Genomic DNA, 288,358 nt, shown 5'->3' with positions numbered 1-288,358 from the left:
AGATCGGTTGTATAATCACAAAGCACATATCTTTGCTGCTCATGATCATCTGAGGTGCAGTCTCCACTGTTCTTGAAATACGTTACCTAAAACCATTTAATTTGTTGTAAGCACGTAGAAGACAGTCCTCTGATGTGACTAATGGAAAAATTACAATGAGTCTGATTCGAGACATAAATGCTGTCTAGTCACAAAGGAGATAAATGGCACCTTTCATTCAAGGAAAGCTGGATATCTTTTGTAGCTGTTCCCAGTAGATGTTGTGAAAGTGAATCCTCAGCTGCAGTTCCCTCAGGCCAGATCAGTCTCCTGCTTCAGCAGCTGATTTGAGTACCAGTTATGTAAACAACTGGACTGGAGACATGACTATAGCAATGATGCTAACATACATTAGCACACTGGATACCATAATCATGGAAGGGTATGTAATAACTTTCCAAGATTTTATTTACTTTGCTAGTATTAGTTTTTAAACATGCCAAAGAATGGACCCCTTTTAGTCATCTGGCAAATCCAGTGGGTGGGATGGCTGAACACTTCAAATGCCAAATGCTCTGTAAGAAGATTTGCAAAATATGAATTATGCATTAAAATGAAGTGAGTGCTAATGACTGCAGAAGGTGAGAATTTAGTCACTGTTTAAAGCAATCTTTTGGAAGGTCAGAGTTAGTATGTGCACTCTGCTGTTTTGTAAGCAAAGAAGCATCTTTGCAAAGGAGAAAGAACCTATGCACAAATGACAATGAAGAGATCAAATAATAAATGAGAAATAAGTGTGAAAAACAGCCCCCATTTCAGCATGTGACAAATTTCAATTTGAATTTACACTTTTCAGAAGGTCACAGTATGGGAGATGACAGCATGGTATTGTGTTTACAATTGGCCTCGAGATCTTATATAGGAACATTCATCTTTCTTGATGAAGGCCATTGTTTTCCCCTGCTATGTAATTTCCTGATGAAATTTCCATTTCCTCTAATCATTAAAAATGTCTTTGTATTTTGGTTCTATCAAACAATCCATTTTTGCCTGTACCTGAGTCAGTAGTGAGTTATTTTAACAGTTGTGTTCAATGTTGTTGCAGTGGTATTATTCCCAGAATATTGGAGATACAAGGTGGGTGAAGTAATAAGTTTTATTTGATTAACTGCTGCTGGTGAGAAAGAAAACTTGTGAGCTATCCAGACCTCTTCTTCAGGGCTGGGAAAGGTACCCATAGGTATGTCTACACTAGTGAGTTTTTTTTTTTTGGAAAAGCTGGAAGTTTTTCAAAAAATCCCTCAGAGTGTCTACACACAAAATACATTCTTTTGATATTAAATTGGAAGAATGCAGCACTTTTCCTGGAGGACCTCTTCCTTTTCCAAATGAGGAATTGCACCTTTTTCCAAAAGATTCTTTTGGAAAAAAATGTATGTATATGCCCCAGAGACACGGCACTGGATTTTTCAATCCCTAGCCTGTTCTTTTGGAAGAGCAGGGGCTGTGTGGATGCTCTCTATTGAAAGAGTGGGTCAATTTTTGATCCACTTTTTTGTTTGTGGAGGTGTCCTTTCAAGAGAAGTTTTTTTCAGGAGAGATTTTCCTGAAGACTTTGTTTTGAAGGATTGCTGTACCATAGACATAGCTAGAGTGGCACAAATAAACATAAGGTTGAATAGATAGAATATGTGCGACTACTAATGCTGAACTAGGGGACCCTTCAAAATAAAGATGCCTGTTAATGCCCCTGTAGTCATAGGATAAAAAGGAGGTTAGTGGGTTAAAGATTGTTGTAGTAAGCCATAAATCCAGTGTCTTTATTAAGTATCTGCTAGCAAATTTACAGATACAAGCTCTCAGGCTTGTCATTTGAAGGTGTTGTGCATATTTACTTTGAGGTTGGGGACTGATAGGTCAGATATGGAATGATCTCTCTGGCTGTGTCTAGACTGTGGGGAACTGTCTGCAAAAGATATGCAAATTGTGTACTGCAATTCATGTATCTTTTGCCAACAGTTTTGACAGGAGAGGCTTTTCCGATATTTGGCCCATCCATATGGAGCTAAATGTCAAAAAAAACAAAAACAAAAACCCTCTGTCGAAACATCCCTTCCTCCTCATGGAACGAGGCGTGCAGGAATGTCAGTAGAATGCTCCTGACCAGCAGAGCTCTTCCAAGAGATCTGCATCTGGATGTGTACTCTGTTGAAGTTTTGTTGACAGAAGCCTGCAGGCTAGACATAGCTTTTGTGTGAAAGCATACAACCCTCAACTGACGTGGTGGGTTTTTTTTTCTTTTTTGTCTTGTATCTATTTCCTCTGTGGGTTTCATTTGAGAGTGTGACAATTATCTGATTTAACCCCATGCAACTGATTGGAAACCTATACTAATTTTAATTTCGCTAGCTACCATTAGGCTGGATAGTCTTCTTCTGTGAAAAAAAACAAACAAACAAACAAAAAAAACAAGAATGGAGTGAAAATCCCCTGAATAGCACATGAAAAAAAATGTGCTCTCACATTCTCTTTGATCCTCCAGAAACAAGTGTCTCTGATATAAGTGGTGGCATGTTAACTATTAATGGAAAGACTTTGGAATGGAGGGAAGTCTCAAGTGGGTGTAATGAGGTATGACTCACTGCTGTGGCACCTCCTGCTGGTTACTCATGAATTAGCTCTTCCTGCCTCCAGAGCACCCTCTTGCAGCCAGTGTTTTGCCCAGTTACCTGTCAGTTCATTCTCCACCACTTCTGTCAGCACCTGTATCCCTCCAAGATCATGGTGCCCTCTCCCAGTTTACTACCCTGGTGCAGTGCCCCACTTCCTCTCTCTGAGGTCATCCCCTCCTAGGGAACCCCATATACCTATACCCACCTTCCCTCTGCGACCCACTTGCAGTCCTCATCTAGCCCTTTGCCTGAGGGACAAACTGAAGTCTGAAATGGCCTCTCGTGATTGGCAAGGGGTTGGACCTGCTGCCTTCTGCTTTCCTGGCTGCCTCCCTGCAGCTTTAATACCCTCAGGCCTCTGCAGATTGGGAACTTGCCTGACCAGAGCTCCCCCATCTCTGCCTGCCTGTCCCCCAGCCCTGTTCTGTGTTAGGAAGTCCCTATAGCTTCCTTTTGCAACTAGGTCCCTCCTGCTCTACTGCTAGAGCAAAAGCCCTCTCTTTTCCTCTTTTCAAGCTCTCTTATGCAGCCCCAGCTGGGCCCTAATTAACTGCAACTCTAATTGGCAGCCAGTTGCCCCAGCTGCTGGCTCCTTCAGCCTCAGCTCTCTCCCTGGTCTGAGTTTAACCCTTTGCCTGCAAGAGTGGGACAATTGCCAAACTACTGCCAAAAGCCCCAGTGGGGTTTTACAAGGATGGGCTCTGTGTTCAGTGTTGTTTAACATCCTTATTAATGACTTGGATGTAGGATAAGAAAGTATACTTATTAGACTTGCAGATGAGGCAGAAGTAGTGGGGTTGCCATTATTTTTGGAGGATGGAGCTAAAATTTGTCAGGATCTTGCTAAATTGGAGAACTGGGCTTTTGGCTACAAAATGAAATTCAATAAAGACGACTATGAGCTGTGTCTACACGTGCACGCTGCTTCAAAGTAGCGGCACTAACTTCGAAATAGCGCCCGTCGCGGCTACACGCATTGGGCGCTATTTTGAAGTTAACTTCGATGTTAGGCGGCGAGACGTCGAAGTCGCTAACCTCATGAGGGGATCGGAATAGCGCCCTACTTCGAAGTTGAACGTCAAAGTAGGGCACGTGTAGACGATCCTCGTCCCGCAATGTCGAAATTGCCGGGTCCTCCATGGCGGCCATCAGCTGGGTGGTTGAGAGATGCTCTGTCTCCAGCCCCTGCGGGGCTCTATGGTCACCGTGGGCAGCAGCCCTTAGCCCAGGGCTTCTGGCTGCTGCTGCTGCAGCTGGGGATCCATGCTGCAGGCACAGGGTCTGCAACCAGTTGTCGGCTCTGTGTATCTTGTGTTGTTTAGTGCAACTGTGTCTGGGAGGGGCCCTTTAAGGGAGCGGCTTGCTGTTGAGTCCGCCCTGTGACCCTGTCTGCAGCTGTGCCTGGCACCCTTATTTCGATGTGTGCTACTTTGGCGTGTAGACGTACCCTCGCAGCGCCTATTTCGATGTGGTGCCGCGCAACGTCGAAGTTGAACATCGACGTTGCCAGCCCTGGAGGACGTGTAGACGTTATTCATCGACATAGCCTATTTCGATGTTGGCTTCACGTGTAGACGTAGCCATAAGGTGCTACCCTTAGGAAAAGAAACCCCAAGTGCACAAATTCAGAATGGGGGAAAATTGGCTTGGCATCACTGCTGAGAAGGATTTGAGAGCTATGGTGGGTTGCAGCCATCATGTAACATGCCTTCAGGCATAAAGGCTTTAAAGAGCAGCCTGCAGGCCTCATGGATCAAGAGTGGAAACTTCCATTCCTGTAGTACAACCAAATTCTTATTCCTGCGTTACAGCCTGTTACAGCTAAATAAACACCTGTTACACCTCTTACAGCTAAGTAAACACCAAATAGCTATATGAGCTCTGGCACCTGCATTTGAGCTGGGAACCAGCAGACAGGGCGATCTTGGCTTCAGCCTCTTGAGAATGCTAAAAGTGGCACTGAGCCAGTATGCGCGTGCCCAGTAAACAGCTAAGGGATAAAAACTTGGGAAACCCCATCCCTAGCTGTGTTTCACTGGGGACTTTCAGTTTCAGGGGTGCCTCAGGCCTGTTCCAGCTGGAGCCATGCCTGCCATGGCCCTGATGTGAGACACTTTGGGACCAGGACTCCGTGCGGCAGACAGAATGTAACCATTCCAAAACACCTGTTATCCATTTGAGTACATTGTCCTGTTGTGCTTTTTGCTTGCTAATATGTATCTTGTGAACCTGTGGTAACTTGAAATAGCTAATTTTAATAAAGTACATTATCCCTAATCTGCTCTGGGTTGAAGCAAATCCCATAATCCTGTCTGTCCTTGGGTTTTTGAGCTGGCATTTGGCATCCTGAGCAGAATTCATGGAATCACAGTGCCTGAGTGTGGCAAGAGGGATAACAGGCAAAGTGGAGTAAAAAGGAAGCAGGGATTGTTTTGCAGATAGGATTCCAGAGTGGCTGGCCACCTCCCAGTGGAGTCCTGAGATTAGGGCATTGTGCTGGGTGGCTCCCCAGTGGAATGGGGGCAGCTCCCACAGCCAGCGCAAGAAATTGCAGAATGCGTGGAGGCTGAAATAAGTCGGCTAATAGGTGCTCTAGGGACTGGGACTGGGGATGGCTGTTCCTCAGCCTCTTGGAAGCAATTACAGAGAAGGCAGAGGCTGTTAGGTTCTGGCAGTTATCTAGTAAGGATTGGGTCCCAGAGACATGGGATGTGAACATCTGGGCTGCCTCCCCATCCGAGGGGCATAGCAACCAGGAGGAGCAGGCTGAATTGCAACCTCTGGCCACAAATAAAGCAAAAGAGCTGCTTTGACTCAAATCTGCAGGGACACCATAAGCAGAGGAGTGGGGAATCCGTTCGCAGTTGGCTTCTACAGCTATGGGATGATGGAGCCAATGTTGTAAAGCAGAGGACGTGGACAAAACCTGTAATGCCTGTAAAACCTGTAAAAGATGACATGAAGGCACTTCATTAGGACCCTGAGTTTATCTCAGCAACACCACTCTGTGAGGGATCTTTGGGTGGATGGAAGCAGAATCTGATCCCATCTAACTCCCTGCCTGTCTGATCAGTGGGTGGAGGCAAGTGACAGGCTGGTAAAAACTTAACAGCAACTGACAGAACTGTGTGTATGTGTGGGTGGTTTGTTTGTTTTACAAAATATGTGTTAGCTGCTTTTACACTGTATTCTCAATAAATGCCTTTCCCTCCTGACAAGATCTCTTGCCTCCGCAGTGAGGGGCGAGTTGGAAAACTATTTTGTCTTAAAGGTACATACTCATCAGTCATTGTATGGCTGAGTGAGGAGAGAGGAGAGTGTCCAACCATCTGACTTATTGGCTGAGAAAAACTTTAAGGTTATGTGTATACACTTGGGCAGAGCAAGGGTGGGGCTTAGAGTCTATGTCTTACTCTGGTACTTGGTATAGGATTTAGAGAGACTCAGAGAGAGAACAGGGAAACTTGTTTGTTAAATTGTGAGCGTATTTTGGGGAATATGTGTAAGCATAGAAATTCTTGCAAGGAGGCTCCCCAAAAGGAGTTTTGATAAATTGGCTTTCCAGCCCCTAACTTCAGCAAAGGAAGGAAATACTGCTGAAGTCTGGCTCTGTAACAAGGCATTTTGCACATTTAGCTCACTGCAGGAATAAATTTGAGTCTTGCTCAAGAAAAGGTATCCAGAGGTGTGTGGGGCTAGTTATGGTTTTTGGGTTCCTAGTTCCTTGCTCTACTGGCAGTGAGATAACCGTGTGTCCATAGGAAAGAAACATTTCAGCTATGAAAGCAGGATTTGGGCTGCACAAGCAGGCAAGCGACATATAAAAAAGCTGTAGTCTGATGCTGCATCTACACTATGAGATAAATTAGAATTTTTTTAATATCAATTTCGTAATGCTGGAATGTATAAGTTCAAATTTTGACTATCCTCATCTCCCCACCTGCTCCTCACAAAGTCAGCTTATTGCTGCCACACTCAAATTGGCAAACATCAACTGTTGCAGCAGTGCATTGTGGGAACCTGTCCTACAGTTCCTTCACCCCCATAGTATTCTGGGTATATTCACTGGTATTTAACATCATCTTCCCACATTGCATTGCTCTCATTCCCCTTCTGTGGTAAGCAAAAGTCCATTTTTCCAGCTGGAAGGAAGGAAAAGTAGGGTATCAGAAAAGATTGCAAAGTTAACAGAAATCTCTTTGTTCTGTAACTGAATTGTCAAGGACTTTATAAAAATCAGCAGGTGTGTCTTCTCAGCTGGCCATCCATTGACTGTCCCCGCTTTCCCATGATTTCATCTGAACACTGAAAATAATATAGGCACAATGAAAACCCTGAATAAAGAATTGGCAATAAAGATTTGGGGCAAAAAAGAGTTGCTGAGGGTAGGATTTTTGGGTTCCTGGTTCATTACACAGCTTTGGTGCACAATCTGTGTTTTCAACTAGTCCTCCACCAACTCTTCCCTGTGTGAAGGGGTTCAGAGTTAGAAGAAAGAGGATAGAAAAGGCTAGGAAAACAGATTTTTGTCTTCCCTCTTCACAACACAGAAATTGCCAATATGGGGGATGGCAGCAAGCCCCTGAAAATATTAGCTTCCAGGGGAGACTTCGCCCTGGTGGCAGCAGGCCCCTGAATGCATATTTATGGCTGGGAAGGTCTGGGATCTATGGCTGCACAGCAAGTTGAAGAGGTCCCCTGGGTGATAGCAAGCACCCGAATGTATATTAAGGGCAGGGGGACAGTTGAATTATTTCCTCCATGCAGCAGAAAGGCTCAAAAATCTTACCCACACAGTAGACTTTTCCCCAGTGGCAGAAAGGCCCTGAAAATGTTTTTGGTGGGGGGCCAGCTGAAGTAGTACCCCTGTGCAGCAGAAAGGCCCTGAAAATCATGGCACCTGTCGGGGAGGGAGGGGGATTCACACACAAATGTAAACTGCTGAGAAGAAGTTTCTTGGCCTTTTATCCAAGCACGACTCCCGCAACAGCTTTGCTGGCACTTGGTACAGGGGGGCAGCAGCCGGCACCAGGCCGTGCGGAAAAATATGCCAAGTGGAGAGACAGAACCGCCAATTCCATGTTGGGACTATTTATAATGGGTAGATGCTCTCACAGTGCTGATAGCAAAGAAAGAAAGACATTTCTCAGGCTCTCATACAATCATGAGCCCACAGCCACAGGCTTCCTGGTCCCAATTTGAAATTCAAGGTCTTCCTGTTACCTATTTCATGTACCTCTGGAGAGCAGTGGCCAGAGTGGAGCACTGAGGGACATTGTGAGTTACATGCAGGACATCTCTGGAGGCTAATAAATTTGATTTTAAGATGTGGTACTTTCACACTGGCCTTTATTTGAACATGTAAATTTGAACTTGATCATACACCCATCTGGTTCTAATGATATTATACCCATATTAGTGGTGCCTAAATTGAGCTAATGGTATTCACAGTGAAGACAGTCAGGTAGTAATATTGAGCTAACTGCTTTAAATTTGAATTTATCTCATAGTGTAGACATAGCCTGTGAGCTCTGAGGGCGTATCAGCAGGAATAAGGGAAGTAATAAGTGTAGGCTTGGGAATGTCAGATCCCTGCAATAATACTTAAAATGGTCAGATTTGAACTAATGGAGTTTGCAATTTTGAGGGAACAAACAAGTGATTAGAGAGAGAGTAAAATGTTAACTCTGAAACATCTGAAGAAAATTCAGAGCGAGTAGCTTGTGGAGTCTGGAGAGAACTGAACATGCTTAAAAAAAGAAAAAAAAAGAAAAGGAGTATTCGAGCAATAATCTGTCCGCACCCCACCCTCCCTCAAGGGGTATAAAAGTGTTCTTTTTGTCTTTCAGATACTTCATAAAAACTGGTATTTACTGAAGAAAAACTTAATACATAATGGGTCCACTGTCACGATGAAGAGTGTGGTTTTTTTAATTTTAAGTTTGTGTTTATCTTGTTATTGGCATTGTTAAGTTGCATATACTGCTAAGTGAAAATGAATATACACATGGGTTCACAATACTTCAGGGTAAGTAAGACCAAAAAGAAGAGGCAAAAAACTGCTGGAATACAATTTTGCCAGAAGTGCTTTGAAGCCATGGCTTCAGCTCTCTGCTCTTCTGTCAAGACCACGTGTTGTCTGGTCGGTTGCTAGTAAAAATGCATTATCAGCTACTCCCCTGCGAAACAGATATTAGTAGCCTACAAAAACTGGCAAGGACAGCACTAAATTTTAGCTCCTGCAAATCCAAATGCCTAGCAGCTGCCTGAACTAATAAGTGTGATGCCTATTAACAGTACTCTTCCTCAAGTGTACTTTGTCAGGCAAATTCAAGGCAGAGGTATGGAAGATACAGTAAATCCTCGATTCTACAGAACTTGATTTAGAAGAGTCTGGGAACAATGGACATCTCCCCCTCCCACCCCGCATTGTTCCCAAAGGCTACTGGGGTCCATAAAATCATCCCCCTCCCAAAAAACCAAAAGTTAAGAGACTTAACTACTGCGGCAACCTGGAGGAGAAACAACCTCCTCCAATGGAGCTGCCGTGTGCTTCTCCCACTGGGGTGGTGCATGTACATGGACAGACTGGCACTTGCATATATGCCCCACCCCTGGTAGGAGGAGAACATGGCAACTGTGGTGGCAGCTTCTCCAGGCCACATGGTGGCCTCTCCAGGCGTGCACAGCAGGGCAGCTCCCGCCGTGCGGTGGGGTGCCTCCAGCTGCGTGTGGTGCCTTGGCTCCAGCCATGCAGTGGGGTGCCTCCAGCTATGTGTGGTGAGGCAGCTCCAGCCACACATGTTGAGGTCCCTCCAGCTGTGCAGTGGGAATCCTGTAGCTGTACCAACAGGGTCCCAGCCATATGGTGGGGTCCAGCAACTCCTCCAGCAGTGGCAGCTCTGATGAGTGGCAGGATTTTTTGGGGGGTGGGGAACTGTGACTGGGGGAGCCTGGCAGGGGAGGGTAGGCAGTAAAATCTTCACATTTAATGGACTTTTGGGAATAGCAGACACCCCTCTCCCCCACTAGTCCATTAAATCAAGGATTTACTGTACAGCTAAAACCTGGCAAAGCAATTGCATTTGGCTGTCCATGTACGTGCCCAAAATAAAGCACACCCTGCACACAGCAACCTGTAGTACTTCAAAGACAGCTTGGTCCAAGGCACCAGGTTCAAACTGATTTAATAAACAAATTACCTAAAAGTAAAAAGAGTTGTCAGTTCTGGCTAACAGTAGTTGACTCTTTTCCAGGATGGTGCATTAAAATGGACACATATTTCCCAAATTAACTTGTTTACATAACTAATGGTGTTGTAATGCTTGGATTCTTTGCAAGAAAACAGTTCTCCAAGCCATGCCATTAACAAATACACCTGTGACAGTGGCCACAGCTCTCCAGCTGGAACTGTAACCCTGCATGATGCCATAAAAGGCCCATCACCGTAAGCCAGTATCCTGTACACGTACACCCACAAGCAAAATGTCACCTTTCATGTTACAGTAAACAGCGCTGCAAATTGGTGTGAAAATAAGAGTGCATCTAGTATACCTTATGCTAATCAAATCTGTTTTTTCTTGCTGGTTAATAATACTTGTTTCCTCCCAGGTCCTAAGATTACTTTGTCTATTTACCATCCTCTTTATTTGTATAACAATAATGGAATACAAGGGTCTGGCTGTGGCAATGGTTAGCATATGTTTGCCCTATCCCTCTTCAATACCCAGTTAATACTGCTACCCCTATGACACTACTACTGCCTGATACCTGTACCCCAGTCCCATTTGGGCCTTGTATGCATAAAACTCTTTGTGCAATGGCAACAACCAACACTGTAAGGTACTCATCACAGTGTGATTGCTGCCATGTAGAGAGGGGTGGGGATAGGGACAGGTATCCTGCATTTTTTTAGTACTGAAACCCTAGGGAATAAGCTGTAAAAGCTTGGTAGACCTAATGCTGTAGCACTTGCATTACCAGGCTGAATGTTAGAGGCCACCTTTCTAGGCACCCTACCTTTACAGAAGTGGGTAAATGCCTTTTATGGAGCACTTATGTGGGGCTCACCTCCAACATGAGCCTGGCATTGACATTCATGGTCAATCAGCTTCCAGCACCAAAATTTGTCCATGCTGTTAAGCATGGCTGCCTCCACTCAGCTTAAAACAGTGTTGCCACTACTCCATAGCATACTATTCCTGGGTCTTGAGGTGGCTGTACCTCAGCCATGTCAGCCCTCAGGGACATGGTGTGACTTTGTGTCCCTACCAAGATGTTTTGTTTTTGTCTCATGTGGGCACCAAAGACATTGAGGACAAAGATTCTGGTAGCCTAGAAAAGTTACTTATCTTCAACAGCAGGGTCAATGGTGGGGCAAAACATTGGCTTGCCATCTCCTACCCATGGCACTGAACCTTGCAGCCTAAAGCATAGTATGGTAACGTGTATATGGCACCCTATTGAGAGTAACACTGTCTGGGTGTACAACAGTGATCAAGGCTGCCTATGCACACCCCCTGTGAACACTGTGCAGTGGGAAGATGAAACTTTCCACACTTCCCCAGTGCAAGTATGCTGATGCATTGTAGTTTTGTGGTAGACTATGCTACAGAAAGCATATATTGAGCCACCACCCATGAGCAACATTTTTCGAACCCTTTCGAGCCCACAGGTTTCCTGTCTGCTGGGACTAGCATTTCCCTCAATTGCACAGTTTTTTGCAAAAACACCTGCAATCACCCAGTTTTTGGCTGCACAGGGCAGAGATTAGGGAATAAACAATATGCCCCAGGCAATTTGTTACACTTGGCAAAGTCTGATCTACCCATGCATCCTTAGTGGGATATTTTCAAGGGCCAGCCACCTAATGCCTAAGGTCTTCTCAACCTCGACCTTCCTGCCCCCCACCCTGAGTCATTATCCTCTGCATATTCATTATAATTTGCTATATTAAAATATTTTAGCTCTGTTGGCATCTTTGCACTATATATACGCATGTGATACAACCTATATATTCTATGTATGGTACACGGGGTCTGGTGTACCAGGTGGTTGCAACCTGGCCAACACCGATGGGTGGACTATCATGTAACATGCCAGCAGGCCTGTCTGCACGCCTAAAGACCATAAAGAGCAGCCTGCAAGCCTCAGAGAGCAAAAGTGGAAATGTCCATTTCTGTAGTACAACCAAGTTTCCATCCCTATATTACAGCCTGTTACAGCCTTAAACCCTGCAAACATAAGTACCAGATAACCATATCAGCCATGACACTTGCATTCTATCTGCAACCAGCAGACAGGGCAATCTTGGCTTCAGCCTCATGCAAATGCGAAAAGTGGCATTGAGCCAGTATGCGCACACCCAGTAAACAGCTAAGGGATAAAATCTTAGGAAACCCCATCCCTAGCAGCTGTGTTTTGCCAGGGACTTGCAGCCTCAGGGCTGACTTGGGGCTCCCCCAGCTGGAGCCATGTTTGCGGCAGCCCTGATGTGAGGTGTTTTGGAACCGGATTCCCCACTGTAGAAGAGATGTAAGCATTCCAAAACACCTCTTACTCAGTTCAGTACATTGTCCTGTTGTGCTTTTTGCTTGCTAAAGTGTATCTTATGAACCTGTAGTAACTTGAAGTAGCTAACCTTTATAAAGTACCTTATCCCTAATCTGCTCTGTGTTGAAGTGAATCCCATAATCCTGTTCATCCTTGGTTTAGTGAGTTCACAGCAACTTCAGCATGATTCAGTAATGTGATTCTGTTCCAAAAACAACAATCAAGTGCAATTTTGGGTTATATCAACAGTCAAGGGAGGTGATAGTACACTTCTCCTTAGTTGTTAGCCTCAGCTGGAGCAGTGTGTCCAATGCTGGTTACCGATTTATAGAAAGGATGGAAAGAAACCGGAAAGGATCCAGCAGAGAGCAACAAAGATGATCAAGGGAATGGAACACAAGTCATTTGAGCAAAGACCGAAGGAACTGGGTATGTTTAGTTTGGAAAAGAGGAGATTGAAGTGGGGACATGGTGGCCATCTTCAGACACTTTAACGGTTACCATAAACATGATGGAGAATAGATATTTTCTCTAGCACAGAGGGCAGGACAAGAGAGCATAGGTTCAAATAACAATATAGCAGATTGAGATTAAATTTCAGAAAAATTTCCTAACTGTCCGAATAGTAAGTACGACAATGGAACACAGTGGTTAGGGACACTGTGGAAGCTCCTTCACTAGAGGTTTGAAAAATGTGGCTGGATCACCATCTGTCTCGTCGTTGGTTTAGATGCAACAAATCCTGCATCTTGGGAGGCGCTTAGCCTAGATGAACCATGACTTTTCTTCTAACTCTATGGTTCTATGGCTTCAAAATACAACAGCTGAGAGGAATAAACCATGGATGTCATGTTAAGAAGTGGTAGAGCTCATACAGATGCCACTTGTGCAACAGATAGTGGGTAGTGATACATGATCTTATTGATAACAGTATTTAAAGCAGCTGAATACACAGATGTCACCCCACACCTTTGAGGTACAGATTATATCAGGCCCCTGGGTCATCCTACAGTCATTACTAATGTCTCAGTGTTAAAAAAAATGTGTGTAAGAGGTTGGCAAAGAGGTGCAGAATCCCCTCTCTCTCTGCATCAGCCTATTGATAGGCTGTTGTTGTAGGTTACAAGGCCTGGTGATTAAAGCATGCAATACAAGTTACTGTCTTCCTGCTTTTTGCCCCTTCAGCTCACCAATTTTCATTGCATTCTGGAACCTGGAACCATTTTCATCTGATGCAGCATAATTGGCTCTTAAGCATATGCGCCAGGACTTCCACTGTCTAGCTTCACTGTGTGCCACACATGCATAGGTTTCAGGCCAAGATATTCCAAACAGCCAAGTGAGGATGTGTGTCTCAGTTGTTGAATTCCCAACTTAAAATGGCCTAATTTTCAGTGTGGGGTATGATGAAAAAGTAGATTTTTTTTAAGGTTTCAAGATGGACACCAAAAATAGAGGCATCCAAGATCGCTGGTCACTTTTATTGGATGTCTTGGCCAAAATAGTTACGTACCACATTGAGCTTTGAAGAACCTCTGTTATATTTGGCTATGGGTGTTGATGCAAACCTATCTGAAAGAGCTGATGACTGTTCAGTAGTAGCCTCTAGCCTTTCCTCCCTGTTCATCTGTCATTTCCTAACACTATTTATAGTCTGATCCCAACAATTATGAAAAGTGCTGCATATTTATTTAAATACTAGCCACTAAAAGGTGCTGCAATAATAAAGAGTTTAATAAGGAGCTTCATTAAATGCTCTATTGAGAACTTGCTCACTGATCTTGGCAAAAAAGAATGTGTCCATCATCGGTATCTTTCTGACTCAGATGAGCTTTAATGTAAAAATAACACAAACCTGGACCTGAATGGCAGGTTATATTAGATGCAATTATATTACCTTTTTTCCTAGTCTTATTTTTAGAAAGCACTGAGCATTCTTTAATGTAAGTGGCAGTACAGGGACGGCAAAGGACTGAATTCTTCCAAACAAGATATACATAAGGACTAGCCCTTAGGGAAACAAAAAATGCCTTGTGAAGGGTAAAGTTCTGAAATGCCAATTGGGATTCAACTAGTATGGTGCAGACGATTTGAGTTTATTTGCTGTAGAAATCAGTTCAGTTTGTATGTAGCTAAAGTTTTAAAAATAATGCCTCATGAACAAGCCCTAATTCCAAATAGTGATATAACGTGGTATTTATGCAGATCACTATGGCTGTTTCTACACATGCCACTTTCTCCAAAAGTTGCATGCTAATAAATGGTCCGAAATATGTTAATGAGGCATGGCTGTAAATGCCCAGTGCCCCATTAGTGTAGGGTCACATGAGTTGGAGTCTGGAAGAAGCTCTTCCAGACTTTAAAACAGCCTGTAGAGACGCGACCCTTGGGGGATCTTCTGGAAGTAAGTGCTGAAAATTTTCAGGAAGAAGGAGCCTGTGGAAGGAGGACTTCCTTCCAGAAGATCCCCCCAAGGGCCATGCCTCTACATGCTGTTTTGGAGTCTGGAACAGCTTCTTCTGGACTCCAAACCATGTGACCCTGTGCTAATGAGGCACAGGGAATTTACATCTGTGCCTCATTAGCATATTTTGGGCTGTTTATTAGCATGTGTGTAGAAACAGCATATCAGTCACTTTAGTGTTAGCTACTGGCACATTGCTAAGCAGAGGTTCTGGACAGTTGTGCAATGGTGGCTGAGAAGCTGCAGGTTTTTGTATGGGTGATGCAGAAGAAAGAGAGTGTTGTCTGAGAGTTGCTTTCTTTCTTCAGATCCTATATCCTATTTAAACTCTTTGCAAATCTTTATGCTGAGTGTCATGATTTGGCAAGACAATGTGCTACTCTTCAACAACTGCAGTGAAGTTCCAAAGAAGTCAGGCCTGCTCAGAGCCAACCTGGCCAGCAGGTGGGATCAAGGCATCCTGCTGACAGCAAGGCCTGTCTGACAGGTGGTGGATGCTATTGTCGGTTGGAGCACGGGGGCATGAAGGCATGGGGCCCATGGCAACTGCCTTGCTTGCCTTTCCCTAAGTCCAGGCCGGGGTCTGCTGCTAGCAAGTCATCTGGGGAGCAATCCTTCTCCTGCAGTAGACCTCGAGATCTTGGCAGCATGCCGGTAAGGCATCACATCATGAGAGAAGGAAGGAAGGAAAGAAAGAAGTAAGGAAGGCATTTCTCTAGTTCAGCCAAGGACAACAAGATATGGCTGTAGCCGTTAATTGATCATGTCATAGTGAATAGCTTGTTCTGGCTGGAACGCGTCTTGGAAGACACCACAAACTTATTGAGCATTGGCACAGCCTCCAGGCAGGAGAAGCAAATGAAAACTCTGCTATAAAATAGTTTTTTTCTGGTCATCAAATTTCTAATTTAGGACACAGGGATTCTGCAGCTTTAAAGACCAAGTATTCCAGCAAGATTCCTATTATTCTGTAGCACTGAGGACAGATTCTGCAGCAGGTTATGAACGGCAAATTGAAACCCTCAGCACCCCAACCCCTATTCATTTTTGCCCTCAAAAACAACACAATGTGCTTGTGCAGTAATACATTCACAAGTCAACTAGATGAGTATACAATACAAGATAACGGTCAGCTGTAGACACAGTTCACCTATTAAAAAGACCCATATCTTATTTTGCATAGCCCGCCCATTATGTAAATCTTTAAAACTTCTTTACTTTTTACCTTCTTTTAATCAAAAAAACATGATAGTTACACTTAGGAAAGTTGTGACTTCCTAGAATACAGGAGTAAATTCTTTGTTTGTTTGAGAAGTTTGGACAACATTTTCAAAACATGGGTAACTAGTGTACACCTCCTAAAAGCCATATGTTGGCACCTCCGTAAACTTGCTTGATTTGTTTAGAAGAGCTGGGCTCATGCAAAGCCAAGTGATGTGGCCGTTTGTGGATGCTCAGCTCTTCTGAAAAATTAGGCAACTCTTATTTAAGGGCTTATAGCTAGATTAAGGAGCTTCCATACAGATCAGGTTGCAAGTGCTATTATCTCTTGAAAATTTGGAGGCCCCTCAATCACTACATCTACATTGAAGTTCGGAAGTGTGATTCTCAGTGTGGTAGAGACTCCTGCTAATAACATTAGCCCAGATGCCGCAGCATGGTATGGTCACCAGTGTCCTAGCCGTTTAACTCTGGTCCAAACTCCAGCTGCTAGCCTACTTCCCGCAGGACCATAACTTCCATATTGATGCCTTCCGTGTGCCAGCTCAGGCTATGCTACTGCAAGTCTGACTTTCATCCTGAGGAAACCTCATCTCCTAGCCACATTGAAGAAATCCCCTTCTCCATGTTTGAAAACATTCCCCTGAAAGGGTGTATAGAGCCCCTTAGGGATAAGATGAGAGCTTAGTATTTGTGAAGTGTGGGCATCTATAAATAACAAAACAGATTTTGTTTTAAAAAAGTGTCAAAATCTGGGTTTTCATGTGATGCCTCAAAACTGAATAAATTACTGAAGTGTACTTCAAGGTAATATGGTTAGCATTTCACAAGTGCCATGGAGTTGTCATAGTTCTTATAAATATGCCCTTTGTGCTATGGTATAACAAGTATTTTCTGGAAATCTTGTCAGCAAAACTGTTTTCATTTTTTAATTATTTTCATTTATTTGTATTGCAGTGGCATCTAAAGTTCGCAATGCAGACTGGAGTCCTACTGTGCTTGATGCTGTGTACGTATACAGAGTCCTAGCCTGAAGGGATCACATTCTAAATAAACCAGGAAAACAAAAGATAGGGGAAAGAAGCATTAACAACCTCATTTTGCTGGCATAAAGCATCTTGCCCAAGGAGTTCTGTCTTAGAACCAAACCCAGATCTCATGAGACCCAAACCAGTGCCTTAAGTACAGGGCACTCTTTCATCTAGAGGGCTAGCTCTTCTTTCTCATCTAAGGTCCCTCCCTACTCCCACACCCACTGTGCAATTTTCTCCTGCCCAAGAAATCATGAGATGAAAAGAAACACGCTCCATCTGCATTCAGCAGCAGTTTTCTGGAAATGCTGATTTCAAGGAGTAGGTAAACTCTTGACATTTCTCATATCTTTCCTTGATAAGGAGTGTTTTAAACTGGTTGTTCAACATCAGCATTGATGTCAACATTAGCATGCATATGATATTCACTCTGTTCATTCTTCTGAAGGATGTCATCATGAATGGCATTGTTCCTATTCACAAACGAATAAATCCATATGACGATGGCTTTCACTGTACCATGCAGAACTATGGCTGTTGACTTTAATGCTGACATTAACAAAGAATGAAGTTAATAGTGATATTTACATGAGTTAATTTCAGAGTATTTGATAGCCATCATTTTCTTTGACATCAGTGATGGAATAGCAAAAGACCCAGCCATACATTAGAGAAGAAAAGAGATTGCATTTAAATAACATTAATGCCACCTCCCTCCAGCAGAGCAAACTGCATCGTTGTATAATCAGCTTATAAAGATACAGCAGTCTTTTTAATCACACCAAGTGTCAGTGCTGGCATTTGACTTGATCATGTAGATCACCAAAAGATTAGAGTTTGTGTTGTTCCATTGCAGAATTTCAGCAAGCAGAGCATGCTATAAATACTCCCCCAAAGCTAGACTGTCTAAACCAATTGGTCTGTGCTTTCAGGTGGTTCAGCATGAAGTCATGGTACTTACACAGGATGCCAAGACTAGGGCTTGCAAGGGAGAAAAAACCTGAATAATTTCAGACAAAAATTCATGGCAGCAGTTTCTAAAGCAAGGTATCTTTAGGTAAACAAGAGAGGAGAGAGAAAGAGAAGGTTATCTTTTCAAAAGGATAGGAGTGAATGAGCCCAAGGGAATGTCATCTTGAGAGAGTTAATTACCATCTACTCTGCTACTTTGAGCCAAATTACGAGGTTTGTGTGCAGTTTTTGCAAATTCCTTACTCAGGGAAATTCAGTAAGAGTTTTGTTTGGAGGAAAAACTGAGTGAACATTTGGGAAAGTTTTGTCCCATGTGAAAGAACACAGAATTATGTGGATGAAAAGAAACCATACCAATGTGTGTAAATAATAGAAACAAACCACAACAACAGACTTCTCTTCATATAAACACTAATTTGTCTATTCCTATAAGCCATGTTAGAGCCAGGTTTTGTAACTGGGAGTGGGAAAACAGTGGGTCATGGCTGCAGAGCAAGCCAGCCCTACACGCATCTCCCAGTGGTGGCTCTTGTCCCATGGGATTATGCTCATCTTCTTTGGTTGAGTGTTATGACCTGGAACACTGGATCAGAGTGCCATTCAGGCCTGGCCCAGCCACTCCGCCACACTGCGATCCTGGAGTGGGGAACTGGGCCTAGCTACATAGTACCAGAGCTGCTGTTGCTGGGCTGGACAGTCCTTAGGATTTATATGGCCTTACACAATAGTGTTTAACTGGTGCCCCTGTGCCCGATTTGCTCTTAGCAACACAAACAGAAGCTTATGGTTCCATGCAGAGACACCTGTGCCTCTCCCTCACATAGAATATATGGCACTGGCGCATTTGGTTCTGTGAACAGGCCCCTGCCTACGGAGACTGCAGCACACAAATGAGCGTGTGGGAGCCTACCTGTCCTAATCTGCTGTCCTGGTGACCAGCGACAGATTAACTCTCCTATGGGCCCAGGACTATTCGAGTGATTGGGTCTCTTTTTTTCCTGATTTAAAACAAAATGATTTTGTGGGAGCGGAGGCTTGGGGCTTGCCTAGGCTCCAGGGTGCAGCCAAAAATAAGGAGTTCAGAGTCCAAGAGGGGGCTCCAGGCTGTATCAGAAGCTTGGGATGTGGGAGGGAGGAAGGGAGGGAGGGTTCCTAGTGGAGATGGGTTTGGGATGAGCAGTGTGGGTGCAAGAGGAGGCTCAGGGCAGGAGGTTGGGTAGTGGTGCAGGGAATGGGGAGGAGTTTGGGTGCTGGAGGGAGCTCAGGTCGGGGAAAGGCAGTTGGGGTGTGAGATCTGGGGGGAGGTGTTAGGGTGTGAGGGAGGCTCATGGCTGGGGCAGAAATTTGCTGTGCAGGGCACTCACCTCAGGCAGCTCCAGTTTGGTTGTGACCTGGGCTGAGGCAGATGCCTACCCTGCCCTGGCCCCATGACCCTCCCAGAAGCTGATGCATGTCCCTGTGGCTCTGGTTTTGGGGCGGGACAGATGTCTCTGCATGCTGCCCTCACCTGCAGACACCACCCCTGCAGTGCTCATTGGCTGTGGCTCCCTGATTGCCACAAGCCAGTGCTTGCGGCTCAAGCCCAGCAAGAAGGGAATCAAGGCTCAGGACTTGCAGCACACCAAATGAAATTAAGCAGGGGACTGGATTCAGCCCATGGACTGGAGGCTTTCCACCGTGCTCCTGTGCTAATCCAGCCCTGTAAATGGTGCCCCGTATTTTCAAGTATCCTAATCATCTATAAATATTCTGCATAAGCATGAGGACAGCTCTGCTTCTGGGTGAGTCTGGGGCAGCCTTTTTATGGCAATTGTAAAATTAGAGCCCTGCATGAATACAAAATTGGTATCCACATCCACATCTGCAAAAATGATTCAGGGATATCCCGAGCCAGAGATGCAGATACCTGTGGATATAAAGTGGATATATGCAAATTTGCAGGGTTCTAGATTAAAAAAAATGTATATCCACATTCATATTCACAAAAATGAGCTGCAGATTTGTATCTAATAGATAAGGCACCACATAGGGGTATAAATGCTGTCGAGAGGTTCCCTCCCCTCCTCTTCTCCCTCTGCCCTGCTGCCTCGTTAGCTCCGTAACTTACTGTAGAGATTTTTTCCAACTTCCTGCCAGAATTCTGTAACTCTTTTAGGACAGAAGTGTATTAGATGAGAAAGGTTGCAATGCAAATGAGCTGCCTTAATTCTGGTCATATGAATTCCACCATCATTTGAATGACACCGAAAATACGGTGAAAAGGAGATGGTGGATGACAAAAGGCTTGCATTTTCTATAGATTTCTCTAGATTCCAGTTGTTGATGAAATCCATATTTCACTAACCATTGTCCATCTATCCTTCTGAACTATTTTTTTCTGAAGAAACAAAAGCCTTAATGTACAAAGTTTACATACATATTTAAATATCATCTGTGAAATATGGATTGAACCTCTCTAATCCAGCACTCTGTCATCTGACAACATCCATAGTCCAGCATAATTTTAGTTAGCCAGATATCCATTTATCATGGGTGTGGCCAAGTTTTCTGTGGTCCCTGAAGTTTGTTTAGAGCCACCGGTCCTGGTTTTCAGTGTACTCTGCTGTTATTTAGCTCTAATTTATCCCTAAATGTCTTTTAAGAGCCCAGTAAGCAGTGGAAGTGTTGATAACACTGCTAAGCATATTGGTCTCCCATGGTTTGGCAAATTCTGTTGTTTGGCATCAGTCAAGTCCCAAGGGTGCCAGACCGAGACGTTCAATCTGGTACAAGTATACAAATGCAGACAGGTAATCATACCTGCCACATATACGTATGCATGTGCAATTGCCACTTTCTATGGTCAATCTGTGACATGCACATCAACTGTGTGAGCATCAGAGCCTCCTGTCTGAGAATTTGTCTTCACGTTGTTCTTCCATTTCTATTTTTTCTTAAGTCTCAGCAAAGCCTGCTCTTGAGTTAATACAGAGACTGAGATTAAACGACTTTGGAGATAAAAACCGCCTCAGCTTGTAAGAAAGGTAAAGAAGTAGAAATAGCAGCAGCTGAAAATACCAATGGGAACTACGTCTTGGAGTCAAGTGATTTTTGTTTATTAATAATATGTTGTTACTAATGACAACTCTTCATTTTTCAAACGTTCATAAGGCCCGCGTGGCAGTTTAGATCTGAAAGACACTCGAATGAACAAGATGCAAGTTTCATAAAGATGCCAGTGAGGGACAGTTGTACCACGCAGTTACACTGAAGCTGTAGTCTGAGACTTAAGATTAATGTTGCCTGTGGGGGAGACGTACAATGACACTCTTTACAGCAAACTGCACATGCCTATCCTGCTATTTGTTGTCTTATCAATGTTCTTGTTAATTTCTCCTCGGTTGCTTCCACTTCAATCTTGCCCTGAACTACGTGATTCTTCAGTTTAACAGTGGCCATTGTCTCGAAGGAAAAAAATGTATAGCATGGGAACAGAAAATCTTTATATGGCTCAGGGAAAGCAGAAATTTTATATAAGCAATATATCCTTTTTTAAAGCATGCTTAGGAGAATTCTTTTATTTGGATAAACACAATAAATATTGGCATGAAAGGCTGCTAAGAGACCTCTTGAAGTCCCAAATCTTTTTTGTCTTTGTTCTGTTTCTCCTCTGCTTTTCTCATCCTTCTTTACGTGGTGAGGGTATATTGATATTTCTGTCTTCACAAGAGGAGGTTGCATGGCTACTGCAGGGAGCACAGCTGGAGCGGCTTCAGACTTTTGCATGAATAAGAAAGAATAAGACAGTCTTACTTTGGGGTTTATTAATTTTACTTAGAGAAATCTTATATCCAAGAAGGAATGATTCCATCGAGGTGTCTGAAACATAACAGGGTCACGTAGGACCTCTGGAATGGCACCCATGGATTTAGTTTAGTTCAAGTGCCCCAAGAAAGATCAAACATACAAACAACTCTCTAGCTTTTTTCATCTTCTAGCACACCAGAGCCCCTGGCTTCCCACTGAACTTTATAGATAAAGTGCCTTTGTCTTGGCTCGTTCTGACCAGTGGATCAATAGCTGTTTGAATCTGTAAGATTGATGCTGCTTTTTCATTCCCACTCGAGTCTACTTTTTCCTGAGCATGCAGCAAGAACAATCTTGCCTGTTCAGATCCTAGTTCTTGGAAATATCTCAGGTTATTTGCTTTACCTTTGTTTCAATTGAGGAAGAAAAGTGAGGCCAACGGGCCTGATCCTACAGCAGTTTAACATCAATGTAGCATTACTGGCATCAGTAGAGTTATTCTACACTTACACCAGGATAAGAGAGGTGAGAATCATTAAACATGCTTTCAAGGCACAGTCTTTTTCTGGTGGTGGTGAAGAGGCCTTGCACTGCGACACTGCAAAGCTGCCATCAGCGCGCATGAGTAGTATGACCATTGTGCTGCCCTTTCCAAGGGTTCAGTCTTTACCTCCTTCTTGCCTGGCCCATGACAGAGGGAGCAGGGGTCCTGAGTTCCTTTCTTCACCCTCAGTCCTGTAACTCTCCATCATCCCATAGGCACAGACCTCACAGAGACCTCACATGGTCCTTGTACTCAGGTTTGCTAAAAAATTGCATTGTGACTTCTGTGCAGGAGAAAGGAAAGTTACCTTTGCCTTCTGCGCTTATGATGCACGCCTGATACAATCTTCACCTATTCATTTGACACTATGACAAAAGTTTGCAGGATGGATGAAGTAAAGCATATAACTGACATGTTCCACTTCTTCCATCAGTTGATTTAAGTCTATGTTACAAAAGAAACATGAGATCCCCACTATCGCTGAGCAGAATTTAATAGGGATGGGTAAACCTGGTGAGTTCCCAGACTGTTCAGCACCTGTCGGTTTCTGCTGCATTAGTAGCTCAACTCCAATTTTACAAGTGAGGCAGGACTTAAAGAACTCTGATGGGCTGCGTCTACACGTGCACGCTACTTCGAAGTAGCGGCAGTAACTTCGAAATAGCGCCCGTCACGTCTACACGTGTTGGGCGCTATTTCGAAGTTGAAATCGACGTTAGGCGGCGAGACGTCGAAGTCGCTAACCCCATGAGCGGATGGGAATAGCGCCCTACTTCGACGTTCAACATCGAAGTAGGGACGTGTAGACGATCCGCGTCCCGCAACATCGAAATAGCGGGGTCCTCCATGGCGGCCATCAGCTGGGGGGTTGAGAGATACTCTCTCTCCAGCCCTTGCGGGGCTCTGTGGTCACCGTGGGCAGCAGCCCTTAGCCCAGGGCTTCTGGCTGCTGCTGCTGCAGCTGGGGGTCCGTGCTGCATATACAGGGTCTGCAACTAGTTGTTGGCTCTGTGTATCTTGCACTGTTTAATGAAAGTGTGTCTGGGAGGGGCCCTTTAAGGGAGCGACTTGCTGTTGAGTCCGCCCCGTGACCCTGTCTGCAGCTGTGCCTGGCTCCCTTATTTCGATGTGTGCTACTTTGGCGTGTAGACGTTCCCTCGCTGTGCCTATTTCGATGTTGGGCTGAGCAACGTCGAAGTTGAACATCGACGTTGCCAGCCCTGGAGGACGTGTAGACGTTATTCATCGAAATAGCCTATTTCGATGTCGCAACATCGAAATAAGCTATTTCGAAGTTGGGTGCACGTGTAGACGTAGCCATGGTGAACATATGACATGGGTTCTGTCTTAGGTGGTCAGCCTATTTTTAAAATCCCTCTAAATATAAGTTAATTAGTATTCCTCACTTTCTGCATGAAAATCTGAATAGTGTTGCTACTGCCATTTTGCAAGATGTGGCTGCATTTTATTAGGAGGTGAAGTTTCCTCTCTGCATACACCATGTAATTTGAATAGTAACAGAGAGGTAGCTGTGTTAGTCTGTATTCTATCAAAACAAAAAAGCAGCTGTGTAGCACTTTAAAGACGAACAAAATAATTTATTAGGTGATGAGCTTTCAGAAAACTGGCTTTCTGATTTACTGTTTTTTGCTATAACTGACTGATGCTTTGTCTTTCATCCAAAGTTCTTCAGGCTCTTTATCAATTTTTCTAATTATATAAAAACAAAAAAGCAGTCATGTAGTACTTTACAGACTAACAAAATAATTTATTAAGTGATGAGCTTTCGTGGGACAGACACACTTCTTCAAATCTACAGACGTACCAGAACAGACTCAATATATAAAGCATAGAGGTCCAAAAATTGTTATCAAGGTTGGCAGATCAGAAGAGCACAATGCTTCTATCTGATTTGCCAACCTTGATAACAATTTTTGGACTTCTGTGCTCTATATATTGAGTCTGTAGATTTGAAGAAGTGGGTCTGTCCCGCAAAAGCTCATCATGTAATAAATGATTTTGTTAGTCTGTAAGGTGCTACATGACTGCTTTTTTGTTTTTATATAATTTGAAAAATTGATAAAAAGCATGACGAGCATTGGATGAAAGACAAGGTATCAGTCAGTTGTTATAGCAAAAAAAGAGTAAATCAAAAAGCCAATTTTCTGAAAACTGCTGTATATTCACAATATGTTTTTTGTTTTTTTTGTTTTTGTTTTTGTTTTTTTTAGAAAAGTGGGATTATTTGTTTTTTTGTGGGTTAACGTTCCCTACTGACTTCGTAATGTATCATGCAGAGCTGTGTCTTTCCCTAAATTATGTCACACGGTAGGACTTCTGCAACATGGTGTTATGCATCATAACTTGACATATGATCCAGCAGCCTTTGCTCTTTCTTACGAGCACATGCATTCAGGCTACCTGAAAGCACTTTGAAGTCTGCAAGCATTTTGTATAATTTATGGCTATCAGTGTATGGATGGGTATGAGCTTGCATTGCTTTGACAGTGATGTTATTTCACAACACAAAGAAGAAATAACTCTTTTAAAACATTATTTATGTAAGATATTATGTAATTCCTTGGCCAGATTCACAATTGGTATAAAGTGATATTAATTTCAATGGAGCACCATCCAAGTACCAGCTAAGTATTATATCATCTAAGTATCTGGCCCGGAGTCTAAGTTTGAGTGTTATAAGCCAAAACTAGCAGTATACTGTGTAGTGTGCATGAAAAGGATGACTGGAATTTTAAGAACCAATCATTTTGTTTATGCATATATGCAAATAGTAGCACATTATTCTGATTTCTAGGTAAAAGTCTAAATTCTTTCATCAGAATATTGCTCTAAATCCTTGACATCAAAAACCTTATGCTGTCTTGCAATATAAATATTTTTTTTGAGGAAGCCCTCTGAGGTAGGTATAAAATATAATAGAGAGTAGGCCTAGCTACTCTAGGAAAACAGCCTTTTGTGTCACAATAATTGTCAACAACAGTTCATCTCATGATGAAGTCTGGTGTTTAAAAATGATACAGGCGGGCCCATTGCTGAGAACCAGTATCAACAATAGTCACTTTCCTAGTGCAACAGATCCTACGGAGCCCAACAATTTTCATATTAATAGAACTAAAATCTTGAAAAAATACCGTAATCCAAAACTTTATATAGATTTACCAATAGTTACAATCTTTTAATTAAGCTTAAGTTGAAAAACCTGTCTGGTGAAGTGGAGCAATAAACTAGGTAAATAATGACTCCCAATCAAAAGACAAGTTAGCAGTATAACAAGTGTTGCACCCAACTACCCACAATCTCTGACACACCACCAGTCTGCAGTGCTTTGGTCAGTCACATTCTTCACTTTGGTAACTACAAGAAGCCTTGAACAAACAGTTCCAAAAGAGTTGGTCCTTTCCAACCTCTGCTGAATTGTGTGTTCCGATCATGTTCTGCCTTTTTAAATCAAACACCTACTCTTAACTCTTTGTGAGGGGAAAAAATACACAGAAAAAATTATGCTGTATGAGTCCACTGGTAGATTATTTGAGCAATGAGGAAATGTGTATGTTCTGGTACACCATGGCAACCCACACTGACTTGTTCCGTTTGTCTTTGTCCCACTCAAGACTCCAAACTGTCAAGAGAGATCCTCTCAGAACCTCCTGCTGAATACCTGAAGATCAGCCAGTAGCACTGACAGACTGCATCAGAGCACAAAAACTTAAAAAGAGGTAAGTAACCAGGATCATCATAATACTGTTTTTTCTGAGTAGCAGCCAAAATGTGGTCTCCATAAATCCTGCATGATTCAGCTTCTTTCATTAGTGTGGCAAGACCCTTGTTAGCCCCCGAGGGACTCTGTGCTTCTTGGCGGATTTTATTGGATGCCTCAGACGCTCACATTGGCCCTTCAACTGCCTCAGGTTTTTCCAGAGGCAAGGGTCTCCATTTAATGGGCCATTCACAACATAGGCAAATCACTAGGATGGGGCAAGACCCTTGAAATGGTCCTTGTGCCCCCTTCTTCTGCTAGGACAGCTCTCCAGGGGAAGCGGGGGAGGAACCCAAGCCTGCCCACTACTCTGGGCTCTGGACTAGGGACCCTAGATTGCAGGAGCTGATGGGGCTTTACTTCTGCTCCAAACACAGCAGCCTTTCCCTGGGCCACTTCTCCCACCATGTCCCTCTAGCACCAGAAGCCTGACTGGGTTGGGAGAGGGTAAGGTATGGCAGGGAGGCTCGTGCTATGTCTCTTGTGGCTCTTGCAGTCACCACATGGTCTCCCGCCACCAGCTGGGACAGTGAAGCCTGGGAAAGGGAGAGGATGGGTCATGGTGGGTGTGGCTTGTGCTATCATAGCTTAATGCCCTTAAGTTACATATACCTTCCCCTGCTTCCTGTAGGTTGCAATGTCAGATATTAGCCTCCCTAGAATAGCACACATTGATAAGGAATGGATGATGCACTGGTCCGTGCTTCAGTGATGCCAGATCGCTTACTGATGGCCTGGTATGCAAAGGTGTCCTATTTTGGAGGTCAGAATAAGGAAGGCCTCTCCAGAAACCTCATGATTATGATTAAAGCAGGGGTCAACAATCCCAGCATGCTTGCCAAGAATTGCACACCACTTGATTATTTTTGGCACATAGTGGGAGCTCAGCCCTGCCACTCTTTCCTGCATTCAGTGCACCATAACGAGTCCCTCCAGGCCGGACAAGGCTCCTTGCCCTGGCCAACGGGGTGCCACACTAGGGGCCTGCAGCACCTCTGGGCCCTGGGTGACTGGTAGATCCCAGCCCGGATCAGTGGGACTCCACGTCTGGAACCTGCAGCACTCCACCTCCTGTTCAGAGTGGCTGGGACTCTGCAACCCACCAGCAGCTCCCCACCCAGGCTGGCTGGGGCTCTGTACCTGGGGCCAGGAGGGCTCTGAACCTGAGGTGGCTGCTCCCCTTTTATAAGATCCTTCAGCTGCCCAATGACAAGAGAAATAATAAATGCAAAAACGGGAGTGAAACAACAAAAGACTGGGTCACAGTTAAGGTTTGTATCGTAACTAAGCAGACAGGTTTTCTTGATATGTTTATTTTTATCATTGTTCATTACAAGATTTATGAGATGCTCTACTATTACCTTCCTCTCTTTTAATTTATGGTTCTTCGAAAATGTTCTGCTAGGTAATAAGCCAGTTCCATGACCCTGGCTGCCTCTGTGCCTCTGGCTGCCAGGGCTCCCAACCACACTGGATTACCTGGGCTCCCTCCCCAGAGCCAAAGCTAGATCCACTCCCAGCCAGTGGGGCTACCTGTCAACCTGGCTGAGTCCCTACCCTCCTCAACCTGTGTGGCTGGGGCTCCCTGCCATGACATGGACATTGCCAGACCAGAGAATCTGGGATAAAAGAAGTTCAACCTGTATTAAAATCCAGAAAGCTTGTTGACCCCTGGACTAAAGAGCACGGTAAAACCCTCAATTTAACGGACCCCCATATAATGGACTTTGGAAATAATGGATGTTGTTTGCCAGCCCCCCTCCTCCCCAGATAAATGCCAGAGAATCACCAAAGCCACCGCTGGGGCTGGAGGAGCTGCTGGTGTGGCTGGGGCCACCGGGGCCAGAGGAGCTGAGGTGCTGCTGCCTGTGATGGCACCGAGCAGTAGCCATGGTGTCAGTGGCTGCAGCCCACGGTCAGGCTGGGGGTGGCCACACTCTACCTTTGTGCGGGCGGCTCAGAGCTGGGGCTGGAGGAGGCGCAGCGCTGAGAGCTGCAGGAGGTGGAAGGAGCCAGGCCAGCATTCTGCTCCTCTCCTGGTAACTGGGAGAGGGAGATGGAGGTGTGAGGGCAAGAATGGGGCAGGAAGGGGGAGGGGAAGGAGGGGCGGAGAACAGGAGTGAGTGATGGGCTGGGAAGGTCAGTGCACCATCATATAGTAAAACCATTTGGCTATAACGGGATTTCAGCATTAACGGACACCCCTTCCCCCGTTAGTCCATTAAATCGAGGGTTTACTGGACTTGTTTGAGAGGTTTATGGAGATGTGCAGGGAGGATTCCCACTTCTTCCCTAGACACGTTAGTAAGTTGTTCTGGGGGGTCCCTGGCTGTGTAGGTACAGCGCCTCGCACAGAGCACACCCAATTGATTTAACCCACTGGTAGCATGATTAAAAATGAGAACTCACCAGAGGTGCCCTCCCCGCCAACAGTGTCTGGCAGCAAAATGTTCTGGGAGGAGGGGACAGGATCCAAACTTATAAAAGGTCCTGGCTGTCAGTGACATCAGCTGCTCCATTCACCTGACCACCATTGTCCTCCTCCTCCAGTTCCTCAGCCACCATGTCCTCCTTGCTGTTGCCAGAGGCTTCCTGAGGAATCTCCTTAGAGGTATCCAGAGAGCGTTTGGGGACAGTGGTTGGGTCCCCCACCCCCTAGAATTCCATGCAGCTGTTCATAAAAGTGGCATGTTTGTGGCCAGGATGCAGAACATCTGTTTGCTTCCTTTGTCTTCTGGTATGCCCGCCTGAGCTCCTTCATTTTCATGCAGCATTGCTGGGCGTCTCTGGGGTATCCTTTTTCCACCATGCCCTGTGAGATTTTGGTATTGGTACCTGTGTTTCTTCTGCTGCTTCTTAGTTCTGCAGAGCTTCATCTCCTCACACAGCAATAATGTCCTGGATCTCCTGCTTCCTCCATGCTGGAGCTTGTCTATGACCCTGGGAATTCAGGGCCAGACGTGCTGCTGAAGCATACTGCCTGCTCCACTTGTCATGCTGACCAAACAGGAAACGAAACTCAAATTTTCCTGGGCTGTTTCCGGCACACCTGGAAAGCAGCGGACCTGAAAGCGGTGGCCAAAGTGGTCACACTGGGACATTGTGAGACATCTCCAGGAGGCCAAGAATGTCGAATTTCACAATGCTCCATCTACACTATGCTAAAGTCACTGATGCAAGGTTGATTTTCGTGTTACTTCTCATGAAAAGCAGTAGTGCCAAAATCAACTTTAGGAAACCTTAAGGTTGATGAAATGGACCCAGAAGGGTGGACTAATTGCTTAGAAAATTGACCTAAGTCAGCTACGTTCACCATAACATCCAAATGTAGACCACAACTAAGTTTTCGCCAACTTCACAAAAGACAGGAATATAGAGATCTCCTTGCTAAAATAGGTGTCAATAGCTGTCAGCTCTGCAGAACACACCCTTTCAAATGGAGCAGCTTGAATAGGTCCTTTTACACATGCAAAAGACAAAGTGGTATAGGAAAATGTGATAACGTCAAAGAAGTTCTTCCGCTTTGTAGTTTATGGCAATTTTGAAAAGAAGGTAATATGCCATTGCAAATGGACTTGTTATGCTATAACCAGTTACAGCTGTGGACACTGTGACAGCTAAAGTAAATCTCTCTCTTGAGAAAAGTTGCATAGCCTTCTCTACAGGGCTTGTGTTTCTGCTTTTAAGGAGCTTTTTTATTAATTTGGCTTGTCTCGTGGTAACTTACACATCTCGTTATTTCAAAAGTTATTATGGTGGCCTGCGTTCTGCAGGAGAATTCTTTAGATCAAATCGATGTACAGGTGCACACTGCAGATACAAAAGTGACTATTAGAAATGTAGGTCACAGACTGTACTTGCAATGCAGAAGATGATGCATGTCAATATCACCTCTAACTGGTATTTGCTGATTCCTGCAGAGAACAGTGATCAAAACGTGAAGTGAACCATGGAGTAACAATGCTCAAATGAGAAGTAGCAATGGGTTACATTCATGCTATTCTCCATGCTTGTCACAGGCATTGTCATAAAAAGAGTTAGACTATTATTTTCTGTTACAGGATTTGTCATGAAAATGAAGCATCAAGATTTTCATTTTAATTGGTAAAGTTTGTGTAAGGTCATAGTTGGTTAGCTCAGAAACTTGAGCTTTGTCAGTGTTTTTGATGGGTGTTGCTGTTAAATGGAACTGTAGAGAAGCACACATTAATTTTTTATTAAAACCCTATTTTAAATATTAAAAATATTTTATTATTGTTAATATTAAAATAATCTCCCACTATTGCAAGTATTTAAGGAATATGTATAAAGAATGCCCATATTTGAAGGCTTAAATAAAAAACAAAGTAGGATTTTCAAATGCCTCAGTCACTTATGCTCCTAAATCAGTTATGTGCATCTGAAAATTCTTCTGAAGATTGTATTGCACAAAGAAAAAAGGGGCTTAAGCTCTTTGCAAGTGCCTTGAAAATCACTGGACTCACACACTCAGGGTTAGGCACCTCGACTCTGTACACATTGTATGGTGAGGAGAGAGACAGACGAAAATGGAATCCACAAAGCCAGCATGAAAGTGAGGAACCTCTTAAACTAACCAATGGGAAATGCTGATGAAAGGGCATGTCCTAAGACAAACCAGGTCATATAAGCCGTGTCTACACATGCATGCTACTTCAAAGTAGCGGCACTAACTTCGAAATAGCGCCCGTCACGGCTACACGTATTGGGCGCTATTTCGATGTTAACATCGACGTTAGGTGGCGAGATGTCGAAGCCGCTAACCCCATGAGGGGATGGGAATAGCGCCCTACTTCGACGTTCAACGTCGAAGTAGGGACCATGTAGTCGTTGCGTGTCCCGCAACTTCGAATTAGCGGGGTCCGCCATGGCGGCCATCAGCTGAGGGGTTGAGAGACGCTCTCTCTCCAGCCCCTGCGGGGCTCTATGCTCACTGTGTGCAGCAGCCCTTAGCCCAGGGCTTCTGGCTGCTGCTGCTGCAGCTGGGGATCCATGCTGCATGCACAGGGTCTGCAACCAGTTGTCGGCTCTGTGGATCTTCGGTTGTTTAGTGCAACTGTGTCTGGGAGGGGCCCTTTAAGGGAGCGGCTTGCTGTTGAGTCCGCCCTGTGACTTTGTCTGCAGCTGTGCCTGGCACCCTTATTTTGATGTGTGCTACTTTGGCGTGTAGATGTTCCCTCGCAGCGCCTATTTCGATGTGGTGCTGCGCAACGTTGATGTTGAACATCGACGTTGCCAGCCCTGGAGGACGTGTAGACGTTATTTCGATGTCGCCACATCGAAATAGGCTACTTCGATGTAGGCTTCACGTGTAGACGTAGCCATAGTGAGGTGTCTAAATCCTGATTGAAAAGAGATGATTATCTCTGCTCGGGCTTCTTGATCCATAAACTGCATAGGGTTTTAAGAGCAATAAGAGGAAAAACACTGGGGAAATCTGATCAATAGCTTAGATGTCTATAGAGAAATACAAGAAATGTAGAGCACGAACAGGAAGAAACTGGAAATATTAGTCCATAAGCTAAATTATTGTTTAACTGGCACCAGAGAAACTTGATGGAATAAGTCTCAGGACTGGAATATTAGCATGCAGGGAGTGAGAGTATCTTTTGTTCAAGACAGACAGATAGGGTAGAAAGGGAAAAGGTGTTGCAATATTTATCAAAACTATATTCACTTGTTTGGAGGTCAAGAAGTAGCTGAGGTGCAGATGAGCTCCAAGTTAGTGGGTAAAGATAAAAGGAGTACAATTAAGGGTGAGGTCATGGTACATATAGGCCATCAAATCAGGAAGGGATGGATGACACATTTCCAGAACAGAAAACAGAAATATCCCAAACACAAGACAAGGCAGTAATGAGGGCTTTTACTATCCAGACAGCTGTTAAAAAGAGAAACACGACAAAACACAAAAAAAATTCCACAAGTTCTTGGAGCAACTTTGTGTTTCAGAAAGTGGCAAAGAGATAACCAGGAGGGCAGCCATTTTGGACTTGATTCTGACCCAACAAGAAAGAATTGGTAGCAAATATTTAGTTGATAGCACCATGGGTGGAAATGTTAAAAAATAGTCAGGATTCGTTATTCTTAAAGAAAGGAAAGTGTGAGAACAGCAGAATAAAGACAATGGGCTTGCAAAAAAGTAGACTTTACCTGTGAGTTCTCTGAATTATAAGGTCCCATGGGAAGAAAATCTAAGGCGATACAGAAGTTAGGAGAGCTAGCATTTTCCCAGGAAGATGTTATTAAAGGGTATGGAGATATACACCCATCTCATAGAACTGGAAGGGACCTTCAGAGTTCATAGACTCCAGTCCTCTGCACTCACAGCAGCATCTATCACCAGCCCTAACAGATTTTTTTTTTAATCTCTTTGCCCAAGACCCCTAAATGACCCCCCTCAAGGGTTGAGCTCATAACTCTGGGTTTAGCAAGCCAATGCGCAAACCTCTAACCTATCCCTCTCTGAAATGGCAAACTCTGTTGATATGAAGGAAAGGTAGGAAGAAAATAAGAGGCCAACATGGATGCATAAGGAACTCTTTAATGACCAGAAAACCAAAAAGGAATCCTTCAAAAAATGTGGAAACATGGGTAAATTGCTTAAGAAGTACACAGAAAAAGCACAGCCATTGTAGGAACAAAATCAGAAAGACTAAGCCTCAAAATGAGTTACACTTAGCAGAGATCATTAAAAACAATAAGAAGGGTTCCTTAAATATATTAGGAACAAGAGAAAGCCGACAGAAAGGGTATGTCATCAACACAGTGAGGAAGGAAAATGGATAACATCAATAAGGCTGAAGTATTTAATGCCTATTGTGCTCTAGTCTTCAATTGAAGGGTTGATGATAACCAGATACTCAATGCAGTTAATATGAACAATGATACGGAATGAACAGAAACCCAAATACGGAAAGAACCAGTTAAAGAAATGTTTAGATAAGTGAAGTTTACTCAGATTGGTAGGTATTGATAAAATTTATTCCAAGATATTTAAGGTTCTGCCTAAAGCAATCTTAGAACCATTAACCTCATGGAGTGTGGTTGAGGCCCACTAAACTGGAGAAGAGCAAACATAGTACCTATATTTAAAAAGGAGAAAAAATAGAAGGCCTAGCTAATTTTATACCTGCAACAAATTATTACGCAACCTATTTGGAAGCAACTAGAGGATCTTAGGGATATAAGGAATAGGCTGCATAGATTCATCAAGAACAAAGCATACCAAAACACAATTTCCTTTGTTGACAAAGTTGCTGGCCTAATGCAGGGGTTCTCAGACTTCGTTGCACCACAACCTCCTTCTGACAACCAAAATTATTTTATGCCCTCAGGAGAGGCCAACCAAAACCTGACCCTGCCTGATCTCTGCTACCTTGAGTGGGAAGGGGAAGACGCCTGAGCCCTATGACTTCAGAAAGATGAGTCAGAGCTGAAGCTCAAGGGCTTCGGTGCCGGGCAGGGGACCTGCAACCTGAGTCCTGCTGCCCAGGACTAAAGGTGCCAGGCTTTGGTTTGGGCCCTGGGCTGTGGGGCTCAGGCTTCCATTTTGAGCATGAGCATATGTAAGCCCCTGTAAACCATAGTCAAAAGGATTTATGTCCCAATACGTGGTTCCAACCCACAGTTTGAGAACCTCTGGCCTAGAGGATGGAGGAAGCTGTGGACTGCTAGGTCTTGATTTTAGTAAGGCTTTTGTCACAGTCCCACATGAAATTCTCACAAGCAAACTAGAAGAATGGAGGCTAGATAGAAGAATATAAGGTGACTGTGTGATTACTTTACAAATTATACTCAAACAGTGGTTATTAGTAGTTTGCTGTCTAACTGGGAGGACATGTCTAGTGGGTGCAGGGAGCACCCTGGATCTGCTACTGTTCAGTATTTTAATCTGTAACTTGGATAATAGAGACAGTGACAGAGAGAGATCCATGTTAGTCTGTATTCTATCAAAACAAAAAAGCAATCATGTAGCACTTTAAAGACTAACAAAATAATTTTTTAGGTGATGAGCTTTCGTGGGGATCATAAGAAGTGGGTCTGTCCCACGAAAGCTCATCACCTAATAAATTGTTTTGCTTTTCTTTATGTACTACGTGTACTATGTGCTACATGACTGCTTTTTTGTTTTGATAATGGAGCGAGCAATAGACATGAAATTTGCAGAGGACACCTAACAGAGCTGAATCGAAGGAATTTACGACAACAGCCTTAGAACTAAAAATGACCTTGACAAATTGGAAAATTGGTTTGTAACCAACAAGTTGAGATTCAATAAAGGTAAGTATAAAGCACTTCACTTAGGAGGGAAAAACCAAATGCACAACTATCAAATAGGGAATAATTGGCTAGACTGTAGTAAAGTAGAAAAGAAAGTGGGGAGTTATAGTACATCACATATAGAGTATGAGCTAACAGTGTGACGCAATTGTAAAAGTGGTTAAAATCATTCTGGATGTATTAACAGGTGTGTCCTATGTAAATCAAGGGAGGTAACTGTCACATTCCATTCAGCACTGGGGAGGCCCCAGCTGAAGTAGTGTGTCCAGTTCAAGGCACCACACGTTAGCTAAAATGTGGAAAATTGGAGAGAGTCCGGAGGAAAACCATGAAAATTGGGAAAAAAATGAAGGTTTAATGGGCATGATTTGTGAGGAAAGATTAAAAACTGAACATACGTAGCTGCCTAGCTAGCACTGTGCAGATGATCAAGGTGCCCATGCAAGGAGCCGGGGAGAACTGTACAACCCACAAGCTTAGCCTCCAACTTGGTGGATGGAGGAGGTTGACCTGTACCAGGCATCTCTCCCAGCCCAAAGACAGCTGTGGCCTGGCCCCAGCCGAGCCGTGGAGCTCCCTTGATTGCTATACTTAACTGTACACGTCCAGCTTTCATCCACAACACATCCCGCGATCCACTGTCTACACCCAAGTGCTAAGATACAACCACATTTGCTCAAGTCCATCATACAGAGGCAAACTCCTAGTGGATCTCTATTAAGCATTCTTAAAACAACAGTACCCACGTGAAGAAGCGAAGGAACAGCTTGGCAGAGCCAAGTGGGTGCCCAGAAGTTACCTACTACAGGAAAGACCTAACAAAGAAAGCAACAGAACACCACTGTCCATTGCCAACAGCCCCAGTTAAACCTGTCTAACACATCATCAGGGCTCTACAACCTATCCTAGATGATGATCCCTCACTCTCACAGACGTTGAGAAGCTGGCCAGTCCTGTTCACAGACAGCCCTCCCCTGTCCCACCTAAACAAATACTCACCATCAACCACACACCCCACAACAGAAATACAACAGAAACTTAGGAACCAGAGGCAGAAAAAGTACAGAAAAAGTTAGTTGAATAAAAGTACAGCTGCTTTGGGTGGGGGAGAGAATCTCCTTAAGTACAAGTTGCCAGAGTCCCTCTGAAAAACTACTTGAGTAAAAGTGCACACCTTTATTGTACGCAAGCATCCAGAAGTGAAAGCAGCTGCACTTTTATTCAAGTAACTTTTTGTGTACGTCTTCTACCTCTGCCAGGATCCAATCCTTGTAACAAACCCTGCTGCCAACTCTGTCAAACATCTACCGTTGAGATACCATCACAGGACCTAACCATACTAGTCATTCCCTCAAAGGCTCAATCACCGGCACACCTACTCATGTTATATGTGCCATCAAGTGCCGGCAATGCCCCTCTGCCACATTCATTGAACAAACTGGACTATTTCTAAACTAAAGAATAGATGGTACACATATCAGACGCTACGAAGATAACTTCCAAAAGCTTATGCCTTAATAATGTGTTAGGCTTTAAGGTGACACCAGACTGCTGGCTGTTTTTGCTGAAACAGGCTAACACAGCTACCTCTCTGTAACTGCAGTAAGAACCCCAAGACATTAAGGAGACAATTCCGTACTCTCTGATGCTGAGGGAAGAAAATATTTTCCAGAAATCTGTCAAACTGTTACAAGCTAGGCCACAGTCGGGAAGCTATGGATCTAAAACACAAAGCCCTGCTGCATTTTGTAATCTATATTTTACCATTCAGAGTCAACTTTGATTTCACAAAGCTGGCAGGGTCTCAGCACAGCGGCTGAAGGTTTTGCGTTTTAAGAGATATGAAAGTAATACTGCCAAGATTTCGAGGGAAAAGCGCTTCTTATAAATATGCACTTTTACTGGGGAGTATGCTCATTTTGGCCAAATCTCTCCTGAATGGTACTTCATTTTAACTACAGCAGCAGTCAGCCCAACTCAAATGATTCCAACAAGGTCTGTAAATCTTACAAAATGCTTGGTTCTTGTAGGAAAAAAAAGGTTCTATTTATTTTCTTGTGTATAGGTAGAAAACAGGCTGAAAAGAGGCAAAACGTGGGCTACTGGCAGTTTCAAACTATACCTTTCACTCATGTAAAAAGCTACTCTCTATGATTCTCTGCAAGTCGTGCTTTGGCTGTGATTCCCTGGAATTCAGTGGTGTGGAGAAAACCCAGGAAAAGTCAAATTACTGCCTCAGTTATGCAAGCCTGGGACATTTTATTTTAAAATGTAAACCAGGCTGTGTTGACAATACACACAATTCCCGAAAGGGGGAATGTTGAAAATCGAAATCGAAGGAAGGGATTTCGAAATAATGTGGCCACACGTACAAAGCGGATTGCCGTACCAGTCCGCTGTTTCGAAAGAGGCCCCAGGTCTTTCGAAAGGGAGCGTCCACACAGCAATGTGAGCCCTTTCAAAAGAACAAGCGAGGAAACATTACGCACGGGGTCACACGGCTGACAAGCCCTTATGGGTCCCACAGCCAGAGGCTCCCTTAAGGGGCCCCTCCCAAACACACACTCCCTGCCCACACAGAGCGCCGCAGAGCAGCAGACAGCACTGTGGGGACTGTGCTCTGGGAAAGTTGCTGCAAATGCAGCACTAGCAGCTGCCTGAGGCTGATGCCTCCACCGACACCAGGGCCCAGATGGCTGTCATCCTCCTGGCCACGGTGGAAGCCCTGCAGCCCATGAACCCCACTTCTCCCCCACCGGGGTCCTGCAGACCCTGGCCACAGGACAACTGCCACAAACTGTTCCCCATCCCCTACAGAGCCTCCGCAGCAGCGGACACTGGTGGGAGAGGCTGGTACTTGGCCAGTGGGAAAAGGAAACGTGGCTCCAGAACTCCCGAATGTCGAGGCAGATGTTCATGGAACTGTGCCGGTGGCTCACACCTGTCCTGCAGCATGTGGTCTCCCGCATGAGGCCTGCACTCCCAGTCAAGAAACGTGGGGCTCAAGCTGCAGAATCTGGCCCACCCCGGACAGCCACCGTTTGGTGGGACACCATTTTGAGGTGGGCCAGGCCATTGTTGGAGACATGCTCCTGGAGGTAAGCTAGGCCGGGCCCCACACCCACTCCAGGAAGTGGGGAAGCAGGCCCCTAGTTAGGGGGCGGGGCGTGGATAACCACGGGGCTCCCTGCCATGCAGGACCACATGTCAACGCCCCCCATCACACTTGTGGCCCAGGTGATCAGCTGCATGATCCTGCAGAGGGCCATCTGCCTTGGGGACCTGGATGATGTCATGGCGGGATTTGTGGCCATTGGGTTTCCCAGCTGCTTTGGCACCCTCAATGGCAACCACATAATGACCTGCTCCCCAGACCACAGCACCGGCCGCTACATAAACCACCCGGGGTACCACTCAGTGGCTCTGCAAACCCTTGTTGATACCCGGGTCCTGTTCAGCGACATCTGGGCGTGCTGGTTCGGGCAAGCTCATGACGCCTGGGTACTGAGGAACTCCTGGCTGGGGCACTGCAAGGAGGAAAGCAAGTATGTCCCTGTCCAACAGCTCCCTGTGGGGGCCACCACGATGCCACCACGCATAGTGGCCGATGGGGCATACCCATGGCAGCTATGGCTGACGCTCCCCTACACAGAGCATAGTGCCGCCAACCAGGAGGCTTTTAATCACTGCCACAACCACAGCCACAATACCATCGAGTGGGCCTTCTGGTGCCTAAAGGGGCATTTCTGATGTCTGAACTTGTGTCTGGACATCGGCCTGACCAACTACCCTGAGTTGGTCATGGCCTGTTGTGCTCGGCACAACATGACGGTGGGCGAGCATGAGCGTTTCATGCAGGGGTGGGCTGCAGACAGCAGCCCTGGGTAAGAGCAGCCACCTGTGGCTCTGTGCTGCCAGGCATACAGGGACAGGGTTAGGGTCCAGGAGGCCCTCTGGGAGGTCTTCAACCGGGAGCCTCACTGACCCTCTCCCTGGCACACTGCAGCCCACATCCACTCCCCATCACAGCCCCCCATGCACAGGGGACACCGGGGTGCACAACACAACCGTTTACTTAATATCAGTCACCCAACAAACCACATGTAAATAAAGAGCACGTGCACAAAAAGTGATGTGGTGTTGTCATAACTGAGAGACAGACACAGGACAAATGGGGAGAACTATGTACAAGGGGTGGGAGCACACTTCTGTAGATGGGGCCAAGGGCACAGGTGAGCCTAGTTGTGCATGGCAGTGAAGGAGTGAGACGCTCAGCAGGTGTGGGGGCCCTGTTGGTGTTGGGACAGGGCTAGGATGATGGGAAGGTAGGCTTGGGAAAAAGCTGGGACAATACCCCATCATGGGGCCCTGGGGTGCTGGGAGGGGTGGGGGGGCAGGCTCACCTGGCCCACACTGGTGATGAACCAGTGGCCCAGTGAGACCCGGGTGGCTGGGGACAGGGTGGTTGGGATAAGGGCAGTGAGTTTGGGGACAGCGGGGAGGGGACGGGATGGTTGGGGGGCAGCAGCGGGGCAGTGGGTGGTGCAGCAGTGAGAGCTGAGCAGGGGGCAAGGTGCTGGAGGACCGCAGCCACCTCACCCCAAACCTACTGCCACCAGGCCCTGTCTTCCCACTTCATGAGGAGTCACTCCCAGAGGACAGCCATCTTCTCCCAGGTGGCAACAGCATGGGCCACTGCAGTCTCCTCCAGGTCGAAGGGGCAGTGATGGCAGGCCCTCTGGGCCTGGGCAGGCAGTGGCCTGGGCGGCAGGGAACAGGGGTTCCCCAGCCCTGTTGGATGGTGGGGCTGGTGTGCTGGCACCTGGAATGGGACTGGTGCAGCCCTTGGCGGATGATGCTGTGGAGACACAAGGGGGAGAGGGGCCATCCATCAGTGCTGCTGTCTGGTCCCAGGGGCTCCACGTGCTCCCACCACCATCCTCCTGACCATCCCTGATGCAGCATCCACTCACCCCACCCCCTGGGGGCCATCCAATGTGGCTTCTGGGGCCACTTCTGGGGGCATCAGCCAGCTGCGGTCTGACCCCTGCATCCCTTCCTGTTCAGGAGTGTTGGGGCACCATCCATGGGTTTCGATGCTGCATGCCACCTCGCCTGGATCTGGGACATGGCTGGGGGATGCAGGACAGGGCACTTTCCCCCCTCCCCCACCCGGGCTGCCTGATCCACCCATTACCTATCTGGGGCTCCGGAGAACAGATCCAGCGACACCTGTCTTGAGGGGCCTGGCTGGAGGTGCCGGAGCTAACAGCTATGATGACAACAAGAAGTCTTGTGGCACCTTATAGACTAACAGGTATTTTGCAGCATAAGCTTTCGTGAGCAAAGACCCACTTCATCAGATGCATGAGTGCCGGGGGGTGTGGTTTCAGAGGGGTATTTAAAGAGTGGAGTCCCAGTAAGAGGGAGGTCCAGAGTTGACAAGGTCTATTCAGCAAGATGGAAATGGCCCAGTATCAACAGCACTTATCAAAAGAGGAAAAAACAAATCAGATCAGACAGGGGGATGTGAGCCTTTGTCTGAGTCTAAAGGGGAGCTGTTAGCACCCACGCTATGATGAGGGGGCCTTCGTCCTCTAAGCTGCTCCCTGGCTGCACCGCCCCGGTCTGGTCTGATAGTCCTGGCCGGTTGTGCAGGTCTGCATCGGGGTCTAAGTCGGGGCTAGCCATGTCGACCATGGCTACTGGCTCAGGGGCGTCCTTTGGGCCAAGGAGCCAGTCCAGCTCACTGTAGCTCAGGCACCTCAGGGCAGCCCCTGCCCCTGATCGTCTGCAGGTGTCCCTGTCCCTGTCATTGGCTGTGCACTGAAGGTGGCCTTGCTTCCGCAGCCCCAGCAACAGCCGCTCAAAGGGTGAAGCATTTCAGGGCTGCCTGCTGATGTGCAATAGCAGATCTTCACCTGCTCAGAGGCCGAGGAGGTTGCTAATCTCCACCTCTATCCAGGAGTGGGGCCCTCCTCTTCTGACACTGGCTTGCCTCTGGCGACCCCTCAGGCTGGGAGGAGGGAGTCTCCTGGGGGTCTCTGGGGTGTAGGGAGCTTGCCATCCTGCCGGTGGGCTGTGTGGCTGCAGGCTCTGGGTTGCTGGAGCATGTGCCAGCCAGAGCTCATGCTCCTGAGGCTCTGGACACGCTCTCAGCTTCCTGCACAGGGTTTCTGGGGCTGTGCAGCTTTAAGAGGCTGGCCCCGGAGATCACGGAGCCCCGCTGGGGCTTGGAAGAGCAGCTGCCACTGTGGAGGACCTGCTGTTGTGAAATAGCAGCCCCAGAGCATCCTTGCATGCCCTATTTTGAAATTCAGTTTGGAAAGGGGCTGCTCTTCCTGTTTTTGGATGGGAAGAACGACTTTGAAATGTGCCCCCCTTTTTGCCAAAAACAATTTGGAAAGAGGCCGTTATGTGTGTGGATACTCCACGGCCTCTTTCGAAAATGGGCCCCCTCTCGAAATTGATTGTGAAACAGGGGGCTAGTGTAGGCGCCCCCACAGTCTCTTTGTAATATCCACCCCGTAACTGTGTACTTTCAAGTTAGGTCTCCCCAACTCTTGACCATATTCCCATGGGATAGAAAGGAAATAATTTTAGATTATTGCACTCCATCCATTTTTTTTTCAAATGACTAAAACTATTTGGAGAAACAAGAACTGCTGGGCAACGCTTACCAATTGTTTCTCTTACTACCAATGGAAAGGTGTGACTCTGACTACCTCAGTCAGAGGGGTTCTTTTACACGCAGTAGGAGATAACCGTAATCAAGACCAAGCAATATCACCACAATCAACAAGTGTGCATATTTCATAACCACAGAGATAAACTGAACAGCACAAAAGACTGGAAACAAACGCTAAGCTGGTTACGTCTGTTACACTCTTTTCTGTATGCCTCATGGGCTATGTCTACACTTGGAGCTACAGGTATGATTCCCAGCACAGTTAGGCATGTTTGTACTGGTTCTCCTCAAGCTACCATTCTAAAACAAGATTAACCAAGGTAGCAGGGGCAGTGACCAGTGGCATCATGTGATAGCCATCCTGAGTATAAATCTATCCAGGCCCCATTGAAATGTGCTTGGGGTGGCTAGTCCATGCCACTGCTGCAGCCTTTCCTGCTGTTGCGGTTAGGTTACTATTCTTAGTATGCTAGTCCTAAGAAAGCTGGTGTGAGTATGTGTACTTGAGGTGGTAATCATGGACAGTGGGTGACCCCATGGCATAGGGAGGCAAGTACCCCAAGCTCCATCCCTTCCACGTTAGGTCCCACCTTAGGCCCCACCTCCCATGATGGCTACTGTCCTCGGTCCAGCCTCCCCCGCCCCAACCCTGAAACACATGCGTAATAGGGCTGCTGGCCCTCAGCCTGGGATAGCACGGTCCCAGAGCCCCAGGGAGCCAGCAAGCAGCATGGCTTCAACCTACTTGGGACTCAGGGCTCTGGGGAGCTGGACAGCAGCAAAACTGCAGCCCCTCTTCCTCAGCCTAGCCACCACTCCTCACGCTGGGAGGAGAAGCAAAGTGGTACAGGCCCCAGCCTGCCTGCCCCAGCCTCTGCCAGGCTGGGGGGAGGAACCTGGGGTATGGGTGGCACCAGCAAAGGCAGTTTGGGAAGGCCCTGCCTACTCCCGCCTACAATACCCACTGCCCATGATGGAAATCGTAACCCTGATTCCAAGTGCAGACATACCTCCTGTGCAGAATTTTTAGTAGAGAGTTACGTGCTCAAGAGTGAATCACCTTTGACTGGTAAGTGAAGGACAAAGCTTATTGGTTCCCCAAATTATTGTGAAATTTATTATAAATTTATTTATTTACTTGTTTGTTTGTTATTTATTATTCTTTAGTCTATTATTAGACAACTAAGATTTTTTATAGATACACAAAATTCTTTTCATGTGGGCAGGTGGTCTTGCTGGTTATTAATAAGCAGCCAGTTCATAGCTGAACGATGTGAGTAATCGTAACTAAATCCATTGAATGAAATATTCAAGATGGTTACTTGGAAGAAGCAACTTGAGAAGCTGGTTTAAAACAGAATTTTTACGACTCTTAAATCCAATTAAAACTCACTATTTCTTTTTTCACCTAAGTTTAGCCCATTTCTTCTCCAAAAGTATATGATTTAACCACTCAGTGATTAACAGGAGAAACCATTAGAAATCACTTTAAGGTACAACAGCAAATCTCAGGGAGATTTGTCTTGAGTTTATTCTCTTGAATCTTCTCCATTTTTCTTATCTGTCTGTTATAGCTTGCTTGTAGAGCTGGACATGCTGAATCATGGACTATTTGCTGTCTAGGCAAGATAGCTGGGTTGTGGGGAGGATGTCCTTGTCAGAGTTCAAGGCAACTGCGCTGTTGTTCCACCTTTAGGGTCCAGCAAGGGCACCCATTCTAGGCTGGCAGCACCTTGACAAGCTATCTTGAGTGGAGGTATGTGTCTCACTTCCTGATGACTAGGCTATTTCCAGACTGCACAGCTCCATGCCTACACTATGATCTCTAGGGCAAAGTCAGGCTGCCTGAGCAGGCATGCTTTGCTTTTCTCCTCCCAGATAGTACACTCTGTAATTGGCACTGCTAAGTTATCACACAGCTCTTTCTAAGCAAGCATATTTGTTCTTATGCTAAACACATTAGAGAGAAAGCATATTAGTACAATAAAAGAATGCACATGTATGCTAATAAGCTTACAAAAGATCACCCCATCACTTGGCCAAGGGCCCCATAGGGTATTTTCTTATGGTCACAAATTCATCAAATCTTCAGCTGAGAATAAAGCACCCTGTCCTTATGGGGCCTCAGCAGGCCAACATCCTTCCAACCATTCCCTAGGGATTGGGATCCACTTTGGACCAGAGGTTTCTCCGTTCGATGAATCAGAAAGAAGGAGCTGAATCAATGTAAACTCATTCTATTTATCCAAAAATGACTATTTTTGTCTATTGGTCTCTGGGGAATCCAGTTTGAACCAGTTCTCCATATACACTCCTATTTCTAGCTCCTGGTAGCCCTCAGGAGGTTTTGCAACTTGAATGAGTTTGCTTGATCACCTGTCACTGTACTTAATTCTTGGGGGGCTGTGGTCTTCAACCCTCATGCAATTGTCCACAATCCCTGGACCACAAGGATGAACAAATGTATTTCAGTAAAATGTGTCCAAGACACTGAGGAAATTACAGTATCTGTCACACTTACTTCAGAGTTCTTTATGCTCTTTTCCTTCCTACTTCCATGAATTACAAAAACTCACCCCTTTCAGGCTTGTCCAGTTTCAAAGTTGGTTGGTTTCACTCTTTCATAGGCTCCGTGCCTTCAGGGCTAGCCCTCTAAGGAGCCTCTTGATCCTATGAATATGCAGTTCAGTAATACATACATGCATTAGGGTTGTAGCTCTTTCTTGAGAGTTCTATTTTTTTTTTTTTGTCTTTGTGGTGGGTGAATCTCAGAACCTATTTAGATTTAGAGTTTTTTTAACTTTTCCTTTTGTTCAGTCGGCTTCCTGAGATATCCCTTTAGTTCCATCAGGGTATAATAGGAGCTGAAATTATTTTTTCAAATCGAGGCCAAACACTTCTGTTCCCTCGATGAAAGTGAGCTGCCAAAAGAGTCTTTTTAAATTATTCTTAAAGAGACTCTTTAAGCTTAAGTAGTCATCAAAGACAGTACTGCCGTTTCTTCTTTATCAGTCTTTGGAGAGGTGACTTTTGTCTTCCTAAGGGGTGAGGGGTTGCTTAAACATTGCCAGATAATGAATTTCCCAATTCATATGAACTTTTCTGTACTCAAATGGCTTCTTAAATAAATAACCAGTAGAGATGGTCTTTGGGGTGGGTGGTGAGGGCCCCTCTCAGGGCAGGTCAGCAAATGGGCTGTCATGAGCAGGGTGAAAGATAGCCAGTGCACCCCCGTGCAGCCAGCTGGCTGAGGCACCCAGGTGTAGGAGTAGGGGGCATGTTCCCAGTCCAGTTCCTGGTGCTTCCTGCAGGCAGCTGCATTAAGCAGCAGGCATGTGGGAAAGGATGGTTGGGGTACAAACCCCTCCCCATCAGTCTGGGACTGACCCAGCCCCAAGTTCCCCCAGGGGCCCTTGGGGGGGGACTGCTCCCCATTTATATGGGTTGCTCGACAAGGCTTTCCTTTTCTCTTTCCCATCAGGCAGGGAGGGGAAAGTGCACAGCTCGCTGCTGTGGTCATCTTGTTCAGGCTGGTGAGGGAGAGAGGGTGGAAGAGCTGTGCACTTTGGTGTCATGCTGTCACAGGGACAGGAAGGGGAATAACTAGCAGCCCAGGTATGCTTCAGCCCTCCCTCATCCCCGTGCATACCAACCCCCTGCTTTGAGTCCCCCACAACCTAAGCTCCCCGCCCTGACTCTTGCACACGCCACACACCAATCCCATGCCCTGAGTTCCCTGTACCCCTATCCTGACTGCAGCACCCCCAAATTCCCAGCCCTGTGCCCTGAATCCTACACTCAATGACCCTAGCCTCTGCCTTGAGGCTGCCCACACCCGGCCCTGGCTGCTGAACCTCCCCACACTAACCATGCCCCTGCCCTCACCCCTGTACCCTCCACATCCCAACCTGCCACCCTGTGCCCCTCCTCATCCCCATCCCTGCCACCCCACATCCACAGCTCCCTTGGAGCAGGGAGGAGCAGGAGTAGGAGTGAATGGGGCATTGTGCAGGGGTTAGGGGCACTGGAGGGAGGTGCAGAGAGTAGGAATGTAGGGCCACAGTACAGGGGTTGGGGCACAGGAGGGAGGCACAAGTATTAGGGGCAAAGAGGGCATAGTAAAGGAGTTATGGGTACAGAAGGGAAGTGCAGGGGTTGGGTGGAGGGGAGCGTAGGGAGTCCCTGGGAGATTAGGGGTGATAAAGGACACCACGACCATATGGGTTAGGGGCACCAAAATGAAAATTCATCCAGGACCCTGCTTTCCTAAAGGCCAGCCCTGGTAACCAGTTATAGCATCACCTAACCTTGCTGCACTTAAAATATCTTAACCTTTGTGTAACAATGATGTCAGGCAGTTATTATAGGACAACTTGCTGCTTGATACAAAACATTTGTAAATATGTATCTAAAAGAAGCTTACGCCAGTTTAAGCATTTGAGAAAGAACAAAAGATTAAAATATTTCCAGCTAGGTATTTCCTAGATGTTTTTCTGGATGAAATTTTTAGAGTAACACTTACATTCATTTTATGTGGGATATTTCTAGAAAACTTTGCATGAATTTACTTACATTTATTACTCTCTTAACACTGCAGGTTCTTTTTACAACCAGGTGGCTTCCTAAAGCATGAATATTTCACAAAAAGAACATATTTATACCAAACTGATATCTTGTACCATAGGGATTTGTCCTATTCTTTGATAAGACTCTGCAATTGGTTTGTTTCTTATTTTTAATTAAATAGTCTCTAGATTTACAACCTGCCATTTGCAGAGTATTTGCAAGTTGTAATTGCAGACTCTTATCCCTATATTCTATACAAAGCATAAATCACAACAGTTAAGACTTCTATATGTTTTCCAAACCTAGTAAAAGAGAAAATAATTTTGATTAGAATTTTACAGTGAAATAGATGTTCTATAACTGTATCCCAGAGTCAGTGTAAACACTCTTGGTAGTAATAAACATTTTATGGCATTAAAGCCACGTTTATCTTCTGATATTTGCTTGTCCTTGAGTGAAAAGGTACAAGTATCCTAAAATTCCATTCGTTACCAATAGTTCACATAATTAAATATATATATATATATATATATATATACACATGAGATGTACTTTTCTGGAAGCACCCTATGCGTGAAAGTACTAAGTATAGTGTGAGTTTTTAGGCACAGGCAAGTTGAATGACCTAATACTAAAAGTAATAATTGTACTAACAAATTTTGCATCAATATTGCACTCTCTACCCTACATCCCCTTGCATTATTCTTGTTGTGGATGTAACACTGGGCTGAGGTTAAGGTATTCTGGGTTCTGTTCCTGGCTCTGTCACTGGCCCACTGGGTTACCTTGGGCAAGTGACTTCACCTCTCTGTGTCTCAGTTTCCCACTCCGTAAAAGAGGGATCCTTTGTAAAGTGTTTTGAGAGACAGAGATAAAAAGCAGTAGATGAGAGTTAGATTGTAGTGTTTAGCATCATCATCAGATTAGCTGCATGTCTAGGACACACATTGCCCCATCTGCCACTGCTCTATTGTCTTGTGTATGCAGTCAGTCAGAATACAAGCAGCATAAAAGAGGGAAAGGGAACTCTCATAACTAATTTGACTAACCACGGTGAGTCCGAGAGCTATTTGTGGGAGAAGAGGCATGATGGGGCAATAGAAAGTTGGCAGAACCATTACGGGGTCAGAACACCAACAGATAAGGTGGCATGCACAACTGGAAGCCCCAAAAAGCCTGCATGTGGCTTGGACTGCCAATACCTGTGCACAGATGAGAGCCTTTAAGATCTGGTAGTAATTTTTTAAAAGATATACATGGCCTGGGGCCAAGTTATTAAAGATCTGCCACACTCCTATTTCTTTTCATGGCATGTGAATGTCTCTCTCATCACAAACGTAATCAAACCCTTCACCTCCAGCATCTTAGTCAGTCCTCCTTGCTAAAGCACTATCTCATTTTTGCTAGTCTGATACGATCCCTCTTTTTCTCCTTCCTTATCATTATGTCTTTTTTTTTTGCCCAGTTGTTCTGAGTTCTACAGACATACTTAATAAGGATTGTACAATTCAAGAGTAATTGACTTATACTATGCATGTGCATTTCCAAGAAAGCCAAGAAACTCACCTCACTGCTCGTAGGTACCAGCTGTTGTTCTTTGTCATGCAGCCTGAGGTTGAATATAGCTAGTGGACCTTAAGCAAGTGTTTGGTGGTTTGATAAATAATAACTGAACAGAGAAATCAAAACAAAAAAAGCAGTCAAGTAGCACTTTAAAGACAAACAAAATTATTTATTAGCTGAACTTTTGTGGGACAGACCCACTTCTTCAAACCATAGCCATACCAGAACAGGCTCAATATTTAAGGCATAGAGAACCAAAAACAGGAATCAAAGTTGACAAATAAGAAAAAAATTATCAAGGTGAGCAAATCAGAGAGTGGGGAGAGGAGGAGTCAAGAATTAGATTAAGCCAAGTATGCCAAAAAGCCCCAATAATGTCCCAGAAAATTTGCATCCTGGTTCAAACCATGTGTTAATATGTCGAATTTGAATATGAAAGAGAGTTCAGCAGCTTCTTTGATTACTGTTTTTGGTTCTCTATGCCTTAAATATTGAGTCTGTTCTGGTATGGCTATGATCTGAAGAAGTGGGTCTGTCCCATGAAAGCTCATCACCTAATAAATTATTTTGTTCGTTTTTAAAGTGCTACTGGACTGCTTTTTTGTTTTGATAATATATAGACTACCATGGCTCCCTCTCTGTTACTATTGAACAGAGAAATGTTTCACAAGGCGGAATTCCTGAATGGAGAACAAAACTCTGTGCATGTATATGGCTGTACTGCAGAGGGATACAAATTGACACTGGGAAGAGATTTGTGTAATGGCAGGACTTTTTTGGTGTCAAATGCTCCTCTGGTGTGAATGAGGGCATCTCAACTGACTTTAGTTAAGCTACACCAACTCAGACCAGCTGTAGAGCAGGACCTGACATTCTCATCTGTGTATTCACAAGAGCCACTTGGGTCCAGAACTAAAGGAAGTGGATCAGAAAGTGGAATGTCGGGCACTTGGTTACCAGCAGCTGGAGCACATTTCTAGCCATCTGCGGTGGAGAAAAACCTGAAGGAGAAAGCTGTCTCTCCAGGACTTTGTTATCATGAGAACTGCAATTATAAGGGTTAAATACATTCATACCAGAACTCTTTATACACCGTGGAACTTTAAGTATCGTCTTCCCCCTAAGTGTTTTCAGTACAACGAGCTGATAGGCAGCACAGTCAGCAGTGCTCTGACTTGCCTCCGGTGCTCTGTGAGCTGTCAGGGAGTCTGAGTCTGGCCGCAGAGAGAGGTGTAAGCAATGGGAACAGGGAAGTGCTCTGGTGTGTCAGCTGTTGCCACTTTGCCAAAAGCCCGGTTTTGCCAGGTGATATTTCATGGCTTATTCACTTCTAATGGTTTTGGCTCATGCCAGCAAATCTGTAAGAGCTGGTGCCTGCTAGGTAGACCTGTGAGCAGGTGGATGATGGTGCACTAGCTACAGCTGTGTTTTCCGCAGCTCTCGTTTGATTTTTGAATTTATAAAAAGCACTAGCAACGATTTAGTCATTGGAAAATGGTGTACCCAATAAATGTGTAGTTAATTTTCCTCCTGCACTTTAGTCTGGCTGAACAGTCACTAGCTAAAGCACAGAAAATGTCGAGCACACAGGTCAGAGTAGGGTTATGTTTGTGCCCGATGCCACTGAAGGAATAATATGGTTCTGAACGAACTGTTCTATGAAAACACTGAGGGAATTTCCCATTTAATTGAAAGTGGCAAAGCAGTATAGGACATCCACAAATTCCTTGAGCGGCACCACTACCGCGTGTCCTAGTTTTGGTACAAAATATATCTAAATGGTTACCAAGAAAAAAATGTATTGACAGAAATAGGATCTATTGTACTTGCCCAGAATCCATTCAGAGATTCCAATCTTCCAATCCCTTGAGAATACCTGCCGCTCAGACCCAGCAGGTCTGAGCCAGCTCTGCCAATACAAGGCTGAAACCCCCACTCTCGCTCAGTGTACAGTCCCTTATACTGCAGTCATCCCACGTGGGAGTAAGCATGGAGCAGCTCTGAACCTACTTGTGTTTTGCGTTTCTGCATCTTTATACCAGGGACAACAAGTAGGCAGTAAAGTTTCAATTAGCTAACATTTGAGTGGTGCAATGAATACATAAAATGCTAAGTACTATTACAATTATTACCACAGTTGAGCACATTTTGCAGGAACCCACATCATGCCTTTGAATGTACAGACTAAAGTGGCAGGGTAGAGCCTTACAACTTCCAGGGGAGCAGTAAGAGACATTCTGCTTGACATGCAAGTGCGGGGGAGGAAAGAGCAGACCTGATATTTCATTCACCCTGGGTATGGCCTTCTCTCTCCTGCACTTCAGAACAGCTGAGAGGCTAGCATATTGGGATGCAGTCCTGGCTTCATTAATTCCTCACGCTCTTTAGAGCACTGTGAGGTAGGGTGGAGCAGTCACTTTAAACCTCATTGCAGGGATTTACCTGTGGCTTAACTGAGCCATAGAAGGGTGATGGAGGGGAAGAGAGGGAAAACTTCCTTTCTCACACATTTACCTGTGCTCACCCCACAGTGCTGTCTTTTGAGGCTCAGGCACAATCTGCCTCAATACATACAGAAACTGAAACACCTTTTATTGCCATTATTACTTGCTGGAGCCATTTGCATTACTTGACACACAGAAAAATCTTGGCTTTTGCCATTTCCATTCTCCATTCTGCTGTCATGCAGGCACTCCCACTGCAAGCCCTAGAGGGGAATCTGTGAAAGCGGCATACAGCATTGCTATCATAGATAAAATATGGGCTTGAAGTCCCTGTCACACTCTTCTCTGCAGAAAGCGTCTCATTCCAGATCCAGAATTAGCAAAGAGATACACTCTGATTGCGGCTTATCAGCCTTTCCCAAAGGAGTGTGAGGAGGATGGGGACAAGAAAGACTAAAAGTAATCCAAGGACACCTACTGAGCACAAACAACACAGCTGCCAAATGAACAAATTTTTCTTCCCAACCTCTGGGACTGTCAGTGCATCAGTGTTACAATTCAGCTGGGGTGTGTGAACCATTCTGTTCACATCAGGAATGGCTTTAGCAGAGAATCCTGGTGCAACAAAGAACTGAAAAATGAACTAAGAGTAACAGCTGATACTGTCGGGGGGAGTGGCAGGAGAACGGGATACATAGTCTGCCTTCTCTTGGCAGGAAGTAGGGAGACTGGAGACCTTGAAGGGACAGGGATGGCGGGTGAATCAAGAGAAGGGGAAAGACAAGCAATTTAAGCAGCTCTTTGGGACACTTGAGAAGAGGAAGAAGCAAGGTAGAAGCAATCCACCAGGCAGGCACTTTGGGTTGGACTGTGGGCTGGGATCACTTCACATGTTTTGGGTTTCAGATATGCTTCTGAGCTTTTAGATGTTGACTCAAAACATGCTGAGCTTCCAGATTTTTAGGGATTCCCTTGCTCCTTTTCCTGCATCAGAGCCCCCTTCCTCCCTCCCTATCTAGAGTCTGTGTCAACACTACAAAATAACTTGGAAGCTGTTTACTTCAAAGGATAACTTTGAAGTAAGCAACTTCAAAGTAGAGCGTCCACACACAAAGTGCACCCTCCCTTACTTCGAAGCAGGCTTTCCCCTACTTCGAAGTTAAACGTTTACACACAACTACTCCCTACTTTGAAGTAAGGGGCCAGGAAACGACACAGGCATGGGGGGGTCGCATGGCCGACAAGCTCTTCCGGGATCCCAGCCAGCCAACCCCTTAAAGGGCCCCGCCCAGCACCCACAGCCCATACGTGCTCAAGGCTGACAGACTGAAGACAGCAGCAGCACATACACAGGGGAACAGCTGGAGACCAGGCCAGCTCCCTCCCTCAGCGAGGACGATGCCATCACGATCCTGCTCAGCCTACTGGCTGTGCTGCTGGCCATGCAGCACCAGCAGCACAGGTGGCTCACTCATCTGGGACCCAGCCTTGAGGCCCTTACCACCCTCATGCTGCCCCTCCCCCACCCACCCAATCCAGAGCCGGCAGGCCTATGCCACCAGCACCAAATGGTGGGACCAGCTGGTGCTGGAGGACTGGGACAATGAGTGGTGGCTCAGGAATTTCAGGATGACCCGGCAGATATTTGAGGACCTTTGCTATTGGCTTGCCCCAGTCCAGCCACCCTGACAGCCACAGATCCATCAGCCACCAATTTGGCATAGGCAAGGCCACCGTCAGAGCAATGCTGAAGGAGGTATGGCCAGCCCTCACCATGGACCCATCCTGGGGAGGGGGAAACCAGGCAGGGGCCAGGGGGCTCCTGGTGTGGGGCGGGGACTCCCAGTGGGGGGCAGGGGGCTCCCAGTTGGGGGGGCATGGGGCCCCCAGTCCAGTAGTTGGACATCCCCACCTTCCACCTACAGGTCGTCCAAGCCATCAACACAGTGCTCCTGTGATGTGTTGTGACACTGGGGGACCTGGACTCCACCCTTGCTGAGTTCGTGGACCTGGGCTTCCCCAACTGTTTAGGAGCCCTGGAAGGGACGTATATTGCAATCTGGGCTCCAGACCACAGCGGGGGCGCCTACATAAACAGGAAGGGGTACCACTCAGTGGTACTCCAGGCCCTGGAGGACGTGAGGGGGCATTTCCTGGATGTGTGTGTGGGGTGGCCAGGCAGGGTCCAGGACACCCGGGTGTTCCAGAATTCGTGGCTGGGATGCCGGATGCAGGAGGGTACATATGTCCCCCCGTGGAAGCTCCCACTCGGGGACATCACGATGCCCCCCCCCCCCCCCCGCATCGTGGCTGATGCCGCGTACCTGCTACACCTGTGGCTCATGAGGCCCTATACCAGTCATACCATGCCGGCCCAGGTATCTTTAACGGTCGCCTCAACCACACTAGGGACACAGTTGAGCAGGCATTTGGGAGGCTGAAGGGGAGGTTTCAGTGCCTGCTCACCAGGCTGGATGTCAGCCTTCTGAATGCCCCCACAGTCATTGCCACCTGCTGTGCCCTCCACAACTTTGTGGAGGGCCGCCAGGAGCCCTTCATGCAGGGCTGGGCCATGGATCAAGGGGCCAGCTATGAGCAGCTGCCCACTGCCCTGTGCCGTGAGGCACAACGGGATGGGGTCAGGGTCCGGGATGCCCTGTGCCAGGCCTTCACACAGGGCCAGACCTGACCCCCCACCAGCCACACACCACACCACACACCACACCACCCTGCACCCCTCCCCCCATCCCCCCAGGAAGCACCACGGACACGGGTTAGGGTGGGAACGGGAAGCTTTAATGGGGGAAATAAACTAACATACAATACTGAATGGAATGTGGAAACCTTCGTGTGCACGGGGGGACTGGTTGGCAGTGGGGAGGCGGGGGCTCGGGTGGGGGACTGGACTGGAAAGGGGGGCCAAAATGGAGGTTGGGTCAGTTGGTTTGAGGTGCGGGGGGGTCGGGAGACACATCAGCCACGGCCACCCCTTCAACCCGTGACCGGGGTCCGCTGCGGGGCTGTGACGGGGCCAGGACCACGGGGAGGTAGGGCAGGGGTGGAGTGCCACAGGCTCTGCCCCCACGGGGTAGACAGGAGGGGACACTGGGGCTGGACCAGAAGCGCCTGCCTTCATCAGCAGCCACAGAGCCAGCTCAAGCCACTCAGCTGGCAACAGGTCCGCCACGTCAGGCTGTGGCTGGAGGGGCAGCCGCAGGACGGGCTGGTGAGGGGGTGGGAGGCTGGGTGAGGAGGCCACCCAAGGCCTGGAGCATGACATGTATGCTGTTGGCCAGCCTCACCCCCACATCCCGCTCCACCTCCAGCCATTCCCGCAGCACACCGGTCAGCTCCTGCACAACTGCCCGGTTGGCAGCCACCTCCTCATTCCTCCACCACTGTGTTGAGGGGCCTGTCCACAGCCATGGGGGGATGTAGGCTGGGGCAATGGGGTGGCCTCCCAGCCTTCCACAACCGCGGCCCACTCAGGACTGCAGGGATGGCTGGCTGGTAAGGGACCTGTGGAGACAGGAGGGGACAGGGGGCTGGATCGTGAGTGCTGGCTCTCAACTTGTGGGGCGGGGGGGGGGGCTGGATCTCCTGTTCTCTTGCCCCCTGCCCCACCTCCCTGCCACCTGATGGCGTGTGGGATCCCGGATGCCTAGGTGTTCCTGCTTTGCAAAGATCAGCCCGTGCTCCCCACTCCCTGATCCTCAGGTTTGTGTACTGTGGGGCTATTCTGGAAGGGGCCCCGTCCCCATCTCTTGTGATGTCCCACTCGCCCTGAACACACTGGCTGTGACCTCCTGGGGCTCAGGTGAGGCCTGGCTTGATGATGCCTGGCTTGGTGTTTCAGAGGGGAGGGTGATGATGAGGGTCCCGTCGCTGGAGCCCCTGCCATTGCCCTCGGTCTTAGCGGGCCAGTTTCCGTGTGGGGGACTGGTGGTGCCAGAGGGGCCCACCTCCTCTCCACTGTCTGTGGGTGGGGGGAATGGAGGTGTCCACCACGTGCTGCGGGCTGGACACCTCCCTTGGTCCCAGGAGCCTGTGCAGCTCCTGGTAGTGGGGGCAGTGGACGGGCTGTGCCCCCAACCGGCTGGCAGCATCATGGGCCTTGATATATGCCTGATGCAGCTCCTTTACTTTCATTCAGATGCTGCTACCAGGCCGGTTGGGTTGTCCACGGGTGGCGAGACCACTGGCCAGCTGGTCAAATGCTTTGGTGTTGCACTGGCGGGTTCTGACTTATGAAGAAAGGTTGAAGGAATTGGGTCTGTTTAGTCTGCAGAACAGAAGACTGAGGGGGGACTTGATAACAGCCTTCAACTTACTGAAAGGAGGTTGCAAAGAGGCTTGAGAGAGGCTGTTCACAGTGGTCACGGATGGCAAAACATGGAACAATGGCCTCAAGTTGAGGATGGGAAGGTCCAGGCTGAACATTAGGAAAAACTTTTTCACTAGGAGGGTGGTGAAACACTGGAATGGTCTACCTAGGGAAATACTGGAGTCTCCATCCCAACTTGATAAAGCCCTGGCTGGGCTGATCTAATGGGTCTGGTCCTGCTTAGAGCAGGGGGCTGGACTCGATGGCTTTTTTAGGTCTCTTCCAGCTCTATTGTTCTATGATTCTATGACCTGCAGCAGGACCTCCTCCTCCCCCCACAAAGTGAGAAGGTCCTTAAGCTCTGCCTCTGTCCAGTGGGGTCCCCTCCTGGAGCCACCCTTGCCTATGCCCTGTGATTCCTGGGACCCCTCCTCTGGAGCCCTTGGAGGGAGAGGGGGGTCCTATTGTGAAGCCATGATGGGTAGGGGCTGCGGAGGCTGGTGGGTGCTTCCAGCAGGGGAAGTTTGGGGCAGAGCTCATGCTGCCCCTGCTTGTGGCACTCTCAGCTTCCTGCCTGGGGTTGCCAGGGAGCTGCTTCCTTTAAGGTAGCCAGAAGGGACCATAGAGCCCTGCCTGGGTGGGCCAGACTGTCTCCATCCTCCGGGGGGGGGGCCCTCCTTGGAGGACTCATTACTTCGAAGTAAGGAGTTCATTGCATCTACACACATTAAATTGAAAGTTACAGGTCGAAGTAAGCCACTACTCTATTCCCGGGAATGGAGTAGTGACTTCGAAGTTAGTCTGCCTCACTTCAATGTTAACTTCGAAGTAAGGAAAAGCATGTGTAGACGCTCTGCATGCTTCTTCGAAGTAGCCCCTTACTTTGAAGTTAACTTCAAAGTTAATTTGTAGTGTACACACAGCCGAAGTGACAGAACACCCTCTTCTTTATCCTTCTTCGTTGGCTCCTTTTGCCTCCCCAGGCATCAGGGAGCTCTTCGCTATTGTGGTGGCAGTGCAGTCACCCCCATCCCAGTAATCTCCTAAATTTGTGAATGTCACTGGAGGCTAGAACCAAGAAACTGGGAGGAGACAGGCCTGTGTGTGGGGCATTTGGCCTCAGTGACAACAGAGCAACCCCATCTGAAAGGTGACGTAGCACAGGAGCGGTGGGAAGCATCTGACTTTTGCACATTACAGAGCAGGAAGGGGGCCCATTAGGCATTTGTCAGTCTTGCTAGAGCCACCTGTGCCTGCAAATCTGTTATGGTTTAGATGGATTAGCAAAGGCACATAGCCAGTCACCCACCCAGCCATGCACTGTGAGGCTCTTGGATCCTGCTGTGAGGAGCCTTACTGAAATGCATATACGAATAAAACGCATCTGGTGCATCTGGTACACAGGGTTAGTAGACTGGTATGAAGACTGGTGAGGGCTAAGACAGATATTCTAGCTGCACAGCTGCAAGATCAAAGACATAAGCAAAAAAAAAAAAAAAACAAAAACAAAAAACCCCTGATTTGTTCATTCTTTTCAGAGTCTTTTGATTCTGATGCGTGTAGCCAGGCCTGGCAACTGGGGTGTGGCTGTGTGGCAAAGGGCCAGTGATACAAAAGGGCCCAGAGGTCCCAGGCATTCCCAGTGCTACTGCAGCAGTGTAGTGGCTGGAGCCCTGAGCCGTTAAATCACTGCCAGAACACTAAGCACCACCCTTCCGCAGCGCTAGGAGCTGGGGCGTGGGGGTGGAGAGCACCATGGTCCAGGCAGTTCTGAGGACTGGCTGCCCCAGCCCCTCCCCTTTTTCCTGAGGCTGTACCCCTTCACAAGCTCTGCAGCAGGGTTCCCCACCTTGCAGCAAGGTAATCAGGGTGGGGTAGGCAAGGTGCTTGCCCAAGGTGCAGCAGAATCAAGGGCACAGCTCCGGTAAGTTGCAAGGCCCCTCATCTTCTCTCTCTGGATTGTCTGTGCTGGCCCCTTCCCTGGCTTGGGTGGGCAGCTCTGGGAGCTAAGAGGTAAACCCCCTCTCCCATGCTGCAGGGCTCTGCCAAGTGATCTGCATATATAGGGCTGGGCTTCCCAGTCCCATGCTGCATTGCACGTGTTCCATGCCTTTGGTAGTTTGGTCTCTGCTCTGACAGGGGAAATAAGATCTCTGTAGTTTTTTAAATGCTCATTATTTTATCATGAGTTTGCTGTGCTAAATTTATAATCAGCATTGGAATTATTCTGTCATCTATTATATGTTCTTTTATTTATACTGTTGTTTGTTAAGAATACATTTTAGTTGCTGATTGTTATTTTTAGTTGTCTCTGTAAAATATATTCCTAATATTATTGAAAATATATTTTGCTATTGTACTGTATTAATTCACAATTTTTGTGGATTTTTCTTCAAGTAAATGTAAATAAAAATTATTAAACTAGAGACATATTTTAATTTAAAAGAAAAGGGGCTCATAAGTAATATTTTGCTCTGGATGCACAGAAACCTAATCATAGCTCTGCTGCCTTGCCCGGAGCCTGGCAAGGCTGTTAGCCCTTGATGCATGTTGATATTGCAGTTAATCTAGAGAGCAGATACATAGACCCTACTTCTAGTCTAAGTTGTATTACTGTAAATCATAGAATCATAGAACACTAGAACTGGAAGGGATCTGAAGAGGTCATTAGGTCCAGTCCCCTGCCCTCATGGCAGGACTAAGCACCATCTGTATCATCCCTGTTAGATATTTATGCAGCCTGTTCTTAAACATCTCCAATGTTGGAGATTCAGCAACCGTCCTAGGCAATTTATTCCAGTACTTAACTACTCTCACAGGGCATTTTTCCTAATGTCCAACCTAAGTCTCCCTTGCTGCAGTTTAAGCCCACTGCTTCTCGTCCAATCATTAAAGGCTAAGGAGAATAATTTTTCTCACCCCCCCCTCCTGTAACACCCATTTAGGTACTTGAAAGCTGCTTTCATGTCCCCTCTCAGCCTTTTCTTTTGCAAATGAAACAAACCCAATTATTTTAATCTTCTCTCATCAGTCATATTTTCTAGACCTTTAATCATTTTAGTTGCTCTTCTCTGGACCTTTTCCAATTTCTCCACATCTTTTCTAAAATGTGGTGTCCAGAACTGGACACAGTGTTCCAGTTGAGGTCTAATTAACACAGATTGGTTATACTCATGTGAAACCTGTGTAAATGAGAGGAAAATCACAGCCACAGACTGAGAAACTTGGTTGTTCAGTCTCCTAGAGGTGGGCTCTGACTGCTGGGCAACATGGGATGGGGATAAGCCAGTGCCACTCCAACATGAAGTTCCTGCTAGAAGAGCTTATTGAAATTCCTCACTTGAACTGACTTTGGGTAACCTGTCCCCCAACTTTCCCATCCCTTGCACCCTGCAATTGGGTCCAGTTTCCTTAGGCTGTTGTTGGGACACTGGAGCCTTCCACTGTGCAGGTTTTATATGCATCTATCCCCTTGCATGTTTTCAGAATTCAATGGCTCGAGCAAGAAGTCTAATCTGATTCGTTCAGCTGGATGCAAAGCAGAGAGGATGGCAGCAGCCAATTCCAGTACACATTCTGGTAAGCCTTTCAAAGCCTTTGCATTCACAATATGATTACATTAATTGTATGTCACTTTTGTATGTGTCTGTATATAATCACTGGGCATTAACAGATTTATTAATTTGCCTCTAGCACCTGATGCAGTAGTCTGGATCCATCAAGGAGATGAGCATGTTTAGAAATGGATTTAGAGCACAATGTTTAATCCAGAAACAAAGGTTTTTTTAATCTCCTACTATAAGCATATCGAGCAAACAATCTTATTGTGCTCCTGTTGCTTAGAATCGCCTAGGGTAACTGGTAGGAGAAAGTCACTTGCACCCCCTTTTTTCCTGTAGCAAGTCACAATTAGTTTCCTCTGGAGGTGTATTTCTATAATAGGCTGGATTTGTTTTTTAGAAAGGGCAGCTTTGGAGTTATCTGTAAGCGACTTAGACTGCAGCTTTAATCCATCACGCTACAGGAAACTATTTCTTGTGCTTAATAAAACTTCATTGGGAAAATCAACTGGGTGCTTTCCTATTCTTCAATAGGCATCATTTTAACAAATAACAGGCATGTCTATTTTCATAGTGTGAATGCAGATTAATAATTAGCAGTAGTTAATTGAATCACTTATTTTACCTACTTTTATATTAATACACAAGTAGTAGAAAGTTAATTGTGCTGCAGCTTTTTGAGATCTCTGAGATATAACATTGATAAGAGACAGCTATTGAAGCTCAGTTGTATCTTGCCACTTAAAATCCACTTAAGGTGCTATAGATCAAATTGAAAGTAGAAAAGACTTTTACTGCTGAGTTACAAATCAAACAAATAACCATTTCAGCACTGAAAGCTAGCATGGCCCAATGTGTTTTTAACACTAGTATCACAACAAACGTTGCAATCAATATACCATTTCCTCCCCCTACCTATTCAATTTTGTGAATCTTGATGTGAGTGGAAAGAGGTTAATGACAGTGAGAAAGAAAGTCAGACTTTTTTTCATATACTCATAGCTCAGGTATAATGTGTGCGTCACAGCAGAGGAAGAAGAAAACAAGAGTTCAGCATCTTGCAGTTATTTGATCTTGAACTGAATCCCACACGGTTGATCATCAGCACTCACTGACATAGTAGAAGAAGATAGGCCGGGAAGGAGAAGCAAGATGGCTGTCAGAAGGGAAAATAACCTGAAAAATGTCATAAGCAAATGTAAAATAAATGAAGACTATTCTTCTTGATGCCTTGCCGCTGTTCTGGTTTGAACTGTGCAGTCCATCACTAAGCAGTGTGAACAGCAAATTAACCACCCACACGCTACCACACGCACAGCCTGATCACAGGGTAGAGAATAAAGTAGTGACTGGGAGATTAATGGTTTTGAATGAATTTCCCATGGTAAGAGAAAATTGACAAGGGACCGTGGAAAAGCTCTCCCTGGCAAAGAGCGCAGGTTTATATTTTAAAAATGGAAGGGTAAATGTGGCTGTAGTACTGTCACCCTCTTCTTCCAGCTGTGAAGATCATTAACGAAACTGTCTGACAATGACATAGACATCAAAATCTGCACTGTGCCATGCCACAGGCTGGTGAAAAGAAGTGGCAACAACGAAAGTAGCAGGTGGAATACAGCGAGACTCTGATGGCAGGTAAAGTCCCATGGGAACAAAATCTGAGGGAAAAAAGACATCTGGGAGATCCAGCAGTTTCTCAGAAAGGCAATTTTAAAGCACAGCAGCAAACTATCCTGATGTGAAGACAAGATAGGAAGAAGAGTAAGAGGCCAATATAGCTCCATCAGGAACTCCTTAATGACTTGAAAAATCAAAATGGCACCAAAGAAAAAATGGAGACACGGGCAGATTGCTAAGGATGAGTAAAAAAAAAATCACAAATGTTCAGCAGAAATGTCAGACAGGATAACGTACAGAGTGAGTTGTACCTAACAAGGCACTTTAAATGCAATAAGAAGAGGTTTTATAAACAGAACTGAATCAAGAGCAAGGCAAAGGAAAGTGTAGATTGGGATAAGGAAGCTCTGGCCTGTGGGATGGATCTGAGTCCCTACTTAATTTTATCTGACTTGCAACAAATCTCTGCACTGCAGAAGGGAACCCCTGAGCCTCAGTGCCCCTCAGAGAGGGCTGGAACCACGAACACCTCCTCACTCCACTGCAGGTGGAACTAGTGTGCCAGGCTGGGTGGGATGGCCATGTGGCTCTAGGCACAGGGGAGGATGATCAGGAAAGCTCCGAATCTGCCCCAGAGCTCCCATTTGTGGAGAACCACAGCCAATAGGAGTTCTTGGGACAGTGCCTGCAAGTGTGGGTGGTGCACACCATACAGAGCTGCCTGATGACATTGTGGCAGCTTGTGGGAGTAGTGCAGGGTCAGGATGTGGGGGAGCTAACTTTACCCCCACTTCCAGGAGTCATCTGAGGTAAGCAGAGGCCAGAGGCAGCCTGCATTCCTCACTCCCTCTTTTAGTTCCACTCCCTCCAGAGCCTGGACCCTCACCCAAACTCCCTCTCCCAACTCTTAGCCCCCTCCTATACCCCAACTCCCTGCCGAAGCCCTGAGCCAGCTCCCAAAAGCAAATTTCCTCCAAGAGCCCAAACCTCAGTGCTCCATGTCTGAACTCCCTTCTGTACTCCCAAGTCCCTGCCAGAGCTGGCACCCCAACAGCCAGCCCTTCAAGCCCCTCAGCCCCAGTCTGGAGCTCCATCCTTCACCATGAACCCCTCATTTCTGGCTCTACCACTGACCCTAGGGAAAGCCCCAAGCCTCTTCATCCCCCACAGGGCTGCATGTGGCCCACAACTGATTTTTTCTCTGTGGGTCAATGTTCCCTGACAGAAAAACAGTTCCCAATGCCTGGTATAGATTCTCTGCTTACCAGGGAAGGAGAACTAATAATGGGTATCAAAACGGCTGAGATGTGTCATGTCTCTTCTGCTTCAGTCTTCATCTTAAAAGGTAAATTGTGGCCATGTACTTAACATAATTAATATTAACGACAGGAGAGAAAGAATGCAAATAAAAATAGGGACAAAACAGGTTAAAAGCACTCGGAGGAGAGGAAAGTGATTAGGAATAGTTAACATGGATTCACCAAGGGCAAGTCATGCCTGACCAACCTGATTGCCTTCTGTGGTGAGGTAACTGGCTCTGTGGATTTGGGTAAGGTGGTGGCTGTACAATACCTTCACTTTAGCAAACCCTGTGATATGGTGTCCCACACTATCTTTGCCAGCCAGCTAAAGAAGTATGACTTAGATAAATGGACTGTAAGGTGGATAGAAAGCTGGCTCGATCGTCGTGCTCAGTGGGTGGTGATCAATGGCTCTATGTCTGGTTGTTGGCTGGTATCAAGCAGCGTACCCCAAGGGTTGGCTCTGGTAATGGTTTTGTTCAACTTCTTTATTAATTACCTGGATGAGGAGATGGATTATACCCTTAGCAAATTTGTGGATGACACTAAACTAGGGGGAGAGGTTGTTATGATGGAGGGTAGGAAGAGGGTCAAGGGAGAACTAGTCAAATTGGAGCATTGAGCCAAAAGAAATTGATGAGGTTCAACAAAGACAAATGCAGTCCCCCACTTAGTATGGAGGAATTCCAAGCACTGCTAAAGGCTGGGAACTGATTGGCTAAGCAATAGTTCTGCAGAAATGAACTTGAGGATAACAGTGAATGAGGAGCTGGATATGAGCCAACAGTGTGCCCTTGTAGCTAAAAAGGCTAACGGCTTACTGGAATGCATTAGTAGGAGCATTGCCAGCAGATCTAGGGAAATGATTATTCCCCTTTATTCAGCACTGGGGTGGCCACATCTGAAGTATTATATTCAATTCTGGGTGCTCCATTACAGAAAGGATATGGACACATTAGAGAGAGTCCAGCGGAGGGCAACCAAAAATTATTAAGGATTTGGAGCACATGACTTATTTGGAGATCCTGAGAGATTTAAGCTTATTTAGTCTATAGAAGAGAAGAGTGAGGGGGGATTTGACAGCAGCCTGAAGGGGGTTCCAAAGAAGATGGAAAGAAGCTGTTTTCAGTGGTGACTGATAACAGAATGAAGAGCAATGGTCTCAAGTTGTGGTGGGGGAGGTCTAGGTTGAATATTAGGAAAAACTATTTCACTAGGGCTAAGTCTACACGTGCACGCTACATCGAAATAGCTTATTTCGATGTAACAACATCAAAATAGGCTATTTCGATGAATAACGTCTACACGTCCTCCAGGGCTGGTGCCGTTGACGTTCAATGTCGACGTTGGGCAGCACCACATCAAAATAGGCGCTGTGAGGGAACGTCTACATGCCAAAGTAGCACACGTCGAAATAGGGATGCCAGGCACAGCTGCAGACAGGGTCACAGGGCGGACTAGCGCTTCTGGGGCAACAGCTAGCCGCTCCCTTAAAAGGCCCCTCCCAAACACACACAGCCTGCACAGCACGCAGTCTGAAGAGCCATAGGCACGCAGACCTTGAGCGACGCAGTCATGGACCCCCAGCAGCAGCAGCAGCAGCAGCAGCAGCAGCTAGAGGTCCACCCAGCCGCCCCTGTAGGAGCAGTGCTCTCCTTGCTCCATGCCATGCAGGAGGCAGCTGAGCACATCCTTGCCACAGAGGAGGAGCTGCCCGCAGGGGAGGAGGACTCAACCCCCAACCCTGCAGCACCCCGCCCTCCCCCCGCCGCACACGCCGCCGGCTGTGGAGCTACCCCACCAGCACTGACTGGTGGGAGTGGCTGGTGCTCAGAGAGTGGGACGATGACCGCTGGCTCCAGAACTTTCGCATGAGCCAGCAGACATTTCTGGAGCTCTGCCAGTGGCTCACCCCCGCACTGAGGCACCAGGACACCTTCATGCGGCGTGCCCTCACGGTGGAGAAACGGATCGACATCGCTGTCTGGAAGCTGGCCACTCCAGACAGCTACCAATCCGTGGGCCAGCAGTTTGGCATCGGCAAGGCCACCGTTGAGGCTGTCCTCATGGAGGTAAGAGGACCCACGGGGGGAGAGGGAGGCAGCCCTGGCAGGGGATGGGAGGGGGGCCTGTCAGGGGAGGGCCACACACACCCTGCACACCCCTCATTGGTGCTCTCCCATGTGCTTCCCCTGCAGGTCGTCTGCGCCATCAACGCCCTGCTCCTCCACAGGCTCATGAGGCTTGGGGACCCGGATGCTGCCATTGTGGGGTTTGCCACCCTGGGCTTCCCCAGTTGCTTTGGGGCTCTGGATGGGACCCACATCCCCATCCGTGCCCCAGAGCACAGTGGAGGACGCTACTTAAACAGGAAGGGCTACCACTCAGTTGTCCTCCAGGCCTTGGTGGACAGCCGGGGCCGCTTCCTGGACATATACATGGGCTGGCCTGGCAGCACCCACGAAGCCCGGGTATTCCAGAACTCAGGCCTGTGCTGCCGGCTGGAGGCGGGGACCTACATCCCCCAGCGGGAGATCCCTGTGGGGGACACCACCATGCCCCTCTGCATCATCGTAGATGCGGCATACCCCCTCCGGCCCTGGCTCATGCTCCCTTACACGGGCCACCTGTCGGCCAGCCAGGAGCGCTTCAACCTGCACCTGAACTACGCATGCCAGGTGGTGGAGTGCACATTTGGGCGCCTCAAAGGGCGCTGGAGGTGTCTCCTCACCCACCTGGATGCGGGCCTCACCAACATCCCCCAGGTTGTGGGCACGTGCAGCGCCCTCCACAACCTTGTCGAGAGCAAGGGGGAGGCCTTCTTTCAGGGCTGGGCTGTGGGGGCTGGCAGGGCCATTGAGCAGCCACCCACTGCCCCCAGTCGCCAGGTGGACCCCGAAGGGACCCGGGTCCGGGAGGCCCTGAGGGCCCATTTCGATGAGGCCGTGGGGTGAACACTGGTAGGCCCCCCACTGCACCCACCCCCATCCTCCACAACACTCCCTGCCCCTACACCCACACCACAGAGCACTCAAGAGCACACCCCCCCACCTTTCTCGAAAATAAATAAAAACAGACATTTGTTTGTAAAACCAGATCTCTGTTGAACTCTCCTTATTATTAATCTCTTAACTAACTATTTACAGGCTGAATAAATATTACACATACGCACACACACACACATATATATATATATTATAATTCCAATAAGATGAAAGAAAAAAAGGGGAAGACAAGGAAGGGAAGATCTATGTACATGGGGGGGCAGGTATCAGCATCCATAACAACAACAATATAACAACAAGGGTCTAATAGAGACTATTTACAAACAAACATAAAACTGAGGGGAATATATACAAAGGGGGAGGAGGGGGCCACGTCCTGGGCCCCACACCCCCTACTGTCCAGCGCTGGGGGTGGGCGGCCGCAATCTGTGCCTCTGCCTCAGCCCTGGCCGGGGCTGGCTGGGGGCCAGGTGGACCGGGAGATAAGGCCGACGGGTGTCAGCTGGCCCCAGGTCCCCCTCGGCGGAAGGGCCCTTGGTGGCGGGTGGTGGTGTGATGGTGGGTGGAGCAGTGGGTGGAGCAGCGGGTGGAGTGGCGGGTGGAGCGGGCAGGGCAGGCAGAGCTGTGGCTGGCACGGCATGGGGGGCCAGGTAGTCCGCAATGAGCTCGAATGTCCACATAAAGGCCCCCCATGCCTCCTGGCGCCAGGCCAGCACCCGCTTCTGCAGCTGAAGGCGCCGCTCCTCCACCCGCAGACACTGCTCGATGACCTCCACCTGCTGACGATGGATGGCCAGCAGCTGGGGGTCCGTCGCCGTCCGGTGGTGGTGCTGGGTCCGCCGTCGTCCCCGCCATGGGGCTGGTCGGTCCTCCGCTGAAGGGCTGGCCTGGAGTGATGGCCCTGGTGGGCTCTCCAGGACCACTGACACCTTTCCGGCGCTCTCCGGTCCTTCTGATGGTGCAGCTGCGGAACATGGGGGGGAAGAAGAGTGGAGACAGCTGTTAGTGTGGGCCCCGAGCCGTGGCCCTTGTCCCCCCTCCCCTCTGCTGCAGGTTCCCCATCCACATCCCCAGGAGATGCTGCTGCTGATGATGATGGGTGTCCCATCCCCTCCCCACGGGGGACCCCAGAGGTTCTGCTCCCCCCAGCCCCGGGGATGAGGCATGGCACTGTCGTGCTGGGGGGGCAGGGGCTGATGCACTCCTGTGAGGGACATGCCACTGCTGTCCTTGGGGCCATGGTCATCTGGGCATGTGGAGGGCCCTGGTCATATCTGTTCCCCCCACCCCTCAACCCCGGGGGTGCGCACCAGGGGGGGTACATACCTGATGGTCCGCTCCCATGGTCGGGGGACACCCGGTGGGTGGACGCCAGGCTGGAGCTCCTCAACGGCACGACGATGTGCAGCCCCCCGTCACTCGAGGAGGACTCCCCCTCCTCCTCCTCCGGTGCCCCGGGGGTGGGCTCCTTGGGGGGGGGGCCCGGGGTGCGGGGCTTACCTCCAGGGCGGACTCCGCCTCTGGGGCCTGCTGGGGCTCGTCAGCTGATGTATCAAGCATGGCTGGAGGGGAGGAGGTGTGCCAGGGGCCCAGGATGTCTCTGAGCTCCCTGTAAAAGGGGCAAGTGACGGGGGAGGCCCCAGATTGGCCGGCCGCATCCCGGGCCCGGGCGTTACCCTGCCGCAGCTCCTTCACTTTACTGTGTACATGATCCTGAGTGCGGGCAGGGTGACCCCGGGCAGCCAGGCCCTCGGCCAGCCGAGCAAACACATCCATGTTCCACCTCTTGCTCCCCATTACCTGGAGCACTTCCTCCTCACTCCAGAGCCCCAGCAGGTCCTGAAGCTCAGCCTTCGTCCAGGAGGGGCCCCACTGCTGCTTCCTGGCCTGGCTGCCAGCCTGGGAGCCCTGGCTCCCCTTGGGGGGGGTGCCTGGGGGTGCTTAGGGTGCTGGGGGGGCGGCCATCACAGCCCTGGGGGGTTGTTGTGGCTGCAGAGGAGCGTGCAGGCTGGCTGCGTGGCTGGGCTGCCGCCTGCACGCTCTCTGAGCTTCCTGCACAGGAAGGCAGGGGGCGGGGAGCTTTAAGGGGCCGCTGAACGTGGCGACCATTGAGCTCAGGGGCTGGGAAGAGCATCTCTCAACCCCTCAGCTGATGGCCGCCACGGTGGACCCCGCTATTTCGATGTTGCGGGATGTGCAACGACTACATTTTCCCTACTTCAATGTTGAACATCGAAGTAGGGCGCTATTCCCATCTCCTGATGGGGGTAGCGACTTCGACGTCTCGCCGCCTTACATCGATGTCAACTTCGAAATAGCGCCCAACATGTGTAGCCGTGACGGGCACTATTTCGAAGTTGGCGCCGCTACTTCGAAGTAGCCGGGACGTGTAGACGCGGCCTAGGAGAGTAGTGAAGCTCTGGAATGGGTTACCTAGGGAGGTGGTAGAATCTCCTTCCCTATAGGTCTTTAAGTTGTAGCTTCACAAAGCCCTGGCTGGGATGGCTTAGTTGGCATTGGTCCAGATTTCAGCAGGAAGTTGGAGTTGATGACCTGGAGAGGTCTGTCTTACAACCCTATGATTCTATGACATAACAGCTTTCAATTATCTAAAAGGGCATTACAAGTAGGAAGGAAAAATTATTCTTAACTTCATACAATAGGACAAGAAGCAATGGGCTTAAACTGCAGCAAGGGAGGTTCAGGTTGGATGCTAGGAAAAACTGTTTAACCGTCAGGATGGTTACGCGCCAGAATAAATTGCCTAGGTATGTTGTGGGATCTGCATCATTGGAGATAGTTCAGAGCTGGTTAGATAAACATCTGTCAGGTGAGACTAGATGGTGCTTGGAGATGCTGCAAGTGCAGGGGACTGGACTTCACAACCTCTCAAGGTCCCTTCCAGCTCTAGTAATCTATGATCCTATGTTTCACATGGCTTGTGGCAAATCAATAATCTAACTATATAAACGATATGCAAAGGACAGAAAAAGAGGATAGGGAGCAATACAGAAGAAGAAAATTTGTTCTTTATGTTTTATCTTCAAACTTTTTTTGGTAGGGGCTGTCATATGTTTGAAAAACTATAAAACTGCATATGGTTTGAAATAGCTCTTTTCATGCCCCCAAGAATCCCAAAGCAAAATGTTACACACTGCTAAAGGCAAAGCCAGTTTTTTTCATTTGCATTCTGTAGGATCTCGTTCTGTTAATAAACAGCTTGCAGACTAATCTACATCAGGAGGCCACAGTTACAATGGGCGATATCCCAGTTCTGTTGAAGTCCACAGCAAAATTCCCATTGACTTCAGCTTTACTGATTTCCCGGATGGGTTATCCAGTACAGTAGCTGGTCAGGTTGCTTCATTATCTCACGTGAGGAATCTAGTGTGGTTTTGTGGGTTTTTCTGTTTGTTGAATAAAGGAATGTTTATCAGGACAAATGTTCCCTGAGGAGCAAGCAGAATAGACCTTGATAGTGACATCTGAAAGGCTAGATTGTGACTTTGCAAAAATGCAGGGAAGGAATTGTGCTCCGAAGTCTGTATCTACACTTGGAGTGAGGAGTGATCCCGAGCTTATGAGAACATATGCCAGTTCCCACCAACCTATCGTGCTAAAAATAGCAGGATAGTCTCAGTAGCACAGGCAGCTGTGACTGGCAGGAGGTATTAGTTGTGCCAAGTATTAGCCTATGGGGTTCAGGTGTGTTTGTACAAAGCTGCAGCTATGCTACTATTTTAGTGTGCTATTTAGGTGAGGGCTAGAACAACAGGTGATGTGCGTGGGGTGCAGCAGGGGCCAGATGCACCCGCAACACCCAACCCCCCCCACACTCTCTGTCAGTGCCGTGACACTTCCTGCCCCTCCCCCAGAGTTGTATGGCATGAGAGCAGTGCCAGCTTCCTAGTTCATGCTACTCTCAGGCTGCACCACTCCAGGGGTGGGGGGAGGGGAGCTGCCCCCTGCATCCACTTGAAGTGGCGCAGCGCTTCTGTAGGAGGAGGCAGAGCAGGGGCAGGAAGGGAAAAGCCATAGTCAGGAAAGAGGTGGGGACGAGGTGGGGAATGGGTGGGCTTGGGCAGAGCAGGGCTCTCCTCTTAGGGGACGGGGTGGGGCAGGGGCAAGAATGGGCAGGTGAGCTTGGAATCACACTGGAAGCTTCAAGGTTAGGCAAAGTCTAAAACAGACACTGCCTTCTCCTCTGCTACAGAGGAGGTAAATACCAGCAGAAAATTAGGGCACTCCCACATTAGCCCAACTTTGCCAGCCAGTGCATTGAGGGACGGTGTGGAGTCAAGACTCCTCTCATTCCCAACCCCATGCTCTAAAAAAAATACCTTAACTTTAATAATGACTTATTAAATGTATTGATTTTTTTGTTTTATTTTCCTCAAGGAATATTCATCATGACTGACAGGCTAATTAATAAACAGTAAATACCACAACTGCCATTTCCTTTCCATCGTTGATTTTCCTGCTTGGCAATTTTTGAAAGTGAAGCAAGTGGTCTTGTACATTGTGTCCCTGTTCCCCAGATTGGTGTCTGTGTGCCAAGTGATAACCGCTTTGTACGTTTTCCCACTCCAGCATTTGTATTTTCTTTTACCCTGGTATGGTGGCCTTGTTTTCCTTGTGCTTGTTCTTTAGGTGGATGTGAATTGGTAAAAGAACAAGTAGGAAAAACAGCTTGTGAAAGTGAGGTAAGCTTCCTGCTACCTTTGTGGTATAATAAATTCCTCACTACTTTGTGAAATGTATTTAAAAAAAAGAAGAATACAATGTGAAATTTTATTTTATGGCTGGCGACTTTAAATTTTGAGTAAGCATATGGGGAACAGAAGAAAAAAATCTGCCGATGTGCTCCAGAAAATGCATTAACCTTTAATACTGTATTCAAGGCAGTATTGCTTTGAGTATGGAGAGCTCTGCACACAAAGAAGAGGCACATGATCTAACTCTGAACCCACTTTGATTTCTCATATTCAGTCTGCAGAATGGCCTTGTACTGCGCATAGAAAACAGATAAGGTTTGCTGTCTTTCATGCAGTATGTCATGCAGTACTGAAAACTCATAGTAGAGCAATTTGAAAGAGATGCACAGATTTCTGCCTTTTTTATCTTAATACTTTGCTTTGTGGTTGTTAGTGAACAATAACAGATTGAATTCTACAGGAGTGAATGCTTCTGTTTTCAAGTTTTTCTCTGTTACTAATCTATACTTTGGTGCAGGGCAAGGGGAAATGTAATCTTACAAAGGTAATTTAAAATATTATCCTGGACAATTTGGTGGATAAAATTAAAACATCCCTTCCTTGTACAAGTGCTGAAGGAATCAGCCAGGGGCCGTGCACAGCTTGACCTGCACAGCTTGACCTGCTGCTCACAAACAGGAAAGATCTAGTAAGAGGAATAAAAGTGGGTGGCAACCTGGGCTGCAGCGACCATGAGATGGTACAGGTCAGGATTCTGACAAAAGGAAGAAAGGTGAGTAGTAAAATACACAATCTTGATTTCAGAAGAGCAGACTTGGACTCCCTGAGAGAACTGATAGGCAGGATCCCCTGGGAAGCTAATGGGAAGGGGAAAAGAGTTCAGGAGAATAATAATAATAATAATAATAATAATAATAATAATAAAGTCCTACTGAAGGCACAAGAATAAACCATCCCAACGTGCAGTAAGAAAAGCATATATGGTAGGCAACCAGCTAGGCTAACTAGGGAAATCCTTGGTGAGCTTAAACTCAAAAAGGATTTGCATAAGAAGTGGGAACTTGAACAGATGACTCAGGACGAGTATAAATATATGGCTGGAGAATGCTGAGGAGTAATTGGGAAAGTTAAAGCACAATTGGAACTGCAGCTAGCAAAGAATGTGAAGAGTAACCAGGAGGGTTTCTACAGGCATGTTAACAATAAGAGGGTGATCAGGGAGGATGTGGGTCCATTACTGGATGAGGGAGGTAACCTGGTGACAGATAATATAGGAAAGCCTGAAGTACTCAATACTTTTTTTTACTTCAGTCTTCACGGACAAGGTCAGCTCCCAGACTACGGCACTAGGCAATGCAGTATGGGAAGGAGGTGGGCGGCCCTGGGTAGGGAAAGAATAGGGTAAGAGCTGTTTAGAAAAGCTAGATGCACACAAAGCCATAGAACAAAATTTAATGCATCCAAGGGTACTGAGGGAATTGAAAATGGAACTGGCCTTTGGCTGTTACGCTTGAAAACTTGTGGAGATCAGGATAGGTCCTGGATGATTGGAAAAAGGCAAATATAGTGCCCATCTTTAAAAAAGCAAAGGAGGATGATCCAGGAAACTATAGACCAGTCAGCCTTACATCAGTCCTTGGAAAAATCATGAAGGGATCCTCATTCTGAAGCACTTGGAAGAGGGGAAAGTGATCAAGAGTAGTCAACATGGATTCACCAAGGGCAAGTTATGCCTAATCAATCTGATTAGCTTCTATGAAGAGGTAACTGGCTCTGTGGGCATGGGAAAGTAAATGGATATGATATACCTTGACTTTAGCAAAGCTTTTGATATAGTCTTCTACAATATTCTTGCCCATAAGTTAAGGAATTATTGGTTGGATACATGGACTGTAAAATGAGTAGAAAGCTGGCTAGACAGTCGAGCCCACAGGTGGTGATCAATGGCTCAATGTTTGGTTGGTGGTTGGTTTCAAGTGGAGTGGCCCAAGGATTGGTTCTAGGGCCGATATTGTTCAACATCTGTATTAATGACCAGGATGAGGGGATGAATTTCAAATTCAGCAAATTTGCAGATGACATTAAGCTAGGGGGAGAGGTAAATTTATTGGAGGGTAGGGAAAGGGTCCAGAGCAACCTAAATAAATTGGAGGATTAGGCCAGAAGAAATCTGATGAAGTTCAACAAGGGCAAGTGCAAAGTCCTGCATTTGGGATGAAAGAATTTCAAGCACTATTACAGGCTGGGGACCGGGAGCAGCGGAGCAAAATAGGAGCTGTGGATTAGAGTGGATGAGAGGCTGAATATGAGTCAACAGTGTGCCCTTGTAGCCAAGAAGGCTAATAGTATATTGGGGTGCATTAGGTGAAGCATTTCCAGCAGATTTAGGGAAGTTATTACTCCCTTCTATTCTGCACTGTTCAGGCCACATCTAGAGTATTGCATCCAGTTCTGGGCCCCCTCATTATAGAAAGGATGTGGATGCACTGTAGTAGGCTCAGCGTAGGGCAATGAAAATGGTTAGGGGGCTAGAGCACATGATCTGTATGGAGAGGCTGAGGGATTTGGGCTTATTTATTTGTAGAAGAGAACAGTGAGGGGCAATTTGATGGCAGCCTTCAACTTCCTGAAGGGAGCCTCTAAAGAGGATAGACAGAGGCTGTTCTCAGTAGTGGTGGAAGGCAGAAGAAGGAGCAATGGTCTGAAGCTACAGAGGGAGAGGTGTAGGTTGTATATTAGGAAAAACTATTTCACCGGGAGGGTGGTGGAGCACTCAAATGCTTTACCTAGAGAGGTGATGGAATCTCCATCCCTAGAGGTTTTTAAGTCCTGGCTTGAAAAAGTCCTGGCTGGGATGATTTAGTTAGGGTTGATCCTTCTTTAAATAGGGGGCTGGACTAGATGACCTGCTCAGGTCCCTTCCAGCCCTAGGATTCTATTATTCTAATATATAAACTTACCATTCTCTGCTACGTGTAACTCAAGAGAAACACAGGATTTTTCAAAAAGTTACTAAAATTGAGCATATAAATACAAAAAAGGGAATTTTCTTCTAGCCACTGCACCAATTGTATAAACTTTTAAACTTCTATTTAGACTGTACACGAAGTATATATCCTTACAGTCTTCAAGAGGCTCATCTTTGATTGGTGAAAATAGACCTAGCTCCACTGAAGTCAATGAAAATTTACACCAGAGGAGGATCTACTCCTTGTTGTTTGGAGACCATCCATTTCCAGCACTTTCTGAATCAAGTTTTCCTCTGTCTTGCTCCTTGAGGAATTCCTTAGAGACTCTGTACATGAGAAAAAAAGACAAACTGTTCATAAGGAATGTAAGAAAAGTGGCCCACTGACATGCGGTAGATCCTCATGAAAGTTATCCTTAAATGGTGTGTGCTTAAAGGGACTCCAGCAGTGTGAGCACAACTGTGAGGAAAGAAGTTGAAATATCAAGAGAATGTACAGGGCTATTCACAATTATAATTATTTAACTTCTCTGTTCTAGCTGAAATAGGCATATGTGACACAGAGGCTCCTTAGCAAAGGGTCCTCTGTTCTTTACAAACAAATTTCTCCCATGACCTGAACAAAATCACTACACCAAATATGTCTTATCGTATATTTATCCTTAAAGAGTAATAGGTAGCATGCCTACAGAAAGCTCAGAACTTGTCAAGGCTCAGAATCACTGAGAGGCATGTAGGCATAATATTGAAAATACAATTTATGCACTTGAAGAAAACATTAGTCACTGGAGTAATATGTTTCTACGAGGAACCATTTAAAGGAAGAGGGTATTGTCTCCTCTTCCTTGTCAAACTGCAGGGTAATGCAAGGTTCAGTTTTCTGTGACTGCCATATTCTTGAACTGTCAATGGAGAACAAAGACAATTACAAATGATTAAAACCACTTGGAGGTGAAAAGAAGTGTTGTAGCAAGCAGGAGGTCACCCTGCCTGTGAATAAAGACAAAAGGTCTCTTTAATCTAACAGACTCAGAGGGGTACCCACCTTAGTCCGCTCACAAACAAGTAGTCCTGTGATACCTTAGAGACTGCCAAATTTATTAGGTCATGAGCTTTCATGGGTAAGACTCATTTCCTCAGATGAATTAATTACGTTTTACCCACAAAAGTTCATAAATTTGTTAATTTCTCAGGTACAACAGGAGTGTTTGTTGTTTGTTGGTCTAAAAGAGTATAGGGAAAGACCCTCTAGAGCCATTCTTTGGGGATGTACCTTTAGGACTGGGGGGACTTTCATAAACATTTGGATCCTGGTTCGTATGACACCAGCTAGTTCTAGGACAGAATGACTTTAAAGGGGAAAAGCCTGCTTTACTAGATAGGACAGGTAACCATTGTTAAGTGTAGACTCAAGTTTGTGTTTTATGATTTTGTTCTGTCTTGTAACCAGTTGTTTCCCATCTCTGTCTCTGATTCTTAGTTAAATCCTTATTCTTTCTTAAATAGAACTACTTTTTTTTTATTATAAGTCCTCACAAAACTGTGTGGTTTACAGAAACAGAGGTTTATGGTTAACCTGGAATGTTGAGCACACTGCTCTCTCAGGGGCAGAAGATTTGGGATTTCTGAGTTGCCAGTGTCAAGGATTGAACATTATGTGGGAATTATTCCAAGGGATTGGAGGACAAAGGGAGGTTAGATCTGGCTTGGTCTTGAGGAGAGTGCATGCATGACTGGCAAGGTGGTAGTTTATGCCTGGTTACCACACAAGGCTCCCTGTCACTGAAGTCAGGGCTAACAAGGTGATTCACAATCCTGCATGCCAGGATAACTCTCACAGCATGTTTGTCTATGATACCTTCACTCTGAGAAGTATAACTGAGTTAAGTTTTGCCATGTATGAACAATGCATAGCCATCATCTCCTGAGGAAATATGGCTGTGATCCATGATTTTTTCCCAGTTGTAGAAGAGAAGGCAAGTGCAGGCAGCAAGAGAGGCTGTGGGTTATTGCTCACTAGGGAAAGAGGGAAAGAGGTTAGCAGCAGTAACATTTCAAGCAATAGCAACTTTTACGGCTAAGGTTGAAAATCTAAGGGCAGAAGGAAATTTGTTTGAAAGTGATTATGAAATGATAGATTTCATAAGTCTAAGGAAAGGCAAGAAGCAGCAGAACAACGATAATGGCCTTCAAATTCCCCTCACCCCCAGACTTTAACAAACTCAGAGAAGGTAAGGTCTACCACTGTAGGTAGACCAAGAAGTAATGGACTTAATTGAGAGCAAGAAACCCCCATTACCAGTGGAAACCTCCATTTTTCAGTGGGGATAGTTGAATGGGTTCTTGTTGCTTTTCTTTCATTTCTGTGCAGTCATTCTGGTACCAAGCAGCCCTGCTCAACCACCCAGGATATTCATGAAATACTGGTAGGTTGCTACTTCCCATTCTGAGAGGGTTTTTTAGGAGGCCACCTACTCTAGGGAGCTGCACTCCTCTAACCAGAATTGGCAGACACTCTTATTTCCGTATACCAGCCATGTATACACATGGAAGCCCTATAAGCTGAGAAGTCTGCAGCTCTCCACTGGAAAAGAAATGAGTAACATCTCTCATGGTAAAAGCTCCCTGTGAAAAATTATCTTACAGCTTAAGGGCACTGAAGACAAATTTGAGACAATACAGAAGCCATTATAGATACATTATGACTCTTAGGCTTTTTCCTTGGTTCTTTTTCCTACTTTTCTTTTTTACTTTATCCATTTTTATTTGGCTTTCTTCTCTTCCACTTAGATAAAATAGATAAGATTGTAAAATGAACTAATTGTTATTTTCAAAATAGCTCATTTTATTGTGTTATATTTTATTCATATGTTGCATTATCCTTGGTGTAAATTATTCAGCTGTTGCTTTTCAGTAAGTAAAAAAAGGGTCAAAATGTGTGTGTCAGGGGGGTATTTGATATCTGATAAAAAGCTTTGTTCATTAATTCTTATTAATTATTTATATTACAGTAGGCGTAGAAGGCCTATTCAGGCATTTGACTCCAGAAAGGAATACATTCTACATGACCATAATATCATGAAAGAACTGTAAGGGCCCTTGAGAGGTCTTCCAGTCCAGCCCATAGCATGGAGGGCAGGACCAAGTAAACCCAGACTGTCTCAAAGAGGTGTTTGTTTGTCCAATCTGTTCTATAAAAAAATTCCAAAGACAGGGATTCCACAACCTCTCTTCGAAGCCTGTTCCAGAAGTTTCTTACCTTCATAAAGAAGTATGTTTCCTAATATCTTACCTAAATCTTTCTTGCTGTCGATTAAGTCCATTACTTCTTGCTCTACCTCTAGTGGTAGACCTTAGCTTCTCTGAGTTTGTTAAAGTCTGGGGGGTGGGTGTAGTTTGAAGGCCATTATCCTTGTTCTGCTGCTTCCTTCCTTCCCTTAGACTCATGAAATCTATCATTTCATAATCACTTTCAAACAAATTTCCTTCAGCCCTTAGATTTTCAACCTATTCTTCCTTTCAGTCATAATCAATTTGAATAATGTCTTTGCTATTATCAATAATAACCTTGCACTACAGTGTTGGGGCACATCCTCAGGGTGATGGATTGAGGAAGCCCTCTGTGGAGTGATCTTGAGGGGTTCCACTGACTAATACAGAGTAAGTGGACATGGACATTCAAATATGCCTTAGTTGTACACATATACAAGGGAAAAGGTGACCATGCATGTTGTGATGACCATTGGGGCATCTCTCTGCTCTCCATAGCTGGTAAGATTCTGGCCTGCATCCTTTACAACTGGCTTTCACTACATGTGTTCAAAAAAGGCATCATTCCTGAAAGCCAGTGAGGATTTCATGCTGGTCAAGGCACTGTTGATATGATGTTTGCACCCAGACAAATACAAGAGAAATGAAGAGAGCACCATCAGGACCTCTATGTGATTTCCATGAACTTGACCAAGGTGTTCAACATGATCAACAGTAATGGGCTCTGGAAAATATTTGAGCAAATTGGCTATCCTGAAAAATTTATCAACATTGTTCAGTCTTTTCACGATGGCATGCTTGGTTGTGTCCTAAACACTGGGGAGACATCAGTACCTTTTGAAATATCAAATGGTACAAAGCAAGGATGTGCCTTTGCTCCTCCCCTGTTCAACATCTACTTTTCAATTATGCTGTTAGTTGCTTTGAAGGACTGGCCATTCGGCATAACTATTCAGTTCTGAACAGATGGTAGTATTTTCAATTTCTGGAGACTTCAGGCTTGCTCTAAAGTGGTTACTACAACTATCCATGACCTTCCCTTCACTGATGGCTGTGCATTGTTGGCTCATTCAGTGAAGGATGCACTGGAGCGATTTGATCGCTTTGTTACTTCTGCTCATTGCTTTGGACTCACGGTGAGCCTCAAAAAGACAGAAGTTATGCCTTAGCCTGTTTGGAAAGGGTCCAGCACTCCAGTGATTACTTCTCTGGTACAGTCCTTAAGTTCTGCTACCTCAGAAGTGTAGTGTCCTCCAGTACAAATGTGGACATTGACATAGCTACTCGATTAGCCAAAATCAGTGCTGCCTTTGGAAAATAGACAAAATGCCTATGGAAAGACCATGATATTAAACTCCATATCAAGGTAGCAGTTTATCAGGCAGTTGTCCTGGATATCCTGATGTATGGCTTGGCGTCAAGGATAATATATCACTGCCATATTTTGAAACTCGATCAATTTCCTAAGTGCTGTTTGAGGAAGACCACCTGAATTGGTGGGACAAAACTCCTAACTCATAGGTTCTTAAGCTGTGCAGTGTCATGGGCATGGAATCAGTGCTTACAAAGAGACAGTTTCGCTGGACTGGTCATTTTATGAGGATGGATGATACACAGATACCAAAGATGGTCTTCTATGGCCACCTTCCTCATGGAAAGTGCCCTGTTGATGGGCAGTATAAGCTCTATAAAGACACTTTAAAGGCCAACATGAAATCATCAGGCATATCTCCCAATGATATGGAAACTCTAGTCCAAGACAGATTGTCCTGTTGGCAAACTACTGTAGAGGATCTTAATTGCTTTGAGAATCAATGTAGCCAGACACTACAGGAAAAAACATAGGATACAAAAAGAACATACAACATTTGCAGTGGTGACTTTTTATGTGACATCTGTAATTGTCTCTGCCTATCAAGGATTGGTTTATTCACTCACCAACGGTGTCATGGAAGATGAGATCCATCAGTTGGCAGTTCAGTCCAAGAAGAAGCAGATGAATAATAATGAAGTTAATCATGGTAGTGCCTAAGACCACTCTGTGGCATACAGTAGTAGATTGTCCCTTTCATGAAGCATTTAGAGCTGGATCCACAGATGGAGTTAGGAACAGAACTGCCATTGTAGGGACCTAAGTCCGATATTAAATCATCATTGAGGTCTTCAAAATTAAGAGGATAAGAATGGTCATACCAGGTAACAACAATGGGCCATCTAACCCAGTATCTTGTCTTCCAACAGTGGCCAGTGCCAGATATTTTAGAGACAATGCACAGAACAGGGCAATTATCCGGTGATCCATCATCTGTTGGTCAGTCTCATCTTCTGGCAATCAGAGGTTTAGGGACATTTAGAGCATGGCATTATGCTCCAGACCATCCTGGCTAACAGCCATTGACATACCTGTCCTCCATTAACTTATCTAATTCTTTTTGGAGCCCGGTTATGATTTCGGTCTTCACAACATCCCCAACAGTAAGTTATCAGGTTAATTATGTATTATATGAATAAGTGCTTCCTTATGTTTGTTTTAAACCTGCTGTCTCGTTTCCCTGGTAATCTTTGGTTCCTGTGTTATGTGAAGGAGTAAATAATACTTCCATAGTCACTTTCTTTGCACCATACGTGATTTTATAGACCAGGGGTTCTCAGTCTTTTTCTTTCTGAGGGCCTTCTAACATGCTGTTAAAAACTCCAAGGCCAAGGACTTGGGTCCCTGAGCCAAGGGCATTGGGCCTAGGTGAAGTTTGACTTCTATTTTCGGTCAGCCCCTGAGAACCATCATTGCTGACAGTGGATACTGATGCCAGGCCTACACTGAGAAGGAAGGTCAAATTCAGATATGTGACTCCAGCTATGTTAATTATGTAGCTAGAGTTGATGTACCTTAATTTGAGTTTCTGTATCATCTCCACCGTGTGAGGTCAACAGGAGCGAACACTACCGTCGACTTCTCTTATTTCTCTGAAGAGTAGGAGTACCGGTGCTGACAGTGGCACCCTGTGACTTTGGTTTGTGGCAGCATCAATCTTCTCCAGAGTGAAGATGTGCCCTGAACTGGCATCTGACAAGGGCAGCACTGAACACTTTTCACTCTGACCCAAGTCTGGTGACTAGGGCCAAAACTAAATTTCTCAACATTCTTCTTTGTCCAATTTTAACGCATGGATATAACATAAAAGTTTCCAAGCAAAAAGCACTTGCTGCAAATCATTAGTATGGGCAGCAGTGCGTCCTGTCTCCCACTGAAAAGCAACATCATTTCTTGTTTTGTCTGGTGAAACAGTTTCCCTTGCAATCTAATTAGAAGTGAAATACAGCCTCCTTGTTTTGCTTTTTGGGAGGATTTTAATGATAAATGATAGGTAGTGTACGTCTGTTAATTTCACCGTGCAGACCAAGAAAGGATCAGCTCTGACAGACATAACAACTTGGCATTATAATTTATGATCTGGGGCTCATGACTCAGCTGCTGCTTTTACAGGGGCCAAATTTATGTCAGTCAACAAAACTCAGCGAGGTATTGGTGAGGAATCAGTGTGTACTATTGTGTAGGTTTAATGTCAACACCACATAGCACTCTAGCTTTTCAAAGTGTTTGTAAGCTGGCATTAGGCTTAAAGTTCACAGGGAATCAGTATGATGCTGATGTAGTTCTGTATTTTCTATTTTCTATTCAAACTGTAACAGTCTGGGGCTTGGATGGTAGTAAGTCGTCATGATGATGACCATGCTAACTACAGTGATATTAAGTTATTTAGATGTAAATAATTAATCTATACAGAGGCTTCAGGCACTCTGACATTAATTAAAGTTACAGCACAATAATACCTTCAGCATCATTAAAAACAAAGGCTGTCTACACAGGCACAAATCTTCGAAACAGCTGTATTTCGTAGATTACTAATGAGGCGCTGAACAGAATATTCAGCGCCTCATTAGCATTAGGACGCTTCCGGCTGCGATGCTTCGAAAGCGCCACTTTTGAAAGTTCACGGCTCTGCTTGGCTACATGGGGGTCCTTTTTGAAAAGACCCCACACCTTTCGCAATCCCCTTATTCCAATCAGAGATCAGAGATCGGGATAAGGGGATTTTGAAAGGTGCGGGTCCTATCAAAAAGGAGCCCATGTAGCCGTGCTGAGCCGCGCACTTTCAAAAGCGGCGTTTTCGAAGCATCGCAGCCGGAAGCGTCCTAATGCTAATGAGGCGCTGAATATTCTGTTCAGCGCCTCATTAGTAATCTACGAAATACAGCTATTTCGAAGATTTGTGCCTGTGTAGACACAGCAAAAATGTTCTATCAGGAACAAATAACTCAACCAGTTAGCTACAAAACACTTCTTTCCTGATCATAATGTTATAGGAACATACCTTTGGCCCTTTTCAGAAAAAAAAAGCTATTGAATTAATGGCTTTTTCAACCTGTCTAGAAAGTCACAAATTCAAACTAGTTTGGACTAAGGTTGGGAGCAGGCTGCAAAGTCCCAAGATGTAATGACTGCAAACAGTTCCTTCTTTTGTATAGCAAGCACAGTCCAGCTGTGGTGAGAGTATGCAATGGAAAGAGAAGTGGTCCTTCAGGAAAGCAGGTCCCAGGCTCATAATATAGATTTATTGGCTAAAAGATAATAAGCATATTCAATATGCTTTGTTCCTTTTCATTTCATTTACTATTGTAATGGAAGACCTTCCCTTTGACACAAAACCATATGCAGTAGGGGTCAGGTCCTTTAAACATTCCAGGAATTGAATTCACGCTGAAGGAAAGGAGGCTCCAGGACTGAACTCTTTAAATGTATACAAAAATCATTTACACATCTTGCTGATCATCAGTATTCCAGTTCAGGGTTTTAATTGTTTCCTCTTGATTATTAGAGGCAGAGATTTTCTAATGTCTGATTTCCAACTCTATGAAGTAGTGGATGGCTGTGGCTATTTCTGGCTTTTTTATCTTGGGAAGGAAAAGGCATATGAATGGAATGCCTGCTGATGAGGCTGGAGCCTCTGCTGTTTTGCTGTTGTTCTTGCAGCTTGAGAGCAGAGGGCATGCCTAGTATTCTGTAGCAGCAAACTGAGCGCAACACTGATTTTACAGGAGAACAAATATTCTAGCCTGAAACCTTGGAATATTCATACGCACTGAGCTGTTCTCATCAACCATACTGACACTTCCTCATTTGGTGAGAAAACATGATGGGGAGAGTATGTGCCAACATATTATTTTATTAGTTGGGGGGGGGCAGTTATGAGTGTCTCTGTGAGAGAAACTGAGCTTTGACATCAAATGATGCTAAGACAAGAACAGTTAATAGATACAAAGTTGTGACAAGCTGAGGTTGCAGTCTCTTGCTCTCCAGATAGGAGGTCTGGCAATAGTCACTGAGACATAAGGATAGAGAAAGCACTTGAAAGACACCAAGGCTGTGTCTACACTACCACCTTCCTTCGAAGGAAGGATGGTAATTAGGGTGTTGGGAGTTTACTAATAAAGTGCTGCAGTGCATAGGCAGCACTTCATTAAGCAAATCCCCCCCCCACCCCCCGGCGGCAACTTCAAAGTTTTAAAATTCAAAGTACTGGCACACGTCTAGCCACGGCTCACCCGAAGTTTAAAACTTCAAAGTTGCCGCGGGGGAGAATTTGCTTAATGAAGTGCTGCCTATGCACGGCAGCACTTTATTAGTAAACTCCCAACGCCCTAATTACTATCCTTCCTTTGAAGGAAGGTGGTAGTGTAGACAAGCCCCAAGAGTAGTTTTAAATCCAGTTTTTCTTCTTTAGCAATTCTTTTATCTGTGATTGAAGTGAGCAATGAGCCTATCAAAACATGGAACACTGAAGAGTTGAGATTTAAGACAGTAACCCCTCCCCATGTTACACAACATTTTACATTCTTGAAATTCTAAGAAACAATGCTAAAACATGTAGCAGGTCTGGAAACAAAAAAGGCCTTAATCCTGTAGTAGTGACAGTGTAAACTTAAGCAGCTAACCTTAAGTCAAGCAGATGAACTAAGTTAATTCAACTCTGCCCAGTACTTGTGCAAGTGCACAGTTTAAGATGGTGCTAGTAAGTTGGAAGGAAAGCTAATTCATGGCTCCTTTGTGTTTAATATATGCATCCTTGACACTAGCACAATGAGACAGGGTGGCCCTGCTGATTCTTTTCTTTTTCCCAGGGTAACACGTCTCATTCAGCAAAGCACAGATATTAATGCAGCACTGCAATGGCTACCTTACCCTGATAATTAGAAAGGAAAACACTGCATTTTGGAAAGCGGTATTAGACCATTAAAATGGCAGCTCGGGACATGTTGTGAGCAAAAGGATAATGTTTTAGATGTCTTAGGCTGTGGCCTTGCATGCAGCTGGTGCTTTTGATCAATGTTTACTAATGCTAAACATCTCTGCACCCTACTCAATGCTCCGTAGGATTCAAGCCAGAGCTACTAAAATATTAAACAGCACAGTCAGTGCAAAGGGCAGAGGAGGCTCTTTTCTTTAACTTCCCTTTAGGATCTCAGCATCATCAGCTTGGTTCTTCATCCATTTTAGAGAAGGCAGGTCTGATTCTTCACTCATTGACATTGGTTTTACAGCATTGTCATTCCATTTGTTTTTGTGCTATTATTTGTGATTTGCATTAGTGTAGTGAGAGAAAAATGAGGTCAACAGTCTTCCATCAGCCAGCTAGTCAAGGGTGCCATATCAGGAGGGCAGGGCAGCTCTGCATACCAGGGCTCTGGTTGCTCTTCCTCCCCTTCCCCTGACTATCAGGGAGCAAGGTGAAAGTACACAGATATCCTGAATTATCCTTCTGGCTCCTTCCCTCCCCAGCCAGGAGTGAGAGGCATGCATGCATGCTGCGTACTGTTCCCTCCCTCCCTCCCTGACAGTCCAAGGAACAGAAAGAAGAGCAAACAGGATCCTGCTATGAATGACTGCTGCTCTCCCTTTCTTTCCAAAACGATGCCCTTGGAGCTGGTCTTGTTTAGCATTTTGGTGTGAGAGTACAGTGACATTCAGAGATTTCAGGTGAATTGTTTTGGGTATTCAAAGGCATACACGTGTTATGGTCAGTGTGTCATATCTAACATGCTTATTCACTGAAACTGTGGAAGTTTCACTGCAACCAGCTTGTTTAGTGTGGCAGTAATTTCTACTGAAATGTTAGAGAAGAGTTTGCTTGTTGTCTTGCTGGTTTTTTTGCATACAAACAGAGAAAGACCCTAGGAAATTTAGGAAAAGGACAACAAACAAGACTCAGGAATACTGTGAGGCCTGAGAAGTATAACCCACACTCCTCTCCAGGCAATCCATTCTCACAACAAAGAATGTAATGTAAGTAGGAAATGGCCTGAGTTTAACCTATTCTCATTGCGACCTTTCAGTTGTAGTCATGTGTGAACTTTAATTGGTGGAAATATATCTGCTACTTGAAGAGCCTTCAGAAAAGGATCATTCAAGCACTATATGCAAAAAAGATGATTTTCTATTATCATTAAAGCAGCAATATTGTATCATTGCAGTTAATTTCAGTAAGGATTCCTTCAGCTTATCCTATATCAAAAGCAAATCAAACTATTGTTGTTTTCCATTAGATTTCCCTTTAAAGCCCAACTCCCTAAACTCTGAAATCCATTTTATAATGCTAGCAGGGGCATGGTGCTTCATGTCCCTGCTCTAATAACACACAGCCAGATCAATTTAGGTACTCAGCGTTATCTTGTGCCCTCCCTTATCCCTGCCGTGTGCTATTATTATGCCAGGAATTTGCAGCTTCATTATCACTTCAGTACAGTGTTAGAATCCTGCACATTATACAGCCACACACAATGGCTTTATGTCTCTAGGTTTAAAACATTTTTTTAAAAAAGCTTTGTAGCCTTTTGTAGTTGTTGTATGCATATAGACTATATTTAATACATCATTTTTGATTGTTCAGGAGTGGTTGCCCTAAATATCCAAGCATCCAAGGTTAAAAATACCCTTTAGGATCTAATTTCTGACAGGCATCCAATCCTGGATTAAATGGCAAAAAATGATTGATTATGGTGTAATACCCTTGAAGGTGGGGATCTTTTATGTGTATTAAAACCAATATGTATCATTTACATAAATGCAATAGAGACTTTGTTGCTTTTCTATTGCCCACCATGGTTTGTGTTTGAATGCATATTGAAAAGGATAGATTTTTCTTATACAATTAATTTAGTTTCTCCCCAGCCCCTGACAATTAGATGAGTTACATGGTGTCTGTTCAAGCTGTCACCCACTTCACTTGGAAAAATCAGGTGATACTAATGAATTTGTTAAGTGCAAGGGAGCTGAACAGTCTTATAGCAAGCTGATGAAGCATCCAAGGAAAGGTTAACTAGGAAGCCAGTCTGTCTGCAAGCTAAAAGAGAAAAAGCTGCCTCTAGCGTTAAAACTAAGCTGTTTCAATGCATTTAAATGTTTAATTTGGTGCATGTCCATTTTGTAAAAAAAAAAAAAAAAAAAAAAAAGCCATACCAAACGTTCTCTAGTTCCGTTCTTCTGCAGCTATGAAAGAGTTGCCCTTGTCAGTGGATGAAGATTAGTGTTGTATATGTATTATGGAGTAAAAAGTGCATAAGACAAGTGAGGACATGAACTAGGAGAACTCTCAGATCTCAAAACAATAATATTGTGATTCTCTGTAGAACTATGGGGGCAAATTCTCTGTGTGAGTATGAGACTCTGATGTGCTCATGCCAGGCATCTGAGTCAGAATGCATTATATATTCTTGCTGACACTCCTTTCCTTTCTAACCAAAGCCGGTAATCACTTCTTCAGCACTCTAAATTGAGGGGCAGCTAACCTTATCAAGTTCCCGTAACCTATAGCGTGCACTGCTAAGAATGAAACGTTGGACTAGCATTGGCAAAACTGTCTGTAGTTAATCCAGGCACTGCTAGCAATGCACTGCATAACATATGCTCTCTATGTAGTACACAGTTTCCATTTTAGATAAGTTTGTCCTGGCTTGTCTGATAGAAACACAGCCTGTTGAATGAACTGTGGGTGGTTTAATTGTAGTTTGAGGATATGCAAGGTGTACATATTGCTAATTGTGCTTATTATATGGTTATTAATATCTGGTGTATAAAACCAGAGGCTAGAGATGGGATATGTGTGGGTTAATTGTTGGCTTTATCCTGAAAATGAAACTATCCCAGACCATCTGAACGCTAGCAAATAGTAAAGATCTTGATGCAGAATGATTTCATTCACTTAGTAATTTGAGTGTAAGCAAGTGATACATGTTTTAATACAGCCAAATGTAAAGGTGTACATTTAGGGACAAAGCAAGCAGACCATACCTCTAGAACGGGGAACTCTGTCCTGGGAAGCATTTACTCTGCCAAAGTCTTAGGGCCCTGGCCATGATGACTAATCTGTTGAACATGAGCTGAGATGCCATTTTTGAGGATGTACTATGTACCTTTTCCTGTTCAGGGCCTACTCTGATATCTGGTATAGAAAGAAAGATCATGGCTACAGCTCCATGCTTCCTTCTCTTCTGTGACACAGAGGCCTATTCATACCAGCTGGCAAAGGGTTCACTATTTTGTAACAGAGAAACCTAACTCATTTTTACTTAGCATACTGCTTTCATGTGTTTTTTTCTATGAACAGTATCATAGACATCTCTAATAAAAGCTTATGCCCTATTGATCCTCATAATTGAAACAAGATGTACATAAAGATGATATTTAAAGAATTGTGTATGTGTACTAAAAATTGGAGTTAAAATCTGTGTCCAAAGCAGAGGTAACAAAGAGCTTTTGGGTCAGATAAAAGATGTTGATTCTCATGTCTCTTTGTTAGCCATGCAGTTTGAACATTGCAGGCCAAACAATGGAAGCCCCATACACACATGGAGTTGACAGAAAAGGATTGAACAGAATTAAAAACCAACAAAAAGCCAAGCCATGAGAGTTGGCGTGGCTGCGTGCAAAAACAATGAACTTTGGGGACAGAAGTGGAAGGATAGGAGACATTCCTGTCTTGCCCCAAGCAAGTTAATGGATTTACACTCATGAAAATTATCTGAGAGGTAGCCAAGTTAGTCTGTATCTTTAAAAACAATAAGAAGTCCTGTGGCACCTTATAGACTAACAGATATTTTGGAGCATAAGCTTTCGTGGGCAAAGACCCGGGTCACATACACAAATGGCACAGAATATGTGCCCAGGAGAAGAAAGCTTTGTTCCACATGACAAGACTATAAAGATGACCCTATCTGTGGCCATCTTTGTCTTTCAGTCCCCATGAAAACTTATGCTTCAAAATATCTGTTAGTCTATAAGGTGCCACAGGACTTCTTGTTATTCATGAAAATGGAAACATAGTCAGCTTTGGTTGAAAACACTTCAAAAGGACATTTGGGATGAGATAAGCTTTCTTTAACAGCTGATAGATAACCTGTAAAAGTTAAGTTTCATCTCTAGGAATCATGTAGGGTGTGTCTACACTAGCTGGCTACTTCGAAGTAGCACGTACAACTTCGAAATAGCACGTGTCACGTCTACACGCACCGTATGCTATTTCAACGTTGAAATTGACGTTAGGTGGTGAGACATCGAAATTGCTATTCCCATCCGAAGATGGGAATATAGCGCCCTACTTCGACGTTGAATGAAGGCCTGCTGATGGGCTGGACAATGGGGGCAATAGTACTGGGCCCGTATGGCTCTCTGGGCTGACTGTCCTTGGTCCTGCCCCTTCCACCTGAAGCCCTGCCTATTCCAAGGAAGGGGAGCCAGCCCCCATCACACCTTGTCCTCAAGCCCTCGGTGGCTCTTGGCCCTGATGGCTATGTAGCAACTATGTGGGACATCCCACTACTAGTTGTCTCTGAAGAGAAAGTTAGCAGACCTGCTTAGGCAGAATCTTTTGCTGTGAAGTCACTGCATAGTCAGGGGACTGTGCAGCCTGGAGATATCCAGGTCAGGATCGAGTGAGAGTCTCCACACAGGAAAGACAACATCTGGGGAATGGGACGGTTAAAGGTGGGAGTCCTCACTGAATCACGGAGGGGAGTTAGAAATGCAGTTGCCCTGAACTGTCGCATTTGGTGCTGTTTTAGAGACCTAAATAAGTTAACAGAACATAGAAAATACTCAAATAGATGCCTTTTTATGGAAAAAAATGTACAGGACCAACAAAACATAATAAAGTTCACCTACCTATTTTTTTTGTTCAAGCACCAAACCACATAGTAAATTTTATTTGATTTTTGTGACATTTTCAAAGTATGTACTGTATATTTTTACATGAATGGGTGAACACATTTAGATTGAGCTCTTTCTTTTTTTTTCCTTTGTTTTTATTAATTTGTCCACAATTTCCATCATTTTATGGTTTCAATAGGGAACAATGGGGGAGACCTCTGGTGGTCACTAATTTGCAGAATCTCATTTATATTAATAATAGGATACTTGTTATTGAAGTTCACAAAAGATCAAGTAAATAAGCAAGTACAATTCTAATGAGCCAGGATAATCCATCACATTATGTGCTTTTAATTTCTTTGACTAGCTTAGTTTCCATCATGCGTGGTAATTCTTACCATATTGGTAAATATCCCGTACAGTAGGAGATCTTGTAAAAGGAACATAATAATGTGAAATCTTCAGACTGTACTCTGCTGCAAAATCTTTGCTGTAAAGGGGACCACTAAAAGTTAATTTGTATGTAGATTATTCTGTGTACACATTGGAAATGTGTGAATTAGAAGAGTTCTACATAATAGGATAATAGTTCCTATAAAGCAAATCCCAGTCATTGTTAACCTAAGACTGGACCTGTGTGGATAAAGTAAGATAATCTCGTGCTGAAGGGACTGGCCTAGATTCAGCGCCCAGCTAAGCACAAACTTCCTGTTTCTCACCAGGAAAGTCAATACATTTTCCTGGGTATTTTTTCATCATCTGTAAATAGGAGTACTTATGATGCTTCCATGCCTTATGAGTTGCCCTGAAAATAAAATTATTAATGTTTGTGATGTATTTGGATACTACATGGATGGGGTTCATATAAGTAGAAAGTGTTTGACTTATTTAAATATATTAATGTAAAATACAGCCAAAATAAGATTTCTTTTGTTGTATATTATCTTAGGTGGGTGTATTCATTGTGCTTGCTAACTTGCTTACCAATTTGTAAATTTTAAGTACTCTTTAATGTATGCATCTTCAGTATAAAACAGAGAGATTATGTGATGGACTCATCACTACATTTCTCACAGGTTGTAGTATAAATACTATAGAAATATATCAGAAATGTGCATAGTACCATAACCCTACTCCTGAGCCTTTGAGGTTTGGAAAAGTTAGCATCCAAATCAAGCTCCACACTTTACAAGTCAGATTCATCTGTGATATAATCTCAAAAATGCTTTACAGATTTTTGTAAAGAAGCCAGAGTAGTAGAATGGAGCCTTATAACAATAAGACAGATATTGTATAAAGACAGTTATGTTAGAAATATATTGATCATTTTAAATGCTTGAACTAAGAGTGACATTTATAGACATTTATTTTTCCAGCTCAGACCTTCCTCTTGTGCATCTATTTATTTGGGTTTGTCAAATACACCTAGGATCATCTCTCTTTTTTTTTTTAAACCAACACATATAAACCATTCAACTGCATAAAAAAAGCACACCAAAATTTTCCAGATTATCAACAAGAACATTGTTTTCCTCAACTCACTCTTACCCACTCAACCCGTACTGGGAAAGCACAAGAAAACAGCTAGTTGTCACAGCACGTCCTGAAGATCACCAGATACAGTTTTGGCGAGGATGAGAAGAGTAGCAGAGACGAAGACATTTCTCATCTCTGGGAAGTGGCAGCCCAGATCCCAAATAATCAAAATGACTGTAAAGTAAAGAGGTACCTAAGCAAGCCAGAGTCCATACCATTTAGAACTTCATGCCTCAGAAACCAACATTTGAATCTTCACCTTTAGATATACTCAAACCCAACGCAGATTACAGTGCAAAAGTCAAATCCAGGACTCACTGAAGTCAAGGGGACCCTGATTTATTTTCAGTGAGGAGATATTTCTGATTTGCAGTTACAGTATGTGCAAAGATATTATATGTGCGATCTCTGTGTTGATTTCTTTAGAACTACTTCAATTTATAGTAAAGGTTTTGGCCCCCATTTATTTTTATAATGGGAAATTTCAAAATCCCAGAACACAGTGTATACTTTTTCTTCACATGCCTCACATTTCAAAGGAAAATGCACAGGGAATTGCTTATATAGAAGTAGAAACTCTCTAGTTTGGCATCTTTGGGACCTGACTGGTGCTGAACAAGAGAATTTGGTGGACCATAGGAGGTCATTGTTCTCTAGCAGCATTATCAACAATTCCACTGCTTATTGGGTTCTTCAATGATATTTAGGGATAAATTACAGCTAAACAACAGCACTGAACACTGAGAGACAGGACTGGTGGCTGGAAAAAAACGGGCTCTGAGGCTGTGAATTTGAAACCCTTGTAATTCAGAGAGGTTTTGGTTTCAAGGTTGTAGTTTTAACCCTTCTCTAAGGGAAACATCAGTGGGCCTTACTGTGCAATTTGACATAGCAGTACAATTAGCTACTTTTTTAAACACTCCAGTGATTTTTCATCTATCAAATTGTGCTATGGAATGGGGTGTACAAACACCATACCAAACACAGTAGTTCAGCCAGCCCTGCCCTACTGCACCTGTGAGGCACCTTAGAGAGGGGGAAGTTCAGTTCAGAAGGGCCCATTTTCGTCTGCCTGTGAGTACAGAGCAGTAGGGCAGAGAGCTGGAGGATCCTGATAGGACAAAGAAGCTGGTGCTGCTCTTAATTTCTGTCGCTCTCATTCCATTTTCTTGGCAGCCTTAAGACCTGGGACTAGATGTTAGAATTCCCCCCTCCCTCTGCCACTGAAAATGTAAGCCCTTCTCAACAAGAGTAGGATGATATCAGGGGTAACTCAGGGACGAAGCAAGATATCTGAGAAGACAGAACTCAACTACTCCCTGCAGCTGGAACCAAGGGTAGAGGGTCTGGGTTCCTTACAGCACCTCCAGGAAAACTCCAAGCACAAGAAGCCAAAAGCCTGGATTCAACCCACCTATCTGTTGTGAGATCACGGGACTAGTGGGTGAAGACTCTGGTTTACGCTGGCAGGGGTGAGACCAACAGGTGACCTGGGGGCTGAAGTCACAAGGTAAATGGGGATCACTAGTGGACCTGGGCTGCTGGGCTACAGAGAAAAAAACCTGGAAATGCCTCATCTAACCGGAAGGCAATACATTAGCTGCTGAGCTTCTTTGCCACATGTTCTTATTAATATTTGTGAAAATAAAGGCCAAACCAGAGCTCTTACGCTTGGTCTTCTGATTCCACTTAAATGCCTAAATATGGATTTAAGAGCTTAACTTCATGTCCCCTAAGTTTGAAAATTTAGGCCCATGCTATTTTCATTCCCTCAGTGAGCACCACAATAGCTGGCCAACAGGCACCTCCCCAGCATGTGATCTCTTCCCAGATCAGAGGCACAAGGTTTGTATTTGAATTACAGATATAACCTTTCCTAAAGCTTGAGGGTGTGTTTGTGATCCAGAATTTTAGCTTGAGTTCCTTCTTGTAGCTAGAGTATATCACATGAAAGATAAGTCACAATATCAAGTAAATATCTAGTCTTTGCCCAGGTAAGGAAAATAGAAATATGACTGCAGAAAAAATGTAAATTTGCAGATCAGGTGATATGATTATTTCCCCAAAGCTAGTGAGTTTCTGTAGGTGTCTTGATTTCTGCTGAGCTCCAATGTGGAGATTTATGAGGCTGTCTAATAAAAACAGTGCATCGGTATATCAATATCACACCTTTTGTTTTCTTTCTGCATATGACTCACAGAGATTTCATTAGTAATTTACCAATTTCATACTATTTTTGTATTAGAATGGGAAAGGAAAATGTACCTCAAGCACTTGGCATTGGTTGGATGTTAGGAAAACTTTTTCACTAGGAGGGTAATGAAGGACTGGCATGTATTACTTACAGAGGTGGTGGAATCTCTATCCCTAGAAGTTTTTAAGTCCTGGCTTGACAAAGTCCTGCCTGGGATGATTTAGTTAGGGTTGATCCTGCTTTTTGCAGCTGGCTGGATTCGATGAACTCCTGAAGTCTTTTCCAGCCCTATGATTCTATGATCTACCTAACATTCATCAGCCAGACTCACAAGATCATGAGACTTTCTTATGACCTATATTGATGGAAAAGGTTCAAGGGTACTGAAGAATTTATAACATGCTCCACGTCATTGTTAATATTACTGACCCCAGAATGCCTGAAACTCCAGTGCCAGGAGCTTCTAGACAGCCAAAGTAATTAGCCTTATCACAAATGGGAGAGGATATTAGATTTCAAACAGAAACTCTTGGCAACCTGATAAGGGAAAGCCTATGCCGCTCTATAGAATATTCATATCTATGCCCATTGGGGTCAGTACCATAGGAGGAAGCTAAAATCCCTACAGAAAACAAAGGAGTACATTGGCAGGCTGTTTCTTCAGGACAGCCAGAATACTACTAATTGGATATACTCAAGCCCAAACAGTTAAAACTCCTAACTTTGCCCCCTCCAAATCACATGATTGGCTTAAAAATCATGAGATTTTTATAATAATAAATGCTGTGTTTGAGCTTTTGGAGTGCATGTGATTCATGTTTTCAAGGATGAGGCAGCTTATTTTTTCCAAGGAAGAGGGAGATTTTCATCAAAGTTCATGATTTGTCAGGTGGGCCTCTAATGAAAATACTGAAAATCTTTGCTGACTCTTCTCCTCAGCCAAGGAACTATCAGTCACACAACCAGTCATTCACAATGAAAAATACTAGAGACAGCAAACACAGGTTCCAGGAAGGGCACCCACCTCAGTGGCCAAATAGGAATTATTGATTCTGAGAACAAGCAGAAGAAAGGTGTGTTTTGAGAATGATTAGTGGCCTTGAGAAGAGAAAGACACTACAGAGAAGCTAGTTATTAACAGATGTCCCATACCCTGATCGTCCTCTCTCCACTACCAGATTTTATTAATTAGCTATATTAGGTAGTGATGTTTTGTATATTTTATTTGCACCTTATTTTTCAACAAAAGCATAGATACTATTCACTGTCATGCGAGAAGCATCTTTTGCAATCATTTATCATATCGTGTGCTTGGACCAGGAAATAATAATCTAGTGTCAATTTATCAGTACTCCCTGTGTTACAGCCTTCTTAGAGTTGCTGTCTGTGAAATCTTGAGGCCCCAAACTGCTGCTACAGCTTTGGCTGGGAAAGAGTGATTGGAAAAAGGATGTGAAAGTCGATGAAGTCAGTTCTGCTGACTGAGCAGAAGAAACTGGTGTTGCTCTGCTGTCCTTGCTGAAAGCTCCCTAGGTGTTCTTTCACACTGTCTGTCTTGTCCCAAATCACATGCACATTGTGAAGCCTTGAACTTTGGATCCAAGAAGGTTGCAAGGACATAAGCAGACTTCAGCATTCGCTGTATAATTTCATCTCCCAGTCAGTCATATTTTGAGCCATGCTGTTGGCAGATTCCTAAGCAGCGGGCTTTCATTTTTGTGTAGTGCCAGAGACTTCCCTATGGTAAAGAAAGAGTTAAAAAAGTTGTCCTAACCAGCTTTACAGCACTTCCCTGCACTCCACCTGCCAATCACATATGGAACATTAGGACAAGTCTGTGGAAAAGGGAATGGGTGGTCTACTGCTGCATCCTAGTGATCCCAAGCTGATTGCCCTTATTCCAAGGGCCACTTCACAGCCATTTAATCCTCTGGTGGGATTGGGACCTTGATGTACCCTTAGCACTCTGTTGATACTACACTTATAATAATAGTGGTTTTCCATATGTTTCTGGTGCCTTGGTAGCTCTTTGCTCATTTCTGGGCAATATATAGCTATGAATATATTGGCCAAATAGAAGGAATTCAGAGAAGAGTGATTTAAATTACATAGGGACAAAGGGAATTTATTGAGTAGGCTTAAAAGAACAAAACTGGGAAAGGGATGGTGAAGGTGTGGGGCAGAGCACGCTTATAATGAGCAGATTCTTGAAGCTTGCTACCACCACCAAGGAAGGAATTTTTTAGTGTGGCACCAGGTGATATAACTAAGAGTAATAGGATGGAATTTAGAGCAGAACATTTAGGTTGTTTTTTTCAGGGAAAAAAAAGCTTACTGAAACTGAATTCTGTTCTGTTGTGAAATAGTCTCCCAAGGCAATTGGCAGACACAAGGAGATAACTATGAAGAGTGGTGACCAGTGTTTGCGGCCTGCAGGATACAATGCTATGTGTGAGGTTTGTTGTGTCAAGGGAAGTTTGCATGGAAGCCAGAGCATTAACTATAACAGCATCAGACTTGTAGAGTTGTCGCTTCCAGGGCACTTATGAATGGGCAACAGTTATAATAGGCCATGTACGGCTGAGCTTTTCTTGGCGCAGTTGCCACTGACATGCCACCAGATACTTGGTTTCAAAAGCCAAAACATTTGTGTAGATGGGGCTCATTCAAAAGAAAACCCTGCTTTTGAAAGCATTCTTGCTAATTTTTTTCAGGAAGAAGGGTGCTTTCGAAAGTGGGGTTCCCTTTCAAATGAACCCTGTCTACATGTCTGTTTAGCTTTTCAAAATCAGCTCTTCCGGAAGTGAGATCCCACGTGAGTAGGCAAGTGAGGTGCAAGATATTTAAATCTGTGCTTCATTTGCATTTCCAATTGGCCTCATTTACATGCCTCTTGCAAAAGGAAGGGACAGTGTAGCCACACCCGTTGAGAGAGAATCGTTCCCCTCTATTTCCTATTATCTCATTTACTTGTGTAAATTCCCTATGCTTTCTGTGTAAGGACTATTCTGGGAGGGGAGAAGTTTTAAAATCAGCTGACTGGGGGCCCAAGTTTTGGGAAGAGGCAGGTTTCTGTGGAGCTGACGCAATCTTTGCGAGAAGTACCTTCTCCTTCACAAGGTGGTACTAGAAGTGAGCAACCCCTTCAAAAAGACAAAGGCATGTTTCATGAGTAGCAACCTAGATTTGGATAGGTCTTTTTAGTACTAGGCCTAATATGGATGCCATTAGAAACTAATTAAGGACCTGATCCAGCTCCCTTTCTTATCAGTGCAAATTTTCACTTTGGCTTGAGTGATAGTTGCATCAGGTTGCACCTGATCATATCCAACCCAAATCTGACATTGCAACAGTTTTCCAAGACATTCTCTCTAAAGGCTCTCTCAACTCTGGAAGGTTAAAAATTTGTAATCTTTGATCACAACCCCCAGACCTGAGTAAAATATCTTGCTTCCCAACAGTTGCACTGAAAAAGTCTGTGTCCTTTTGTCCTGTTTGATGGTGCCTTCTTGGTGTGACAGGTGTTAGAGAGAAATATTGATATTGGGTTTCCTGATGGGTTGTAAAAATAAAGGAATAAAAAAGTTTATATTTGACCATCCTGGCTTTGTCAAATATCTGAGTATTAAGTTCCCTGCTTCTTTCTGTTCAGTGTTGACTTGGTATGTTATCATTTATATTCAGTAGACTGGTGTGGAAACATGAGAAAAGAGCTTTGTAGATAAAGATAGAAATACGAACTTGTTCAGTTTCACTTTATGCATTTTTGGTATAATAAAAGAAATGCCTGAGTTGGGTTTACTTTCAGCTGCTCTATAGAAATGATTGTATACCTGTCACCAGACATAACAGGATGATAACTCACCATAGATGCCAGCTACTTGTCACATGACTTATTTTCTAAGTAGACAAAATTCCAGGATAGGTGGAAGGCAAAGATGAGTAAGTATAAATTGTTTTAACATATTTCTTCTAGGTTTCCAGTGTAGAGAGAATTTTAATTTTCTTTGAGGAAAAAAAGGCTCTGATTTAAGGACACATTAGTTAGCCTTAAAAGAATAAGAGAGTTAATTTCAGTTTCAGTCCAAATGCATGAATTCAATTTATTCCATTGAACTGGGCAGCAAAATAAGTTTACAATGTGTTTTCGATGGTGTTTATCAATAACTGTTTTCTAACTCATAGGCTATGTCTAGACTACAATGATCTTTTGAATTAAGTCCTTCCGGAAGATCCCTTCTGAAAGAACATCTTTTGAAAGAGTGTGTGCACACATGAAAATCAGATCAAAAGATTGATCTGCTCTTTTGAAAGAGAGCATCCACACAGCCCCATTCTATCAAAAGAATGGGCCAGGGATCAAAAAATCTGGTGCCGCAATGACTGCTCTTTCAAGGAAAAGGGCCCACAGAGCATCTACAGATGTTTTCTTTTGAAAGAAGCCTTTGAAATGGGAGTGGGGGAGTGCTTTCAAAAGGAGCCTTGCATTCTTTGAATTTAACTTCGAAAGAACACTTTTTGTGTGTAGATGTTCCACTGGATATTTTGAAAGCACCCCTTCTTTCAAAAAATATTTCAAAAGAACTTGCTAGGGTAGAGGCAGCCATAGTCTTTTCCTAACACAAATTAATGGTGATTCTTTGCACAATCAAAACATGAAATAATCATAGAATATGAATTAGGAGAACACTTAAGGCAAAACAACAACCTCAGGAGAATATTCACTTAATAGTCAGTAGTTCTAACCTAGACAAAATATAGAGCAAGGGCTATAGTCATTTAGCTTCTCCAGTATCAATCATGATTTCAAAATTTATTTTATAGAGATGATCTCATTTTGGGATATTTTAATTCCAAGCATAATATAGGTTTTAATCTACTAAATATAGTTTGTCATCAACTAAATTGTTGCTAAGCGCTCCTACTTTTAAGTGGACTGGTGAAAATAAAGGAACTGGGATTTTGACTTATTTATTTTAAAATCAGAAAGAATACCTATTTCTTCAAACTAATAGTGTATTAGACTATTTTTTCTAACTTTGATTGGTTTATTCATTGATTCTGCCATACTGCATTTAGCATCATTATAGTTATGGAACAGCTGTGCAAGACATTCCATTGAAAATGTGAGATGTAATAGAGACCATAGCCAGCTGCAGTAAATGCCTCAAGATAAAGTAAAATTGGAAGACATTGTGCCATTAGTGCTTATAGGAGTCTTGGATTCACTGTTTGTTGTTCAGATTCATTGAAATGAGCTCCCTTAATTCCCATTTTTTGAAATATATGTGAACGGCCACCGTTCGAGTGTGAATTTCTATGAAAAGATTTTCTCATTTTTATCCCCCACATTTCTAACTATTTCCACATCTCCCCTATCAGACTCCTATTATAGTCAGGCTACAGGTTAAGGCTGATCCTGCTTTAGGTAGGGGACTAGACTCGATGACCTCCTGAGGTCCCTTCCAGTCCTTGGATTCTAAGATTCTGTGATACCAGACTCATGCTCCCCACAAGGCAGTCTGTAGGGCCAACAGCCAGGCAACTAGGCTGGACTTCACAGCTACTAGTTTGGAGTTTGATTGACAGATAGGTGTATTAAAATAATGTTCTACTGCTGTGTTACTATATCTTTCTTCAGTTACTGGTTGTGCAAACTGTGTGTATGTGGGGAGAGGGGAAGGGTTATGTACAAGAAAGCAACACTTCTTCACTTGCCTATATTTCGCACTCTGTTTTTCCAGGCAGTTTCACTGATAACTTTAAAAGTTGGCTTTCCATCCTTTTGCATTTGTATGATACTGTACTATTACCGTTCCAGCTCAACATGTGGGTTTCTCACCCCACAACCAGGGCACTGTCACTTCACATTTCACACTAGGGCTTGGCCACATGCCCACCACTGACACTGCAGAGTAATATTAGCTGCGATGTTGTTAGAGGTCAGGCTTGAATGTATATACACCATTGCATGGCAAATCCTGCCCCTGACTCTGCAGGCATGGAATCTTCTCAAGAGGAAAACCAATGTACTTCTGGTGCATCATGACAGGAAGCAGGATTCTGAAAGGGTCAAATGAGAGGAGAGGGTGACTCATAAGTTTGGTTCAGGTCAACTGAAATGTGGAAGTTTTGATTTTGCCCTTTTTAAATATAAATAAAGTTACATTTCAAAACCCAGTCTGAAAACAAAAAAAGAACAAAACTTTTTTCAACTCTTTTTGTCAGGAAATGTGTTGGAATGGATTTAGACATGAATGGGTTTTTTTTGCTTTGACAAATCGACAAATTTTGTGGAAAAAATGCCCAGCCAACTCTACGCATTAGCCACTTCACGCACTTCATTCCTCACAAGCAGAGATGTGTGAAGTCTAGTATTCATTACTCTGCTGTCCCACGTTTGAGCCTATGGGCTGAATTCAACTGCTAGTTACTCTGGTGCCACACTCTCAATTTCAGCAGAGTTCTATCAGGAAGACTGAAAAGAGAATTTAGTCCTACGTTATGAAACACACTAATGAGGTTATTGCTTACAATCAACAGTCCTTTATGTGGCTCAGTAATGCAATTAAACTGAGGTAGAGGACAGATGCCTCCCGTAGATGAGAAGAGGTCCTACCGGTCTCTGTTGTGACTCAGATCTCCCATGGAACCTTTTAAAAATTGGGTATACCTCCCTCAATAAACAATTTCCCATTAAAAGGGCCATTGTGTTCAAGGCTCTGCACTGTATATAGCATAAGCAGCACTGGTGCCTCAGTTGAAGTATCCAGACACACAAATTTAGACTGGAAAAGAGGTATTTTTTCAGCAGTATGGCTGTGGCCACACTAGTCCCCTTCGTTTGGAGGGGGCATGGTAATGGGGGATTTTGGCAGATGCTAATGAGGCACTTCTATGAGTATGCAGCACCTCATTAGCATAATGGCAGCTGCACGTGATTCGAAACTGCTGCTTTCAAAACACATGCCACCCATGTAGCCGGAGCCCTTTCAAAAGGACCCCCTGATTTCAGAAGCCCTTTCTTTCCAAACCCAAATGCGAAGAAGGGGCTTTCAAAGTCAGGTGGTCCTTTTGAAAGGCCCCTGGCTACACAAGTGGCATGCGTTTTGAAAGGAACACTTTCAAATTCAACTTGGCTGCCATTATGCTAATGAAGTCCTGCATATACATGGCAGCGCCTCATTAGCATCTTTCGAAATCCCTCATTGCCATGCGCCCTCTGAAAGGAGGGGGCTAATGTGGCCATGGCCAAAGAGTAATTAATAATTTTACCAAAGATGCTGGTGCTTTATCTATTACTGACATTTTTTAAAACCATGACCAGATGCTTTTCTAAAAGAGTTGTTCTAGGGATTACTTTGAGGTAGTTGCACAGCCTGTCACACACAGGAGATCAGACTAGATGAGGTTTTCCCAAAATGTGCTATGCGTACCACTGGTGGTATGCGGAAGTATTTCAGGGGGTAGACTGCAGAAAATAATTCCTAAAAATCCAGAGATAAGCACTGGGACAGCATTGGGAGAAGGGGTACACTGATAAGGCTGAATTCCCAGAAGGGTTACGTGAATGTTATAAGCTTGGGAAGCACTGGACTAGATGATCACATTAGTCTTCTGGCCTTGTAGTCTACAAACGTATGAACACCCTGTAAAAAGTGTTAGGATGCCCCAGACTTGAAAGATGCCTGACTTTAAAAAAGTCTGCTTTAAATTTCTAGCTACAGCTACTTTCAGAAATAATGCTTTACTCTCCTTTACTTCCCTCTTAGGTCAATATCCCACCCAAAACCTGCTTCGCTTGCTGCCGCACTGACGTGTCTAAGATAAACTCCTGTAGGAGAAAGCAGTGACTGACAGTTACTGCTGAGAATATGTGTTGGGGATGTAGATACTCTTCTTGACTTTTTCAGTGGCCCTCCATGTAAGTAATTAGCCAAAATACCCACTCTTCTTGAAAATAGTATGCTAGCAATTCTCTTCCTGTTTTCTCATGCTCCTTGTCAATGCCGTGTACTTTTCTATGTACAGCATGGTTTCAGGTGCATTAAACCCAAAAGCTACTTTCTTGTTTCTCTCATTTTGCGTGCTGGGCTACTCTAATGGCTTCAGTACTTTGCAACAAAGAGAGTTTGGCAGTGATCCAGGTCTTCGTTTCCACTACTCCAAGGCTGTCACTTGAGCAGACAACTGGCTGTCAATTTGGCAGAAGAGGTGAATAGATCATACTGCTGTATCTACACAAGCATGTTCTTCTGAAACATTTTTCAAAAGAAGGGGGCTCTTTTGAAAGATCCCCTAGAATGTCTGCACAAAAAAAAGTGTTCTTTCAAAAGTAAATCGAAAGAACATGGTGCTCATTTCAAAGGTGCTCTTTCACTCCTGTTTCAGGAAGAGCACCTCAGGGCCCTTCTTTCGAAAGAGCAGTCCTCAGGGCACCTGATTTTTTGATACCTGGTCCTTTCTTTCAAAAGGGTGGGGACTGTGTGGATGCACTCTTTCGAAAGATGTTTTTTGGAAGAGGTCTCCCAGAAGGGCTTCTTTTGACAGACATAACCATTTTGGTTTTTGGCAGGGACAGTTTGGATTTTTGCACTTCCATAGTGCCATTCATCTGAGCCCATGAAAGAATTTTGCAAACTTTAATGACACTTCATAACACCCGTAGCGGTTAACTGTATCCCAAATGTGGGTAAACTGAGGCCAGAGATCCGGGGGAGGGGGTGGGGTCTGGCCCAAAATCACATAGGTTGTCAGTGATAAGTAGGGCTGAAACAGACCTCAGTACTCCTTATGCACAGCACTTTGTGCTCATTTCCGTAGTCCCTCTTCCCTTCAGTCCAGATAAAAGGAGGCAAATAGGACTGCATGGTCTGTGATTTCACCACACTTTACAAACATAAGATCCATTGCACTTAAGCCTTTTAAACCAAATACACGTGTTCTGGTTACCTCATGCTTCCAGAAGTACTAACAAAGAGGGTTAGGGTTGCTGCAGTCTCATATGAATGTCAATATGAGCAGCTTGAACATTGCATCTCATTTAGCTCATTCAGTATCTTAAGAGTTCATTAACATGCCTCCATAAAGCTTTTTTAAAATCTCTTTGTCATGTAAATCCAAAATAGGTCTCCTTCTTTTCTTTAATAGCTCTAATTTTTCTAAATATCAGAATAGATTACCCAGCAGCCTCTTCCTACGTCAAGTTTTCAGGAGAGGGGACTAGCAGAGATTTAAAACCACCTTTCTATTTTTGTACCTAATAACAGGGAGAGGCAGGCAATCTTCTGGTACACAGATTCACCTTTTCTCACTGCTTTCATGTGACTCATTCACTGTTCCCTGCAAATTAAGGTTCTTTTTATTAAACAGCAGAATGCACTGTTTTTCTTTCTTCAGTTTTCTTAGAATCCAAACTGAATATCTGTAGTTAAGTGGAATGAGTGGCCTTTAAACCAGAGAAAATGACCATGCTTAGAGTTGGAACTCATTTCTATGGCAACAGGATAAAGTACAGAAGAAAAAAAGCGTGAACAACACCACCACCAAAATCACACATCAAATCCACTTAGTACTTGCAGTACGGACATTTCATTTCTGTGAGTGCCTTGTGGATTTCAGCTTTTTACCAAATGCAGGTATTTCAGTGTACCATAGTTTTAGCACCAACAAACAGAATTTGACATTTACAAAGCTCTTAAAACTGAAAGAAAATGGCAAACAATTTGTTAAAAATGCTGTAGGCTCATGTTGAAAATAATACAACTTTCCTCTAATTAGATGCACGCACGTTTTAAATATTTGGATTCTTCATTTAAAGAGAGATTGTGCCTATTGGCTAAAAGATAATTTCCAAATGTAGCTGCTATGATAAGTTTCAGTGCTTGCTGGTGATGGCTTTCTAAGGAAAAAAATTTGAATTTCCACTGCCTGTTTCTATGCAAAGCAGTTCTATGATTTGCTGAACAAGACCTGAACCACTGCTACTCCATTCTTGGTGTTGCAGTGACTGAGAATGGAGCTGCATAATTAGCTATGCCCTTGCTATGTCTGCAACAAGACAGTCTTACTTAGGGCTCAGCTGAACTCCCACTGGAGTCAGTAGAAAGATATTAATGGCAGGATGAACTGAGGCCCTGGCATGGAAGCATTAGATTGGGTCACAATTTGGTTCTGTACTTGTGCAGTGCATTTACACAAGCTCACTGAGCTGAATTTCTACAAATGTGGAAGGAATGAGGGGAAATCTGGGGTATTAAGAAACACTGAAAATCAGGTCTTATAAAATGTATATCTTAGATGATGGTGTTAACTGGAAATACCTTTTTAAAAGCAGTGTCTGGCATTCATCCACTTTCTATAAACACAAGCTAATACAAAAAATCAATATTCATACAGATCATGCCACGGACAGCAGGCCTAAATTGTTACACTTAGATGACATATATTTTGAGCTACAGTGCTAGTTATTAGTAAGGCTAAAGTTTTGTTTTCCATGTTTTTAATAAAAATTATGGACAGGTCACTGGCAATAAAAAAGAGTCCACAGAACCCAATGAACTGTTTGTGACTTTTACTAAAAAGATTCATGACAAAATGGGGATCTGAGAGGTACACTCAACTGCTTTGGGGTGCCAGCTTGAAGCTGTAGGTCTGAGCTCAGGGCACTCCAGCTGACAGTGGTGGCCAAGAGCTCCTGAGGGACTCTGCTGCCTGTGATACTTAGGAGCTCCAGGTCACCTCTTCCCCCCAAAACAGCTGAAAGCTGTGAGGGACCTGTGTGGCTGGGAACTAGGGGCTTCTGCAGTTTCAGACACCACAGGCTGTGGAGGCACTGAGCTGCTCTCAGCCACTGCAAAGTCAAATCACAGAGGTCTCTGGAAGTCACATACTGAGTGCAAGAAAATAAATCTCACAAGCTTCATTTCTTGGCATTCATATGTCGTGCCTTGGAGGAGCATGGCACTGATTACAAGGTATAAGAGCCCCCTGGCCCCTGCATTAGGTGTTGTATATGTGCTTGTAAGAGACTATGCCCACTCTCAAGAACTTACATACCAACCATGCAAAACAGTAAGGCATGGGAGGCTAAAAACATTTTTAGCCCCATTTTACAGACACACAAGACCAATCAGGATATCTGTTGCTTAAACTCTTATCTCCTGAGGGTCAGTTCAGGGCATTAATAACAAGATCATCTTTCCCCTAATGTAAAGGCATGACTTCTTCATTGAAGTTAATCAAAATAAAAATCCCTTTCTTTCTTCACTTTCATGAACACATGATAAAACTATGTCACATTTATTTATTTATTTATTTGTTTATTTAACTAATAGATTTTTAATGCCCTGTTGATAATACTGTGTACCCCAGATAAACACATCGCTTGTGTGATTATGACCATTATAAGGAAAAGTGAAAGAAAAAGCACTCAAAATAAAATAGGAATTTTCACTATATAAATGTGAGAGGGATAAGAAAAAACTACAAAGATAAGTTATATTAATAAACATAATTTGCTGCATCACTCAAATGATCTTTAAATGAATGTCATGTTTGGGAGCATGCAGAAGTATATTACAAACTTGTGCACGGATTTCAGTTCTGACTTATCCCAAAACAAGTACTGTAAATTTGAAGCACTGAGTTGAATTTATGCTGATTATCTCCCATAAGTGTCTCTGTTCATTGTAGGAAACCTACATCAGAGTTACCTGTGCTTGTGAAGACTGATAAGAACTTTGCTGTATCCTTAGTGATTGAATCTTTAATGTTTATCGGGACTGTCTGAAGGACTTAAAAATTTTTCTTTCCCGATTCTAACAGTACTTAGAAGCTATACATGTGACACATTTCTGAAAATCAGTCCATTTATTTTGGTGCATCCTTGCAGATTTCACTGCTTAACTTTAGGGACCCAGGTTTGAAATGTTTGATCATAACCATTCTGTGCAAAGTAGTGAAAGTAGCTATTGTTTTTTTATAAACAAAGGAGATGTCCACCCAGTAGCAATTCAATATAAAAACTGGGTACATAAAAGCGTCACTAGCTTGCTTTGGGCAAGCTCACAGCTAATCTTACCAGTGCCAGGTGGATTCAGGTGAGCACAGCTTGGTCAACCCTGCCATACCGCAGCCTTTGGTCATACCCTGGCCACCTCTGGGAGTGGTGTTGAAAGACACTAATCTAGTGGGAGTTGCAGGAGGCATTTTGCCATCCCAGCCTTCCCCCCAGGGGAGAGGGCAGACTGCCTGTTGTACTATAGCCCTTCAGAGGGGACAGAATGTTCCCATTCTGTGCCAGTCCCAGTCTGCAAGCAGGTACCAAAGTATGGGGCAGGAGGCAGGGTTTAAGGTGATATGACTGAGCTGACCAAATTCATACACCACAAATAAGAGGTAAAAATATCCTAGTAGGTGTATAATATCAATGCAAACACATTTAAAAATGATGAGGTGGATTCTCTTTCTCCTCCTCCCACCACTTAAAGTACGCAAACGCTACACACTGCAGGTGGCAGTGGGTAGAATAGGTATATAGAAGACAGAGGTGGCAGTGAAAAGTTGACTGTGTCCATGCTGCAGTGGCCATAGGAACATCAGACTAGCTGTACTGAGTTAAAACAATCGTCCAGCTAGCCCAGTATCCTGTGTTCTGACTTTGGCAAATGTCAGGTGCTTCATAGTATCAGAGGGGTAGCTGAGTCAGTCTGTATCTTCAGGAATAACAAGAAGTCCTGTGGCAACTGATAGAATAACAGATAGTCTATAAGATGCCACATGACTTCTTGACGTTTTTGAAGGTGCTTCATAGGGGAAGAACAGCATAGGCAGTGAAAGGCTGTGTTGGGGAAGCAGCAGAAAAAGGCCCAGGCTGTGGAGAAATGCTGGTGAATTTCTCTGCCACCATTGCTTTTCCTATCTCCTCTCTGCAACTATACATTTCCCTGTGGTGGGGAAAGGCTCCTGTAGCGGGGAGGCAATGGGACACTGCACAGTTAAAAGACTAAGATTGTAGAGCAGGGTAGCAATTGCTGGGTGTTTCGAGAGCTGTGTAAGGGGAGCTGTATCCCAAGGATTCAGACTTATCTTTACTCACCCAAGGAGCACCTCACCATCTACACTGCTATATCTGCCCATGCTAGTGGGGAGTGCAGTGCATATACTCTACATGGCCTGTTTAGAGGCTCTGAAGTGTCAGAATTGGGGTGGGGAAAACTTAAAGGGATTATATACCCTGCAGCTAGAAATGCTGGATTCATTTTTTCTGGTCTAGGTTTTATGACTAATTGACTCAACTTATAGAAAACATACAGATGTCCTTAGCAGAGAGTGCAACTGTAGTAATACAAGGATTTCTACCATAGAACTTGGGAAGATTTCATGTTTGTTTGTCTTTTTTAAACTATGTAAGCCTGATGAGCTGATGTGGAAAAGGGATTTAAAAAGAGGTTTCTTGCCTCTTAGGTCACTCCACTAACCCCGGACTCTGGAATACTGTGATCTGCGGGTCTCTCAGCCTGTCCTGTAGGACCTTTTACCACTGTGGATAAATACATATGCACTGGGACAGAGAGAGGAGGAGAAAAACTTAATGGTGCAATGATTAGGGCACTCCCTGTGACATAGGAAACCCGTATTCTGAGTCTTCTCCTCGTCAGGCAGAAGTGGGCATTGTCTGAGGGTTACGACAATGAAGATGCGCTGCCGTCATTCTTGGAATCAACAGTTTAGGCACCTGACTCCTGGAGAGCATTCACAGCTGTGTTTCCTAGGTGGAGATATGCATCCCACATGGGCAGTGTAGTCTTGCCTAAAACCAGTTTAATTGGAGGCAAGGGGATCACCCCAGTATATGAATCAATCTCCAATAGCACAAAGCCAGCGTAAGGTTTCTAAAGTAGTTCTCCTTTCTGCTGCTTGTGTAATAAGGAACAGAGGGCAGGGTAGAAGAAAGAGAGCACAGCCAGTTGCCCTGAGCTATAACTCCTCAACTGCATTGCCAGACCCCTTGTGGTTACTGTAGTTAGTATAGATTGGAGCAGTCCTCTTGCTTCTGTAGCACTGAGCAAGGAGACTGGCCTATGGAAACTACAGTAGGATCAGAGGAGTGCCAAACTGGGCTTGAATCATTCTTTGTGCATCAGGCTCCAGTGATGTACAGCTGCACTTCACCTCCAATATTCTTAATAGGCTCATCTGAAGCCATTGATCTCAGCAGTACAAAGGCAGCAGGTCAGAAGTCTGAATACAATGTTTAGTATGTGAAAACAATGATGCATCTTTTTTGCTTGATTGCTTGGCTGTGACAGGCCTTGGAGTGGGCTGGGGACTCCAAATGAACTGCCAGGGCAAGCCCACTATTTCTTATCTAGCTCAAAACACATACACACACACACAAAAAGACCAGTTATTAGGAGCCTTCGTTACAAAACACTGCAACCAGAGGCTCAACCTGACAAAATGCATTAAAACAGTCTGGATGTTAAAGGTCAGTTTTATTTTTGTTATTATCAGTCCATAAAATAAAACCATTTTATAACAAAAATAAATTGCACAATTCTCTGTTCTTACAGGCAGGTAACAAAAACATTTCTGTCTCTGTACTGGGTACCTGAGCTGAGTGCATCAGACTACCAAGCAGATCGGGGGGTGTGTGAGAGAGAGAGAAAGAGAGGAAAATATCCTCTTCTTCCCAATTACTGATAGCCAGATCTTAACTTATCCTGCTCATGGGATGGTCAGCAATCATGTCTCCTAATTCAAATCCATCCTGAAGACCAGCCTTGGCCCCAGGGCACCTATAAATGATTATTGTAGGGTGACTTGGAATGTCTGCATCTTTTATGGATATTTAATGCAACAGCTGTATCTGTAATTATTATTGTCAATTTCATTCTAAACCTGTGATTTTTATACCACCTGACACTCAGATTGGTCTCTTGCACAAACATTGCTTGCATAAAGAGAGAGAGAGAGAGATTGTTATAACAAAGGTGGACTTGATCATTTCAGCTTCATAAATGTTTTATTTTGTGAGTATTTAATAAAGTCTATAATTGGGTATCATACAACAAGCAAAACAAACTTGTTGGAACCAAACTCCAAACCCAAGTTTGCAGTAAAAACATACTAAATAAAGCAATTAAAAATGTATGCTGTCCTAAGCTCCTATCCAAATGCCACAGCACTCATGAACTTCTAATTACCTAAATATAAAATAAATCTTTAAATAATACACATTTTGTAATGCTTCAGATGTAAGCAACTCTAGCTATAAATATACACTTTAATTTGGAGAGCACCACTCTATAAACAATTGGAGCTAAAATGTGACAGGTGACTGTTGAAAAATCCTCCCCTGAGGTGATTGATATGTCCCTGGCCATGGGCTGTGGTGTTTGTGTGACAGTCCTGCATCCTTACCAAATGAGCCTCAACAACTAAGCATCTAAACTAAAAATCTGCTTTGTTAGCAGTGATGACTTTCTTCCCTATCTAACCGCATTAAAATTAAGCAAAAAAACAAAAAGAATTTACTTCAGAAAACATGTTTAATCCAATGTATAATTTAAGTCTATATAGGTATATAGGAGTGGCCGTTAGTCAAAGACGGTTGTTATTAATATTCATTAGGTTATAAATATTCATAAGGTTTTAATTCAAAATTCTGTAAGGTGATAGGCTAGTTTTGGATGCCTAATTAATATGTATGAGGGAGCGTGTCCTGGTTTCCGGGGCAACGAAGATGTGGACCTGACAACCTGGGGTGTTCAACCAGGTCCACCCTGGCTCCATAAATTCAGGAGCGCACCCCGCAGCCAGGCAGTCCGTCGCAGATCACTGGAGGAGTCGGACCAAGAAAGAAGAACTGGACTGTGTTAAGAGCTGGACATTGCCTATAGCTGAAAATCACTGAAGGGGCGCAAGATTGCCAGAAGTAGACCCGCGTGTCAATCGACGCACCCCAGCTGTCGCGGGCCGTAGAAGACCAGAAGAGCTCCAGTCCACCGCAATCCATCAAAGGCTCCGGCATTTTATCCGGAGGGCCTCTCTGGTAGAATTCGCCGCCGCCACAAGTGGTGCTGTGCACAGAGAGGTCGCAGCAGCGGTCCTGCCCTTTCCGCTATCAACCACTGCCTTTGGCCAGTGGCGGAAACAAAGGCCGTCACTCTCAGGAGGCTTTTTGTAGTACCACTTTGGCTTTTTCCCTCCTGCTCCTTTTATCTCCTCTTTCTGTCTGGCCCGCCGCGGCAGCTGTAAAAGCGCGCCTGTGAGGGCCGTCTTTTCACAGCTCCAGTTAAGACCTGTGGCCCCGGTGGCCGGATACAGATCAGGAACAAAGAGGTACCAAAAGCCAGTTAGGCCCAAATCTAGTATTAGATTTAGAATGAGTAACTGGATGTGTGTGTTTTACTGTTTATGCTGTGTGTTCACCTGTTGCTATTTATGTTAAATAGTTGTTAAATGGATATAGGCTTTATATTCTTTTTACTTTGCTTACTATTTTTACTAGCTGTGTTAAAGTTTATACTATTCTATTGTTATTTTATTGTTAGAAGATCCAAGGTTACAGTAGATGTTTAGGGAAGACTGGGACTGCCCCAGATCTTATGTGCGCACTTATATTTTGTAACCCTATGTTCCTTCTAGATTTATGTAAAGCACAGGAGGCTAGTCTTACAGCCTCGCCTAAGAACAATACATGCCAAATAGAAGATTAGTGTGAGGACTTATCATTAATTTATTGTAGACAGAGCTATTAGCTCCCACCTGTAAACAGGGAGGTAGAGCAACTAGGGAAAACCCTTCACTGGGAAAACCCTAGTAAATTTAAGGGAAAACCCTGCATTGGGAAAATCCTAATATACTGGATTTTGTTGGGGAAAACCCGTAAACAGTATAACCCACTTATTAAATAAGGGCTCTCCCCTGTATGGCCAGCAGGGCAACCCATTAATTTAGATAAATATTAATGAATAAAATAGCCTAGATAGGCAAAATATAAGTAAGCAATAAGTAATATCTGCTCCCCTTGGTAACTCGGCCTCGGGTAAGAGCGACTGGTGGAACCCACTGGGAAGAAGCCAGAATATTATAAAAAATAATTGTTAGCTCTGTGTTAATCATATTCCTCTTTGCAGCAAGCAAGAAGAGAGCAACATGTCCGCTCCCAGAACCACAGTAAGTAGTTAGGGGGGTTAGACAAAGCTGCTCATTTTTTCCAAAACTCACACAAGTCCTAGGCTAAGTGTCTTGTACACTATAAATCCTGTGCTAAGGTCTAGAAAGGCAAGGGGTCATTTAGTTTTGTAAGTGTTAGGTTAATTTTAGGAAACACCTTCTTCTCTAAAGTCATTCTCCTTCAATAAATTTCTCGTTCTTGTTTAAGTTAAACCAGCTTGTCTGTCATTCTTCCTTGGGCAAACACATTGTTCGCAGCACTAGTCATACACCCTGAAAGCCCCGTTGCTATTAGACCCACTGTGTACACCTAGCAGGGTCGCGGGGTAAAATCCTGGGAGCATCCAAGATTTTATTGTGCTTTGGCTTGGTGCTCTGGTGTGAGTGAATTGATTTCGTCGTCTCTTAAATTTATTCATACGTCATTCACATCCTTGATAGTGACAAGGCATTATGTTACCTCTCTCGCTAAAGTATTTATCTCTCAAGACCATGGATAAGTTGCAGACAACAAAGGAACAGCTGATGAACTAGCAGGTGAGTTGTAGGTTACGTTTGCAGCATGGAGGTCTGAAAGCTTTTGTTCTGTAGTGTTTGACCTATATTTGAACTACTTTCTGCTTTTGTGGCAAAGAGGGAGAGACTGAACCTGAACACTTCAACACTCCTAATGCAAATTGTAAGTGACTGTTTCTTCGTCCTCATAATACACAATACGAAAGAAAAAGCCAGGAGTCCTGCTTGTTTAGGAGAAGTGCTGCCAGTAGGTGAAAATTTGTTCAGATTGCTTTCTTTCTTTTACGACGCTGCTGCCAGCAAGCAAGGCCAATTCTTAATAGCTGTTGATCCCTCTGGCCACAGTTGACGCATACATCATGCTGTCCTAGAGGTAAGGAAAGTTGAAAGGGAGTAGCAGCTAAAAATATAGTAAGATTCCTGAGCCACGTAAATGAAGACCCTGGATTATAAAATATGATGCAGTACACAATCTGTTCAGATATGAAGGAAGCTCCACAGTAGTCAAAAAAGTCAAATAGCATAAGTTTGGAAAAAATATATTTATGGCTGGGGAGGGATGGGGATAGGAGAAGGGCTAGCTGGGGGGCATCTTAGCAGTCTTTTAACCTTTCATCACTTACACTGACTTAGGCTTAGTGAGTTCCAGCTGTGGGCTTTGATCAATATTTGTCTGTAATGGCAAACTCACATGATGGCTTGTGCATAGTCAGACCATGGTAAATGTGAGGGTGTTGCAAGTCAACTGAACAGTGAATGCAAGTTGCAGCAGATCCAGTGTTGGATTTCCAAAGTTCAGCACATTTGCACACATTTTGAAAACGTGAAATCCATGACAGTGTCTCTTGGTTTCCTTACAAATAATCCAGAATCTGTCTAATTTTTTCATTGCTACAGTAAGTTAATGAACAATCTGCATTTTCAGGTAGGTAACAGTTGATAGATACATAGCCTGTGTCTACACTACCTCCCTACTTCAAAGGGAGGATGATAAGTAAGGTGTCCGGAAATTACTAATGAAATGCTGTGGTGCATATGCAGCACTTTATTAAGCTCATTCTCCCCCGCGGCAACTTCGAAGTGTTAAACTCAGAAGCGTCGGCTCGCATCTAGCCACGGCTCACCTTCCGGTACTTTGAAGTGCCTGGGCAACTTCGAAGTCCCCTTACTCCTCAAAATTTTAAATGTGACTCCTCAAAGTGTTACTCCTCAAGTCCCTTTGCTCCTCAAAATGTTAAACTTCGAAGTGCTGGTCACGTGTAGCCGTGGCTAACTCGCCAGTACTTCGAAGTGCCCAGGCACTTTGAAATCCCTTCACTCCTCAAAATTTTGAGGAGTAAAGGGACTTCGAATTTGCCCAGGCACTTAAAAGTACTGCCGGGTTAGCCGCAGCTACATGCGAGCCAGGACTTCGAAGTTTAACACTTGGAAATTGCCATGGGGGAGAATAAGCTTAATGAAGCGCTGCATATGCAGCACAGCACTTCATTAACAATCTCCCGACACCCAGCTTACCATCCTCCCTTCAAAGGAGGGAGCTAGTGTAGACACAGCCATTGTGTTATTCTGCCCATTATGCCTGTAGACCCAAGATTTTTCTCACTATACATAAATGAGCAATATAAATAATATAGAAATGAGTTTCTATTGGTGTCTTATTTTGGACAGCTGTATGAGTTTCCAATCCTCAAGCCTATAAAATCTAAATAGAAATATTTATCAGCGCCCACATAGGCAGGCAAGGTGTGGAGCCAACATCACAATTTTCTATAAAAGATATGAAATAAGTTAGACAAGGAATTTCTGAGTTATGACATACTGAAAACAGGGCTGTAAATTGGAATTCAGAAAGATGTCATTTTTTCTTACAGTTGTGAAAACAAATTATCCATCACCAGCATTTTATTGATGAAAGTCCAATTGCAGAATTTATTATGCTGTTTTCAATCAGGAAACATTACAATGGACTGCTGGAGACCTAAATGTCCATAAAACAAAAATGGTGATTCAGTCTCCACTGAATTCAGTGGCAATGTTCTCATTGATTTCAGTGGGGCCAGGAATTCACACAAACCCTTGAGCCGTTTTCCTTTCAGAGTCAGATGCTAAATTGTACTTCAGTTGTTAGAAAGATATTTTACTATAAAAAGAATACAAACATCATAAGAACAGAATTCAGGTCTTACAACTCTCAATTCTAGTTCCTAATTTGGTAGACCATGTGAAAATATGCCAACTACAGAAAATAATGGTATGAGCCAGTCAGGACAGGTTTTAACTAGTGAGTAACATTCCCTTGATAAACAACAAAAAGGCACCTTATAGACTAACAGATATTTTGGAGCATAAGCTTTCGTGGGCAAACACCTGCTTTGTCTCATGCATATGATGAGGTCTTTGCCCACAAAAGATTATGCTCCAAAATATCTGTTAGTCTATAAGGTGCCACTTGACTTTTTGTTGTTTTTGAAGATACAGACTAACAGGGCTACCTCTCTGATGCCATTGCCTTGATAGAAGGATATGAGTGATCCAAGCCAAGAGAAACTTGCTGGAAACTGAAAGAGGAGGAAGATTGTAAGAGCAATAAAAATGTTTAAAGAAAATGGAGCCAAAGAACAGACAGACCTAAAGGAACTGCAGCAATGGAGAACCAAGTCAGGATAGCTTTTTGATACCCTGTGGGCTATGTCTACATGAGAAGCATCTGTCAAGAGAAGTTATGGTCAGAAGAGATCTTCTGGCAAAACTTCTGTTGACAGATCATGTCCACACACAAAAGTGGATCACAAGAGCAATCTGCTCTGTTGACAGAGAGCAGCCCGACTGCCTGATGGCACTCTTGACAGAATGGCCAAGCCCTATCTGTTGACAAAAGGACCCCTGGAGCATCTACACAGCTTTTTTATTGACGGAAAACTGTCTACAAAGGTGTTATACCTGAATGTGGAGAAGCACAATGCTGCTGGTGGAAGTGCCGAGTTTTGTCAACAGTCTGTTGACAAAATGCATTTTGCATGTAGACATATCCTGGCTTTTTCTGACAAAAGCCTGTTTTGTTGGAAAAACCGTCTCGTGTAGACGTAGCCCATGACAGCAGACTTATTCTCTGGTCAACCTAGAGACAGACTATATGGGTAAAAGTTAAAATCTATATTGTTCTTAAATGCCACGAATATGTGTCCTAACCGTGTACTTCTGCCTCCCCAGTCCGTTTCACAGTTGAGCTGATTCTATATAGTTCTTTATTTTTTATAAGATGTCAGGTAAGATATGTGTGCATTCATAGCTCCAGAGCAGCAGTTCCCAACCTTTTTGAGATGGCAACCCCCTTTTACAGTTTTCAGTAAGACTTTGTGATCCAAGGCAATTCAAAACAGGAGTTCCAGGTATTTCATTAATTTAACAAGAAACTGGCTTGGACTAAATGAGGCTCCATGGAAGAGAGGAGACAAAATCAGCAGGAACTTTCTGAGGATGAGAATGGGACAGAGGAGAGGCGTTGGAATAAATTCAGAGGACAGCAGGCCGAGCTGGAGACTAAGGGTGACTCAGAGATATTAGAGAAAAAATGATATTGGCAGAGAAAGTCTTGTAGAGATTAAATAACAGGGAAGAGTTGTAGAACAGGAAGGGTATTAAAATCTCATAGCAAAAGGGATATTTGACTTTGCTATTTCAAACTGAGGAGGAGACAGAAATTCCGTATGCTAATAATGATTTAGACTAGGACAAAGTGTTTTAACACCAGCTGCTGTGGCAGCATCGAGGGCACAGTGGAACAATTTGGCATATGAGCCACAAGGTCACATCTAGGCCAAATTCATTATAAACTGAGGCTGGGGCTAAAATGATCACTAAAATGCCTGGTCTGTACTATCACCACCATCTAGAATTCTAGAAACATAAAGATAAAAAAGACCTGGCCATTTAATTAACCTTCCATTTTGCTTCTCTTTCAGTTAGTGTGCCATCTGCTCATGCTGTCCCTCATTCAGTGATGAACTTCAGCATATGCTCAAATTTAAGCATTTGCCTTGTGCTTCCAGGGGGCAATTTACAGGATTTTAGTGTGGTGTGCTTAAACCTCTTGCTGAATCAGGGTCTATAAACTTGATGGTTAGGTGCCAAAGTACTTGGGGAATGAAAACAGGTTTCAGAGGGGTACCCGTGCTCGTCAGCAAACACAACAAGGAGTCTGGTGGCATTTTAAAGACGAATACATTTGATAGAGTGTTAGGGCATAAGCTTTTGTGCCCTACAACTGACTTCCTCAGATGCTGAAGAGAAAAGAAAAAAGGAGGAGGTACAACAAAATTCTCTGTCACTCCCACACAGTGGGGGCACACTTCTTTACCCAGTGCCTAAGCTTCAAGGGGTAACCCTGTTAATTTAAATACCCAACCTTACCCAATTCTTAGGGCTAAGGGTTTGCAGGATCTTTTACAAATGAAATAACCTTATACGGCGGGCTTCTGCCCTTTCTCTCTACTTATTGGCAATTACCAAGCAGGCAGAATACATATGCTAAGCATATAGTGCCATGCTCACCATGATTAAAGCAGGTGACCTTCACCTGTTGGCCAGGCAAGGTCAGTCTCATCTTAATTCTGGTTGCTGTGCTTCATGGTCATGCAGAGGATTCTTAGCAGCTTTGGTCTTAGGCTATGTCTTTAAGGTGTGGTCTTCTAGGTAGCTCCTCCTTTTTATTCCTTCTGCTCCTTCTTTTCCTTTCTTCCTTTCTTTTCTTTCTTCTGGGCTCCTCTGGGAACTCTAATTTATAGAGTCAAACTTGAGACTTGCTTAGCTATATCTTAAACAATCGTTTTACTAACCAATCCTAACATAATGCAACAGAATTACCTAAGCAATCATATCCCACCACCTTAATGTCACACTCCCATCTCAGTATCCCTTCCTTTTTTCTCTTCTTTTCTCTTCAGCACCTGAGGAAGTGAGCTGTATCTCACCAGAGCTTGTGCCCTAATACCCTAATAAATGTGTTAGTCTTTTCAGTCTCATTGGTCTCTTGGTGTTGAGCAATGAAGTTACTCTGGATTTACCGCACTATATTGGAAGCAGAATATGGCCCTTTATTACCAGTTGGTTCTAGGCCCAGCTCCTATGTCTACTCTTTTTCAATCATCTTGACAAAGGGTAATGCAGAAGTATATGAATGTGCACTTACTAGAAGAATTCACACTCAGCTACTACCCTTTGAAATATCCATTTTGGAGAGCAGTGGTGGACCCTTGTTCTACCATAAAGGAGAAAGTTATTCATGAGGCTATTGTAAGTCCTGAGTCAAAAGTAACATTGATGATGTACAAACTTCATGTTGACATTGATGCTAGCAAGGCTGCTGCTGTCAAAGATACCAAGCAAGCCCACCTGTTCATAGAACCTCATTTGTCAGTTATGTAAATAAGGCTGATGGGTCAGATAGCTTGACAACATTTCTTTTGTTTAGATTTTTTGCTGTGCTTATTCCAAAGTGTCTTCCAGTGTTAAAGCAAACAAAATCATAGATCATAGATCATAGAATGCTAGGACTGGAAGGGACCTTGAGAGGTCATCATGTCCAGCCCCCTGCCCTCATGGCAGGACCAACTACTGCCTAGACCATCCCTGAAAGACATCTATCTAACCTGTTCTTAAATATCTCCAGAGGTGGAGATTCCACAACCTCCCTAGGCAATTTATTCCAGTGTTTGACCACCCTGACAGTGAGGAACTTTTTCCTAATGTGGAACCCAAACCTCCCTTGCTGCAGTTTAATCCCATTGCTTCTTGTTCTATCCTCAGAGGCCAAGAACAAGTTTTCTCGCTCCTCCTTATGACACCCTTTTAGATACCTGAAAACCGCTACCATGTCCCCCTCTCAATCTTCTCTTTTCCAAACCTAACAAGCCCAAGAACAAGAACTTAATGATCTGATAGCATCTCAGGGCACATTTGTCGGGGAGTGAAATGTGGCTAGAGTCTCTTAAAAACTGTATATGATTTTCAATTTTTATTCCAATTATGATTAATCCTTTGACCTCCTGCTCCTCAGTAGAGAAATCTCTTTGCTATCTGGCATCCATGGGACTAAGAGGTTGCTGGATAATCAAATACTCTGGATAATCGAGAGTACTCACACGGGGTAGAAGAGCAGAGGATCCTGCCGGCTGCATGCAGGCGCAGCACGGACGCATGCAGGGCAGCACTGAGAGGGCTGGCCCCCTTTCCCTCGGAGGCAGGGAGTTGCTCTCCCTCTCTGTGCGCAGACCCCAGCCCTGATGACATTTCCCTATGTTCGGGTGTGGTGTCCACTGCCCAGGTCTGCCTGGATGTGAGCCATGCTGGTTATTCGAGTTTGCCAATTAATCAAATAGTGGTTAAACAAGAGCTGACTGTATTCTCCTGTTCACCTGGCTCACATCAGTCCTTTTGGCCCCAAGTTTGAAGTGAAAGTTCACGTCCAGTTTTTACGCACCACGACTTGTAAGGCCCTTTCAGAGTCCCTGCTTTCCTGAGTACAAGTTTCCATTCTTTAACTATGACCTGCATTAAATATCTGCCCTTGCACTTCGCTGTATGTTGCGTATTGTTTGGTTGCTTGCGCCCAGCTCTGTAGAAATTATCTGATTTCATCATTATTCCACCAATACACTTGCACATTTTACCAGCAATGATTTTATAATTTTGTCTAGATTGTACAAGTAATAAACAAATTTTCACTGAATCAAATAAGAAGTGAGGGCAGAAAATTTTGTTAACAAATTAATTAATTCATAATTGTGTTAATGTTTAATTTTTGCTCTTTGTAGTAATCAGTCAAGAAGAATGAACCCAGATGAAGAAATTTATAGTGCTTTGAGTGCCATAATGTGTATGATATGCAGGAGATAGAAATTTTCAATATGTTTGATCTAGTCATTGTTTCTTTTTAACACTGTCCCTCTTCTTACATGAAGTACTTGGAGTACTTTTAAAGATAAGTGGCACATAGCATTTCAAAATTCCGTCTACTTCAGCTACTTGTATTCATTAAATATCCCTTAACAAGGGTAGCAAAGGACAACAGTTAGGCCAATATCCAGCAAAGCAGTTATGCAAATACTTAATTTTTAAGCGCCTGAGTACTCCAATGATTCCATGTTAATAGGCTTTGCTGGACTGGGCCCATTTTGGAATATAGAATTGATAGACAATTTATTTCCTCATCTGTTCCTAATAGCACAGTTCAGCTTGATCGTCTTCAGTTATGCAGTTTTTCACTTTCTGTGCTTTTAATAGGGTATCAAATAATAATAAAAAAGCTCACTGGCACACTGAAATGTGTTATCAAAACAGGATTTATCTGAGCCCTGCTGGACTAGATCCGTTATCCAGGTTCCAGTGCATTTGCAGTGCCATGGCTTGGGGCATGTTCAAGTTTCACAGCACAGCTGGAGCCACAGACTGTATCTTCAGAGATCCAGGAGGAAAAAAAATAGGTGTGTGTGTGGTGGGGGTGGGGGTCAGTCTTGTAGGTGGTGAAATACTACCTAATGCCTCCGGTAACAGTCCTGGTTAAAGGAAGCTTTTTGCACATATTGCGGTGGTATCATAGATGTGATGTTCAGATTTATTTAGGGGCTTCCACATTTGTCAAAGGCCATATTTGTCCTTAAATATGTTTTTTAAAGAAAAACAAGCATTTCTGAGAATAATCAGATATAATGATTTAAAAGATGTGGCGGGGGCTGAACACGGTGGTTGTGATTTACTTCTCAGATCAGGTTTCACGCTTGTTTTCTGAGTCTGAATTGCCATCTGTATGTAATTAAATTTGTGCCTACGCCTCTTGGAGTGACAGGCTCCAAGCCTCAGCCTGATTTGCTGAAATAGCTGCATATAATGTTTCCACATAGTTCCACAAAAGGCTCAGGGTCTTGCAAAGAGATGACAAAATCACAATACGCTCATTTATTTCTCTTTACTGTTTACTTTCCATTTTAAACAGCTCAGTCCAATGAAGATTCACTTTTGCAGCTGCTGGCAGTGGCACATACCACAGCAACAGTCTCAGCCATAATTCCGTTCTGCCCAGTGCTTTTTTTCCGGAAAACAAGGTGGCAGAACTCAAGTCCCACACTGCCCCCACACCCCAAGGTCCAACCCCAACCCCCATACCCCCTCCCCGGCAGCTTAACCACCCCCTTGTGGCTTAACCACTCCCGCCAGCAGGGCCCATGTGCCCCCCCAGTGGGACCCAAGCTGCAGCCTTTGGGTGGTTTAACTGCCCCTGGCAGGGCCTGAGCCACCCTCCTGGCGGGGCTCAAGCCACTCCCCTGGACAGTTTAAATATCCCCAGCAGGGCTCGAGCCACCTCCCCTGTCATCTTAACTACTCCCTGGTGCCTTAACCGCCCTCTGGCAGGACCTGAGCCTCCCACCCATGGCTTAGCTGCCTCCCCACAACCCCAAACCATTGTCTCCCACTTACCCCCCAAAAACCCCAAGGATTCTCTCACCTTCCTGTGCATCTGCATGGCTCCCTCTCTGCCATGCACAGTGCAGCAGGAGCAGCTCCCAGTGCCCTGCAACACTGAAAAAATAGACTCAATTTAATTGGTTTAATCACTGAATCCCTCCTACCAGCCATTAAACCAATTATATTGAGTCTTCTTTCAGCATGGCAGCAGGGAGCTGGAAGAGAGCAGGAGTGCTGGGAGCCATGAATGGCTCCTTACAGCAGTAGCATCCAATAGCAAATTAAGTATCACCACACTTGTGCTTGTCATCTTGCAGTTTTGCCATGGTTCCCCCCCGCCCCAGCTCTAAAGAAATGCTCTCCCTCACCAACAAAGCTAGGGTCCCCCAGCCCACCTCCCAAATGAATGACCTCCACCTTCCCCAGAGCCAGCTGTACCCAGCTCCCCTCAGTTGAATGCCCTCCCCATTCCCTAGGCCAGGTACCTCCATCCCCTCCCACTGAATGCCCTCCCAGTTCTCCAGAGCTGGGTACTTCCCCCTCGCCCCAAGTGAATGCTGCCAACTTACCGCCCCGCTGCTGCAGAGGCCGCACCAACTACAGCCATCCCAGGCCACCGGAGCTACACAGGACCAGGCTGCTGGGTCTGCTCCAGAACCACACCGGGCTGCAGGTTCTGGAGCAGCAGAAACCGTGCAGCTCCCAGCACGGAGCCACAAGTGGCATGCCAGAACCAAAGAAGCTGCACGGCTCCCAGCTGCAGCTGAGCATGCGTGGAATGGTGGGTAGGAGAGCATTCAAAAATGGCGGCCCCGGTGAAAAAAGTGCTGGAACGCCACTTCATGGTGTTCCAGCAGAAGAACAGCCCTGCTTCTGCCCCTACACAAAATCAACCATTGCCATAAGTTACCACTCCATCCCCAGGGGAGGAGTCCTTAATTCTGCTCTAGCAGATGGATATGGGAACTAGCTTGGGATACTTTCATTTGTAGCAGATTCTCTGTTGGCTGGAAACTGGCAATAATTCTTGGTCAGGAGGAGGTTCAGAGAGGTCGTGGCAGTATTGCACTGTGGCCTCCAGGCAAATCGTAACAGAATCCATGGAGCTGTACAGGGGTGTGGGTGTAGGTATGTTTCTAAAATGAAGCAGGAGCACACACTGGACAACTATAATTCACACAGGCCTGATTTTCTGACCCTGACTTTGTATCTGGTCAAATATCCCAAATTTGTTTGTAACATCAATTTATGAAATGCAGTTTTGTAAAGTCCATGCTGTTCCCCACTCTCCAGTGCCTACATGCCATTTTATAGTATACCAGGGCTGGATTGACTCATGGTCCAGTCCTGGAGGCTAGTAAAGGGGAGTTTATGAAATGTGATTGTTACAGAGAAGGACTAACAGAGTCACGGGCAGCTCCATGACTTGTCGCTGCCAAGCGTAGGCTTCTTTGGAAGACCAACTTGGGCACAGTTTTGCTCACCCTGCAGCCAGCACCAGAGGTTCTCTGTGGGTAGTAGAGCAAGAAAGACTGAACGTTAGCTCAAAAGGGTCTCCAGAGCTTTCTAAATTCTAACTGGATTTTGAGTGAAAGTGGGACAATTCATGATTTTGGATGGAAATGCTAGAAATCGCTTCTTATGATTTTGACCCAGACCAGTGATTGTTTTATCTAAGCTTCAGGTGAGAGTTTAAGATTAGGTTGATGTTCACTCCCTGATTGCAAAAGCATCAGAACCAAAACTCACAGTAGGGGCTGGCCCTGATCCTGGAAGGTGTGTAGAAAATCCTAAATTCTGCCTAGCCAATGGGAGTTGTGACTACTCAGTACCTGTCAGAGTTAGGCCAGTAGCATTGACCAGCTCCCTGAACTGAAAGTACTGAATGTTATGCAGGTCAAGAAGCCTACATAAGCAGCATCAAGCAGCTGATTCTCTATTCATCCTTCTGTTCCATTATGTTCCATTATGTTCCATTATGCCATTTTCATGGCACCAGATCCATTGTAAAATCCCTCACAGTACGCTGAGGTAATATCTGAGGAAAGCTGCACAAGCAATGGTGCTGGAACAATTTATATCGTGGGGGTGCTGAAAGCCATTGACCCAAACTGCAAAGCCTGTATATAATGGAAACCACTTCAAGCCAGGGGGTGCTGCAGTAGCCCTGCACCCTGAATTCCAGCATCTATGTGCACAGGTTCTTGAAACCAATCTGCTCATTGGCCAAAGGCAAAGTGAAGGAGGAAATTATTAATGCCTCCACTTCCCACCATGCAAAGTTCTAAGAAGGAGCCATTTAGATTTAACAAGAATGTTATTGTTACATTAATTTAATTTTATGTTTCATATAATGGTACAATGTTAATTAGCGTCATGAGTAAAATACAAAGCGTGGCTATGTGACAGGCCAGGAATATTGCTGATAACAAACAGGAGCAATGCATACAAAGCTATATACATAATTAAATGTGGATATTAAAATACACAGAGTGATTAATAAAAACTAATCTGAGCAGTAACTTTTACTACTTACGATTTAGTGTGAGGATGCTGGGATGATCATGGTAAATGGCCAATGCCAGCACTATTAGCATTTAGAAATGACACGAGTAGCATTAAATGAGAATGACAGTGGCATCAAGAGCTGAGGTGCTAAGAGTCAACACCATGAAACAATATAATTGAGGTAGAAAAACTCACTGGATTCTTTTAAAGAGAAACCCTGCAGCTGACTGCATGTTCTCAAATCTGCTATTCAGTCATAGGTTCTTATCATAGATCTTGTACACAGTTTCCAGCTTTGCAGCTCTCTTTCTAATATGAAAAAGGAAAGCTTTAGAAAAAAAAATGTACTTTTAAAGATGCCTTCAAAGATAGCTTGTACATTCACTTAAAAAATCAGAGCCCATCTAACTCTGCACCATGGTGGAGACCAACTGAAGAGAAAGGATGAAAGGGAGGCAGAGGAGGAAATTAATTCATTGTCAGAAAAAGCAGGGGGCAGAGGAGAGAGGCAGATCAGGGGCCCAGAATCAGGGTGGAGAATAAAAATATCAGCATAAGCTGGAGAGAGAAGGGAGACAGCAGACTAAGTTAATGCATTTTTTAAGCATTCTTTTTCCAATATGTACTTGTCAAACAGATTGATGCACACCTGACATTTATTCACTGAAAAATTACACAAATAGCCACAGCAACCAACATTTTCTGGGGAGCACAGTGTACTTTTTAATAACTAAAATTAATCGATAATAGGGCAAAACACAAACTATACCTGATTTATCAGCTAACTAGACTGTTACTACTTTGGGACAGTTTCTCCTCACACCTGCAGATGCAGCTCTGCAGAAACTCTGCTAAAGTCTATGGGCTTACTCCATATTAGCACTAGCGTAACTGTGCAACTTCCCTTAAACAATAAATTCAGGATTCCCTGGGTGCACAATGCACTGAACATAACCTGGGCTACAATATCTTAAAGCCAAAGGTTAAGGAGTTTATAGAAACACTGTGGTCAGAGTTTAGAAGGTTTTAGACTCAGGCTCTGAAAATGAGGAAGGGAGTGAACCTGACCCCATATACCCTTATTCTCAGGAATATGCCTCTGAAATTATGTTCGATTTGGAAATATTAATGGGCAGTTCTGATGAAAGTAACAAGGGAATCAAATTTTTTGTAGTAGAATAAATGAGAAGTATTTGCGAAATCACTGCAGAGCTATGAGGAAATAACCATGGAGTGATAATGAAAAAATACCTGCCCTCCTTGCTGATGTTCTAATTTTGGAGTCAGACTGGGGTGGGGTAATTTGCATAATCATAATATGGTTATTTTTAGTAAGCCTATAGTGATGATTATGCATATATATCTCAGCAGCCACTCCATCTTTATGCAAATTAAACACTCTCATCCAATCAGAGTGCAAGGAATTGCACTGTTTAGAAATAAAAGCCTGATCTCACACTACTGCAGTCCATGTGAGTTTTGCAATTGACGGAAGTGTGATGAGGATCATGGCCTCAATGCATGGTTATGGCTTGATCGTAGTCTGGCATCTCAGTAATCTGATTGGCTCTGACTTCTTCTTTCATATAATTCCACTGAAAGTTCCACTGAAATCTACAATAGACTGACAACATGAACAGGAGGCATTTAGTAACAGAATTGAAGCCATTATTTTATAAAACTTGGTTACAAGATTGATATTTCCTGCTTTGAAATTAAATCTTTTGGATCTGCTTCAACATACTTCATGCAAAATAAGAGTAGTTGGGCTGTAGCATTTTCATAGCCTTCTGAGATGAGAAACCATGTGGAATGGGTGAAGGTAAGTCACAAAAGAGCATTGTGGTAGCTGAACTAGGGGATGGGCACTGCTATGGATAAGATCTGGTTTTAAACCCCACACAAAGTTGGAATTGAACATTCTTTGAGGTTCAAACCCATTCTCATTTTTCTCTCTTTTTAATATTTTTCTTTCCTAAATTTATTTACGTCATGTCCAATCCCAAGTAATTTGGTTTACCTCAATTGAGTTGCTTTGGACTTACACTGACATAAATTACAGCAGGATTTGGCTTTGTGACTTTCTCTTATCCCCTCCCAATTCACCCATTTGTCCTTCACTGATTTTCTCTCTGTCTTTCCATGAAGACTCATCAATGTTGGGGCAGTAATTTTCTCTTCAGCAGATACTACTGTCTGCAACAGCCTTCCTGTTTCTCTTTCTTTCATCATGTCTTAAGTTCCTTTCAACTCCCATGGGAATATATGTATCATACCTAGTCTCTCTTCCCTTCTGTTAGGTTTTACCTTTAAATTTGTAAATATGTACTTTCAGGTGGCAAAGCTTTTTGTGAAAGGGGAACTGATTTGGATTAGAGATATGAATCTGCAAAGCCTATGCATTTTGGTAGTAAGGACAACTGCAAAACTTGGAGCCAGATTAGGACTTTCAATATCCCTAAGTGTGTGTCACTTGCCTGACCCTTTGCACAAAGCTCAAACCTGACTGGAATTTGTATAGTTTTCAAACTATAACTTCCACCTCACAAATCCTCCCTCTTCTTATTGCAGCAAAATGGAAGTGGATAATGAATCTCTCAAAACAGAGAAGCTCTGACTGAGGAAATGGAGACCCAGGACTGCAATGTGTTACTTTTCTTCCCCTGCCAAAACACCAGGCAGGAAGATATAAGGAGAGTTTCTTGGTTTGGATTCATCTAAAAACATATGCATAGCTGATACATACTTTGGCTGCTTATTCAAATAGATGCTGAATGTTGGAGATTCTGAGGCTTGTATGAAACCCTGTTTGTATGAAAGTTAATTTCTAAACTATGGATTGTGCTGTACTAGTGAGTCATTTGGAGGTGTTTCAGTGTGTTGCAGCCCAGCAAAACTGCACTATTAATAAAACACAGACTACCAACCTCTAAAATTGAATCTTTGCTTCTAGTTGATAGTCTTTTTAATCATAAGTACAGTTTTTGTGCCACCTCTCCTTTAACTTGGCAGGGGTAGTAGACTACATGACCCTCGTGGTCCCTTCTAACACTATGATTCTACTAATCTAAGATAGCTAAAACCTTCCGACACCTGTGCGCTACCCGTGGGGTTTACTCCTTTGTATTGTAAGAGCCAACATTTGCGCTGAGCCTGGTTGGCATGCCACTTATGATGTCTGGAAAGCTGTACATGTAAAAAGGAAGGACTGATTTGATGAAGCTGTGAGGAAATAGTTGAAGGGCTTTGCAGGAGACGAAAAGATGGAAACTACAACTCTTTTTGAAAGTGCCTTCTACAAGGGCCTGTGGCAGGAAGTACTGCAATTTAAATTTGAGAAGAGAAACTACTACATATAATCAAGTTTGAATTCTCCTTGATTATCTCAGAAATAATTAGGGAGTGTTTTTGTCAGCTAATCAGAGATATCTGGAAAGAAATCATTTGCATAACTTTAAGTCAGTTATGTCATGAGGACAGCTGAGCTAATGTAAACTGGCATTGACTGTAAAATTGAAATGTACTGCATTGAAACAGGGAAACAAAGAAGCAATGGAAACCTACCTCTCAGGGACCAAGAAAAGCGATGCTAATTGATGGGATGCAGTATTTATGCTTCATGAAGCGTATCAGTGTATGAAGCACGAGGAATGTAAATATGCAAAGGCCAGAGCACACTCACAGCAAGGGACTAAACTGACAGAACAGTAAATACCATTATAGCTACTGGTTGCAGGGCTGCCATTTTATCCCCTTCCTTTGTCATGGTTTATAATGCAATATTTAGCAGAACAGGATGCCACCCTAATGTGTTATCTTTCAGCAAATTGTTCCTGATTAAATGGGAGACTATTTCTCCTAATTTCGGATTTTAGCAGGCCTGGGAAGCAAAGCCAGAGGTCTTTTCTATTTGTGCTTTAACAAAATGTACAGCTCATGAGATTTCTGTTCTCTTGGTTCCACAAAAAATGATGCTGAATTCAATTTTCATTTTTTGGGAGGAAGAAGTAGGTTGATGTGTCCACCTTCTGTCCCAAATCACCTTACTACATCTTCTTGTCTGCCTCAGGTTCAGAGGTGGAAGAAGTACCCAGAAAGTTACTTGAGTAAAAGTGCAGCTGCTTTCACTTCCGGATACTTGAATACAAACTAGATGTGACATGTATGCATGTACTTTTACTCAAGTAGTTGTCCAGAGGGACACCTGATGTGGTAGGGATTATCAGAGTTTGCCTAAATCCACACAAAAAATAATGGAAATTGTGCCACCCACTTCTAACCTTTAATGCAGTTGCTAGATCAGCCACCTAAGATGGGGAGACCCAGGTTCAAAGCTCCCTTCTTCCTGATGTGGCTCAGTGATTAGAACTTGTGTCTCCCATCTCCTGCATGAGTACCCAACAGATGTGGTCATTTCAACCCCAGCTACTGAAGCTATTCCACTGTTCATAAATACTTACCTATTCACTGAACTGTAGAGTGAGAAGGATTGTTTGGGCTATGGAGTCATTCTCCTAAAAGGTGGGAGACTTGATCTCTGCTTCATGTCAAGCACAGGAGAGATTTAAACCTGGGTCTCCCCCATCCTAGGTGAGTGCCCTAACTCCATGATAAAGGCTACAAAGTCAGGGGGGAATCCTCTTCATTTTTTCAAGCAGAATCACTGAGTTATCAGCTAACTCCAGGAAAGGTCTCCCAGCTATGCATCCCAGGTAGAGATAGGCACCTCCCTACTACATGGAGATGGATTCCAAATCCATCTGAGGCACATGGATTAGGGCAAATCCCTCTCCTCAGCATTCCTGTTGGCTAATTTAGGCAGTTCCCTGCTCAGCTTGCTGGCTTTAGTGCCTGTCATTCATACGTGTCTATCTCTTCCCATTGTTTGGTAGAGGGCACCTGAGTGCTGAATACATAATTGTAAATTCCACTAGGTGGCAGGACATCTAGAAGTCTCCTGTGTCAATACCAGCCGATCTTACTTAAATTAGACGCCAAGTGAGCTTTAAGATAGAACTGGAGTCATTGCAGGGATGTGAGACAGAAAACAATATTTAAGGCAAATTCCATTTACAAGAATCCTTAAACCCTAGTGCCCATCAGTACCTTTTTGAAACAATAGCTATTATAGGGTAAACATATGAATAGGAAAGTTTACTAGAGCAAATCGAATCAACCCATGATGAATTAATGATTGATGTTAAAGTATTGGTCCTCCACATTATGCATTTTTTGTAATGATGGCTGTGGGTAACATTTATCTTAATTAGTACCTCTCATGTCACAAAGATTTGAAACATAGCACCTGATGGTCAGTTATATTATAGACTCTGCTTGAAAAGTACAAATTAACTAGCTGGTTCAACATTTAGATACAAGGTAGCTCTGGTTGGAATTTGGATATCTGAAATATTATTTCACCTTTGATACAATTGATCCACTAATATTTAGATGTCCAAATTCACTGCAGTTTGGACTTACTGACTCACTTGTCTCTTTATTTTAAAAGTGCTTCTAATTAACTTGGTGTTTTTATATTTATGCAAATTGATTTTGTGGTTCTAGTTAAGAGAAGTCATTTACAGTCATTCTTTGGTCTCAAGTATCAGAGGGGTAGCTGTGTTAGTCTGTAGCTTCGAGAACAACAAGAAGTCTTGTGGCACCTTATAGACTAACAGATATTTTGGAGCATAAGCTTTCCTGGGCAAAGACCCGCTTCACTGGATGCAACTAATGATCAGATGCATCTGATGAAATGGGTCTTTGCCCACAAAAGCTTATGTTCCAAAATATCTGTTAGTCTATAAGGCGCCACAAGATTTCTTGTTATTCTTTCATCTGTTCATACTGAATCAACAAGAAGATGTTTATGCAAACAATTTGTTAGACCATCTAGAGTTTGCTTACAAGTACTTTTTTTCTTCATTTTCTGCAAGTCACGACTAAATTCTAATTTCTAAACTTCCATTTGGATGGAGTTCTAACTGATGTAGTGACCAGTGACTTGGGAAAGGGAATCCTTCCTTGGACCAACACTTTGGATAGCAACTAAATCCTAGATGTTACCAGTTCCTGAAAATGTATTTCTACTTTTCTCTTAAATTTCATGTCCCACCTAAGAAAGTTTATTTGACCCTTTTCTCTTGTCCCATAAGCAGCTTTGCTTGCTGGCATATTAGTAGTCCCTATACGTGATACAGCTACGCCCAGATTAATTCGGTATGAGTTGTACTAAGTCACAGCACAGTTAACCCATAAAGAATGTCTGAAATGGAAAAGGTTGCTTGGCCTTATTAATTTTCCTCCCACCCTCCCTTTGTTTTCTCATTGAATTCTTAATCCTATCTTTTCTGTTCACAATAATATCATAATAAAATAGCAAGTCCAGCTGCCTCTGCAGCTGCCATCTATGTTACCCCTTGGCCAGCCACCAGAGGATGACTCTTACTTCCCTGAAGACACGATAAATCCCAACCAGCCTCCACTGGCAAAGAAAAATAAATAACTTGGGTATGTTCACACTAAAGAATTTTGTCAACAAAACCAGGGTTGACAAAGTCTTTGGAGCATCTACACACAAAATGTATTTTGTCAACTGTCTGTCTACAAAACTCAGCACTTTGCTTACAGCTTTCTGTCTCTCTGTGATGAAGAATAATGCTTTTGTTGACAGTTTCTCTCAACAAAACAGCCTTGTGGATGCTGCAGGGTTGGGGGGACTCTTTTGTGAACAGAGACGTCCTCCATGGTGGCAGCCAGCTGGATCCCTGAGGTGCCCCTCCACTGCAATCATAGCTCTACGGTCACTTTCAAAGGCACAGGGAGCCCCAGAAATCTGGTGGCAGGAAACTGAGAGTGTGTAAGCAGCAGACCCACCATACTGCTAGCTCCATGTCCTCTCACCACTTCCTGGTGGAATGTGCCCAAGGAGTCCTAGGACCCATCCCAGGGGTCAAAGAAGTGGGCTGAAGCTCCAGGAACTCCTGGCCCTTTGGGGCAAGAAGGCCATAATCCAGGAACTCACAGCCAAGCTCTGGAACAACCCCGGGTATTCTCACTTCACCACAGCCCTGGTGGAGTCTGGGCACCCTACCCAAACCCTGGTGCAGGTGCAGGCCAGGTTGAAGACCACCATCTAGGGCTACATATGGGCCCAGGATGTGTGGTGGAGGTCAGCAGCAGGGATGGCCACCTGCCCCTTCTACGAGCAACTCCACCAGCTCCTGAGGGGAGAGGACAGAGCCCCTGCACAGCGGCCATTGACACAGACGAGGAGCCCCCCCCACACACAACAAAGCTGGAGCTGGAGCAGCTGGGAACCCCACTTGGGCCCCAGCCAGAGCCACCATTGGACCCAGAGTCCAGCCACCGACCCCTCGCCATCACCCTGGACTCAGGCCCCTTGCAGGAGGCAATATCCAGAGCATCTCCTGGCCTCTTTGTGGGCCTGTCTGGTGAGTACCCCACAGGTTGCACACCCCAGGCTGAGGGTGTGGGGGTGCAGATGGGGCGTGCCATGAGCCTCGCCAGACTGGCTCAGATGGGAACCTTCCCTGCAGGCCTACCACATGCACCCATGTGCACGGCAGTGTGTCCCACCTGGACCCAGGAGGCAACCCTGGGCATGGGTGATGGCCCACTGCCAGCCTCACAGGGGGGCAGTGTGAGTCCTAGGGCACTGGGGGGTGGGGGGTCTGCCCCTGCCATGGCTGCGAGTGGGCTGGCCACACGGGTGATGGCCCAACCTTGGACACAACACTGAGGAGTGTGCTGTAGGCATTCCTGGAGGGAACAGTCAGCACCTGTTCCCCACGGACAGCACCACAGGGTGCAGGGATGTGGGGAGGCTCCAGGAAAGGCCAGGCTGTGCCTGGCTTACATGCCACCCATGAGGGGACTCCTCTTTGGCCAGCCTCCCAACCAGGCCACTAGCCCGTCAGGCAGGGGGTGCAGGGGCACAGCAGTCAGCCAGATCCCCAGGACACCACAGGGTCCCCATGCCACAGAGCCTGCTGTGCAGGGGGCACTGGGAGAGACGCCTCCCATAGCCTGGGGGTGGGGGCTTCTACTCGTGGTGGGTGGGGGGAGTCTTTGGAGCTGTGCTGTGGGAAGGACTTACCATCTCCCCCTCTCAATTTACAGATGCACCATCTGACGGCTGGGCCAGCCCCATTCTGTCCCCACAGCCAGCCAGCCAGCCTGGGAGTGGTGCACTTGAGGGATGGTGTCCCACTACCACCAGGGTGGGCCTAGGCCAGAGGGGCCATCGCTGGGCAGATGATGATGCCTTGCACATGTATGCGTCCACACATTCTTGCCATCTGGGAGTCCAGGACAGCCCAGGTCTCCACACCCACAGCCCTCACCAGCCCCCTTTCCCCTCTGTCTTTGCTCCCCATCCTATCCCGTCCCTGCCCCAGGTTGTGATCCAGGCCCAGCAGTGGGCAATGGCCATGGCTGGCGCCCCTGTTCTCCAGGTCCCCCCAGCTCTGCCTACTGCCTTGCTCCCCTGGCCTCCACTTCCCTGCCCACCTCCCTGCTCACAAGGCCATCTCTGCTCCCCCTTCCAAGCCTGACTCCACCTCAGCTCTTCCCTACTCATATCTTCCCATGCGTCTGGACCCATCTCAGCCCCAACTGGGACCCCAAACCTATGACAGGAGGGGATTCTGTGGCCAATGCCAAATGGTGTCCTAGTTCCCCATGGGCTCACAGCCCACCCCCTGTCCAAGTGGAGATGCCCCCTCACCCCTTAACCAAACCTCCCCCCCGATAACTCTGTATATGTCTGTTGATAGTTTGTTATGGACAAAAAGGTTTATTTGGCATATATTTATTTTTATTTTAGTAAAAGTTATGTTTTCTCCACCCCCTTGTGCCTCTGGAAGGGTTAGGAAAATTGTCGGGGAGACTGAATGGGGTGGTGCTGGGGACAGGGTAGGGCTGAGGACCTGAGGCCCCATGGGAAGTGCCCCAGGGAGGGTCACTGGGGGACATGGACAAAGTTCTCCAATAAGGCTTCCAGGATGCACGCCCCAGTCCTGTGTGCCAGGAGGGTTTGAGCTGTACCCAGCTGCTCATAGGCACCTCCGGCATCCACCCCAAACCCTGGGAGAAAGCCCTCCCACTCCCTCCTCAAGATTGTGGAGGGCGCAGCAAGCGGCCACCATGTGGAGGGCATTCTTCTAACCCACATCCAGCCGTGTTAGAAGGCAATGGAACCTTGCCTTCAGGCATCCAAAGGTGCACTCAGCTTGTATGCATACTCGATAGAGACAGATGTTAAACAGTTCCTGAGTGGGGTCTAGGTGCCCAGTGTACAGCCTCATGAGGTATACATGGGGTACAAATCCCCCATCATGCACAAAGATATGTTCACATCCCCCACAGCCAGCTCCTAGAGGGGAAAGTATGTGTCTGCATCCATCCTCCGGCACAGGCCTGAGTTGTGGAACACACTGGCATCATGGGTCCAGCCCAGCCGTCCAGTGTAATCATCTAGGAACAGTCTGCAGTGGTCCACCAGGGACTGCAGCACCATGGAGTAACAGCCCTTCCAACTGATGCACCATGCTGCACTGTAGTCTGGGGCCCAGATTGGGATGTGGATCCTTTCTATTACCCTGAAACAACTGGGGAAGCCAATGGCTTTGAAGCTGGCCACAATCACGTCCAGGTCAGCGATGCACATGAACGTCTGAAGTAGGAAAGTGTTATTGGGCCAAACTACCTGTGATGGGAGGAGAACAGACACACACGTGAGACACTGGTGGAGAGCACCCCTGGGCTCCGGCAGGCTCCCCTGCTCTCTCCTGTCCTCTCCCCACTCAAGCGTTCTGGGATCCCCCTCCTCCCCCAAAAGTATTGCTGCTGGCAGCAGAGCTGTGTGAGGGTAGGGCGGAAGGGTCTGTTGGGAACAAGGCTTACCCCCACTCAGCCCCTTTTTCCACCCTGCCCCCATCTCACAAGGCCCCCCCTTGGGTGAAACCCACCCACCACTGTCTCCCCTCCCCACCTTCGTGCAAGATGGGAAGGTGATAGGGGATGGGCCAGGAAGAAGCAAGGAATGTGGAAGGAGAGCTCCCAAGAAGAGAAGGCTGCTGCAGCCACCAGAGGAAGGTAGTGGGGAAGTGTCTGGTGGAAGGGGCCCACAGAGGCAGTTGCTGCACCAGGAGGGACCAGGGAGGAAAGCCCCTCTAGCTGCAGCTGCATAGGGTCCCCGAGCCAGAACTCAGTATGTGTGGGAGGGATCCAGATTCCGCCCAGGCCATCCCACACCCAAGGCAGCCCAAGAGGGCAGGAAACTGGGCACCCCAAGGGGTCTCTTCCAGTGATGACTGTGACATGGACTTTGCCAACAGTGAGAATGGCTTGATGATGCTGTGACCCAGGTCTCTGTAACAAAAGGAGGCAGAGCAGGGACACAGCAAGACTCTGAGACTACACCTAACTCCATGCAGGCCGCAAGGAGGGCAAACTTGGAAATTTCTCTCACTGGTGCCGGGGTGGGACGTGTTGAGTGTGGCAGTGAGGGATACTACCGCAAATAATAGTTCAAAAAAAAAGGTAAAAAAAATGGGAGTTGTAATCACCTGGGTGAGGGTGATCTGGATTTCTGCCCCCGCCCCAACCTCCTCTAATCAAGGCATTCAGGGGGCATCCAGATGGGAGACATACTGAAGGCACTAGTAGAGGCCACGCCTGCCCAACAGGAAGCTTCGCAGGCCCAGAGGTTATCTTTGCAGACACCAGCCAGCTCCAGCAAGAAACAAATAACTTATTAATGAATCTGCCTCAGATCGAGCTCTCCTCCAGGACATGGTTGATCAAGTGAAAGTACCTGCAGCCCAGACCCCTGGGGTTGGAGGTCCGACTACACAGAGGACCGCAGGCTGCCTCCCCAGAATGATGCTGGCAGATGACACCAAGGCCTACCTTCTTGTGTTTGAATGAACTGCACAGTGGGAAGCTTGGCCTGAAGGGCAGTGGGCCAGCATCCTTGCCCCTTTCCTATGTGGAGATGCACAGAAGGCCTACTACAACCTGTCCCTCGAGGATGCATCCAACTAACCCCAGCTCAAGGAGGAAATACTGGCAGGGATAGGAGTGACTATGGCTGCCCAGACCCAGAGGTACCATGGGTGGAAAGACCAGGACCGTAAGCTCCTGCAGGCCCAGCTGTTTGAATTAGTCCACCTAGTGCAGAAGTGGATGCACCCAGAAGTGCATAGCCCAGAGGAAAACCTAGAGATCCTGGTCATTGACCAGTTCATGAGAAAACTGCTACCAGACCCTTGAACCTGGGTAGACCAACATGAGACAGCCACCTATGATGAAACTGTGGCCCTGGCAGAGAGGTGTCTGGCTGCAAGGGAATGCACACAGCTCCAAAGGAGGGGGCTCCCAAAGCAGGATAGTTCACCCATATTGCCCTCAGGGTGTTGGCACCCAAAAGTCAGAGGAGCCCCAGAAGGAGGGAGAGATGAGTTGGAGGTCCCCAAAGGATATGGGCCAGAGAACGAGCAATCTTGAGGCCAGGGACCCAAGAGGGAACTATCAATGTTATGGTTGTGGGGAGCTGGGAGACATCATGGCCCAATGCCCCAACCTTGAGGAACCCATGCAATGCAACCTCGGGGATTGGGGGACCCATCTTCCTTACTCAGCCTGGTTGGGGTGGTGGTTACCTCACACAGTTTTGCCAGGTCAGTCCAGGTAGAGGGAAAAGAGACCACAGCACTGGTAGACTCTGGGAGCACAGTAACAGTCACCTCAAGGAGCCTGGTAAAACCCCATCAGTTAATTCCAGCAGCCTGCACTGCAGTCACGTGTGTTCACAGAACAATAAATTGTTACCCCAACACATGGGTAAAGATGGAGACCGAGGGGACTAGTGTTGGGATCCGAGCTGGTGTAGTCCCCCACCTCCCCTACCTTGTCCTCAGTGGGAGAGATTTCCTGGGTTTCTGTGACCAACCCCACCATCATAGAAGGATGAAGGGGAAAGCCCCAAACAAAAGGGAGGTGAGTCAGGGAGGTACCCTACCCCTATGTTTGTTGAAACAGCCCAAGAGCTGTTCCAAACCCATGGGAAGGGCAGGAAATTGAGGAAGCAGAGGAGGGAGGCCAAAGCTCTGGGCACCTGCATCCTGTGGCAGGCCCAGAGAGCTGCCTGCATTAGTGAAGGACCCAGGGGCCCTCAAGGGCAAGGTTCAGAGGGACAGGGAGGAGAGGGCCCTGATTTGCCAGAAGGAGAAGTTCTGGAAACAAAGAAAGAGGCAGAAGGGACTGCTGACCCTAATCCTGGGGAGCCTACAAAGAACGAGGAAAGAGACCACTCAGGATTTGAGTTAGCAAACTGGGGGTTGGGTGACTTTTGGGAGAAACCAGATAGAGGACCCCCATTAAAAAAATGCCCAGAGGGAGGTAGTGGAGACAGACGGAGTGCCAGTAGAGGGTAAGGCCCCAGGCCCCCAACCCTGTCATCTATTGAAAAACGACCTACTTTAGCGGGTCGCCCATACACAAGGACAAGAGATACACCAGCTATTGGCACCATGGAAGCACCAATGCACCATACTAGACCTAGCCATTGCCACTTGTTTGGGGTACATCTTGGAGTACAGAAGACCCTGGCATGAATCCTGCACTGGTTCCACATGAGGATGCATGTTAGTATTGTGCATCCTGCCCAGAATACCCATAGCACAGCCCATGCCCCCACCCGAGGGCCCCCTGAGTTCCACTACCCATCCCAGAGATCCCATTTGAATGGATTGCTATGGACCTAGTGGCCCCTCTAGAGAAGATGGCTCAGGGTCACCAGTACGTACTGGTTGTACTGGACTATGCCACTCATTATCCAGAGTCTGTCCTGCTGTGAACAGCAGCCTCAAAGAGCATAGCGAAAGAATTGGTGGGAATTTTCTCTAGGGTGGGATTCCAGGTTAATGAAGGATCTATGTTCCCTACTCCAAGTACAGACGCTGTGCACCGCAGTATACCTCCGCCAGATAGTCAGCCTTGTAGAACGATTTAATCAGACTCTAAAAGCCATGATCATGCAGGTGGTGGGTAAGGGTGGTAAGGACTGGGACACATTACTACCATTCCTCATGTTTGCCATCCGGGAAGTACCTTAGGCTTCCACTGGGTTGTCCCCCTTTGAACTACTATAAGGGAGCCATCCCTGAGGCCTGTTGGACATAGTTAAAAAAGGATGGGAGGAGCAGTCCAGTGAGGGGAAAAACATAGTGGACTATGTAGCATGGCTTAGGAACCAGATAGTCCAGGATACCCCCATTGTGAGGAAACATATGGAAGAGGCCCAGGAGGCCCAACAAACATACTATAATAGACAGGCCAAGGTTCAACAATTACAACCTGGTGATTGAGTGGTAGCCTTGGTCCCCACTGCAGAAAGTAAACTTCTTCCCAAGTGGCAGGGCCCTTATTAGGTGATAGAATGAGTAGGGGAAGTAACCTATAAAGTGGAGCAACCAGGGAAATGAAAATGAGAGCAGATATATCATATTAACCTCCTGAAACCTTGGCAGGAAAGGGAGACCTGTGTGACCAGCCCAAAGTCTGCCTTAAACACCTCAGCAGAGCTCCATTGCCAATAGGATTGGGGCCAAATCGAACACCAGCTCAAAAGAAGGAGAGGTCCAAGATGATCCACAGAAACCGGGATGTCTTCTCACAAAAACACTAGGCAAACTTCTGCAGCCGTCCACTTCATTGTCACCTGCCCCAGGGTTTGTGTAACCATGAGATTCTACCTATTACCCACTGCCAAAAGGGAGGAAATGCAGGCTGAAAAGAAAAGGATATTGGAGATGGCGATAATAGAGGAGTCTCACAGCCTGAGGTCAAGCCCCATTGTGATAGTGTCAAAATCTGATGGCACCATGCGGTTCTGTAATGACTTCTGGAGGTTAAACCAAATTTCTGAATTTGATGCATACCCCATCACATGCTTAGACAAACTGGTAAACCGACAACACGATGCTCAGTATCTAACTACCTTAGATTTGACCAAGGACTATTGGTAAATCCCCCTACTGGAAGATGCCAAGCAAAAGACAGTGTTTTCTACACCAGATGGCCTAGTCCAATAGATGGTTCTCCCTTTTGGCCTCCATGGGGCCCCAGCAACCTTCCAGTGTTTGATGGATAAGCTCCTGTGACCCCATGCGAAGTACGCTGCCGCCTGCCTGGGATACCCATCTTGAAAGGGAGGAGGCAGTCCTGGATGTCTTTAGGAAAGCTGACCTCATAGCAAATCCATCCAAATGTGCTGTAGGGTTTATGGAGGTCAGGTATCTCAGGTAGTAGTAGGCATCCTTCGATCCCGAGGGAGCATGGGTTTGTGCCCCAGTTGGACTGATTCAAGCAGCGTCTTCTGTGGCTGTGCAATCCAATCCGGGAGTGACAGTCCTTTCTGCACCGTGAGCAGCAGTAGGCAGATGTCGCTGTGGTATCACGGGCATGGATCTTCCTGAGGGCTCTCCTGTCTTCTGCTTCCTTCACCAAGGTAGTTTCATACACAACAAGAGCTTCCATCAGTCCCTGCTTCCAGGCATGCCTGTCTGAGGTGAGCGAATGCCAGGTGTTCATGCTGATAGAGAGAGTGCTGAGGTCACGCTTGCACATATCCTTGTAGCACAATTTAGGTTACCCTTTCGGCCTCTTTCCAGACGCCAGTTCGCCGAAGAGGAGGTCCTTCGGTATTCGGCCATCTGTCATGCGTGAGACATGGCCCAGCCAGCGCATACGCCTCTGTTTGAGAAGGGTGAACATGGAGGCAGTGCCTGCCTTCTCAAGCACTGTGCTATTGGGGACCTTGTCCTGCCATGAGATACTGACTATGCACCTAAGGAAGCTCATGTGGAATGTGTTGAGCCGCTGCTCTTGTTTTGAGCGCAAAGTCAATGTTTCACTGCCATACAGCAGTGTGCTCAAAACACAGGCTGTGTAGACCTGCACCTTGGTGTGTACAGTGAGCTTATTGTTAGCCCATACTCTCTTCGTCAGCCTGGAGAACGTTGTGGCGGCTTTTCCAACGCGCTTGTTGATCTCGCTATCAAGTGACAAGTTGTCCAAGATCATCGAGTCTAGGTACACGAATTCATGGACCACTTCCAGTTCGTAGTCTAACATGTTGATAGATGGCTCATTACCCATGTTTTGGCGCATCACCTGGGTCTTCCTTAAGCTGATTGTGAGGCCAAATTCCATACATGCATCCGCAAAGCGAGTTATGAGTGACTGCAGTTCCTGCTGAGTGTGAGCAGCAATAGCTGCATCGTCAGCAAAAAGGAACTCCCTTAGATGCTTTGTAAGCACCCTGGTCCTTGCTCTAAGCCTCAACAATTTGAAGAGGTTGCCATCCATTCTCGTGCGGAGAGAGATGCCCTCTGTAACAGTTCCGAAGGCATATTTGAGCAAAACTGCAAAGAAGATGCCGAACAGTGTTGGAGCCAGCACACACCCCTGCTTCACTCCACTGAGAATCTCAAAGGGTTCAGATGTGGGTCCGTTGTACATGACGGTCCCCTTCATGCCTTCATGGAAGGCCCTAATAATGCTGAGCAGAGCTGGGGGACAGCCGATCTTAGCCAGAATCGCGAACAGACCTTTTCTGCTGATGAGGTCAAATGCCTTGGTCAGGTCGATGAAGGCAATACACAGAGGTTTGTTCTGCTCCCTGCACTTTTCTTGTAGTTGCCTAACAGAGAAAACCATGTCTGTGGTGGACCGTTCGGCTCGGAACCCACACTGAGACTCAGGGTAGACTCCCTCCACAAGAACATTGAGCCTCTTCAGAACAACATGTGCAAATAGCTTCCCCATGGTACTGAAAAGGGAGATGCTGTGATAGTTGTTACAATCGCTTTTGTCACCCTTGTTCTTGTAGACAGTAATGATGTTAGCATCCCCCAGGTACATACTGGGAAAATGACTGGTGAGTCCCCAAAAAAATAAAATAGAAACTATCGAGCAATGGCCCCAGCCACAAAGGAAGAAAAAAGTTGAAGCTTTCCTAGGGACTATGGGGTACTATAGAAGATTCACTCCACATTTTACCACCTGAGCAATCCCCCCCCAAAGGACCTGGCAAAAGCTCAGGGCCCCAATCCGGTAAAATGGTCAGAGGCCATGAAGCAAGTATTTGTGGACCAAAGGACAACCCTCTGCAACAACCCAGTCCTAATAACTCCAGACTTTTTGAAAGAATTCATATTAGAAACTGACATGTTGGAGGTGGGGCTGGGTGTGGTCCTGTCCAAAATAGTGGAGGGAGAGGAACACCCAACACTCTACCTCAGCAGAAAGCTGCTCCTGAGGGAGCATAAGTATGCGGTAGTTGAACAGGAGTGTCTTGCTGTGAAGTGGACTGTGGAGGCATTATTTTACTACATGCTTGGATGCCGTTTCACCCTGTGACAGACCACGTCCCACCCTAGTGGATGCAGCACAACAAGGAACAAAGGGCCAGGGTGACCCAGTGGTTCATCTCCCTTCAACCATTTCAGTGTCGAGTTCAGCATAGGGCGGGAAGCCACCACGGAAATGCTGGTGGCCTCTCCCAAATGCACTGCTTTGCATCCCAAGTTGCCCAGCCCCTCGGGGCTGAGTGGCAGTGGGAGGATGTGTGACAGACCCCAGCCCACAGCAGGCTACAGCAGCCTCAAGGAGGGTAAATATGTGAGCAGCTGGGTGCATGAAAGGATAGCTCCTAGGAAGAGAAGGCTGCTGCAGCCACCTGAGGAAGGTACTGGGCAAGCATGTGGTAGAAGGGACCCAGGGACGCAGTTGCTGCATCAGGAGGGACCAGGGAGGAAAGCCCCTCCAGCTGCAGCTGCACAGGTTCCCTGGGCCAGAACCTGGCACATGTGGGAGTGGTCCGGGTTTCCTGCAGACAACCCACATCCCAGGGCCGGCAGGAGCAGACTGGGCACCCCAAAGGGGTCTTCTCCACTAATAATTCTGACATGGACTTTGCCAATAATGAGAATGGCTCAATGATGCAGTGACCCTGTCTTCTGTGAGAACGTGAGGCAGAGCAGGGACATGGTGAGTCTCTGAGGATGCACCTAAACTGCCACGTAGTGCAGGAAGCAAGGAGGGCAAACTTTGGACTTGTCACAGTGTATTAGAAAATGTTTTAGCAGTAGCATCACAATAAGAGATGTGGACTCAGTCCCAGCCAGGATATTGGGCTAAACAACAGGATGGACTTTCAGAGACTTTCAATAATCAGCATGTTACATTGCTGGCCTGCATCAATAGCTGTCACTGATGTATGTAAAGTATCACTTGAACACTTTTTCTCTCTAACCCAGTTCTTTCTTTTTTTTTTAATACCCCTTTAGATATTTAGATATGAAGGATTGGTGAGCATGGTGATTTGGGTAAGAGCCAAGTGTATATTAACCAGGGACTGTGGTTGGACCCTTTGGGGCCCAGAAGAATCTGTGCAGTATTGGTGAAACAGGTTTAATAACTTCTTGCCTGAATTTGGGCGTTGTTGGTCTAGGCTGGTGCAGCAGCTGGGAAGTCTGTGGTTTGGCTTGTGTGGCTTCCAGCTGGCCAGTGGGGCTGGCAGAGGTATTTTTGTGGCTGATTGGATTTGCCTTAGTGAGAAGAAAATCCCAGCCTGGGGCTAGAAGTAGCCCGATTTTAAGCCAAGATACCCTGGATTGATTTCCCCAGCTGTGCCCAGAAGCCCCATCATATTACAACATTCACACAACACAAAATGCGTTGTGTCGACAGTATATTGACAAAATTCAAAACTTTGGCCAACAACCTTCTTCCTCTCCCAGATGATGAAGAGTGCCTTTTGTTGACAGGTTCTGTTGACAAAAAAGCTGTATGGATGCTCTGGAGGGGCTTTCTTTCAACACAGTGTCCAGGACACTGGGTAGCCCTGTCTGCTGTACTTCCAGGTGCCTGGTTTGTTGAAAGAGTGGCTGGGCAATCTGGCCGCTCTGTTGAGAGAGTGGAACACTCTTCCAATTTGCTCTTGTGTATGGCCACACTCTTCTGACAGTGAGTTCTGTCAACAGATTACTGCTGTGTAACTGTAGCCTATGTGTGTAGATGCTCTATTTCAAAATAGCTGAGCACTATTTTGAAATGCATTTTGTGTATAGCTGCAATATTTTGAAATAAACTATTCCAGAATACCTATTCTGGAATATTTTATTCAGGAATAACACCTCTGTGTAGACAAAGCCTCACTAGCAGTGAGCCAACTGAAGATTGGCAGAGGCAGGGGGAGAAGTTGGTCTTCTCTATGAACTGGAATTAAATTATAATGTAAAAATCTCTTTACAACACATGCTATTTGCCTGTCTAATTTTTATATTAATATTTGAGGATTAGTACATGTTTTTGGTATACATAATATATGTAATTAATACATTAATATTAATAGGACTGTTAAATATGTATATAGAGATTTCATTCCATTTAATCAATGTACTGGAAATGACATATTATTAGTTATTGTTGTAATGATTCTTACTTGATAGTAGTCATAGATTCTAAGACCAAGAAGGACCATTGTGATCAGCTAGGCTGACTATTTACATAACACAAGCCATAGAATTTTCTCAAAATATTCAAGAGTGGATCTTTTAGAAAAAAAGCCAGTTTTGATTTAAAAATTGGCAGTGGTGGAGAATTCACCTCAACCCCTTGATAAACTGCCACATTGCCTAATTATTCTCACTGTTAAAAATTACATCATATTTCCAACTCTGAATTTGTTTAGCTTCAATTTCCACTCATTAGAGTGTGTTGCACCTTTCTCTGTTAGACTGAAGAGCCCATAATTAAATATTTGTTCTCCCTGTAGGTACTTATAGACTATAATCAAATCACCCTTTAACCTTTTCTTTGTTAATTAAATAGAGTGAGGTTTTTGAGTCTATCACTACAGGACATGGTAACATCCTGTTACATTGCAAAATCTGAGGACTATATTCCATATAATGTCTCTTTAAAGCAAAACTTGCTGTTATAATGATTGTTTTGTTTCTGATATTTATTTGCCAAGAATTTATAAACTTGTTTAAGCTCTTTAAATAAATAAATAGTTAAGTAACAAACTTTTTTTTGTTTGATTATCACATAGCAGCCCCAAAGCAATAAAAGGGTTTCATCTATTTTCTGTCTTTGAAGAGTGAGCTAATCCTCCTTGGCCCTTAAATAGTAAAAGTGCAAAGGACATTTTGTCACATTTACTTCTTGCTAAACTGTTCTAAGCTTTTTAATGGCCCAAGAGTGCCACTATGCTATTTCTGTAACAGACTAGGAACATTAGACTCACATTGTTTTCACAATGGAACTTAATAGCTCTGCAGGATATACTTGATTTCTTATGATAGTTTTATCTAATGGGGCGGGAGGGTGAGGAGAAATAAAAAGCAGTTTTAAAGACTTTTCTTCTCAAGTAAAACTGTATGTGGGTATGACTAGTCGACAAGAGTTAAATTACAGAGCTAGTGTTGACCATTTTTTCCAATTTGTGAGGTTAATTTGGTAAAACGGCTTTCGGGCTTTTCATAAATATCTGTAATAAACTGAACATTAAACTGAAGCTAATCTTGTAATTAGTGCAGGTTCATAGTCATTGCTATGCCAGGCCTTTTTGGTTCTGAAAACAATTGTATCCTCTAAAGACAGTTTGGAAAAGCATGCCACGCAGTAATCTAAGAGTTGTAAAACTACACATCAAAAAACATAGTTCTAGAAAGAACCAGTCCGGTAGATTCATGCTGACGATATCTGGGTTTAGGTCACTGCTCATTGAAAAAAAAGATGTGCTGGCCTTGAACTGCCAGCTAGACAACTTCATCATGAATCAGCTTTGTACTATAGCTGGAGTCTATGCTTGCTGAGGCAGGTCTCATGTTTAGAATTCCCGGGTGCAGATCAGGTCAGGCACAAAGTGAAAACATAGAGCTGTGAAGCTGAACACATCTAGTGTCTGAATTTTTAATACCTATTCCATCCTTCTTGTGTGTGCCTCTGAGGGAGGTGAAAAAAAAATCCATAATGAAGTCAGCCGAATGCTGTACCCATCAGGGAAAAAACTTCCTGCCTCTCAAACATCAGCTGTGAAATATGAAAGTTTATTAACTTTATCATATTGTTGGCTTCCTTAATGAGAGGTGTTGTTGTGGGGGGAGAAGGATCACTACTCTGTGCAGCCTTCTTTTCCAATATAGGAAAAGTATCAAACTTGGAAACTTTCAGCAGTGACTTACATGAAGAAATGTGTTAGAATATTTATTTTTATTGATTTTAAATGCATTAAGTGTTCTCTGTATCACAGACTGGGCCTTATAAAAAGGAGGGCTTGTCATAGTGGTACTGGTGGTGTCTAAATTAAGTTCCTCTCCTACAAATAAATACATACAAGTGCACCAGTGTAGCCCTTTAGGAGAGAGAGGTCCACTCACATGGATACGTCTGCAGGTAAGGGCCTAGCTTTGGATCTCCAACTGGCTTTGTTTGGGAAAGGCACAGTGGAGATTTATGCTTGATTTTAGAATGTTGTTGCAGTGGTGACTCCTAATTCGAAACCTGTCCTTTCATGGCTAAAATCATCAGAGGTTTTACTTGTGCCATGCAAACACTGGGTATGAGCAAATGCTCATTTAAGGTCCTCAAAAGGCTCCTACACATTTCAGCAGGCAGAGTGCATACCTCATATAGTACTTCAAACAGGTAGATTTGAGGTCATGTGGCAAATCTTTACTTGTCTGGAGTTCTGAGCATTATATTCCCCAGTTCTTCCCTCCACTTAAATAATGAATGGTGCCTTATGATGCAGAATGCCTTCATCATCCTTCCTCTGTTTGCTGATTAGTCATTATACAAGATTTCTATTTATTCTGTGACCTCTGTTTTGAGAAAGTGGCTTGATTGTGGCCCTTTGCCTTGATATCTTTAAATAAAAACTTTAATTTTTTAGTGAATTTAATGATTTTGAAAATATCAGCTAGCGTTGGATACTGAAACTCTCTCTTAATCTACAGCATGTGTAGTACAGTATTACCTTTTTCCTGCAAATGGGACTTGGACCATTTTTAGGCCTGTCAGAGGTAGCACTACTACATAGAGGTTTGGGTACTAAGAGGGAAGGAAAGTAGATTGCCAATTGCCCGTAGATGCTTTCTCAAAGACTGTCAACAAGGGTTAAAATGAGTGTGTTTCTTGTCTCAGTATCCATCAGTTACTGAACTAAACCTACACAATGTAAGTCATGACAGCCATCTGATGGTACTGAATGGGCCCAAACTCAAAGGGTGACAGATATGAATTTCCATCTCTGTTGGCTCTTTCTATTGAAGTGCAAATCTCATCAGTAAGGCAGCGCTTTTTGTCAAGGCTATTGTGGATTCCCTGATTCTTATGTTATTGGAATGTTTTTTATTTTAAATATTCATGAATTTAAATCTCCCCTTCCCCTCCACTTCCCCACAGTAAGATTGCTGCGAAAGCAAACAGCTGAACCTATTTCACTGACATATCTATGAGTACCCAGCTTTATACCTTCCTTCATAGCAATCTGAAACAGCAAGAGCTCCCCAACTCCCTCAGTGTACGCCCATTGAAGTCAGTGAGTGCTTTACCATTGATTTCAAAGCCAGCAAGATCCGGGATGGTGGTAATCATGGGGAATTGTCACGGATCCTGTGCTTTCTCTGATTGTGAGGGGAAAGCCCTGGAGCTACAGCACCAATTTGAGAAGTGACTGCCTGGCACTGCAGGTGCTGAAGAAAGTGATAATGAAGAAGAAGTATCAATAGCTCTGTCACTTCCCTGTTCCTGAGCTTCTGTTGCTCTAGGACAGGAATGGAAGGTGCTGGGATTTAAAATATTTACAGACCATTGGTTAAATGTCACTACCCGATGTAAAAACAGCCTTCATTGCAGCATAAAGGGAACTGGCTATTTTTAGCTCGTATAAGCGACTGGAAGACTTGCCTGGCATTGCTTAGGTCTATCAGGCTGGGAGTTGAGGCTCTGGGGGGCTCAGGAGTCAGGGAAGGGTTTGGGGGTGTGGCAGGTGCAGGAGTCAGGGTTGGGGTTAGGAGGTACTGAGGGTTGGAGCTGTGGAGGGGTGCAAGAATCAGGGTTGGGGGAAGAGGAGGGGCTCAGGGCACAGGGAGGTGCAGGGAGCAGAGCAGTGAATTGGGAGGCACGTGGGGGCCAGGGTTGGGGAGGAGCTCACAGCTGGGGCTGGGGGTGGATAGTAGCTGCTTTACGTGGATGGCTCAGGGCACCACTATCAGCTTCTCCCTGGAGCCAGCCCAAGGTGGTGGAGACTGTACTGCCAGGCAGCCGCTGATCCCTGCACCTGGAGTGCTTGTGGCCCTCCTGCGGTCATTCTGGGGTATAACTTTCCCCCATGCTTGCTGCCCCTTGTGCTCATTCTTGAGCCCCTGCTCACATACTCCTCCCTTTCCATGTGGTGAGGAAAAATTGCATTCCATGCACACCCCATTGCCCTGGCATAACCAAACCCCACCTTGCTTTCAGTTATGATAGGAGGAATCTGCACGGCAAATGGAGCATTCCTAGAGCTTACCATTTAGGTGGAGTTCTTGAACAAATGAACACAGACAGATGAACACACAGACAGACAGACAGACACACGAACACTCTCCAATATATATAGCAGGTAGCTTTAAATTAAGACTATGGCTATGAGTTGTCAAAGAATTTACCGTAAGATGCTACAAGCCCCGCCCATGAGCCAGCCAGTCCCACTAACTAAGCCAATTAAAATCACAAATAGTAGCTGTGTCTACACGTGCACGCTACTTCGAAGTAGCGGCACTAACTTCGAAATAGCACCCGTCGCGGCTACACGCGTCGGGCGCTATTTCGAAGTTAACTTCGACGTTAGGCGGCGAGACGTCGAAGTCGCTAACCTCATGAGGGGATCGGAATAGCGCCCTACTTCGACGTTCAACGTCGAAGTAGGGACCGTGTAGACGATCCGCGTCCCGCAACGTCGAAATTGCTGGGTCCTCCATGGCGGCCATCAGCTGGGGGGTTGAGAGATGCTCTCTCTCCAGCCCCTGCGGGGCTCTATGGTCACCGTGGGCAGCAGCCCTTAGCCCAGGGCTTCTGGCTGCTTCTGCAGCAGCTGGGGATCCATGCTGCAGGCACAGGGTCTGCAACCAGTTGTCAGCTCTGTGTATCTTGTGTTGTTTAGTGCAACTGTGTCTGTGAGGGGCCCTTTAAGGGAGCGGCTTGCTGTTGAGTCCGCCCTGTGACCCTGTCTGCAGCTGTGCCTGGCACCCTTATTTCGATGTGTGCTACTTTGGCGTGTAGATGTACCCTCGCAGCACCTATTTCGATGTGGTGCCGCGCAACGTCGAAGTTGAACATCGACGTTGCCAGCCCTGGAGGACGTGTAGACGTTATTCATCGAAATAGCCTATTTTGATGTTGCTACATCAAAATAAGCTATTTCGATGTTGGCTTCACGTGTAGATGTAGCCAGTAAGTGTTATGGTTTTGCATTACAAAAAAGATCTGTAAGGTCAGTCTATCCTCTGCTCGGGCTTTAGTGCTACCTTCTTTAAGTTCATCAACTATTCATCGGCCAGCAATAGAAAGCATTGCTAGGTATGTGTTCTTGAATGTTCTATACCCCCAGAAAGCCATTGTGGTACAAGATGTTCCTTGGAAACTGTCTATTCTTAGGTCAGACAGTAAATTATTATTGATCCTATCCTAATTAATATTACACAAAGTTCTGGCCCGCCAGGATATTTATAAGAATGCAATTAAATTGTGGCAAGTATAGGTTCTGTCCTCATAGATGTCCGTGCTGTCTGGTGCCGTTTCACTTATTAGTACCTATAAAGTCAAAACAGCTTCATGGTTAGATTGTTGGCCTAGAACCTGGTATGGTCGGGTTCTTTTTGCCAGAGACTTCCTCTGTGTGCCCTTGAGCTAATCACATAGGGTGAACATCAGAAGGACTTGTGGCTCTGCAGCACCTAAATTTTAGGCAACCTGCTACCTACTGGAACACACTGACTTAGGCAGATGGGGAGAAATGGGTGTCTAAGAATGGGAATACAAAAGGCAGCACACAAAGCATTGACTGGCCTAAGTAAGCCAATGGGCAATATGGATGAGCAAGGTATCTCACTTCAAGGTATAATCTTCAAAGGTATCCCACTTGGGGGTCACAGCCAAGAACCGCTTCATCATGAGAGACGGGGAGACCCACCTCTATATCAGAAGACCCCATAGTCAAGTAAGTAGGTCAATGGGAAGTGAGGGACCCAACTTCAAACTCTTGCTCCCCATCAGGCAAAAGAAGAATTTGAACCTACATCTTCCACATCCTTGGTGAGTGCTCAGTTTACTGGGACAAAGGTTATATGATGGGGTCACAACCTCCAAAGCACTTTACACAGGTTTGGGCATGCTTAGTGCCAAAACCATAACAGGTGTGGGAAGGCTTAGTTTATGAACCTGGCCTGGTTTTAGGTGTGATTTAGGAATTAGGGCAACTGAGCATATGCCCTGCTGCTGAAATTTGGGTGCCTAGAGGACTTTAATGATGGAAACATGAATTTAGGCAGTGACGCTAGAACAGTTTTTGTAGTGGAGATGCTGAAGGAGGAAATCATGCATTTGGTGTTTGTTGTTACTACTTCAAGCCAGCACTCCCAGCATCCCTTGTTCCAGCCCTGCACATGTAGGAAATGTGGGTGCCTCCAGAGTTAGATGGCAGCTGAGCAGGGGTTTTGTGAATGCCAGTGGCTAAAAATATTGGATTTAGATCTCTGAAGTTTTAGTTAGGTGCCCAAGTTCCCCTTGTGAATGCCACTCTGTGGCTCATTTCCCCATTTGTAAAATTTCATGGCTTAGTTTAGCTTGATGCAATAGTTATCTCTCATTTCATTAGTCTCTCGTAGATGAAGACATCACAGCTGATGGCAGTGAATAGGCTGCTTATAAGTCAAATATTGATCAATGTACTGAGTATCTGGACAAATGAGGTTTGGAAGTTTACAATGACATCTAACATTTATCTTTTATTGTATGGGACATTGAAGCAGCTTGTATCTATACAAATGTCATTTCAGAGAATCCAGTTATTTCACATTCATCTCTTAAAACCAAACAAGGGGAAGTCTTCTTTCCCAACTGAATGAAGAAGTTTAAAATGTTTATATATAATAAATGCCTTATTTTCAACATGAAAGGGAGCATGGCCAAATGACGTGTCCTTGATCTGATCCTCAGATATATGCCCAGGAATTTAGCTATTATTCTGCTTTCAAATAACTGCTCTAACTCCTAGATGATAACTTGTCTTCTTCCAGATGATGGAAGGATGAAGAGAAGATCTAGGCTCAAAATTCTAAAACTTCCCAGAGAACTTATATTTCATTGGCCGTTCTTCTTTTGAAGGAAAGATAATGGTTAACAGCTGGTAGACCAGTCTACTATATAAATAATATTACATATAAAAAACTGTGGGAACTACTGAAACAGTGTCTTATAAAGGGAAATGTCAAGCAACCCTAATAACAGTTAGAAGTGTGTAGTGAATACAGCATTTTGGATTGTTTCATCTATCTAATTGGCTGATGGGACATAAATGAATGTATTACTGCTACTGCTGTTGGTATGTTCTGCCTGAGATGAGTTGCCTGTTTGTAAACCTACACTGTCTGTTCTAAACCTGGTGGTGGCCGTTCCTTTCTTTAAACAGAATTCCCTTCCCACTCTTCAGGAATGGCTCTGTATTATTTTGTGGCTTGTCTAGTCATTTGCACCTGTGCCAACTAGATATAAAATTCTGCTGTTTGGATCTGGCTGCATGTTACACCCATTTGGGATTTACTTTGGGCAGATGCAAAAAAAAACTAGACAAGTTGCAGGGCAGGAAAAAATAAGGTCCCTTCTGCATCAAGGCCTTTCCTGTGTTGAATTTTTAGCTGACTCTGTGTGCTGTTGAAGGAGGAAAGATGGAGAAACTGGATCAGAGCTATTGTGTATTTAGGGTTCAATTATATCAAGGGGAGTGATAATTGATATGTAAACTGAATGAACAGATGACAATCTGCCCCTTCTTGATGCCTTACTCACTGACAGACACAGGCCCAGAGCTCAGCTGGTATCAAACAATATAACATCCTTAAAGTCAATAGAGCTATATCAATTTGTACTGCCTAGTATTACACCACTAGCAATTATCAGTTTAGAACTTTACTTTTTAAAAATAGAAGCTGTACTTTAGGTACCCTGAGGTAAAGAATGAGATTGTAGTGGCTTTCTTTTCATGAAAATTGAAATTGGACCTGTTCCCCTTTGAAATTGATTATAAAAAAATTATGCCCTCAGACTGGCTTATGACAATATTTTGAAATTAATTTTCTTTTATTGAATGTTAAAATAAATATTTCAATTACAGAGGGCACTAAATTGTTAAGGAACATCTTCTTGTACTTAACAAACAGCCTCTTAAAATTTAAAGTAACTATCAAATAACAAAGAGAATAAGAAGAAAAACAAATGCAAAAGAAAAAAATTGACATTTCTTATTTTCAAACTGATTCAACTGCAAAAAGTTAAAAATGTTAACATCAGTTGTATTGGGATCTAAACCAGAAAAGCAACTTTAGAATGACATATGTAAAAGAGGTATTTTTAACCATATCAAAAATATTCATTTGAAAGTGAAGGGGGCAGGGCAGAATAATGAAAGTGCATCTTGTACTTCAATTTCAACCACTCTGTAATAAAACAGCAATACAATGATTCACAAGGATTATCAATCGCTAACATATTGTTTTTGAGAGCCCTGGTAGTCTAATATCACCCTCTTGAATTGTGTTACTTCGATATTGCTGTTCTGCGATTCTGTCACACATCAGTGAGCTACACAGAATGTAAATACAATGTCAGAGATTACAGAAACCCACAGGGGAAATTAAGAACAGTTTCTTATATGGTGTTATAGGAGTTAAGCCATTGTGTTCTGAGCTTTGTGTCATTATTGTTTCATTTTTAGGTCTTTGAAAGTGAAGAAAGATGCCCTGAGGTCGGAATCCCTTTTGTACAATCCCACCAGGGCATACAAAATTTTGTCCATCTCCAGACCAAATTCAAAGAGATCATTTGCAAAGCTATGGAGTAGTAATTATAGATCAGTTTTTGGCTTTTTAAATTTGTGTGTGACTGCATCACATTATGAAGATGAATCTTCTCCTGTCAAAGTCAATAACAAAGGCTCATTTTAGTTCAATGGAAATAGAATTGTGACCTGTGTGTGCGCTTTTGCAAGAGTACATCATCAGTGTATGTTTGCCATGGTCATCACTTCTGTGGTGAGAAGCATGTCCAGAGCTCTCAGGCTAGGGTTCTCTATTAATCCTCATGGATGGGAGGGATGAATCCTCAGAAATAGGCCATCAGCACTAACATCTTATAGCTGAATATAGAGGGGGCCACCACTCTCACACATCGTTTTTAGTAGCTTGCTGCTCATATGTTTATGTACATCGTAATGATTCAATAAACTCATTCCAGCAAGGACTCTCCATTACTAGTGACTGAGTCTTCACCATGTCTTGTTTTCTTTTCTTTTGATGCTCTATTTTTATGTCTAAATACACTTAAAACTTTACACATCTGTTAATGGCAGTAGTAGGGCTAGAACTCACAATGGCTGAAGCAAACACATGCGAGAGAAAGAACATCCAGCATGCCAGCAGGGGCAGTTTAAGATAAAAAATGGACAGGCTCCTTGTAGTCATAAGAACATAAGGGCTATGTCTACACTAGCCCCAAACTTTGAAATGGCCATTTAAATGGCCATTTCGAAGTTTACTAATGAAGCACTGAAATACATATTCAGCTCCTCATTAGCATGCGGGCGGCCGCGGCACTTCGAAATTGACGCAGCTTGCTGCCGCGCAGCTCGTCCTGACGGGGCTCCTTTTCAAAAGCACCCCAGCTACTTTGAAGTCCCCTTATTCCTATGAGCAAATGGGAATAAGGGGACTTCAAAGTAGGTGGGGTCCTTTCGAAAAGGAGCCCCGTCTGGATGAGCCACATGGCGGCGAGCCGCGTCAATTTCGAAGTGTCGCGGCCGCCCACATGCTAATGAGGTGCTGAATATGTATTTCAGTGCTTCATTAGTAAACTTCGAAATGGCCATTTATATGGCCATTTCGAAGGTTGGGGCTAGTGTAGATACGGCCAAGGACGTACAAATAATAATACTGAGTCAGACCAATGGTCCATCTAGCTCAGTATGCAGTCGTCCAACAGTGACCAATGCCAGATGCTTCAGAGGGAATGAACAGAATAAGAAATCATCAAGTGATCCAGCCCCTGTTGTCCATTCCCAGATTCTGGCAAACACAGACTAAGGACACCATTGTCTCCTGTGGTGCCATGGTTGATGATGTAAACCAGGCTGGAAAAATCTGTCAGATTTCTTTCAGTTGGCTAAAAAGTCAGTTCTTTATGATTTTTATGGGGCACATACCCCTATTGGAGTGATTTTTGTGACAACCTCTATCAAAAAATCAGAGATCCTGATTTGCCTGAGGGCACAAAAAGTCGTTAATTAATATGCTAATGGAGCACTGTGAGTAGAGACAGGAAAGGCACAAATACGTTGATACTCTGGATTTCATGCATGCAAGCCATAGATAGGAGTTAGGGCCTTCTTTGTTGCCTTCAGGCAGAGGAGATCCCTGAAAGGCCCAAACTTCATTTGACAAATGCTGTGGCTGTTCACCTTGGCTATGTCTACACTAGATAAAAACTTCAAAATGGCCATGCAAATGGCCATTTCAAAGTTTACTAATGAAGTGCTGAAATACATATTCAGCGCCTCATTAGCGTGCGGGTGGCTGTGGCACTTCAAAATTGACATGGCTCGCCGCCACGCGGCTCATCCAGACAGGGTTCCTTTTCAAAAGGACCCCAGCAACTTCGAAGTCTCCTTATTCCTATGAGCAGATGGAAATAAGGGGACTTCGAAGTAGGTGGGGTCCTTTAGAAAAGGAGCCACATCAGGATGAGCCGCGCGGCGGTGAGCTGCGTCAATTTCGAAGTGCCGCAACCACCCGCATGCTAATGAGGCACTGAATATGTATTTCAGCGCTTCATTAGTAAACTTCAAAATGGCCATTTACATGGCCATTTCGAAGTTTGGGGCTAGTGTAGACACGGTCCTTATGGCCGGCAGCCAAACAGTAAGCACAGAGATCATGGCCAGAAGTTTTTGTCCGCTCTCAGAAATAAATGGGCAATCCCCTCAACTGACTCCAACTTATCCCAGCAGTTCAGTATGGAAGAACTGGAATCAGCAATTTCTTTCTCAAAACCTTATCTGGTTCCTGGGGTTGACAACATCTATACAATTTCTGCATCTTGTGAGTTAATATTGTGACTTTCTGCAAAGAGTCTACAGTTCTTGTCTGGAATCCTGAACACTTCCAAATGTTTGGTGAAGGTCATAGTGAGATGCCCTTCTCAAGCTTAGATGGAAGATGGATGACCTGAAGAACTATCATGTAGATGTTCTGATCAGCATCACTTTTAAGCTGCTCAAGAAATTAGCATATAAGCAACTATGACCTTTTAATCAACCCACAGGCACTTCTTTTTCACACAGGATACTAGCTGGGCCATAGTGCTGAGGATTCAGTGATTAGACTGGTGTCTTTTACTCTGTGCGTGTGTGTGTGTGTGTGACTGATGTACTACCCACCACAGCAACTAATTTCATGTATGCTGATGACATTTGTCGGACAGTAGACAGAAAAAGCATTGAGGGGTTGGAGTCCTGCTTGTTATCTTACCATGGCACCTCAGCCAATTATTTTGTTTTGATGTCACAACTTGAACTAAATGGACTAATGACAGTGGCATCTTGTTTTTCTTTTGCCAGCTTGTTAGCTCTGTAACAGCTCTAGGTCCTTCTGAAGAATCCACTAATTGTTTTTGAACTGTACACTATTTATATAGGGATAAAGTTCAACCATTCACTGGCAACCCATTGTCAAGATGTGCATCAAAATCCAGTGGAGAATTGCATGTCTTTGAAGGCTTGCTGGAAACTCATGGTCTACCTCTACACTAGCGAGTTGTTTTGTTTTTTTTTTTCAAAAACGCTGAGCCTCTTTTGAAAAATCCTGCAGAATGTCTACACACAAAATGCGTTCTTCCAATATTAAAGCAGAATGCAGCACCTTTTCTGGAAGCCCTCTTCTGCTCCTGGATGAGGAAAAGCGCCTTTTTCCAAAAGATTCTTTCAGAAAAAAAGTGAGTAGATGCCCTAGGGGACCTTCTTGCAAAAGAGCAGCCCTTATGGCACTGGATTTTTTGATCCCTGGACAGTTCTTTCGAAAGAGTAGGGACTGTGTGGACACTCTCTATTGGTTACCATATCTCCCTGTCCTCAACACAGGACAGGGAAATATGGGGGGGAGTGGTGGGTCCTTCCATCTCCACCGATTCCTGGGTTGCTGTGAAGGAGGCTGCAGCCACCGGCGCTCCCTGAGACCCAGGGAAGTGGAAGCTGCTGGCTCTCCCTGGGAGCCTGGGGAAACAGCAGCCACCAGCCCACCCTGGCGAAGCAGCAGGGACAAGGCAGCTACCCATGCTCCCCCAGCTTCCCCAGGGGCCCAAACACAGGACAATTCATCCCTTTTAAGAAAAAGTTGAGATGACTTTTAGGTGTCCAAAATACGAGACTGTGCTGCCTAATATGGGACCGATGGTCATGCTAGCTCTCTATTGAAAGAAGTTTTTTCAAAAGAAATCGTCTGGAAGAACTTCTTTCAAAGGATCGTTGTAATGTAGATGAAGCCATGAGTCATTAGTGATGCAAGCTCATGGACATACTAAAACCCTAATCGTTGCATCTGCTGAATACTGGGCAGCAGATTGGAACTTCAATCACCATTGCAGCAAACTGGACTGCCCTTTGTGTCATAGGTGGTGTATGCAGAACAGCTGAAGAACAAGCAGCAAACAAAGAACAAGCAGCAAACTATTTGTTTTGAGACTGCCCCCTTGATCATCTTGCTGGTGGATGGATGCACCTAGCACCACCAGATACCGCTGCTGTGACAGAGTAGCTACATTCATGTACCTGATATCTAATTCATTGTTTGTGCCACCAGAAGTTATGTGTCAGAAGAATTCTATGACAAAAACTGTGAATTTGTGGATTTTTCTTTTCCATAAAATGTTGGGGTTGTGGATTTTTCACACCATTTTATTCACTACTGAGACTGACTCTTCTGTAAATTTGGTCCTTTTGGGGTGGAAAGGCCTTTGCACAGGTATATGCTTTTAAGCTTTTGATGAGAGCCTTACACGTTATTCTAGTGGAAAATTAATACAGGTTGAAACTCTCTTGTCCAGCATTATCTATAATCTGGCATGATTTTATTTAGCTGGTTGACCACTTACCATGGGTGTGGCCAAGATTCAGGTGGCCCCATTAGATTTGTTTACAGCCACCAAACCTCTCTCTCAGTATTTTGTGCTGTTATTGAGCTCTAATCTACCCCTAAATGTCTTCTAAGTGCCTGGTAAGCAGTGGAAGTGTTGGTAATGGTGCTAGACCATATTGACCTCCTATGGTCTAGCAAATTCTCTCATTCAGCACCAGTCAGGTCCTGAGGGTGCTGGACTAGAGAGGTTCAGCCTGTACCAAAATGAGGTATGCCATGTGTTTTGGTCCCTTGCCACTCATTCTGCCTTCCCTTGGGGAGGGGAAGTTAATGTGATTTAAGATCTGTAGGTTCTGTGTTGTTAACTCTTGTATTCAAAGTACATGTAAGATTGTTAGGAGAGTATGAAGAGACGTGTGCTTAGGTATTCCAGAACACTCATCTCCATCTTCATTATAGTCCTGCTAGCCTGACATTGAGCCAGGCAAAGTAAAGGAGCCGCTGATGTGAGATTTCATTAATAAAGAATTAAAGGAGGACAATGTAATTGATGCAAATCAGCATGGGCTTTTGGAAAATAAATCCTGCCAGACTAACTTGATGCCTTTTTATGAAATTATAAAATTGACTGTCAAAGGTAATAGTGTTGATGTAATACAGTAGACCCCACAGATATGCACATTTGAGTTGTGCATATCTCGGGTTAACGCCACTCAGAGGATCAAGGAAACTGACTAGCACTACTGTTTTGGTCATTTTCCTGGCTCCAGTTGGGGTGGCAGTTGACTTGGTCAGTTTCCCAGCTCTGAAAGTGGAGGGGAGCTGGGATCCAGGCTGCCAGTTAGTTCCTTGTTCCCCTCTGCTTGATGGAGCCAGGAGAGTGACCAGGGCTGCTGCCCTGGTCAGTTTCCTGGCTCCCCCGTTTGCCTGAAATTTGCTTATGCAGGGAGGGGTAGGGTTGCGAGAATGCAACCCCCATGTAACTCAGGGTTTAGTGCACACTTAGATTTCTTAAGGCATATGATTTGTTATCACATGATACTTTGATTCAATAACTAATAACTGAATAGTATTAATTCAATAGAAAATTAATAAGGTTCATATTTAATCTATTGAAAACAGACCAATTTATAGATCTCAAAAATAATTGTAACCAGGCAATTGTCATCAAGTGGGTGTGCTCCCAGGTGTATCTGTTGGTTCTTGACTATATGTTATTTGATGTTTTTATCAATGGCTTGAAAGAAAACATAAAAGCTTCACCGGTAATGTTTGGAGATGATACAAAAATTGGGGGAGTAATACATAATGAAGAAGGCAGGTCACTGAGACAGAGTTATCTGGATTACTTCAAAAAATGAGTGAAAAATGGCCAAAAGAAGCAGTATAAATTTATGAACAAAGAATGGATGCCATTCTTACCGGAGAGTATCTTACATGAGTATCTTTCTCAGTATCATTTTAAACAAACATTTTTAATCAAACCACTTGATTTTGAATGACCAGAAGGCTGCACTGCCTGCTCCAGGTGTTTCTCATGTGAGTGTAGACAGGAGGTTTTCTCTGTTTGCTCTGATATGATTCACTCCTTTTGTCCCTTCTGCATTAGACAATTAGGTAACATTATCAGGGATGCAACCCTATGTTCTGGGTGTCCCTAGTCTCTGATTGCCAGAGCTGCGAGCTGATAACAGGAGATGGATCACTCAGTTGCTCATGCTTTTCATTCCTTCTGAAGAAATTGGCTTTGGCCACAAGTGGAAAACAGAATTCTGGGCTATATTAACCATTGGTTTGAGGCAGTGTGGACATTATGTTCTGTATGAGGTTACATCTTAAATCCATTCAGACCCTGCAGCTAGAATTTTGCATTAGTCATGCAGCATATCTCATTGTGAGCACATGATACCAATCAGATAACTTCAAGGGGTCATTTTTTACTTTTAATGGCACAAGGACCATTCACACTAAAAGAGTCTCTCTCTCTCTCTCTCTCTCTCTCTCTCTCTCTCATTGTGGGCCACTGTGGAATTTGTGATCTCTGGCTGCATGTTCTTTGCCAGGATCTCCAACTTAGAAACTTAGGTCCTAGATATCACCAATTTTCTGAACTTCAAAGAAAGTAGCAAGATCCTTCTTTGTGAATACCAGTCATAGTTAAAAAGCTATAACCACCCAAATATCTGTACCTGTACTTAGAAAATGGAACAGCTGCAGAACCTTGTGCATCTACTGTATAGATAATGCTTGGTTAACATTTACCTTTTTTAATGGTGAACACTTAATATCCAACATAATCCTACTCCAACCAAGGTCATTTGAAATTTGATGAGTGACTTCGTTTAGAGAAGGTTTGATTGATTGGTTCATAAAACAGCATGTAACTCACTTTGGGGTTGTTCTCGATTATATGTGCCATGTAATTATAAATCACTTTCATTATTAACATTAGTGGCGCATCACTCCATTAGTCACTGATCTTCATCATTCTACATTACAGGACTATTTGTGCTACAGCCCTGCATAGCATATTTGTGTAGAGTTGCAATGAAAAATAAGTCACTACTCACACAAGTGATTTTTCTAAGTGTAGCAGTGTAGCCATTTAAGTATGTTTCAATGTGCATATTTGTTTATACTATTTAGTATATATTGAAGAGAGATTGTCCATCTGTCTGGGCACCTGTCTGCCTGTTTGTTCAAGAACTCCTTCTAAACCAGTGGTGGGCAATCTGCAGCCCTTGCCCATTGAGGTTCTCCAGATGCCCCATGAAACGTTTTGTTTTTTGTTGTTCATGCATAGGGTTGCCAGATTCTGCTGGTTCTCATCCACAAAGGTTTTTTTTTATTTTTTTTTCCCTACTGGTATTACAAATGTAACATGCACTTAAAACAAGGGCACATGAAGTGAGGTGTGTGCTGATTGCACAAAACACTATACGAGACATGAGCCCCCCTCTGCATCCAGTCAAAGTGCTGCTACAGGTCAGAGGGCACACACTGCAAATTCTAGGTACACAACATAAGAACATAAGAACATAAGAATGGCCATACTGGGTCAGACCAAAGGTCCATCAAGCCCAGCATCCCATCTGCCGACGGTGGCCAATGCCAGGTGCCCCAGAGAAGGAGAACAGAAGACAAGTGATTTATCTCCTGCCATCCATCTCCTGCCCTTGTTATGAAGGCTAGGGCACCATACTTTATCCCTGGCTAATAGCCATTTATGGACCTGACCTGCAAAAATTTATCAAGCTCTTTTTTAAACCCTAATAGAGTCCTGGCCTTCACAGCCTCCTCGGGCAAGGAGTTCCACAGGTTGACTGTGCGCTGTGTGAAGAAAAATTTCCTTTTATTAGTTTTGAACCTACTACCCATCAATTTCATTTGGTGTCCCCTAGTTCTTGTATTATGGGAAAAGGTAAATAATTTTTCTATATTCACTTTCTCCACACCATTCATGATTTTATATACCTCTATCATATCGCCCCTCAATCGCCTCTTTTCCAAACTGAAAAGTCCCAGTCTCTCTAGCCTCTCCCCATATGGGACCCTTTCCAAGCCCCTAATCATCTTAGTCTCCCTTTTCTGAACCTTTTCTAATGCCAATATATCTTTTTTGAGGTGAGGAGACCACATCTGCACACAGTACTCGAGATGTGGGCGTACCATAGTTTTATATAGGGGAAGTATGATATCTTTTGTCTTATTATCGATCCCTTTTTTAATAATTCCTAACATCCTATTTGCCTTACTAACTGCCGCTGCACACTGCGTGGATGTCTTCAGAGAACTATCCACTATAACTCCAAGATCCCTTTCCTGATCTGTCGTAGCTAAATTTGACCCCATCATGTAGTACGTGTAATTTGGGTTATTTTTTCCAACATGCATTACCTTACACTTACCCACATTAAATTTCATTTGCCATTTTGCTGCCCACTCACTCAGTTTGCTGAGATCTTTTTGTAGTTCTTCACAATCCCTTTTGCTTTTGACTGTCCTGAACAACTTGGTGTCATCTGCAAACTTTGCCACCTCACTGCTTACCTCATTTTCTAGATCATTGATGAACAAGTTGAACAGGATCGGTCCCAGGACTGAGCCCTGGGGAACACCACTAGTTACCCCCCTCCATTGTGAAAATTTACCATTTATTCCAACCCTTTGTTTTCTGTCTTTTAACCAATTCCCGATCCATGAAAGGACCTTTCCTCCTATCCCATGACCACCTAATTTACATAAAAGCCTTTGGTGTGGGACCGTGTCAAAGGCTTTCTGGAAATCTAGGTATATTATGTCCACTGGGTGCCCCTTGTCCGCATGTTTATTAACCCCTTCAAAGAATTCTAATAGATTAGACAGACACGACTTCCCTCTGCAGAAACCATGCTGACTTTTGCCCAACAATTCGTGCTCTTCTATGTGCCTTGCAATTTTACTCTTTACTAGTGTTTCTACTAATTTACCTGGTACTGATGTTAAACTTATCGGTCTATAATTGCCAGGATCTCCTCTAGAGCCTTTTTTAAATATTGGTGTTATATTGGCCGTCTTCCAGTCATTTGGTACCAAAGTGGATTTAAAGGATAGGTTACAAACCACTGTTAATAACTCCGCAATTTCACATTTGAGTTCTTTCAGAACCCTTGGGTGAATGCCATCTGGTCCTGGAGACTTGTTACTATTCAGCTTATCAATTAATTCCAAAACCTCCTCTAATGTCACTTCAATCTGAGTGAGTTCCTCAGATTTGTCGCCTAAAAAGGCTGGCTCAGATTTAGGAACCTCTGTAACATCTTCAGCCGTGAAGACTGAAGCAAAGAAATCATTTAATCGCTCCGCAATGGCACTGTCTTCCTTGATCGCTCCTTTTATATCTTTATCATCCAAGGGCCCCACTGCTTTTTTAGCAGGCTTCCTGCTTCTAATGTATTTAAAAAACATTTTACTATTGTTTTTTGAATTTTTGGCTAGCTGTTCCTCAAACTCTTTTTTGGCTTTTCTTACTACATTATGACACTTAATTTGGGAGTGTTTATGTTCCTTTCTATTTTCCTCACTAGGATTTGACTTCCACTTTTTAAAAGCTGCCCTTTTCTCTCTCACTGCCTTTTTAACATGGCTGTTTAGCCATGGTGGTTCTTTGTTAGGTCTCTTACTGTGTTTTTTTATTTGGGGTATACATTTAAGTTGGGCCTCTAGTATGGTGTCTTTAAACAGTTTCCATGCAGCTTCCAGGGATTTTAGTTTAATTACTCTACCTTTTAGTTTCTGTTTAACTAGCTTCCTCATTTTAGTGTAATTCCCCTTTTTGAAATTAAATGCCAGAGTGTTTGACCGCTGCGGTGTTCTTCCCAACACAGGAATATTAAAAGTTATTATATTGTGGTCACTATTTCCAAGCGGTCCAGTAACAGTTACCTCTTGGACCAGATCCTGCGTTCCAGTCAAGACTAGATCGAGAATCGACTCTCCCCTTGTGGGTTCCTGTACTAGCTGCTCCAAGAAGCAGTCATTTAAGGCATCAAGAAATTTAATCTCTGAATCCCGTCCTGAGGTGACATGCACCCAATCAATATGGGGATAATTGAAATCTCCTATTATTACTGTGTTTTTTATTTTGATAGCCTCTCTAATCTCCCTTAACATTTCAGCATCACTATCACTGTCCTGGTTAGGTGGTCGGTAATATATTCGGTAATATATATATAGGTGGTCGGTAATATACACAAGCACAGTTAACAAAATTACCCTCTCCTCAGAGATTGTTTTGGTTATGAGAATCCTACAGCACACTCTGCTGAAAGAGGGCCATTCGTGCAGCCCACTCACTATCCTAAGCTTTATATATATATATATATATATATATATATATATATATTATATGGAGATACACATCTCATGAAGCTGTAAGGGACCTTGAGAGGTCATCGAGTCCAGTCCCTGTGCCCTCTTGGCAGGGCCAAGTACCACCTCCCCCCTTTTTAAAAAAAAAAAAAAAGAACCTATTTACCCTAGATGGCCCCCTCAAGGATTGAGCTCATAAACCTCAGTTTAGCAGGTCAATGCTCAAACCACTGAGCTATCCCTCCCCCCTCAATATGCTCTTAGCACTAAATTTAGTATGCAGCTTCCTCATATCATAAAGTAAGATAAGGGCTTGGCTGTGCCAGCAGGGGCTGTTCCCTTTCCTCACTGTCAGGCAGTGAGGGAAAAGTGCACCGTTTGATGCATTCCTCATTCTGGCCTGGGGAGTGCAGGGAGCAGATGAGCTGTGCATTTTGCTGTTGCTCTCTCACAGGGGCAGGAAGAGGAACAGCAAGTGGGGCAGGAGGAGGAAAGGTTCAGGGCTGGGGTGTGTGTGGAGAGGCTGGGTGTGGGAGGGGTTCAAGACAGAGTTTGAGGGTGCAGGAGTGAGGAGGGACTCAGGGAAGGGGGTTGGCATTTGTGGGGTGCAGGACTCAGAGGGTGAGGATAGGCTCAGGGGGGTTACAGGTTTTGCAAAATGCAATCATTTAAATAAGCATATACATTTTCCTTTTCTTTTCCAGCTGCCTCCTCCAAATTAACTTAAGTACCTGAGCAATGCCAGGTAAATTTGCTAGCTGATAAATAACTTTCAAAAACTAACTCAGTCAAACTCAGAAGCCATTTTCTAAACTAACTAACGGCTAGAAAATAAATTAAAATTCAATACCATCCATCACTATGAAAAACCCAATGAACAAAACTTTAGGCCAAAACAAGCTTTTTAAATATTAATGTATTACAATCTGTAATAACGTAGTGGGCTTATAATAGGAATGCTGATAAAAGCTAGCTGTAGAAATACTAGTGGGAGCAACTATAATTAAATTTTACAAGACTGCATGCCATACAACAACCCTCGAGAAGAACTTCAGTCTCATTAGATGGTGTGGTTCTTAACACAATAGGCATGGGTACAGTTCAGAGTGAATAGTTGTTCCCTTGTATTAAGGTCTACCCTGTCAATAAATACAAATGTGGCCCACTCCTGTGAGTCATGCATAATGTTTCTGGAATTAGTTAGGAAAATTGACCACAGAAGTACGGCGTATTTGAATTTCATATTGTTTGCTGAAAATATGCTTCAGTAATAAGGCAATTTGTTTCTTTCAGTGGGTTTGCCAATGGATGAAAAGAACAGGTATGTGAAATCATCCAGGCGAAGTAACAATTGGGAACAATTATTCTTCCTATCCACATCTTCTAAATTAAGATTCCCCTCAAAAGGACCATATAACTCAAATTAAAGTTTGTTTTTTGTGTGCTTTGTAAGTTCACAGCACACATATTTTTGCATCAGCCACAGCTGCTAAATTGTGTCAATATTTTACATGAAGGTAACTATTTGGTTCATAAAATACAGTATAGCAGTATAGCACAAAGCAGTCAAAAAGTGTAAGACCACAAAAATAATTTATTGGCTTTTGCTTATGATTTAGGTTAGACTATTATTTCATATCTGTTGGACATATATGTAGGTAGCTTTGCTTCTGGTGATGGTGGCTAACGGAAAGATGGTCTTTTTTCTATGTTCATCTACAACAGTTGAGATCAATGCTTAGATGTTTGCTTATCGTGGCTGATAGTGCCTGGAAATGGATGTTGGCACTATATTAACTGGATAATTTTGGCAAAGCCTTTGGCTGTGCAGTAGATTTCCTCTGTTAAGTGAGCTAGGAGTGGTATTAGCTGGCTATATAGTTATGTAGCCCCATAGCACTTCTCAGGTAAGTGAAACGTGTTTAAGAATGTCTTGTCCAGATGGTTTTGAAAATATAGCTCTTAATGCAAAAATTTGCATATCTAAAAGACTGAGTTCTGAAAAAAATATTACGCAGTGATTTGCAAATGAGGCTAAATTAGTCAGGTGCCCACATCTGATAAAACTGCAGTTGAAACTGCAGCTTAGGAATCTTTGAAAAATCTTGCCCCTACAGGTGTAAATGACTCAATTCTTTGTTTCTGTGTGAGATGGTTACTTCAGCCTGTGTGCAGCTGCTTATATGCTAAAGTTATCTTTGCAAGATTTGGTTTTTCTTGGCAAAGTTGACCTCCTTGAGGCTGCTCCCATGTTCATGTAAAGCCAACATTCGGGTGCTCTTCTGTGACAGGGATGGGAGGCTCAGACCATTGTATGACTGAAATCAGAAGGCTGGTGCAGAACTGAGAACTGGAAACTGAAGTCTTCTATCCACAGAAGAGTCACAGCCACAGGCAGCCCAATAGAAGTGTCTCCACTATCATTTCCCATTCCTTGTTTAGGGGTTAAAGCATAGCGGAGTCTCCTTGACTATTTAATTCTTGGCCTCACTTCTGAGACCATAGGCAAGGGTGCTTATTACTGCTCGCTGTGATGATGCTTTAGGGAATGCCACCAGTTTCTCACACGCTGACCATAAAATAGATGCCAGAGAGTATTTCAGCTGCTACTGCAATGGCTTCATTTGAAAATACAATGTAAAGTTGAAAAGACCAATTATAATTTCCCCATTGAATATTTTCTATTTATAAACTATTTGAAAACATAGTGAGAATGAAAATGTATGTCCTGCTTTTGAGTGATGCTGCTGAATGAAAATGAACTGTACATATTCTTCTTGACAAGACCTCACATGCACACAGGCCCTAAAATTCTACAGGCTGGTTTCCCTTTAGTCCTTTTCCCAGGAGCCAGTGGAATGTGTGGGTAAATAGTGGTAGTTTCGTAACAAAGAAAGAGAGCCAGGCACTGCTGCTATTGAGTAACATCAACAGTGGGTCTTCTACTACTACTGTACGTGCTCTAAGACTGGACTTCTGCATTGTTACAAAATGAACAATGAGACTGGACCTGAATTCCATATGAGGCAAAACACAAGGGCTGCTGAGAAGGTTTAGCCAAGTAAATAAAAATGTTTTCTTTCCTTCTGCACAAATCCCTTCCAGTCTGCACAATTCCCAGAATACAGAATACAAAAGATTCAATACACCCACCAAACTGGAGGTTTTTCTGGGCAGTAGAAGGTCCTTTAAAATATTTGTACTGTTTACACTGCAGTAGCAGCCAAAATACGCAAAGTACTGTAGAGACACATAAAGAACGTGTGGTTCCTGTCTCAAAGCTTAAAGTGTACACTGACAAAACACATATGGAAGAAATACAGCACATAGCAAAGCGGTCAGGGGGTGACTGGCATCTGTTTTACTAGTTCTGTGGTTTCTTGGCATTATATATTTTATTAATTGGACAGTTTCCTTTCCATTGTCTCTTTTGGCCCTTTTATGATAACTAGCTACTGCATTTTAGGTTACTGAGTTCATGGCCCTTTGATTACTGGGTAGTACATAGTGTTTATTTCAATAAAACCAAATGTAAATAGAATATTTTTAAAATGGAGCAAACCATTTAAGGAAAAACATTGAAAATAAAAGTGAGTGGCAGGGATGGTGAAGAGAAAATATTTTAACCTTTACTTATTTGTAGTCTTATCTCATTTTAACATATACAGGGGGTCACCTTTATATGTCATGGTTAGGGACCATGAAGTTGCAATGTAAAGCGAAACAATGTATAAAGGGGAATTTTCCCCCATAAGAATACACGTAGAATCATAGAATTCTATGGAAGGAACCTCAGGATGTCATCTAGTCCAGCTCCCTGCCTAAAGCAGGATCAACCCCATCTAAATCTTCCCAGCCATGATTATGTCAAGCCGGGACTTAAAAAACCTCTAGAAATGGAGATGCCACCACCTCTCTTGGTAACACATCTACTCCTTCACCACCCTCCTGGGCTACGTCTACACTAGCACACTACATCAAAATAGCCTATTTCGAAGTAAGGATATCGACATAGGCTACTTCGATGCGTACCATCTACACGTCCTCCAGGGCTGGTGCTGTCGAAGTTCCATGTCGAAGTAGCGACAGAGAACGTCCAAAGGAGCCGCTCCAGAAGGAAATGCGGAGCATCCACACACACAAGTGCTCCCCGTTGAAATAAGGGGCCAGCAAAGCCCCAAGCCGCTCCCTTAAAGGGCCCTTCCCAGACACACTTGTCCTGCACAGCACGAGATCCACAGAGCCGACAACCGGTTGCAGACTCTGTGCATGCAGAATGGACCTCCATCTGCAGCAGCAGCAGCCGGAAGCTCTGGGCTAAGGGCTGCTGCACGTGGTGACCATAGAGCCCTTCAGGGGCAGGACAGAGTGTCTCTCAACCCATCAGCTGATGGCCGCCATGGAGGACCCCGCTATTTTGAAGTAGCAGGACGCGGATCGTCCGCACACGCCCTACTTCGACGTTGAACATCGAAGTAGGGCGCTATTCCCATCTTTGGATAGGAATAGCGATTTTGACGTCTCACCACCTAACGTTGATTTCAATGTTGAAATAGCACACAGCACGTGTAGATGCGACGCGTGCTATTTTGACGTTGTGCCGACTACTTCGAAGTAGCTGGCTAATGTAGATGCACCCCTGGTGAAATAGTTTTTCTTAACAGCCAACCTACACCTCTGCCTCTGTAACTTCAGTCCATTGCTCCTTATTCTGCTATCTGTCACCATCGAGAACAGTCTCTCTCCATCCTCTTTACAGACCCCTATTGGAAAGTTGAAGACTGCTATCAAATCACCCCTCAGTCTTCTCTTCTCCAAACTATATAAGCTCAAATCTCTGAATCTCTCTTCATGAGCCATGTGCTCCAGACCCCTAATCATTTTTGTTGCCTTCTGCTGAACCCTCTCCAATATGTCCACATCCTTTCTATACTGGGGGGGTAAGGCGGGGCACAGAACTGGACAGAAAACTCCAGATGAGGCCTCACCAGAGCTGAGTAGAGGGGAATAATAACTTTTCTTGATCTGCTGGAAATGCTTCTCCTAATGCACCCCTATATGCCTTTAGACTTCTTGGCTACAAGGGAACACTGCCCTTTTCTGCTGCATTGCAACTTAGCCAGTTGGTCCCCAGCCTGTAACAGTGCTTGGGATTTTTCTGTCCCAAGTGCAGGACTCTGCACTTCTCCTTGTTGAACCTCATCAATTTTCTTTTGGCCCAATCCTCCAATTTGTCTAAGTCTCTCTGGGCCCAATCCCTACTATCCAATGTATCTACCTGACCCCCTAGCTTAGTGTCATCTGCAAATTTGCTGAGGGTGCAATCCATCCCCTCATCCAGGTCACTAATAAAGATGTTGAACAATACCGGCCATAGAACTGATCCTTGGAGAACTCCACTTGAAACTGAATGCCAACCAGACATTGAGACAATGACTACTACCCATTAAGCCTGTCCACTGCCCATTAGTAAATACAGTAGTCTCTTGATTTACGTGAGAGTTGTGTTCCCACGTACCCTTGCATACCTTGAATTTTTCATATGTCAGGGGGCATCTTTTTTTTCCTGGCCGAATGCTCATTCTGCAGCCAAGGAAGCAGCAGGAGCACCTGGAGCTCCTTTGGAAAGGTAAGTCCTGAGGTTGGAGGCGAACAGTTGGAGAGGGTTAAGCCTGGTGGTGGGTTGGGGGTGTGGGGGGGTTAAGCCTGGGGTAGTTTAGAGCTTCAGGGGGGACTGGGGTGGAGTTAAGCTGGAGCCATGCACAGGGGAGTGGTTGAATTGGGGCAGAGGGGTTGAGCTAGAGCCACACATGGGGGTGGTGAGCTGGGCTGTGGGGGGTTTGAACCAGGGCCACACATGGGAAGGGGGTTAAACTGGGGCAGGGAGAGTTGACCCAGAGCCATGAGTACAGGGGAGTTGAGCCAGAACTTTGCTCGGGAGATGAGCTGGGCCGTGTGGGGGTGGAACCATGCATGAGGCGGTGGAACCAGGGTGTGGGGGGGTTGAACTGGAGCCACGAGAGGGGGTGATGAGCTGGAGCCAGAGCTGGATGCGGGATGAGCCAGCAGGGGGGTTTGAACCAGAGGCACTGAGCTGGAGCCACATGTGACGGGGGGTTAGCCTTAGTCAGCGCTGGGTGCAGGGGTGGGGGGTGAGCCAGAGCTGTGTACATGTGGTGAGTAGGGCTGGTGGGTGGCTGAATCCTGGTGGTGTGGGGCTGGGGGCTTGAACCGGGGCAGGGGGAAGCCAGATTTTGAGTTGTGTTTAACTCGCATTAATGTGAGTTAAGTGCAACTTGAAATCGTGCATTTCAAGGGTTTACTGTACAAGGGATAGTGACTTCACATTCAGTAACAATGCCCAGAAGACTCCTCACCTCTCTGTGCACAGGGTCTCCCCAGGTCATGTCTGAACACCCCCTGGGATCAGGGAGGCTAAATGTACCTTGCTACCCTCGGGCCCATTGCCCCAGTGTCAGTGTCTAAGCCCCCTGGCCCACCCCGCGTTCCTGGTGAGCTGCCACTCTGCAGGCTGCCCCCCAGGCTCATCAGGCAGCTTGTCAACTATGCTGGGTGCCAGCAGTGGCAGCTGGGGCAGCACAGGCTTCTCGTGCAGGGAGGTGCTGAGCAGGTGCTGGAAAAGGTTGGGCGGGGCAGCTGGTCAACTCCAGCCTGGCTGCCAGCTTGGCCTTGTTGGTGCTGTTGAGCTGCTGGTGGTGGTCGCAACAGAAGTGCGGACTGTGGAAGTGGTGCAGTGGCCAGGTGGCAGTTGCAGCTGAAGAGCCACCCAGAGGGCCCAGCACCATCTTGTGGAAGCCATACAGGTTGAGCTGTTAGATGATGCTGGCGGAGTTGGAGGTCTTGAAGAGCTCGGCTGAAGTGGCTGCAGCCCCATCGTCCTGCAGCCCTACCCAGCACCCAGCAGTTTGGTGTTGAAGAGCACACAAGATGTAATGCTAAGAGGGTGGCTGCAAATTTCAAATCAAAGCGTTGTTTTGACTGTGCACATTTTATGATAACGTAAAAGTGGGGAATTTTTATGTCTTTGCCTTCAATGCGTCCATGATGTGAGTGCAAAACAATGTACAGTGGGGCAATGAATAAAGGGGACCTACTGTATCTGATGTTTTCATTATTCTGTTACTTTATTCTGGTGTATTGATTTGCATATTATTTTATTCTTGTTTATTTTATTAAAATATTTAATCACTTTGATAGTTATCTTCTTTCTTTCTGTCCATTCCTTCCCATAGATATGGTCACTGCCACCTCCCCTAAGTAGTCATATCCCCTTTAAGAAAAACAAAAAACAACTGATCAGTTAAAATACCCCACACAGGGGCCACATCTACACAGGAAGCCTCTGTTGACAGATATCACTGTGAAAAGAGATTTCCCAGCAGGATCTCTGTCAACAGATTGAGTCTACACATAAAAGCAGGTGGAAAGAACAATCTGCTCTGTTGACAGAGAGCAGGCAGAGTTCCCAACCCCTTCTCAACAGCATGGCTGACTGAAAGCTCTGCAAACAAGGCTGCCCGGTGAACTGGAAACCCTGTCTGTTGACAAAAAGGCCCCAGAGTGTCTACATAGCTGTTTTGTCAATAGAATACTGTCAAGAGAAGTGTTATACCTGACGGGGGGAGAGGTGTAACACGGCCAGCGGATGTGCTGGACTTTGTTGACAAAGGCTACGTCTACACTAGCACACTACGTCGAAGTAGCCTATTTCGAAGTAAGAACATCAAAATAGGGTACTTTGACATGTATCATCTACACATCCTCCGGGGCTGGTGCCGTTGATATTCAATGTCGAAGTAGTGATGGGGAACGTCGAAAGGAACTGCCCCGGAAGGAAATGCGGAGCGTCCACACACACAAGCACCCTCTGTCGAAATAAGGGGCCAGCAAAGCCTGCGGATGGGGTCACAGGCTGGACTAGCCCTTCTGGGGCAAGAGAAGCCACTCCTTTAAAGGGCCCCTCCCAGCCACATTCGGCCTGCACAGCACGAGGTCCACAGAGCCGACAACCGGTTGCTGACCCCGTGCACACAGCATGGACCTCCAGCTGCAGCAGCAGCAGCAGCAGCCAGAAGCCCTGGGTTATGGGCTGCTGCATGCAGTGACCATGGAGCACCGCAGGGGCTGGACAGAGCATCTCTCAACGCCTCAGCTGATGGCCGCCATGGAGGACCCTGCTATTTCAATGTAGTGGGACGCAGATCTTCTTCACACACCCTACTTCAACGTTGAATGTTGAAGTAGGGCGCTATTCCCATCTTCAGATAGGAATAGCGATTTTGACGTCTCACTGCCTAACATCGATTTGAACGTCAAAATAGCACATGGTGTGTGTAGACGCGACACATGCTATTTCGACGTTGTGCCAGCTACTTCAAAGTAGCTGGCTAGTGTAGACGCACCCAAACTGTTTAACAAATGTTGACAAAGCACATTTTGTGTGTAGATGCTCTGCGAGTTTTTCCAGCAAAAGCCCAGTTTTGCAGGGAAAAGCCACTCATGTAGATATGGCCAGTGAAATTATGATAGCCATGAAACTTTGGAGGTAATTAATGTACCTTTGTGTCACCTTCTGCTCCATTCTTGCTCTGCCCTGTTCCCTCGTAATCTCTGGCAAAGTGAGGCTGGTTTAAGAAGCGCATTACCTGAACTTGTGATTTGCCATCTAATTTTAATTAAGGCAATTAGACTAAATTTTTGAAATGTGGCTTCTGAGTTTAGGGACCTGAGTTTTTGAGCGTTCCATTTGTTATAGCATGGACCTGCGTTACAGAGGAGCTGATGTTCTGCAACTCATGTTGACTTTTGTTGCAATGTGTTCTTAGCCCTTTGGAAAAATGGTCAAACGGTGTACTGGATGGGCATTCAAAATCAAGCTAACTTTACGTTTTTTCTGTGTCTCATCAAAGTTCATCTCTCTAAAATTGGGATGATAGTGCTTATACTCTTGGGTAAAACCTTCAGAAGTGTATGAATGCAAAGCATCTTATAAGTATGATATCAGCCAGACACTGCAACAGTTACTCTGAGTGCTGGAAGAGTTAAAGCTTGCTGTATTTCTAGACTTTGAAAGTGAATGTGCATAAAATTACTGGTCCAGACCCCAATGGATAAACTTCTTCAGTAACTGCATATTTGTTTTTTTTTTGTTTTTTTCACATGGCTTGCCGTACATGCTTGCTTCTGTCACTGAGTATATGGTCTTTTTCGTGCTCGGTGATTAAATTTGTGGTTTGTAAATATTTGAGTTACATGGTAAAATCTGATTTGAATGAAAATCAAGGAAAGGTTGCTGCAAATACAGTTTTAAATGATGACCTCGGACTCAAGTCTGGAATTTGCTAAGCCTTGGTTTTTGTGCGGATACACTCTGGTTTTGCTTTATTACAAGCACTACTTAATGGAAATTTGATATGAATCTTGACCTACAGAGAATATAAAAAATTCTGTAAAAGATGATATAGAGACAGGAGAGTGTGAGCTGAAATCTCTTTTAGGAAAAGCTTACCTGTTTTTTTCCCCAACCCTTTGTGAAGGTTGCTAGGTGGATAGTATGTGAGAATGGAGTTTGATTTATTTATAAAATCTGTCTATCACAAGCAGCAGTAGGTACTTTCTTCTGTGTTCCTTGCCAATGTATCTCAACTCTGGAACTATCATTTCTAGAAGAGTAACAGAGAGGGAGCTGTGCTAGTCTATAAACTATCAAAACAAAAAGCAGTCAAGACTAGCAAAATAATTTATTAGGTGAGCTTTCGTGGCAAGTGGGTCTGTCCCATGAAAGCTCATCTAATAAATTATTTTGCTAGTCTTTAAAGTGCTACTTGACTGCTTTTTGTTTTGATTTCTAAAAGAGAGTGCTATTACTCAGTCAAGTCAGGGCCTCTCTGTTGAGCCTGCCAAAAATGGATACCAGTATTTTTTTAACAATGTCATCATTTCACTACCGTGAAATGGATTGAAATCACCAATTTATTGAACTATGTGAATGAAGAGCTGTCACATTCTAATAACTTCCAGTCACATGTCTTGGGCAGTATAGACATCACAAATTCAGCATTTTGGCAAGGGGCAGACTGCATGAACCTTTCAGACCCTATGGTTCAATGAATATTCTGCTGAGCTGCATTTGAATCTGTGACTTACAGGAAAAAAAAATCCTTTTTGTCCTCACCATTTTCCTCACTCATTCACCCAAATGTTCTTTTTCCATCTTGGCAAAGTTTGTTCTCCCACTGAGTACCCAGAAATCTGTAGCATAAATAACCAGAACTACTGTGTAGAATACAGAATCCAAGCACGCAAGGTGCTGAATATCTCCTGAGAAGCACTGACTTCCTCAGGTCCCATGTTAGACCTTAATCTGGCAAAGCACTTACACACATGCTTAACTTCAGGCACACACTGAAATCTGTTGCAATCCATTATAGCACTGGACAATATTTTAAATCCCATTAAAATAAGAGGAATGTGTGTATCCTTATTTTAGGCAGATGCTTATGTCTCTTTCTAGATTAGAGCCTAACAACATAGTGTATCAGGCGGGGATAACAAGGTTCCCATGTTTAGCTTTGTATTTTGCAATTTTAAACCCCTAAGAGAGTTGGGTAGGAGAAAGCATGAACAAGTAAAGCTTGGCTTGTGAATTTAACTGCTGGAAGGTTATGTCAGGGAGTAATCACCATTTGCTCGGTGGTCTAGATGATTAGATTTCTTATTACTGGGGAGGCAGTGAAGTGTGAAATGAAAATCCACTTTGGAGGCAAAAGAGAGAAGCTCAGCTTGGAGAAAAGAGTGCCAAGCTCTTAAACAATATTAATAATGGCTCCCAAGGAAGAGTTGGCCAAAGGATGGCCACTGGGACAGGAGTATAGTGTGCTTGTTTTAGCAAGGCTATACCTCAGACAGAAGCTCCACAGGCATTATCAGCACCAGCCCTGACGTGCTATTGAGTCTGGCAACATAAAGGGGAATATAATGGTTATCGTTAAAGTCAATACACTACCTGTTTCCAAACTTTGTAAATATCTTATATCTCATTCCAGTAATGGGGTGAATGTGAAGTGTCCACATCAGGGAGAGAAGAAACAAGATCTGTAGCTTCATAATAAATTAGTTCTAAAATCTGATGTAATCTTTTAAGTGCGGACAACATGTAAGTCAAATAAGATGCCCAACAGCCTGCTGTAGTTGACCAAATGACATCATTTCTAGCAGGGAGCTCTTAACTGATGTAAAACTGGCCTAGCCAACTCTGGTCTGAAGTTAAAGAGGGAGAGGTGTAGGTTAGATGTTAGGAAAAACTACTTCACCAGGAGGGTGGTGAAGCATTGGAATGTGTTGCCTAGAGAGCTGGTGGATTCTCCATCCCTCGAGGTTTTTAAGTCCCGGCTTGACAAGGTTGTGGCTGGGATGACTTAGTGGGGGTTGATCCTGCTTGAAGCAGGGGGCTGGACTAGATGACCTTCTGAGGTCCCTTCCAGCCCTATGATTCTATGAATTCCTGTGCTAATGTGTCCTGCCCTTCCATTCCGACATAAAGTGTGTATCATGGGCAGGGCATAAAGAGGTGTGGCAGAAGAAAGCTATACTCAGATCATTCTTACCAGGCATATGAACCATAAAGTGGAGAAACACCTAGGCAAAGATTGTCCCCCAGAAAGCCATAATTTCCCTGCTTCTCCTGTATTAATTGCCCAAGACAGATTCTGCCCTGAGTTTGTCTAAACTGCTCTGAGTGCACTGACCTGGAAAAAGGACACCACATTAGCTTTCATTATGTTATATTTAATTTGAACATTTTAACAACCATCCTCTATCCACAACCCAAATTATTTTGTAAATATTAATCTAAATTCTGTTGTCACTTCTGTTGTAGCTCCACCAACTTCATCTGAATTAATGCAGAATAAATTTGGGTGTAATTCTGACCAGATTAGTCACACAATCACAGGCACATTCTCATGTTTCTCAATTAACATCATATATGCCATCATGTGCCTACAATACCTAGACACTTTGTATATTGGACAGATTTCAAACTCCCTTAGATAAAGAGTTAATGGGCACAAAGCAGACATAAAAACACTCCAGATCCACAAACTGGTTAGTCAACATTTTAATGGAATGGGCCATTCTGTTAATGACTTAAGAGTTTGCATGTTACTGAAGAAAAATTTTCACACCACTTTTGAAAGGGAGACTGCCGAACTGTCTTTTATATTCAAATTTGGCACATTAACACGTGGTTTGAACCAGGATGGGAATTTTCTGAGTCATTATAGGGGCTAGTTTGCAAACTTGGCTTAATCTAATTCTTCACCTCCCTCCCTCTTCTACCTTTCTACTCTCTGATTTGCTCACCTTGATCATTTTTTTCTGATTTGTCCACCTTGATTACTGTTTTTGGTTCTCTGTGCCTTAAATATTGAGTCTGTTCTGGTATGGCTACGGTCTGAAGAAGTGGGTCTGTCCCACGAAAGCTCACCTAATAAATTATTTTGTTAGTCTTTAAAGTGCTACTTGACTGCTTCTTCGTTGTGAGCAGAATGTGCTTCTGTAGTTTTATGACTGAGCTAACTTTTTTTAAACTTTGCTTTTTTTAAAAAAGAAGGCATGAGTTGCTTTGGGTCAGACGTTGTTAGATGTATGCATAGCGATGTCACTGCAACTGTAAGCTCTTTGGAGCAAGGACTTTCTTTTTATCCTCTGTGTAAACAGAACGTAGCATCATGAGGTCCTGCTCGGTCACTGGGACTCTGAAAAGCTATAGTATGCAAATACTAAGATTTGCAAAGATTCAGATAAACACGTACTCTAGATTCACTCTTTATGAGCAAAAAAACTTAGAAAATGTATTGTAAAAAGAACACTCCTCCTATGAAATGGCAAGGGACTAGATGGTGTAATAGATATTTTCCTCCTTTTAGTTTACGTCAAAAGCATATGAATGATTTAGGTTTCCCAGCCCTATTTTCAGAGATTAACTCATTGGCCCAGGTTTCTAATGGTATTAAAGTGTCTAATTCTCACTGCTTTCAATCAGTGCTGGCCCAGCAGGCCTGTCCGGTGGGAGAGTGGGGCCCAAGGCGGCACGCTGATAGAGGGGCTTGGCCAGCCAGCACTGGATGTTGTAGTCAATTGGAATGCAGGGTCCTGAAGGCGGAGGACCCAAGGCAACCACCTTCGTTGCCTTGCCCTAAGGTCAGGCCTGATTTCAGTTACAGTTAGGTATTTAAGTATGTTTAAAAATCTGAGCCTTACACACTCAATAGAACTTAGTCTTCTAAGGGCAGGTCTACACTACCCTGGAAGATCAACTCACTCAGAGTCGATCTTCCAGGGTTTGATTTCATGCATCTAGTAGAGACACATGAAATCAACCGTTAAGGGGTTGCAGTTGACCCCTGTTCTTCTTGCAAGATGCAAGGAGCAAGGGAGATCAATGGGAGAACGTCTCCCGTCGACCTTCTTCTTCTGTATAGACAACCAAATTAGCCAAGCACAGATAAAATGATTTTAGCTATGCAATTAATATAATGAGAATTGCATTATCTGTGGTTGACTTAGTCTAGTGCAGACATAGCCTAAGGCAGTAAGGCGCTCATGAAAAGGTAATCCTTCATTATTGATTTTATTTATTGGCTAGAACAAAATATTGCTGGAAAAGTGTCTTATAAATAATAGAACTCCTTTGAGAATCTTAGAATTTAACACAAGAGCAGCAGGCATAAGAAAGTCAGGTATCATTTGTGTGATTTCATATTTTCACATCACATCCCTCATTTCTTGCTTGGTGACAGGTTAGCAACTATAATTATTATTTGATTGGTGCCATCATGAAGGGAAACTATTTTTGGAAGACTAACTCCGGGTAGGAATTATATGAATATTCGCACTCTCAGAGCAGTGTATCTGAAGACACTGTGTGGGCCAAACGAATGCAAAAGGCAGTTACAGATCAGTTCTGTGATCTGGTTTTTTTAAAAAAAGAAAACATGCAAGCAGATGAATGCTCCTCTCTTGTACATCAGGGCAACCTCAGGCAGGAGAATTTGGCTCAGTGTGTCAATATGTAAATGAATAGTCAGTAAAAATCTCTATCATGCTGAGCAGACATTTATATGACTTTTCTTTAAGAGCCAGTGATCATTTTCTCTTTAACTCTAGCTGGAAACCACCACTCTTACACCTGTTTGATAAATAGGGTGCTCTCAGGTATAGGTGTGAAATAGACTTTTCTAGTCTTGCATCTGATGTCGGAATCTTTATTATTATTAGTGTTACAGTAGAGCTTAGAGCAATGTTCCTTGTAAGCTAAGCGCTTAGGCGGATGCCCAGGAGAGATTCATGTGCTGCCCAGCTGATTAACAGAGGGCTCACAGGCACCTCCGTGGGCAGCACGTGTTTCTATTGGTGGTGCACAGCAATGCATGCCTAGGTGCACATAACAAAATTTATTCCACCCACAGGTGAAAAAAATTAAAGAGACCCGAGAGGCCCCAAATGAGATGAGGGCCCCATTGTGCTGCACACTGTGCATACACGTATGTAGAGGTGTTTGCTGGCAGGCTGCCACCTCTGGGGCAGGGGAAGGCCTTAATGCCTCACTATAGTCAGTCTCTGGGGAGTCCTTGTTCAGAGCAAGACCACGGTTTCTGGGCTCTGTTCCCTTCAGCAGGATCAGAGCAAATGGTCGGTGCATCAGCCAGGGCAGAACAACAGCCAATATAGGGCTCAGGCTCCTCTCAGCGGGAGTGAGCAAGCAAACAGTACAGAGCCCTGCCCTGGTTCAGGGTTGGGCAGCAGTCAGTGCGGGGCTCAGATCCTTTCAGCAGGGCTGAGCAAGCAGCAGGAAGTACTTAGGCCAGCCCTAGCTCAGGGCAAGGCCTGCCAACAAGCAGGGCTCAGCTCCTTTTAGCTGGGGCTGAGCAAACAAACAGTCTGGTGTAGGTCTGGAGAGTGGGGACACAGGCCCAACCACTCCACTGCACCCCAGCCTGGCATCCTAACAGCAGCCATCACTAGCTGCTGGTCAGTGGAGATCCAGACTGCAACTCTCTGGCATCAGCTTAGGAAGTGCTGCAGCAACACCCCCCGCCCCTCAGTCAGCTGCCCCTTCAGCTACTTCCTATCTCCCCCTCTGTAGGTACCTGTTTCCAGGCTAGATCATCAGGGAGCTCTGGTGCTTCGGTGTCCTCAGGGTAACAGGCAAGTGGCAGGACAGGAAGTTCCTCAGGGGTTTGCTCAGTGCTGCTTGCTGGCAGGGCCAGCCAGTCCGCAGGTCCCGCTCTGTCCCTTGGTCTCCCATTTTATGGAGCCAGGTAGGAGGTGTTTAATCCTTCCAGGGCTGCTCCTCCCAATGAGCTTGGAGCTCTGCCTCATCGACTGCCTGTCCTCTGCATTAGCCTCTGGGGGGACAGGGTGCTCTGGCTCCATCCACCCAGGCTTCAGGAAGGGCTCTTCTTCTTCTGGGGTGGGGGAAGGTTACACCACCTCACTACAACATAATAAGAAAGAGTCTCTTTCCTGATGAGCTTATTATCCACACAGTGGAGGCAGTCAAAAGGCGGGAAGGAAAACAGCATGACAGAGACATGAAATTATTTGCCTCCAGTCAAACAGCAGGTCGGCAGCAGATGTAGGTACAGAACCCCACTTTCTTGATCCTAAACCAATGGCCTCTGTACTCGAATTTACAGCCTTACTTTAACAGTGAAAACCAAGGACCTCTGGAAGGCAAAAGCATTAACTACAATCCCACAACAGACTTATTTATTGTAGATAAATAACTCTTTGCTCTGACTTGAATTTCTCCATGTATGTGTTACGGACAGTTTATATATTCCAGTGGAATGATTAAATACTCAGAAGCAACGCTTGTTACTCCCACTCTCCTTTCTGCAGAAAGTTTTAACTTTTTATGGGAAAAAAATGTTTTTCCAGCCAAATAGTTTTGCTTTTTTTCTAAACCCATTCCCTGACCAGCTCTAATCTGCCTCCAGAAGGGTGATGACGGGGTCAGTTATTTCCAGGAAAATCCAGTGGGGGGGATTTTATAGTTCTCATTACCCAGAACAACTTCTTGGCCCCGCTGACACTAAGAACATTCAGAGTGGTACAGCTACCCCCTGGAGTAAACTGTACAATGTGTGAGCTCAGCCTCTGCCACCAGGCCTGCTCACAGGAGGGAGCAATGGAGGCAATTGCCCCCAGGCCTTGTGTTCCAAAGTAGTGGTGGTGGTGGCCAGAGCGCTAGGCCTCTTCGAAGGGCTGCACCAGCACTGCTCCCGCTGCATGTGGCTGTGAGGAAGTGGGGAGCAGTGCTGCGGTCTGGGCGGTGCAGAGGGCTGAATGCCCTTGGCAACATCTCTTCTGTCCTTGGCCCCACCCTTTCTGGGCCGTGGAGCCGGGCTCCCCTCCCATCTTGCCTCAGAGCCCATTGCAACTGCTGTCCCCAGTGTCCCCCAGTTGAAAGGATGGATAGTGGTGTTACTGCACGAGCCTGAGCCTCAGAGTATCTGAGCTCAGCTCACTGCTCTAGTACTAGCGTCTTGTTTGCATTGGACACATCAGGTACTCTCTCTGAGCTTCAGTTCCCCAGCAGTGAAAAGGAGTCATCGTACTTTCTTTGTTTTAGACCATAATCTGTTCAGAGGCAGGTAAAGTTTCTTATAACATGTATGTGGAGTGCCATGCACAGTGAGGTCCTGATCTGAGATATGCTTCTGGACCTACTCTCACCAGATATTAATAATACCTATTTTACGACAGAGACTGGAGCTGGCCAGAACAACAGCATCAGGGAGCTATTGGTTAGGAAGAGGCTAGAGCCAAAGTGGTGCACTCCTTGGATGCTCTGGTCAAACATTGCTGTCCACTCCCCGGGCTGCATGTCCCCTTTGGAGCATAGCTGCCACTCCCTCTGCAGGGAGAGAAAATAGCAACCACCCTGGAGTGGCATGAGTGAAATTAATCTCAAAGCTTTTTAAAGATGATCACAGAGAAATTTTCGGTACCCTAAAACAACTCTCTGGTTAGGAATAAGGAACAGGTTCTGTCTGGGGAGAAATTAAAAACACTGGGACTTTTCAGCCTGGAAAAGAGATGACTAAATGGTGTACATGACTGAGGCATATAACATCATGACTGGTAAGGAGAAAGTGCTATTTGCTCCTTCTCGTCACACAAGAAGTAGGAGTCACCAAATGAAAGTAATAGTCACCAGGTTTAAAGCAGACAAAAGGAAGAATTTCTTCACACATGGGGGCAACCTGTGGAACTCTTTGCCTGAGAATGTTGTGAAGACCAGGGCTATAACAGGATTGAAAAAGAGAACCAGGTAAGTTCAGGGAGGATAGGACCATCAATGGCAATAAGCCAAGGTGGACAGGGATAGTATCTCTGTTCTGGGTTTGCCAGAAGCTGTGAATGGCTGATAGGGGCTGGATCATTTGATGCTTAGCTGTTCTGTTCATTCACTCTGAGGCACCTGGCATTGGTCACTATCAGGAGACGGGATGCTGGACTAGATGGACCTTTGGAGTGACCCAGTAGAGCTGTTCTTATGTCCATGTAGCTGATATTCTGCTGTTCTTTTTAGAACTCCCCAAAACAATATTTAAAAAAAAAAAAAAAAAAACTATTCTATCAGACTGGCAGCTATCAATCTATATTGTTACTAACATGAGGGCAATTTTTCAATTTTTTTCTCTTTGAGGTCCATCTGCCTCCCTTTTGAATCTAATTTTACAACCCCAATGCAGACCAAATATCCATAAGAATCTTATGAACTTCAGTATGTTTTGCCTACCTTAAGAGTGCAGGCTACAGCCCTAAGTCTATACCTCATCTGAGAGAGATGTTTCCTTGTGTACGCCCATTTTTGTAAGAATATGGCAGTACTGAAACAAGATGGCACATTAAAACAGGTGCACCAGTATAGGTTGTATAAAACTAATTCAGCTGTGTTCCAGGTGTGCTTAGTTAAGAGGCATTCCAAAATGTGATAACTGTAGATTTTTGTGTTTCAGATTTAGGTATATAAAGCAATCCAGAAGAAAACAATTCTGACCATTTTGCCATGAACAGGGCTTACAAAAACATTTTCTTCCAGAGATAAGGTGTCAATAAAATCAAGCTAGCAACACCATAATGCTGTACTTTCTTGGATCAAGATCCTCATGGGGATCTCCACTATCTAAATGTGATTCTGCATGTATTACATGAGTAAAATGAGGTAAGACAGTGTCTATGGAAGATCAGATTTGCAAAGAAGTGACTAAATTGTGCCTTGAAAACCAAGTGCAGACAAGCACAACAAGTAAGACTGGGGTAAAATACGCAGTTCTTCAGAAAACATTTGGTTGAATGTATTTACTTATTTGCAAACATGCTCCTTTGCTAGGTACAATTGTACATTTTGTGTGCGCATCTACTTGATGGCACTTGCCTTGTATATAGTTCGCTGATGAATGTCTCTTTAATTTTTTTTTTATATCGAGCCTAGATAGTTAATCTACAATACAGCTATACTATAGCAGTAAATGTCACAGTGAATAGCAATTTTCCAGATTTCTAAAACCCACTAAACAAATTTATTTTCTGCAAAACTACAGTGAAGAAACTCCTCATGAATTAATATAAACAAGAGTGTTATCTGATGGGATGTTCATTTCATTAATTGGGTATGTAAGTGTTTCATGGAGTTATCAGTTTTCTTCCCCGTTCCTGTCACCTTCATTTCTATCATCTGAAATCTAATCAGCTCCCTTTCTTTAATGTTTATGCTTTCTCCTATAAATGGAAATTCAGCATTAATGGAAGCTTACTTTATTCCTTGAAATATAGAGCTTCTTGACAATTCATCTGAGCCTTAGTTTAGAGCCTTAATTGTTGAGTTCTTATATTATCCTTGAATCAGATATTCATCGACTTTATTAACATGGGTATCTCAGATGCTATTGAGTTAAGGCAGAATGTGTAAGAAAGAGATTAAAAGGTGACTTAAACTATAATCCCTTCTACATTAAAAAAAATCTAATCAACCATACAAAAAAGTTCAACATAATCCCCATGACTTGAGTCACCCAAACAATTTGCCAATTGTCTTCACCCTCGTCCTCCCTTGCACTAAAATCCGCACCATGTATTTTTCACAAGAACACATCTGGGTACAAACCAGACGAATGGCAGGGCTGGGTCATCTCTACCTTTCAAACTTGGGTGTCTTAGGCCATGGCTACACTAGCCCCTGCATTTCAGAAGGGGCATAGTAATGACCCACTTTGACAGATGGTAATGAGGTGCTGCCATGAATATGCAGTGTCTCATTAACACAAAGGTGGCCACATGCATTTTGAAAGTGCTGCTTTTGAAACACATGCTGTCCATGTAGCCGGGGTCCTTCTGAAAGGACCCCCAGATTTCGAAAGCCTCTTCTTCGCATTTGGCTTTAGGAAGAAGGGGCTTTTGAAAGGCTCCTGTCTACACGGGAGGCATGCATTTAGAAAGCAGCACTTTCGCAACATGTACCGCCACCATTATGCTAATGAGATGCTGCATATTAATGGCAGCACCTCATTAACATCTGCCAAAGTGGCTCACAACCATGCCCCTTCCGAAAGGTGGGGACTAGTGTAGTCGCGGCCTTACGCTACCTTCCCAGCTGCCCCAACTCACAAAAAGCTTTCGAGCATGCAGCCACACCTTGAGTGTCTGTGTGTAATTTCAGCATGAAAGTTACAATCTGCCCATCACTAGTCTTGTTTACAGTTCAAGATGACACCAACATATCCTCAGTCCCAAATTTCCCACCAGAAGTTGCTGTCCATAAATTGCCCAGCCTTTTCTTGGATGGTGTTAATTCTTCCAAGGGACAGACATGCCAGTTTATCTTAAGTAAAGTTAACCAGACACTTCAATGTAAACACACTGAATTAGATAAAACAATAAAACAAGCTTATTAGTTACAAAGAGAGAGATGAAAAGTGAGTACACGTAACGGGGATAAAATCAGAAACAGTTACAAGAAAAAAATGCTTACTAGTGTCTATATAGGAGATGAATTTATTTTCAAAGCAGACTCTCTCACATGCTTCCAGCAAGGTTACTGACCAAGCTTTCAGGTGAGGATCCCTTCCGCAGAGTCCAATGGCTGTTTCCTTTTGTCTTCTCAGTGGCAGAGAATGATGTAGAAAGAGGAAGATAGATGGGGTGCCTTGGGGTATTTGCCTCTTTTTTATATCTCCAATCTCCCTTTTGAAAAACATTTCCAGCTGAGAAATGAGATACAAAACGTCTGCATGGAAGGATGTTCCCTGCTGTTTTTCTTCATCTGCTTGCCTTGTTCCCTTTCTTGTTTGATGTCTCTGTTTATTGCACAAATGCAAATAAAGGCAAGCTCACATTCATTTGTTTCGGACAGACCTGTTTGCCAACTACTATTTGGGCAAGACTGAGCTGTTTGGAACATGTGTTACATCACAGTAGTCAATCATATAACTTCACATACAATGTTCCCTTGCATATTTTATAAGGACAATACTGATCAACAAATTGTATGTTTTCAAATGATACCTTACAAGGCATACCTTGTATAAAGATTATTTTTGGGGTGGAAATACTGGTGTGTGTTCTGTCACACACTTGTCTTGTTCTTGTCTTAGCTTAAGCCCTGTTCTTGCTTAGGGGGACCTGTATCCCTTCACAGAGCCCAATTAAGGACACTTAAACCAAGGCAGGTTGCTTTGGAGAACAGAGAGTTTGGATCTGCTCCAGCTCCAGTAGAAATCCATGGCAGGACTCCAGCGCAGCTGTATCACCTCCTTTGACTGAAGCAGGGACTTGATCTTTATAACATTGTTAAATGTCATGCACATTTGTGGAGCTATAGAGGTAATAAATTATTAGGATAGAGCAAGAGCAGATCAGGAAAAGAAAACATAAACCCTTAGAAAAACACAAAAACAAATTTAAAGTGGGGAAGGGGTCGGAAGACAGCACCAGCATCTCAGTAAGGAATTTAATGGGATTCAGCAGAAAATTAATTCATTATGCATGTGTGCATGATTATGATGATGAAGTACTAGGCTTGGCCTTTAGTTTGTGAATATATATATAGGCCTGAGGGTTAGAGTTCATTATCTTTCTGGATTAAGCACTGTTTGTGTGTATTCTGAAAGCAGCCCGGTGACATCTGTGTGTATTTTAGTTTTTTTATTTTTAGGAGTTCTGTAGTTATTCCTCTAACATGTACATGGATGGGAGTAACAGAATATTTGTGAATATCTGGAGTCTATTGACATAATTTTATTTGATGAGGTGTCTTAATTTTAGGATGTCATGGACTGCAGTTTGTGTTGTACAGAACCAGCTTTCACAGGGAGTAAGGCATGCAACGTCATGAGACCAAAGGGGCCATTGACAAATTATAGTTGTCTTAATGCCACCAGCTGAGCTGTGTGACAATCTTGCAGGCTGTTTTCCAGACACCAAAAAAAGTTATGACATTTTCACCTACTTACCATATGTGATATTTGCAAATAAATCTGTTGGAACAAGTCTCCTACTAAGTAAGCACCACACTACTTACTTTCAAAAGCATGTCATATATATAAAAGTAGGTGGACATTTTTACTTATATCCTAACATTAATATTACAACCAGGGTTTGCTAAGAGTCCTACATTACAAAAGCCATGGCTACACTAGCAACCCCCTTTTGAAAGGGGGAAGCTAATGAGCCACTTCATCAGATGCTAATGAGGAGTTACTATGCATATGCAGTACCTCATTCGCATAATGCCAGCGGCACGTGTTTTGAAAGTGTCCTTTCAAAACGCACAACTCTTATGTAGCCCGGGGCCTTTTGAAAGGACCCCTCAAATTTCAAAAGCCCCTTATTCGAAAACCAAATGGGAAGAAGGGGCTTTCAAAATCTGGGGGTCCTTTCAAAAGGCCCCTGAACTACACTGGTGGCGTGCATTTTGAAAGTGGCACTTTTGAAACATGCGCTGCTGCCATTATGCTAATGAGGTGCTGCATAAGCACGGCAGCACCTCATTAGCATCTGCCAAAGTGGCTCATTAGCATCCCCCTTTCAAAATGGGGGTGCTAGTGTAGCCATGGCCAAATACACTCACTGCCTGAGGAGTTTGTGATTTCTACAGTTCTGACCCTTTGTCTCTCTTGTTGAAGAAACAGCTTAACATTTGATGGCTGTTTCAAGGTAAAAATAAATTTTATCAGATTAAACCAAATGGACCAAATTCTGCTGTCAGTTGTGTCATAATAAATTGGAGCTAATTATTTGGCTTCGGTGGTATTACTCCGTGGCTTGATTAACATTTGTGAGAAGGAGTTTTAGTCTTCAGTACTGAACACGTCTTTGTAATGATGCAATATTAAACTCAGTCCACCTATCAATTTTGCTATGCAGTTTTACTGTGTAAAGACAACTATTCAGATTTATGAAGTTAAAAACATGGATTATTTTTCCAGTAAGTTTTCTTTATTTCAAAGAATACATTTGCATAGTGATTAAAGGTTCACCTTCATCATCTATTCACTCGGAATTATCAAATGTTCTTTATAACCATATTCATAGCAGAACGTTTTAATGTCACACACTATTCTGACCTCACTTTACAAATAGCTAAAGGAAGAAATAGAGAGGAATTTAAGAATATATTCCCTGAACAGCCCTGGCAACACATCAGCTTAATGAATTGGGCAGGGTTAGAGTTCAATTACATGATGATGGTAAGGGTTATGAATTGTAACAGAGGAGCTTAGATTAGCCAAAGAATACAAAGTCTGAATTAATTAACTGATGGGAAATTGCCTATACATTTTTGATATTTCAGTGAAAACTAATAAATGGAAACATTAAAACAAAATGTTGTTGTTTATAAACACACATGACCAGAAGTGTCAATATCATTCTGTACTGAGGACCAGATCACATATTCAGTCAAATTTGACGGCAGCTTATATTTTCACAAATGTCTCTCATTTGATGCTTTATTATTTATTTAACATAATTTCATCAGCCATATTGGGTTAGTGGCTTCACTGTGTCAGCAATTCACTCTATCTGCAGCGAGCCTGAGTAGTCGGGCTTTATGTGGGCAGAGTGTAAGCAGCCTGGGAATAGAGCATTCATTCCCACACAACCCAGGGCTCAGGCGTGGCTCTACCATGCAAAATCCCACTCCAAGCCTTGAGGCTCATAGTTCAGCTCAGTAACAGGCATGCAATCAGCAGGACATAGTCTATAGGAATAGGGTAATATCCCTTTGAATAGTCTATGGCTGGCTCTACGCTAGCCCCCAACTTCGAAGGGGGTGTGGTAATCAGGGTGATGGGAGATTACTAATGAAGAGCTGTGGTGAATACACAGCACTTCAATGAGGCTAATTCTCCCTTGTGGCAACTTTGAAGTGTTCAACTTCAAAGTGCTGGCTTGCATGTAGCCGCGGGCACTTCAGAGTGCCTTCGCTCCTCAAAATTTTGAGGAGTAAAGGGACTTTGAAGTCATGTGGGCACTTCGAAGTGCCTGCGGCTACACACATGCCAGCACTTCAAAGTTTGACACTTTGAAGTTGCCGTGAGGAAGAATTAGCCTAATGAAGTGCTCTGTATTCACCGCACCACTTCATTAGTAATCTCCCATTGCCCTACCGATTACCATGCCCCCTTCAAAGTTGGGGGCAAGTGTAGATAAGCACTATGAGTCCTATACTGGCACTCACTTATGTTTTGTGGTTTTGCTGCTGACAGAAATCAGTCAGAGCAACAATGCATAAATACCTAGATGTTGCACGATTGTGTATATTTACCAAACATAGTTATTTAGGACCCAGCTGTTCCCATGTGGTTTCTTAACATTGTTATTCTTGTGTAAAGAGCAAAACACAACATGGCTACGTCTACACGTGCAGCCAACATCGAAGTAGCTTATTTCGATGTTGCGACATCGAAATAGTCTATTTCGATGAATAACGTCTACACGTCCTCCAGGGCCAGCAACGTCGATGTTCAACTTCGACGTTGCTCAGCCCAACATCGAAATAGGCGCAGCAAGGGAACGTCTACACGTCAAGGTAGCACACATCGAAATAGGGATGCCAGGCACAGCTGCAGACAGGGTCACAGGGCGGACTCAACAGCAAGCCGCTCCCTTAAAGGGCCCCTCCCAGACACAGTTGCACTAAACAACACAAGATACACAGAGCTGACAACTGGTTGCAGACCCTGTGCCTGCAGCATAGATCCCCAGCTGCCGCAGAAGCAGCCAGAAGCCCTGGGCTAAGGGCTGCTGCCCACGGTGACCATAGAGCCCCGCAGGGGCTGGAGAGAGAGCATCTCTCAACCCCCCAGCTGATGGCCGCCATGGAGGACCCAGCAATTTCGACGTTGCGGGACGCGGATCGTCTACACGTCCCTACTTCGATGTTGAACGTCGAAGTAGGGCGCTATTCCCATCCCCTCATGGGGTTAGCGACTTCGACGTCTCGCCGCCTAACGTCGATTTCAACTTCGAAATAGCGCCCAACACGTGTAGACGTGACGGGCGCTATTTCGAAGTTACTGCCGCTACTTCGAAGTAGCGTGCACGTGTAGACGCAGCCCATGAGGGGCAACTGACATGTAAACTTACCAGATGCAACATGGAAGGCATAATAGGGCACACTAATCCCTTGTGAGCGCTCCCTTGGCTGCATGCACATGCCTGCAGGCTTGCTATCAGATTGTCCTTGTCCCTGCTCTAGGACAGAGTTGTGGCCCAGGGCTCACTCCCTTGAGGGAATGTCTTTGCCCTCTTAGGCTTCCTGGCTATGGTCCTCCAGCTGAGCCACTATAGTTCATTTCCCCTCTAGGGTGCCTTAGTGTCCAGGCCACTACCCCTCAGTGCTTAATGGGAAGATGATGGGGTGGGGGCAAGCTGCCCACTACCCTGGGTCCCAGCCCAGGGAACCTGTAGGTAATGGCCTCCTGCAGTGTTCCTTTAATTATGTCACACAGCTTCTCTATTCCCTGGACCAGAGCTTCTCTATTCCCTGGACCACAGCTTCCCTATTCCCTGGATTCACCCTCTTCACCCTTATCTCAGGGCCTTGTCCTGATGGAATCCTAGAAACTAGCTAAAAGGCCTTTCCTGCTCTTCCTGCTTTCCAGCAGTGCTGTCCTGTCTGGGGTTCTTTAGTTCCATTAACCAGCCTCACCTCATCCATGTGCCTACAGCTCCAGCAAGGAACTGAACTCCCTCTGGCCCTGCTGCTTTTTTTATGCTAGACTCATGGGTCCTGAGTGCCTACGTCCCTCACGGTCACTCTAGACAATTTGGTGGACCCTCATCGCTGCCCCTTTCTGGGCAGGTGTGACAAGGCCACAAAGCCTACAGCAGAGGTCTCAGTGGGTCTGGAATACCCAGTCACAGAGAGGTTGATGGTAGTTCTCTAACAGCAGAGTGCCTGCATTCAAGCTCAACAGAAAAGAGACAAGCTGTGGGGAAGTAAATCCGGAATAAAGCTGAAGGAGGTATCAACTTAGAGGCCGGGAAACCTCAAAACTATTTGTGGGGGAAAAATGGGTTTGAGCCTATTGAAATGGTCCATTTCAATACTTTAAAAATGTTTCATTCTTTTTTTTTTAATTTAAAAAAACACCATGGGTTAATTTAAATTTTTAAACAAAAATATTTACAAACCAAATAAAAACCCGTTTTTCATTTTGAAAATGACAGCATCTTCTTTCCATAACTGAAAAACTTTTTCCTACCATTTTTTTCAAAATGGGAAGTTTGTTGAAACTGACCATTTCCCACAAACATTTCCATTTTGGCAAAGTGATATTTTTCTATGGAAAATGTGTTGGAATGTTTCCAGCCAGTTCTAGCAGGTATTACTAAATACAGAACTAGCATTGTATTAAGAAGGAGCCAATAAATCGGTTTCTTGAGGTGCTGAGCTTGCCCAGCCTAACCTTGCAACAACTCTGCAAAGGTATTGCCCCTCCTGTTCTTTTTTCTTTTCCTTTCAGACTTAGAATAAGGCCTCCTTCCTGTCCTGTTGTCCCATCCCCTCTCCATACCTTCTCCTTTGTTCATCCAGTCTCCCCTTTCTCCTCCTACCTACTGCTTTAGTTTAGCATGCTTGTTTATCTGCCTCCCTTTTTATTCTCCTCTCCCTGCTCTGTTACCTTGTTCCCCTTTGCACTTCTCTCTCTATTCTCTCCTGTTGTTCCACTCCTTTGTGATGTTCAATGAAATGTATACTAGAGAGTTTTTTGTCAGGTTTTTTATTTGATTCACTTAATTATGGCTATTTCATGCTTCTGTAGAAGTATATTTGATTAGGTATATTTTATGCGTTTGTTAAAGTCACTTTGTAGACTATAATGCAAACACAACACAAAGGGACAATTGCGAAGATAAATGTACTAAAAACTCTTCCTGTGCTCAGTTTAAAAGTCTGCTTTCCAGCCAGCCCTGCAGGATGGCCAGACTAGATCAAAACATCTGTCAGGCTGCGTGTTTGACACCTCAGCACTAAAAAGAGCTTACCTTACATTTCACAGGCACAACATGGATTATGTTGTGTCTCCTGTGAAACATGGTGCTGAGTAAAAGTATGATTATAAGCTATTACAATCCAGACAGTACACCAACTTTCAGAAGTCTGTGTTATGACTGGTTCATTAGCACTTCTTATTTCATAGATACAGGATCATTAACATAAAAATAAATTCATTCTTAACTGACTTTATACTGTAGGGACAACGCTGTGGGAAATGTCTCTTTTTGGATACAATTAGCTTATCTTTCATGAGAACTAATTACAGCACAGGCTGAACCTCTCCGGTCTGGCAACATTCGTAATCTGGCATGATTTTAGTTAGCTGGACAACCACTGATCATGGGTGTGGCCAAGTGTTCTGTGGTCCCATAAAGTTTGTTTACAGACAGCAGTTCTGGCTCTCAAAGTCATGTGCTGTTATTTAGCATTAATTTACCCCATATGTCTTCTAAAAGCCCAGTAAGCAGTGGGAGTGCTGGTAATGCTGTTAGGCAATGTTGACCTCCTATTTTTCCTTCCTAAGCAAGGAGAACACACATGGAGTGCTGTCACTGTGCAGGAGCAGGATATATTATAACACATTAATACAAATGTGAGTTGGTAGACACTGATACACATGTCCTGTCAGAGGTGTCGTCTGTTTTGAAAGTTCAAACATGGTAACCCTAATTACTGGCAATGTCTGCGCTGAAAATGAGAAATTTAAATATGGAGAAAAGAAGCACATTTCATTTTCGTGCAGAGATGTGGAGCACACAGCAAACTAAGAATGATTTGAAAGGTGTGCATGCCAGGCTGGAAACACCTTTATAATGTATAGCATCTAGCACATCATGGCCGTTTCTACACACATTTTAAGGAAGAAGGGGGTTCTGGGAGGAGGATTTGCTTCCAGGAGATCCCACAGGGGCCATGCTTCTACACGCTGTTTTGGAGTCCAGAAGAGCTTCTTCCGGACTCCAAATCATGTGACTGTATGCTAATAAGGTGCCAGCAATTTACAGCCACGCCTCGTTAGCATTTGTTGGGCTGTTTATTTGCATGCCACTTTCGGAGAAAGTGGCATGTGTAGAAATGGCCCATCTGTTGTGGCTCAGGAAGATCACAGACTTTGGCTATGTCTCTACTACAAGACTAATTTGAATTTATTAAAATCAATTTTATAATGCCTTTTTTTTTAAATTCAATTTTGAGTATCCTCACTTCCCACAGGCTCCCAACAAATTGGATACCTTGCTTCCACAATGAAATCACCAAACATCAACTGTTGCAGCAGTGCATGATGGGAACTTACCCACAGTTCCCCCAGCCCCTCATTCTGAGCTGGGAGCTAGGTGCAGCAGCGCTGTCAGTTTCCTGGCTCCAACAAAGATGCGGGACCTGGGAAACTTACAGCCCAGCAGCCCTGGTCAGTTTCCTGGCTCCTGCTAGAAGCAGGGAGCCAGGTGCAGTGCACAGCTTTGTGGGATACTTAAGGGACACTTGTGGAGGCTAATAAATTCAAATTAAGGACATGGCATTTCCACACTAGTCTTTATTCAAGATTTTAAATTTGAAATTGACTCTGTACTCAGCTGCTAATATTGACATTTTGTTATCAATATGAGGGCAGACTAAATCGAGCTCATGACATTTACAGCAAAGAAAGTGATGTTGTAATGTTCAGCTAACTCCTTTAAATTCAATTTTATCTCATAGTGTAGACACAGCCTTTGAGATGCATAAGTTATTCAAAACTCTTAAATATGATAGCTTAGGTTAGATGTTAGAATCAACTCAGCTATGAATTAAATCACCAGTACAGGTTGTATCTCTCTAGTCCAGGATTCTTTGGTCTGGCAACATCTGTGATCCTGCCAGACCATGGATGTTGCTGGACAAGAGAGTCCCTGGAGTGGTTGCCAGCAGTTTGGAGTGGAGCCTGTCTGCTGTTCTGGCAGCCCCTGTGGCTAGGCCCAGTGGAGCCTGTGGGGCAGTACGGTGTATGGGACTGGTGGCAGGGGTGGGCAGAGCCAGGGGCTGTGGAGCCTGGTGGCCAGGGAGGGAACCCCGGCAGGGGGCTGGAACTTTTCCTGTCCCCCAGACCAGAGACCTGAGCTCCCCTGGTCCAGCAAACTTCCTGTTTGGGATCAGTCAGGTCCTGAGGGTGCTGGACCAGGGAGGTACAACCTGTACTATTTCTAGTAGATACTTAAAAGTATGTGCACTGAGGTAGTTCTCTCACAAGCATGTTTTCCTGGATAAATAATACTAGTTAGTGATAGGTCAAGCTAGGATGATATTTACTTGCTATTTCATTAATCATTTTATCCTAAAAGGAGGTGTTAAATTGGCCCAATACAATAGTTTGGAAACTTTGTGCAATTTATACAATAATTGCTAATAGAAAGCTTCCTGTGCAGTTTTATTGTTTAATTTGAAATGTGCAGAATGTAGTCAAAAAAAGGTTGTATGGCATTTAAAGGAATGTAAAATTGGCTAGATTACTAGATTATTTATTCAAGTCCTTATTCTTATAATAAGAAGGCCAAATTTTAGGTCCTGATGTGTGTAAAGCTCAAAATATTGTATTTTCAAGCAATTCAGGATAGTTCCAACTGGCAAGTGTAGAGGGAACATGAAGTCTCCTTAATATTATAACAGGGCCTACCATCCTCCGCAATACCATGAAATTGGCCTCCTCTTATAAACTTCTTGTAGTGCAGAATAGCCCCATAGCATTTGAGGTGATTGGCAGTTCTTGGGGTTGCCCTGTTGACATGAAACGTTTAGCCTTTAACTGCTAGATATTGTAGCAAGCTTTCTTAATGTTCTTCATGTGGCAGGTGTTTGAACTGCGATTTGAGCTCTATGAAATCACCCGCAGTTGTTCACTTTGATCCTAATTCAGCAAAGCACTTGAACAAAAAAGTAATTTTAAGCATAAGTCAGCAGCCCTGTTGACTTCAACCACAGTGATGGCTCATATGTTTAATGGTAAGTTGGGGCTTTGATATACAGTTGGCATTTTTTAAAAAAGTGATATTTCAAAAATCATTTTGTAACTATCACTTCAAAATTAACATTTTTCTTGTAATTGGAACAGCTGTGCTCAAGAGCTGTATGTGATGGAGGGAGCACCTGTGTCAGAGAGAGGTGCACTGACACATTGATGTTCTGAGGCCATACTTGGCACATTTGCAGTGTCTTGCCCTGCCTGCAGCATGAGGACCATTCCCCTGACTTCCTAGAGGACAGTGAAAGGAGTTCTTAGGAACAACTTTTGTCAATAACAAGGGCTGGTCCATTAAAACCAGGCTATTTAACCTTGGCTACGGTAGGAGAGTCTCAGAGCATGAATGTGCCTTTGAGTACATTTTCTGAGCACCAGAGGTCTCTGAAATTACAATTTTTCTTTGTTTGTCAGGCTTTGCACAAATAAGTTTGCTTCTTAGCATTCTGTGATGGGATCCCAGAGGTACAACTTGGAACTGGGGTATTGCTGTGCCCTCTAAACTCTCCAGCTGCGGCTGGGTCACACACTGCTTTACTAGGGACAGGCAGCAACCCCTCTCTGGCATGGTTGCCACTTAACACAGCAGCACCTGGAGCCCTTCTGCAGCTAAATTGCATGAATGCTCCCTGAGCCACTCACAAATCATGCAGAGAAAGGCCTCAGCTAATCTCCCAAGGCCTTGCACCCCAGAACTACCTCACCTTGCTGTGGGCAGAAACCTGACCAGCATAAGCTCATTATTCAGTTCACCCTTCTTTTGGTACGGAAACGATGGACACTTGCCTTTGTAACTTAGAGATTTCTCAAGCAGTTCAGGCAAAACTCACTATTGTCAGTAAAATATAAAACAGGTTTATTAAGTACAGAAAGACAGACATTATGGGATTATCAGCTGTAGGCACAAAAGTTTAGAGAAAGTTAGCAAAGAAAACAAAAGGTACACGCACGCTCTGAATCCTGAGCCTTACGAGACTGGGCGATATTTGGATAAAGCAGTTTTTCTCACCTCTGTGGATGTTGCAGGTAGGCTTTACTCTTTAATATTCAGACTTTCCTTTAAACCTGGGACAAGTCTCCTTGGTTTAGGTCTCTGCATGATGCTGCTATTCCTTGGTTTATACCCTCAGTCCATGTGCTTGAAAAATGGAAAACAGTAGCTCAGACTTATCCTGGTGGGCTTTGCTGAGTCACAAAGAGGAGCAATCCCTCTTGGTGTGATGCTGGTAAAAGTCTAGCATTGGCCTGCTAAACTCCAGGTTGTGAGCTCATTCCTTGAGGAGGCCATTTAGGGATCGGGGCAAAGAGATGTCAGGGATAGTGCTTGGTCCTGCCAAGAGGGCAGGGGACTGGACTAGATGATCTCCTGCGACCCCTTCCAGTTCTATGAGGAGTGTGTGTGTCTCTGGCAGAACTGTAAACCCCTTGTTTACAACTCCCTTAGTTGTCATGATCTTTCAGTGCCTGCACAGGTATTGGCCACTTCCTGTGTTGGACGACTCCCAAATTTACACATATTTTAATAACAATCATAGAGAAAAATGTCATAACTTTGCACATACTCCACTTATTCATATTTTTTCAGAGCAGTCGATTTCAGCAGAGCATGACCTTTTCTTTGACATCTTACATAGCATGCTTTGTGTGAAATATCATAGCAATGCGTAATGAAGCATGTGGGAGTTACAGGGTGCTACTTTGAGGTCTGGTGTGTCACCTATTCAAATATAGATACAATACCCTATTAAACTTACCCAAAAAGCCTACTGATTTTTCAATAATACATATGACTATATCTTTTTCTGATTGTAGAACAGAAGAATGGTGGGTGGAGGTCTGTGGGAGCATAGAGCACATATCTAATTATATTCAATACCTGGCACAGCAAAGAATAGACACTAAGTGTCATCCACATCACCCAGAGAAACCAGAATATTGGGGTCCCAGATGAATATCTCAAACCATGACTGCTGCTAAGTGGTAGAAAAGTCTTTCCATGGGGATAACATAGACAGTCTATCACTCATGATAACATGAAAGCCTGAGCAGCTAGAAGGTACACGAAGGTCAATGGAACCAGACACATTATAGAAAAAAAATATAAAATCCAAGCTGCCTCCCATCTAGCTAGGAATAACGGTAAACCAAAAAGAAATTACTTTGCCCCCTGCTATGGGGTCTCATAAAAACTGTGTCTGCATTAGAGACAGAAGCCTGAGATGAAGTACATTATTGTCATTGGGAACATATTGGCCATATTAATTCAATGAGAGGGAAACCATAAGTGTGTCTCAGTGGACTTAAAGAAAATCATTGTAATTAGAGAACCATGTCAGATGCTGTTAACTGCCTCCTCGGTTCCTAGAAAAGAGTGGTAGGCTTACATTTTTCCAATGTGTACCCAAGCTGCACCTATTAAATGGATAAATAATAGAGTGACCCATTTCATAGGATAAAATAGTGAATCACAAATTGTGTAACTTTGATGCCCATTTTAAAAATAATCCTTAATGTTTAGTGTGTGAACAATGTCCTTTATTGTTCACAGAGTATACTTCTTTTAATACTGAAATGATACTAAAGCAATATGGGAACTATTTCAGATATGATCCTTGGCATCATGAAAGATTTCACAGGAGACTAGCATTGCTCTGTGCTCACATTAGGTTCAGAAGTGCTAGTTTTATGACTAAAACAAAAAAAACCCCAACAATTCTCAACACATTGCAAACTTCATGTGCACGGAAAAGTAGATTTCTAGGTGATCTTTCACACTGCTGGGCTATGCAAAATGGAAGCAGTTTTATTCTAAGTTGCACTTATTACCATGAAGGTTAAATTTTATATAGCTGTAAACCAACAATGTTGGTAGCTGTCATGTCCCTCTGAAAAAAGTCATGCAAAAAAGGAAAAAAACAAAACAAAACCCCAAAACATGATTTATGTTGAAGGGACTAAACAGTTCATCAGTTCATATTGTTTTTATGTAAGTATTCTATGCAATTTGCAGATGAATCTAGTCAAGACTTTGTCCTAATTTCTCCTCCTTTTCTCTCCCCTCCCATCCCTCCAATGTTTTTTTTTCTCCTTGTTTATTACATGACCATAACATTTATAACCATGCCATGAATTCAGAAGCAGTTAAACTGTAAAATATGTCACGCCCCCAGGAAAATCAATGTCTCCTTTCCCCTCTTGTGAGTTCACAGCAAGAAGAGAAGCCAATGAAAGTGTGGGGGGAAAGAAACAATCTTGGCTCTGGGTAGGAAGTGGAACTTCAGAGGAGGCTTTTTTGTGGAGGGGAGGGAGCAGAAAAGCAGTGGTTGATTCCTGGCAGAAAGTGAAATCATGTACTGGGAGCAGGCCTGAGCTTGTAGAAATGGAGCACCCACCGGGGACCTGTAGGAATCACAGGGACTGTTGTGGTAGCTGAGAACATTCTGAAGTGAGCAAGAATCCATGTCAGGATTATTCTGCCTGGGAGCTGGGAGCCTGAATAGGGCACGATTGCTGGCAATAGCTGAGAGCAAGGTTGGGAAGTTAGGCAGTGCTGAGGTAAAGAAGCTGTGGACAGAGCTTCATCCAGAAGCTGGACTGGTGGTGTGGCATGTCTCAGCAGGTTGGTGGGTGAGTCGTTTTTCAAAAGATACAGAGTGACATTACACCAGTTCAGTAAATCCAGGCCCCAGGAGAGCAGAGTAGGAAGCTTGGGTCAGAAGGGCACTGGTCCAGTGACCGGTGATAAGACAGAACTCTATCTGAAATGGGGTGCATTGCATGTGTGTGGCAGCTGCGCTCACACAAGAGGGCAGCAACAGGCTTTTGGAGGAGAGAGATGAGGCTATTGCTCTGCATGAAGACTTAGGGTAATTATTTCCTACCTTCTCTAGCTAGCAATAGATCAGGCTCTGGAAGAAGCCAGGTGGAATTAATATCCAGTCTCCTTGGCTACATCTACACTACAGCGATCCTTCAAAAGAAAGTTTTCTGGAAGATCTCTTCCAAAAAAAATCTTCTGAAAGAGCAGAGCTACACACAAAAGAGTGGATAAAAAGAAATCAATCTGCTCTTTCGACAGAAAGTATCCACACAGCCCCTGCTCTTTTGAAAGAATAGGCGAGGGATCGAAAACTCCAGAGCCATGAGGCTTGCTCTTTTGAATAAAGGGCCCCCAGGGTGTCTACACACATTTTTGTCTGAAAGAATCTTTCAGAAGAAGGTGCTCTCCCTCATCTGGGAGTGGAAGAGGGTGCTGGAAAAAGTGATGTGTTCTTCCAATTTAATATCAGAAGAATGCATTTTGTGTGCAGATGCTCCACGGGATTTTTTGAAAGAGCCCTGGCTTTTTTGAAAAAACTAGTGTAGATATAGCCCTTAAGCCAGAGGTTAACCAGATTCCAGAAAATACCAGGTTCCTCTGAAGCAAGGACTCAACAGGAGATGTCAGTGGGCAGCACACTAAAAGAAAAACAGGATCTGGAAGAGAGGGAAAGATAAGCCTCTGGGGATAAGACAACTGGAGAAGACAAGGAGGGCCTAATATTTGCAAGGTTTGAGTAGGGGCCTGAATCAGTCTTGTCTTTTGAAACTTGACTAATGGGCTTCAAAGTATTTGTAGCATCACCATTTTAGTGATTAATTACATTGGGGGGGGGTAGGGGCAAGAAGAATAGTGTAGCAGGGACATGTGTATATTATTTCATGAGGGGCATGGTCCTGAAATCCTTGTTCATTTTCGGCTCTGGCAAAATTCCTGATAAAAACAATAGCATGTGTCCCAGAATTATTAAATAACTGCCTGGTTCTTTCGAGCTTCTATCTCAGAATGCTTTTTACATGGTAATTATTTTTGAACTTTTTGTCAGTGTAGCTGCTAATTGTTATAATCTTCAATCTATTGTATCTGCAAAAGAGAGCAGGCAAATGCACTCTGAGTTTTTAACTGTTTACTCGGTCTTGCACAGGCTTTGTCAAACAGCCATAACTGCAGTGCATTCTTTGGCTGTGCTTCACCCTAAACATGGTGCAGTCATTGGACAGTAGGACAAGGAGCCAGCAAGTCGTGAGCGTTCCAATCCAAGCTTTGACCCTATATTGCTGTGTGACTTTGGGCAAGTTGTTTAATTCTTCTGTTTGGTTTTCTTATCTGTGCAGTGCAGAAAAGAGTGCTTATTGTCCCGTCTCACAAAGGTGTTAGGAGGTCCAAGTGGCTGGCTCTTTCAGCATGCTGAAGGTGGCAAGGCAACAGAGGAGACTGTGCCACTCTCACACCTATTGAGTCGCTTCTTACTAATTAAGTAGCGCCATTAGAATGAAAGCCGCTGCTGGCATAGTAAGATGCTGCTCAGTGTGAATAAAGGTAGCAGCATGTGCCCCTCTATAAAGGGCTGGATGTTAGAGATAAATAAATATTGTCACATTTCTTCATCTTGCTGAAAGAAAGGATGCCGTCGCTGGGATGGCTTGAGTAACACTACCCCAGTATATTGATAATTGTGAACTTGACTTCTGACTGAATTAGAAGTTTATCTCAGAACGTGAAGGTACCCCACAGAATCAGAGAGGGAGCCAGTGTGAATACTTCAGACCAGTGAGTTCAACCAAGTCATTGTCACAGTTCCTTCCTCCATAATAGGAATGGCACAGAGCAGTAGCAAATCAGCATCTTCCAAAGCTCTAACTGTATCTCCGGAAGCATTCCCTCTTGAGCAGAGATTGCGTAGGAAAACCACCCAGCATATCCAGAAACTATCTGGGTAACCAAAATAGTATCTTTTGCATTATTCATCATCTTGCTTGGCAGTCTCTCCAGCCATTCATTCTCTAGTTTCTCTACCCAGTGGATAAATGTATGTGAACTACACTCTCTGAATATATCCTTGTCCAAAGTTTGTATATTGTAATGTCTTTCTGCGACAATGCAGCTTTTGTTGGATCTATGTTGCTGTGTCAGCAGTCAGAATATGATAAGTGTATCCTATGATTCAATTATCAGAGGGGTAGCTATGTTAGTCTGTATCCACAAAAACAATGATGCATCTGATAACACGCATCTGGTAAAGTGTGTCTTTGCCCACAAAAGCTTTTTCCCCCCCAAACATCTGTTAGTCTATAAGGTGCCACTGGACTTCTCATTGTTCTATGATTCAGCTGATAAGATTGAAACAACTACTTTGATCTTCAACCCAGTTGTTATATAAATTGGTGGCTCCTTAAATGTAAAGGGAGTCATTTAGGTTTCATAGTATTTAATGCACTGCAATTACTAGACAACTATCACAATGAACTTGAAACTAATGATTGTCATTCTTTTCACTGTGCAAAAGGTCCACCGATCACTTACATATAATTTTGGTTTCATTCCTTGGTCTTATGACAGTTCGAGAATACAACAGCTGCAGAATGCCTTCAGTCACTAGCTAATCTCAGGTATAGAAATATAGGCTTTGGATAGATTATTTTCTCTATTGCTTAGAATTTTAATTATATACATGCACTTTTTTGGTACTGTATACTCCCCTCTCACAATGGGGAAAAAGGTGATAATGGTGCAAACTTGCATACCCCCTAGAACCTGATGGTACATTATACAATATTTATGTAACTGCTGTTTTCCAACCCCCAGGATACGGAGCATCACAGGCAGCATTTTACAAGTTTGGCTCATAGACTGACGGGTAGCCTGTTTAGAAATATACTGTACAAGGTTTGGGTCTGAACTAGTTAAATTATTCATTGTAAGAAAAGAGCTTGTACAAATTTAACACTTTCTTTCCTGAGATCACCTTGTTTACACAGAGACTGAGTTTCACAAATGTGCTTGCCATTTTTTAATCATGCAGAAAGATTACAGTTACACATTTCAGTGTATGTATCATGTATTGTGTGCTCATTAATAAAATAAGATGCCTCCATTCATATTAAACTAAACTGGCTCTACACCAACTGTGGCTGTTTACAGAGCTGCTCCAGATGCAGGTTTGCATTTTAGCCATGTTTACACAGATTGACCATCTGTGCTTTCCTAACCTTTCCTTTCCTACAACCTGTGCTCCTACCTTAAAGTTCCATACAGGTTGCCACAGCCTATGGGCAAACATCCTGTGATTTGTAAAGGGACCACGCATTGCACAAGAAACACATTCTGCTTATAGTCCTGCAGACTGAAAATATGCTGCTTTATTCAGCTTTGTAAAAGACTGAGGAAAAACACCCACTAACTAAAGAGAAAGGGAGGAGTAGAGCATGACTCCAACCTTTGATACTCTGCATAAGTGCCTTAACCCTTGGTGACTACTTTACTATAGCTTGAATATTTGCTGTCCATATGGTTGGTTGCTGAAGACACATGACTGGATTTTTCTGACAGATTGTAGATTAATCTCTCTTTTTAATAAAAGTTTGAAAATTAATGATAGCTAAACATTTGTGTTTGTCAATATTATGTAGGAATAGCCATGTTTGAATATGGAACAGTCAGTTTCCCAAACACTTACGCAAACATTGGGTGAACATTTCCAAATAGCGATTAAACATGAGCACAAACAGGCCTGGACCAAATAGACACTGCAAATTCAAATTAATAGTTACTTGTGTCGATATACTAGTGGATAAAAAAAGAGCTAATTTGACATAATTTATTTAGACTTTCAGAAGTTCCTTGGCAAGTTCCCACATAAGACGCTACTAAAGAAACTAAGCAGTAATGGAGTGAGAAGCAAGGAATGATCATTGATCAAAAAGAACCTGAAAACACAAAGTAGGATTAAATGACTAGCTTTTATCATGGCACAGATTAGTAGCTGGGTGTCTCAAGATTCCACACTAAATTCAATGTTTAATGTATGTATTAATGATCTGGAAGAGGATGACAATTTGCTGGTGGCTCAAAGTCATAGAAGTTGGGAAGGGACAGCTGATTTCACATAACTGTCTTATCAAGTTAAATATGTGAATATGTTGTTTTATGTCTTTTGTTAACACCGCCCACTCAACTTCTTAATGTGAATTGTTTATTATTCCTATCTTCTGTTTCTTTCATCATGAAAGGATACAATCTGATCCTGTCTTCAGCTAGGGATTGGAGCCAAGAAAAAGACACAAACTCATGACTCTTGGCCTTGTCTTGACATATTCATTTAAACTTTGAACTTTCAGATTCTCAGTATAAAAAGTTCTTAAAGCTCTTGTTCCAACTGTGAATTAAATAATTAAATCATTTCAGAGTTTCAAGACCAGCAAGTATTGCACTGAATTGTCATGGAGATAAAATTTGCTTTTTGAAAACGTATTTTTAATGGGCAACTAACCTTATTTTTTGTATTGGAAATAAAATATACTCAGTATCTACTACTAGCAGAGTGCTTTTGCACTAAGTTCTTCCATACAGTGACCTAGAACCTGTGCTGCTGCAAAATGGCATCACTCCACTGAAACAGATTTATACCTTTTTCTCCCAATCTGGTCAGTGTTACACTGTAAGGCTACGTCTACACAAGAGGCTTTTCCCAGAAAAACTGGGCTTTGTTGGAAAAAAACATGGAGCATCTACATGCAAAATGCGCTTTGTCAATAGTTTGTTGACAATCTTCACCTCTCTTCACATTGGTCGGTCAACTAAACAGCCATGTAGGTGCTCCAGGGCTCCTATGTTAACAGACAGGACTTCCAGTTCACAGGGCAGCCCTGTTTGAAGAGCTTCTGGTCAGCCGTTCTGTTGAGAAAGGGCCGGCCTGTCTGTCTGCTCTCTGTCAATAGAGCAGATTGCTCTTTCAATCTGCTTTTATGTGCAGACTCAGTCTATCAACAGAAGTTTTGCTGAGAAATCCCTTCCAACAGTGACTTCTGTCAACAGAGGCTTCTTGTGTAGTCTTTCTAAACACAGAAAAATCAAGCAGTCTCTTACGAGCTTTATTGTCATGCTCTATGTGTCATATGAATACAAATTTATCCATAGTGCCTTTCCTCCTCCACCTTTGTCACTTTACGGCTACGTCTACACGTGCCCCAAACTTCGAAATGGCCACGCAAATGGCCATTTTGAAGTTTACTAATGAAGCGCTGAAATGCATATTCAGCGCTTCATTAGCATGCGGGCGGCAGCGGCGCTTCGAAATTGAAGCTCCTCGCCGCCGTGCAGCGCGTCCAGACGGGGCTTCTTTTCGAAAGGACGCCGCCTACTTCAAAGTCCCCTTATTCCCCATGGGAATAAGTCCCCTTTTCGAAAAGAAGCCCCGTCTGGACGCGCCGCGCGGCGGCAAGAAGCATCAATTTCGAAGCGTGGCTGCCGCCCGCATGCTAATCAAGCGCTGAATATGCATTTCAGCGCTTCATTAGTAAACTTCGAAATGGCCATTTGCGTGGCCATTTCGAAGTTTGGGGCACGTGTAGACACGGCCTACAAGTGCATTGGTTTTCTTCAATGTTTGTCAGAGCTGAAGCAAGATGGAAAGTACAGTTGTGGTTACAGAAATCATGCTGCAGAAAGACCAGTCACATCCATTTTTCATCAGTCTTGTAACCATGACAAAATCCAGCTTTCAAGTGAGTAATTGGTTGTCTTTCTTTTGAACTTTGCCTCATATATTTTATACTGAGATTCTGAAATCATGTTTGTTCCACTATAGAAAAATATCTTCATTATAAACTGCAGGAGTTTGAGGGAGAAGTATGCGAATGATCATTAACATGATCTTCTAGACCGGGGGTCAGCAACCCCCAGGACAGATGCCAAGAGTAGCATGCGAACCAATTTTCATCCATACACAAGACAGGAGCTTAGCCTCACCCTTTTCCCCCATGTAGCCTGGGACTTGCTCAAAGCCAGGCTGCCTGTGGATTAACAAAAGACCAGCTAATTCTACCAACCACCACCTTATTGGTAAAGCTCTGTGTCTTAACTTATTAATGAAGCTGCTGTAAGTAGGACTATTAGTGACTTTAAAAAGTGTCACTGGCACTTGGACTGTACATAGAGGTCAAAAGGTCAAATTTCTGCACTCTGCTTCAGAAATTAGCTGACCCCTGTCCTAGCACTATCACAACGTACCAGCCAAATTCTTCTCTCATGATGCAATTGAGCCATAATGCCTTTGAACCACTGAAATCCCAGTTAAACCCAGGACATGAGGTCTAATGGTATGGATATAAGTCTTGCTCTGGTCCACTGTCCAAAGCCAAATTTCACTGTGTTTTCTGAGTTTACCACTGTACCCAAATGACTCAAAGGGAGCATTTATATTGTAGATGGAAATGAGCCTGCCAGCCCAGGTAAACAGACTCATTTAAACACCACTTAAAATTGGTAGCTCAAGCCAGATACTTGAGTCCATGCTCAACCCAGCCTCCTGGGTCCAATCTTAGGTGGCTAGCCCAAGCTGCTGCCCCAGACACACTGTCTATGCTAGCTCAAGCAGAGCTAATGCAAATCTGTTTACCTGGGCTATGATGCATGCTCCCTCCTTCATTGAAGACATACTCTGGGAGATTAAAGCAAACACTGGGCAAAGCAAAGCAAAACAAAACTCTTGAGGGCAGGGACTGTCTCTTATGATATGTTTACACAGCAGCTAGTGCAGGGGTCCCTAATCCATAATTGGCTGTGCCCATAACACAGATGATAAGCAATAAGAAGAATAATAATTTTCTTTTCAATGCTCTGTACAATTCATTGTCGGGGCATGAATAGTGTAATTATTGCTACTTTAGTAATGTAGCTTTCTTCTTCTCTTATTATAGTTTTCTTCTTTTTTTGTGATTCCTAGGCTGTCCCATTTTTCGTAGTTCAGTTTGAAGAATACCTTGAGCAGTGAATGAGGCTCATTCTGTGACTCTAGAGTCCGTTCATGCTTTTAATGAAGTAAAAAAGTGGATGTTGGGACCTATGAAATAGATTTGAATAATGTTAAGCTCCTTGATATATTTTGTTTGTTAGGAGTTCAAATTCCCTTATAGTCAGTCTTGATGTTTATTAACATGACTTGCATTGGAAAGTGCGTAGCAACAAAAATTTTGGCAGGCACTTATTTCACAAAAGTTATATGTTTATTGAAGGACTTTTCTTTTATTAAATTGGCTATAGATGGGTTATAAAACATAGCTTCCTAGGCAGTATGTTTCACCTTGACACTTCATTTCCTTGATCTTTGGAGTCTTAGGTAAAGATTACAGGTCCTCATCCTCCGGGGCTCATCACACTGTAATTGTGGTAAAGATAATAAAACACACGACATTTTTCCCCTTGAAACCTTCAGAACAGAGAGCAGCTATTGGTCCTCCTTGGGTTTTTATACAGCACTGTGCCCTAGCTATCTCACATGTCCTTTAGCATAGCAGATTAGTCAAGGGACCCTGGAATGGGCATTAATAAACATTTAATTGATCAGTGACATAATTAGGCCATTTTGTTCTAACAAGAGCCTGCAAGAGCAAACAACAAAACCTTAATAATGAGGTTCACAAAATGGTCTCATGTGTATCACAAATTCTTCCAATACAAATAAATGATCATCACAACATGGAAAAGCAATTGAATTTTCCAATGAGTGCAAGAAAAGGGGATATGACTTGCTCTTTCTTTTGCCAAGGTCTTCTGAGGCATAAACCATGACTAGTAAAAACTGATATTCATATGTGTGAGCTCATGGTAGTGCCTCTCAGTTAATTTTTTTTTTTCAGCCACACATTTCTAAGGGTGGGGACCAAGACACTGAACTGAGATCCAGGAAATTTGGCTTCAGTGCTCAATTCTGACACAGAGCTGCTGCGTAACCTTGGAAAAGACATTTAATTTCTCTCACTGTTCCTTGGTTCTTTACGGCTGTGTCTTCACTTACCAAAAACTTCAAAATGGCCATGCTAATGACCAGATCGAGGAATACTAATGAGATGCTGACATGCATAGTCAGTGCCTCATTAGCATGCCACTGGCTGCAGCACTTCAAAATTGCCACATTTCGCTCCCACGCGGCTGGTCTACATGGGGGTCCTTTTCGACAGGACCCCACCAAAATCGAAATCCCCTCATTCCTATGAGCTCATTTCGATGGTGAGGTCCTTTCGAAAAGGACCCCCATGAAGACGAACCGCGTGGGAGCGAAATGCATCAATTTCGAAGTGCCGTCGCCACCGGCATGCTAATGAGGCGCTGAATATGCGTTTCATTAGTATTCTTCGATCTGGCCATTAGCGTGGCCATTTTGAAGTTTTTCGTAAGTGTAGATGTAGCCTTATCTGTCAAATGGGGATAATGTTTCCTTTCTCTTACCTTTTATCTGTCACTTCCATTATAGATTATAATCTCTTTTTGACTGAACCTGCCTCTTACTAAATACAAGTGTGCACTTAAAAGATGGATCCCAGTTAGGGAATCTGTGCTACTGCGATACAAATAATGAACAATATTTCAGAAAAGTAAATAAATGGTTACTCTAAGATGAGGTACAGATGAGATCAAAGTGTGGGAATGTTTTTAAAATGAGAAGTACTGGCCCTTTAAGTTTTTGGAGCTGTATTATCCCACTTCCAGGAACTTCTTATCTGTACACAGAGGCTGACAGATAGGAAGCAAGCCTTCTTCAACAATTTGAAATTCGAATAGGACCCGTGTTACTAATGCTGTGTTGACCCTGGAATCAGAGCAATGCAGGGAAGGCAGAAGACATGTCCTTGTCTCTGCCAGCTGGAAGGACTCCTGGAAAGGAGAATCCCAGTCCTTCTCGGCTAAGGTATGTTGGGAAGGAGAAGTGAGATATAAAGTCTCTTCTCAGAAAGGGAGAGATTGGAAGGGGTGAGAGCTGTTGGGACTGGTCCCAAAGATAGTCAATTCAGTGGTTCCAGCCACTGGGGGGAGGCTATTTTCTGTAGTTTGTGTTACCTCAATTTACGCTAGAAACCGCCCCAGAGTTACACTTATTGTTTTTTTAATTCAGTGACATTGTAGGGTTAAACAAATGGGGATTGAGCTGTCACTCACTGACACATTCATTCATGCCTTCAGGAACTAACACACTTCCGAGGGCAAAGGGTTTCAGACAGAGCAAATAGCCAAGGCATAACAGCACCTTTCCCAGGGTGAGTGCTGAAACTTGACCTTTTGACCTCTATGTATAGTTTGAGTGCCGGTGATACTTTAATTAATCAAGCTTCATTAATCAATAAATTACTGTTTAGGTGATGATTGGTAGCATTAGCTGGTCTTTTGTTAATCCACAGGCTGTGAACAAACTCCTACCTTGTGTGCTGGTGAAAATTGGCTCTTGGCCCACTCTTGGCATATGTGTCAGGGGTTGCTGACCACTAATAAGTAGATCTGGAGTGTTTGTCTACAGTCGTAAACCCTGGCTGGCAAGTTGATCAGAAAGAAAAAAGCTTCTGCCATGTGCTCACTCCTCTTTATTGGAAGTGAGCAGCTCCAGTCTCACATGTAGGGTCCTTCCTCTAGATCTGAGGGACAAGCCCAGACCTCTTCAGGGTCCTTTGTTTGCTTAGAGTAACATGTCTGTCTGATTGCTTTAATGAGCAATGGCTCCTGGCTCCAGCCACTCTTAGCCTTGCTGTTTTCCTCCGCCACCTGACACTCATAGCTTCCACTCACACTCACTCTCTTATTACCACACCCTTCTCCCTTACTGCAGGATGGAATGTAGCTTAGACTAAGTTACAGAATTTAAAAGCCGAGTGGCTGGAAGTTGCAAAGATTATAAAGTTGCAGAACTCAGCAATCTTACAGCAAGTGGCAGAACTTAAAAGGCAAAGCAGCTGAGAGTTACAAAGAACCAATTTATAGACTAATAGCTGAGGCTGACAGTTTGCATAACATTGTGGACTTTAACATAATGCTTTTCAATTTCCCAGCTTTCAGGAAACTGTCTGAGCTCCCAGTGGTGAGAAAGAATCCCCAGGCCAGCAGTGGTCTGTTTATATTGAATTTGGGTCTGTGAGCGGTTCGCACCTGGGACCGGGTGGCCTAGTGGCTAGGCCCCCTGGCCAGGGCCTGTTTGGTGGGTCTTCAGCTCCACCAGAGAGTCTATGGGTTAAGTTTGGGGCATGGCCCTGGGAATCTGATTGGGCCAACAGGCCTTTTTTAACCTCTGCCTTGCCTGGCCTCCCTCTTACACTCTTACAGGATCAAAGACTTTTTTGGCTTGCTGTGTGGGACCTCAGCTACACTAGGGAGTTTACAGCTCTCCTAGGAGCAGCAGTAGCTAAGGGGGTGGGAAAATCACTCCTGCCAACCTAGTTTCGCTCACACTGGCACTTATGTTGGTTTAACTTATGCTGCTTGGGGGAGGAGGGGAATTCACACCCTTGAGTGACAGCAGTGTGTGGTGTAGACATATCCAGGGAATTTCCTACCATACATCTGAAGAATTGACTGGGAAAAAGAGCTCCTTACTTCTTCCATTCCATGCAACTTCGAGTTCCTGAGAGGAGGGATGTTACTGTTGTGTATGTGGTGCCGTTACGTGTGTGTGTGGTGGAGGAAGGTTTTAAAGGGACTTCATTGGAACGGTGTGCTCTGAACAGCAAGCTGCTGCAGTTTATTCAGATTAGCAGTGTGAAACAACGAGAGAAGTACAGAATAAAGCTATAACTGAGTGTGCACTTGCCCCCCCTTCCAAAAAGCAGCTCAATTTTGAGAGCACTCTTGCCCCTCTGGCAAAAGATAGCACATCCCAGAATCTTGCAGGACAGCCTCACAGCGAAGGAGGAATCAGTGATGTTGCAACTGGGTGCATTCTAAATGTATCTTGCTTTATTTCCATGCACACAGCCAATCCTGAAATGAGATAGTCAAGCTGTATATGGAGGGCAAATTCTTCCACCAATCTCAGCTCAGTCCCTCTGCTCAGATCCCAGAGAGCATCTCTGCCTCTAGAATTGATTCTAATCAAGTCCCAGAGCACACCTGCCTGCAACTCACACAGCTGCCTCTACACAAAGCCTCATGTCAGCCCAAAGTAGCAACAACTAGTAGGAAGTCTTCCCAAGAGTCACAAGTTGCTCATTTGCAAAAGGAAAGAACTGAGAGGACTACAGCGACTGCATTACCTTGTGACTCCTGCTTTAACAATAGCATGCAGGGCCTCTCTTTCAGTTCCATTTCAAAACTCCCAGGTCTAGCTGATAGGTTACTTGAAAAATGTGAAGTTGTCCTTCATGGGTGCCTCTGTATAGACGATGCTGACCTAGTTTGGAATATTCACAATGAGACTCTTCTTAAATGATAATACAGTCTTTTAAAATCACCTATTATTATCACATAACTGAGTGTGTTAAGCATCTTGAAGCAAAGCCCAAGGCACTTAATATATAAACAAGGTCAATATCAGATCAGATTCACTTTTAATGATCCCAGACAGTGTTGGGCAATCTTCAGGATATGGACCACGTGCAACCCACCAGGATTCTGTGAGTGGCCCTTAAGACATTCTGTTTACCATTGCCAATGTGCAGGGTCACCAGATTCCACTGGTTTCCACCTGCATAGATTTTTGCCTACCATTTTTTTCCCTACCAATATTACTCATAAAACAACAGCACATGAAGTGAGATGAATGCTGATTGCAGAACTTTGGACTGCAAGAGCCATGTGCTCTCTTTGCATCCAGTCAAAGTGCTGCTATGGTTCAACTGGTGTTTCCACAAATTCTAGGTACGCAAGCACAGTTAGCAAAACTACTCTATCCCAGGATACCGTCTTGGTTGTGACAATCTTGCAGCCTAATGAGATGAAGCAGTGTCACTCAGTAGCCCAATCACTAGCCTAGATTGCAGTGATCTATGAGGCTTTTAAATGGTGAGACACCAAATGCTTGCTTACCTACTTAACTTCTAACTTGGGATTTTCACAAACCAGTGAGATGAATAAAGGGTAGGAGATGAATCACGCTTTTGAAAATTTGGAAGAAAATACACATGGTGCATTGCCAAGTGTAAACATATACAGCAAAGCAAGCCAATGGAAATACTTAAATGTGGAATGGCTCTGCCAATTAAACATTAAAATGGGATATTTTATAATCACAGGAGGATGAAACTTTAGTTGCCTACATACAATTCAGATTGTGAAGGACAGTTTCTCTGCAAAGCATTACATTGGCATACTTAATAAAAGGGAAGAATAAGCAGCAGGACACCCTGCTTCCCAATATATACACTTAGTTAACATTTGGTACAAAAAAAAAGTTACACATATTAATAATAGATTCAGCTGCTATATTGTTTCCTGAGTTCCCCTCTAATTTCCTTGGAGTTTACAATCATTCTCCTGTTTTTTTTAAAAAAGGTTTTCGTATTTCAGTTACTGCCTGAAATGCTGTCAGAGACTTCTGATGGACCATACAATGGTGTTAGGGCTACAATTAATGGATGTAGCCTTTTGTACAAATGGTGGAATGTACTGTTTGGAAACTAGTTAGCCTTAGGTGACAAAGCAACTCAACTGGTTAGATAACTTACCTGGGAGTGTGTGTGTGTGTGTGTGTACATATATATATATATATATATATATATATATATATATATATATATATATATATATATAGCTAAAGACCGAACAAGCTGGCATGCTCTCATACGACATACGTATGACAACTTTGAAGAGAAGCGACGTGTACACCTCATTGATGGTCATGAGAGGAAGAAAGACACAGCAGCAGCCACACCAACAGAGCCAGGACAATCCCCTTGCCCCCAGTGCGAACACCCATGCCATTCAAAGCTTGGACTCCTCAGCCACATGCGAGTCCACAGCCGATGAGCCTGTGCAAGCTCAAGACATCATTGCTGGACATGACAGGCTACCTACCTACACACACACACACACACACATTCTGGGATTTAGGAATCACAGTAAGAAGTGTACTAGACCTATACTGAGGCAAGTTTGATTTACTTCCACTTCAATATAAGGTTGTGACACTGGCACACTTCCAGTTCAGTTCACTCATTCCAAGACAGAGGTTAAATAAAGAGGAAATTACTTTGGCAACAGATCCGGCAGCTAAACCAAAGAGTTCAGGTTTTAGACTGTGAGCTCCAGCATATTTAATAAGAAGCGCAAGAGCACCACACAAGACTCTTCACAAGAGATGGGATGGGAAGGAATTCAAATCATTCAATCTGTCAGGAATAAAAGACAAGTGCTCTGAGTGGTCAAGTATTTGTAAAGATGGACTCATTAAAAATTTAAGCTAGTGAAATGACTGTCACATTCATTAGCAATGTCTGAAAGTTCATTGAGGAGGTTGTCAGAAAAGAAATTAATTTGTGTGCTACTTACCAAATGAGTTTTAAATCCCTGACCAAGTCTTCCAAGTTAAGCTCCTGATCCTTGAAGAGAATTAAACATTTCCTTCCCACTGCAATAGGACTTAGGTGATTAAAAATGCCTTTGAGAAGCTGGACCTCAGGGGATGCCTACGGTACTAATATTGATATTCAGAAGTCACCAAAAATAAAGTTGCCAAAGTATGTCTACACCTGAGCCCTCTGTCCACAGACTGTGTTTGCACCGAAGCTCTCCTATTGACAGAGGGAGCAATGCACTGTGGGTATGTATCTCACAGTTCCTGGAAGCAGCTTCTGTCACTAGATGTTATGGGACCTTGGAACAGAGCTCATCTTGGAAGCATGCAAAACATCCCATCAGGCTCTGATTTGTTCGGGGGCTTGAATGTCTTTTCACACCTTTTTTTCCAGCCACCATTCCCTTCTGTGCACTCTGGAATCTGCAGCAAGAACGAATGTATCATACAGTTCTCTCAAATGCTCTGTTAACTGTCATTAAGACCTAGTGCATAGCAGCGAAGGTCATTTTCAAGTTACTGACAGAGGAAGAACGCTCAGAGGAGCTTGACAGTATTCACGAAATGTACAGCGGCAACTTGTCGTTGCATTTGGCAGTTACAGAGCAGCTGTGCAAGGTAGATCGGCATGTTTGTGTTAGGGAAAACAGCACTGATTGGTGGGGATCACATCATCATTGAAGTCTGGGACGAAGACCAGTGGCTGCAGAGCTTTAGGACGAGTGATGCAACCTCCTAGGGCTGTGTGCTGAGCTGGACCCCCAATCTGTGCTGCAAGGGCACTCGAATGAGAGCTGCTCCCTTGTGGAGAAGTGAGTGGCAATTACCCTTTGGGAGCTTAGTGACAATTGATTGCTTCTGTGGAGTTACGGATCAGTTTGGAGTGGGAAGCCCGGAACTGCCCTGGTGCAGATGGGCAGGGCAATAAACCACATTTTCTTGCAAAAGACTAACTCTTGGGAAATGTGCACAATGTCGTGACTGGCTTTGCAGACGTGGGTTTTGCCGGCTTGGGGGGTGGACACTGACGGCACACGGATTCTCATGTTAGCACCATCAAGTACATCAACAGGAAGGGATATTTCTTGGTGGTGCATGTGGCTGACCAGGAGGATTTCCCAGATATCAATACAAGATGGTCTGGAAAGGTGCATTATGCATGCATCCTTAGGAACACTGGCCTGTGCAGAAAGCTGAAGCAGGGGGGCACCTTCTTTCCAGACCACAAGATTAAAGTGGGGTGTGTGGAAATGCACACTGTGGTCTGGGGAGACCTCACCTACCCCATTCAGCCCTAGTTCATGAAAACATACACAGGGCACCTGGGCAGCAGTGAGGAGTGGTTTAACAACAGGCTGAGCAGGTGCCACATGAAGACCCACTGCACCTTTGGGCAACTGAAGGCAAGAAAGAAGTGTCTCTATGGCAGGCTGGCCAATATTACCATAGTTATTGCAGTGTGTTGTACCTTGCATAATCTGTGTGAAAATAAAGGGTAATTGTTTCCTTAGGGGTATACAACTGAGGAACAATGCTTGGCTGCCTAGTTTAAGCAGCCAGCCACTAGGGCAGTCAGAGGAGTACAAAGGGCTGCTATCAACATTAGGGAGACTTTGAGGGTGCACTCTGAAAATAAGGGACACTGAAATAATCCTCTGTAAGGGGGCAGAGACCCTCCCACCTCCCCTTCAATGCAACACGTAATCAGGACATGGCTTTAATGCCTGCACCTGTGCAGTGACTGGTATGTGACATTAAGCAATAAATAAAAGCATTGAATTGTTCTGAAAGCAGGTCTTTATTCATCGAAAACCAATGCAAGGAGGCCTCACCTACCCACATAATAAGGGAAGTGCTGGCAAAGGTCACAACTCACAATTGTGCCTAGATCCAGGCATCATAATTGCAGCTGTGAAAGGGGATGGAGTGCAAGGGAAAAAATAGATCTCCCAGAGGAGACTGAAGGAGTGGGGGTTGCTGCAGATGGAATTTTAAATCTGCCATGAGGTATGAGGGGGCAGCCCATGTTAGCTCACTGTGCTGCTTCACCAAGTACTTTAGGATCTCAGTCTGTTCCTCCATGATGCTGATAATGCATTCTGTGGACTGCCTGGCAAAAGCCTGGTTGTTCTTGTGGGCCTTAAGTTCCTGTTCCAAGCATTGTTCCCAACATTTGCACTCACTCAGTGACTGATTTAGCACCTAATCAACCCCCTCCCCCGCCCCCCAATGTCTGTGATGGCATCACCTTATCTGTAGCAAGTGCTCCAAGGCAGCTTGCAATAGGGCTGCCAAGGTCTCTGATATTAGGTGTAAATTACAAAAAGGAGACTGAAAACATTGAGTCTGAAATTGTAACATTTCATCTGTACAACCCCCTTCCCATCATTTTCACTCACTGTCCCCTGGTTCTTGAAAGAATGCATCTCACCAAGCACCTCCATCGTGGTGAGCAGGACAAAGTAGGGGGTGTGATCTGCGCATACAGGCAACACAAATTGAACCTAGGTTTACAAATTTCTCTTAACAGTAACAAATATAGCCCTGATTATGTCACAAGTGTCCACAGACAAGTATCATCATAGTAGATATATTGCTAAGAGTAAGCAAGGAAACGAGGACATGGTTTCTCCAGGCTTGCAGCTTTTGCCCTGCTCGTTATGCTGTTCACCTATGCTCTGCTTTGGTTTTTGCACAAGTGTTTGACAAACGGTATGGGCAAGTCTCCCACAAAAGAGGAGGGGCACACCAGCACTGCCATGGAATCTTATGCAGAAAATTTACAAATGCCTTCTCCAAAATGTTCTATGGGATCTGTCTGCAGGATTCCATTGAGATCATGGTGAGCATCAACATGCTTCTTGGTCATATGGATCCGTTGCACAGGGATATGTGCAGCTCACCGAAACACAGCCAGTCTCTTCCTTTTCTTCGCCCTCACTCCTGCATTCCACTAGCCTCAGATACTTACCCTGTGTCTGAGCCACTGGTTCCTACTTCATGGAAAGCAGCTGCTGGCTCTGTCCATCAGCAGTAGCAAACAGTTCCTGGCTGCCAGACACACTTGGCAACCCTGATCCTCATCTACCTGGCCCCCTTCATCTACAATGTCATCCTCTGGATTAGTTCCTCTGTGTACTGCCTCTGTGCCCTCCAAAGTATCCCACAGGCTCTTGCAGCAGAAGGTAATATCACAACCAAGGATTGTATCCAGCTCCTTAGAAACAGCAGGTCTTTAGCGATGCATGTATAAGGCCGACAGACCCGGGTTGCTGGCCCCAGAGATAGAACCTGTGAGCATAGGGTCTAAAGCCCTCCACTCTACCACATAAGCTAAAGGCCAGCTGGCTCTCAGCCCAGGCTGTAGAGCAGAGACTTCACTCACCACAGATGAGGTCTCAGTGCCTCTGGGTACTACACATGTGACTGGCAATTTGCCTCCTGAGCCTTTTGATAGACTTGCCTGAGTTCTTTAACCTTTGCTCTGCACTGCAGTGTGCCTGGCTCACATCTCTTCTCACACAAGGCTTAAGAAACGTGTCTCTATGTTCCCCAGGTTCCTACAGCTCATTTGAAGGGGCTGGGACTGAACAGACTCCTCTTCCCATACACTGATCAGATCCAATGCCTCCATGGCAGTCCAAGCAGGGGAGCATTTGAGGTGATGGCCAGGCATGGGTACCTGGGAAGAAGCAATGAGAACACTGCATGCTGAGACAGGATGTAGGGGTGTCAGGGAGAGATAGTCCAGATGCTCTGGCAGCAAAAAGTTTCCTGGAGCTTGCAAGAGGGTAGGACAGGTAGCAGATCACCTGGTTGCAAGGCAGCAGAATTCAAACTTCAGACCAGAGCAACTGATTGGGAATTGTGGACTGGTTCCTGGAGGCCAGAATCAGTGATAAAACACTTCAAGGTGTCCACACTGCCTGTATGCCAACAACATAGGGAGGGGAGACGACATAAAAGTCTCTCATGCAGACAAAAATGGCTGCCCTTCTCCACAAAAATCACACCGCAGTGCACATGCTCATGCACTCTTGTCGACAATCGGTATTTTTCCGTGACAAAGTTTACCATTGTAGACAAGCCCTTAGTATTTCTACCTGTTCCTTCTCCCCATAGTTAAGAGGTAGAGTTGTAGCTTAGTAGTTCTTGCAACTCCCGTGATTTAATTTCGGAGCAATCTATAATAATGCACCACTCTCTGGGGAAAATAAGGGAACAACAATAAAATGCTCCTTTTTGTATCTGTCCCAGATAATGTCTCACAAAGTGAAACTCAGCAAGTTGTTGCAATTATGAGGAATGGATGAAGCATTTTTTGTGAGTGTTGGGGAACTTGCAGTGGGTGAATGTCAAACAGGACAAACGAAGTGAAATAAAAAGCAACAGACAAAATGTCTTTTAAGTTGCACTCCAAAAATACTAAGAAAATACTTGGCACAAAGACTAAACAGAAGGGAATGCATCTATTTCTGAGGCAAATGTAATTAATATATCAAATGCCCCTGTTCCTGGGAGTTACACTGGTGATATCAGAAGCAAAGGCTCAGATTGAGAATGTGAAGGATAAGCAGATACAAAGAGGGTCAAGGCTAACACAAGTCCTTATCTTGCAGAGTTTTAGATAAAGCATCTGTAAGGGCTCAGTTCAAATATGATCTAAACAGTGGGGGAAATTGCACTTTAGGTGTGAGCATGTAAGTGCCAAAAAGTAAACTAAATTTAATCAATTTGGAATTCATTGCTTTTGGCGAAAATAGTTCTGCTCCACTCAGTTGCCCTGGTGTATGGTGTACAATTGAAAAAGAAACTGTGCGCCGTCTGAGAGAGGACATTCCAAGTACAAATTGAAGAAATTCCCACAGAGGCAAGTGAATGATGGCAGAAGCCACGGTAAAGTGGCTGTAGGAGATCAACACCACTCATTTTTTAAAATTCCTTTTGCAAGAGTGACCAAGTTAAGTCAAGGGTAACAGCAACAAATCCTTGGCTGTACACAAACAAGAGTGACTTTTGGTAAACTATGGACATATTGCAATGGGACTCACACTCAGGACCTTAAATTTGAAACCTGGCCAACTATCAGGAGGAAAGTCAAGAATACTTAAAGAGTTTTGACGTTCTGCCTGAAAGAGGGAAGTGCTAAATATATACATGTAGTCAATACATTGCACAAGCTTACACCAAGGTTATGTTTTAATGTGATACTTCTGAGATAACAGTGGTATCACGCTGTTGAGATGGGAAGGGAAAAGGTTGACATAACTTGGGAAGAAGGTTAGTCTAAATGAATCTCCCAGGTCAGGAACAGACATGTGCTGGCTTTCGCCAGCATTAAACATGGCCCTTTTTCTTGGTGACCTTATTTTTCTTATACAGCAACAACTTGCATCTGTTGACTACCAGCATTTTGTGCACATGTACCATTTAAGCAGGCTATCAACTTGGCTGAATTAGCCAATGTCCAATGCCTCTTGTCAGATGTACGGATGTCAGGGATGGTTGTGATAGATCAGAAATTAAACAGCAAGCACTTTCCTGTTTGAAAAGAACTGGGTTTCGGGTTCTATTCATGAGAGCAGAGTTTTATCCAGATCAAACTTCACTGCTGGTATTGATGTAAACACTTGCTTTGGAGGTGGGCAATGCCAGATGACTGGTTTCTAATGAGCTGGTAAATTGAGCAGAGTAGGGTAGCATTTACAAAACCCTGCAGTACTGGTACATATTATAGCCCTAATCCTGTAAACATTTCCAAAATAGCTGGTATTTATTTTATTGCAGCATGGTCTGCTCACTAGAAGGTCAAATTGCAAGAACACATGAATTTCTCCCCCTAAAGCAATATGGTAGCTATATCTGTAAATTGTTAACTTTAGCTTTTACTTCAGTGTCTGCACAAGAATCACTTTCATTCAGCGCTGCAGATCACTGGCTGTGTTTTAATATTAAGCAGGCAAAACAGTCTTCGTCAATGTCTTTTCTTTTTTTATTTAACCCTTAATAACCACAAATCATTCTTTTCAAAATATGCAGTGGATGCCAAATTAGGTAAAAAGATTTATAGTCCAGTTAGCAGGAAAGTCTGATCAGAGCCCCATCTGTTTTATGGTTTAGAGATTAATTTCCCATTAGTATTGTTGATTCAGTTATATAACTCCCACACTGAGCCAGGAATGACACTGCTGTACAACAAAGGTCCTGATTCATCACTGCATTGCTCCCCCTCTATCCCAGTATTACTCCAGCTGATCCATGTCAGTGGCTATGTACCAGTGTAAAACTGGAATAACAGAGCAGGGAGTGAATTAGACCAAAACAGGCCCATATGTTCTCGGTGGAAACATAAAATGAACAAATCCGATCGTTAGAAAGTGTCACAAAGGCATCGCTACAACATCTACAATCTCAAGACAAGTGAACAGAGCCCCTTTCGAAACATTCCTCATCTCAGTTAGCATCAGATATTATAGCAGCATCTCTGGGAAGGGAAAGCAGAGGATGGATCACTTCATGATTACCTGTTCTGCTAATTCCCTCTGAAGCACCTGGTACTGGCCTCTGTTGGCAGACAGGATACTGGGCTGGATGGAACTTGGATCTGACCCAGTCTGGCCATTCTTATGTTCTAACCCCTAGTACAGGAGCCTTTCCCAGCTAGAACCATCCAGATAAATTTCTCTAAGTGCTGAGCCATTGCTAGTAGGTGCCTTTTCTATAGGTGGGGCCGAATCCTCAGTGCAAATGGCATAGTTCCACTGATGTCAGTGAGGCTATGACAGCTTACATGAGGTGAGTAGCTGGTCCTTAATATTGGTGCCCAGAGACCTTAATCAGGATGAAGGCCCATTGCAGTAGCTATTGCCGGCAGGTGTAGGAAGACACACACAGGTCACAGTCTAAGAATATGTGTCACACACAAAAGATGAAGGGGTAGTGATACATAAATACAGATGGGGGACCAACAGAATTGCTGGGCCCCCGGGCAAAGTGGGGGCTTGGCCAGGTCTTTGCCCTTGGAAGGGGTGGGGCTTTGGGTGGAAGGGGTGAGGCCTTGGGTGGAAGGGTAGTTCCTCCCCCAGCCAGTCGTCAGCACCATCTAGATTAAGCCATGTGGGGCTCTGGTTGAAATTTAGAGGGCTGGGGCTCCAGCTGCTGTCGCTGCCTCAGTAACCATGGCAGTGGCCGGGAGCCCCAGGCTTTTTTGAGTCGCCAAGCCCTGGGGCAGTTGTCCCCTTTCCCAACCTGTGGGCAGGCCTGCATACAGACCTTTGCAATAGAGTCAAAAAACAGTTCTGAAATCAAGTGTCAGCACTTTCCCATCTGCCCCTAGAGACAGCTTTCAGTAATTGTCCAGGCTCGTCAGAGGCAGTGCAGAAGACCGGCCTTGGGAAGGGCTGTTCATCAACTCTTTTGTTTGTTCATCAGCATTTTTTCAGATGTATGTTAGTAGCTGGGAAGCCAAGCCTCGCCTGTTATTTGGGCAAGGATTGCAAGGGGTCCTTCCCCTAGGAGGTGGAGGGTTGAAACACGGCCCTTGCAGTTGGGGTAAAAATAGCAGGCAGACTCCACAATAGAGGGTAGTGTAGCAGTACTTCTCAGGAGCTTTAGCTCTTTTGTGTGAGGGTTTAATGACTTGTAGTGGATAGGACTGTAAGACTTCTCCGGCTACGTGGGGGAAGGAGGTATCCAAACTTGATCTCTACTCTTCTCCTCTAAAAAAAAATGTCATTATGTATTCTGGGAAATAACTATAGAATCCTTGCCCCTTTTGACTGACTATAGGGACTGCTGTGAAAGATCTGCTGTAGGCTTTTAGGCCCTGGTCCTGAAGATTTCTTAGTTCTTGGGCACTGCACAAGTACACAGGTCTACCCACCAAAAGCTCATCGAAGGACCTAGGCCTGAGAGTTTACTTTGGCTGTTTTCATGGGTGGTGGGTGACCCCACAGGTTTGGGGGGAAAGCACCTCCAACTCCACCCCTTCTGCCCAAGGCCCAGCCACCCCACACTGTAACCTCTGGGCCCTGCCCAGCTCCCCCACCTCCAAAGACATACACAATGGGGCTCCTGGCCCCCAGCCTAAGATAGCCATGGACCTCCAGGGAGCCAGAAGGGAATGGCTGCATCTACTCCCAGCCCTGAACTCTGGGCAGCTGGCAGGCAATGTGGACGAAAGTCTTCCCAGCCCCCATTCTCCAGCCAAACCAGCAGTCCTAGTGCTGGGAGGAGAGGTGGCTCGAAGCAGTCCCAGCCTGCCTATCCCAGCCTGTCACCACTCCTTACTGCAATACCTGCCACCCATGACTATTTTTTTGTGTTACAGGAGCACCTAAAGGTCCGGGTTGGTGATCAAGACACTATGGTATGCTATACACACACCATGAGGTGTTCCCTGCCCTACAGAACTTACAATCTAAACAAGAAGAAATTCAGAGGAATGACAGGGGGTTCCACTCTGGTGAGATTCAGAAAATTTTGTACATGATTTTAGCTCTAACATTCCCTTTACTTTGCCAAACTCTGCTGTAGAGAACTGGACTTGGGAAACAGAGAAATAATACTAGCATGATCAAAATTGGAGCTTTTGCAAGTTGATAGGATTTCAGTTGCCAGCAGGGGCATAAATCAGATTTGTCTCAACCAGCAGATAGCTATTATGATTATTTATGTATTTCCTCCTTGGTTGTTTTGGAAAGTTTCTCAGCTGAAGGTTTGTCCCTCCTCTATTCCAAGGAATAGGATCCCACTATCATTGTGTCAACTTTTCTATTTCTGGCTCAAAGGGTAAATAGTTGTTTTTTTCCAGTCCAAGTAAAAGGAATCTATTTAAGTATTTTCCATTCAAGACAAAATCCTGTCTGCTGCTATATATCATAAAGAAATGTATAATGCAGGGATAAGAGTCAGCACTTTGGTCTGTCTCAATGACTGTGCTCCTGTTCAATGAAGCAGGGGGAGAATCTTCTTTTCAAAGACTTGCTGATCACTTTTGGCTTCAGAACTTGGAAAAGACGAGCACTTTTGTTGCCTTTTCAGCATTTAGGAGATGCAAGGAGTGATGATCAGCAGCTTATGGCACAATTCTTCTTGCAAATAACAACCATTTTTATCTACAGGCAAGTAGATAGCGTGTTAATAAATAATTTTACCTGTGAAAATGTTTATCTTGTTGTGATAGGATCATAGCATATAAATAGCATGCAGATTTTTTTCTTGTAGTTTGCTCCCCACTGGCATTCATAATTTGTTTTAACTTAGCCTTTTTCATTGTACAAGAAGTTTATTAAAGATTTCTTTTAGATGTGAACAATGCTTGTACAAATGCTCTCCTAGCCTCTCACCATTTGTTTGCTTCAACCTCTTGTTCAATCTTGCCTTCAGTGAAGAGTCTGAAATTGCAAACTGCTCTGTGTGGTTCTTTTTTAAAGGAATACTGGTTGAGGAAGTGGCTAATAGCTACTACTGACTCCCTAGCAGGCTCCATATTGATTCAAGGTTCCTTAGCAGAGCAGTTTATAAAATCAATGTGTAAAACCATGTGAGGTCCCATGGGTCTCAAATGCAGGTCTGGGGAGTTCCTAGAAGTCATTACATTGCAGTCCTCCTTCTACCAGCTCAGATGCAGCAAATAAGACGCCCATCTGGGGCACAGACCTTGTCCCTGTGCTCTGACCAGTAGAGCTCCAAGGCTGTTAGTTCAGCCACACCTTCTATTTAAACCCAAAGAGGAAATAGGAAATTGTGCAGCTAGACATGCAGATGCATGATGATCTGGAGTTTAACTGTTGCTGTGTCCTGACCCTAGCCTGGTATGGTTTTTGGTCCCTCCCTTCTGGTTTGTCTCTTAACTCTAATCTCTTCATGTTCCAACCTGGCCTGATCCCTGATATTCCTTGGACTCTGTCTGATGCTGTTCCCAACTCTTAGGCCACTCTGTCCATGCCCTCACCCTGCCATCCTATGAAACCTGTGCCCCAGATCCTCACTTGGACTTAGTCAATTAGATGCCTGAATGTATTTGAGTATCTGGATCATTGAGAGCTGGGTCTTGTCTGCAAAACTCCTCGTGCAGAGGTGGGAACAATTTTTTCTATCAGGGTCCACTGACCCTCATTAAAAAAATCAGTTGGGGGCCACACACAGCTCCCTATGGGGGGCAGAGGTTAGGGGCTTCTCTTAAGGTGAGGCCAGAAATGAGAGGTTCAGGATGTGGGAAGGGGCATCAGGCTGGGACAGGCGTTTGAGGTGTGGGAGGAGGTGGAGGCTCCAGGTGGGAATGTAGGCTCTGGGGTGAGATGGGGAGGGGGCTCCAAAAAGGGGCCAAAGGTTTTGAGTGTGTGTGGGAGTTGAGGGCTGGGACAGGACGTTGGAGAGGGGGAGGAGGTTCAGGGTGCAGGTACTGGGGGGGAGTTTGGGGCAGACGGGAACTCAGAGTTGGGTTGCACGTATGGGTGCAGAGCCTGGAATGGCTTTAGGGTGTAGGAGTGTCTTCTGACCTTGGGAAAGTTTGGGAGCAGGAGGAGGGATGTTGTGCATGGTCCTGCCGGATAATACTTACCTCAGGTTGCATTGTGTGGGTGGTACAGCAGGGCTAAGACAGGTTCCCTGCCTGCTTGAACTGGCTCTGTGCTGTTCCTGGAAGTGGCAACCAACTGCAGTCCCAAGGCAGAGGGGCCAGGTGGCTCCGTACTGTGTGCACTGCCCACGACCACAGGTCCTGCTCCGGCAGCTTCTGTTTCCAGGAATCAAGGCCAACGCGGGCTGCAGAGCCGATGCTGTGAGCAGGGTCAGCATACAGAGCTTCACCGATCACCCCTCTTCCAAGGGGCCACAGGGCACAACAGTGAGCCAGTGCTCTTGGCTCCAGCCTCGCAGAGGGGTGCAGAGGCTCTGGGCCTCTGGCCCATTGAGCGGGGGAGTTGCTGTGAGCTGGAGGAAATAAAGCAGCAGACAAAATCCTGCCCACAGGCCACAGATTCCCCAAACCTGTCCTAATGTAACAAGTTCCTGACATATCTGGGGCCTCCAGAGGTTATGGTTATACTGCAATGGACAGCAAGCTTCCCAGCCTGCTGTAGCAGTCTAGAGGGATCACACAAGCAGGCTAGAAATAATAACATGGCTCTTGTAATTCTGGCGGATACATGAATCAGCTACCCAAGTTCAGAGCTCGGGGGCCAGCGGGCATGAGAAGCCAGGCCTGCAACCGTGACACGAGTATTTTTGGTTATGTTATCTTGAGTCAAACTCACACGAGTCTGTCTGCCTGGGCTGGGAGGCGCACTCCCAGCTCCACGTAGCCATAACTAAGATGTTGGTGCAGTTACAAATAATCAGTAATGCTATTAGCCTCCAGGGAATTTTTGGCTGAAAAGCAGCAGAAGCTCTGTCTTATAAAATGACCAGGCCCCTCCCTCTTGTGGAGAACTAATCGCCTTACATTTCAATGCCACTTCATGGTAAAGGCAGAAAGTTAGCTTACCCTCTCTGTTGTCTCCTCCTGTCTGTCACACAGTGTATTTGTGAGAGCTCCATGTTCTTAAGTAATCTATTACATATTTTTAGACTGTGTGTGTGTCTGTCTGTTGGTTTACTTGTTTGTTTAAAAACTCCTCTTAAGAGCTACGAGCATGAAATCTGGTACACAGTTTAATCTGACCCTAACATAAAGCAAGGTCGGGGTTTGATTGTGCCTGGAAAGTGGGAAATGCCTGAAATCCCAGGATTTTTCAGAACAGGGAAAGGGAGGGGCACCTACAAGAGGGACGAAATACTTCACACTCACCACTGGGGGCAGCGTACGCAGGATACAGCCATACTGCAGAGTGACCACTGGGGGCAGCTGCAGCCGGAAAACAGTGGCCACACGGAGGCAGGCCTCTATACCCTGCTGGCAGAGATCATTTCTGTTTACTGCAACCCCCGTCACCCCCTCCCCCGCACTCAGCCACGGCACCATGCAGGGGGACCCTGTTGCCCCCTTCACGTCCCCTGCACAATATGTACCCTGGAGAGCCTGTGGCAACAAACACCAGCCCTAGCCACACTCCAAACTCATGTTGGGGCCAGAGCTGCCCCTCTTTTCTGTGGCTCTGGCCTCCTCCCCCCATGCTTCTGCTGGGCCAGGGAAAAAGCTGAAGCCTTGGCCTTGAACCCAGCTCCTCCGCTGCTGCTGGGCCAGGTGAGAGGAAAAAACAAGCCATGACCCCTTCTCCCTGACCCACCCCCAGCCCAGGCCCAAAAGCTGTGATCTCAACCTCCCCACCACTGCTGCCCCAGGACAAGAGCTGAGGAAAAAAGGCGTGGCCACTGCCCCAGCCCCAGTTCCACCTCTCTCCCCAGCTCTTGCTGGGTTGGACCTCAGATAAAGGCTGCAGATGTGGCTTGAAATCCTGTTCATCTCTTGCTGCTGGGTCAGGGCTGTGAAAAAACCCAGAGCCCTGTCTCCCTTCCCTGTGTGCCCTTCTCCTGGGCCTGGGCAAAAAGCCATGACCCCAAACCTGGTTCCCACCCCACTGTGGCCACTGAGCTGGGGCCAGAGAAAAATGCCATGGCCCCAGCCCTGTGCCCCCCGCCCTCCACCCCCGCAACAAACACTGCTGCTGTGCTGCGGGGGGGAAAGAGCCCTGATCCCAGCCCCCACTGCTGCTGCTGTACCAGGGTGAGGGAAAAAAGCCCCGGCCCCACCTCTGGCGCAGTCCTCAACAGTTCACGCTGGGGTGGGAGAAGGGTCCCCCCAGCCAGGAGCCCAGCCCCAGTTTTCCCCAGAGTGTGGTAAGGCACATCCCCCATAGCAGCTACAGCTGGGGTTGCAGAAGCTGGCCCAGCCCAGCCCTCCCCCCCAACCGAGAGACACTGGGGCCGAGACCCATGACCCAGACCCCTGGGAGGGGATGCCAGGGTTGGGCAGCTCAGCCCTGTCTCCCCCACACAGACCACTTCCACCCCCTGCCTGCCCTCCACACCCACTCAGCTGTCCACCCACTGCCCTCACGCCATTATCTTCCACCCGCTGCCCTGAACAAACTCAATAAAAGCCCTGATTTGACATCTGCCCCACCACCCTATGTCCTGACCCTCCCACACACACCATATCCTCTGGTCTCACCACACTAGTCCTATCCCTTCCATAAAACACACCCCCACCCTCCCAGCCCCTGCGCTTTTCCACCCCCCTCAACTGGTCACACCCCAGCACCACTTCTAAGCTCCCACAACGAACCAACAGGGCTCAGCCCCCTGTGCCCTCACTCCACCACCCTCCATCCCTGCCCTAAGCCCCCCGTCCCCCACACCAAACCCCCTGCAGTGACACCTACACCCTTATCCCCTTCCCACACCCTCCTTACTCACACCAAACCCTGTGCTCTGAGCCCCCACTGCCTCACTCCAGCACCTCCCACTCTCTATCCTGAGCCCCCCATAACCAAAACCCTGCCCTCACTTCAGCCTCACCACACAAGCCCTCAGTCCTCACTCCCATCCCTTGCCCTCACTGCAGCACCCCCACACCCCGCCCTCACCCACCAGCTCTTCCAGTCCCCCGCTCTCACTCCCATTCCACCTCCCCCACTGCCAGCCCTCCCACAGCCCAACACTCTCCTACCCCTCTATTTAGTCTAGCAATAGGCCAAAGATGGCAAATGTTGGCTGCCAACAAGCTCTATGTAATCTCTGAACCACTCTCAAGCTTATTAATATAAACTTCTTTTTTCTTTCATTTTCCCAAAATACAATCATCGCATAAACTATGTACATTTCCTTTTATATTCCAAACAGAGAGGGAAAAAAAAACCCCCACATTACTTTGCTAAAATACCTGAGCAACGCTGAGTCAATTTGCCAACCTCTGTATACGTAGAGAGAGAATTTCCTTTGGAAACAAAGGAATTGAATATTGCGTGGCCTTTTCAGATGCTTAACTCTTTCCCAGTTGTCCATACCCAGAGCTGTCCCGTCCATAGGCTGGTATGAGGTGGCTGCCCTAGGCTTCAAGCTTTGGGGGGCCCTGTAGTGGCCACCTCACTCGTCCTATAGATAGGACCCATGACATTACCCAGGGGGTTGCGGGGGGCTGCTGCACAGCAGCAGCAAGGGTTGGTGCCTTCCTCCAACACAGCACAGCAGGAGCTGGAGCAACTCGGAAGCCTGCTCTGCCTCACCCTGCCACCCTCACCCAGCCCCCTGTGCTCTGCTTCGCTACAGAAGCAGGGAGCAGAACACCTCAGCTCCAGCCCTAGGCACTCTGCTTACCACTGCTGCAGCAAAGTGGAGTGCAGGACGGGGGTAGGTGGAGTGGCGCAGGATCCCAGCTCACTGCAGCTCCCGCCACCATGGTGAGTGTGGGGGGCTGACTCCTGGTGCAGTCTCATTTCAACCCTCCCCCAGTCCCCTGGCTTGCATTGCTTGTGGGAGGGGGCTTCAAGCAAGGGAGCAGAACAGTGGAAGAGCGGGGTTGGGGGTTGGGGTTTGGGGCAAGGGACGGAGGGGGCAGAGTAGGGCTGGTGAAGAGCCAGAGTGGGGAGAGTCTATGGTGGGGGTGTTATCCTGGGCCCACTCCTGGGGCCCTGCCCCATGCCCTGCATGCCCCCTAGGGACAGACTTGTCCATACCTTCCCTGTGTACTGGTTTTCTCATACTCAGAACTTGGTCTCCTTGTAGCCGTCCAAATCTCAGCCAGGGATGCTCAGCCTAACACAGGGAAAATGAAAGAGAAAAATAATCTTTTATTGCACAGTCATTTCTAGTGAAGTCTCCAGCAAAGCAGCATCTTCTGTTGCATGCTGAATACTGAATGGACAGCTCTGGTTGTTTGTTTGGTTGTTTTGTTTCGCTTTGTTTTGTTTTGTGGAATCTAAAGTGGAAATAAATCCAAAGTAAAATTAGAATGATCAGGGTGCTCTGTCCTCCTGTTTAAAATAACAAATACTATTAAAATGTGCCATGTGTTCAATGGAAGAGTCCCCTTTACATCTGCTTTTAAAAAATATTTCTCTCTGGAAGCCTTGCATTTTATGCCATTAAGGTGGTGGCACAGGAGCAATATGACAAAAATCTAAAAACCTCAACCCTTTTGGTCCTATATAATATGTTCACAGCACAGTCTCGTACAAAATCTCACTTTATGGTGATGCATAAAATAATTTAATTTGGATAAGAAAATAAAAAAATCTCACTTTAAGTTTAGGCCCTGTTATATCCTCTTTTATCTCTTTGCTTCATGCACTAAAACTGTGGGAGGTTTACTGTTAACTGAAGTTCCTTTTATACTCAGCTAATCTAGTGCTGGTACATTCTGCTGCTTGTTAAACCCATTGCAGTGAGCGAGGATCAGGGGAAATTGAGGATGAGCTCAGAGCTGCTCACTGTTCCTTGTGTGATTAAAAAGCTGCACTAAAGAAGACAAGTATAATTTCAAGGTGATTTAAAACTTTCATAGAAAAAGGGCTAATACTCTGATACAGCAAAACTGTTTGGGCGCCGGAATAGTTTCACTTAAGCGAATCAGCTTTGTCAGGTACGTAAAAGTTAAGCATGTGCTTAAGTGCTTTGCTGGACCTGGGCCTAAACACGCAGACAGACTAAACTCAAACACGTAGAGTTTTTATAGCATTCTCCACAACAGCATCAATTTGAGCAGAATAATCACCTTGCTTTTCTCTTGTGCTTGCTCTTTTCACTAAATTTGTTATTTATGTCTCACACTTTGAGTGAGCTGTTCAGGGCCGGGACTATATGTATCAGCATAGTGCCTAGTATAATGGGTCTAGGATCTCCAGTTATTTCCCTGTATAAAGAATAATATTTCTGAAAGCTGTAGACTGAGGAATCTTGGCTGAACAAGGAATAAGGGAAGAGGCTTTGATTTGTTAGAATCCTTTTCTAGAGGAATTACTGTGCTCTCCACTTTTGCTGCCAAAATCCAATGGATCCCATCCCTGGAACTGCAGACATAGAAATGGGGAACACAGCAACATTCTCTTCCTCCCCCAACTTCCTGGAATCATGCTGTGGGAGCTATATGATGACTGGGGTCTACAAATTTCACATGTTCTCCCTTTGGAAGAAAGAGGAGTTCAACCTCCCACACCTACAGATTGAATAACGTCTGCAGAAGAAGGAGCTAATTATATGCAGTCTCTGCTAGGGCTCCACTAGCCCCTTGGCAGATCTTACAGGAATCCATCAGCCACTGCACCCAGTGAATGCCAAAGGGGGATCCTAACACAGAGGGGAAATGTTAACAAAACTTGATGTTATCTGATTGAAATATTAGACATCTGATTTGGCAACATGGCACATGGCTTGAAGAAGTTAACCACCTCATAGGTTGGCAGACTTTAAGATTTGTACATGAGAGTTGGGCTGTTACATTAGGGTAAAGTAGAACTTTGAACTGCAAACTTGGATTGTTTCTGAGCAGTAGGATAGTAGGTGTTTGCTCAGGTCCTGTGATATGCACAAACAATCCTTGTCTGTGATTCAAGAGCCAAAGGGAATATTAACATATATAATGAAACTTGATTGAAGTATTGCAATTATTTATATGACTCTTTGGAGGTTGTGGTAAACTGTATATGAACTGCTTAATGGCTCAGTTACCTTGTGCTGATTACTGGGGTGTTTGGGAGATAGAAGATTACATCAAAAGCCTGTTGTGCTCTCCCAGGCTAAAAGGCTGCTGCAAAGGTACAAGATCTCTTGAATAGGGTCCCTTTTTTGTTTCCAAAAGAACATTTTGCAACTACAAGATCACCATCTCTGTTAAGTAGCTGACTGGCAAGAACTGAACTCATGTCTGTATGCATATTGAACTTTTAACCAATGCTTGCTCTCTCTTCGTCTTTTAATAACTTTTAGTTTAGTTAATTACACTTGGCTAGAAATGTGCATTTGGGGTAAGAGCTGAACTGCTCACTGGCCTGGAAGGTAATGTGTCTGATCCTTTGAGATTGGTAGAACTTTATTTAACTGGGTTATCTGGTGGAAGCCTCAGGCTGGGTTCCTAAAGGGAACTGGGTCACTTGGACTTCTGATTAGCCAATGAGGTAGTAGGGAAGCTCTTTCGTGCTGGTTCAGTAAATATTAATATTGGAATAGTCACCAGGTCCTGGGAGTGGCTGTCCCATTTTTTGCAGTGTTCCATAACTGACACCAGCTGAGTCCCTTGTAACCTTGGTTATTACACAAGGACATGCTGATTAGGGGCTACATCCAAACAAATCAATGGCAAAGCTCCCATTGACTTCAGCAGAGCAAGATTCAGCCATCAGTGGCCAGTCTGTTATACAGCCATAGCTAGTCCCGGCTCCTTCCTCCTAAACCTTGTCAAGTGATCTAGAGAAAACATGCAGACCAAACAGGTACCTTCTTTTGAGTCAAATAAAAGTATCCAGGTCACAATCACAAGAGAAATAAACAGTGAGTCAACAGGCAGTACATTCCATTCACCCACCCCTGCAGCTGATCTTGTTCCAGTGTGGGCTGAGAGAGAAAGGATGCCGCAGTGCGTCCCAGCTGAGCCTCCTTGTTACACATGATGGACCCTGGTGCCTTGGAGCAGAGTCATTTTAATTATTTATTTTAAATGTGTAGTACCAAGTGGTCCCAGCTTGGATTTAGGGCCCCATGGTGCTAGGTAATCTGCATGCATCTGAAAAGATGGCCCTTTCTCCAAAGAGGAACATCTTCCCAAGCCAAGTATGCTGACTTCCCAAATTCATTCACCTGTCTATAGTTATGGGGTAAACTTCACGTTCAGCCAAATGACTCTTATAGCATTTGAGCTGTGAACATAAGCAGAGAGGGTTCCAGCAATGGGGGGTAGCAGTCCTATTGGCTCCTGCCCTTTGCATCAGGGAACTGTCCCTTTCCTGCCTGCGAACAGATGCTAATGGAAAGTCACAGGCAAGGAGAACACATTACAAGAGACTTACGCCTGCTTTATGTAGAAATAGCACACTGATGTAGTAAAACTATTTTAACTCCTAGACATGCCTGTGAAGACTAAATAAGTAGGATGGGAACTGGCTGTCAGCCAAACTACAATCACCCATAGTTGCGGCCTTGACAGAAAGCTATGCTATTAATGTAAGTTCATTCTGTTACCAAATATAAATACGTATGTGGATATGATAGCACAGCTAAAGTGTTTAGCAACTTGGTGGAGAGTAAGTGAGGGGGAACATGAAATTTCTTCATGCTCTTACAACTCTCAAACCTGTAGCTAGAAGTTGCAGTTGCAGTTACCTGCTTTTCCTGAATACCAATATTAGGAATTATTTAAACAAGGAGACATCCACTGCAGCTGTGACACGAAGGAAAATATGCCCTGAAAAGATGACTGTGTAAATGCTAGCAGTTCTGTCCAATGATTGCAATAAGAACATACTGTATGGTCCATAATTACATCCATATTAGGAGAAAAATAACAGTGCTTTTCTGTTTCTTGCCAAAACTACTTCTGAGGAATATTTATTCTGTCTAACGCTAGGATAAAAATAATATGCATATATAACAAATCTGGCCTCTTTTAAAGCTTCTTATTTTTCTTTTATGTTTGCTGGGAAGTCACAAAGTCAACCCCAAAATGATGTAAAGCTATTTTCAGGTTTTAGGGGGTCTTTTGAATTCCCCCTTTGGCATAGGCCAGGAATATATAAATGAAGACAGAGGTAAGTTTACAGGAATCAGAGGGATCTCCCCTCCCCTTCTACTGCAGCACTTTTCTGTGGTCTGACACAGTGCCAGCACTCATGGTGACAAAATCCTATCTCCTCAATTACCGACTGCTGTTTAGTTCTGGGTATGTGGAAATATGTTCTTGTTGCAACAGCAATCTCAGTGTAAAAATCTGTTTTCTTCTCCTCTTTCCATTTGTTGTCTCTCCTTAATACAGTCTAAAATAAAAACAAATTACTTTTACCTCAAAAGGAAACAAATTATAACTAGACATCCTTATGTCTTAGTGACCTGCAGTGGTTGATTGCATCCCAAGTTGCTGCAATGTCTTAAAACTTTTGCTATCAAGTTTCACTGTAGGTTATAGCGGGAGCAACAACCCCTGGCATGGGTGCCGAGAGTGGCATACAAGCGGATTTTCAGCAGCACGCAAGATGAGAGCTCAGCTCCACCCCTCCTCCCCCATGCAGCTGGGAGCTTGCTCAAATCCAAGCTGCCTGTGGATTAACAAAAGACCAGCTAATGCTACCAGCCACCACCTAAATGGTAAAGCTCTGCATCTTCATTTATTTATTAATGAAGCTGTTGTAAGTAGTACTCTTAGTAACTTTAAAAAGTATCACCAGCACTTGGACCATACATAGAAGTCAAAAGGTCAAATCACCACATTGGCAAATTATGGTTCTGGCCCAGTTCTAGCAGATATCTAAAGTCACAACCATTGAATGGGGACATAGGGGACAGTTGCAGAGGCCCAGTGTTTAGAAGGGGCCCAGAGCTCTGGGCCGCTTTAAAATGCCATGGTGGCACTACTCCATCACTCCACATGGCTCTGAGGGGGACAAGGGGGCCCAACTGGTGCTAACGCTGACTGCCATAGACTCTGCTCCCTCTACCCCTTGGTCTCGCCCCTTCAGGGGGCACCGAGCTGGGGTCCCCTCCCACTTTGCCCTGGGGCCTGTGGTGGCTGTCAGCCTGGTGCCTTCACTGAACGCTTAGCTCTGCTCAAAGATCTCCTTCCTGAAATATGATCTTTAAAACAAAACAAAACAAAACAAAAACTTAACCCACAAACCCTTATTCCTGTGAAATCAGGGATCTAAAATATTTTTATGAGCTGTCACCAGTTATAAGTCTGCACAACTGCAATAAAGTTTATAATCTCATGCATAAATACTTTATAACTGCAGAGTGGTTGAACAGTTTGGGGAAGGAATTTATGATTAAAGTTTGATAAAATGATGAGGGAGAATCAGAAAAGATTTGGGAGCTAAGTTTGTGTAAGGAAAAGTCCTGTTACATCACAGCACAAGAAACAGGTGTTCACATGCCCACACTTAGATGATTTATTTTCTATTTTCTGATAATGAAATCCACCCTCACTACAACATGCCTCATTATATGGATCACTTCCTTCATCTAAATGCAGCAATGTCATGATTCTCTCCTCTTCTCTTTATTCCCCCTCTGGCAAAGAATTTGAACAGCTCGTGGTTAGGATGACATTCAGAAAAAGATGTAGGATAGAAAAAGTATTCAAACCACTTTTTTTTTTTAATACAGTATTGTGATTAAACTGTTTCTTTGGGAAAGTGAAAGTACCTTTCATTCACCTCAGAGCAAGGAAGGACCAGCTGGTAGTATTAAAATACAAACCACTTTCTTCTGGAATATTTGTCCTAATACCCATTGGCTACGTCTACACTTAGTGAAAACTTTGAAATGGCCATGCTAATGGCCAAATTGAAGAATACTAATGAGGCACTGAAATGCATATTTAGCGCCTCATTAGCATGCTGGCGGCCGCAGCACTTCAAAATTGCCACATTTTGCTCCCACGCGGCTCGTCTACACTGTGGTCCTTTTCAAAAGGACCCTACCAACCATGACATCCCCTTATTCCTATGAGCTCATAGGAATAAGGGGATTTCGATGTTGGTGGGGTCCTTTCGAAAAGGACCAAGGCGTAGACAAGCTGTGCGTGAGGGAACCACAGAAATTTTGAAGGGCTGTGGCTGCTGGCATGCTAATGAGGCTCTGAATATGCATTTCAGTGCCTCATTAGTATTCTTTGATTTGGCCATTAGCATGGCCATTTCAAAGTTTTTACTAAGTGTAGATGTAGCCAATGGGTATTAGGACAAATATTCCAGAAGAAAGCTTTTACGAAGTGTAGACACAGCCATTAAGTATTTCAGAAGGAAGATTTGGAGCAATCTGAGGCTTCATAGAATAATATGGCTGAGAGGGATCTTGAGAGATCATCAAATCCAGCTTCCCATGCTGAGGTAAGCTTAAGTAAACCCAGGCCATCCCCGATGGGTGTTTTGGCCAATCTGTTCTGAAAAACCTCCATTGTTGGGAGTTCCACAACTTCCTTGGAAGCCTATTCCAGAGGTTAACAGTTGGTACAGTCACCAAGGTTTTACGTTAATATCTACCTTAATTCTCTGTTAGACTCACAGACTATGTCTACATAGTGTGCTGCTGCTGGCAGGGTCATGTAAATCAGGGCACTCGACAATGCAAATAGGGTGCTCATTTACAAATCGTTCACCTCATTTGCATACTTTCACATGATCGCTGTCCTGGCAGAGGCTTCAATTGCCACAAAACAAGCCATGCAGACAAGGTTATGTCAACCAAAACCCCTCTTCTTGACATACCCTTATTCCTGACAAAAATCATGAATAAGGGACTGTCGACAAGGGGGGTTTTGGTCGACAGTCTATGTGCCGTTGTCAGAGGTCTCACCATACCATCCTCTCCATAAAGGTATCAGTATCAGTCTTGAAGATGGTCAGATCTTCTTTTGCCTGTGCTGCTAAAGATAAAAGCCATAACTTCTTGTTGTACATTCAGTGGACAGGGAGAACAACTAACCACTGTCCTTCCATAACAGCCTTTAACTTAGTTGGAGACTATTATTTGATTCCTCACACCCTGCCCTGACTTTTTTTCTCAAAACATATTCAGTTTTTTACCATTTTGTTACCTACCTCTGGATTCTGTCAACATCTGTCTTAAAGTGGCATGCAGAGAACTGGACATCAGACGGCAGCTAAGGCCTCAACATTGTGGAGTAGAGTGGAAGATGTACCTCCCATGCATTATTATATGAGACACTTCTTTTAATACATCCTAGAATTATATTACCCAGATTTTTTGCAAATGTATCAGATTAGTTACTCTTATTCAATTTGTAAGCCACTATGATTCCCCAGATCCTTTTCAGCAATACTACCATACATCCATTTATTCCCCATTTTGTAGGTGCAAATTTGATTGTTCCTTCAAGTATGGTACTTCACAGCTGTCTTTGCTGAATTCCATCTTGTTGATTTCAGAGCAATTCTCCAGCTTGTCAAGTTCCTTTTTTAAATTCTAATCTTGTCCTCCAAAGTGCATGCAATTCTTCCCATTCTAGTGTGACTAACGTATTGTATAAATATATTCTCCACTCCACCAAAGGATACTAAGTTGCATATGTTCTCAGAACAAAATACAACAGAGTGAACATCATTTTGATATGGAAGGGGAGGTTGCGTGGGGGTTGAAGAGTGATTCGGGACCTGATAGCAGAGTGTGTTGAGAGGGAGAAGCTCTCAGTGTTTGGGATACTTTGGATAAGCTTCAGGTGGCTTTGTATACCTTGTTTGAATTAAACCCAGACTTAGCCCCTAACATTGGCCCAGCACTAGCTGATGCTGTTTAAACCTGCATGGGAGACAGAATCTTCGAAGTCTGTTGAGGGTAGAGGTCTGCTGGTTGTCAAGGCATAAACTTCTATTTTACTTTTACCCTTGTAATTTGCAGCAGAGGCACATAAATGCAAATAAAGAAAGACACGCATGTCAGAATGCACAAACTCTGATCTGGAGGACAATTATTTTACTATTGCCTGCAGACATTCACAGCCAAAGCAAAAGTCTCTAACATGGGTTCATTGCCTTCTTCTTCATTCTTCATGGGCTCGGCCAGAACCTTAACATGGTTGGCCAAAGTATCGTGCAGGGCAAGGCTGTGACACTATTATTCAAGTTTACAACACTTGCTTGGTTTTACCCCCAGGTCTTGCTTCAAATGAAAATATTTGTTCTAAATAATGACAGTTTTCAGAAAAGGTTATTTGCTTCAGGGTCATGCAAACATAAACAAAACATCCCTACACAAATAAACACAAGCTCACCAGTACAGGATGACTAATAGCCTGGCCAATATTGATGCTAATCTTACAGCAACCACACTGGAAATCTACAGAAGAACTAACTCTCCAAAGAATTGCTAGTTTGATTAAAGTACTGGACTGGAACTCAGGAGATCTGGGGTCAGCTTCTAATTCTTCCACATGCTTCCTGTGTGACCCTGAGCAAATTGCTAAATTTTATGGTGTCCTAATTCTTCATCTGTAGAAAGGGTATAATCCTCTCCTACCTTAGTGGGGAGTTGGAAGGATAAATGCATCAATATAGCATAATGTTTAGATAATACAGTGATGGGGGGTGCAGGTGTTCGTAGCACCTCTTACTCACATAACACAAATCAATACAGGATTTCCAATTTTCTGTTATGCTGCTCCTTCCAAGCTGAAATCAAACAATGAATTAATTAAGGCATTGGACTGTTTTTCTTCCTACTTTCCTTTTCTTGCCTAGGTGAGTACCCCCTTGCTTCTCAATATTTTTCTTCAGTATCTTCCTGTCATTACTACTTATCTCTTTCTACTTCCTTATTTTCTTTCTCTGACTCTTATTCCTCTACTATCTTTTCTCCTTCCTAAATGTAAATGCTATACGTGTGCCACTTTCTGTGTAAACTAGCTTATCATGAAGGAACCAGAGATCACTTTATTATCCAGTGTCAGCTGGCTCTACCTACAATAAACAGAAATGAGGCTGACATGTTTGGGTTGACTGAACTATAATAATAGCTAGTCCACTGAGGCAACAGGGCAGTGGTGTCATTCAGCATAGTTGTACACGTGTACACTGAATATTCCAAATACAAGGACTAAACTTGGGCCACATTAGCTGCAGCTTCTTTGGAAGTTCTTTATTGAAGTGTCAAAAATGTGCTTGGCCTGGAATGCTACCAAACTAAATTATGTTTGAAAAGCTTAATTGCAGAGTTATAAAAGGCAGCTGGTATAGTGCTCTCTTCTGGGTTCATCTGGGTTGACTTATGGCCAAAAGTTCCCATCACCTTCATCTCTTACCCCTTATGTGTAACCAAAGGTGGGGATTTCTGTTATGCAGAGAGAGATTTTCGCAGAGAGAGAGAGAATGTTTAAGGAAAGCACTGCATATTTAAGGATGCTAGTTCATTCACAGTGAATTTATAGCATAGGTCGAACAGCTTACACAGCTGTACCTGGCAGCACTAAAAACATGAGTGCTGGGCCAAGTCAAAGTCTGCACATGGAGATGAATCCAGGTAATGAACAGATTTTAGGCCATGTCACCTTTTTATTTTTTATTGGATCTATTTATATATTTATTATAAATGTCTTCATTTGACTGCCCGTGATTTCTTAAGCAAGGGTAAAAATTACCTCAACCTACTTCAGCTGATTTTCCTGATCATCACATCTTACAAGAAGCACTAATTCTACCCTCTCAATAACTGTTCAAAACCATTGCTGATTCTGCAGGGCTTTCCAAAAATGATGGTATGTATGGCAAGTGGGGATGGAAAGAAACCACGTGGCTGCTCATCTATGTTCCAACACAAGATGACATTTTGTGTCACACGTCAACAATCATTCATCATTAGTGATCTGGTACAATGCTTGTCTCAACAGCTTCATTCATCCCAGTTGTGTACCAAACAAATAAATGCCAATAAAATGCACTGAAGGATACTTGAAATAGAATTTGATTGACTATCAGGGTTGAAAACAACACATGTGAAAATCAAAGGGAGCATCAATGCTGTATTTTGTGATTCCCAATTCTAAGGCAGCATGCTCCACTTTATTCCTTGCAAGTTGAGAGTCACTTAGAACACAGACCGAATCTGTTAGATTAGTTGCCAGTTGTGTGCCAGAAAAGATTAATGGAAAAAGACCCACCCCCAGCTTATATTAAAGAGCATCAGAGGAGAGTGTGTTTCTTTGTCAAGGTCTTAATCTCAGTTTTTCTTTTTCATAAATTTTATGGCTTTCAAAAAATTCCTGAGCAGACACCATGTGATTCTCTACTCTCCACACATGCAGTTTGGGAATGGTCTCCAGAGTTTTGTCTGATAAAGATTGCACAGAGGAACATCAACTCCTACATCTTGATGGAAAAGTAATACCTATCTGGTTATCTGAGTACCCTGGTGATTGGTATTCAACCCATGCAGTATTAAATTCTTTCATTTCCTGTTTCCTAGTATTAATGTTCAGTGTTTTGGATAGAGACCCACATTCCTTGTATGCTGAGTGCTTGGACGGCTGCCCAGAAGAGATTCAGCTAGTACCCAGTTGATTGGCAGAGCACCCACAGCACCCATAGTGGGCAGAATGTGTTTCTACTGGTGGTGAACAGCTGCATATGCTTTGGTGCACATAACAAAATGCATTCTAAACATGGATGAAAACAAGAAAATGAAGGGAACATTGGTAGAAACTATCCCAGTCTCCTCACTGCTCCTGACTCCAATCCAAACAGCTTCATATTTGGAAAATTTTAATAAGTCAAATTTCATATTTGCAACTCTACGTATATAAATAGCTTGAACTGAATTCTGGATCCAAACACCTGTGCATGTCAGGATGTTCGTTACCTGGATTCATCTGCACTTGCAGACTTTGACTTGGCCCAGCACTCTCTTTTTTAGTGCTTCCAGGTAGAGCCGTGTAAGCTGTTCAACTTGTGCTATAAATTCACTGTGAATGAACTTGCATCCTTAAATATGCAGTGCTTTCCTTAAACATTCTCTCTCACTGCAGTGTCTGCAGATACTTTGTGTGACCTTTTTTACCCTGTCTCTTTCTCTGTGTCTGTCTCTGTAAATTTTATCAGTCTTCTGTTTACTGGAAGCTTGGTCCACTGGAAAACGTCACAGGGGGCAACTCACTTGGTTTGTCTCCTATGCTCCCGATTGGCAATTCCATATAATCAGGAGAGACAACAACATGAACGGTTTTTTCTTCATTTTTCAGACACTCAATGATTTAGTTGAACAGTCTGACAGAGAATAAATACAAACCTCTTACCCCCTTCACCAGGCTTCAGCAGGCAGTGACCTAGAGCATAATTACATTCTGCAGTTCTCAAAGATGGCTTTGGGATCTCAGAAAACTGATAGCCATGGAGCCCCAGGTCTGTGCAATGCCCATTAAAAAGCAGAAAAATCTGAGGTATTTTTCTTGCAGCAAAAGTATGGCCCAATGGTAGGTTACTGGAGAGGGAATTAGGAGAGATGCATTCTTTTTCCTGGTTCTCGCTCTGTCCTGCTCTTTGATCTTGGACAAGTCGCTTAGCATCAGTGTGCCTTTCTTTTTGATGCTACCCTTGCTCTGTCTAAGCCATTTAGATTTTAAATTCTTTGGGACTGGGAGTATTTCCTATCATGTGTCTGTACAGTGCCTAACACAATGGGGTCCTGACTTTGGAAGAGGCATCTACACACACCCATAATACAACTAGTGACATAGTGATTGTCTTACATTCTGAAGAGCTGCTTTGGAAGTTTATGGAAATGGACTTTACATAAACAAAGGCTGTTCAGTTCCTACTTTTGCTGCTTAGATTTGGCTGTTGATGCCTGTGAAATCTGTGGCCATTGGTCACTTTATTTTGCTGTCCGTCTTCTCTCCAGACACATTTCTGGCTGTTTAGTGAAATAACCAGGTTGGACAATAAAGCTGTGCGGAGTGCTTTCATGTACTAATTTGACTCTTCTGTCAAGATATCAGCAAAGCTTAAACCTACAGGAAGTTCCCTCACAGTAAAGGCCTAGCTCATTTGCAGTAAGTTGGGATGACCTTGTTCCTCACAGACTCGGTAGTAGTGGAAGAATCTGCTCAGAGGGTTGATGGAAACATAATGAGGTGAGAGAGAACAGGAGCCTCAAGCCTCACTCGGAAGTACCAGCTCTACTTAAAAAGGAAAAGGAAGTTAAACCCTTTGGAAAAAGAAGGGAACCTACAGTGCAAAGAGAAAGAAGGCAATCTGAGGCAATCTTATGAACTGAAAGAGAAACGTGGAAATAGAAGAGAAGAGTCTCAGGTGAAAGGAGTTGATCTACAGAAAGGAGAGAAGTGAAGGCTCCAAAGGGATGTGGAACACCAAAAAGGAGATGAAGGAAGGTCCGAGCACAGAAATTACCAAATGCCAGGAAGTACCAAGAGGGCTTAGTGATGACACAGCATACCAGGAGCAAAAGAACAGCAGAAAAACATTTATGGGAGTGGCTGAAAGGGGACTTAGCATCAGAGAGAACAAATGGAATGCAACATTATGATCATGTGGGAAGAAGTTTGGGTACTCTGGTTGTGTGTTACCAAGCACACCTGTTGTGCTGTGTGCATTTACTCGATTATGAATGTTTAATACCTTGCTTTTATAAAGCATCAGCTGCCAATATTTTGCATTATTTGTTTTGGAGTTATATATGCAGTAAATGGAGAATAACCCTTTAGTGCTCTTAGCCTGATTTATTTATGATTTATTTGATGCAATTTTAAAACTCTTGGCACTGAATGTGAGAGCACAGCTGTCCATTCCAGTGCAGCAGGCTGACGTGTTTTCATAGCTCTACTTGTGAGTACAAAGCCAATTTCCAAAGTAGTTGTGTCCAAGAAAATTACCAAAGCCTTTACAAACGATGCAAACACAAAGAAAGGATAAGACATAAATATGAGAAAGGAGACAGACCAGTTAAAAATGTGGGTACACTATTCAAGCATCTATGAAAGAAGGGCTAATATTGTATGACTTAGCTATAGTAATCAAGAAATACAAAAAAAATCTAGTGTGCAAAATGGACCCGTGCCATTTGACTCAGCTGATTAATCTGCTCTATTATGTGTAGTATTCAATGCTAACATTCTCCACTCCTGGAAAAATTTCTTTCTAGAACAGTATGGCTGTGTCTACACTAGCTCCCTACTTCGAAGGGAACATGGTAAGTGGGGTGTCTGGAGATTATTAATCAAGTGCTGCGCTGCATATGTAGCACTTCATTAAACAAATTCTGCCACCCTGCAGCAACTTCGAAGTGTTAAACTTCGAATTGCCGGGTCACATGTAGGCACGGCTCACCAGCTGTACTTCAAAGTGCCAAAGCTACTTCAAAGGCTCTTTTCTCCTCATAATTTTGAGAAGTAAAGGGACTTTGAAGTTGCCCCAGCACTTCGAAGTAGCCGGGGGTGAACCGCAGCTACACACAAGCCAGCACTTTGAAGTTTAACACTTAGAAGTTGCCTTGGGGGGCACAGAATTAGCTTCATGAAGTGCTGCATATGCAGCGCAGCACTTCATTAATAATCTCCAGACACCCTACTTACCATGTTCCCTTTGAAGTAGGGAGCTAGTGTAGACATCCCTATGTGAGTGTGGTAGCATCACCTATGTTTCCTTTGGCCACTGCTTGGTTTGCAGCAGTTATTTTCAATTCAGGTCTAAAACTACCAAATGCTCCTATACTGTTTCTAACAATGAGTCAAAATATAGTGAATACAGATATACAGCATGCCCACTCTGGTGGTAATCATTTATTACAAAGGCACATCACTACTAAATTACAATGAAATTTCTATAGAAGTACATAGGACATTCACATTAATATCAGATTAATTCATTGTCATCAATACTGTTCTGAATACTAAACAATTTCATAGGCTAAAATACTCTTTTAATGATATGCTTAATTAATGCTGAGTTATAACGGAAGTCTCTTGGGATTGTATATGACAGCCACATGAATATCAAATAAATTAATAGCGAGTAGTGCAATGACAATGAATACAAAATAATTCATAGTGATCAAGCACCTAAAGAGTTATCAGCAATAAATTTCAGGTCATTATTACTTTGTTGCAGCAACATTTATCATAGTGGGTTTTTGAAATGCAGAATTAATAGGAATTCTACTTGGAACAATTTAAAGAAACCGACTCACTGATTTGCCCACATGATCACCACAGGTAAAAAAATAAGGCAATGATACATACCAGTGGAGGTGATCAAAACAATCCCTCCAATATCTACCACTGTTCTGACCACGTTAACTGGAACATCATCAGAGAACAACAGCATGATGTCTAATTGCAATCAGCAGCAGCCCAATCCTGCAAAGCATTTAAATATGTTTCAGTTTAAGTGCCTGCATAAAATCCATTGTTTTCAATGGGACTGAAGCTCATTCTGGACCTTGAGTACTATCAGGATCCACAGATGTCAATTGATGTAATGGGCAGAGACAGCTGCCCCCAGGACAAGTGCCAAGAAGAGCAACATTCCTGGGAATAGAACTGATTAACTTATTCTGCGGGCAGTAGTCCCATGTAAACAGGATCAAATAGTCAGTCCAGACTAGTTGCAAGTGTATGGTTATCTTGCAGTCCAATATCTATATCTAAGGGAGGTTGGATCAGTAACAGTATATTCAAAACAAGTCTGGTGCATACAGAAGAGAGGTTTCCTTCAAAATGATCTCTAGCCAAGAAATCTCAAAGCTACTTGCTTCTCTCTTGGCCCTTGTACATAGGAGCTTGTCAAGTCAATGAAGCAGTTGTCTGCTTACTAAATGATTTATTTGCCTTTCGTCTTCCCCTTCCATGTTTGCCATTGTAATGTTCAATAAAAATCTATGTGTAATATATTCACCGCATCTCAAGTGCATATGCAGGACTTTAGGGCAAACAGCATTAGACTTTCAATCTGATTGAAGTCATTCAGGTGATTCTTGCAAAAATATTATTCATGATGGTCTTTAATGGATACTGGAAGAAATATGATGTAAGATCTTAATTGAAATTCCAGGAATAGTTGCTCATATGTGTTGTTCAAATCCATTGACTTGTCAGCTAATCCATAATAAATTATATTTATAGTATAAATATTATTCTAATGATATAAACATAACATGTAAAATTAAAGTTGAAAGCATCACTTTAAAGGATTTACATGATTTATCGTGGTGAATGTTTACTACAATGGCTTTTAATACTCTTCATAGGTATGCATTGTTCTTTAGACAAATGGAATTAAAGACTAGAAATCAGATTCTGATCTCTCTTATGTAATATAAATTTGGCAGTAACTTATTTGACTTGCTCTGCACCAATATAACTAACTCTATAGATTCTGTACCATTGTAATGGTGTATATCTGCTAAGTTGCATGCTGCAATTTACAACCTTAATGCAGATGTTTGTATTAGACATGAATATACTCTACAGGTGCATGGACCAAAATTGGGCAAGGGCTCCCCATTTAAATAGCTGTGCCACAGAAGAGGCAGCTGCATTGTGGCACTAGATGAAGCCAGCCCTTGTGCATATAGACATGACCTGCAGGCAGGGATGCTGTCCTGCAAGTCATTTCTCTGAGGGGCAAAGGAGTGGACCAGATGCATACTTCCTGCCCCAAAAGATGTGTTGACACACTTTTTTCTCCTGACACTGACCTGCTACAAAAGCAGCACAGGACCCAAGACAAACTCAAAAACATGTGGGCCCCTGATACTGCAGCCTATCTTTTCCCCATTCACTTGTTCTGCAGTATTTTACGTTCCTAAATGTAATTTCTTCATTACATGAAAATCTCCCACTCCACATTCTCTGGAATGGCATCTGTGGAGGAAGTCCACCCACTCCTCTCCTTTCTTGACTTGTCTGTGTGGGTTTGGAGCGGCCAGATGATCTGCTTCCAGTACCATGACAGCTGTAAATAGGGAGTGGAACTCCAAAACCACGTTTGTAAAAAAGAAGCTAAAGACGAAACAATACATGCACTAAGCCATCCAATGGATTCTGTTCCAGTGCCCACCACCCTTTCCTGAAACAGGAATTTCTTGACGTAGGCAGGTGGGCTCTCTGAGGCAAGTGGGCCTCAGCCATACTTGTGATGTGACAGCCTGGAGGAAGGTGCATCTACAAGAAGGAGCTCAAGCCATCCCTCTGCCTCACAAATCAACTGGTAACATGGGCTAATTAATGACCCCAGATGAATACCAAGGGAATTAAATTAGATTGTTGAAGCAGCACAAGCTGGCAGAGAGAAATAAGGAGAGGGTTCCCTCTGGGAATAAGAAGTGGAAGTCAGGTTAAGGCACCCAGAGTAGGTTGCTGTGGAAGATCTTTGAGTTAGGGTCTGTAAAGAGAAGCAGAACCCCAGGCAGCAGAATGTGGGAGGGAAATGTAGAGAGAGGGCCTCCAAAAATAGGGGAGACTTCTAAGAAAAACTGCTGGACTCTCTAGGGAATGGCCACAGTAGGGGAACTCTGCTGAAGAAGAGGCAAGACAGCAAAGCTCTCTGCAGGGGCCAGGAAAAAGGCCTAATAAGCAGATGAATTTAGTGGTGCTTCTGAGGGGCAGAAGAATTGCTAGTTTGAGTATGTGACTTGGGCTTTCAGCTGGACCTTATGTTACCCTGGAAGACAACCACAGTAATGTGACTTGGCTGGAGGACTGAGCCAAGAAAAACCTGGTATGAGGCAGAAGGTGAGTTGGGATATGAGGGCTGCTTGCAGTATCACACCTTAGCTGTGTCTACACGTGCACGCTACTTCGAAGTAGCGGCACTAACTTCGAAATAGCGCCCGTTGCGGCTACACGCGTCGGGCGCTATTTCGAAGTTAACTTCGACGTTAGGCGGCGAGACGTCGAAGTCGCTAACCTCATGAGGGGATCGGAATAGCGCCCTACTTCGACGTTCAACGTCGAAGTAGGGACCGTGTAGACGATCCGCGTCCCGCAACGTCGAAATTGCCGGGTCCTCCATGGCGGCCATCAGCTGGGGGGTTGAGAGATGCTCTCTCTCCAGCCCCTGTGGGGCTCTATGGTCACCGTGGGCAGCAGCCCTTAGCCCAGGGCTTCTGGCTGCTTCTGAGGCAGCTGGGGATCCATGCTGCATGCACAGGGTCTGCAACCAGTTGTCAGCTCTGTGTATCTTGTGTTGTTTGGTGCAACTGTGTCTGGGAGGGGCCCTTTAAGGGAGCGGCTTGCTGTTGAGTCCGCCCTGTGACCCTGTCTGCAGCTGTGCCTGGCACCCTTATTTCGATGTGTGCTACTTTGGCGTGTAGACGTACCCTCGCAGCGCCTATTTCGATGTGGTGCCACACAACGTCGAAGTTGAACATCGACGTTGCCAGCCCTGGAGGACGTGTAGACGTTATTCATCGAAATAGCCTATTTCGATGTTGCTACATCGAAATAAGCTATTTCGATGTTGGCTTCACGTGTAGACGTAGCCCTTGACACAAAGGAGCATCAAGGCTGGCTTGTACACTGTTGTATCCTATATTTACTTACATTCACAGGTGCTCATGATTTTAAAGTGTCAGGAGCATTTAGAGTTTCAAAAGTGCTGTGGAACTAAATAGGTGCAGGTTGAATGGAATTGCAGGAAAGGGTTTATATTTGATCACTTTCTACTGGAGGATCTGTCTGCAGAGGAAGGAAAAATAATTTGTTAGCTGTTCCCTCAAAGACTTACTTGTATTGACTTAGATTCAGCTTAGATTTCTCTTGTAAATCCGTTCACCCATCCCTGTGCAGTAATCCATTGAACCTGCTTGGAAAAGAACCAAAGAATGAGATCCAGGGTTATGCTTGCTGAATTCACCCAGGACAATGAGCTTTAGTGGTGTTTTTCACCCACAGCTGTTGAAATGCTTTCCAAAGGGAGGTTTTATAGGCATAACTTTCCTTTTAATAGGGAAGGCCACTGACAGAGTTACATGACTTACCCCCAGGCCCATAGTGAATCAATGACAGGAGATGTGGGTTCTGTCTCCCAGCGGCATGATCTAACTCTTGGACCACAGCTGCCCCAAACAGAAGGCCAATTTATACTTTGCCCTTGGGGTGCTGGAATAATTTGTATAGCAGGACTGTGACTTCCATTGAGCCATACTGTAAACCTCTGTAGCTAGAATTGTGTACCTGCAATCGACTTACTTTCCTCATGTGGACCAAGCCAGCGACTGATCTCCCTTTCAGCAGAACCAGTTGAATAGCAGAAAGTGCTAAGATACTCTGCAGGCAGCCTGTGAAAAAAGGGCTGTGGGAGTACAGTTTGTACACTAGGAGCCCAAGAAGAAGCTGTGACAAAAGCCCAAAACAGGGAAGCCAGGAAGTGGTCCAGAAAGATAACAAGGGGTCTGTGTAGTCAGGCTTTGACAGCCTACTCAGGGGTCCTTGGATCAGAACCAAGTGGAGATGGAAGGTCAGGGATCCCCTACCAATACACAGGTGGTGTGGAACCTCCTGGCAAGGAGTAAAGACTAGTGAGCTTGAAGTTAGACTGAAGATCCAATGTGAAATTGGTGAACTAGTACTTATTGAACTCTTAGTACTCTGGAAACAGTGGGACCCTGCCCAAGCCAATGGGCTGAGTTTGAAGGAGCAGCAGATGCTTGCAGGGACAGATTGACTATCAGCAAGGAGAACTAAAGGAAGGGAGCCTGTCTGCCATGCCTAGCTACCAGATAATGTGACAGCTGGTGAGCTGCATGCTTAAGCGTGCTTGTTGAACATTTATGAAGCATGCCTGAACAATGCAGAAGTATTTCTGTACTATAGTAAAAAGCAAGCATAATTGTGTATACTCACTAATTCACAAAACTCAATAATGCTCATTAGATATTATAATCATAGTGCACAATAGGAAGGTTACTATTGTAAGTAGTATTGTAGTTATATAATAAATGATCAGTTGTATTCAAGGCCTGTTCCTTTACAGATTAAGTCAAAGATAGCTTTCTTACTTACTGTAGGATTTGGAACAGAATAAATGTGTTATTCTCATTGCTCTGCATGCTAGACCAGCAGTCCATGAAATACAAGTTTTGTAAAGAAGAATGTAGTAACTATACTTGGACAATCTAAAGACCTTAATATTTTGTTATCTCCAAACTTAGGTCTATATATACCAAGTTGGCTTAGTAGTTAATTCTTTCTTCTTCAAAATTGCTCAGAAAGAAGACTGCTGGTGATATCTGTATCTAGTTAAACCCTGTGCGTAGAATCCTTGCCTTTATCTAGATCTAGATCTAGATCTATATACACACTAAAGAGAGGCAACATTTTCCTAACCTAAGAGGATATTTCCCTTTGACTCCCAAAAGCTCTGCACAGGGAGAAATGGCATGTTCTTAAGCTATGTCTAGACCAGAAGGATTTGTTGGCAGAAGTTTTTGTCAGAAGATATCTTGCGAGAAAACTTCTGTAGACAGATTGCACGCAGACCATTCAGCAGATTGAAAGAGCAATCCACTGTATTGACAGAAAGCAGATGGACTGCCCGGCCACTCTACCATCAAAACAGCCACATGGAACTACATCAGACAGAGTTGTGTGGTGTCCCGGAAGACTTTTCTGTCAACAGACATCCCTCTGGAACTTCCAGACTGGTGTTTTGTTGACAGATCTCTGTCGACAGTGGCATTCTTCCTGGTGGTGGGCGGGGTACAGCTTTTGATGCAAGTGCTGCATTCTGTTGACTTACTGTTGTCAGAACGCCCTTGGGAATCTGGACGCTCTGCTGGTTTGCTTGACAAAACAGTGGCTTTATTGAAAAATCCCTCTACTCTAGACACAGCTTTACCCACTGGATTAGGTTTGCTTCACCCAGAGGTGTCAACAGCTTCTGTGGGTCCCTGGGCAAAGTGTGTGAGTGGGTAAACCTGCTTCTCATCCCAGGAAAAGATGGGGCCTCAGGTGGAAGGGATGGGAACAGGTGAAGTCAGTTCTCAGCGCTGCCCCTCTCCCTAGCCTCAGAACTATGCAGAGAGGTGCTCCCGTGGCAATTTAAAGGGGCCCAGGCTCTGGCTGCTGCTGCTGCTGCTGCCACAATAGCAAAGGCAGCAGATAGAAACACCCATCCCTTTTGAATCACTGGGCCCCACGGCAACTCCCTCTCCCCTTCTTAGCCCCTTCCCCAACACGCATTGGTGGGCCTGGCTGTGGTTTTTTTCCTCCCAAATAATGTCTCTTTTTTTAAAAATAACATAAATTAAGTGTTACAATTCTTCATTCCTGTTAAGGATGTAAACCCAGCACACCCATGAATTCTAGATCATGATTGTCTTCTGACTCATGTACAAATCTGAACAAAGTTTCAACGGTAGAATTTCTATTACTGATGTCAAAGCCAGACACATGCAGCTTGTCGTTCAGATTCCAGGCTTAGTTTGAGAGTTAATTATGGAGGTGTAATGGGTGGGAAAAAAATCCTTGTGCTGGAAGTTAGAAAAGATGATTTGGAACTACCATGGCAATAATTCCGGAATCCCACAATATCCTTTAAAAAGTCATCCTTCAGAGTTTGCAGTGGTTTTCTAGTCTCTAAATAATGTCTGTGGTAAGTCAAAGGACAATAAATTGCATGCTGGGGTTATTTAGTTATGAGACATAAAACAGAAATGTCCAGGGTGACTTCTGAAACTGTGTTTTAAGATACTTTCATATAGCTCTGGTAGGCATCATCAGTTCTGTCTGGATAGCAAATGAAAACCTGAATAAGACCATTTTTCATGAAGTGCATGAATTCAAGCAGGATTTATGTATGAATAATACATAGTGTGAATACTAGCACATTTTTCAAATACTTAAAAGATTCCACATGAACAGTTAAATGGATTTCTTTAAATGTTAGGGTGGAAAAGGATAGCTCAGGGGTTGAACAGAAACCACGGGGCCATCGGTATGACAACTCAAATGGCTCTATGTGTATATGTACAGGTAATAAAACACATGAGTATCCATGGCAAAAGACTGGAACTGGTTCTTACTTGGGGGCTCCCATTTTGTAAACATTGCTGCTGACTTCAATGGGAAGAGAGTGGGGCAGTATTGGGACCTTCCAAAACAAGAGAATCTCCACTCTAACAAAGAATATGTTGAAGGAAGCATGCGCCAATACGGTGTCAATGTAGGGATCTCTTCTCTATATCTTTTCTTACTCCTGTATCTCCCTGCTTGTTTTCCAGGCAGATAATAACATATTAAGTAGATTTACGTATCACAAGAAAATTCGTGTATTGTAAACTTTGTTATATTTACAAGCTTGTTGTTTTTTTTTTAATATGCAGTTTACTAATGCTGAGGTGTTGCCCCCAGACCCATCCCTTTCACAAGCATGGAGTCACCCCACTATCTTGCCCAGGGATCCAGTCAGGCTGTCGGCTCTCCTGTTTATACAGCTAGGTTTCCAAGAATTTTCTAAGAAGACTTGGTCATAGCAGCACATCCATGGTTGTTGGAAAGATTTTTCTTAATTTTTTAACTTAAATTTTCTGATGAAGTGGGTCTTACCCAGGAAAGCTCATTACCTAATAAATAAAATTGTTAGTCTTTAAGGTGCTGCTGGGCTGCTCGATGGGTTGTTTTTTGTTTGTTTTTGCACTTTGTATGTGTGTGTATGAAGCCGCAGAGTAACATGGCTACCCCTCTGAGACTATTTTTTAGTTATAGTGCCACATGCTACACCTCCATTTCTGGGGTCAGAGTGTCACCTACAATAGTAAAACTTGCAGGAGGGGGACTAGGGAGAAGAAATATTCACAAAGGCTGTCCTTGGCCCCACTTCTTCTGTCTGATGCTTTGCCAGTTCTGGGGGGATGGAGCCACTCCCCCTCACCTTGACCTAGGGTCTGTGGTGGCTTTGGCCTCATTGGGGCTGCTACTGGTCTTCTCTCTCTCTGCCCCCTGAGCGCTCCCCCTCTCCCAACAACCAAAATTGATGCTTTACAACATATTGAATTAATCTCAGCTACAAGCTCTTTCAAGGCTATAGCGTTTCACCTGGTAGGATTTTGATCTGTCTTCTGTTTTTAGACAATAAGCTAATAGAAAATGTACTAAAATAGTCATAAATTATTTTCTGTAAATCATTTGGCATATTTTAATGATAACTCTACCCCCAGCAAAAAATCTGGGAAGTTTAAAAATGAGGCTACTGTGGGAAAACCCACTGTTAGGCTTGTTAGTCACTAGCAGTTCAAAGCAAGGAAAAAGGTTACATTCCAGTAGAACATATTAGTAAAAACTTTTCAAGTTTCCCAGATCTGTGTTTCTGGCTCTGTGCTGAAAGGGCTTAAAATCAGTTTCACGCTTATCTGGTGATGTCTCTGGAAAGGCTAATATGAAAATTAGACTCTCCTCTGGAATCCCCACTCATGCATCTGACGAAGCGGGTCTTTGCCCATGAAAGCTAATGCTCCAATATACCTATTAGTCCATAAGGTGTCACAGGACTTCTTATTTTTATGAACATTAGAGTGTCTAGAGCAATGGGTTTAATTACACACCCTTTGGGGAATCTTACACACTTAGCTTCTGTCTGCAAAGCCTTAAGGGATACCAAGGGAGCACTAAACAATTAGTCACTTGTTGGGCCCTGAAGGTGATTTAGTTAAATGATTTAATGCTATTTTTGTGTGGTCTCTATCCTTTCCAGTGGAGTGGGCACTTACTTAGTTCAAAATAGTATTTGTGCAAAATGTGACAATTGAATTCTCACTTATGCTCCTGCCAGCAAACCCAGGGGATTTCATCCTGCTGGGGGTCCCATTTGGTTTGCTTCATTATTATTTTGATGTAGCATGGCTAATGGACTGTGAAATTTCTTGTGCCCAGTATTCAGTGCCTTCACCACATTCCCGCATCTGGCAGTTGTGGGAGAGAGTTACTACAAAACTGCAGGAAGGCCTCTGGATAGTTTCCTTTTCATTGGCTCTGCAGGGATTATAAACCTTTACTTGTCATTTTCAAAGGCTTAACAAAGGAATTAAGGGGTCCCTTAGCACTAGAGATGGAAAGCAGTTCAGCCACATACTTAGGACTTTGAGAGGATTTTGTCCCCCTGGAGTCAAGACAGTCGAGATTGAAGCTAAAGACAACTAAAATGAAGTAGGCTGTACAGGTAGGGAAAATTACCTAAAGGGGTACACAGGCATTACTAAAAAATAGGAATTCAGTATGTGATACTTGCATATAAACTAGCTGGAGGGGTGGCTAGGAGGAAAGTCTTGGAAAAAAAAACAATTTAATATGTTAGTCACTGTTAGTACTTAGAAGTTACTGACACATCCCATAGCTTTGTACTATAATCATATTTTGGACTAAACTATGTCTTTGATGCAATAAAGATTTACTGAATCCCCAGTTGTCTGTTGTAGACTTTTGCCTAATCACAAATTATAGACTACACAGCTATGCCAACTTATATGATTACACACAAAAAACTATGTTAAAATGGCATTAAGCTTGCAAAGAGAGTGAGATCCCACCGTCAATCTAAGAAAAGCTCACTTTCAAATTCAGAGCATGGTAAAAAAACAAAAAAAAAACCCTTGAACTGCGACTTGTTTTATTTTTTCTCTTTCATATTTGTATGCCCGTTTGTCATCACGACGCATATTCTGAGATAGAAGCATTTTCCTTTGTAAGCTGGCAACTACTATTCACAATTTGGAATAGAAATGAGTCTCATGTCACATGCACAGATCCTGTTATCAACTAGATGACTTTGGTAGGAAAAGAAGAAAGGATAAAAGTTCAATATTACATGGATACCATGCTGAACAGTTACAAAGGACCAATATATAGAAAAAAATGTGACAGGTAAATGGGATTTTCATAAAATATTCTTTAAAATTAAAATTAAATTAAATTAATTGGTTTTTTTTTCAAGTAATTAAGCACTGCCTGCTTTCCTTGCTTGAATTGTGCTCTTCTGTTGAATTTCTTGCAGCCAAAGCCTGCTCCTCCTCTCAGGGGAGCTATTGACTTCAGTAGATGGAGAGTCAGGCCCCACACCAACAGACTCTTTAATAATTGCTGCCTGGCTTATAAATCTCATTCTTTGGAAACAATTTTTTACAGAAATCTTGTGATTTTTGCCAAGGCTTTGGTGGGTCACCTTTTTCCCTTTCTGCATTCATTGCTTAGGGAGCCTAGATGCCTCACTCAGGCTTTGTGGGTCACTTGTTTCTGTGATGTTTGAGGTGCCTGACAGTTGCTGTGCTCAGCGACAAAATGCACAAGTCCCTTTGTGGTCACAAGCCTCAGATACTACCATGATGAACACCATATGAAGTATTCAGATGAAAGAAGATTTTTTTCCTTCATGATGCTGTTGTGAGGTTAAGGGAAGGAAAACCAAATCCTTGATCATGATTTCCTTAATATTATATAGATTGTCAATAATTACCGCATCCCCTTTTCTAAATTTGCCACTACTTCAAGGTCCAAATCCTGAACTCATTAAAATAAATGGCAAAATTACCATTGACTTCAAATGGTCTGGAATACACAGCTGTGCATCCCTTCTCCTTATCTCAACCGGTGACTAACCCCAAACATTAAAATAAAGCTTTTCCACAAAAAATGAGTAGTAGGGAATTACCACAATAAATCCAGCAGGTGTAAGAAAGAGGAACATCAGACAAAAAATAAATAAAAAGGATCAACTAAATTTTGTATAATATTTATGAGAACCATAAAATACCTTTGCTGAGCACAAAGGGCCCTGGAGGATCATTATTCTCCTAGGCTAATCCCTGTCCAAAGGCTTTCTGACCCTTTTGAAGATCTCCATGGCAATGAATGCCTCTTCTAGAGGGCAGTAACTCAACACTCAGTAGGTGAAAGCACCCAGCCGATCAACATAAATCTTGTTGCAGTTTGTCAGAGAAATTACCACTTCAGCAGATATATAATTAATAGTCTGTCCTACAAGTGTCCAAGCTTTCCAAGCTGCACTGGAAGTCCAAATACACAACAGGGACTCCCAGTGGTTGAAGGATACACAAAGAAGATTAAATTGGATTAAAACCAAATCAAACCCCTCCAACAGTCAATGCGGAGCTCAATATATTCTAATTTCTTCAGTTCCATCAGGAAACCATTTCATAAAAGTCTGGTGAAATTTCTCTGATAGTCATTTGCCAGTACACAAATAAAGACTAGACAAGGTCTGAATTTATCCCCCTTTTTAGTTCCACTGCAAAATGATATGAAAACTCTCTGCTCCTGAGGATTATTTCAGCTAGAAAGCTGTCACAATTTTTTTTACACATAGTTCAGAGATTTTCAAATTTATGTTGTAAATCTTAATCCATATGGTTAATAAAACAGGGATGTGTGGTAACAAATTATCAGAGATGGTTATACATAAAAAGATAACTCAGAACTTAATGATCAGGAAAGAAGATATTTTCTGATCTCACAGCTAGAGAACTAATTAACATGAGGATTGGTAAATCAACCAATGAGCTAGAGCTGTGTTCTTCGTGTGGCAGCATAAATCTGACAGCAGAGCAAGCATTAATCAATTGGAACTTTTTGTTTAAAGTTTATAAATCAGCACATTAAATTAAATTTGAGGGGGGGGTCTATAAATTAACATACTAAATTAGAAGTGTGTGTGGTCTGATGTCTAAATACACACAAGTTTTGTATGTAACCAAACAGACAGCAGATTTGTATTTGTAATTCAGACAAAGATTCATAATAGTGTCTAAGTGTCCTGTTTTTAAAGGAACAGTCCCACATTTTAAGCCCTACTGCAAGTGTCCTGACTTTTACTTTAAAAAGGGCAAATTATCCCATATCTTCTGTGTCTTCTCTCCCTCCTACCCACCACCAGTATTGGGGGGTCCTGCTGCTGGCTGGATCCCTTCTCACCAACTGTGAGTGCCAGGGGAAGGGAGGGGTCCAGTGACTGATGGTGGGGTGTGTGGACTAGGCTGATGGATGGGCAAGGATGCAACACACAGTGTTGGCTGTTGCCCCAGCCAATCCTTCAGCACACACCCTACTGTGTGCTCATCCCACCTTCAGCAGCTGGTGAGCACGGGCAGGTGCCAGACAGCAGCCATTTGCATGCTGTCACTGCTGCCCACCCATGAGCCCTATACATGTGTAACACCAACAGACCTGGGTTGCCAACACCAGTGATTGAACCTGTGATCAGAGGGGTTAAACCTGTGCTCTGCTGCATGAGCAAAAGGCCAGCTGAGTCTCAGCCAAGGCTGTAGAGCAGAGACTTCGCTGACCCTAGTGTGAAGTCTCAGTGCCTCTGGGTACTACACATGCTTCCCCTCTCGCTGTCCTCTCCCTGCTTTCCCCCTTCAGCCCTCCCCACTGCTCCTCCATATACCCCTAGAGGGGCCACATCCCTCTCCCTGTGCTGTGCAGGGCACCAGCTCCCAGTTGGAACACTGAGCTCACCAACAGCCTAGCCAGCAGGCTCCTTCCTTCCTCTCTGTCTCTGGCTGGGCCAGCACCCTGGGAAACCCAGGATTATCCAGCTTGGGGTGCTAGCCAGGAGGAGCTGAGCCCCGTGAGTGCCAAATCCCTGCACTATGCTGGCACAGGGAAGTCTCTGCGCCCCTGAGCTAAGCTCTGGAGCAGTGCAGGAGTGAATGATATCCAGCTTGTTCTTACCCTGAACCTGCAGACTCCACAGCACGCCCTGGAGCAGGGGCTTAGTACCCCTCTTCACCAACACCCCCTCCTCCTACTGCCCAAGGGCCTGTTCCCAGGGAATGTGGGGCTGCTCTGTCCCCTAGGACACCTTCTCTGCTTAGACATCACTCAGCCTGGGTTCACTGAAGCCCCTGCAATACAGTTCCATGGACCCTGGTGCACCTTAGGACTTAACCCATTCTTGACCATGCTGTAGCCAGGGACCGAGAGGTAGCTGGGTTATGTTGGTAGCCAGAAGCAACCTAAAATTTAGTTGCCTTTTGACCTTGTATGGACAAGAAGAGAAATGTTGCTTCCAGCTACATGGTGGCAGCAGCGGTGGTGAGGGTGAGGGACATGAGATAGTGAATACAGAAAAGTTATTTACTTGTTCCCATAATATAAGAACTAGAGGACACCAAAGCTACGTGTACACGTGAACGCTACATCGAAGTAACTTATTTCGATGTAATGACATCGAAATAGGCTATTTCGATGAATAACGTCTACACGTCCTCCAGGGCTGGCAACGTTGACGTTCAACGTCGATGTTGCGCAGCACCACATCGAAATAGGTGGTGCGAGGGAACGTCTACACGCCAAAGTAGCAGACATCGAAATAAGGGTGCCAGGAACAGCTGCAGACAGGGTCACAGGGTGGACTAGCACTTCCGGGGCAACAGCTATCCGCTCCCTTAAAGGGCCCCTCCCAGACACATGCAGTCTGCACAGCACGCAGTCTGCAGAGCCATAGGCACGCACACCTCGAGCGACACAGTCATGGACCCCCAGCAGCAGCAGCAGCAGCAGCAGCAGCAGCAGCCAGAGGTCCACCCAGCCGCCCCTGCAGGAGCAGTGCTCGCCCTGCTCCATGCCATGCAGGAGGCAGCTGAGCACCTCCTTGCCACAGAGGAGGAGCTGCCCGCAGTGCAGGAGGACTCAACCCCCAACCCTGCAGCACCCCGCCACCCCTCCGCCGCACATGCCGCCAGCTGTGGAGCTACCCCACCAGCACCGACTAGTGGGAGCAGCTGGTGCTCGGAGAGTGGGACGACGACCGCTGGCTCCAGAACTTTCGGATGAGCCGGCAGACATTCCTGGAGCTCTGCCAGTGGCTCACCCCCGCACTCAGGCACCAGGATACCGCCATGCGGCGTGCCCTCAGCGTTCAGAAACGGGTCGGCATCGCTGTCTGGAAGCTGGCCACTCCCGACAGCTACCGATCCATGGGCCAGCAGTTTGGCGTTGGCAAGGCCACCGTCGGGGCTGTCCTCATGGAGGTAAGAGGACCCACGGGGGGAGTGGGGGGAGGCAGCCCTGGCAGGGGAGGGGAGGGGAGGGGAGGGGAGGGTGTCCCTGGCAGGGGAGAGGAGGGGAGGGGACAGCCACACACACCCTGCACACCCCTCATTGGTGCTCTCCCATGTGTATCCCCTGCAGGTCGTCCGCGCCATCAACGCCCTGCTCCTTCACAGGCTCGTGAGGCTTGGGGACCCGGATGCCGCCATCGCGGGCTTTGCCACTCTGGGCTTCCCCAATTGCTTTGGGGCTCTGGATGGGACTCACATCCCCATCCATGCCCCAGAGCACAGTGGAGGATGCTACATAAACCGGAAGGGCTACCACTCAGTGGTCCTCCAGGCCTTGGTGGACAGCCGGGGCCATTTCCTGGACATTTATGTGGGCTGGCCTGGCAGCACCCACGACGCCCGGGTATTCCGGAACTCGGGCCTGTGCCGCCGGCTGGAGGTGGGGACCTACATCCCCCAGCGGGAGATCCCTGTGGGGGACACCACCATGCCCCTCTGCATCATTGCAGATGCAGCATACCCCCTCCAGCCCTGGCTCATGCACTCCTACACGGGCCATCTGTCTGCCAGCCAGGAGCGCTTCAACCAGCTCCTGAACCACACGCGCCAGGTGGTGGAGTGCACATTTGGGCGCCTCAAAGGGAGCTGGAGGTGTCTCCTCACCCGCCTTGATGCGGGCCCCACCAACATCCCCCAGATTGTGGGTGCATGCAGCGCCCTACACAACCTGGTGGAGAGCAAGGGGGAGGCCTTCTTTCAGGGCTGGGCTGTGGAGGCTGGCAGGGCCGATGTGCAGCCACCCACTGCCCCCAGTTGCCAGGTGGACCCCGAAGGGACCCGGGTCCAGGAGGCCCTGAGAGCCCCGTTCGATGAGGCCTCGGGGTGAACGCTGGCAGGCCCCCCACTGTACCCCCCCCATCCTCCACAACACTCCCTGCCCCTACACCCACACCACAGAGCACCCAAGAGCACCCCCCCCACTTTTCTTGTAAAAATAAAAACAGACAGTTGTTTGTCAAATCAAGCCTCTTTACTACAACTCTTATTATTATTATTATTATTATTATTATAAATATTCTGAACAAGACAAACTATGTACAGGGGAAATCAACCTGATAAATATATATACATTATAAAAATTGGGATAACATGAAAGGGGAAGACAAGGAAGGGGAGAACTATTTATATGGGGGGGGTAAGGATCAGCATAGTAATGGGTCACAAATGCAAACTATTTACAAGAAAAGAACAATAAACTGGGGGGAATATATACAAAGGGGGAGGGGGGGCCACGTCCTGGGCCCCACGCCCCTACAGTCCAGCGCTGGGGGTGGGTGGCCAGGATCCCCGCCTCGGCCGCAGCCCTGGCTGGGACTGGCTGGGGGCCAGGCGGACCGGGAGATACGGCCGGCGAGTGTCAGCTGGCTCCAGGTCCCCCTTGGCGGAATGGCCCTCGGTGGCGGGTGGCGGTGCGACGGCGGACAGCACAGCGGCTGGAGCAGCGGCTGGAGCAGGCAGGGTGGGCGCTGCGGCGGCCAGCGTGGCCTGGGGGGCCAGGGAGTCCGCGATGCGGTTGAGGGTCCGCATGTAGGCCCCCATGCCTCCTGGCACCAGGCCAGCGCCCGCTCCTGCAGGTGGAGGCGGCGTTCCTCCACCCGCAGCCGCTGCTCAGCGACCTCCAGCTGCTGATGGTGGAGGGCCAGCAACTGGGGGTCCGTCGCCGTCGCCTGGTGGTACTGCGTCCGCCATCTTCCCCGCCGTGGGGCTGGTCAGTGCCCCACCGAGGGGCTGGCTTGGAGTGAGGGCCCCGGAGGGCTTTCCGGGACCACTGACGCCTCGCCGGCGCTCTCCGGTCCTTCCGATGGTGCAGCTGCGGAACACAGGAGCGGGGGAGGAAGAGTGGAGACAGCCATTAGTGTGGGCCCTGAGCCGTGGCCCTTGTCCCCCCACCCCTGTGCTGCAGGTTGCCCATCCCCGTCCCTGGGAGATGCTGCTGTGATGGGGTTCAGGGGTCCCCCTGCACTGCACCCCGTCCGCTGGCAGGAGTGACTCTCACTCACGCAGCAGGTACGACAGGAGGTTTATTAGGCAACAGATGCCCAGTTTCTCCCAGAAGCAACAGTACAGCTGTCAGAGACAGTCCTTCCAACCCATCCTGGGGAGAAGACCCCAAGGGGTGCCCCTCTGGGGTGTAGCTTTCCCCCTCCTCAGGCTGGCTGCCTTCCAGCTCTCCCTTCCCCTAGACTCTAACTGCCGCCCCCGATTCAAACCGAGCTCGGCTCCTCCCTCCTCTTTGTTCAGGGCAGAGGTGTCACCTGCCAGTTGTAGCCCCAGGATCATCCTTAGCCACTGGGAGCTATTCAGCTTGTTTCTCATATCTAGCCTGAGTCTTGCATTTGCACTCCCCCCACTCCATCACACGCTGCTGCTGCTGCTGCTGTTGGGTGTCCCACCCCCTCCCCCCGCGGGACCCTAGAGGTTCCGCTCCCCCCAGCCCCGGGGATGGGCATGGCACTGTCATGCTGGGTGGGGGGCAGGGGCTGATGCACTCTTCTGAGGGACATGCCACTGCTGTCCTTGGGGCCATGGCCATCTGGGCATGTGGAGGGCCCTGGTCATATCTATTACCCCCGCCCCTCAACCCCGGGGGTGTGCACCGTGGGGGTACATACCTGACAGTCCACTCCCACGGTCGGGGGACACCCGGGGGGTGGATGCCCGACTGGAGCTCCTGGATGGCAGTATGATGTAGAGGCCGGCGTCACTGGAGAAGGAGTCCCTCTCCCCCTCCTCCTTCTCTGGTGCCCTGGGGGTGGGCTCCTGGGGGGGCCCCCGGGGTGTGGGGCTTGCCTCCGGGGCAGACTCCGCCTCCGGGGCCTGCTGGGGCGCCTCGGCCAAGGTATCAAGAGTGGCCGAAGGGGAGGAGGTGTGCCGGGGCCCAGGATGGCCCTGAGCTCCCTGTAAAAAGGGCAAGAGACGGGGGCGGCCCCAGATCGGCTGGCCGCATCCCGGGCCCGGGCGTAACCCTGCCGCATCTCCTTCACTTTACTCCGGACATGATCCGGAGTGCGGGCAGGGTGACCCCGGGTGGCCAGGCCCTCGGCCAGCCGAGCGAACGCATCTGCGTTCCGCCTCTTGCTCCCCATTACCTGGAGCACCTCCTCCTCGCTCCAAAGCCCCAGCAGGTCCCAAAGCTTGGCCTCCGTCCAGGAGGGGCCCCACTGCCACTTCCCCGCCTGGCTGCTGGGCTGTGAGCCCTGGCACCCCTTGGGGGGGTCCCCTGGGGGGGCTGGGGGGGCGGCCATCACAGAGCTGGGGGGTTCTTGTGGCTGCAGAGGAGTGTGAAGGCTAGCCGCATGTTACTGCTGCTGCCTGCACGCTGTCTCAGCTTCCTGCACAGGAAGGCAGGGGGCGGGGAGCTTTAAGGGGCCGCTCCACACGGCCACCATTGAGCTCAGGGGCTGGAGAGAGCGTCTCTCAACCCCACAGCTGATGGCCGCCATGGAGGACCCCGCAATTTCGATGTTGCAGGATGTGCAACGACTACACATTCCCTACTTCGACGTTGAATGTCGAAGTAGGGCGCTTTTCCCATCCCCTCATGGGGTTAGCGACTTCGACGTCTCGCCGCCTAACGTCGATGTTAACTTCGAAATAGCGCCCAACACGTGTAGCCGTGACGGGCGCTATTTCGAAGTTGGCGCCGCTACTTCGAAGTAGCGTGCACGTGTAGACGTGGCTCAAATGAGATTAATGGGTAGCAGGTTCAAAACTAATAAAGGAAAGTTTTCCTTCACATAGCATACAGTCAACCTGTGGGACTCCTTACCAGAGGATGCTGTGAAGGCGAGGACTCTAAAAGAGTTTAAAAAAGAGCTCAATAAATGTTTGGAAGTTAGGTCCATAGATGGCTATTAGCAAGGGGTAAGGTATGGTGCCTAGCCTTTTGTCGAAGGCGGGAGATGGATGGCAGGAGGCAAATCGCTTGATCATTGTCTTCGGTTCACCACCTCTGGGGTACCTGGCATTGGCTACTGTCGGCAGACAGGCTACTGGGCTAGATGGACCTTTGGTTTGACCCAGTATGGCCGATCTTATGTTCTCATGTATCATCCCTTCTCCTCCTCCCCTTCCCCTGTGGCTGGTAGCAGCTCCCATCCCTCCTCGCCCAGGAAGTGCTAAATGGCTGCTGCTGGCCACATTCTGGTGCAAACTGTGGCACAAATCTGGGGAGTGGGTCATGTGACCTTGTGTCCTCCCACCTCACATTACCTCAGGTACAAAGAGAAGCCAGTCCATTCTGGGGGCCCTGCCAGATGAGCAGGGCACAGAATGCTGGGCAGGAAGTGTGGTATGGGTTATTCACCTTCTCCCATAGGAGAGAGGTGTTTGGGAGTGTGTGTGTGTGTGGCCCTTTCCCATTCGAACCCTAAAGTCTCAAAGATAAGGTAAATAAGGCAACCTAATGAGGCACTATTTCTTTTTAACAGGGTCTCAGTCAACTTGATGGTCATTAGAATGATTGTACAATTGATTGAGTCAACTCCCTTGAATATGAGCAATTTTACCAGGTGTCCCATATTCAGCATAGGTCACCCTAACAATAAATCATGGTTGTAAATAATGTTTATTTCAACTCATGGGCAAGTTTGAAAAATGGCCTGTTCTGTGGGACAGAGCAAGGCTGTGTATTTGAAATCAATCTTATCTCCAGATATATTCCCCTCATATCCAAAGGGAATATATCTAAGACCGGGGAAGCATCTGCATTCTCCCTACTTAATCAATGAAAATATTAGCTATGAACAATTGCTACCCTTGCTAACCTTTATTCTTATCTTCTTCCTTTAAACTCATGTCAGGTATGGATAATCAGGGGCCTTAGCAAAACTTTAGCACCCCCCCTCAAAGAAGTATTTATTTTATTTATTAATGCAGTCCATAAGCTTGGGACAAATGCTAGTTTAGCTCCCTCTATTGAAAGTGGAAAAATACAGTCAAGGTACAAAACTACTCCACAATCATTTTATTTTTATGTCTAGTGTTGGCCTCTTCCTCCCCAACACCAACATGTCTATTTCCCTGAGTTTGCAGAAGGTGATATTATTGTATCTGACTTAATATAACTCCATGTGGTTTGTAATACAGGTTGCATTTGAAAATCAGACTATTTTTCTCACTTTTCCCCAATACAGAGACTAGATAGATAGTATGAAAAATCAGGACACTTTTTGTTCCCCCTGAGGTGGTGTGGGGTTTTAATTGCTTATATAAAACACAACTACTAATATTGGGACATCTGGTCACATTACCCCAGGGTGAACACCACCTGACAGAGCAGAAGATTAACAGACATCCTTCTGGGATTCTTACCCCCCTTCCCCAACCACCTACTTAAATAAATAAGAGGCAAGCACATCTCATGCCATGAGGCAGCAGGTTACATGACCTATTTATGTAAGAAATCTGCTTTACAACATATGGGCTTTGGGAACCCTGCTCACCTCCTGGCTGTATGTGAATTTAATGTTGTTTTCTTCTTTTTTTTTTTTAACCATGAAATGACTTTCAGGGGCTTGTACAGAACTTCATCATGAAAGTACCAGAAAATTAAATTTTAAGTGGCTGGGGAGAGAAGGGGACAAAGCAATTCCAACAAGTGAGCAACATACAGGCAAACTTAAACTTCAAAAAGCTTCACCAAGCCTAAACAATGGACCATTGTGATGCCTTAAATATTATCTTCATTTATCAGGTGGAGGAGCTAAGACACAGAGAGGCTAAGGCCAAATATTTCAAAGGGAGCCACAGTATCCCAAAATATTGAGGCATCCAAAATCATTGGCCCTGTTTGAAAGGAGGCTGTTGTTTGACACAGGCTAAAGAGTCTACCAGTATTAGGATTAAAACTCAGTACTTCTTGAGTTCTGGTTCTTCACTCAGTTCCCACTTCCACCCTGAGATACCAGTCCTGCAAATACTTGCACTTGTGTTAAACTTCAAGCACATGAAGTAGTCCCACGATAGTGGGGTGCTGTCCCACAGAAAACACCACCAGTTGTATAGCAAACAGGTGTAATCATCACAGAGGGCATTAAGATGTATTAGATCTATTTGAATGTAGAAACAGGCTGTGGCAACATTAGCCCCTCCTTTCAGAGGGGCTATGGTAATGTGGCATTTTGGAATATGCTAATGAGGTGCTGCCATGAACATGCAGTGCCTTATTAGCATAATGACATCATGCATGCTTTGAAACTGCTGCTGTAGCTGTACCGACAAACGAGTCAGAGAAATTTCACCAGACTTTTGAAATGACCCCCGCCCCCGATTTCAAAAGCGCCTTCATCACAAAACCAAATGGGAAGATGGGGCTTTCGAAATCAGGAGGACATTTTGAAAGGCCCCTGGCTACATGGGCAGCATGTGTTTTGAAACCAGCAGTCCTTATGCTAATGAGGTGATGCATATTCATGACAGCACCTCATTAGCATATTCCAAAGTGCCACATTGCCATAGCCCCTCCAAAAGGAGGGGCCAGTGTGGCCACAGCCTTACTCTTGGTAGATATGAAAATCTACAGGTGGGACATTGTCCTGTCATACATGTATCAGAGGGGTAGCCATGTTAGTCCATATCCGCAAAAAAACCAAGTCCTGTGACACCTTATAAACTAAGATTATTTTGTAGCATAAGCTTTCATGGGCAAAGACCCACTTTGTCAGATGTGGGTCTGATGCATCTAATGAAGTTGGTCTTTGCCCATGAAAGCTTATGCTCCAAAAAATCTTTTAGTTTATGAGGTGCCACAGGACTTCTCATTGTTCCTGTCATACAAGGAATCCAAGTTTAGCTGCTGAATTCCTGAGCTGGAAGCAATAAGGAATAGAACACTCAGGGCCTGTGGACACAACTTACTTGGTTAGGCAATTTTCAAGGTGAGATTTCCATTTTCTGCTAAACTCTGATTTTGTTACCTCAGCCTCCCCATTGGCCTTTGTTTTGTTCACCTGTCCTGTACAGCACCCAGACTGTGTAAGTTCTCTCAGAGTAGGGACTGTTATCTTTCTCTGTATAGAATCTAGAATAATGAAGCCTGGTTCTTGATTGTCATTCCTGGATGATAGGGTACACACACTTATTTCAGTGATAATGTTACTCTCTAACAGCCTCCTCTGACAGATGAAGGTACCCACATCAGCATAATCAGCAAAGGACCAATTGACCTAATACACAGAGATTTTGGGGAAAGAGAAAGTCGCCAAAATACCCTGTTAAACTATGTTTAACACAAGCAACTCTTATTGTTTTTAAAGTGAAATTTGAAAACAAACAAATTTATGGACCATGGATTCTTTAAATAAATATAATTTTAATAACTTAAAACAAAAATATCTAGGGGATGTTATAGACTAACAGATATTTTGGAGCATAAGTGGGTCTTTGCCCATGAAAGCTTATGCTCCAAAATATGTCAGTCTGTAAGGTGCCACAGGACTTCTTGTTGTTTTTGATACTCTGATACTAGGGGATATGTACAATTCTTAACTCTTTCACAACAGTTAGTTCACATTGTGGTAAAATAACACAGTTGTATCATAGAAGGGATTTTCTTCCCCTCACTTTCCAAGGGGTTAGCCTATTCCCATTGACATAAATGATCATTCCCACCGGAGCTGGATGGGTTTCTTAATTTGGAGGTTTCTGGGCACCCATCTGATGAAATATATTTTCACTGGTCTAACCAGAGCACATGGATAACTATACTCTCCAGATTAAGGTGCCTGGAGACATGCCATCTACAACTCTGTTAACCTTGCTTCAGTGAGAAAATCATGCATTCCTAATCTGGCAAGATGATAGAAACATTTCTAATCTATATTCCTCACTGAGTGAGGTAACAATGCATATGGTGATGAGAGATTGTCAGAATAATTTATTGGTGCTGCTAAATCTGTAGAGGTGTCAGCATCTGAGCATTTATGAAGCTTCTCTACTACAGGCATTTCAAGTGAAAATACAGGTTTTGGAAAGATAGTCTGTCTCCTTTTTTGGCTCATGCCTGGCAGGGGCTGATGGGTTTTTAGTGGAGAGGGGTAATTAGAAAATTAAACATCCACAGCTGTCACTACAGTGTTTAATATTTCAGAGAAAAAATGAGCAGAGAGATATCAGCTTCTAGCAATCTGCTAACTGGTTGCAAGATCTGTATTAGGTTTTGACTACCTGAAGGGACAGCTGTCATAAAAGACACTGTCTGATGCACTGGTGATGGGCTTGTAACCCTTTCATTCCCAGTCAGGGTGGCAAAATATGCTGATACCAGTTAGAAACAATTAATCAACTCATTTAGGGTCAGACTTTGCCCCTTGCAAATGTTGGGCACTATTTACTCAGCAAGTAGCCTGATTTCAGTCAATGTAATTGAGGCACTATTTGCTATTACTAATGCTTGAATAGTCTGGTCTTTACAGTCTTTCTGTACTGGGCTACAGTGAAGGTGTATTCGTAAACTACATTAATATCACATGGTACATGTTACGTTATGAATGTAAAGTGCTTCTTTCTTTCTCTTTCTCCCTCCGTCCTTCCCTCTCTCTGTCTCTCTCAGTGTCTGAAATAATGTGTACACACAAGATGAAATATTCATCTGCACCTAAGGCAGAAGTCCATCTCATGCCATTCATTATTAGGCTGATTTCTCCATTCATGTCAGCACCCTGCTTAAAAAATCAATGGTGCGGTACCGCTTGGAACTGTCAGTGTATGGTGGTGGTGGGTGTGGTTGTACGTCCCTTTGATCTTTTTTCCTCAGTTTGTAAGGCAGTGTACATCACTGGGCTACACGGTGTCATGCCCCATTATATCACTTCTCATCTGACACGATGCAACTTGACATTACATGTATGGAGGTTTGAAAGTACGCTACCTTTATGACTATGAATTGAACATCCAAGCTACAGAGCCTAGGCATGCAAAAGGAAATTCGGGGAATCTGTTATTAGAGGTCTGTTTGCTTTTTGGTTTTTAAGGTCAATTACATCGCGGGCATATTTCCAATAGAGGAAAAACCCTCTTTTCAGAGGCCATTATTCACAGATAATTTTTCTCTTTTTTTTTCATTTTATTTCATTTTAAGTAATGCTGGGACTTTTATATTCAAATTTTAAGACCTGACATGGAATTTGCATCTCATGCAAGTGAAAAATCCAACAGCGTAATGCCTGAAGAGAACCTCTGGGTGGACCCTAACTCTAGAAGCCACCTGTAGCTCTAAAATAAAACATGTTTTGTATGGAGCTGAAGGAAAAACCTGAATCTGAAATCTAAGGCTGGGTCTATACTCGCCGTGGAAGATCAAATGCCTACATTCTAGGGTAAATGTTAACCCCAGAACTTCTTTCGGGCGGTGTGGTATTAAGGAAGGTTGATGGGAGGAGTGCTCCCATAGACCTTCTGCCATGAAGACAGGCACGGGAATCAAAGGCTGCAAAGTTGATTTTTGGTACACAGCTTGAGGGTTTAAAAGAGAGCTCTGGAGCCAAACTCTCACAAAGTTTGGAGTTCATGGATTTGATGTTCCAAATAAAGATTTAATTTAGAACCTAGCATTTCATACATAGTTTGCTACGGAGCATGAGATGGTGATCCGCAACACAAGATTCCAACAAAAGGACTGTAGAAAGTTGACATGGCAAATGAATGATGGGAAGTCCAAGAACATGATAGATATGATCTGGATAAGAAGAAAATTGGTAACATAGTACAGCAGTGCTGATATTTCCAAGGAGTGAATGGTGAATGATATACAGATATATAGAATGATTGCCCTTACAAGTTGTCTAGGAAAGGCAGTGATGATGATATTGATGGAGAGACTGAGATCTCAGACAGAAAAACATCAAGCAGATGAACAAGCAGGATTCAGGAAAGATAGAAGTACCATACAGCAGATATTGGCACTCAGATTGATAGCGTCGAAAGCTGGACGAAAGAACAAGAACATCAAAATTGCTTCGTTGATTTTCAGAAGGCATTTGACAGTATAGATCAGAAAGAGACTTGGGCTGTGTTGGAGTCATATGGAGTAGATAGCAGACTGACACGGTTGTTGAAGGATATCAACATGCAGATGAGAACATGCAGAGAGTTGGGAAGTTGGTTTAGAACAAGTAGAGGTACGAGACAGGAGATCTGATGTTGCTGAGTATATTCATCACACACCTAGACAGAGTGACGGACAAGATCAAGGAAGAGGTAGAAGGGATATCTGTGCACAGGATGAGAATCAACAACTTGAGGCTCATGTATGATACAGTTATCATTGAAGAAGAGGACGAGAAGCTAGCAAGAACAGTGCGGGTGCTAAATGAGGAAGGTAAGCAGTACAGAGTGATTATGAACATTGATGAAGCAAAAACAATGGTATTTGGAGATAAGGAAATAGAAAGAAAGATCAGTGTAGATGGCATCGAACTAGAGAATGCAGAGAAGTTCACATATCCGGGGAGCAACCTAACGTATGATCTGGGGTGTAAGAAGGAAATAGTGATTAGAACAGAGAAAGCAAGAGTGAGTTTGAACGCAATAGGTAAGATCTGGAAAAGCAAAGCAGTTAGCTTAGGAATGAAGCTGAGCATCTTGAAAACGTGTATATTCAGCAGCATGTTGTACAGATGTGAGACATAGGTGATAATGAAAGATTCAAAGAGAAGGATATTAGTATTCAAGAGGAGTTGTTATAGAAAGATCCTGAGAATAGGATGGATGCAGAAGGTCACCAATGAGGAAATACATAGGAAGACGCAGCCAAAAGAGAACCTCCTGCAGAAGGTTAAACAACGGAAGCTACAGTTATTCGGGCACATCTGGAGAATGAACAAGGAACAAAAAATCAAGACCCTGGTATTCGACATAATGGACTATTCAAATAGGAGAGGCAGATGACACAGAGAATGGGTACATGATATAGTAGACTGGTGCAGAGCTAGTCTATAGAAACTAAGCCACTCCAGACTGACAGGGAAACATGGAAGGAAATAGTGAGGGAGGCATTGGACACCAATGGGCGCTGAGCCCATACTTCTTGCTGTTGATGGTGAAGATTTCATACATACAGTTCAGAGTATTCTTATCAATGCTTATTACCTTGCATGTGAAAACAATTATTATTACATGTCATTGTCACATCCATTGGCCTATGCCTTGATGATAATCTCCTCTGGAGTTCTTTATAGTCTTCCTTGGGTCTTGGCAATCCTGAGTAATTCTGTGATATCTGTATACAGCTCATTATTCAAACTCTCCCCCTTACTCATTCTAGCTCACAAATGAATATATTATATAACACTGGCCCTTGCACCTTATTTTGGAGTGCCCCATTGTTAACTTTATGCCATAATGCAAATTGACCAATTATTTCTATACAGCCTGCACAAACACCCTGCTGAGAACAAAGTCAAAACAAAAAAGTCACATCCTATCAATCCCAAACACTACTTCCTAGAGAACGTGGGTTTTTCTTGGAATAGTCTATCCCAGGTATGGAACCAGCCTGCTCTGTTTAGTTTGTGAGCTAAGAAGGGATGAATCACTCTCTAGAGTAATGAATAGATGTTGTGTCACTCTCATCTACGCCAGTTGGTTGTCACTGTGCTTCCATTGACTGTCATGGAATCACATCTAACACATTGTGACTGAGCAGAGACTCAGGTTGCATGTTTGAGTAGGATGTTGCAGTTCAAAATTGCCACTGGGGAGTTCTCACATTTGCAAAATACTTACATTTGTGTGGCCTCCAGGGCTTAAATGTCTCTTTCTCTCTAGTGGTCAGTACAAACAACAACGGCTTCATTGAATGAAGCACAATGGAGAAGGTAAAGAGAAGAGATGTCCCCTTACATGAAAAAATTACTCACTGCAACTAGTGAAGTCATTTTAAAGAGGAAATCAGTTGGGCTGACTGTAAATTAGTTATATGTTGGTGCAGGTTTCTTATGATGCAAAATAAATCTCACAGAAAAAAATGTTACAATACTATTGTATCAAGTCATAACAAGGCACATGCACCGTGCTCCTATTTCCTTTTAGCCTGCAAACCAGTCCATTTTAAAAGCTAATATATAATGTTTGGTAGGAGGTATAGGCATAGAGATATTTTTGTTCTTTTTATAACGAGTCATATTTACAATATAAAGACGTATGCATTCATGGGGTCATTAATTGAAGAGTGATTAATTGGAAAAATAAGATGTTTCTCAATTCATAGCCTCATGAATACCTCTAATCTAGTGAGAAGAATGCAACTGCATTATATTCTTCAAAAGCTGGAGCAACTCAATAGATATATTCTGACACAACACAGCTACTCCTGTCATGCTAGAACTGCTGCTGCCATGTATCCTGCGAATCTGCATTTCTGTAAGCAGCAGTTCGGAGACAATCTTTATAAATAGTAACAGTAAGGCCACAGTAAGGACACCACTTATAACACATTAGTCCTATTCCTGTCTGCATTGGCAGAGATCTTACACCTACAGGAAACAGCAGTGGAAGCAACATTATCTTTTATTTGTTTATATTAAGGCTTGATTTTTCAGAGCTAGTGAGCTTTCACAACTTCCATTAAAAGCGTTGGGAGCTGCAGGTGTCAAACACCTCCCACAGACAGGCCCCTGATGTCCGCAAATAAGTGCTTCTTGGAGGTGCAGGGGGAGGAAGCTTTAAAAAGAAAGAGGGAAGAAATGAAGACAAGTTTCAATATATGAAGCCCATTTTCTCAGCTTCATGCCATCTATCTCTAGATGAGAAGGCACACTGATAGCAAGTGCAATATAGTTCTTATAAATTTTTTAACGGGAAAGAGAGGAGATGCAATAGCTTTTAGACTACATGTTAACCTAACTTAGAAGCCAAAGGAACAGTGCATTATTGAAGCAGTACAAGGAAATAAAATGCAAATCCTTACCCTTCTGGATAATTAGTATATTACCCAGCTCTGCACTCTGTGTAAATGTTGCATTACATAGGTACATGGAACTCTGTTTAACCTTTAGATGACTGCCAACCTTTTCTCCATTTGTATTTGCTTTGGACAGATTTCTGCCTTCAAAAAACTGCTGATATTCTCTGTCATTGTAGTTTTCTGTAATTATTTTAAATTAAGTGACTCAAAGCTGGCCTTGTTACCTGATAGATTTGATTTCAAGCCCTGTTTAATGCTATGATATTAAATGATATTTTAATTATATTAAAAAGTATAACAAAGAAATACAAGCAATCAACATATAATTGTAAGAGTATCAGAGCATGTCCGACCTAGTGAGTTGGGAACCATCAGTCATTAATAGTCAGGAAATAACCAATTTCGCAAGTGAGTTGATCCAGATTCACTAAACATTTTTTAAATATGCTATTTATTTTTAAAACTGTTATGTGTGGTTGATAATCTCAATAACCAGTCATTACATAAGTTATGTACAGCTACTTAATTAGAACATTAACTTTTGCTTGAGGCACATAATTGTAAAACTATAATGTAGATTTTCCCTTTAAAAATACTTTGATGATTGATAATGAGCAATTATGAGGTGATGATTATGTAAGTATGAAAAGGCTTTCTAAAGGAATGCAGCTATAAGTTAGGGTATTTAACAGTCCTCTTTTCTGCAAGGTTTTATTGAGCTAGCTGCATTAAAGATGAAACTGGGGCTGTTTTAGGCCCTGATTCAAAAAAGTATTTAAACCTATCAAAGTTGTGGGTGCCTAAAGTTAAGCATGTACTTAGATGCTTTTCTGGGTACAAATGGACTGCCCTTTTCTGGGTTCTGACACTGGACTCAGATGAGTGTCTTCCAGTAGGACATTCAACAACATGACATCTGTCACTTGTTGTTTATTCTCTTTTCTTCCCAGAGGAAATAAATATGCACAGTGGAGCATCTTGTTTCGTCTTCAAACACACCTGTTGCTATGTGTGTTACAGAAGGCAAGGTCACACAAATTTGCCTTGCACTTGGAGTGGAAGGTGGTGAAGTTTGTGATGGTTCTCCATTCCTGAGGGGATTCTTTCCACTGTCTCATATCATCCCTGAAGAAGGTTTTTAACTAAAGCTTTAATTCTTGAACTGACCACTAGTTGAAGATTGTTTTCTTTTGTGTTTACTGAGGGGATTTAATTTCCCCTAACACACAATAGATTACTGACTAACATTCTTTTTGTTAGATGCAAGTAATTTGGTCTTCTGTTCAATTCCAAGAACTAGCTACTAGTTATTTGTTGGCTGAAAAAAGATGTAGATGTTAAAAGTGACATTGCACTGAACTACTTAAAAGTATTTTGAGTGTATCCTCACTGGAGGGGCTGTTGGACTCATTCTGTCAGGTAGCAGTCTCTTCAGCAGGAATTGTGGGTTCCATTTTCATTCCTGAGCCTTCTTTCTTTCTTTCTCTGTTTTGCTTTGGTTTTTTTTTTGTTTTCTTTTTTTTTTTTTTTTTTTTTTTAAGGTTAGTGTCTCTGTTGCCAGCATATTTAGTATGCAAGTTCGGTGAAATGGTCAAGTCTGTTATTGATGGTTGCAGCTAATGCTTTATTATCCTTCCTGTTACGGTAAGTAAATGTCAATTTTTTTAAAGTTCTGTTATCAAAGAAGCCATTTGTGCTGTGTCACCTATTGAACTGAAATCTAATCCATTTCCAAATAGTTCTGAAATAGGGCAGAATAATCTTATTACATTTTTAATTTAATTTGACTATGAGTTATTTCATTTTAGGGCACATTTATTAGTCTCGACAAACTTTGACAACACACTCTCAGCCAGGCATTAGAGAACCTGTACTTCTCCTTGGGCTGCCACCTTGATGTTGCAGACAAATCCGTGTCTACTAAGCAGCTTAAGAGAAATGCTGCCTACAGTTTTGTACTCTTATAGGGTCACTCGTGGCAGTTAGATCAAAGGTCACGTACCAGATGAACTGCAGTCCATCAGCTTGGATGCAGGTTGCAACATAGGAAAAATCCTGGTTGTCTTGGGCCTCCTTATCACCAGACACAAGTGCCTCTTCTGCCAAGAGCGGCGAAGCTGCTGGTGCACAACAGCTTCCACATAGTAAACTATTCACATGCAGGCCTCTTTCAAGGAAGAACTTTTTTCCCACTTCTAACAATAAGGTCCTGTGGTGATGGGCAAATAATGATTGGGACAGGTGAAGTGATCACCAGGAGACCCTAGTCACAGACACACGCATAGGTAGTTATCACAAGATAATCATCATATGCCCCTGGAATGGCATTGGGGTGGGGGTGCATTTTGAGCAGCAGAGGGCATAACTGACCAGGCCTTGTTACGAATTTCTCTGCTCACCCACACAGGGAAGGGGCTACAAAAGGTGTCCCAAGCATTGGCTAGCCCACTGTTAGAGGTGATAGACACATTAAGGGGGATAACTCTCAATGCAATCAAAACCCACAAATGTTTCCTGCAATTTGGAATGTCTCTGCCCTACAAGATGAATCCGAAAGACCCAGATGCAGAACAGCAGTTGTTGCCTGAGAACTCTGGAGGTACAACAGCAACCTCATTGCTCTCAGCAAAACATGATTTGCAGATGAAGGCAGCCGGAGGGAAGTGGGTGGTGTCTACACTTTCTTTAGGAGAGGAAACCAGCACACAAGGGAACGCATATTGTTGTCTTTGCAATAGAGAGCTTTCTAGTCAGCTACCTGACTGAGCTACCTGTCAGCATCAACAAATGCCTGATGGCCCTCTGCATCCAATTGGTCAATAAGTTATTTGCTAATATGATCAGTGCACATGCACAGACACTTGATGCTGAAGAATCCTTCCACGCCGATCTTGGTAAAATTTTGCCAACTATTCCACAAAGAGATAACATAATCCTCTTAGGGATCTGTAAAGGTGTTTGCTGGGATTTTTCCCCTCTGGGGCAGGGGAAGGCCCCAGCATCGCACTGCAGTCAGTCTTTGGGTGCTCCTTGTTCAGAGCAAGACATCAGTTTCAGGGCTCAGTTCCCTTCAGCAGAGTCAGAGCAAATGAGCAGTACATCAGCCAGCCCAGGTTCAGAGCAGAGCAGCAGTCATTATAGGGCTCAGGTTCCTCTCCACAGGGCTGAGCAAACAAACAGTAGAGAACCCTGCCCTGGTTCAGGGTAGGGCAACAGCCAATACAGGGCTCAGCTCCTTTCAGCAAACAGCAGTAAGTACTTAAGCCAGCCCTAGATCAGGGCAAGGCCAATAATCAAGAGGGGCTCAGCTCCTTTTAGCTGGGCTGAGGAAATTAACAGTCTGGTATAGGTCCAGAGAGGGAGGAAAGTGCCAACCCATGAGGGATCATTGGAGCTGGGGCACAGGCCCAGTGACTCCACTGCACCCAGCCTGGGGCCCTAAGAGCAGCCATCACTAGCTGCTGGTCAGTGAGGATCCAGACCACAACACATTGACATCTTCTTGGGCAGTGCTGCAGCCCCCCAAGGTCGGCTGTCCTAGGCTACTTCCAATCTCCGTCTCTGTTGGTAGCTAGTTCCAGGATGGGTTGTCATGGAGCACTGGTGCTTCAGTGTCCTCAGGGTAACAGGAAAGTGGCAGGTCGGGAAGCTCCTACAAGATCTGGTCGGGCTACTCACAGCCAGGTGTGGCCTGTCTGCCAGTCCTGCTCGGTCTCTTGGGCTCCCCTTTTTGGGAGCCAAGCAAGAGGCATCTTCCAGCATTTGCTGTTCCTTAATATCTGGTGCACTGAAGAAATTCCTGCTAACTTACGTAATGATAACATCATCACTGTTTTTAAAAAGGCAGACAGGGTTGACTGTGGCAACTATCGTGGCAATGCCTTCCTATCCCTTGCTTGGAGGATTCTTGCTAGAATCCTACTGAATTGCTTCCTCCATCACGCAGAAGCAGTACTTCGAGAGTTGAACATGTCTTCAGCCCATCATGAGGCACCACTGACATGATTTATGCATCCAGGCAGATCAGGGGAAAAAGTCAAGAACACCATTAGCCATTTTATATAGCCTTTATCAATATGACCAAAGTCTTTGACTCTGTCAGTTGTAAGGTTGTGTGGAAAATCATGTCAAAGTTTGACTGCCTGAGCAAATTTATCACCATTCTAAGACTTCTCCAAGACCAGATGACTCCCTCTATCCTGTGCAGTGGATATACCTCTGAGGCTTTTGTCATCCAAACTAGTGTAAACAAGCCTGGGTACTGGCCACCACCCTTCTCTCCATTTTCTTAGAAACTATGAAAACATTAATACAAGACCATCCACAACAGGGCATTAATATTCATTATAGTACTGATAACTGCTTTAACCTTTCTCATCTCTGTGCCAGAAATAAAGTAATGCCGGCAACAACTACCACTTTTCAGTACATAGATGATTGTGCTGTAATTGTCCACTCAAAGGAGGACCTTCAAACATACCTTAATTGCTTCTCTGAAGCTTACAAAAGCCTAGGGCTAAGTCTGAACACCATCAGAATAAAAGTTCTTCACCAGGCACATCTACATTGACAAAGAAGAACTTGAAAATGTAGGATACTTCGGCTACCTGGGCGGCCATCTCCTATAGAGTGCAAACATAGATGTGAGATTCAGCACAGAATCTGCTGTCCCAGCCTTGCCTTTTGGTAGACTCTTTCACCAATAATCACAACATTAGAGCATATCCTAGACTTTTGGACTGTGAGACTTGAGTAACCTATAGAAAACACCTAAAATTCTGGAATGCCGGCACCATCACTTTCTTGGGAAGATCCTCAACAAGTGGGAAGATTGCCACAGTAATCTCAGTGTCCTCACAGAAGCCAGTATCTTTAATGCTGACACCCCAAATATTCAGCACCAGCTTAGGTGGAGAGGGCAATGTGTGCACATACCTGATGTGGGCTTACCAAAACAACTGCTGTGTGCCCAATTTACCAAAGGGGAAAGAAAAATGGGTAGCCAAAAGAAAAATTTAAAGATACCCTCATGATAAACATCATGAGATGTGGCACTGACTGTTCCCTCTGGAAGATAGCAACCAAGGTTAGGGATAACTGGCAAAGAATCCTCAGAGAAGGAACATCCATTTTGAGGAAATCAGCTTTTCCCTGGTTGAAGAAAAATACCAGAAAAGAAAGACAACTATCATGCATTAATTGTGGACCAAACTTGTCTTCCGTTCTACCATCATGTCTGCGAACAAGCCTGTGGCTCAAGGACTGGACTCCACAGTCACCTAAAGGATCCATAAAAAAGGAAAAACTGTGAAGAAGATCACTTTCAACCTTGAGAAACTATTAAGGGTAGAATCTGTATCCAAATCTGTATTTTCTTTAAGAAGGAGTTCAAAGTTCAATCTGCAAAATTTATATATGGATTCAGATTATGGACACATTAATGTCTAGATACTTTCAGATTGGTAGGTCTGAAATACTCCATTATAAAACTAAGAGTCACTTGCAAAGTGTGGGTCTCAATCTGTGTTTTGATATGAGGTTTTTTGTCTGAACTTCTCCAATTTCATTTTTTTCATTGTTTTCCTGTCTGTTATGTGGAGAATCCTCTTAAGAGTTCAAAGAGTATGTTACTACAGCTTGAACTGCTCTAGTCCTGCACTCTCTTGGGCAGCAACATCCATAATCTCACATGATTTTAGTTACCCAGATGACCTCTTATCAAGAGTGTGGCCAAATTTCCCGTGGTCCCATAAAGTTTGTTTATAGCCACCAGTCATGGATCTCAGTTTTCCATGCTGTTATTTAGCTGTAATTTACCCCTAAATGTCTTCTAAGAGCCCAGTAAGCAGTGGAAGTGTTGGTAACAATGATAGACAACATTGACGTCCTGTGTTCAGCAGCAGTCAAGTCTCAAGAGCACCCAACCAGAGAGGTTAAAATTGTATCTACAATGGTGGCTAACAACCATGAAATGGAAATGTATCTTTTTTTCCCAAACAAACTTTGATTCTGAAGGTCAAGTCATCTTCCCATAGCTTGTTTTCTTTAACATCCCTACTATCAAAGGCTATGTTTACACAAGAGGGTTTTTGCACCAAAACTGGGCTTTTGTAGGAAAAACTGGCAGAACATCTACGTGAAAAATGTGCTTTCTCGACAGTCTGACAAAACTCTGTACATTCCACTGACAGCGTTATACCTCTCTCCATTCAGAAACCTCTCAACCGAAGAGATATGTAGACACTCTGGGGCCAGGTAGTCTGGCTGCTCTCTGTCAACAAAGCAGATCATTTTTATTTCAGACAACACTAAAGTGCTCAAGGTAGTTAAGACCAAAGCAGACTGTTAAGAACTTCAAAAGGATCTCACAATATTGAGTGACTGAGCAGCAAAATTGCAAATGAAATTTAATGTGGATAAATGTAAAGTAATGCACATTGGAAAAATAACTCCAACTCTACATACAGTATGCTGGGACGCTAATTTAGTTACAACTCATGAGGAAAGAGATCTTGGAGTCATTGTGGATAGTTCTCTGAAAACATCCATGCAGTGTGCAGCAGCAGTCAAAACAGCAAACAAAACATTAGCACTCATAAAAAAAGGGACAGACAATAAAATGGAGAATATTTATTGCCCTTGTATAAAACCTTGATACATCCGCAACTTGAATTCTGCATACAGTTGTGGTCACCTCATCTCAAAAAAGATGTATTGGCATTAGAAAATATTTGATAAAGGGCAACTAAAATGATGAGGGGTTTGGAACGGGTCCCATATGAAGACGGATTAAAGAGACTAGGATTTAGCTTAGAAATGAGGAGACTAAGGGGGGATATGATAGAGGTATATAAAATTATGAGTGGTGTGGAGAAAGTGAACAAGGAAAAATTATTGACTTGTTCCCATAATATCAGAACTAGAGAACACCAAATGAAATTAATGGGCAGCAGGTTTAAAACAAATAAAAGAAAATTCTTCTTCACGTAGCGTGCAGTCAACCTGTGGAACTCCTTGCTGGAAGAGGCTGTGAAGGCTGAGACTATAACAAGGTTTTAAAAAGAGCTAGATAAATTCATGGCTGTTAGGTCCATTAATGGCTATTAGCTAGGATGGGTAAGGAATGGTGTCCCTAGCCTCTGTTTGTCAGAAGCTGGAGATGGATGACAGGAGAGAGATCGCTTGATTGTTACCTATTTGGTCCGTTCCCTCTGGGGCACCTGCCATTGGCCACTGTCAGCAGACAGGATACTGAGCTCGATGGTCTTTGGTCTGACCCATTATGGCAGTTCTTACGTTCTGCCTGATGTGTAGATGCAATCTGTCGACAGAAGTTTTGCTGGGAAATCCCTTCACAGTCGCTTCTGTCAACAGATGCTTCTCAGGTAGATGTAACCAAAAGGAACTAGGAAAATAAAATAGCTGGGGTTTAAATAAATTTATATTAACTTTTCTTCCTTTGGCTGACTTAACATCATAATAGGATAAAACACTGAAGGATCTATAAAATGGTGACACTTTTATTTTGTAACCTCAGTAATATTTTAGTGGGATATTTTTTTAAATGTTTTGGGTCCAGATAACAACATCCAAGTAACAATTGCAAGGCAGATAGAATTTTTGGCTCTAAATTAATAGCAGTCCTTCAACACGGATGAAGGATAAATTATTATGACATCTCAGAGGCTGTATTAGGCGACCTTGATGAAGCTATTAATTACTTTCTATACTTGGTGTTAATAACACTGTCACTATAAGCTTTGTTATTAAAAATGTAAATAGGATACTTAAGCTGCATTAGTTCTTAAAAGTTCATATGAAATGAGACATCGCATTCATAGTTTTAATGATCTTTAAAGGACAAAAATAGTGTAAGTGGTAAAATCATAAATTCAATGCAAAAACAGTTAAAATTATATTGCATATTCAGGTTTCACACAGAATTAACTTTTTTCCATGATCCTCATTAATTTTGTGTTATTGTCCATGTTGGTACATTTCAGATGGGAATGTAGATATATTTAGCAAACAAATACATTTAAGCAGTTGTTAATGGCTAATCTCCTTTATTTTAGACAATCTGAATGAAAATAGGGACAAAAGTGACACATGGAGGCAGAGGAGATCAGAAGAAACAGAACAAAGGAAACAAAACTCCAATGCATCTGTTGAAAACTTTAAGCACAGTCTGTTATTTGATCACGTATATTCACATTTGGTTTTAGTTGATATAGTATTATTCTTCATATTAACGTAGCTACGTTTTTTGAAGGATTGTTTATATTATAAAGTTCCAAGCTTTCAAGGTTTATGTATCTAGTGTTTAAAATGAACACAACAGCAATAACAATGTAGTTTGAAATTTGACCCCAGCCCAGCAATGAATTCTGCTAGGGTGGACTCCGATACCCTTTGACTTCTGTTCCTGGCCTCAGAGGTCTGCCTGTGCATAGCTCATTTTAGGATCAAGGTTTAAAATGAAAAGAAAAGATTTGGGGATTATTTTTTTCTTTAAAAATAAACAATACCTGAACCCATCCCTAATTCAAAAGCTCTTGTTTCATTTTCAGACTCAGATCTTGCCAACCCTAATCCAAGAATGACAGCAGTTGCGTAATTTGAATACACTTAATTAGTCTGTAACGGGCACTAATGCATTTGGGTAATTTAGAATGCTGTAACAAATCTGTGGCCTATCAAAACACTGTCATTACACTGCACACTGTATCTTCTTGGAACATCACTGTGGGCTAGAGTACAATAATCTACCATAAATGGTTGCACGTGGGCGGCAGGGCAAGGTCTGAATTGTGACTGAGTCACTGTCTGATCCCCATTTCCCCTTTTGTGTTGTGGAGGGAGAGTACAGTTTGTGGGTGTTTTCTGGCATTTTTCTTGCTCAGTAATAAAGTGCTAACTGCTAACCTTGCAGTTCAAAGGGCAGTAAATGCTGTAAAATGCTGATACAAAAATGCACCCAACTCTCCTTCTCACAAAGCACCTGCAGCAACAGTGTAATCCACTGGTGTGTTTTTTTATTGATCCACTTCTGTGCCCAGTCCTCAAAGGACCTGAATCTGTTACAGCCTCAGTAGCCCTTTCATTTAGCTCAGAAAGTTGCCCCAGGTACAACTCTGCTGCATCAGCCACATAAGTGAGGGATCATCTGAAACACAGGGCAGAGGACAGGCCTCATTTGTCTGTTTGAGGAGGCACAGACTCCCCCACTCTTCCCTACCAAGTTCTCCATATAATTTCCCTACCTAATGGCTACTTCTACACTTTGGAAAAATTTCGAAAGGGCCATGCTAATGGCCAAATCGAAGAATACTAATGACGCACTGCAATGAATATTCAGCACCTCATTAGCATGCCACCAGACAGCCGCAGCTCTTCAAAATTGCTGCTTTTTGCTGCTGTACGGCTCATCCAGACTGGGCTCCTTTTTGAAAGGACCCCGCCAACTTCAAAATCCCCTTATTCCTATCTGCTGATAGGAATAAGGGGATTTCGAAGTTGGCGGGGTCCTTTTGAAAAGGACCACCATCTGGACGAGCCGTGTGGCAGCAAAAAGCACCAATTTCGAAGATCTGTGGCTGCTGGCATGCTAATGAGGCGCTGAATTTCCATTTCAGTGCCTCATTAGTAATCTTCAAAATGGCCATTTGCATGGCCATTTCAATGATTTGGGCCAGTGTAGACGAAGTCCTAGTCTACACAAAAGACACTCAGTTTTAGATTTATAGCATATATTTGGGCTGGGGTAGAACAGACAGACATTGGAATCCCCACTCTCCTGGCTTTAGAATACAGACAGGTTTTCTATCTCCCACAAGAGTGCTCTAACCATTGGATTATTAGAGAGTCTGGGGCAGAACTTTCTCAATCTGACATGTTAAAGCTGTTACATGTCATATGAAATACTTACACGTATATTGTTTGACACAGCAATGCTACAGGCAGGTGGTTAGGCAATTACTTGGGAGCTAGGGTGAACTAGGTTCAAATGCTTGCCCACAACTGGGCAAAATGGGGATTCAAATTGCAGTCTCCCAGGTTGTAGGTGAGTGTTTTAGCTACTGGGCTGAGATGTGATCAATTCCAAGGCCAGCAGGGATCATTGTGATCATCTACTCTGAGCTTCTGGGTGACAAAGGCTGTAGAATTTCCCCAAAATAATTCCTAGAGCAGATCTTTCATGAAAACGTCCACTCCTGATTTGAAAATTGCCAGCGATATAGAATCCACCATGATTCTGGGTAAGTTGTTCCAATGGTTAATTATGGTCACTATTAAAAATGTACACCTCATTTCTGGCCTCAATTTGTCTAACTTCAGCTTCCAGATATTAGATCCTAGTACACCTTTCCTTGGAAGTCCATTACCAAATATTTGTTTTATGTATTGGTAGTTATAGACCAGGGTCAGGAAAAATGTAGACTGAGGGCAGGATCCGGCCTCCCCAGCATCTAGCCCTGGCCCACAGCACAGCAGGAGCCTCAGCCAGGCTCCTTGTCTGCTTCACCCCTGCACATTGTTCAGGAAAGCCACCTGCAGGGCCATGCATGGCTGCAAATACTGCAAAGCAAGAGGAAGGGAGGAGAGGATTTCATACACTGACCCTGTTGCCAGCACAATATTGCTGCTCCCATTGGCTGGTTTCTGGCCAATGGGAGCTGCCTGTTTGAAGAAGAGGCAGCAGGTGAAATACCCCTCTCCCCCACCCCCTTGGGCTTGCAGCATTCAGAGTAGCACACATGGTCTCTGCAGCTGCTCTGAGCACCTGCAGGGGCATGGAAGGCAGGGAGATGGGTTCAGGAAGTGTGGGGCTGCTGGCTGGGAGTCACCCAGGTAAGCATCTCCCAACCAAAGCCTGCCTCTGGCACCCCAGTCCATCCATCCCCACAGTTAATATTAAAATATGGTATAATATTTAATATGGCATTGACGTTTGCAGATTTTTTTCTTATTGCATTCCATTGCTAACATGAGAAAGAATGTAATTAATTCATAGAAGTGAAATGTTTTTAGATTACCCTTTAATCCTTAAATGAATTCAGTATATCTTTTAGAAAAAAAAATCCAGTACTATATTGCATACACTCCCTCTGTCCACTCTCCTGCTTCCATACCTCCTCCCTGATCCTACATCCCAACTCTCTCTCACATGACAGCCCACTCCTTAACCCACACTCCATCCCAGACCCTACACCTACTCCATCAATATCACGTAAGAGTGAAGCCCTTGACCACTTATCAAATTCATGGAATGGCCCCCTTCAAAAATTATTGCCCTCCCCTGGTGTAGACTGTAATCAACTCACCCCTTAATTTCTCTTTGTTAAACTAAATAGATGAAGCTTTTTCCCTTTAATCATTCTCCTGTAACCCTTTCCAAGTTATCACCATCAGTTTTAAACTGTTGGCACCAGAATTGGCCACATCATTCCAGTAGTGGTCACCCCAGTGCCCAAAACAGAGGGGCTACCCTTACACTGACCTGAACTGCTGGCAGCAGTATGCAAATGGACAGTCTCGATAATGCAAATGGCTGCTCATTTGCATATTTGCTCACCAGCCGACTCTGCTGCTGGCACAAAAAAAAGCAGCGTAAATGTGGTTCTGCTGGCAAAACTACCCCTTTGTCAGCAGCCTCTTATGCCTGGAAAAAATCAGGCATAAGAGGCTGCTGACAAAAGCGGGGTTTCTGCTATGGGTCAGTGCAACAGTAGCCACATAAAATAACCTGCCTACTCCCATTTGAGATTGATTTAGGTATCTAATGATCTCCTTAGTCTCTTTGGCCACAGCCTCACCCAGGGAGCTCATCTTCAACTGATTATCCATCCCACAACCCCCATATGTCATTCAGCATCTTAGCTTCTCAGGATAGCGTGCCCATGGTGTGCTTGTGGCCTGTGCTCTTTGTTTCCAAAGGCATAGATTTACATTTACCTGTTTTTAAAATGCATATATATGGCTTGCACCAATCTCATCAAATGCTCCAGATTGCTCTGAATCAGTGACCTGCCTTATTTATTATTTAACACTCTTCTAATCTGTGCTACCTATAAACTTTATCCATGAGGATAATATATTTTCTTCTGGCTCACAGATAAAAATATTAAATGACAGAGGGTCAAGAGTTTATCCCTACCAGGAACCAATAGAAACACACACACTTGGTGATGATTTCCCATTTACAGTAACATTTCTAAGAGCTATCAACTCTTTATCCATTTAATCAGTCCTATGTTCATTTTGTATCATTTTAGGGGCTTTTTTAATCAAAATGTTGTGCAGTACCAAATTAAACACCTGAAATATAAGTAAATTACATCAGTACTATTTCCTTTCCAACTAAATGTCTAATCTCTTCAAAAAATACCAGATTGTTTTGACAGAATCTATTTTCCATAACCCATGTTGACTGGCACTAATTACATTATTCTCCTTTAATTGAGTTCCATACCTTCTACTCCATTATCTTGCCTGGGATCAATGTCAGACTGATAGGTCTATAATTACCTGGATCATGCCAGGTAGCTACGGGGGCCACTGATGTTGGCTCCTCTGTTTTTGTAATCAATCAGCTGACTTGGCTTAAGTGTCTCTTTCCAATGGAGTTAGATACCTCTCTCCCTTTCGAGGGGTTGAAGCTTAGGAACCACACTCCTTGCCTCCCCTTGTCCTACTGACTCACTTAGGAAGCTCCCCTTTTCATATGCTGGCTGCTATCATTCTCTTTATTACGTAGCTAAGTGTCCCATACATTGGATAGGGAAGCTGGGTGCCTAACTCAGGATTGTGAATTCCTCTAGCCAGCAGAGGCTATGGTTACACTACAGCGCTCTGTTAGCAGAAGTCACTGTTGGGAGATATTTCTCAACAAAACTTCTGTCAACAGAGTTCAGCCACACATAAAAGCCAATCAGAGGAGTGCTCCACAGTCAACAGAGTGCCTGGACTGCTCGACGGCTCTCTCAACAAAACAGGCCCCCCGAAGCAAAGCAGACAGGTCTGCCCATTCCTGTGGATGACCTGTCTGTTGAGAGAAGGCCTCCCAGAGCATCCACACAGAATTTTTGTCAACAGAATCCGTTGACAGAAGCATTCTGCCTCAAAGCTTTGAGGCAGAATGCTGCTGGCAAACGTGCTGAGTCTTGTCAACCAACTGTGGACAAATCCCATTTTGTGCATGCACGCTCCCCGAGTTCTGTCAACAAAACCAGGGTTTTGCCAGCAAAACTTGCTAGTTAACCACAGCCAGCAAGTGGTAATGCCTCAATCCTTCTTGTGAATCTAGCCCTATCAAACTGAAACTCAGAAATAATGTAATGTAAACTACAGATATACCTAAAATTCAAGAGGTTACTTTAGTGACTCAGAAATTATCTGTCTAGGCTGGACTAAGAGATCTGTACCTTGATGCTCCATCTCCATGGAAGGACATTAATAGCACTCCACAGTCTGTATGCTAAGCCCCTCTGAAAGGAAAATGTCCTATGTCGCTCTGCCAGGGCCATTCTGAGATGTACAGTGAGTGTTACAATAGGTCTCTAGTAGATTCAGCAGAGAACCTCAGAAATAAGGAAAATGGAAGTATGCCTGGGTAAAACAACACATAAAATAATTTAAGGCTGTGAAACAGAATAACAGAAGCCATTGGATATTTAGGCTATGTCTTCAGTAAAAATGCTGCAGAAGCATAGCTGTAGCCCTTCAGTGTAGACACTACCTACAACAAGGGGAAAGTTTATCTCATTACTGTAGTTAATCTACCTCCCTGAGGCTATGTCTGATAGAGACATGCAAAATTGACCTCTCAGGGTTTGCAGTTGACCCCAGTATGCCTTGTTAGACACGAAGATTAAGGGAGGTCAATGGGAGAAACTCTCCCAGGAGGGCCAAATAAGCTGTGCACAGATATGTCAATTCTAGCTACACAATTGCTGTAGCTAGAATTGCATATCTGCAGTCAACTTTGCCTAGTGTAAACAGCCTGAATGACAATAGCTAGTTTGATGGAAGACTTCTTCTGTCAAACTAGTGTTGCCCACACAGGGGTTAGGTTACTTACTTTCATTGCTCAGGGTGAATTTTTCACATCCCTGTTTGACGTAGTTGGGTTAACATAATATTTTAGTCTTACAGTTAAAACCTACAGCAGCTAAGCACGTCTCAGCACCACTATAGTTATATTCTTGGCATGTCAAGTTGTCCATGAGACTTGATGTTCCAGATTTAACTATCCATTTCTTTCTTTCTTATTTTGTGTCATTCTTTTAATGTCCATGTCTCTTTTTAGAGGGTGAATAATAACAAATCAACATCAACCATCTGTTGTACATTAACAATTGTAATCTTCATGCACCCAGTGATGCCTGGCTTAGAGGCTTTCTGGATTTGGTGGCTGATATCAGCAGGATGAGTCTGATAATTGACAAGGGTACATAATTGATTGTCACAAGTGGAAAAGCACCAATTATAGTGTATAGTGAGAAAAATGCCTTCAGAGATTAAGGCTTTTGAGCTGTACAAATATAAATTTTCTTGGCTTTGAAGGAGGCAATTAAATCCTTAAAACAATATCAAAGAGTAGCTGAAGGAGAAGAATCAGAGTCAAATGAGGGAAATCAAATTGGAGCTGTAGTCTGGCAGTAAAGTTTGGGCAAATGAGCCCTTGTGCAGCTCCTGTTCTCTGCTGAAGCTTTAATAGAGCGCAGTGAACAATGCAAGAGACTCAAGAGGAGGCAGGTGCATCTAGTAGTGCATGCTGTTACTGTTCAAGTGAAGTGACAAGGCTGTCGCATGCATTGATAGCTGAGGATCAAACATGGTAAAATAGTTTAATCAGCACTTAGCCTTACTCCTAAGTTTGAGGTTTAACTTATTCCTCAGGATGAGTGGGGAGCTAGAAGGGATTTTTCCTTCTGTCCTAACCTGAGACATTTGGAATAGGAGTGAATAATTCTGTCACAATTTCAGTGGAAACTGTGGCTAAACTTTCTCACAAACAGCTTCTTCCTGAAATAACAGTGCATGGTTTTGATTAACTTCACAAAGGAAAAGTTTGGGCGGGGGAACAAGGGGAGGGGAGACCAGGATCATGCACATCTTTGCTTCATCCACTGTCCCTCCAAGAAAGAAGTGCAAATAGAAATTTCATATGGAAAAAGAAGAACTGTTTCACCATGTCCTGTTCTGTATCTGCAATGCCAGTAATAAAGCTAGTGCAGTAGTACCCACTCTAGGAAACATTCAAAAATTATTACGGTCAACCCTTGCAGAATGCATTATTTTAGACCAATTATGCCATTTGAGAGAAGCTACCTGCCATTGCTTTGTTGCCAACTGAAATTTCCCCTCACATAACAGCACAGCATCCTCACCACAAAAGGCAAGCAAAGCCAATAGTAACAGAGAAACAAAGATTCCAGGGGGCCACGCATTCTGCAATTAGAAATAGGATAAATACACTTGCTATCTTTTTTCAAGAATGATTTGTCGGTGAAATGGAATAGTGAAGCAGTGCAAAGTTACGTACTGGGCTACAAGTGAAGAAAACTGCAGCTGATTCTCAGCACATTCCAGGAAAGCTTGGAAACAGGTTATGTTTTTTGTATTCTTAGAATGAGCATATATCTCACCACCTCAGTGTAGTGGACCCAAACACAGTAGGGTCTCAACATTCGCGAGGGTTCCATTAAGAGAACCCTCGCAAATGATGAGTTTCACGAATAGCTCCCACCTGGAGCCTAGCTGCTGGCACTCCTGCCCGGGGCCCCAGGGAAACAGCAGCTGCTGGCATTCCCTGCCAGAGTCCCAGGGAAGCCCTGGCTGCCGGCACTCCTGCCTGGCACCCTGGGGCAAGCAGCAGCTGCTGGGACTCCCTGCCCAGAGCCCCAGGGAAGCCACTGCTCATGGCTGCTCACAAAGAATTGAGTTTGAAAGCCTTTGGTTCATGAATGTTGAGACCCTACTATTTACAATAATAGTAGGAATATAATAATAGTAGAAATGTCCATGCAGAAGGTATATAAATATAGCCAATGACTATTTGTGAACATTCTCTACCCTAGGGCATTATATAATGCAGGAGTGCTTTGCTTAATGTTGTACTTATGTTTCCGAAAAATGTTACTTTAAGGCTATGTCTACACTAGCCCCAAACTTCGAAATGGCCATGTAAATGGCCATTTTGAAGTTTACTAATGAAGTGGTGAAATACACATTCAGCACCTCATTAGCATGCGGGCGGCCACAGCACTTCGAAATTGATGCTGATGGCCGCCTCGCGGCTCATCCTGACAGGGCTCCTTTTCGAAAGGACCCTGCCTACTTCGAAGTCCCCTTATTCCCATCTGCTCATAGGGATAAGGGGACTTCAAAGTAGGTGGGGCACTTTCGAAAAGGAGCCCTGTCGGGACGAGCCGCGCAGCAGCGAGCCGCATCAATTTCGAAGTGCTGCGGCCGCCCGCATGCTAATGAGGCGCTGAATATGTATTTCACCGCTTCATTAGTAAACTTTGAAATGGCCATTTACATGACCATTTCGAAGTTTGGGGCTAGTGTAGACACGGCCTAAGTGAAATAGTATTAAGCAAATCCATTTGCCCCATATGAATTAATGTGAATGGGGGTGGAGAGTTAGGTTCCTGGGATGTTCTTTTCAGCAGACAAAAGACAGTATATAGACAGTATATACATATCCGGTATGAGTCTTAAGCAATTTTAAACAATTTAGTACTGTGCACAGCATTGATGACTATGAAGCCTGGAGGAGGTGGTGGAGTGAGAGGGTGGATTATTTCCCAGTTAAGGTCTTGCTACTAAATGATGAACTAGCATTCTGCTGAGCCCAAAATGGTTAATATGTCGTTAATGTAGCCTCATGCTCTAGAAGCAAAATGGATTGAGAGGCAGGAGGGCGCAGATACAATTGACATATGGCATTGGTTGCAAACATGGCCTGGAAGAATTTCAAAATGATGATGAACCCACTCTATCCTGCTGAGTGCACCATTCGTTCCTCCAGACGGTGCATATATGGCTGAACAGTGCCAAAGGAAGGGTGTGTGTGTGTGTTTGAAAGAGAAGCAGACAAGGATGTGCATCACCCCTTTAAGTATGCTGGCCCCATTTCAAGTGTAGTGCCTTTATAAGTAGACCAGGAAATCCAGACACAAAATTCTGTAGCTGTGATATCCTGTTTTGTGGATGTGGGGTATGTAATGGGGAGCTTAACTGAAGGAGGAGCAGGGGACACATCCTGACATCAGCACTCTTATCCCCCTTCCCACCTCCCTGCACAGAAAGCAGGAGACTTCTGTGGGTAGCTCCAAGGCAGAGGGCAGGAGCATCAGGGCAACGAGGGGATGGGCAACTGTACTACAGCTGCTGGGGTGCATACCTTACAGAGAATTTAGGTGAGCTGGTGGGAGGCTGGCTCCAACCCCAGGTAAGGACAGGCTGCTTTCAAAGAAAATCCTACAAGTAGTGGACAAAGAAGGCAACCAAAGGTTTTTAGTTCATAGAGCTTCTTATCTCATGCTTGAGTCATGTGCTTTTCATGTAGATGTTGATTTTTCTAGATGTTGTGGCACTTTGCCAGTACAGCCTGCCAGTGTCCTTTGCTCGTGGTATCTGCAGTTCCGTTGATGTGCTTATTGGCGTACATCAGGTGAGAATATATTTATTCAGAAGAGCATTCATGGGAAGCAAGATTGTTCACTACTAGCACATCAGTATTATTTACTCTACAAGTTTTCACACTGGAAGTGTTTTCACAGTCTTCAAAATTCTTACTTATCTGTGGTTAATTTTGTGAATGGGAGGGGAATAACAGAATTCCTACTCTCTAACAATCATAAGTCACCCAATCAAGGAACACCTGATGTAATCAATAACAGGAATCATAGGCTAAAATTTATTTATGCAAAATAATTGATCAATATTTTCAGTCAACAAGCAAATGAATGTTACAACCTGTTTTGGATAACTTGTGAATGGAGAACAATATTGTATTTCACAGAATCATAGAATCATAGAACATCTAAAACTGGAAGGGACCTTGAGAGATCATTAAGTCCAGCCCCCTGCCCTCATGGCAAGACCAAGCACCATCTAGACCATCCCCAGTACTTGTATATCTAACTTGCTCTTAAATATCTCCAGTGATAGAGATTCCACAACCCCCCTAGGTAGTTTATTCCAGTGTTTAACCATCCTGACAGTTAGGAAAATTTTCCTAATGTCCAACCTAAACCTCCCTTGCTGCAGTTTAAGCCCATTGCTCCTTGTCCCATCCTCAGAGGCCAAAGAGAACAATTTTTCTCCCTGCTCCTTGTAACCCCCTCTTAGGTACTTGAAAACCACTATCATGTCCCCTCTCAGTCTTCTCTTTTTTAAACTAAACAAGCCCAGTTATTTCAGTTTTCCCTCATAGGTCATTTTCTCCAGACCTTTAATCATTCTTGTTGCTCTTCTCTGGACCTTCTCCAATTTCTCCACATCTTTCTTCAAATGTGGTGCCCAGAACTGGATGCAATACTCCAACTGAGGCCTAATGAGTGCTGAGTAGAGAGGAAGAATGACTTCCTGTGGCTTCCTCTCCACACTCCTATGAATGCATTGTTGGATATGTTATTTATAATAAACGATTCCACCAGTTCTAGGCTGGGTCAACCTAAGCAGCACTTATTAACAGGCCAAAGACAAATTGGACATAGTGTCCAAATTTCTCTCCAGCACAGTGGAAGCAAAATAAATCCTGGAATGGTTATTGAAGTGAACAGATTTTCTGTGAGTTTATTTGTATTCCTTTTCTTACTCGCTTATGTTGAAAGACCTTTTAATTCTCATTCAGCAGTGTTTTACTTGAGGAATGCTGATTGGCACAATACATCATTGTAAAACAATTTTCACCCCCCAAATACTAGATGGTTTGTTTCCCCACTTGATTAGCAGTCCTTGTGCAGATTACATGGTCAATGTAGTTCTAGAAACACTGCTTGGTAAAGAGCATGTTTAAAAGACAAATGCATATTTAAACATAATAATCATTAAATATATATGTACAGTAAGTGTGTCTGTGTATTATAAATAAATAAACTGAGAGCATTGGAACTGTGGATTAAGTTTCATGTCTGTAGTTAAAGATTTGAAATGGAAGATATGTGCTTTCTCTCTCTTTCTCTACTCTTTTTGCTTGATCTTATCATCCAGCCCCAGAAAAATCAGAACATAATTTTTAATTATGAACAGAAACTAATTTACACCTGACAGTACCACCAGTTTAATCCATTTTAATTCAGAAATTGTCTCTTAGTTTAATTTTATTTGGAACATTTGTGTCTATGGTGGACCTTACCTGCACTGGTGCACTAGCTGAAGAAACCATTTGGCATCTCGAACTTACTATCTGCTCTCAAAGTTAAAAGAAAATCATATCTGGCTGTATCTCAATATATTTCAGGTCACAATAATATGTACAATTCATAGCTCAATTTTGGCACTCTAAAAACAATAATAATTTTCCTTGAAAAAAAGATTAAAAGAATGCTAGAAAACACCCAAGTTAATGTACAACCTTAACTCTGCTTCTTTGTGATTTTACATTGCCACACCATCTTTCATCACTTTCTTGCATGTGACATCATATAGCTACAAAATTAGTGTGGTGGCATTCTCGTGAGCAGTAGATCTTTCCTTTGGTGGAATTAAAGGACTAGCTAATTTGCCCATGTATTTAGATGGGCTAGAAAAAATTCATTATCAGTCTGTTGTACTTGTTTGGTATGTTGGTTTAAGTAACATATAATTTTCATATACACAAGACAAGCAGAATAGGTCCTAGGTCACCAAATGGGATCTCTACATGCTATTATAATCAAAATAGTAAAGTAATAATAATATAATTAGAAACAAGGTTCTAATACAAGTGTTCAAAAACAGAATTCAGATTGGTGCTTTCAAATTTAGACTTTTTATGTCCAAATATTGAGGTTATATTATGATAGATTTGCATGGCATTTTCAATGCTTTAAAAAGTAGATATTATCTATAGACACCAGAATATACCTTTTCAAAGTGCGCCAGTGAGGAAAAGTTCCTTATGTCTGTCCCTCCCTTCATGAGGAGGAAGAATTACAACATAGGTAGTTGCCTTTCCACTTCTTCAGACTCTGTGAAGCATTTAATTCTACTGGCTATGTCTACACTAGCCCCAAACTTCGAAATGGCCATGCAAATGGCCATTTCGAAGTTTACTAATGAAGCGCTGAAATGCATATTCAGTGCCTCGCTAGCATGTGGGCAGCCACAGCACTTAGAAATTGACGTGGCTCGTCCCAACGGGGCTCCTTTTCAAAAGGACCCCGCCTACTTTGAAGTCCCCGTATTCCTATGAGCAGATGGGATGAGCCGCGTGGTGGTGAGCCGCATCAATTTCGAAGTGCCGCGGCCACCCACATGCTAATGAGGCGCTGAATATGTATTTCAGTGCTTCATTAGTAAACTTCGAAATGGCCATTTACATGGCCATTTTGAAGTTTGGGGCTAGTGTCGACACGGCCAGAGTGACAAAACTGATGAGTGGAATCGACAGGTTAACCTCTAAAAACGGAAGGTCAACAGCTTGTGTAGTGATTGGCAAAATAGGTGCACATGAAGGCAAAAAGGGAGGCCAAAAGAAGTGTTGCAATATGTAAAAATATGGCCTCTGGCAAGTTATACATCTGACTAAGAAGAGGAGAGGGAGAAAAGATAATCTTTTGACATTGAGACGAGAGAAAATAATGAGGCACATTAGTGTATGTTAGAAATGAACATGGTATATTACACATGAATGGAGATTTTTTCAAAGTTTTGGAGTGATTATTTTGAAAGAGTGATGAATGAGGAAAACCTAAGCAAGGAACTTAGAAAATGTCAGCCGAAGCAGGAGGGATAGATAGTTAACTAGAGGAAAGTGACAGAAACGTTTAGTAAAATGACAAAGGAGAAAGCATCTGGTCTACATGAAGTATCGGGGGTACTCTGGAGTCACTGTGAAGGGAAGGAATCAAATATCATACAACTCTGTTCCATTCAATTATTTAGAAAGAGAAAATGCTGAATTAATGGTTTAAAAGCTTTGTGATGCCTATTTTTAAATATAAAGGGGCTATTACACTGTGTGCAAATTTTTGCCGAGTTCAGCTATCACATTCTATGAGAGTATGAAAGACGATTATCAAAAAATGTCCAAATGGAGCACTTGAAATTTAAAGGATTAATAGTGGTTCATGCCAGGAAGGAGCACAACTAGTGCAATATGCTTTAAACACTGGAAAAAATTGTCCAGGGAGGTTGTGGAATCTCCAGCACAGGAGATTTTTAAGAGCTGGTTAGAAAAACACCTGTGAGGGATATTATAAAGATCTGCAATGAATTCAGGGGACTGGGCTAGATAACCTCTTGAGGTCCCTTCCAGCTCTACAATTCTGTGATCTATATTTGTACTATTAATTATCTTGGAGCTATTCAAAGAAAAGAGGCAGGAACTGGGCATGGTCTCTTGGTACTTGATCATACACCTCCAAATCCACACAGAACTAATCTGGTGGCATTTGTGAAGGAAGTTGCCTGCCCCAAGGATATGTCCATCTTATCTGGGGTATATACGACAGAGTGACTACAGGAGTTAAAATTAAATGGGGCTACAGTAGGGAATTTCCAGTAAACATTGATCTACATCAGCAGGTCAATAGTGAGCTACGTTTTGTTTATGGTTGTCATAGATGTAACAAGTAAGAATATATGAAGGCAGCTGCCTTGGAACATGCTCTTTTCTGCTCACTTAGCGATATGTGCAGGAGATTTTGAGACCCTGCAAGCCTGCTGTGAATAAACAGCAACATAGTCTCAAGCAGGCTGGACTTTGTGAATGTTGGTAAGCCTGCAGCTATGATAAATGAGGAAGGAGGGCTCACAGGCAAAGGACTTTGGGTTTGTTTGTTTGTTTGTTTACTCTTTTAGGATCAGTGGTTCCTGATGGTGGTGCCCTCCTGCATGATGCCTGGTTTTGTACTAAAGCTGTGTGGTGCAAATAGGGGGAACTGTCCCCAGGGGTTTGTAACAAAACAGTGATGAAAAAGATAAGGGCTACAACTACACTACAGCAATCCTTCAACAGGTCTTCCAGAAGATCCCTTCTGGAAAATCTTCTTTCGAATGATCACATCCTCATACGCTAAGGCCTTGACTACACAGGCACAAAACTTTGAAATGGCCCATGCAAATGGCCAAATCAAAGATTAATAATGAGGCGCTGAAATATATACTCAGCACCTCATTAGCATGCCGCCGGCCACAGCTCCTCGAAATTCCCGCTTTACGCTCCCGCATGGCTCATCCAGACGCGATCCTTTTCGAAAGGACCCCGCCAACTTCAAAATCCCCTTATCAGCAGATAGGAATAAGGGGACTTTAAAGTTGGTGGGGTCCTTTAGAAAAGGGGCCCCTGTCTGGACGAGCTGCGCAGCAGTGAAAAGCGGCAATTTTGAAGAGCTGCAGCTGGTGGCATGCTAATGAGGCGCTGAATATGTATTTCAGCGCCTCATTAGTAATCTTCGATGTGGCTATTTGCATGGCCATTTCAAAGTTTTGTGCCTGTGTAGACATGGCCTAAGTGGACAAGCTCTTTCAAAAGAGAGCAGCCACACAGCTCCCACTGCTCTTTTGAAAGAACAAGGCAGGAAACGCTGTGGACAGAGGTCCCAAACACCTCCTCCCTGCGCATGCTGCTGAGGCCTGCCTTGCTGCACGCAACAGAGAAGACCTGGTGCAGGAATCAGAAGCCTATACCAGAGTGACATGGACCCACAGCAGCTCCCGGACCTGGACCTCATTGAAGCCATGGTTGGCCTGATGGCCATGGTGGTTGTGGCTGTCCTCCTTTTTGTCCAGTGGCCAAACCTCCCCACAAGATTGTGGAGTCCTATCATTGGGTGATACAGCATGTCTGGACACACCCCAGCAGCACTGAGTGGTGAGATCAGCTCATGGTGAGCAAGTGGGATGATGCCCACTGGCTGCAGAACTTCAGGATGAGGAAGAAGACATTCCTGGAGCTCTGCAGCTGGCTCACCCCTGTCCCCTGGCATCAGCACACCCACATGCAGCCTGGTCTGTCCCTCAAGAAGCAGGCTGTCATCACCACATGGAAGTTGGCCATCCCAGACAGCTACCAGTCTGTGGGACAGCAGCTCAGGCTGGGCAAAGTGACCGTTGGCCCTCCTGGGCAAGAGGGACCCTAGGACTGGGAGCAGGGGTGTGATGGAGTGGGCAGTGGAGGCAGGGAGGCCCATCCCCAGGGGACTGTGTCATTCCACCCTATATAGACCTTACAAGGGTGGGGGTGGAGAGCTCAGGGAAGGGAGAAGGGGGCCAGGAGGGGGCAGGTGAGCCTGCCAGGGTGCTGGGGCACCCCATCACACACTCACGAGTGCATGCACTCTCCAATCCATGCCGGTTGTCCAGGCTATCAACATGATGCTGCTGTGCAGGGTCATCCGCATCCTGGATGTGGGACCGTCACTGGGTGCTTCACCATCCACTTTGCCCACTGCTTTGGTCCCCTCGATGGCATCCCAGGATGGAGGTGGGAACCTACAGGCCCCAGCAGGAGCTCCCAGTTGGGGATGTCACCGTGCCCTTGTGCATGGTGACAGACACGCCCTATGCCATGCAGCCATGACTCATGCAGCCTTACACTGGCCACCCAGACCCCACCTTGGAGCTGTTCTACAGACAGCTCAACCGGGCACGTTACATGGTGGAGTGTGCCTTTGGCTGCCTGAGGGCACAATTCCACTGCCTCCTTGCATGCCTGGACATTGGGCTGCACAATGTCCCACAGGTGATAGAGGGGTACTGTGCTCTCCACAACACTGTGGAGAGAAAGGACAGGGCCTTCATCCAGGAAGGGCAGCCATTGCCAGCCCTGGGTATGAACATCCAGCTGCAGCCCCAAACTATCAAGCTTACTGTAATGGGGTGCAGATCTGGTAGGCCCTTCTGGACAGCTTCATCCATGGTCCACAGTGACCCTCCCCCAGGAACACCCTGCAGGCCCCCCCAGCTTACAGCCCCCACCCTGTCCCCACCACAGCCCCTCCAGACCATCTACCCTCCACCCACTGCTCTCCACCCCCATAAGGAAGGACATGGGGTGCTGAGCAAATGAACCTTTTGCTCAGACTTAGAAGCATTTTGAAATATGAGCGCTCTGCAAATATCTACAATGATAAATGGGGGTAACTATATATATTGTGTGGGTGCTTGGGACAGGGAGTGGGGGCACGTGAACTTGTGGGGGACTTAGGATAGAATGAGAGGGCTCAGGCCTCCAAGAGGTTGGCAGGGCTGCGAGCCACATCGGCTTCAGAATCCCCTACTGCCCCAGGTTTGGGGTCCCTGTTGGAGCTGGGATGAGACTGGGATCATGGAGAGGTAAGGCTGTGGGTGGGGTTCACTGGGCTCGGACTTGGTGGAGGCAGAAGTGAGGGCTGCGAGGGCAGGGCGCCAGGCATGGCCATTGCCCACTGCTGCAAGGCCTGCAGCACCACCGGGGGAATTTCCCCAGTGGGGGCAGGGGGAGGAGGCCAGGCCACATGCTCGCTCAGGATACTGGTGATGTCCCTGAGGTTCCCCATGAGCTCAGCCCAGGCATCCCCCTGGCATGCCAGATCTGCCTCCTCAACCCACAGCACCCACTTTGCCATCTTGGTCTGGCAGCAGATGGCAGCCGTGTAGGTGGCAGCATTATCCACAGTGTGCCTCCAGGCCTTCTAGATGTAGGCCCACTGGGCCCTGGTGGTGGACGTGCCCTGGCCCTTTCTGCCACTGCTGGTAGGCTCCCTGGCTCCCTGACCTGGATGGGGCTCACCCAGCCCTCGGATGGTGCAGCTGTAAGGATGAAAGGGAAGAGAGAGATGGTACATCAGTCCCTCACTACAGCCCCAAGGACTGTGTCCCTGACCCTGTGGGCAGCGTCCTCTCTGTCCACAGCCCGACAGTCCTGGGGGATCCCAGGCACTGAGGGGTCCCTGCCTGGATGGGGCACATTCTGGGTGCAGTCTGGCCCCCATCACCCCTGTCTGCATGTGCAGCTCGCGCTGCTGTTCGTTGGAACAAGAGCTGATTGTTACCTGAGGCCGTTTCCATGAGCTAGGAGGCGCAGCCTTCCAGAGTGTGTCTGGACTGGGGCCAGTGGCCATGTGGCTGGCCCGCTTCCAGCTATGGCAGAAACAGGTGCCACATCTCCACGCCCCAGGGTGTATGTTGCACTCGGTAGGGACCCTTGACAAGATCTGGGGACGCCCTCCTTGAAGTCTCCTGGCTGGATGACTGTGGGGGCATGATGAGCACCAACTTGAGTGATCACTCAAGTCCTCCTCATCTGAGGGTGGCTCCATCTCCTTTTCTCGCAGGGTGGTCTGGCTGGAGGGTCCCTGCTGCTCCTCCACCACTGCCTCATCCACCACCATGTTGACTACAGTGCTGAGGAGGAACGTGTCCTGGCCTCCGACAGGAGGCTGTGGAGCTTCTGGTAGAAGGGACAGGTGGAGGGCCCTGGCCATGAATGCCTGGCCATGTCCCGGGCCTAGACATACCCCTACCTGAATTCTTTAACTTTGGAGCATACCTGCTCCTGGCTCTGGGTGGGGAGTCTGTGTATGGCCAAGCTGGAGACCAGCTGGGCAAAGGCAGGGGCATTCTGCCTTTTGCCCGTCATCTCCCACAGCATGTCCTTGTTGTGCCAGAGTCCCAGGAGGTACCGGAGCTCTGGTTTGGTACATGAGGGGGCCCTCTTTTTGGTGGGCTGGGTGACCTCCTGTGACCCATTGGCCAGCTCCCTGAGGGGCCCCCTGGGTGTCATGGGGCTGCTGGCCATTGTGAAGTTTGGATAGCAATGTCCACTCCAGGGGTTTCTCTGAGGTTTGGTGCTGAGCAACTGGTGTCCCTGCTCCAGCCATGATCTCCGCTTCCTGCCACAGGATTTCTGGATCCCTGCAACTTTAAAAGCAACCAGATACAGGGAGCATAGAGCTTCAAGAGCACTGGCCAGAGTGTCTCTGTGCTTCATCTGGCCAGTGCCATGGAGGACTGCCCTTTCAAAAGAGCAGCCCCCGGGGCATCTACACACACTTTTTTCTGAAAGACACTTTTGGAAGAAAGTGCTGTTCCTGATCCAGGAACGGAAGAGTGCCTCCAAAAGAAGTGCTAGATTCTTTCAATTTACTTTTGAAAGAATGAATTTTGTTCATAGACACTCCGCAGGACCTTTCAAAAGAGCACCAAAAGGTAGCATGTATAAAACTATTTTGATCCACCCTGAAGTCAAAAACAGAGACTTGGAAGCCACTAGAAAAGAAACCAGTATGCTTTCCAACATGAAAACGACAATGCTGATGTGGTCAAATGGCTGGACGCTCTTTGAGAGGAAACAAAATGAGGTTGTACGATGCCTAATGAGGGTTGCTCCAACTGAAGGCAAGGTGAGGGAGGCTAGGCTATGCTGTTACAGACATACCCAGTAGCTACATGACAGCTATACAGGAAGATGGTTCTTTCACTGATTGTAGATGGAAGATGTCCTCCACCCCCTCAAAAAAGGCCAAAGATCTATCTATCTAACTGTCTATCTAATGTAGCTAGCTAGCTATGAAAAGCCAGAGTAGTTTAAGAAAAAAATTGCTGGAATGAACACTCATTATCCTTGCTAATTTTTTTATAACCAGATATTTTGATGCAACTATATCACATTCATTTAAAAAATTAAGTGATAGGTACAATATCAAATTCAGAAGGGTAAAAATCTTAACAAAACTGCTATGGAAATCATATTTGTCACTTTAGCTTTTTACATTTTACAGGCATTGAATGTTAGTGAAATACTACCTACATATTCTAAATATATGAAAAAGTGTTGATTTGGCAATGTAAGTAATTAAAATAAAAATTGCAGTGGAAGTCTATTATTGTAGGATCTCCAATGTCACAAATAAAGTATGACCTTAATAATATCCCTAATTTCAGCGAATCCATAAGTGCTGCTGTTAGCTATTATTTCTTTGTGTGTCAGTCACGATTGCATAATTGTATTAGATTTTGACATTGCTTTTAATATCTTTCACCACAAAATATAGCCATACTTTCATAGTGCCCAGGAGAACCTCAGTAATTTGCACTAATGTCTGAGATGAAATATATATAACCGGATTATGGTAAATGCAACAATGAAAGCAAATGAATATTATAAAAGAATAAAGCCTCACAAAAGATACAGTGTTCCATCATTTATCAGAAATGCAATTATTAATTTTTAAAAAAATGAGCTCTATAAATATGTAAATATTTATATTAACTTACCTCCATACACACATGCCGCTGAATTTTCTGAAATTTCTGAAGCCTCTGATTTGGTAAGTACAATTGGCACTTGAAAAAATTATACATGAAATTGGACGTCACATGCAACTCTGATTTCTTACACTTCTAAATACCTGATTGTGTACACATATCAGGTAGTTAGAAGCATAAGCATTTAGATTTTCAGGCGAGAAATGATGCTTTAAGTTATATAGGCTTGAGAAAAGGGAAGCTGGGGTTTAAGTTTTCTTTGAAAATGTACCACACTGTTAATATATCAGTAACAATATAATGGCAAAATCATCTTTCAAGCTTGTATTTTCTATTCATGTCATTCATATTCTTTAGCTTCTGATATAGCCTACAATCTATTATTGTGAAGTGTAAGCTAACAATAAGAATAGGACCTATTAGTCCACAGTATTCAATATCTTCCCTTATATTGAAAAAAAAATGTTTTTAGTATTTAAATACATTAGTACTGAGATCCTGCTAGCAAACATCATGTAATATCATTTTCAAAAGTAATGAAGTTTTACTAATAGAAACCTTCACTATAGCACTTCCTTTTTAAATTTACAGTAAGAAATAGGGTCAGACTTGTGAGTGCATATATAAGAGTTATCAGATTTCTACATGAGCAAAATGAGAACTGGTGAGAGGTTCTATAAAACGGTAGCTGTTGCAGTTACCATATATTTCAGTCAAACAGTAATTAGAAGAGTTCACTGCTCTTTCATGCATTGTGTTACTTGCAAAATCTTTTGATTAGTGGATAATACTAATCTCAGATCTTACAGTACAACCTCTGTGTGGACCATGATCTTCCCATATGCCAAGCCAACTAGGAATTTATATATCTTAGTTCTGAACATCTCTAATGAGAGTGACTCAGCTCCTTTGATAGACAGTCCTTTTTCCATTCACTAATTACTTCTTCTGTTAAGAAATGTTTTCTTATATCTAACTTGAATCTTCTAACTTATAATTTCTTGCCATTACTCCACATTTTACTGCTACAAAAGACAGAAAAAAATCCATTTCCTTAATCTTTTCTTTGGAAATGAAAACCTACATGATTTTTAAAGGTGATTAGTTATTATGCCAGTGTAATGCTGGCAGACCCTGGTCATCTGCAGACAGAATTAAACCTAGGACCTCTAGAGCTTACAGCACGTGCCTTTGCTGCATGAGCTAAAATGTAGCTGGCTATCAGCTAAAGGTGTAGAGCAAACACTTTATGCTCTCTGTAAGTGGTTTCAGTGCCACTAGAGGGAACAGTACACCACACCCAGAAGGTGTGTGGGTTACACATACCTAGGCACGCTTTTGGAGGGGATGGCCATAGGAGAGCAGATGCCCCAGGGCCCAGTGATTCAAAGGGGCCTGGGGCTCCCAGCTGCTGCTGCTACTACTGCTGCAGCAGTGGTGGCCAGAGCCCTAGGCCCTTTGAATAGCCACAGGAACACCGGAGTTACCACTCCATTCAGCTCTAAGAGTTGGAAGTGGGGGACAGCACCATAGTCCCAGTGGCACTGAGGCTGGTTTTCCCAACCCTGCCTTCCCAGGGGCACAAAGCTGACCCCACCACCCATCTGGCCCTGGGGGCTTGTGAAAGCTGTCACCACTCCCCTTGCACAGAGAAAACTTGAGACACCTTAAGAGATCCTAAACAAAAAAGCAGTCAATTAGCACTTTAAAGCCTAACAAAATAATTTATTAGGTGAGCTTTCGTGGGACAGACCCCCTTCTTCAGACCATAGCCAGACCAGAACAGGCTCAATATTTAACGCACAGGGAACCAAAACAGTAATCAAAGTTCATAAATCAGAAAAAAAAATATCAAGGTGAGCAGATCAGAGAGCAGAGGGGCGGGGGGGGGGGGGAGGCGAGAATTAGATTAAGCCAAGTGTGCCAAAAAGCCCCTATAATGTCCCAGAAAGTTTGCATCCTGGTTCAAACCACGTGTTAATGTGTCAAATTTGAATATGAAAGAGAGTTCAGCAGCTTCCCTTTGTAAAGCAGACTGAAAATTCTTCTTCAATAAAATGCAGACTTTTAAGTCATTAACAGAATGGTCCATTCCATTAAAATGTACACTAACTGGTTTGTGGCTCAGGAATGTTTTGATGTCTGTTTTGTGCCCATTAACTCTTTGTCTGAGAAAGTTTGAAGTCTGCCTAATATACAAAGCATGTGGGCATTGTTGGCACATGATGGCATATATGATGTTAGTTGAGGAGCATGAGAATGTGCCCGTGATTCTGTGAATAACCTGGTTAGGTCCAGTGATGGTATCTGCAGAATAGATATGTGGACAAAACTGGCAGTGGGCTTTGTTGCAAGGAAAAGTCCCAGGACTGGTATTCCTAGCTGTGTCTACACGTGCACGCTACTTCGAAGTAGCGGCACTAACTTCGAAATAGCGCCCGTCGCGGCTACACGCGTCGGGCGCTATTTTGAAGTTAACTTCGACGTTAGGCGGCGAGACGTCGAAGTCGCTAACCTCATGAGGGGATCGGAATAGCGCCCTACTTCGACGTTCAACGTCGAAGTAGGGACCGTGTAGACGATCCGCGTCCCGCAACGTCGAAATTGCTGGGTCCTCCATGGCGGCCATCAGCTGGGGGGTTGAGAGATGCTCTCTCTCCAGCCCCTGCGGGGCTCTATGGTCACCGTGGGCAGCAGCCCTTAGCCCAGGGCTTCTGGCTGCTTCTGCGGCAGCTGGGGATCCATGCTGCAGGCACAGGGTCTGCAACCAGTTGTCAGCTCTGTGTATCTTGTGTTGTTTAGTGCAACTGTGTCTGTGAGGGGCCCTTTAAGGGAGCGGCTTGCTGTTGAGTCCTCCCTGTGACCCTGTCTGCAGCTGTGCCTGGCACCCTTATTTCGATGTGTGCTACTTTGGCGTGTAGACGTACCCTCGCAGCGCCTATTTCGATGTGGTGCCGCACAACGTCGAAGTTGAACATCGATGTTGCCAGCCCTGGAGGACATGTAGACGTTATTCATCGAAATAGCCTATTTCGATGTTGCTACATCGAAATAAGCTATTTCGATGTTGGCTTCACGTGTAGACGTAGCCCCTGTGGTATAGACTGTGGTTATTGGTTAGAATCCTTATAAGGTTGGGAGGTTGTCTGTAGGAGAGGACATCCCTGTCACCTAGGGTCTTCTGGAGTGTGACATCCTGATTAAGGATAGGT

At 44.3% G+C, this 288,358-nt stretch overlaps 4 long non-coding RNA genes across 5 annotated transcripts; 2 read left to right on the top strand and 2 right to left on the bottom strand.

Annotated features, from left to right (window-relative positions):
* The first annotated feature begins 67,970 nt into the window (after positions 1-67,970).
* Positions 67,971-104,023, top strand: LOC142013373 (uncharacterized). The gene is made up of 2 exons (XR_012645621.1): positions 67,971-68,071; positions 97,024-104,023. It is a non-coding gene; the product is annotated as an uncharacterized LOC142013373 (long non-coding RNA).
* On the bottom strand, positions 68,069-202,347 carry LOC142013382 (uncharacterized). Its single transcript, XR_012645626.1, has 3 exons — positions 202,126-202,347; positions 199,893-200,029; positions 68,069-71,378 (listed from the first exon to the last, which is right to left on the bottom strand). It is a non-coding gene; the product is annotated as an uncharacterized LOC142013382 (long non-coding RNA).
* On the bottom strand, positions 115,452-118,326 carry LOC142013388 (uncharacterized). Its single transcript, XR_012645627.1, has 3 exons — positions 117,948-118,326; positions 116,815-116,919; positions 115,452-115,525 (listed from the first exon to the last, which is right to left on the bottom strand). It is a non-coding gene; the product is annotated as an uncharacterized LOC142013388 (long non-coding RNA).
* On the top strand, positions 197,438-266,264 carry LOC142013376 (uncharacterized). Of its 2 annotated transcripts, XR_012645622.1 has the most exons (4): positions 197,438-197,566; positions 210,480-210,614; positions 259,280-259,382; positions 265,814-266,264. It is a non-coding gene; the product is annotated as an uncharacterized LOC142013376 (long non-coding RNA). The 2 variants fall into 2 exon arrangements; XR_012645625.1 differs by lacking the exons at positions 197,438-197,566; positions 210,480-210,614 and adding an exon at positions 221,255-221,383.
* The last annotated feature ends 22,094 nt before the right edge of the window (positions 266,265-288,358 follow it).

This window comes from Carettochelys insculpta, chromosome 1 (genome assembly GCF_033958435.1).
Source record: "Carettochelys insculpta isolate YL-2023 chromosome 1, ASM3395843v1, whole genome shotgun sequence".
Taxonomy (NCBI): Eukaryota; Metazoa; Chordata; order Testudines; family Carettochelyidae; genus Carettochelys; species Carettochelys insculpta.
This window is presented reverse-complemented; position numbering and strand designations above follow the sequence as displayed.